At 38.1% G+C, this 288,358-nt stretch overlaps 1 protein-coding gene across 3 annotated transcripts; it reads left to right on the top strand.

Annotated features, from left to right (window-relative positions):
- The first annotated feature begins 61,206 nt into the window (after positions 1-61,206).
- Positions 61,207-240,068, top strand: KCNN2 (potassium calcium-activated channel subfamily N member 2). Of its 3 annotated transcripts, XM_032627155.1 has the most exons (9): positions 61,870-62,378; positions 62,998-63,093; positions 105,761-106,179; positions 194,626-194,767; positions 213,870-213,980; positions 230,047-230,174; positions 233,944-233,952; positions 236,477-236,546; positions 239,462-240,061. In XM_032627155.1, exons 1-9 carry the CDS (start codon positions 61,902-61,904, stop codon positions 239,747-239,749), a joined length of 1,740 nt encoding a protein of 579 aa, XP_032483046.1. In that variant the 5' UTR covers positions 61,870-61,901; the 3' UTR covers positions 239,750-240,061. The 3 variants fall into 3 exon arrangements, with proteins under 3 accessions (XP_032483045.1, XP_032483047.1, XP_032483046.1); XM_032627154.1 differs by lacking the exon at positions 233,944-233,952 and having other exon boundaries at positions 61,207-62,378; positions 239,462-240,064; XM_032627156.1 differs by lacking the exons at positions 105,761-106,179; positions 233,944-233,952 and having other exon boundaries at positions 61,451-62,378; positions 239,462-240,068.
- The last annotated feature ends 48,290 nt before the right edge of the window (positions 240,069-288,358 follow it).

The following is a 288,358-nucleotide window of genomic DNA, read 5'->3' as shown; positions in this document are numbered from 1 at the left end:
ACAGTTCAGAGAGCTCAAGGAAACGAAGATGAATACCATTTAATACTTTAGTAAATGAAAAAGTCACTGGTAACCTTTAAAAAGTAATGCGATGTAGAATGATGGCCAGGAACACTATATGACCAGATGTTAGGGATTGAGGGGAGGATTAGCTGTGGGGAAAGAGGGTCAACCAAAGTACACTCATCTTTCAAGAAGGTGAAAATAAAAGAGCAGGAATCTAGAGTCAAAGAAAAGTCTAATGTAGAGCAGAAACCTGAGAAGGTAGTCTACAGAGTAGAATCACGTGGAAAGGAGTAATTGAAGATAAAAGGCAGAGAAGGGATGCTTGATGGAGCAAGTTCCTGAAGGGTATGGAAGGTAATAGGATTGACAGTACAAATGGGAAACTTGATCTTTGGACATGAGACAAAACTCTGCCATTTGAGAAAATAAAAATTGTACATTGGATTGCAGTATTTAGAAAATTTTGGAGATGGGAAGTGAGGGTGCCTACCTAATGTCTTGGGCAATTTGACCATAACAGAGCCAAGGACAAAGGTTGTTTGCAGGTATACTATTTGGAATGTGATGCCAGGAATAAAGAGAGAGGGGAGATAAGATAGGAAGGAAAGGGAACAAATACAAAGATGCATAATCAGGTTGGCCACCACTGCTCAGTCCTGCGGAACTTTCAGAGGAGATTTGTGTAGTGATCAAAGAAATACCCCCATTGGCTTCAATGGGTGTTAACTCCTCCACACCCCTAGTTTGTATATGTGTGAGTATTAGTTGGGTTTCCACTCGTTGGCCTCAAGAGAAGCCCCAGAGCAGGACATAAAAGGATACAGGTAAGATGAGGCCATAGAACACTGTGCAAAGCTGTGTAAACCTGATCTCCATGGTGCTGGGGCTGAGAGAAAGCGAAGTAGTGCATAAGAGACATTCAGTATAGTTCAGCCCTCTCTTTACTCAGATCCTCTCATGCCCAACATCAAGACCGCTTTAAGATCTGTCACAGAATCTTATTTAAGGTGGTAGCCAGCCTCAATCTCTACAAACTTCATACCTTAGAGTCAGTGAAACAGCACTAGTGATTGTAAGGCTATAATTGATATTAATCATCACCCTGGGCTATTCCACACATTCTCTGTTTCTCTAACCCTAAATCATCAGTTCAACCGATCTAGGTTGCTTGTAGTGAAGTAACCCAAACCTTTATTTCCAAGGTATCTAAGCCCTTGGTTGCCTTGTCAAGTTCAGGCTGTGGTTGCTACAATTGACTGTTCGCTATTATCACCATGCAAGGAAGAAATAAAAACCACATTGAATCCTCTGTGCTCCAGACATACCCTCCAATCCTAACTCCAAATGGTAAGCAGGGAAAGTTATTCCACCAGCATAGGAATCCCTTTCTTTGCCCACTGGTCTATTGATATTAGAAACCCAGAGTAACCAGGTGTTAGTCAAAATTTCAATTTCAGTGAATCCTTACCATATTCCTTGGTGAAAGCATTCCTTTACATGCTACTGGGAATCAGGACTCTAATCCACAGAACTTAAGTTTTCTGAATGTGAAGCATATACACTACAGGTAGGTCACAGGGATCATGGTAAATGGGGCAAGTTCTTTGCTGGATTTGTGTATTCTAACTGTTGGGTACACATTTGCATTTATCAGCTGTTGGTTCTCTCAATCTCTCTCTCCCTCTCTCTCTATATATGTATATGTGTGTATATGTGTATGTGTGTGTATGTATGTGTGTGTATATATATATGTATGTATATGTGTGTATATGTATATATATATATGTGTATATGTATATATATGTGTGTATGTATATATGGGTGTGTGTGTATATGTATATATATGTGTGTGTAGATATATATATGTGTGTGTGTATTTATATATATGTGTGTGTGTGTGTATGTATGTATTTTATCTTAGAGCGTAATTATAGCTTCTCTGGTGCCAAGGAGTGGGAACCCAGTCAGTGTACATGAGCAGGAGCAGTAGCTAATGTGAGACTAAGCTTGGTGAGCAGTAGCTTAGTGAGATGGAATGACCCAGACAGGGCTAGCCTCCATCTTGTCTATCATGTCCCTGTCATTCATGAGTCCATTGGAACATCATTGGAATATCTGAGAAAATATGCTGTTTGGCATGTAAAAGGAATGTTCTCTGGCAGACATTAAGAGCGAAGAACGAAAATCCATTCTTCTCCCATAGGTCCATCTATGTACTTATTCTCCAGAATTTCTTATCTCCAATTCTCCGATAATATTCATTCCAGGCCCCTGAGCAACCAACACAACCATTTGCCATTGCCCAGGAGGCCATACATATCCATACTCAAGCTACATTTTTCACATACAAAATGAAAACCTAGTATACTGATCAAAGCTCTACCCACTGGAAGAATTTCCCTTCATCACTGTCCTTTAGAGCCACCACAGAAAGATGATATAGACAACGGCAATCTGTTTTTAGCTAGTGCTGATATATTGAGCCAACCAGTCTGTGAAGCACACTTGAGACTTTCTGCTTCCATCAGTCGCAGGGAATTTCTCATGGGGCCATTGGCGTGAGTTGTTGGAGAAAAGTTGGTGCAACAGAGGCAGGTGCCATGGGAGTCTGGGCCATCTTATCATGCAATGTTTTTAGGCCTTTTGGACCTATTGGATCTAACCTTGAATGTACGCTTTTTTACCATACAGTTGATTGTTATTGAGCCTGCCCACACTTAGGATTTTGGTGAATTTTATGAAACCAGCTTGTGATGGAACTTTGGTCATACAGTCACTTGGTGGTTCATAATCAAATGCTGCATCTCGACCAGGGACAAAGGGCATGCCAGAAGCTGTATGGTACCTTCAAAATCCAGAGAGACCAACCAAATGGTATGCCTGTTTCTTAGTATAAGGGTTTTGTCTTTTACCTTAGAGAGTATGTCCCACCATGCCACAGACCCTTAGACTCTTGAAGTATTGACCAAAGTAGCAGATCCTGATTTTTTGTGAGATTGTATCTGTCAGGGTATAATCATAAGATAAAAACACAAAGTTTAACATCAAGAATTAACTATAACAGGAGAATGACTATCAAGATTTAAAGAAAACTCTAAAGGCTACCCTAGGATTGAGAGAGAATATGCAAGGAAGGAACTAACTTACCTGGAGGTCCCCTCCCCAAGGCTGGGATTCAAATTGTGAAATACATGTGGTTGCAGCCCACTGGATGGCAGAGAATTCACTGCTTTGCCTGGGCAAATTGGAAATATCTCTCCAGGATGCTGGCAGATCAATGCTAATGGGTGGGCTGACAGAGGAAGTCGAGGCATCAGCGTCTTGCTCACCAGCAAGGTAGCATAAGGCCCAGCGTGCTTGTGTCCACATCCAGAGGGCATCAGCCAGGTGGTCCTTGGGCCAGGGCTCGTGCTGCAAGCTCCCCAAAGGATTGTGTGCTCTGAGCTTGAAGCTATGGCAAAGCATCTCTGGATGTCTCCATGCATGCATTTCTGCTAGCTGCAGAATAGGAGTAAGAAGCATCAAAACAGCGCACCTGAACCAAAAAAAGCCCCTTTCTCTGCAATGTCTCTCAAGTGCCCTCTGTTGACAAAGATTAATATTATACTCACTGCAAAGGGAGTGTAAGTTCCCAGATATTCCCACAGAAGTAGTTCATAAAAGGTGGATTTGGAGCTGAGGTAATAAACTTGTAACTGTCAGAGGGATTCAGTCCCCATGCTTTGGCATGCATGTTTCTATTAGGATAATTGTTGTATCCTGATCCTCAGGTCTAATAACATGATGTCGTCAATATATTGAAACAGCATGATCTTCTGTGATAAGTCAAGGTGAACAAGGTCTCTACAGCTTGTATTGTGTCAAAGAGTGGTCATAGTTCTGGAGCCAGACAGTGAATGTAAGCTGTTATCTTTACTACATAAAAGCAAACTACTTCTGATATCCTTCCTGATGGGATTAAGAAGGATGCATTCACCATATAGGCTTCACCTATGAAGATCTATGGCTTTATGCCCTGTTCCAGAGTCTGTATTTATCCTCCCACTAGGATACCTCATTCAGCACAGCAGCTCTGATTAGGACTACAATTTGGTTGACTTTATGGGTGCCCACTCTCATGCCTCATACTCCAACTGCTTTTGCAGGGAACAAGCAGATAAATTGAATGGGACTATATGGGGGATATTTTCATCCTTTGAGTCTTTGATAGTTATCCTAATCTCTGCAATTCCTCCTGGAATATGCTATTATTTCCATTTACTATTATGACAGGAAGTAGTTGTTGAGGCTTACATTTGACTGTTGCTACAAAAATGATTCATATTTCACTGGTTAGAGAACCATAACAGGGGTTCTAGCTACTAATCATTGGTAGCCCAATTTATATACCTAGGGCCCAGGAAAATAACCACAGGATTGGTCTGAGAACCCAACGAAGGTGTACTTGGGGCAGAAATACATTTATCACCTGCCTTCGACCAGTCTGCACTTTAATAAAAGGACTGTGATGATGTTTTGGTACCCCTAGTGTCAGTGGTAGACTCTGTGTCCAGTGACCCTTGAAAAGTCTGAATACTGTCTTTTCTCCAGTGCAGAGTTACCAGTAAATGGCTGTCGATACATTAGGAGAAGGACAGTGGGAATATTTATTGTACACATTTCTGGTGACATTGCAGGATTATCCCATCAGTCATTGGGTGGTGGGTCTGTTAATTGATTTAGATCTGGAGACTGGATAAGGAATCACAATTTGTTCCACTGTAGCAATTGACATCAGAGTTCTGCTTGCTGGTTCCTGATTTTAAAAAAGGAAGTAACATTCATCACTGTTTATGTACATATTGCTCCCGGCAATGCTAGGTCCTATGGGTCTGATAGGCACTCTGGCCTTCTTGCCCATTGTGGAAATTACATCAACTTCTGATGGTTAAATGCCACCACCTTACTTCTGTCTTTCTAGAATCCTGTCATCCTCACTGGTATTATGAAACTCAGTCCCGTGGTAGAACCTCTTTTTGTAAATTCTGTCCTATAGAGAGCAGCCACCACTGTGGTTTTCAAAGATATCAGTGTTTCCTCACTAGTGCGTTTTTATTGCCTTAATGAAGGGATTGTTCTGGAAAAATAGTCAAGGGATGAGTTCTCTGATTATATATCGACATAATCAATACATTCAACATTTCTACCTCCTCAAGCATCTAACCTCCATACTCTACCAAGACAGCTTCAGCATCTCCACATCATTTACTCTAGGCCATCATTCAGGCCAGTCTTCAAGGAGCAATCCTAGTAGCATATTAGGAGTGGATCTATGAGGGCCTGCAAGGACATTGACCATCGGTCATATTCCTCCTCATATCCCCTATTCAGGTTTATTCCTCCCCATACCACAGTCCAAAATCCTCATGTTCCATACCCACATATAGTTTGCTCATACCTCCTGGTACATATTAGCTGATTCCTTCATTGTATAAGTATCTCCTTCTGGAGAAGAAACTGTATTTCCTCTGTCAGGCTTGGTTAACACTTTCTCCTACCCCATCCTAATCTATCACATCTGAGAATAATTCTGATGCCACTGCATACTAGGTATTACCACGACCCCTGCTTACCACCAACAATGGGTCCTTACTGCTATTTGTCTGTTAAGGGGTCCAATTCCAAAATCCCATCATAACATTTTTCTCCAGCCAGTCCTGGTAGCACCCATTTTATCCTTGGTCCCCCTGAAAGGTGAGCTTGAGATGAAGGCTTGAATGCAGGTAGTTTATTTGGGAAGTGATCCTGGAGTTAGGGACTTGGGAAGAGAAGCAGAGAAAGATATACAATATCACACTAGCAAGCTGGCCACATTGCAGATGACTGATGCTTGAGCCTGAATTCGTCAAGAATAGCCTCATGTTCATGAACTCCCCTGAAATTCTAGGTTACGTATATGTGAGTATCAAGTGTATTCCCACAAATGTTCTACATGCCAGTATCAGAGAACTCCCGGAATAGGAAGTGAGACCACACTGTTTGAGCTGAGGTGTTGTCATGGCATGATTGAAGGCGGTCAAAGCCAACATGGACCACGTGGTAATAATAATGGCTCTAGTAAGAGCTGGGGCTGAAAGGATGTGAAATGATACACAAGAGGTATCCAAATCACTAAGGGAGCACACAGCAATGGCTCACACCAAGATGGATGAATGAATTATTACTATGGATGGAAGGACTAAATAAAAAATAAAGAAATCCCTATTTCTCTGCTTCATGTCTTGACATACAGAACCAAAACTTAATGCTACCTTATTCCCTTTCTGAAAGGGAAAGTGAAATTTTGCCAATAATTGTAATTTATAGAAAATTTGTTTTAATGTTCTAACAACTCTGTCGAAAGATTTGGTTATTGTATAGCTATCTTTACTCCAGGACTCCAGTTGAAACTCGAATGTTTATTCCAACACTTGGTTTAGGCCTAAAGGGCTGAAAATTAAATTAATCTTGATGTCTGATTTATTTTCTTACCATTAGTAAACTAGTTGCAAATATATTTAATTTAGGGCATGTCAACACTTGTACTCATTCACTTGTGTCCATTTAAGAGGCTGCATATTACCTTTAAAATACTTTATATTGGCCAACAGTTTTCCCTGAGGCAGACAAAATTAGGGCAGTATGTTTCAGAGAAAAATAGCAATTCAAAGTTAAAATCAGGGTCCATAACATAACATAACTAGACACAGTCATCAAAGGCAAGTCCAGCTTTCAGCTTAATCGTTCATGGGAAGCTGTGTAATAATACAACATTGGGGTTTTTAGACTGGCTTTTCCTCCTGAGTTACATACAATCTTGTAAGAAACCAACATGCAGAGTACAACCTCATGTTATGAGTCCAGCCTTCATTGTGTATAAGGTGAAGCTTCTTAATGTATTTTCCCCCAATATTGGGAAAGACAGAGAAGCAGTTGCTTGGATTGCTCCTTTGTAGAAAGGGTGGGCATGTAGTACCACAGGCCAGTGGATATAATGAAGAGGAAGGTAAATGAAGTCATTCATGTTTTTGTCACAGGGAGTCACTGGGGACCTATGATACAAACCAGGCTACGTGCTGAAAGGGACAAGGAAAGCTGGGAAAAACTAGCTGTCCAGTACAGCCAACCACTAAATACACAGACAAGTGTAATACAAGAAAGAGCGTGTGATAGATGCTACAAGAGGAGTGCAAAGTGACTCCTGGTCCAAGAAATGCAAAGAAAATATGAACAGGTTCTGGTGTAGCTTCAGGAATGGCTTTACAAATAGGCTAGAGTCCAAAGGAGGGATGGCTCGGATTTGGAAAGGTGACAATAGAAGTGGAATGGCACAACAGGTGGAGAGAACAACTCTGCTATCCTTTAAGGCTCAACCCAAATACAACTTCTTTCATGAAGCCTTTCTTTCCCTATTCCTCTCAAGTTGCAGAACCACCTCTTCTTCAAGCTGTTTATACCTTTTCTCTAGTATTTATAACACACTGTTTTAGATTATTGCTGCTTGCATGTCACAGTTCCCTTACCAGAGAGGGGACACCTGAAAGCTGGATTCATGTCTGACTCTTTCATGGAGCACCAGTATCCAGGACAGGACTCCAGACAGACTCAGTTTGCAATAAAATCAAGTCATGAATAAGAAAGCAATGAGGAGCACAGCTCGCAGCTTTTTTTCTGGTCTTATTTTGTGAATTCTTATTCCATCCACCTGGTAAGATTTTTCTCACCAGTCGAGTCCTCCTTTCTGTCCTTTGGCCACGTACCCTCCTGTGCTTATGTAACAACACAAGAGACAAAGAGAAGGGGGGAAGAGAGAGGGAGATGCACCACTGGAATACACAGGGACCACAGTGCTCCAGCGACAGCATTCCATGTGATAGAACCTGCACAAGACAAGGCCGCCTTTCACAGGGTCTTTGCAGAAGAGCGGTTCAGCAGTGCAGAAGTAATAAGGTTAATCTTCTTTTCTCTATTAGAAAAACATTTTAAAACCCATTAAAGTGAGGACCAGAAAAAAACGAAAAGTGTTACTTTACATAAAAACATAAAAACTAGGAGTTTGGGATTAAAATATACACACTACTATATATAAAATAGATAAATGACAAGGTCCTACTGTATAGCACAGGGAACTATATTCAATATCTTGTAATAACATAATGGAAAAGAATCTATAAAAAAGGTTTTATGTACATATAACTGTATCACCTTGCTGCCTACCGGAAACTAACACAACATTGTAAATCAACTATATTTCAATAAAATTGTTTTACAAAACAGCTAAACCTAGGACAGCTCAATATTTGTAGAATATGCCATTTCCTTAGAGACTCCATTTCCAGGGGGACTATATAGGATCCACACTAAAATACTCCAAATGTTAAATTTTTTCAAATGACCATTTACTAAATGTATTCAGAGAAAATTAGAAAATTATGAACAGAGAGCTAGGACATAGCAACTGTGACTATGTTAGACATGGCTATTTCATACATTGTAAGTTCTTAAAGGATTGGCACTGCATCTGAAAGTGGGCAGATAAAACTGCAGTTACCTGTTGAATAAGTACCATAGGAAGTGGAGGGCTTAGGGGCATATGTGAAACCAGAATCTGTGTTCATCAACTGCGACCTATGACTAATTAAATGCTCTATTGTTAAAGCAAAACTCATTTTCCTTTTCCCGAGGGCAAATATGTGACAGGAAATGAGGTGCAGTGCTATCTGAGGTCCAATATATGGTAATATTTGAGTTGCTCATCAATCACAGTCGGTCTTCCTTTGCCAGCACTTGACAGTTTCCTTCCTCACACAAGCTGGAACAGGGAAGCTTTCTGGCTGGAGAATCTGCTTTTCTATAAATTTGGGCAATGGCCAGCTAAAAGATGCCCATATTAACATTCAGCCTAAGTGGACTGTATATTTAAAGTGACCTTGTGTTTCTGCATGGAGTGCATTGTTTTTTAGTTAGGCGTCGGTAAATTTCCTCCTCAAAAGATAACTGCACTGACTAGAGATGACTTAGCCCAGATATATTTGTGGTCATTGAAATAAGAGATAAAAATAGACGTAAAATGGCCTTTGGTTTACCATCTCGTTTGTGGATTCTGGAAATTAACGTGACTCTATTAGCAACAACTGATTTATAAAATAAGAATCTCGGCAGATTAATAGCCATGACCGTGAATGTGGGATCTATCCAGTGAGAGGCTGCTTTTGGCCAGCACCCCTTGGCAGAGACTTCTTCATTTAGAGCTGAATGAAAATTAAAATTTTCCTTTCAAAAAAGTTTATTTTCACCGTCTTTGGCAGGCTCTGTCTCTCCCGGAAAATCATTCTCATGTCATCTCTATCCACTTTGTGCCCTGCCTTGATATGAAGATGATTTTCTCTCATTTTGCTTTGTTTTATGATGGTTCAGGAGTCAAGCATGCAGAGTACCTAGCACACAGCCAGATGTTTACTAGGTGCTCAGTTTCTTATTGTTGTAACTAAGAAGGTCTTTCTGCATGCATTAGGAATGGACCTTTGGTTCCGTTTTCAGTGAAATCCACTTAATCTGAATTTCCAAATTCTTGCTCTACCATTTATCATGTTGATACATCGAACCACTTAGTTACAATTTCCCTGAGCCTCAGTTCCTCACCTCTAAGTGGGAAAAGTCATACAATCTCACAAGGTGCTATGAGGTTCAATAAGATGCTAAATGCTGTAACCACAATGCTTTGAATTCTGTGAAGTGCAGTACACACAATAGCTATTAACGTTGAGAGGAAAAGAAATCCAGATCTCACAATGAATTTTTTCCCTTTGTTATCTACTCCTATTTATATCAGTAAATCAGGGACCCACTCCTAGAAAGTGATACAAATGAATGGAAAGGAAGATCTTAGGAACTGACCCACTGTGAAAATAGTATCCCTGGCTTTCTCAGACCCCTGGGGAGTAGGACCATTGACATGCTAATTCACAGGAGGGGGGCTGAACCAGCCCTCTCAGTGCTTCTTGGCCTGAGTTTCTGGCACAGTCTCTCCTCTTCCTGCTGCTGGCTCTTTGAACAGGCTGTCCAGGCATTTTAAGTTTGTCAACCAGTGCAATGAACTGCTTCTTCTTAAAATAACTCAAATCATTTGATTTGGCTTGCCACTAAGCCTTTTTCCCCTGGATTCATTCTGTAGAAACAGAAGGAGAAGATGTAAATGTCCACACAGACCAGGCCTAGTTCCATCTTCTGTTCTGTACAAACCCCCATATGGTCAAGAACCCAAGTGTTGCCCTTTTCCAAAACAGCTATCCTGCCCAAAATTCTTAGCACTAATGCCTAAGGCCTTCTAAGGATCGAATGGAACCCCTGGAAAATTTATATTTGCTGAGGTATGTAAGCTATCCTCGTGTAAATTCCTGTAGAGGTTAAGCCCTAATGATTAAGGAAGATATAAAATGGAAAAATCAGACATAACTGGAGAGGACTACATTTGACATAAGTCCCTGGCGATCTCCCACTTTTCAAGGCAATGTTTATTTTATATGTGGTGCTTTTCAAAGTAATGCCTTGAATGTTATAGCTATGTAACATGCTAATTTTCTCAGTAACATATGTAGCTCAAAGAAGATCTGTGATAAGACTGAAAAACACAAGTTGTCAGTAATTGCAAAGTGCCTGGTTAATTATATATTTGAGCTAGAAACATTTTTTTCTGATTCACTCTACTGATATTACATTTATAAGCTACCCTGCCTCTCTGGAATCTTGTTTTGATCTCTATAGAAAAGTATATACTAGCCTTAGTTGCTTTTATTTATTTCTTTTGTTTTTGTTCATATGGCTTCCATTTGCATTGCCCCTATATAGTTAGCTTCATCATTCAAACATTTATTCTGAAATTCAATAGGATTTTCACTTTCCTTCTGCCAGGGCACTAAATGTTCTCAATTCTTTTAAATTAAAACAGAACTTCTCATTCGAAAGGGAACCTTCCCAAGAAGGTTCAAGAATCCTCAATGGATTCATTTCAAGGAATATTTCATTCCTCCCCTCCACAAAACATTAACTATAACTGAAAACTTTAACTAAACTCTTCAGACCCCGAACAATTCTGGATATATGAGCTTAAGTCATTTGTATGTATATAGCTTTAAAGACTAAAATAAACCCAACCCTTTACTACATTATCATCGTTTGCTAGTAACGTAAATCAGCAAAACTGCCTCAGTGGTGATAAAATGTGCTGAGGTGTGGATAAGGGTGAAGAGGAAGACAAAATGTATTACACAGAAGTGTGAAGTAAGTCACAGCAGCTTGGGAAGGTGACCCTGAGTCCTGGGGTGTATTTGCTGGATATCAGAGAAGACGGTCTGCCCTCAGATTCTTTAGATTCCCAAATTACTTCTTCCTTCCTGGATATGCACATTTGCAAAAGGCATCTTCCTTTAATGTGTGTCCATTCCTCTCTTCAACTCTGAAGACATGTTTTTGCAGCTAAGCGGCCTTCTCCTATTAATTTCACAGCGTAGAACACTTCCGAAAACAATTCCTAAATTTTACTCATGGGAAAGGTCAGCCTGGTTGTCTTACTGGTTGCTTCATAGAAGTACTTGTACGGGCTTTTGGCTTATTCGAATATCACTGTTCAGTTAAATTTTTTTTAATATAACCAGATAACAATTTATTTCATTTTGATAAACATTTTGTTTCTCATTTGCACGGCACATAGCCCTTCCTTAAATGGTTCCATGGATCACTTTTTCTGTTTCTACAGTACTTATGTAGTTGTTTCTGCTGTGTAGATCTGAGCTACCTTCTGACGCAGTTTTTTTCATTAATACACTTTATTTTTAGGACACTGTTATGTTTATAGAAAAATTGAGCAGAAAGAGTTCCTATGTGCCTCCTCTTCCCCACACAGTTTTGCTAGGATCATCTTGCATTGCTGTAGTACATTTATTATAATTGATGAACCACTATCGATACATTATTATTAGCTGAAGTCCATAGTTTACACTAGGGTTTACATTTTGTGTAGTTCAGTCCTATGGCTCTTGACAAGTGCGCAATGTCATATGTCCAACGTTACAGTATCATACAGAATATCTTCACTGCTCTAAAAATGCCCTGTACTCCACCTGTTTGTCCCTTTCCCTCACCCCTTCTCCCACCCCAGCAACTCCTGGCAACCACTGATCTTTTTGCCATCTTTATAGTGTTGCCTTTTCTAATACTGTTCACTGCTGAAAAGTACTTTATTTTCTGGCTAAGAACCATGCCTTGGGCCTACATTATTCCCCTCATTTTCATCACTGAACAAGCAGAAGATTTTCTTTACAAGAAGGATATGAATTTTACCGCCAAAACGTGTTGCCAAGGTAGCAAATGTATAGAACAAAAGTGACCAGCCTGAGCTATCAGTATTTAGAGACCACCTAGGCCTAGTAAACTTGCTAAGTGACTCCTTCTTGCATATTAAGCTTTGAAGCCTGAGAGTCAAGTTTATTCCTTAACAAAATGATAAATTGCTACGTGGCATGGACCTTCAGGTGCTCTAGGGAGGCCTCAAAATCCTGAGGGTTAAATCCATGAGTGCCAAAAATAAACTGAAACCAGCAGGCTGGAGCGTGACACCAAGGCTTGTTTCTAGCAAGATCACACAAGTTTGATTGCTGGCCTGTACCCCTGCAGCTAAGCTTGATTTCTAAGATGCTAAATCAATGGAATTAAAAGGTATCAGGGACCCCAACTAGACCTCTTACAACAGGAAGAAATAGGGATCAGAATGCTCTCAACAAAGCTTCACTGCTCTCAACTCTCTTTGCCTCAAGAAGGCATGAACACCTACCGTTCTCCTGTCTCCTTGTATGTTGTGTGGTGGGTTACATTTCTCAAAAACTGTTGTACCCGGTGAATCCAATTAATTCCAGCAACACTCTCACCAGTTACAGGCCCCTAATAATCTGAGTTCTTTAGGTATCTTGTGGAATGCAGTGCCAGCATTTATTTTACAGAACTATCAAAAGACAAAATGAATGCATTCCATGGTACACAACTAAAATAAACAGCTTTATACAATGCCACCCATGGAAAGCAGAAACTTTTTTTTATATATCTCTTACTTCTATGTCTAAAAAAATGGGTCTTTTTTCATTATTTATGATTCATCTCATATTTTATTGCTTCTTCCGGGGTTTAGATGGTTTAAAAATGAAATATTTTGCTAGATTTTCACCTTTTGTGAAGTAAGAAACACTGATTTAACATAGTCTCCAATAGTTGTCAGCTCCCATTACTGCAAATTCAGAGACCCATTCACATTTCTTTATTGTATTGGGTTTGGGCTAATCAAATATTTTGATTGTTGGAATGTGTTTCTTGAAATAAAGTAACCCTGTTAAGACATCTAATAAGGTGATATCTAGAAAGATGTAATAGAAATACATGAAGAACTCTTACGAGTTCTTTAGGTGCTTGATAGAGGAGCTTTCCTGTGGAGTAATTTTATGGGAATATTCCAATCCTAGAAGTGAGGGTTATCTAAGACTCGCAGATACATAGAGAAGGGAAGTTGGCAGGAACCAGGTATTATTCTGAGAGTGTGATTTGGAGGGAGACAAGAAAACCATTCGGCCTTTTCCTTATATTTACCAAGGACCTCAAATTGACAGGCTGTCTCCAAATAAGTTGATGCACACAGGAACGAGAAACACTGACATCACTGAAAGACATTCTTCACATACCTTATGCAACTTGTCATTTTTGGAATCTTTTTTAGCTTCTCTTCATCAGGAGCCCCAAAATAGAAGTGGCCATGAGTTCTCCTAACTTACAGAAGGTGTGATATGGTACCTTACAGAATTTACAGGTCTGGATTATGATACATTCTTCTTTAGCAATAAATGTTTTTTTTTCCCTTGACAGCCTGTGCAGGGTCCCAAGATGTAAGACAAACAGAAGCAGAACTGCTCTCTTAAAATCAGAGGTCACCTGAGCCTCCTCCTGGCCCTCGAGGTAGCACCAAAGATACCTCTGAGGAAACTTAAGACTTCAGAAAACAAGACTTGGAAACCTCTAGGTTGGCTTAACCCCCTTGATTTACAGATACCAAAATCTAGGCTCAGAGAGATTAGGTATGCTGTTGAAGATTGCCCATCTGCGGGGGAAGTATATCTCCAGATACACGATGGAGCACTTTTTCCCCAGTAGGAATTGCTGAAAAAGAAGTGAGTAGTTTCACTTTGATCCCATGTTATTCTGAGCTCAGAAGGCCAAGGTCCTCAGGAATGATGGTATATGGTAAGCTTTAACCTGGGCCCAGAGATAAATCCTTATAGAAAACATACCACAACCAATCATGTTAAAACACATGTGTGTAGAAATATTTAACACATATTACTGTCTAGGTCAACCATTTAAGACATGCTCCAATGAAGTCATAACATTGAGGCTTGTATGTATAATTTATAAATATGCTCATATTAACACAGGAGTGTAGTAATCACACCTGATTTCATATACACACATGCACAAAATAAAAGTCAGGGAAAGGAGCAGGGCAGAGTGCTCTCTCTGAATCATTGCATTTGCTTAGTAAATGTTTATGTAATAAATTCCAGGTTCTGGGCTCATGCTAAAGCCCTTTGAGACCAGCAAATGCCTTTCAGAGGGGCTTTTCAGAAGTGGCCTCCTTGCAACCTCTTCCAAGATCATTTCTTTTTTTTTTTTTTCACTTGCTGAATTCTGTCATCTCTCTTCCTAGTGAGCCTCGATTGATTCTGCTGCTACCATCACTTTCTGCTTTTGAGACAGAGCCTCTTGAGATCTTGTAGAAATAAAAAGAAAATAGAGGCTTCTCTGGACTGCAGAAATTTGGAATTACTGATATTTTTTTTTCAGCAAGCCAGCTGTGTAATATCTCCACTCCAGCTTAAAGGAATACACTTTTTACAAAGCTTACATCACCTGGCCTTCAGGCTGAGTGAAGTGTTACTAGCGCCACACTTCTCAATTCACTTTCAGTTAAGCAATCCCCTTCCAAGGTAATTTTGACTTTAGAAATCCAAGCCCCTTAATTAAAAGATCCCAAATGGTTCAAGCCAATTTTATTCCATCATTGTTGAAAGCTTGCAACTATAGCAAAAATCATCTCTTCTCCCTTAGACTGTAATTGTTGAGCTCAAACGTGTGTTGACTTGAATTAACCTTTTTCTGACTTTGATTCTTCTTGGGGTTTTACTTTCGTATCTGATACCCACTCTCCTCTCCTGGTTTTGGCTTTAGCTGTCTTATGGTGGTGTTGACCACTCTGAAGAGTCCTGCCCTTCTGTGAGGTGTGTGCTGTAGCAAGTCTTCGAGGGAACAGGAATTCTGGAGATTATCTCATTGCTAGTGCCATTTTTCAAATGAGAAGTAGGGGCTCAGGGAAATAAAGTGCTTTATACAGTCAGGAGGCTATTGGTGGTATCAGTGGTATGGAGTTGAAGTGATGAGAAAGGCAGCAAGAAGCAGATCTCATGTCAAAGAACTGAGGTGACCGTTCAGAACACAAAGAAGAAATACCTGTAGAAATGAAAGTGACTTACACATTAGCTATTGTACTCAATTCCCCAATAGTCACATATTGAGTAAAATGAACATGATGTGTTGCCAAGGAACTGCCCACCATGGCCAGTGTGCCTGCTGAACTTCACAGCGAATGTGACCATGAAATGGGTTGTAAGACACTGAGGAAAACAGAAAAGGGACCAAGAAGGGCCAGAGCTAATGGACATACCAAAGCCACACACCAACAGAACACCTGGATATTTGCTACCCTGTATTAGAACTAGAAATCGATGTGTACCCCCTAAGCTTTTAGTTCCATCTCTGCATTGCTGCAGTCAGCACTATAGTGCTCATTGGTTGCTGCCCAGCACCTGGCAGTGTCCTGCTCATTACCTGCCTTCTCTTCAATTGCACTGATTATGTTTCTACTCTCTAGAATGCTTCTTCATTTAGATTCCTTTTTGATTTGGCAAGATAAATCTGTGTTTTGAGGAAAAGGCAATACAGTTTAAAGACAGGTTCTCTAAGTGCCCTATCAGCAGAGGTTGCCTAGAATTCATGTTAGAATATTTGAAGTCCATTGCCAAATTCTTGTCTTCACTCATTTTTTGTTTGATGTTCTCAATTCTTTCCTAGTAAAATCCCAAGGATGGCCCCTTATGTAGCTATCTGTAAAGTACATATTTTGTTTAATGGGTATATTTATAATCCCAGATCTGAAAGAGCTGAGACTTCAAACAATACATAAACTATAGCTATAGTTTACTGTATTATCATACAATATATATATAATTACATACTTATAATAATAATTGTAATTTAATATAATGCTGGATTATATGAGAATATAGAATTATATGTGATAATTCTTCTTTTATTGAGGTATAGTTGGTTTACAATGTTGTGTTAATTTCTGCTGTACAGCAAAGTGATTCAGTTATACATATATACACATTCTTTTTTTAATATTCTTTTCCATTATGGTTTATCACAGGGTATTGAGTATAGTTCCCTGTGCTGTACAGTGGAACCTTGTTGTTTATCCATTCTATATATAATAGCTTATATCTGCTAACTCCAACCTCACCCTCCACTCATCCCCCAACCCCCATCCCCCTTGGCAACCACAAGCCTGTTCTCTATGTTCCTGACACTGTTTCTGTTTCATAAATAGGTTCATTTGTGTCATATTTTAGATTCCACATATAGGTGATATCATATGTGTTTGCCTTTCTCTTTCTGACTTACTTCACTTAGTATGATAATCTCTAGTTGCATCCATGTTGCTGCAGATGGCATTATTTTGTCCTTTTTTATGGGTGAGTAGTATTCCGTTGTATATTTGTACCACATCTTCTTTATTCGTTCATCTGTCAGTGGACATTTAGGTTGTTTCCATGTCTTGGCTATTGTGAATAGTGCTGCTGTGAACATAGCAGTGCATGTATATTTTTGAATTATAGTTTTGCCTGGATGTATGCCCAGGAGTGGGATTGTTGGATTATATGATAATTCTATTTTTAGTTTTCTGAGGAACCTCCATACTGTTTTCCATAGTGGCTGTACCAACTTACATTCCCACCAACAGTGTAGGAGGGTTCCCTTTTCTCCACACCCTCTCCAGCATTTGATACTTCTAGAATTTTTAATGATGGCCATTCTGACCAGTGTGAGGTGGTACCTCACTGTAGTTTTGATTTGCATTTCTCTAATAATTAGCAATGTTGAGCATCTTTTCATGTGCCTCTTGGCCATCTGTATGTCTTCTTTGGAGAAATGTCTATTTAGGTCTTCTGCCCATTTTTGGATTGGGTTGTTTGTTTTTTTGTTGTTGAGTTGTGTGAGCTGTTTATATATTTTGGAAATTAAGCCCTTGCTGGTCTCGTCGTTTGCAAATATTTTCTCCCATTCTGTAGGTTGTCTTTTCATTTTGTTTATTGTTTCCTTTGCTGTGCAAAAACTTATAAGTTTGATTAGGTCCCATTTGTTTATTTTTGTTTTTATTTCTGTTGCCTTGGGAGACTGACCTAAGAAAACATTGGTACGATTTATGTCAGAGAATGTTTTGCCTATGTTCTCTTCCAGGAGCTTTATGGTATCATGTGATAATTCTTATAATTATTACATGTCAATTGTTATACCATATTACTATTCACTGTTTGTTAGGCACTAGAATTACATTATTTATGTAATATAATTTTACTCCGTGTTCACTGACTAAATTTAGACACTATGGGTAAAATCATAGTTACAGTTTTAAATTCTCTTCCTTCATAAACCCTTTTTCATACCCCCTGGAATGTGTTCCTTCCATATTTCCATTATAACTGTGTGATATTTCAATGTTTTGGTTGTGTTCTATTTAACCATTCTCGTTGAACAATTTAAGTGTTAGAACTGAAAGATACATGGAGAACCAGGATTTAACTGTGGGTAAACTGATGTGCAAAGATATTGAGGCATTAGTCATGCCATCCTAATTTTTATCATTCTAGTCTTCATTGCTTTCTACCCTACCATGTGCAGACTTTGGAGATATATTCAGAAATCCTTACTCCCTCCCATAGTTGACTTGCCAAATATAGGGAACACAAGACTCCTTGTCTGGAGAAGATGAAGATGGGAAAATGTTTGCAAACCCTCAATATAAAATAAGAAAAGAGAACAACAGTGGGGGCAAAGTGCACTTCTGTGTTTGGAAAAGCAAGAGTTTCCCAGCAAGCAACTCAATACTAAAGAAGGTAGCTAGGATCAAGGTGCATTGAAAGCACTGCTCTGTGCAACGATGTGGGGAAACAGAGATGTACCAACTGGGACAGGAGCTGGGGAGGAACTTTATGGGTTCAGCTGGAGACTATGTCACCCCATCAGGGACTTGTGCAATATAGGGGACCCTGTGACAGGGTATCCGCTCTAGTGAACCTCATGAAAAAGTTGTATTTCAGTGCTTGCCTTGACATAGGATATTTGACACCTAAGAGAACTGAGAGAGGCAGCATCAGCTAAACAAACAAACAACAACAAAACTCTGCTCCTTTACTTTTACTGTCTCCCACTTCATGCCTTCTCTTAAAAGAGTGGGGAAGGAGATGCATCAAGGATGGAGAAGAACAGACCATGCCCCCCCCCACTTCCAATCCTGGCTATGGAATCACTGGTTGGGCCAGATCTGGTGGGAAGGGAGAAGCTTGGAATTGGATGAATTCTTTATAACGTTCTATTTAAATATGACTCAGTTTTTTTTTTAACCCTAATATTCTATAGTACTCAGAAAAGGTATGGGATCTGAGAGATCATCCAGATTTAAGGAAGGACAGGAATTATTTAAAAGAAGTGGTAGGGAAGTAAAGCTCTTACCTGATTTCACCCTATGAAGTTAACCCATTCAGTACATCAGTTACATGATTACCCTTGAATCTTTTCTTCCTTTATGATTACTCGTTCATTTTGGGGTGTGTGGGGGAAATGGGGAACTGTTTCTACATTTGTGTTAACACTTCCATTCAAGAAGAAGACTGTGGAGTATCATTGTTGACCATTTTCTCCATAATTCCCATGAGCTTCAAAGAGGGAAAGAGGTTGGGATGGAAATGGGAGGTCTTTCTCTGAGCTCTGTGTCAAGGGAAACATTAGATTTCTTCCTTTGACTAATAACCAGGAGAAAGATGGAAAGTTTCTATAAGCAGATTATATGTATCACAGTTATCACATAGAAACATTACAGAGTGAGATAGAGGATGGGTTGGTACAAAGGGTCTTTGGTTTGAATTTCTTTTAAAAAAAGGGAAAATGATGGCATTTTGGTATGATAATGGAACATTGAGTAAGGTATTATAAAACATTATATTTTATAAGGTTTGATTTAGGAGCAAGAAATACTTGTGTTACGTTACATTTTGTTTAACCTGAATGCAGCTTAAGTCAGACTTTTTCCTGACTGTATAAAGATTTATTTACAATGAACAAGAAATATAATAACCATAGCAGAGTAGATATTTTCATGTGAAACAATGACTTTCTATCCAGCAGCTCATCTCAGATTTAAACATATTTATGGGTCTAAAAAGATTGCTCTTTATCTCTCTGAGCTTCAGCCTATATTCTAAATTGCTGTGTATGAGAGAGTAGATTTCAACTATGAATTTCCACTGTGTGAGGCAAATGGCCAAATGATGACAGCAGGGCAGCAGCAAAGGCTGAGTCTGAGCTGCATGGAAATCCACCTACGTAGTGTCTTCTTACTTACCCTTGCAGGGCTCTTCAGGGAAATACCTCACCCCCTTAGGAAAGCTCCCTATCAGGGAACTCAGGGTGTACACAGCAATGGAGAGGGGCTGGAAGCCCCATCCCACCAAAGAGAACATAGTAGGAGCCTGACTGTGGAAGAGGTCAGTGGACTTCTCAGCCTTCCCACCCAGAATGTAGTCTTGCTGGTGAAGGTCACCCTTAATATACTTTATTTTCCCTATTCTTGTGAAAGTAAGGGAGGAGAGTTTTGTTCTGTCTTTGTTTGTTTGTTTAGCTGATGCTGCCTCTCTCAGTTCTCTAGGTGTCAAATATCCTCTGTCATGGCAAGCATTGAAATGCAACTTTTTCATGAGGTTCACTAGAGGGGACACCCACTTCCCAGGGTCCCCTATATTGTACAAGTCCCTGATGGGGTGACATAGTCTCCAGCTGAACCCGTAAAGTTCCTCCCTCGCTTCTGTCCCAGTTGGTGCATCTCTATTTCCCCACGTCTTTGCACAGAGCAGTCCTTTCAGTGCACCTTGATCCTAGCTACCTTCTTTAGTTTAGTATTGAGTTGCTTGCTGGGAAACTCTTGCTTTTCCAAACCACAGAAGTGAAGTTGGCCCCCACTGTTGTCCTCTTTCCTTATCTTATATTGAGGGATGTTTCAAACATTTTCCCACCTTCATCTTCTCCAGGTGAGGAGTCTTGTGTTCATATGTGCTCCCAAACTGCAAGACCCCTGAGCTCTGCCAAGAACTCTGTTATGCTCCTCTTCTCTGGTGGCAGCATGGGCAGGCCTACTGTTTCTATGGGGACTTCGGTGCAAGTTGGGGGATGAATGAAATAAGAGTTTCCTCTTCTGGAAAACAACTATTCTTTCTGAGTAGCTGTCTTGGCCTCCCCTCACTTGATTGGTGGCAAGGAATTAAAAGCACAGGGCAGGAAGGGTAGATGCCACAATGTTTTCAACTATGAAAGATCCTTCATGAAGTTTCCTCTCTGTAATAGATCTCTTGCCTTCTCTTATATCAACTCTTAGGTCTGATTGTCACTGGAAGTTTTATAGAGGTTTGTAGAGAGTTATCTAGCTTCTCCCTTCAGAATATGATAGAATTTATTGCCCCCCATTTCCTCAGCTTAGAGGCTTTAAATGAAATTCTAAGACAACTGGAAGTCCCATTCGATATCCTGTTACAATAAAACCCACAATTAAGCTGAAATGACATGAAGACTTAACAGTTTGAATTTCCCATTTCTTGGCTGTATTTCAAAATTAGTTTATTTGTAGAACCCGCTGTAGTATGAGGTACTTACCAGAGAATGATAGAATGTTGGTTCTTGAAGGAACTTTGAAATTTTCTTAGTTTCAGTCACTCCACTTAGCATTTAACATAACTGAAAAAAAGAGATGTTAAATAGCTTAATTAAAGGCCAAAAATGTAGGTTTAGTAGGTTAAAAGAACTTTTTCAAGTCTTGGAATTTTTTAAATCATCATTCAACTAAACATCAGGACTTTTCTTAATGTAATCTCCAAGTTCCACTTGGAGGCTGAATTTTCAAAATTTGCTGGAAACGTAAATCTCATGTAGCCATATCCATTTATTTGGCAAGTCAAATTTGACTCCAGGACAGCAGAATATCTTGTAGAGGCTTGAGGCCACAGCTAAACATGTGAGAGACTTTGAGAGTGAAGGAGACAGGCTTGAGGAGCACCTTGGTGATCTTGTGCAATTCCTCCTTTGTTACTTCCTTGAGAGATTGAGTATACTTGAGATTTTGATGATAATGTGTTTAAACAACAATAAAAAATAAAATTACTATTCTTCTTTTAAATGAGTCCATGCATAGACTGGACAATGAGGAACCCAGCTTACGTTAAGGTTACCTAATTATTAAGCCACTGTTAACAGTACATCTCATTAAGAAGCTGCAAAAGGATAGTGGTCAAGCGCATAGGCTCTGGAGTCATACTTCCTAGGTTAAACCTGTATTTGCTACTACCAGCTATAAAATTCTAGCAAGAGTTGCTTGAAGTCTGTGTGCCAGAGTTTTCTTATCTACAGTTGGAATTAATAGGTGTACTCATCTCATTTGGTACCATCATAAGCACCAAATGCTGCATCTCCCTTGAGTTAATAGAGTTCAACCACTTAAGCTTAAATCATTAAAGATAATAAAATGAAAGTTAACTTGGTAAGCAAAATATTTATTTTGTCATTTATGGTATAAATTACATTAACTTAATGAACATTAATGTTGCATTCACTGTATGATATTTTGTGACTTTGATCTTCCTGTCTGGATAACGTGACAGAAAACATGTTGAGCATCGGGAATACATATCATGATATTAATATATCAATAGATTTAATCAGTTAATCAGTGAGATCTGAAAGCACGTTGTGTACTATAAAGCCCTATAAAATATAAACAATAATTATTATCATAAACCCAATCTTGCTAGAATCCAAATTAACCTGTTAACAGGTGTTCATTGAGTATGAGCCTAAAATGCAATGCATGAAGATGATTGCTAATTTGATCATCTTTTGTCAACTTCATTAAAGAATAACTTCTGTTATGATATATTCTTCACATGCTGTACCAAGGCCCATGAAATGTGAAGTAAGTACTATGTAGTAGGCAAAATTATGGCCCCCTAAAGATGTTCATGTCCTAATTCCTATAAGGAAAAAAAAAAGGTCTTTTCAGATGTGATTAAGGTTAAGCACCTTAAGATATGGAGGTTGATCTGAATTATCACATAGGACTAACCTAATCACTTGAATCCTTACAATGAAAAACGTTCTTGGCTGTGGTCAGAGTCAGATGCAGATGTGAGTATGGAAGAAGGGTCAGAAATATTCAATGTTGCTGGCTTTGAAGTTGGAGGAAGAGTGTCAAAGCCAAAGGATACCATGGCCTCTAGGAGCTGGAAAAGGGAAAGAAATAGATTCTCCCCGAAAGCTGCCACAAAGGAACATAGCCCACAGAAACCCATGTCGGATTTCTCACCTACAGAACTGTACAGTAAGATGATAGACTAGTTTTCAGCCACTAAGCACGTGATAATTTGTTACAGCAGCAATATAAACTAATACAGACTTTGGTACCTAGAAGAAGGATGGTGCTGTATCAATAACTGAAATGTGGAGGTGGCTTTGGAATTGGTCATTGGGCAGAGGCTGGAAGAATTTTGAAAGCATGATAGAAAAGCCTGGATTGTCTTGAATAGGCCTGTCAGTGGGAATTTGATGTTGATGACTCAGCTAGTGAGGACTCAGAAATGAGGAACATGGTAAAGAATACATAAATTGCCTTAAAGAATACTTAACTTATTGTGAAAGTAGTGTTGTAGTAATATGGAAGGGAAGGTAACTATTGGTGAGAGCTCAGAACGAAATGAGGAACTTTTATTAGAAATTGAAGAAGAGGGGATCCTTGATATATGGTGGCAGAAACCTTAGCAGAATTGTGTCCTTTAGGTATGTAGAAAGCATATTTTGTAAATGATGAAGTTGGCTCTTTACCTGAGGAGGTTTTCATATAAAATGTTGAAGGTGCAGCCTGGTTTCTTCTTGCTACCTACAGTACAATGAAAGAAGAGAGATAAATTGAGGGGATGAACAGAACCAGGGTGTGATTGATTTGGGAAATTCTTAGCCTATACAAATTTTCAAAAGGTGCTAAAAATAGAGATTCAATATCGGGAAAGTGTACTCTAAAGAAAAAAACCAAGGGTATTGCTGTACAGCTTTGCTAATAATTCAGAAAAATATTGAGATTAAGAAATCCCCTCATTCAAACCAGGAGCATTTAGGAAGCTTAAGGGCAATCGACCCCCAGCCATCTCAGCAAAAGCCTATAACAAAGATGGGATTATCTAGAAAAGACCTGCAGATAAGCCTGAGTGTGGAGTGAAGGCTGTGACATACACAGGCATCCTGGGGCCACTTGCTAGACTCCACAGTGCCCCAAAGGAGATAAATGAGAAGGGCCCCTGTGGGTCTGGATATGGGCCTGGGCCTTTTCCCCTGGACTTGCCGCCCAGCTAGTTCTTTGTATCCAAGAGGAGGGAGTGTATGGAAAATTTCCATGAGCACTTCTGGTTCTTGGAACCCACATAAGTCTTAGGGAAGTACTGCATACAAATATGATCTAATACTTTCAGTGAGGTCTGGAACAGCAGTCTGTGGTCAAGCATATGTTTATTTATTTTGGGGGGTGGGGGAGGGTACAGAAAATGCATGAATTCTCATAATAGTGAAGTAAATCAAGATTATAAGTAAATTCAATTCCAGTGTTGCCACCAAATGTATTATGAAGAAAAACTTTCAGCTTTCAGAATTTGGAAGATTTGGCAATTGCAGAGCAAGAGGAAGCAAGTGAGAGAGAGAGGAGAGAGAGAGAGAGAGAGGTGTGTGTGTGTGTGTGTGTGTGTGTGTGTGTGTGTGTGTGTGTTTGTAGAAAGAAAGAGGGTGAGAATGGGAGAGGAATAAAGAGAGAGAGAGAGAAAAAGCAGAGATAGATATTCAGCCTTACTGAGAAATCAAATCGAGTGTTTTGGGGTGAAGTATTAATTCTGTCTAAGAGAGTCTGAACTGGGCCCAAAACAGTGGGTAGAGTTTTATAGAGGGGCCATGGGAGGTAAGGGAACATTCTAGGTAAAAGAAGCAATATGGACAAAGTAGCCAAAGACTGACAGTGAGAGGTACACTCTGAGGGCAATGAGAAGAATGATGTGGCTGGACTGTGGGTACTCACAGAGAATGGTAGGAGAGAGAGCTCCTGCCAGATTGGGAAGGCAAAAAGAGTGTGTGCTTATTCTGCACCAACATAAGCATCAGAGGCTTCCAGAAAGAGAGTACCATGGCCAGGTCTTCCTGCGGCCCTGTGGTAAAGCATGGGTGCATCTAGAAAACTGTGCTTCTCCACAATTTCTCTGAAAGCCCATGAGAGACCAAACCTTGCCATACCATGCCTAGAATTCCCTTGATGCCCTCTGGTCCAAGTTCAGCTCTCTTCCTACATCAGGTTGCCTTCACAGCCTTCTGGCCTCACTAGGTATTCCAACAAAGTATCTTAAGGATGAGATTTCATTCTTAAATAAATTACATTTTTAAATCTATTGTGTACTCCAAGTCCTTGGTCCTGTTCTTGCCTTTCCATTTGGCAAGTTTCCTCCTGGCTGTAGCAGCCATTTCTTCCTGGGTCCCACCAAATTCTGTTCTGTTAGCAACAGTGGACTCTGACTTGGAACAGAGAGAAGATGCTGTTTACAAGCTGAAGGAACATACTGCCAAGGTGAAATATTCTCCTTCCTCTACCTACCTCCTCCCACCCAATACTGTTCAAAATATAGAGGAATTAAGAGGGCAAGAGCAAATTACACACACACACACACACACACACACATACACAAATATAAGTTAGAGGTGAGGTGGGATGAAAGCAGGAAAGAAATGAAAACAGTGTGTTGTGCTGTCAATAAAATGGCACGTTTTCCCTGCAATCAAATGAAAACTATTCTTGATTTTGATACTATGAGAAGATGCTATGGGAGATATTAATGATCCCAGCATTCACCCTACAAGACACATTTTGAACAGTCATTTGAAATAAACTCTTGGTGAGTATTAAAGCATCACTGGTTTTAATTTTCTCATCTGTCTCTTGAATTAGATGTTTGAAAGTTGGTCCTATTTCAGATTGTTGTATGCGGGAGCAGAGTCCCACAGCTCCCAGAACCAAGGTGTCCTTCTGAATGTCCTTCACTTCACAATGGGATTTGAGTAAACATTTTTGGTGAAGTGCTTTTTGATCTATTAACACAGCTACCATAATTACATCACTTCAAAGCACAGGCAAAAGTCACAAATCTATCCTGAAAGAAAATAATTATCTTAAATTGATTTTAACTATATTGTAAGAGCTGAGGAATAACTGTCCCACACAAATAAATAAAATTGTATAGGGCACAGAAGCTTGGAATTAGAAAAAATATTAAAATTTAGATCAACTAAATTTATAGAATCAACAGGGTGATTTTCTGATATTGGCAGTGAGTTGGTCATAATTGTCATTTAAAGAGTCTCCATCCATGCTTTCTTTTTTTGTGCTGTGACTTCTCTTGGACCAACAGTGAGACAGAACTTGGGCAAAGACGTCTTCATTATTCACTTCCCAAAGGAGAGTTCAGCTGGTTCAGTTTTATAAATCAAGTGGTATATGAAAATGTAATAAGGGCAAGTGGTTTCGTACTCTCGTAATTTTAATTACCTTCTAAAATACTGTTACCTGAATCAGCCAATCTGTTGCTTGACCTCTGACTCTACTTTCACTAGAAAACCTATGGATATTACTTATTGAAGGGGCAAGTGGCCTTCTATAAAGATGTAGATCCTAAAGACTTTGAGCACTTAATGTATGTCGTGTGTTTCATCGGGACTCATCTTGATTGCTGTGGGAGCTCTTAGAACCTTTTATTCTGTACCACTGTCAATGTTTTGGTCAATTTGTGGTTGGCTTTTATTTATATTTTTTGATGAGTCTCCAGTCTAACCACAATTTTAATCATGTTATATGCTCTTACTAAAATTTATAACCCCAGGATGTGCCAACTGTGGTTGAATCATTCAGAAGACTCTACCCTGGGTCATGCTAGGTGAATCCTTTAATGGACCTGTCATTAGTTGTCATACTGCAGGGTCTGAGACAAATTCTCCAGCAGCACAGTACCATGGGTTAAGGAATAGACTTTACTGAGGGCAGGAGAAACTGATGAAGACATGAAGTAGCAAGAAAATGGGAGGTACACCACCCCCACTACCCTGCCACCTTCTCACCATCCCAGGATGCTTTGCTGGGACAGTTTATGTTCCTGTTCTTTCCCACCTCCCATTCTCTTTTATGATGGTTCAAGTACTAATGCAACTTTGCTATTGGGGGATAAACAGAGATCTTGATGCCATGTTTGAGGGACAGCTGTTTCCAGATGTGGTTTTGGAAACCAGCTACCCAGTGCCTGGTCACTTTGGGGCCTGCCTTGCAGCCCCCTTCTTCAAAACAGAAGTCACTGTTCTGTGGGAAACTGAGCTTTGGAGCAGCCCCTCCTGTAGGAAGAAGACTGCCCCCCAACTCAGCTAGGTCATTGTAAGCAGTGCCAAATGGACACCAGGGGTCAGTTTCTGATGCTACAGATAATTGCACCTCACACTGCCAGCCCTAGGATAGCAAATGCCACAAGACATTCAACAACAGTCCCTTCAGCTGGCCAAAAAAGAATATACTTCTATCTCATACATTCCTTAATTATATTCCTATATCCTCAATGCATGCCTGCCCTCATCATTCCATACTTAGAAAGTTCCAATAGCCTTATAGCCAATCTTTGTGTCTATATTTCCTTTCCTGTCTTCCCAGTTAACTTTTCTTTCTGTAGCCTAAATAGCCCTTCTGACTTTCCTCTCCATGGATACTAATAGTGTCCATCCATCCCTGAATGTCCTTGGCATTTTACACCCATCTACTGATGAAGGATGCCGAGCCCCCTGCCAAGTTTAGCTCCCTCAAGAATCTGGAATCCCCAGAAGCTCTCCCCATGTCTTCTCCTGCCTGCCGATACTGCTCTGCTAAGAGTGGTGGGGCCCTAATATTGCTCTGTCCTGCTCATTAGGGTGCCATCATTTCTCCTGATGTTCTGTGGAGCATAGTATTTCTCTGCAGGCAGCAGCCCTGAACTCCCTTGTGAGAACAACACTCTGTAGAGTTTTGCAACAGAGAAGGGAAAATGGACTCTGTCCCCTGTGGGCCCTGCTCTCTTAGATGGCTCCAAGGCTCCATTGTGTTACAGAGCATGTTGGTGCTACCTATGTTGGTACTATGTACAATTCATTCTCCTATTAGGAACTTGACCTTTATCTAGTTGCCTGCAATTGACATGAATTCTAGCATGAGCTACAAAGCTGATGCTGTACTCAGATTATTCCATCTTCTCAGCTAAGCAGTGGCCTTTCATCAGGCTTATTGTGCCCAGTTCAGGCACTTCAAGAGGTCCCAAGTGTCCCAGGCCACTCTTTATCAACACTCTTACCCACCCAGCACCCCTTATCCACATTCTCTCTCTCTCTCTCTCTCTCTCTCTCTCTCTCTCTCTCTCTCTCTCTCTCTCTCTCTCTCTCTTCTAATGGAGTACTCCTCACATTTCCCATTTATGTCCCCTGACCACTTTTGAATTCCCAGCAATGTCTATGCTCAAATTAGGTATTCATCACATTCTGAACATAATGAATGCCTTCATATTTTAAGACTTTTAAAGACTTTCCATTATATGCAACATGACAGTGCTCTTAGAGTGGCCCATATCATGCTGCACAAATTTTTTTTTGCCTGATTTCCTGCTGCCTGTAAGCACCCCAACCTCTACATAACAGTCTAATGTTTGTGTTTCTCAATGTATTTGATTCTCACACCTCCAAGGGCTCTACAAAGGATGCATCCTTTCTTGGAGCAAACTGACCTCAATCTGTCTATTTGACAAATGCCCACTCAATCATTAAGATACAGTTCAAAAGTCACTTCTTTGTGAAGCTTTCCTTGATAGCTGTAGTTGCTTCTTCCTCTGGGCCCCATGGGCACTTGTTCACACTGGAGAACTTGCTTCTTGTGTGGTAATTACCCATGAGCAGAATCTTTCTCTCACATTAAACCATACATCCCTGCTGGACAGGATGACCATGGCTTACTCAATTGTATATCTCAGTTGAGTGCACAACAAATTAGCAGGTGCTCAATTAAATGATGGCAAAGTGGGAAAAGAACACTAATGATTATACACACATCTTTATTTACAAAGCACATCTACCTGATCATCGTGAATGAACTCCCCACCAAATTTTCCACCTCTCTAGTGGATTATTTGTTGTGTTTCTGTCACTGGCTGAAGTGTTGTAGAGCCAACAGGTTGCTTGATGGCTTTGCTACAACAATTGAAGGGGTAGCCCTATTCTGAGCATAAGCAGGTAATAAAGATGGCAAAATTCTGAGGCATGGAAAAAAGCTAAATGATAGCTTAGAAGGAAAAAGATGGAAATGAGTAGAGGAAAGTTTGGGAGGAAAAAGAGCTAGATGACCTCACAGTTTGTAGACACAGAAAGAGTAGTTGACGAGCTAGAAATGGAAGAGCTGGGGACCACTGGACAGGGGTCCTGAGTAAGGGAAGCTGAGCTGTTCTATGAAGGTTCTGTTCTCCCCTCCCAGTCTGCAAAAGGCAGTGTGGTGTGGGGTAAGCCTCATTCAGCAATGCTTCAGCCACATGAAGGCCAAGAAGACATGTTGGTATTTTATTAATATTAACAAAACATCAGGAAACAAAGAAGTCTCATTAATTTGAATTCTACTAAAATAAAATTTGTGGTATTTTAAGAGAATGTGATAAAATAAAGCTTTATGCGCTGTGCAGAATTTACTATGCAAATTATAGTATAAATAATTAATCTACTTAAGAAAATCAACTGCTTTCAAGTACCCTCAAGTACTTTAGAAGCACTGATTACATAAAAACAGTGATTAATTTTCTTCTTCAACAAGTGACCCAGTATGTTCTCCATAAACATCTATCAGACTACAGTTGGTATAACATATTTTAAATGATAAGTGTGTCTGTAAGTAACAGGACTGCCTTTCTTGAAAGGTATTACAACTTTTCTCCCACGCAAAATCACACTCTACTCGGAAAACACTCATTCGTAGGTTTAGCCCCTTCACTGTTTTAATATATATTGAACCCCTGCTCAATTCCAGGACTTGTGCTTACCAGCTGGGGCTGCAGTAGAACCAAGCTCAAATCTATTTGCAAGTTGCTAAGAGTTTAGTTGGGAGTTTTATGTATGCAAAAATGTCTCTGATACAAAAGCTAAAAACCTAAAAGTTCCACAAGGGAGAGGTATGCACGAGCTCTTTGGGAGTTCCAAGGAGGCAAAGATTGGATTAATTAATTCATTTCCTTTGTTTATCCTTTCTAGGATTTTGAATTTCAGGGGCCATACAGATTAAAAGTATAAGATATTCTCTACCCTCAAGGAGTTTACAGTCTAGAGCAGGGTTGAGTAGAAGAGATTGAGAGCATGTGACAGGGACATGCTGATAATTAATTAGTGTAAGAAGTGGATGATCTCCTACTGCCTGAACTGAGTATTCCTGTCTCCTCAGCAGCAAGGCTGTGTCTTGAGGGATAGATAAGAATTTATCAGACATTGGAGAATGTCTCCTCCACTTTCCCCATCCCCTGCAAGGAAAAATAACCCAGTGAAAGGAAGTAGCATAGAAGATTTCAGAAATATTTAGTAGATGGTGAAGCCATATGATGGGGAAATGAATGGTGATTTGATAAGTAAAGCTGGAAATGTCTCAGTTTTCATGATAGGAATAGAAGTTTGGGGTTGTTATTCAACCAGATCTGAGGAGAATAAAATCTGAGGTGGTCTCGGGCTCCTGCCCAGCTCCCCCATAGTGACAGAACTGTCTGTATCCAGCAAGCCATGAGCACAGTTCATTCATCACCACACTTGCTTAAGTAACCTCTCATACACTTGCCATTGACTTTGGGGGTGAGGACATCAGCTGAAAACCATGGAGGGGCACCTCATAGTAGTTTTAACTGCTTGGTAAATTGAATTAAGCATTCACAGAATCCAAAGAACCATTCTTCCCTACATTTCCCTTGACTCATTCAGATGTTACCCTTTCCCTGATTTTATTGGTGGTGACCCCAAATATGAATTGGGAAGAGTACTCTCAATGTCAGAGTCACCTAACTCCTCCTTGGGGAAATCCACTTCTCCCCACCTGCACTGATATATCATCTGGCCTCGCCTCATAATAATACAGGCCTTGGCTCACTTTAGTGGGGTACTTTTTCTACCCATAAAAATCATGTTTATTGGGCAACATATGGAGATTCATACCCTTTAAAAGTTTACAGTCTGAAAGAAGAAATGATGATATGAGTGAGAATAAAGAGAGCACCTGAAGGAAGAAGCGGCACATTTTTAAAAATTTTAAATAGAGTATGGAGAAGGAAGAGAGGGGGGAATGCGATGTGGGGATATAAAGCATGGAGGGGACACGTGGCAAACCTGCCACCAAATGAAAACTGCAGTAAGGATTCAACAAGCAAAAAAGCTAAAAGCAAAATATAGATTTGAACACAAATGAGCTTTCTTTATCCATTTTTCTTCTTTATGCCTTAATTATAGACTGAATTTTTATTCCCACGTATGCTGTCTTGGTATTTTTACACTGAAGGTTATCATCACCAATATTTCCTTTCCAAAATAATGTTTCCTGTAAAAGTTTACAACAAAGACATCCTTTCCCTTTTTTGGGTGGTTATTCTGAATGAATAAAATATATTGATTTGTGCTGGGTTTCACAGGTGCTGGTGTCATAGCTGTTGGGCATCGCAGGTGCTGACTTCTGATATTTTCCATGCAGGTGATTTTATAAATAGTCACCCAACTGGTGTAGTTCTATATTTCTGTAGATTACATTTATTATTGTTGTTGGGATATTTAGTAAAGGAAAATATTTGGGGAGATTCTTGGCTGTCTTCTAATACTTTCCATTTTACAGATGTATTTATAGTTTCTTCGATTTATTTGCTTACTATTCTGGAAACATAAGTCAATGTTTTAGATATTTTATCACTATAATCCTTCAATGCACACCAGGTCCTGGGTAATGTAGATACACACAAAGACAAAATCCTTCCTTTATACACTGTCCTGAAACATGGAAGCATGGAGTCTAGGACATTTCTTGTAACATTATAATTTTATGAGCTTGTCTGTTATTTACCAAGTCTAGAAAGAGTAAGATATGGAGCCAGTTAAGTTGGAGGCAAAAAGTGGCAGGATAATTTACTGAGGTACTCAGTTGTGTTTTGTTCTTTCTGCTGTAAAAATGATGAGTTATTTTTCTCTTTACCATCCCAAGAAGCTTACATTTCTCATTCCCATGCCTGGTCTTCAAACAGCCATGTGATTGTAAATGTATCTATCTTATTGGACTGTCACAAACATTATTTTGCATCACTTAGTTGCAAATATGCAAGTGAGATGGTGGTTTCTATGGTGGTCCCTCAATATCTGAGGGGGATATTTGTTCCAGGACCCCTGCGGATACTCAAATCTCTTATATAAAATGGCATAATACAGTGAATATAGTCAGCCCTCAGTATTTGTGGGTTCCCCATCCACGGATATGGAGGGCAGACTATATTTGTATAATGAACCCATCCAGCACCGCTGTTTCTCAAGGTTCAGGGAAGCAGAATCACTTCTACACATGTGGGAGCAGTTTTACCTGCTGGCACCCTCTAGCAGAAACCTTCTTCCATTTTCCTGTACTCTCCAGACAGTCTGTAAGAGGGGTAATCCCATGGGTGTTCTGCAGCTTCTATTTTTGGTTCTCTAACTGAAACTGTTATTGACCACCTTAGACTTTGGAACCTAGATTCAGAACATGAAGCTTCTTAGAATGGGGGAAGATGAAATATCTCTCCTTCATTTCTGCAGTAGAAATGACAAAACATAAATATCTCTGTATAGTATCCTTACACAAAAAGAAAGGGAAGGTACGGCACAGGGAATACAGCACAGGAAGGATACAGCACAGGGATAATAACTATAAATGGAATATAATCTTTAAAAATTACAAATTGCTATGTTGTACACCTGAAATTTATATAATATTGTACATTACCTACACCTCAATTAAAAAAAAAAAGCTAAAAAATAAGGGAAAGGTAGTACAAAAGGAACAGAAAGTTAGGTTCTACATAAACTATCAACCGTGTAGTTATAACTGGGAGACTAAAGTTAAGCTGGTCACAGTGACATTTTTATGTGCAAGGGAAATTTTTGTGTACAGGAAAAAATTATTTAAAGTTACTTGAATTTGAAGTTAATACTGAATTTATTAAAGTATAAATTTTACAATGTAGTTTTCCTTAACCCCTTAAATTAAACTTACAAATATTTTTATTTATAATAATCATATAAAATAAGAGCAATTATTTTTAAGGGATCCTTTGAATAATTTTTGCTAAATTCAAGTTTACCAAATCTAAGTGTGAACCCCATTAAACAATTTGCCCTATTTACTAGCTTAGTTAATCCCCTTAAACATTAAATTGCATGTATAAATTTGCTACAATTAATTTAATGTCTAAACACTTCACATGTCTGATTTGGTGGACTTAGAACCCTAACAAGCAAACCCTTCCAAATATGAATATGCAATTTCCTATAAATCTAGTTGTTTGTAAGTACATTTATAATTTCAAACTTTTTATACATATCAATAGTTTTAACAGAATTAATAAATTTTATTTTAACTTTCAACTTAAAAAAATCACAAGTAAAATTATTTTTACATTTGGAACTGGATTTCAGATTAATATGTTGGATTTTCTAACATTGCTAACTTTTCTCACACATTACAACCATTAAGAAAAATCAAATATGGAAATTATCTTGACTTTCACACTGAAGTACTAGTACTATGCATTTAATTTATTTCATTTCTATATTCTAAACTTTCCCATGGATAAAAACTATCTACTCATGGGGCTTCCCTGGTGGCGCAGTGGTTGAGAGTCTGCCTGCCGATGCAGTGGACACGGGTTCGTGCCCCGGTCCAGGAGGTTCCCACATACTGCGGAGTGGCTGGGCCCGTGAGCCATGGCCACTGAGCCTGTGCGTCCAGAGCCTGTGCTCCACAACGGGAGAGGCCACAACCATGAGAGGCCTGCATACTGCAAAAAAAAAACAAAAAAAAACTCTCTACTCATGAAGAGAATAATTTGACTCATGTGAGTGATGTAAGGTTTATTATTAGCCAGTGATATTTGAACAGGACAGAGGTCTCAAAAGTCATGTGTTTTTAGAGTGTTGCCACTTGTGGCACAGATGGGCACATTGTGTACTTCCTATGATCAATATAACTGCTGGGGACTCAGATTCCTTCCATTTCAGTGAAGTCTGGTTTCTCCTAGATTTAAATTCCCCCTGCATACATCTTCATTCCTACAAATGGTGCAGAAAGCATTCTTCACTACTAGATTGGATTCTTCCTGTCTAGCTTTCAGGACACTTAAAGGCCATTTAATATTTCTCTTTTGTAGAAGAAACCCTGCACTCCTTGTACAATGACAGTTAACTGTATCACAAACCTCTTATATACCTTCTGAATTCTCTATTCTTAGTTTTCCACATCTTTTCTCTCGGCCTAGGCCCCATCCCTAAGTATTTTAATATCATCCATTGGGTTGTGTATACCTCACTACCATCATCTGACTCAGAAGTCACCTGAATATACTCACGCTACTGAAAAATATAGAGAGGTCTGGGGTGGTCTTCATAAACTGTGGGTGAAGTCTATATCCATAGAAATGAGTTTGTGGGAATATTGTTGGTAAGAATGTAAATTGGTGCAGCCACTATGGAAAACAGTATGAAGGTTCCTCAAAGAAGTAAAAACAAAGCTACCATATGATCAAGCAATTCCACTGCTGGATATATATCTGAAGGAATATAATCACTATTCTGAAGAGATATCTGCACCTCTATGTTCATAGCAGCACTGTTTACCATAGCCAAGATGTAAAAACAACTTAAGTGTCCATTGGTGGATGAATAGATAAAGAAAATGTGGAATATGTTTACACTGGAATATTATTTAGACATAAAAAAGAAGGAAATCCTGTCATTTGCAATAACATGGATGGACCTTGAGGGCATAATGCTAAGTGAAATAAGTCAGACTGAGAAAGACATATATTGTCTAATTTAGACATATGCAGAGTCTAAAAAACTGAGCTCATAGAAACAGAGTTCAGATTCATAACTGCCAGAGGTGGGGAAGTGGGGTAGGGCAATTGGATGAAGGTGGTCAAAAGGTATAACATTCCAACTCTAAGATAAACAAGTTCTGGGGATGTAATGTGCAGCATGGTGACTATAATTAACAATACTGTATGTACATTTGAAAGTTGCTAAAAGGATAGATCTCAAAATTTCTCATCACAAGGAAAAAACGCTTTTAATTATTTGAGGTGCTGGATGTTAACCAAACTTATTGTGTTAATTATTTTTTAATACACACCCACACATATATCAAATTGTACACTTTAAACTTACACAATGTTATATGTCAATTATATCTCAGTATATAATTGACATATACGGGAAAAAATGAAAGAAATAAGTGCATGTGGAAATGAGCAGAGCAAATGATAGAGCCTTGAATGTTGCTGAAGTTTAAAAGTCAAGAGAAGGAGAGGGCAAAAGAAACAGAAAGAGAGGTTAGAGATCATGGGAGAAGGTCCAGGATTCACAAGAAAAACAAGAATGGAAAGAGCTTCAAGAAATGGAGGCAGATGAATAGTTGCAAAGAACTAAAAGTCCTGTGAGATTAAGAATGAGAAAAAGTCTTCAAGATTGGAAAGAACCTAATTGAGAACTGGTCTTGATTTAATTGATGTTCCTGATATTATTGCCAAGTTACCCTCTCAAAAACTAAATGATGGAAATGATTGAAAGTTGACTTCTTGAAGACATTCTAAAGTAATTAGTTGATATTGTTCAAGGCTGAAAGGTGGTCATAATTGCCTTTAAGCATATGAATAAGAATGAACAGTTATTCACCAAGTTTTGCAAAGTGCTTCATGAAAGCAAACATGTTTAAAGCACTTACATATAAGAAAGAGCCATTAAACACAGAGAAGAACACCTTAGAAGCTGTGGAGTATCTGGCCTTAGATGTCTTCAAAAAAAAGCATAGAAAATCACTAGAAGTGTATGTGTGTACATGTATGTATGATCATTTCAGGAAAGCAGGAAAGTGAGATGACATCTAGATTCTTTTAAAAGCCTTATTATTAATTCTTACTTATAAAGGAATTGAATAATGTATCTGAAATGCCAACCAGAATTCCTAGAACACAAAGAGTACTCAAGTAATACTAGTCATCTTGTCACCAGTTCTAGATATTCCTTCATTCATTTCAAAATTTATGTGCATCCACTGTCCTAGGTACTAGGGATAAATCATCGAACAACGTATTATACCAACACTCCTTATATCTTAGTGAAGGAGACAGATTGAAAAAGTAAACAAATATATGAATTAATTACAATTTGTTAGTTGTTATGAAGAAACCAAATAAGGGACAGACATGCAGAACCCCTGAAAGGATAGTGAGGATGACTCCTTCAGAAAGATCTTTAAGAGTGATGCAAACTGATATTTGGTATAAAACCACCTTGACTTCTGTATAGGAATAGATTTGAAAAGGGCACAAGTGGAAGCAGGAAAACTAGTTAAGGAGCTGTTCTAATGATCAAGTTGAGAGGATGGCCACCAGAGCATAGATGAAGAGATTTGAGTTAGATTTGGGAGGCAATATTGACAGAACCTGTTGAAATACTGCATGTGATGAAAGAGAGAGTTGAGGAAAAGAGGTTTATGCCATAGGCAACTTGGTGCCATAGACAGACACAGGCAATCAGGCAGTAGACAAGATCTAAGAGGAGTGTGGGATGAATTGCTGAGTTAGCATTTGCACTCACTGAGGTTGAGGGACATGGAAGACATTTTTGTTGTGATGTCAAACTAGAAGAAAGGTGTCCTATGGAGTTAGAGACAAGAACAGCTGCATTCAGTAATAGAGCAACTTGCAGGTATTCATAGAACAATATGTCAACATATGAAAAAGTGGACACAATCTATTTATGTAACAAGACTACACAGAGTAAACATTTTCTTATCTTGTGTTCTCTATGGCAGTTTAGCACTAGTTACAGCTAAACTGCCATAGAGAACAAATACACAAAGTTTAAGACTGTAGCCAGAGCTCTGCTTATTCTCCTTTTGCCAGGAAAAGGCTAGCTGATTTGTAAGAATTTCAAGTTGCTCTTAGTGAATGACTATAGTCAACAGTGCTTTCATCTAGGGAAAAAAAAAGTCTACTCTTGGCTTGTGTTGAATTTTAACATACAGAGCCCAGCATGAATTTGTAACTTTAGTACACTAGATATTTTTTCTTTCTGGTACAAATATGCTCATGTATTAGAAGTTTTATTTACATTTGACTTGCCTTCAGTCGTTAGACAGAAAAATTAACTAAGGCTCCAAGTCTGAATTGCACCTTTGATAAATGTAGTCACTGGGAATAAAAGATTAGATGTAGTGAATTTATACCAGCTAGAGAGGCTGGCTATGTTTTCATTTTTCTCAAGGCTTTCAAATCATTTCCTTGAACAAAATCAACCAGCTATGCACTTTGAGCACCTTTTGCAGTACTTTTTATGAGCACATTTTTTAAGGTCCATTAAGCCAACATTGTACTTTTACATCTGTATTTTAAGTTTTCCTTTCCTTTTTATTTTTCATGCACAGTTTGGTAGGTAAACACAAATTATTCAAGTGCTGTTTCCATCTGAAATCCTAATACTGAAAACTGGTTGGAGCTAAAAGGACTTCCATGAATCAGTAATAAGCACAGGGAGGTGATGATAAAGTAGATCTAAGATGCCACCGATCTTTCCTAAATAGGCATACATATCTAGGAACAAGGAAAGATAATAATCTTGCTGTACATGTAAAAGAGTTTATATATTTCAGATCACATCTAACTTGTGTTCTAAAGGTCCTTTTGGTACCTTTAGTAAGTACCAGTATGAGTCAATCTCATGACATTCCACAAAGGCAAGCACTGTCCTCACTTTACAGATTAAAATGCTGAAATTTGGAAAGATTAAGTAATCTGACTAGAAAATGACTGAAGCAGGATTTAAATCTAGTCTTCCTTCCTCTATAGCTTTTTTAGTTACTCTACATTACTATATAGGGAGGCTAGATACCAGCACCAGCCCATAGAATTGGATATAATCCATAAGGGAATTAACAATAGTACTACAGTTACAGCTTTGGAAAACCTAGCTTTATTTCTGGGTTTGGGATTTACTTGTGGGAGTGGGAGCTGGAATTTCTCTGTCCCTAACCCCTGTTGTGACCCCAGCAGCCTGGGACAGCATATCCACTGGGGTTGAAGGTAGACCAAGTGAAGGGTTGACTAATGAGATAGGAGACAGATACCTATTGATTTCCAGCACACCCTTTCTTAGAAGTTACTGAAGAAGATGTTCCTGCAAAATAAGGGAGAAAACTCAGTTCCCATCCAAGAACCCTGGGACTTATGGGTCAGTCCTTCATGCCAGTGTCTGCTGTTGCTTTGTGCCTAAGGCCCTTGGCCTATTCAGAGTAGGGCAATTCCACTGGTGGTTCTTTCCTTCCCTGCCCATTCCCAGAAAATCATCACAAACGTTCTCCAAGCAACAGTACACAGTGTGGTTTCTCATAGTCACCCAGGCAGGCAGCTCTTGCTGGGATCTTGCTGCCCCCAGTAGTGTATTTCAGAAGGCTGAGGTCTTGGCTACTCAGAAAACCTGTAACCCAGGTCCCCTTCCCAGGCTACAGTTTTTGGTTCATTCCAACCTCTACACCTTGTCAAATCATGTCATTTCAGTCCTTTATGGTCCTGGCCTCAAGTTGCAGACTGGTGGTATTAGACTAGCTCTCAACAGAAAACATTCCCATCTACTGCCTTGTGTTTAAAAAAAAGTTTAAAGCTACAAATATTTAAAAATTAAGAGAGTTAATGTAAAATGTTGGGTTTCATACTTCTTTTAAAAACACAGGAACTCTAGCAATATTAAGTCCTCAGACCTGGATGGCAACAGCTAGATTCAGCTGAATTGGGTGAGCTTCCTTTAAGTGGGGCAGATACTTCCCAGTTACCACAGTACCTACAACTCCCTATTATCTTATACCCTAAGGGCTCTACTCACTTGTTTCAGGCAGGGCCCTGGAGATATTTGAGTTTGCAACCTCTCCCTAGACCTTCAATCCACAAAGCCCAGTTTATTTGCCTCCTGCCTGGTGGATAAAGAGAGTTCACTTTGAGATACAAAGTCCTTGTTTCCTCTTGAGAAGAGTAAGAGAAGAAAACACACCCATTACTTTTCCACTCATCCTACCACATACAACAGAAGAAACTTGCTTAGAAAAGATGAAACACTTGCATTATGGATACATAACTCAAGTGAGAGTTTGAATTCAGGACTTTCTGCCTCCAAAGTCCAAATGTTTTCCATTAGACAATGAAAAAATGCATTATGAAATAAAGTAGAAGTTAACATTTTTCCCAAAAAGATTTTCATGACTCTATCTGCAAATATTTAAGTTCACCTACAAAAAGAGAAATTCAAATGATTACTTGCCAAAAGGTTGAGCAGACTGTCAAAGCTTGTGGTCTTTTTAAGTTGTCCCAGCCTACCACTTGACAACCAAATTATAATGGAGTCTACAAATATTTTCATTATCTATATCCAATTGATTATATTCCAAATGACTATAATCTGAAGATCGCTGTGTGTATGTGTAATATCAAACACACACACACATAAATCTTTCCCATGGTTGATGTTGCTTTCCCAAGAAGGTGTCTTCCATTAAAATGGACAATAGCCAGAGTATAATATAAATTTCTCTAAAAATATATCATTAGATTTTACTCTTAGAATATTAATGATGAAGGATTTAGACTTTTATATTTGTAGTTTTGGTTTTATGGCCAAAATATAGAAGTTTTAAGAACTTTTAATCTTTTCAATTTTACTTGATAATGACACAAACCTGCTATTGGTTAAAATAAGTCAGAAAACAGAAACTAAAACATTTTCATAATATCTTAAAAAGTTCCCTCCAGAAAGATTTCTTCATTGTTAACAATCAATGTTTCACCAAATATCTTGACAGTTGACATACAAAATTTATCATTACAGATGGTAATCCTAAGTAATCAATAAGACTTTGAATTGTGTACATCATGGTCTATTTAATAAAGTAGGGAAGTATACAACTCATTTTAGAAAGAATTAACTACAAAATCATTAAATTTGTCTCAGCATACTGATTTTTTACAAATCTAGCTTTCTAAGAATTCACTATAGTTGAGGTTGTTAAGAATTTACTATGACACACTTACTTTCAGGTCGCATATGTTGGTTTGACTATTAACAGCGACGAAATCTTTCTGGAGGGAACTTGCATCTACATTCCACAAACCCCTCCCCACATACATCACATGGCTTGTATGAGATTAGACACCTTCTGCAATTCTTGATATTCTGTGCCTTTGCATCAACTCACTGATGCCTTTATAAAGTATGCTCTAAGGGACAAAGAGTCAGTTACAAGGGAACCCCCATGAGGCTATTGGTTGATTTTTCTACAGAAACTTTGCAGTCCAGAAAGGAGTGGCATGATATATTCACAGTCTTTAAAGGAAAAAAACCCTGCAACCTAGGATACTTTACCCAGCAAAATTATTATTTAGAATAGAAGGAGAGATAAAGTATTTCTCAGACAAGCAAAAACTAAAAGAATTCAGAAATACTAAACCTACCCTAAAATAAATATCGAAAGGTCTTTTCTAAATAGAAAAGTAAGAATCTATAGGAAAGGGGAAATCACAATAGGAAAGGCAAATATATAAAAGGATTGAAGATCACTTAAATAATAACATAGATTAAAAAACAATCAAAAGACTTTGTAAAAGTGATTATAACTACAATTAACATCAAAAGGATAAACATGAAGATGTAAAATAGGACATCAATATCACAAAATGTGGGGGAGGGAAATATAAAAACGTAGCTCTTTGAGAATGTGTTTGAACTTATGTAACTATCAGTTTAAAGCACGTAGATATAGCTATGGGTCAACATACTTGAAAACTAGGGTAACCACAAATCAAAAACATACAATAGATTTGCAAACACCAAAAAGAAAGGAATTCAAGGCATACTACAAAAGAAAAACATCAAACCACAAAAGGAAAAACAAAAAGAAGAAATAAACAAAGGAGAAATACAAAATCAAGTGGAAAACAAGGTTTAAATTGGCAATAAGTACAAGCCTATCAATAACTACATTAAATGTAAATGGGACTAAATGCTCTGATCAAAACACAATAGAGTGGCAGATTGGATTTAAAAAACAAGAATTGACAATATGCTGCCTACAAGAGACTCACTTCAGGGCAAAAGAGACACAGATTGAAAGTGAAGGCATAGAAAAATATACTTCATGTAAATGGAAATGACAAGAAAGTGGGGGTAGCAAAACTCATATCTAACAATATAGACTTTAAAACAAAGGCTATAAAGAAAGACCAAAGAAGGACATTATATTCAATACAATAACAAAGGGATCAATACAAGAAGAGTATATTATACCCATTAACATATATGTACCCAGTATAGGAGCACCTAAATATATAAAGAAAGTAATAACAGACATAAAGGGAGAAAATGACAGGAATACAATAATGGTAGGAGACTTTAACACCCCCATTGACATCAATGGACAGATCTTCCAGACAGAAGATCAATAAGGTGAAAGAGGTCCTCAATGACACAATGGGCTAGTTTGACTTAATTGATGTCTACAGGACATTACATCCAAAAAAAAGACTTGGAATACATATTCTCTTTAAGTACACATTAAATGTTCTCTAGGATAGACCACATACTAAGTCACCAAAAAAAGCCTAAACAAATTTAAGAGTATAGAAATTTTCTGAAGCATCTTTTCTTATCACAATGGAATGAAACTAGAAATCAACCACAGAAAGAAAAACAGGAAAAAAGTAACGAACACATGAAGGCTAAACAACATGAGACTAAAAAACCAATGGGTCACCGATAAAATCAAAGAAGAAATCAGAAAGTACTTCAAGACAAATGACAATGAAAACACAACCATACTAAATCTATGAGATGCAGCAAAAGCAGTGCTAAGAGGGAAGTTCTTAGTGATTCAGGCCTTCCTCAAGAAACAAGAAAAATCTCAAACAACCTAATCTACCACCTAAAAGAATTAGAGAAAGAAGAACAAACAAAACCCAAAGTCAGCAGAAGGAATAATAAAGATAAGAGATGAAATAAATAAAATAGAGATTAAAAAAAATAGAAAAGATCAATAAAACCAAGAGCTGTTTTTTTGAAAAGATAAGCAAAACTGAAAAACCTCTAGCCAGGCCCACCAAGAAGAAAAAAGAGAGGATCCAAATAAAAGAAGAAATGAAAGAGGAGAAATAACTGATACTGCAGAAATATAAAAATTCATAAGAGAATACTATGAACAGTTATATGCCAACAAACTGGACAACCTAGAAGAAACAGACAAGTTTCTAGAAATATACAGCCTACCAAAATTGAGTCAAGAAGAAACATAGAATTTGAACAAACTGATCACTAAAAGTGAAATAGAATCTGTAAAAAAAAAAAAAACCAAAAGAAAGAAACAAACAAACAAACTCCCTGCAAACAAAAGTCCAGGACCAGATGGCTTCACTGGGGAAGTCTACCAAACATATAAAGAAGAATTTATACCAATCCTTTTCAAATTACTTCAAAAGACTGAAGAAGAGGGAACCCTCCCAAAGTCATTTTATGAAGCTACCATCACCCTTGATACCAAAACCAGACAAAGACACTACAAAAAAAAAATTACAGGCCAATATCTCTGATGAATATAGATGCAAAAATTCTCAACAAAATATTAGCAAACCAAATCCAACAGTACATAAAAAGGATCACTGAAGAAATCAAAGAGGAAAGCAAAAAATACCTAGAAACAAATGACAATGAAAACACGATTACCCAAAACCTATGGGATGCAACAAAAGCACTTCTAAGAGGGAAGTTTATAGCAATACAATCCTACCTTAAGAAACAAGAAACATCTCAAATAAACAACCTAACCTTACACCTAAAGCAATTAGAGAAAGAAGAATATATAAACCCCAAAGTTAGCAGAAGGAAACAAATCATAAAGATCAGATCAGAAATAAATGAAAAAGAAATGAAGGAAACGATAGCAAAGATCAATGAAATGAAAAGTTGGCTCTTTAAAAAGATCAACAAATTGATAAACCATTAGCCAGACTCATCAAGAAAATAAGGGAGAAAACTCAAATCAATAGAATTAGAAATGTAAAAGGAGAAGTAACAACTGACACTTCAGAAATACAAAAGATCATGAGAGATTACTACAAGCAACTCTATGCCAATAAACTGGACAACCTGGAAGAAATGGACAAATTCTTAGAAATGCACAACCTGTCAAGACTGAATCAGGAAGAAATAGAAATTATGAACAGACCAATCACAAGCACTGAAATTGAAACTGTGATTAAAACTCTTCGAACAAACAAAAGCCCAGAACCAGATGGCTTCACAGGCAAATTCTATCAAACATTTAGAGAAGAGCTAACACCTATCCTTCTCAAAATATTCCAAAATATAGCAGAGGGAGGAACACTCTCAAATTCATTTAACGAGGCCACCATCACCCTGACACCAAAACCAGAAAAAGATGTCACAAAGAAAGAAAACTACAGGCCAATATCACTGATGAACATAGATGTAAAATTCCTCAACAAAATACTAGAAAACAGAAGCCAACAGCACATTAAAAGGATCATACAACATGATCAAGTGGGCTTTATCCCAGGAATGCAAGGATTCTTCAATATACACAAATCAATCAACGTGATACACCATATTAACAAATCGAAGGAGAAAAACCATATGATCATCTCAATAGATGCAAACAAAGCTTTCGACAAAATTCAACACCCATTTATGATAAAAAACCCTCCAGAAAGTAGGCATAGTGGGAACTTTCCTCAACATAATAAAGGCCATATATGACAAAGCCACAGCCAACATCGTCCTCAATGGTGAAAAACTGAAACCATTTCCACTAAGATCAGGAACAAGACAAGGTTGCCCACTGTCACCACTCTTATTCAACATAGTTTTGGAAGTTTTACCCATAGCAATCAGAGATAAAAAAGAAATAAAAGGAATCCAAATCGGAAAAGAAGAAGTAAAGCTGTCACTGTTTGCAGATGACATGATATTATACGTAGAGAATCCTAAAGATGCTACCAGAAAACTACTAGAGCTAATCAATGAATTTGGTAAAGTAGCAGGATACAAAATTAATGCACAGAAATCTCTTGCATTCCTATACACTAAGGATGAAAAATCTGAAAGTGAAATTAAGAAAATACCCCCATTTACCATTGCAACAAAAAGAATAAAATATCTAGGAATAAGCCTACCTAAGGAGACAAAGGACGTGTATGCAGAAAATTATAAGACACTGATGAAAGAAATTAAAGATGATACAAATAGGTGGAGAGATATACTGTGTTCTTGGATTGGAAGAATCAACATTGTGAAAATGACTCTACTACTCAAAGCAATATACAGATTCACTGCAATCCCTATCAAACTACCACTGGCATTTTTCACAGAACTAGAACGAAAGATTTCATAATTTGTATGGAAACACAAAAGACCCCGAATAGCCAAAGCAATCTTGAGAAAGAAAAACAGAGCTGGCGGAATCAGGCTTCCTGACTTCAGACTATACTACCAAGCTACAGTAATCAAGACAGTATGATCCTGGCACAAAAACAGAAATATAGATCAATGGAACAGGATAGAGAGCCCAGAGATAAACCCACGCACATATGCTCACCTTATCTTTGATAAGGGAGGCAAGAATATACAATGGAGAAAAGAACGCCACTTCAATAAGTGGTGCTGGGAAAACTGGAAAGCTACATGTAAAAGAATGAAATTAGAACACTCCATAATACCATACACAAAAATAAACTCAAAATGGATTAAAGACCTAAATGTAAGGCCTTACATCATCAAACTCTTAGAGGAAAACATAGGCAGAACACTCTATGACATAAAACAGAGCAAGATCCTTTTTGACCTACCTCCTAGAGAAATGGAAATAAAAACAAAAATAAACAAATGGGACCTAATGAAACTTAAAAGCTTCTGCACAGCAAAGGAAACTATAAACAAGATGAAAAGACAGCCCTCAGAATGGGAGAAAATATTTGCAAATGAAGGAACTGACAGAGGATTAATCTCCAAAATTTACAAGCAACTCATGCAGGTCGATATCAAAAAAACAAACAACCCAGTCCAAAAATGGGCAGAAGACCTAAATAGACATTTCTCCAAAGAAGATATACAGATTTCCAACAAACACTTGAAAGAATGCTCAACATCATTAATCATTAGAGAAATGCAAATCAAAACTACAATTAGGCATCATCTCACACCAGTTAGAATGGGCATCATCAAAAAATCTACAAACAATAAATGCTGGAGAGGGTGTGGAGAAAAGGGAACTCTCTTGCACTGTTGGTAGGAATGTAAATGTATACAGCCACTATGGAAAACAATATGGATGTTCCTTAAAAAACTAAAAATAGAACTACCATACGACCCAACAATCCCACTCCTGGGCATATACCCTGAGAAAACCATAATTCAAAAAGAGTCATGTACCAAAATGTCCATTTCAGCTCTATTTACACTACCCAGGATATGGAAGCAACCTAAGTGTCCATGAACAGATGTATGGATAAAGAAGATGTGCCACATATATACAATGAAATATTACTCAGCCATAAAAGTGAATGAAACTGAGTTATTTGTAGTGAGGTGGATGGACCTAGAGACTCATTCAGAGTGAAGTAAGTCAGAAAGAGAAAAACAAATACCATATGCTAATGCATATATATGGAATCTAAAAAAAAAAAAAATTCCAGTGTCAGCTGGTTGACTAAAAAAAAAAAAATCAGAGAGCCTGGAAATAAGCCCACACATCTATCGTCAATTAATCTACAACAAAGGAGGCAGAAGTATACAGTGAAGAAAAGACGATGTCTTCAACAAATCATGTTGAGAAAGATGGACAGCTACATGTAAGTCAATGAAATTGGAACATTCCCTCACACCATATACAAAAATAAACTCAAATGGTTTAAAGATATATAAAAATAGACTCAAATGGTTTAAAGACTTAATATAAGGCATGACACCATCAAACTAGAAGAGAATATAGGCAGGACATTCTTGGACATAAATCATAGCAATGTTTTCTTAGATGAGTCTCCCAAAACAAGAATAAAGAAATAAAATCGAAAATAAACAAATGGGACCTAATCAAACTTTAAAGCTTTTGCACAGCAAAGGAAACTGTTAGCAAAATGAAAAGAAAACCTACAGAATGGAGAAAATATTTGCAGACATTGCGACCGACAAGGGGTTAATATCCAAAATATACAAACAGCTGATACAACTCAATATTGAAAAAAATAACCTAATCAAAAAATGTGCAGAAGACCTAAATAGATATTTCTCCAAAGGAGATATACAGATGACCAACAGGCATGTGAAAGGATGGTCAACATTGCTGATTATTAGAGAAATGCAAATCAGAACTACAACAGGGTATCACTTCACACCAGTCAGAGTGGCTATCATCAAAAAAAATCTATATAAATAATAAATACTGGAGAGAATGTAGAGAAAAGGGAACCTTCCTACACTGTCGGTAGGAATGTAAATTGGTGTAGCCACTATGGAAAACAATATGGAGTTTCTTTAAAATCTAAAAATAGAGCTACCATATGATCCAGCAATCCCACTCCTGGCATATATTCAGAAAAGGTGAAAACTTTAATTTAAAAAGATACATGCACCCCAATGTTCATAGCAGCACTATTTACAATAGCCAAGACATGGAAACAACCCAAGTACCTATCAACAGATGAATGGATAAAGGAGATGTGTATATATACAATGGAATATTACTCAGCCATAAAGAGAAAGAAATATTGCCATTTGCAGCAACATGGATGGACCTAGAGATTATTATACTTAGTGAAGTAAGTCAGAGAAGGATAAATATGTGATATCACATACGTGGAATCTAAAAAATAATACAAATGAATCTATATACAAAACAGAAACTGACTCACAAATGTAGAAAACAAACTTGCAGTTACCAAAGGGGAAAGGGGAAAGGGAGGAGGAGAGATAAATTAGGAGTATGGGATTAACAGGTACAAACTACTAATAGTACTTAAAATAGATCGTGCAACAAATGTTTGCTGTGTAGCACAGGGAACTATATTCAATATCTTATAATAACCTATAATGGAAAATCTGAAAAAGTATATATATACATAACTGAATCATTTTGCTGTATACCTGAAACTAACACAATATTATAAATCAGTTATACTTCAATTAAAAAAACATACATTCACCTTATTTTGGATTCAAGGAAGACACTAGGGATTATTCAAGTATGGAAGACCACTTACCCCATATTGTGTTTTTTGAGTCCTTATGTTGTCTGCCTCTTAATGTGTTAAGTTTTGTTTATAAATTGACTATTAAGTAGGTTCCCAAGCAATTAGTTGTCACCTCTCAATTTCTTGCTATTTTCAATTTATCAGACTCAATAAATCTTTTTTCTTAGTCTTAAAGGTTTTTATATGGAAATCAGACAATCAGGATTACAGAAAATCTGAAGGCTTGTTTAGGAATAACCAGCACAGGCTTTCATTTTGGCTCCTAAAGGCTGTAGTTTGTTCCTAGTCTTTGGCTAAATTCTGGAAAGATGGGTTGCTTAGTAAGAGAGTGCTATATAACTGACTTGTTATCTGTATTTGGTTACAATGTGTATGTTATGTGTATTGAGATATAATAATTAATATTTCCCTAATTCTAAAAATATTAATGCATAAATGTACATAAGTAGAAATGAATAAAAGGAAGCTTGTGACCTGAATACATCATTTTTCAGCTGTGACTAAAATAAGTAGGACAGATAGGATTTCGAGGAAATCTCAGGTACAAAGTTTCTGGATTGGTTCCTGGACCATAAAAAAAAGTGATAATTGTGGAAAAACTGATGAAGCTTAAATAGGATCTTAGCTTAGTTAATAGAATTGTATCAGTGCTAACTTCCTAGTTTTAATAAGCATATTTGTTGTATAAGATGTTAACATTAAGGGGAGCTGAATGAAGAGTAGGTAGAACTCTATACTATTTTTCATAAGTCTAATATTATTTCAAAATAAAAAGCTTAAAAATCATAATGAGAACTCTCCAGGAGAGAGTTTGAAATTTAAAGCATGATTTAAAAAACTTAATGATTTAATAAAATGACTTAAAGTAAGAACGTGTATGATGAGTATCACACTAGCATCCTGGAAGATTAAATGGAAACTGTATCTCAAAACACAGGCAAAAATACAAAATAATTGGAACCCTGAGTGAAAAAAATAAATGATTTGGAAGACATATCTAGGATACAAAATATGTTATTAATTAGTATTCTAGAAAAAGGAAAAATAACAGTTGAAGTATAAATAATAGAAGAAAAATACCCTGAGCTACAGAATGGCTATAGCCTTTAGACTGACTCATCAAGGCTGTAGAAGAATCAATGGTGGGGAAAACACACATGCATCTAAATATACCCCATCAAAATTTCCTGAACTCCAAGAATATAAGTAAATATTGCAAGATTCTAGATAAAGGGACTAATGGTTATTTTCATTAGAAAGGAAAACAAACTAGCATATGAATTCTCAATAGCAATGCTAGAAACTAGAATATAGTGAAGTAACATATGTTGGCTACTTAGAGGAAATGACTCCATTCTAAGAACCTATAACCAGAATATATTGATATTTTATTCATCTGAAAATAAAAGGACATCTCAGGCATGTAAGGATTTTGAGAGCATGCCCCACTAAAGGGAGTTTAAATCAAAACAGCAGTTGAGATAGGGAATGACAAAGACTGCAAGAAATTGTGATAAACAATGATATTCATATATGATATATATACACACACATATATCAAAATTCACTGGAGGGGGTGATGAAAATGTGAGTAGCAGTTGCATTATGAGTGTGTTTTAAACTTCTTTAATCAAAGTCCTATTATGTCAGGAGATATTTGTGAGCAAATGAAGTTAGAAGAGTAAAAAAAGTGAGTCTAAAATACATTTAATTAAGGAGTACAAAATTCCTCACAGGTATTACTTGGAAACATTATATTTGCAATGATTATAGTTTTGGAAAGGTTGTTTATTTATTACTTGCATGTGGCCTTACTATTTTCAGCTCCCTGAACTATCAGTTTTACCTTTTATATTTTAGTTTCTATAAGACTTTCTTGATTCAATTTCTATATTTTTGTTGATTTCTTGAAAAGCTAATGGTGTGTGGTTTTTTGCCCATAGTTCTCATTTAGCATGAATTATAGAAAAAAATGATTTTTTTATACTTGCTGTTCACATAAAATAAAGGCAGAAGATTTTTAACCCTATAGAGAGCCTCTGCTGCCACATGACCGTGACCACCTCCATCTCCCCCTCAACAGTGATAGATGAAATAGTTCCAGAGAGTTAAGTGGAATTAACTTTTTGTAGCAAAGTTTAGGATATTGTTACTTTAGTTTGCCTGAAGGCCAAAAAGATCATTTACCCCCAAAAGGTAAATACGCAGCTACCTCATTGGTAAAACTGGGCCCAATCTGTGGTTCATCTCTAGTTTTACTCTTACCCTATAAAAATCTGATAGCTAGAATCTGATTCTGGCACAGTTGTTGCCCACATGATTACAACCATTTCCATTTTGGAGACATAGAAAGACTTCAGTGGAGGCCTAATTAACCCTGGGATGGAAAATGCCATCTGGAGTTCATGGACAACCAACGCAGGGCATTTAGAAACCTTGATTAAAGACCGCGGTAGAGTTTCCTTTCCATGAAGCAAAACAAAGCAAAGCAAAAATTAAGTTCACATCTATAAGTTCACTAGTTAATTTGATACATCAGTAAATAAAGAAACAAGACTGATTCTTGGATGTTTGCACAGCCTCTAGTTTTACTTTTTTTTCCTAAGGCAACAACTTTAAATTTATGGATTTAATTATTAATTCAATAAACACTTACTGGACACCTCCCATGAAGCTTATACTAATTGGGATGAGGAATCATTTGTTGCAATATGGGGAAATACAGTGGTGGGCATCTAAGAGATCGGGAAGGGATAGGTTCACATGCCTGAGCAATATGGGCTTATTTTCCTTTCTTTCTTTTTATTGTATTTTCAAAAATGTATTCATTGTTTAAGATTCACCCAGTAAGCAACACCTAAAAACTTCCCTCATGCCCACAGCCACATGTACACCTCCACACTTACCACTACAATCCTGATGGCCTCCATCCTATGAATTTATATACAGATAGAAGCATATAATTTTTATATTTGTGATCATACTGTATGATTTGTTCTGTTTGATTTAATGATAAGAGTACTGGTGATAATTCTATAGGTCTTATTCATCCTCTACGTATAGGTCTTATCCTTAAAAAAGAAACTACTATAGGATGATGCTTTTTGATGGGCATTTATTTTATTCTGTTTTGTTTTCCTATGATGTACATCATTGTAAATATATGTTTGTGCACACATGCAAATATTTTTAAAGAATAGGTTCCTTTTAGTGGACTTGTTAACTGAAAAGATGTTGCTCATTTAACATTTTGAGGGGTCTTGTCAAATTGGTTTCAAACAGGCTTTACCAGTTTACACTTCTATCTATGGTGTATGAAAAAGCTGGTGTCTTGCATCCTTACCAATGCATTATACAGTATTATTCAGTCTAACGGAAATGCAAATTGTTTCAATTTGTATTTCCTTGATTATTCAGAGGTCTTTTTTGCTTTCTTGGACCATTCACATTTCATCTTCTTTGAATTGCTTGTTCATATCCTTTTCTTATTTCTCCATCCAGTTTTCTTTTCTTTTTCTCATATCAAATTCTTAGACCTTTTTTAAAAACATATTTCTCAATATTAACCTTTTGTCTGTTAAATATGGCACTCATCTTTTTGATTTTGGTCCTTATGGATGTCTTGTAATGCTATAAGATAAAATCAGTTGTCTTTTCCTTTATGGCTGTTGCGTGTAGGCAATTGTTTAGGAAAACCTTCTCCATCTTAAGATCATAAAACTGTATTCCTTTATTTTCTTCTTACGTCTAGTGAGTTGTGGTTTTAAAGAGTAGTTAGGTCAGCTACATAAAGAAGGTTTAGAAAGCTTTTCTGAACATTTATTTGAAGCAAGTTTCCTTGTTTTTAGAAATTGAACAAGAAAGAAAGAGAGTACCTTGTCCTTTTAGCTTCTTGAGGACAAAGTCTGTGTCATATCCATTACTACATTTAAGTTTGAACTCATGTTCCCTCTTCTTACCAATTTCCTCTTCCGGTCTGCTGGGAATTGAGGGTTCTCTAGTTAGTTATCTGAAAGATTTCATCCTTCTCACATTTTCTGACTTCTCCTGAAGATTGTGAGACCATGATCCTCTTTAAACCTTCAAGAATGAAGCCTGCTTCCTAGGAAAATCCACAGTCCCTTCAGGGGGAAAAAAAAATGAGAAAAAGAAAAGAAAACATCATAAGGGCCTCCTAAGGACTATAAGTCTAAGACATACAAACGTAAGATATTTTCTTTGCTACTTGTTAAAGAAAGGGACAAAAGTGAAGTGAAAGACCCTTCCTTGCCCCGTTTTAGCGAATCCAAGCAAAACTAACTTCTCTACCCCTCCCTCTGAGTGGAGATCTAATAAAAAAAAGTCAACACTCAGGCATGCTAAAGTAGCAAGTGGCACCCCATCAATTATGTCAGAATTTACTACTTGTAGGTAAAGCTCAGTTTTAAAATTGTTGTTCTCTCTGTTGTTCTCCAAAGTCTTGATCTTGAGATAAGCAAAATACTAAAATCTAGAACAGGAAATACAAGAGTCCTTCATCTTGGAACTCTGCTTAATAACCTAGAAAAATCTTTTTGATTAATCTCATTTCAACGGCTTAGTACACTGCATTTAATTTATCTTCAAGAACAAAGTGTTCTGTTTTCTGCATCGTTTTTTCCATCATCTATGGGGCCACTAAAATAAAGGGGAAGAAAAAGAAACTGTTTTAGCAAAGTATTTAATAAATTTAAACAAAAAACATGACCTTTATCTTGTCTAAAGACACGAACAAACAAGAAACTCCATGAACAAATCAGTTCTTCATGTAAGAATGGGAAATCGTCAGGAATATTGCATTCCCCTGATTTAATATCCAATTCTGAGCTCCTCTAGACAACCATTCATGAGACAGCTTTGAGCATTGGCTCGGCTTTCATAAGAGGGCCTCTGACTCCCCTGGCCTCTTTAAAAGTGAGCATTGAAGTAAGTCTGATCCCGGTGTTACAGTCACTTGTCAATATCAAATGAAACCTCTGCCACCTACACAGTGTCTGCCTTGTGCTATGTCTTCCTGACTGCTGAGTCCTTTAAGCCATTTGCTTTAAACAGCTGAACCACATGCTGTGGGCTGGGTGCAGAGTGCACTTTTGCTGCCAACCCTCAAGACTAAGAGCGTATACTTCCCAAATTGTCCCAGATAACCTCTTAAAAAAGGCTTTAGTCTCATCATGCTATAAGTATTTGTCTGAACTACTGAAGGGTGATGGAGCTAACATATTACAGAGAAATTAATTAATGGTCACAAGTAACCATTACAAGTCATCTTCAGAGAATGCTTTAGTCTTAGTTCCTTTACACTGTCTGTTAGAATCATATGATGACAGTGATTTTTAACTGTAGAATTCAGTACAAAATATACCTGATCTATTACTTATATGTAAGAGAAATCTGCATTCCACAATTAAAATAATAATGCCACAGCTCATTTTTCTCCTGAAATAATTCTTGGATATTTATTGAATCATGATACTGTTAGGATTTTTAAGCCATTTAGATAGAGGCTCAGAGAAAAAAATTTTGAATCCTCAAATTCCGTAAAATTCATAGCTAATAGTCACTCATGTCACTTAGGAAACTTATTCCTGCTCCTCTCTACTTTTATGTAATGTTGCTTTGGCACTATTCATTTTAAATTGATACTTCCATTTTAGCATTCAGTTTTGTTTGGGGATTTATTTCTCTCATCAGTTTTTAACAACTTTCTTGAGATACAATTCATATACTGTACAATTCACCCATTCCAAGTGTACAAATCAATGATTTTTAATATATTCACAGAGTTATATGACTATTACCACAATCTAATTTTAAAATGTTTTTATTAAATCAGTAGGAAACACTGTACCCATTAATAATGAATCCCCATTTACTGCCCCTTCCTCATTCCCAGCATAAGACAACCACCAACGTGACTTTTTGTTTATAGCTTTACCTATTCTGGACATTTCCAATAGATAGAATCATACAACATGTGGTCTTTTGTGACTGGTTTTCTTTCACATATTTCAAGGCTTCTCCATGTTGTAGCATGTATCAGTACTTCATTTCTTTTTACTGATGAATAATATTCTATTGTAAGAATATACCACATTTTATTTATACACTCACCAAGTTGACAGACATTTGAAGTCTTTCCAATTTTTAGCTATTATAAATAATGCTGCTATAAACATTCATGTGCAAGTTTTTGTGTAGATGTATATTTTCATTTCTTTTGACTATATACCTAGGAGTGGAATTGCTGGGTAATATGGTAACTTTACATTTAGTATTTTAAGGCACTTCCAAACTGGTTTCCAAAGCTGCTGTACCACTTTACATTCCTACCAGCAGTGTATGAGTGTTCGAATTTCACCACATCCTCTCCAACACTTGTTATTATATGTCTTTCTGATTAAAGGCATCCTAGCGGTTATGAAGTGGTATCTAATTGTAGTTTGGATTTACATTTTCCTAGTGACTAATGATGTGTATTTATTTTCAAGTGCTTATTTATCACTATTATATCTTCTTTGGAGAAATGTCTGTTCAGAGACTTTGCCTTTGGGGTATTTATTCTTTTCATTATTGAGTTGAAAGAGTTCTTTATATTTTGGATACAAGTCCCACACATCTATGATTTGCAGATATTTTCTCCCACTCTGTAAATTGTCTTTTTACTCTCCTTTTGGTGTTCTATGAAGCACAAAATTTTGATGAAATCCAATGTAGCTATTTTTTTTCTTCTGTAGCTTATGCTTTTAGTGTCGTGTCTAAGAAACTATTACTTAACCCAAGATCATAGTGACTCACCCATATGCTTTCTTTTAAGAGTTTTATAGTTTTTGTTCTCACACTTAAGTCTTTGATCTACTTGAGTTAATTGTTATGTATAAGGAAGAAGTCCAAGTTTGCTTTTTACATGTGAATATCCAGGTTTCCTAGTATCATGTGTTGAAAAGACTATTTTTGTTCCCATTGAATTATCTTGGCACCCTGTCAAAAGTCAATTGACTGTAAATGTAAAGGTTTAGTTCTGGACTCTCAATTCTGTTCCATTAATCTATATATCTATCCTATTCCATTATACATTATCTTGATTACTATAGCTTTATAGTAACTTTTTATTCAGCAAGTTTGAGTCCTTCAACTTTGTTCTTTTTCAGGATTGTTTTGACTATTCTGTGCTACCTGTATTTCCATTTGAATTTTAGGATCAGTTTGTCAAGTTCTCCAAAAAAATCATCTAGTATTTTGATAAAGATTTGAGAGAATCTGTAGATCAATTTGGGGAGTATTGACCATATTAAATCTTCTGATTCATTAATATGGGATGTATGTCCATTTATTTAGGTCTTCCTTAATTTCTTTCAAAAATATTTTTTAGTTCGTGTATAAGTTTCACATTTCTGTTGATATATTCTTAATCTTTTTTTATTGTATTGCACATTAAACTTTTTTTTAATTTCATATTTAAATTGCTCATTGCTAGTGTAGGGAAATATAATTGACAATTTTTGGGGTTACAATTGACATTTTAAATATTAATCTTGTATCCAGAAGTCTGCTATATTTGTCTATTAGTTCTAATATATTGTAGTGGATTCTTTAGGATTTTCTAAATACAAAATCATGTTATTGGTGAATAGAGATAGTTCAATAGATATGTCAAGAGAGTTGTTGGAATGTTGGGACAGGGGTGATCTGCTGCCCTCTGGATAGCATGGTTGTAGATATGAAGCCTAGAATTGCTATAGGCATTTTTCCCACCATAAAGTAAATTAGTCTGATCAATATATATGAAGAAGGACAATGACAAGAAAGTTGCTGGAAACCTGATGATGTCTTAACCTCTGAAACAAACAGCACTGAAGTCTTCCCTAATCATGATATTTGCAGCTACAAGAGCCAAGAAATACCCCTTGTTAAGAGAACTTGACTTGTGAACAAAAGTAACCAATAGTTTTGACTAATTAAAACATTTTTGAGAAGCACTCGTTCTAAGGAACAAGGGTAAAACACTGTGTCAGATAGTGTGTTTTGTCATTATATTTGTGTAGTATATATCTGTTGTGTTTTTTTCTGTTATGTTGTATCATGTATGTCATTTTGTAGCATATGGATAGAAATAATAGAGAAAAAGTGCTACCAAATTTATAGCTAAAAAATAAAACATCAACAACACAGAATAAAAGTCATTTTTAAGAAAAATCTGGCTTATTGGATGAGGATGAATATGTGGAACTTCAAGATTTATCAACACTTAGAGTGTTTTGTTGCTGATGACATTATGTTTAATTCTACTTAGAAAAGCATGCTTTTCACCTTTATATGAGTGGGCACCAGCTCTCTCCTTGCCCTAAAGTAATTATTTGGAAGTAGGAATTTACAAATAGTTCCAGAAAGGGAAATAGTAATATAAAGATAGACAAAGGATGATTAATTGATTTCCTGAGCCTGTTTGGCAAGAGGTAGGAAAGAAAAAGGAAAACATAGAGGGTTGATGTATAACCTATGGGAATGGAATTAACAGGAAAAGAGAAAAAAGAGCTAATTCATCATGGATCCTAATCCTGTAAGAGAAGAGAAAATAATGATGGGACAATACATTGGATTTCAGAGGGAAAACAAACTTCAAGGACTTTTGTAGCATCATTATGTTTGAGCACTGAGCCACCATGAAACTTCGGAGATCACCAAGTGGAAGCTTTGACTTCCATACTTAGGAATGGTTTTGCACATCCTTGATCCCACTTTTGGTAACTCTCTACTCCTGCTGTAAGACACACTGGTTTATCTCTGCCTGTGGCATAGAGCCCCACCTCCTTTCTCTGGTTCCCTGCTCACTCTTTGGCACAAAGGGAGATGCAATGAGAAGACAACTCTGCCAGAGCACAAGAGCCGAGAGCCAGGCTGGATCCCTGCAGGACTGCAGGAGAGTTCCTCTAAGCCACAGGGCAAAGAGCTTGAGCCTCTTTCTTCTCACTTATTACGTAAAAAGACAAAATGGACTCTGTTAGTGCTAATAAGTAGTCTTCAATGGCCTTCAGCTTTTACTATGGACATTGGCAAAAATGAGAAATGCCCAGGCTGCCAACAAAGTCAGCAGAAGACTGTGTCTGAATAGAGTAGAATCTTAATTTTTTTAATACTTTTTAATTGGGTACCTTGGACCTGCATGCATACAGCACTGCCATTTCATCCACACTTGTATTAGATCCTCATGAATTATTCTGTTGATCAAATGAAGTTAACGAAAGGGCAGTAGTTAAGAATCTCAGAATCCCAGCCAAGCCAGTGAGGATATGTTCATGAGGTCATTCAAAGGCAGTGAATGGTAATGATAAGCCACTGCTGTCCATTCCTTGACTATTAGTGGAGTACCACCTGTATGAGTTGATAGAGTCAATAGGTAATTTTTCTGCTATGGAGGAAAGGCTAGAGGAGTGTTAAACAGACTCATCAGACAGACTCAGAAGAATGTACTTGAAGTCTGGCTTTTTCTTGCTACTCACCAGCTGTGTGACCTGGGGTAGCCCACATCTCAGGATTATCCTTACCTGTAAAGTAGAGATGATCATAAAAACTTCCCTACCTTGCATAGGGTTCTTGAGAGATGCAAATAAAGTAACACATGAGAAACTGCTTTATAAACTAGAATGTGCTATCCACTGTCTTTTTTATGACTTTCTATTTAGATTCAGATGTGTGTTTCTAGTTGCCAAGGGATATTTGTTTATGTAATCCGTAGACTATTTTAAAAAGACTTATAGTCAATAATTTCAACCTGTTCACCTATTCAATTGTGTAACATTGTTCAATTCTGCTAACAAAACTAGTATAAGTTCTATCTTTTTTTTTTTTTTTTGCTGGCACTACTGAGACTTTTATAGATATGCTAATTAGCTGAGAAATGGTAGGAGGCAAGGATAAGGGTAAAACAAATTTGGAAAAGTTAATGAATAGGCCCTAACAGGATAATTAATCCCTGAATAATGGTGGTATTACTTAACAAGACTATCATCAATAAGCTCATTCAGGTCTTGATACTTTCTAGTAATAATGTGGAAGCAAAAGAATACGTGTAACAATGATATTCTAAAATGTACATTTCTTATGAAGTTAGGATGACAATACGTGGTTTAAGAAGAAGTGTTTTTCATGAGACATGTCGGGAAGCAAGGAGAGACTCTGACATTATCCCAAGTCCCCATTTGCACTGACTGCTAAGCAAACTGAGTTCAGAGAGGCTGTGTCTTGTCACAACCCCTGTGGTTGGCACCACCAAATAATTTACTCAACCAGGCAAAGAAAAAAGAAAATCCCAGAAAAACATTTACTGTGTAGGTCAAAGTATCCCTCAGAGCACTCAGTGTGGGAAACAGATGCCCTGGACCCCTGCATCAGCTGTTCTGACTGCCTTTGCAGATAGATCAGAAACATCCAAATTCAAAAGCAATCTTTCTAATCCATAAGGAAAAAAAAAAACGGAATTTTTACAAGAATGTGACACTGGAAATAAAGGTATTTAACTGATAGTATTTGAAATGTATTTTGTGGATGAGTATGACCTCTGGTGTTAAACTAGAGAAATTCCAGCACTTATATATCTTAATGACAGAAAGAGAAGCACATGCAATTTTCCAAGAGCTTATTATTGGAGGTTATAGGCCCTTGTATTGTCGCCTTTCTTTCAATCTTTTGTAATTCTCTTCCTCTCCTTCCCTCCTCACTCTCACAAATATAAATGAGTGTTTACTATGTGCTAAGTACTATCCACATGGAAGAATATTGTCTTTGTTGTTCTAACTGCTTAACTTCACATGTTGCATCTATAATCCTATATATAGGGAAAAAAAGCAAAATTATGGTATGCTATATGAAAAGTTTACAGATAAGCTTAAAATCTATTTGTTAATTTTACAAAGAAAAGAGGATTGATGAAAAGGAGAACTTCTTAAATGTGCCCCTGTCATAACCCAATAGTGTAAAATGCCCCAAACAATAAAGTTATGAGGATTCAGGCTAAAAGTAAAACAAAGTTGTCGGGGCATCTTGTCGCTTTTCATCACCATACTAATAGTGGATTATTGTACTCTCCAAATACAGACATTTATTAGCAAGAAGATTTTTTGGGTGTGTGTGATCAGATGATTCCCTGAAACAGAAAGATGATAAATATCTGACTGACTTGCTCTCCTCTTTCTCCATCACAGTGGGTTTTACATTACTATATTATTTCATGAGCTTTTGTAAGGCACTGGCTAGGTGGAAGCACTGGTAATCTGAGTTTTGGTATTCTGACAGCTCCTCATTTTGTTTGCCAAATCTCCATTTCTTTCTTACCTTGTGCACCCTTTCCTCCCCTGATCCCCCTCTGTGAGCAGTGGTTAACTCCATCATTGTCGTAAATCTCAGCAAACACTCTGTTTCTACATGACTAAAGGCACTGCACCTAATCCGGTACTAAGGCATAGAGATATACATGGCAAAAGATACAATAATTTTTTCCCTGTTATTTTATCTATGGAACTTGAAGCTTTGAATTTGCTATTTGAGAAAGTCAGTTTGACAATAGAAGATGCAGCCATTACTTTTTCGTGGTTTTTTGCAGCCATTACTCTTTAGAATGACATTTTAATAACTTTAGAACCTTATATCTAATTTTGTGCTGGTAACAATTATTGTGATATTTGGAGAGGGGATTGATGTAGTCATTCAACAAAATTTACCAAAGGCTAATGAAAGTATTAATTTACCGTGATAAATGTATTTGATGTATTTAGGTTTGGAGGGATGAGTCAAACTTTTTCACTTAGTCAGCTATGTATAACGATGAGAAGAAGCTCATATAATTTGTTATAAAGTGAAAATGAATGTATTTTGTGCTTGAGTTGAATTTTGTTTCACACCAGAAGGTGAAAATATTTTAATTTGGAAGCTTTCATTGTAATTTCAAATTACTCATTAGAATTGTTTTTAATAGTCATGTTCACCACACAATTCATGCAGATCTACTCTGCTACCACAAAGATTCTATGATCAAAATTCTAAACAAGTTTTATTAAGTTACCAAAAATCATAATGGAATATAAAAATAAAATGCTGTCTCCAGTTTTTAGCCATTCAAATTCTATTTTTGACGAAGACTACAGAGAAATGCAAGTTCTATGGGATTAAAAGCAACCCTCTCCCTTTTTTTCTTCTGGATCTGTTTACTTGCATGCACAAAAAATTAAAATTGCTTAACTCATATCCAAAGGCTATCCTAAAATGAATTATTCACTCCAAGGCACTGAAAACGCAAACTCTCTCTTAGGAGCAGGTACGTGGTAAGCAACTTCAGGGTAGCTGCCGAGTAGAATATCAAGAAATTGGATCCAGCTGAGAATTCCAATTACCTAATGAGGGTGATCGGCTTTCACTTTAATTTCTAACTCGTTAACTTCTATCATACAAATCATGCTTTAAAATCACGATTTAAAAGGGAAACAAATATTCAACTGGCCAGTGTATTTCATTCCCTTTTCTGGAGACGGGAATCTCAACTTACAAAGAAATACAAACGATAATGACTTAAGATGGAGCAGTAACAACGAACCCTTGAAAGGGTCCCCTACCGCTTTGTGTTAGTATATCGCCCAAAAGAAGGACACATCACGAGAAATTAGTGAGACACAAAGCGTAATTTTTATTAGTTTATTAGCAAATAAATAAATATTACACCTAACTCTAGCAAAACTCCAGCACTGTCCCCAGACAGCTATTATTCAGTCCGAGTTATTATTAATAATTTCCTAGCCAGGCTATGACTGCCGGTGTGAATCAGCCAGCGCCAGGCCCCTCTCCATCCGCCGCCCCCGCCGCAGTCAGGGCTTGGCACAGAAGATGCTAGGTGTTTGCGCCACAGTGATCTGCCTTTGCTTTGTGTCTGTGCTGCAGGTGTGGAGGAGGAAGAACAGAAGACAAGCTGGTGGCCGGCGGTCGCTGAGCATTCCCCAGCCCCTCGAGCAAACCTCTTCTCCATGGCAGGAAAAGCCCGCGGACCTACCCACTGGGGCGGCCAGAGGGCGTGAGCGCCGTAGCCCAGGACCTGGCGGCCGGGGGCGCCAGCCCCTCAGGTTCTGCAGAAGGCGCAAATGTGAGCAGGCAGTGGCGGGGAAAGCCCTCCGCCCCCGCCAGGGGGACCCGGGAAGCCCGCGCGGGCTCCTCCCGCGGACGAAGGGGATCCCCTCCTCCGGCCCCGCCCCCATCCTCCCCAGGCCCAGGCGCCAAGGAGGTTAACCCTACCCGCGCCGCTGCGCATTAGGGCGAGAGCACCGCGCAGCCAATCCCGACTCCCCGGCGCCAGAGACCAGCGGCGTGGGGGAAGATCGGTTAGCCGGGCCCGTTCGGGTCTCGCAGCGGCCAAACAGGGGCTCAGGCCCCGGGGTTCTCACTAAGCCCTGCTGCACTGGCTTAGCTATTCGTCAAACTTTTTCTCTCCAAAGCGGGTGCCCCCGCAGTTATTTGGCGGGCAGCCGGCAGCCCACTCTCAGCGGGACAATTAGGGAGAAGTGGGCGTGGGGCGAGGAGGCTGCTGTTCTACAGCTCTAAGAGGCGTGCATGCCGGTGGAGGAGTGGCCCGGGTTCCGCACTGTTCCCTCGCCTGACCCCCTGGCTGGGGTGGCTCAACGTGCTGCAGTGCCCGGTGCAGGGGATCTAGACTACACATCCGGCACTAGTTAGGGGGGTGGTGGCACGGGAAGGAGGGGACGCCCTTTTTTTCCTCCTCTCTCTGCAGACCCGCTGCACTACCTGGTGGTGCTCACGGGTGCTCCCAATCAGCAGGTGGAACCCCCGCCCTCACCCTGTCCTGGCCTGCGCTTCCGAGGGTTTTCATCCTGCGGATTCTCCCCCCCACCCCGCCCCCATCTCTCTCTCTCTCACACGCTCCCCTAAACCGCGCGCACTGCAAACTCAGTCTTGGTCCCCGCAGGTGATGTCATGCCCATTGTTTTGGTGAGCCCAACCAATTGGACGCGCCGCCTGGATTCTACCGGAGCCGGCATGGGCCCTTCCTCGCACCAGCAGCAGGAGTCTCCGCTCCCTACCATAACGCATTGCGCAGGGTGCACCACCGCCTGGTCTCCCTGCAGCTTTAACAGCCCTGACATGGAAACCCCATTGCAGTTCCAGCGCGGCTTCTTCTCAGAGCAGCCGCCACCGCCACCGCTCTCCTCACACCTGCATTGCCAGCAGCAGCAGCAGAGCCAGGACAAGCCGTGCCCGCCCTTCGCGCCCCTCCCGCACCCTCACCACCCCCCGCACCTCGCGCACCAGCAGCAGGGCAGCGGCGGCAGCAGCCCATGCCTCCGGTGCAACAGCTGCGCCTCCTCCGGTGCCCCGGGGGCGGGGGCGGGGGATAACCTGTCCCTGCTGCTCCGCACCTCCTCGCCCGGCGGCGCCTTCCGGACCCGTACCTCCTCGCCGCTGTCAGGCTCTTCGTGCTGCTGCTGCTGCTCGTCGCGCCGGGGCAGCCAGCTCAATGTGAGCGAGCTGACGCCGTCCAGCCATGCCAGTGCGCTCCGGCAGCAGTACGCGCAGCAGCCGGCGTCCGCCTCCCAGTACCACCAGTGCCACAGCCTGCAGCCCGCTGCCAGCCCCACGGGCAGCCTCGGCAGCCTGGGCTCCGGGCCCCCGCTCTCGCACCACCACCACCACCACCACCACCCGCACCCGGCGCACCACCAGCACAGCCAGCCCCAGGCGCGCCGCGAGAGCAACCCCTTCACCGAAATAGCCATGAGCAGCTGTAGGTACAACGGGGGCGTCATGCGGCCGCTCAGCAACTTGAGCGCGTCCCGCCGGAACCTGCACGAGATGGACTCCGAGGCACAGCCCCTACAGCCCCCGGCGTCTGTCGGAGGAGGTGGCGGTGCGTCCTCCCCGTCTGCAGCCGTGGCCGCCGCCGCTTCGTCCTCAGCCCCGGAGATCGTGGTATCTAAGCCGGAGCACAACAACTCCAATAACCTGGCGCTCTACGGAGCCGGCGGCGGAGGCAGCGCTGGAGGCGGCGGCGGCGGTGGCAGCGGGCATGGCAGCAGCGGTGGCACCAAGTCCAGCAAAAAGAAGAACCAGAACATCGGCTACAAGCTGGGCCACCGGCGCGCCCTGTTCGAGAAGCGCAAGCGGCTCAGCGACTACGCGCTCATCTTCGGCATGTTCGGCATCGTGGTCATGGTCATCGAGACCGAGCTGTCGTGGGGCGCCTACGACAAGGTAAGTGCTCCAGCCCTTTGCTCACCGTTCCCGGGCCGCAGAGCCGGACACCGGGTGGTTGGGATGGGCGCTGGTGGGAACTCTCTGCCTGCCAGTTCCGAGCTTTTCCCGGACAATCGGAGGTGCCCGCCGGGACGGCGAGCACCGCTGAGACTCGCTCCCGTAATCCGCAAGGCAACTCTGGAGAGGAAGCTTTTCCGCGCGCAAAGTTCTGGAGGCAGTGAATGCCCAGCGAGTTTGGGCACGTTGAAGAAGTGATTTCAGGAGTCGGTGAGGAAAGCATGCTCTGTTCCTCTCCTGGTGCTCACGATGTCGGAGGCCCCTTTCAAACCCAAGCGCTTAAACTCAAGGATAACTTCCTCTCGGGTTTTGAGAGCCACAAGCTGCGCTTGGGTCTGTGTTGTCGAGGACCCCGCTGCTTGGCCTTCCGGGATCTCCTCTCTCACTTTCCTGTGAGGCCAAGTGATCTGACAGATCACAGAGCCGAGACAGGTGCCCCTACCCCCATCCTCCTCCTGGGAATTCAGGTCCCCTTGCTGGGGATTGACCGACCCCCCGGATCTTAAAGGTGGTTAAAAGTGCTTCTTTTTTTTAAAAAGTGCTTCTGTCTGTGTTGCAGGCGTCGCTGTATTCCTTAGCTCTGAAATGCCTTATCAGTCTCTCCACGATCATCCTGCTCGGTCTGATCATCGTGTACCACGCCAGGGAAATACAGGTAACTTCGGGGTTCTGCTGTTTATGAATGACTCCAGACGGGGGAAGTGCAAGGCAGCAAACGCTTTTTCCAAGCTCTCGTGTCCTTGCTTGAGGTTACAGAAGACACACGCTGTATTCTTACCTTAGCACCTGACCTGTTCTTTCAAGAAGTTAAAAACAAAACAAACAGTGCAGCATGTAAATGTGCAGTAGTTTCCAGGATGTATTTGTTAAGCCTTTCAGATTTTCCCCTCTCTTCTTTAGGTAGATCCACTTCTCCATATCAGTCACTGTATTTGTTTTGCTCAAGGCCAGTTATATACTAGCCTTAGTCCGCCAGGTAAATGTGTATTCTTGTCTAATAAACATTTAACAAGATGGATGGGTCATTATGGAAGATTGTGCCCATGTGTATCACCTTCCATAACTGTAGCTTAGAGAAGAAAATAGGCCCGTGATATTCCTTGCTAATGTATATCAATAAGACAGGAAGAAAACTCTAACCTTTTCTATATCTTACTGTAAAATTGAAGGAAAAAATCTGTTGTAAATTAAGAATACAAATTCTGTATATCTGGTAGTTTGGTAGATTTTCAGGTACAATCATTACATTATTTATTAAAAATGTCACTTAAGAGCAAAGGCCACTGCCCTTGTGAGTGAACTTGTTAGGAAAATGTTTGTTTTGTTTAAATGTAGCCAGGAACTCTATTGTTAGATTTGACTGTTACCATTTCAGAATAGTCCGTCTAAAATTCATGGGTTGTCTTTTAAGTTGTTTATTTTGCTGTAGCTTTCAGTTAAAGGAATGTTAAGGTTTGGGAATAAAATAACTAGAGTTTTCAAAAATTAAGAGAGATTGAGATTTTCCAGTTTAGAACTTACACTAATATGCTTTTTCTGATTTTTTTTGGATCAGGTGTTAGGCATTTGGTGGAACTATTAAACCCTCGAATTTAGGCTGCTTTCCTTTAGGAGTTGCCGTTGAATTTAAATAACTTAGTATTAATTATAAGTTAAATTAATTTTAAGTTAGTAATTTGCAAAAACGTACTAAGTATGGAAGAAACCAATTTTAACTATTGCCCAAGCAAAATAAAGATACACATGACCGCACATGAGGGGGGAGAAATTACTTCATCATGCTTTCAAATTTGCAAAGACTTTGAAAAGTGTGATTTTGAAGGAAGGAGGACAGAGAATAAGAATTAGAAAGAGTGAGAATATTTAGAGGTAAGTAATAAAACTGCACTGCCAAAACAAGGCAAATGCGTTTGGACCCTTTAAAATTTTAATAATTCACACATCTTTAATTACTCCTCAGTTTACTATTAAATAATTACACATCTTTAATTCAGCACTAATGATTGTGGGCTTTTGAGATTCTTTCAAACATTTTAAAGTAATACTAAAATGTAACTTAAGCATCATGAGAGTATCTTTTCATTTTGACTTGAAGGGTAGACACTTAAGGCTAGGGAACAAAATAGGTCTAATGGCCCTTTGACTTGGTTTACAGATGAGGTACCTGCAGTCAGAAGAGGTGACCAGCTTGCCAGATTCCACAGTTAGACAGTGCAGAGCGTGACCAGGCCTGTCCTCCCAGCTTCCACCCAGAATGCTTCCTGCTGCACTCTGCTACTGCTTGTTAGCAACCCTGAACGTGGACATGTCTTTGTCTGTGGTTCCTCTCTAAATCCATACATTTGGTATTTGAATAGGGTTAGACTTAAACGGTTTTTCTAAAATCTTCTTAGGTATTTATAAAAATCAAATAATTTAATTTTTTTTTTTTTGGCTTCAAGACCAGAGTAGTTTTATTTAATCCACCCTAGAAAGAGACCTTGCTGTTTTGTTTTTTTTCTTAATTAAACATCAGCTTTCGTATTATTCCTGTTCCTTCTGAAAAACACACAGCAAAACAAGCATTCAAGGCGGAGGACATTTGATGGTATTAACACCAAGAACAAAGTGTCTTCCTGAAAATGCTAACCTTTTAAGAATTATGGGGAGATTTTTTTGAAATAACTTATAGGAGTTTGTGAGGACCAAACGTTGGCCATTAACATTGGCCAGATGTTAATTACGTGGTGTAAAAAATTTTTGATAGCATATTAGAACTCTTAAAACTTAGAGAAAGTAATGCAAATAAAAGAAGTCATATTTTTAAAGATCATTTCACACTTGAAAGAATTCCACCCCTGGCTAATTTTGAGGACCATTTCTGTTATACAAATGCATAGATATATTGATTAGAGTACGAAGAGCACGGGTGATAAAAATGAAGACATGAATTCCCCCTCTAAGGGTTATAAGCACAGTGAACCTCTTTATTGTTGGGGCAACATAAACATCACAAAACGTTATATTTTTATAATTGGAATTATCTGACCTGATACATGGTTTCTGCTAAACCAACCACACTTAAGATAATTTCAAAATGGATGCTCAGGTAATATCATTTAGTTGTTTTGGATGTAGCTTTTACATTCAGTGTTTAATCTAGAGTGATTTTTGTTTTCCTCAAGCTGAAGTTCCAAATTCTTACCTGAGATGCTTTTTTAAAAATATGAAATGGAAAAGGACCAAATAAATGTGGAGACCCTGAGCTGGAAATCAAGAACCAGAAAAAACATGTTCTAATTTATCCAGAGAGTAGTCAGTGATTGCTGCTGAAATAGTTCACTCTGAAACACAGTAAAATCAAGTGCATAGGCTAATGTATCCATGTGTGGAAAATGATGAACTGACCCCTTTTTAACTTATTGATGTCACTGCTATAGATGTACTTCTTTCATAAGTTTTAAGCAAATCGGTACTTCTCAGTTTACTATTAAGAATTCTAAGTATATAGATTAGCTTTGAGTTAAGGAACTCAATGCAGGGCTTATGCTGCTGTTCAGAGCATGTTCTTGGGCATAGCATGCAGTCTAATGTGACACTTCCTCTTTTTCTTTTTAGCAGAGTAGTATGATGATTGGATAGTGAGAGCTAGCTAGCATGGGTTTCTGGTACATGGTAGGATTTCTTACTGCATTCAGGAAAAGTAAGTGTTATAGCCAATGTTCTGGCTCTCTGTCCACCGGAATTGCTTTAACGAAGCTTGGGGAGGCCCTGACATTTCCATGGAGAACCTTGGAAAGCAAGTCAGTGTGACCTTTTATAAAATGTTTAGACACAGTCTATCAAAATAGATGGTTCAGGTGAGTCATGGACAGAAGTGCTTGAATTAAAATAGTGTGATGGAGAGGCTTTGTAAGAACTTAGCTCAGTACATTTCAGCTTTGGTGTCATTTTTTCAGTACCACAGACAGCTCAATGCACCAGGCTATAGTTTGCTCATTTCACTAATTACTTTTACATCCCCCCAAAACAAAAATGAAATTACTTTTTTGGGGGGAGGGGTCAGAAAGCTTATATAAAGTCAGATTTAGTGGGAGCAGATTTTCAGCTAAGTAGATATTAGATTTTTTCTAATAGACATTTGGCCTTACTTTCTATATTCATCAGTAAAGTCAAAAAATGATGAATAGATACATAAAATAAATTTTAGCAAATGCCTTTGTATCACAACCTTCTGACAAAGGAAAAGTACTATGGGGATTGCTTCATACAGTTTGGAAAGGTCACTTGATACTTTAAGTAGCTTCCCCACCTCAAGTCCAAGGTCAAATAATAGGAAAAACAGAGGCATGATTTCCTGTGACTTTTCTTTTTCTCCCCCCTCTTCTGTAGGGTTGGAAGCATTTGTTTGATGGAATAAGAACAAAACAATGTTCAAGTACTCTTTAAGATCTTCAGCATCCAATAAGTTGAATGTAGATTGCACTTCATCTTTTCAACTTTAGTGTACTCGACTTTCTCTTGTGGAAGCAATTTTAGTTGAAAGAGTTGTTTAGTATTTTGAGATAGGCAAATACAAGATTCTAAGTTGGGAAGAAAACCCCTCGGACTGTGATCTTTCTGGTTCTCATGGGATTTGGCAGAATGGAGAGTACTATACTTTAAAGTTGAAAATGGTTTTATTTCCTTGGTTTTGTTTTGGTAATAATGTAATTATAGAATAAATAGCACTAAGGGAAACACTGATTTTCCCCTGGTATCTCTTGCAGTGGAATAACTCTACACATTCTCCCTTAAGTTAGCTTTTCAGAGATGGATGATATACATCTAAAAGTGGAAGAGCAGAGATGAAAATTACCCCTTACCTGTGCATGTAGGCCACACAAAGGGGGAAGGAGTGAGTGTGGGCAGGGACCTCAGCAACCTCTGAAGTCTCCTGGACTGGTTGAGGAGGGGTGGCTACGTGCCCACTGAATAGACTCTGGCTCACCTTGTGGAGAATGGAAAAGAATGCTCGCTTTCCCACTCCTGCAGAGAGCAAGTAGATGCTTCCAGACCATGCAGAAAATACTGCATATAGCTATTATTCTTATTAATAAAATAATAATGACTACACACAGTGAAAATAACTAGTACAGAAGAGCTTAAAATAAATATGATAGTCACATTCTCAATCCAGTGTTTCAGAGACAACCACTTTTAAATTTCTCATACATTTCTCCAGAATTTTCAAAAATGAATATTTAGTTGTGTTTAGAGACACACATACTGTGCTTTTCTTGCTTAATATACCGTGAAGGTTTTTTATTGTCAGCACATGGAAACCCATCTCATTCTTTCTTAGCAACTGTTTATTATCCCATTTTATGGATGCACTGTGGCTTACTGTTAAGCTTTTGCTGTTGTAAGCCATAATAAAAATGAACACTCTTGTATACTATTTAAATCTACTAATTAGAGGATACACATATGGCATATATCCAGCAGACAGATTGCTGAATCAAAGGGAGCTTGTATTTTAAATGGAAAGTACTGCCCACCAGCCCTTTAGAAAGGTCTTCAGAGTTCTCATTCTCGGCTTCCCTACACATTATTTCCCCACAGCATTGTTAACACTGAATGTTATAAAAAGGAATTTTAAATATCTTTGGCTTTGTAAAGTTTACTATCTTCCTGAAAAATCATTGTTTTTTTTTTTTTTGGTGAAAAATTCAAGGACAAAGCTCATGGCCTCATAGGCTTATTAGCAACATTTTGCAATATCTAGTGGTGCATGATCTAATCTGCTGACAAAATGACCAATCCTTGTAAAGGTGCCATCAGAAGCAAGTATTGGCCATATTTTTGGCTTTTTTACTTGAAGAAAAGTTAGAGATGAAGGAAGCTAAAAGAGTAGAAGGAATGATCTTCGACTGGTCTTTAGGTCTCTCGTATATCTATAGTATGAGGGAGAGAAGAGTTAACTCTTTGACTGTAAGACTCCAGAAGATCATGAAGTGGATACCTTGCCTGAATTGCTTTGTTGTGTGGTGGTCAGCTCCACAACCGCTGTCTATATTGCCAGCAACTTCTACAGAGTTGTAATGAGACCCTCAGTCCCTTTGACTTCGTGTATACCCTGTAGTAACGAAATCACTCAGGACCAATTTTCTCTGCCTGCTTGTATAAAGATCTCTGCATTATTAATGGGTGTGACACTAAATAAAGCGATCCTGGTGTGTTTACAGAGCAGCATCACAAATGAATGAAGAGTGGAACTTTAGGTTTAGTGCAAGTGGGTTCGCTTGATCTGCCAACTCGTTTCTGGGCCACGTTTTGTACAGCTCGGAAAGGAGACCACTGTGGGCTGTCATTGTCCCAAACCACATCTGGCAGGGTGGACAGAGGGAGCCTGCACTGATTTAACTTCAGGAAGTTACTTTTGGTCAGGGTACAAAGTGGTTTCATGGGGCCGTTTTAGTGAGAATTTCCTCTCATTAGGAAATATGATGTTTGCTACTTTGGGAGTATATGTTTAACCTGAAACTCCTTTAGAATTCTCTTTATAGAACTGCAAACTGTGTGGAGAGGACCTGAATTGTTATCTGGCCCAGGATCCCACCCAGCATGGAAACTCCCTTTATGTCATCTCAGATAAAAGCGGCCACCCAATTTCTGCTTGAACCCTCTTCCCATGATGGTCAGTTTGTCTGTACAAGGCTGTCTATTCCATTGCCAGGCAACTCTTAATTTTAGGAAGATTTTCCTTATGTTGGGAGTGAAGTCTGGTTTTATTCCTTCCCATATTCAACATTGAAAAAGTTTTTGAGCTCTGCTAATACAATGAGGAATAAGACAGTAAGGTTCCTTCCCTCTTGGAACTGACATTCCAAGCAGGCGGGGTTAAGGAGAGAGACAAAAATTAAGTAAAGGAAGAAAATCCTTGGAAGTTGTGATAAGTGTCATAAAGGGGCCATGAAAGGCTGTGATAGAAAATAATTGGGGGCAGAGCGTTGTACACATCAGACAGGGTGGTCCTGGGAGCAGTCTCTAAGGAAGTGACTTTTAAGCTGAGACATAAAGGAAAAGAAGTTACCAGCTATTGGTAGAGTCTGGAGGAACAAACTTTTCCAAGCCCTCGTGGCTGAAAGGAGTTTCCTGCACTTTTACAATTGAGAGCGAACCAGTGTGGCCCAAGCAGGGCAACGGTGATTCTGGATGGGGTGAGAGTGGATAGGCAGGGGTCTGATACTGAAGTGTCCTGAGACCATTACAAGAATTTTGTGATGTTTTCTTCAAAGTGCATGAGGCCACCATTAAAGCACAGAAGAGTCATGATCCAGCTTATTGTTTAAGCAGACCTTTTGTTGAAGCTCTGAGGAGATTGGTCTGGAGACCCTTGGCAAGTCACATTTAGAGATGACGCTCACTTGGCTTGGGTAGTAGTGATGGAAGTGAAGAGAAGTGGTCTGATTCAAGATCCAGGTTGGAGGTAGAATGGACATCTTAGTGATTGGGTATGACAGGTAAGGGCAAGAGGTGATGCTAAGATGATTCTCAGGGTTCTGGGTGGAGCATCTGAGTGTGTTATGCTGGCAGGGGAGAACTCACATTGAAGGGTAGCATGTGGAATCAGGAATGCTTCTGGTGGAAATGCTTCTGATTATACAAGAGAACCCTGAGTTCAGAGAAAAGGTGTGGAGTGGAAATTTAAATTGGCCAGTAATCAGCGTAGAGACTATTTAAACCCACAGGAATTGATAAAATCACTGAGAGAAAATAGAGGAATGAGAGAAGAAGGTCGAGAGCAGATCAACCTCTGACATCTAGAGGTTGTATGAAGCAGGAACTAGAGAAAAGAGATAAGAATGACTTGTCCTAGAGGTGGTAATGGGAGTGTTGGAAGGAGGGCACAGAGCTGTTTACTGAATGCCATGAAGTCAGTTAATATCGGGTAGAGAGGTGCCTTTTGGATTTGGCAAGTTCAAGGTCGTTGCTGACCTTGATGAGCAGTTTCAGTGGAATGGTAGAAACAGAACACAGACTGTAATTTCCAGTATAACAGAGTAATTTGATTCCCCCTCTTCCCAGAATTACAGAGCAAACATTTAAATATTGGTTAGGTCCCTTTAAATGCCCACCTAATTAAATAGTCCCCATTTCTTTGAATTTTCCCAATCAGGCTTAGAATGTCCCTGATCATATTCTTCTGGACTTACTCTGTTTTGTTGAATTCCCACTTTGAGTAAGGTCAGAAATGTACTCAGTACTTTCAGATGGGATCTGCCAGTGTACTTGTTACCTCCGTTCAACAAAAATCCTCCATTGTGCCGACTGTTACTTAGTCTAAAATGGTCATTGTGTCACCCAAACTGTTGCCAAGTACACTTGTAAAATTGTTACTGAACTGAATGTAGGGCTTTACATTTACTGACTCTGTTAAATAGCATCTTGGTTTCAGGTGAGTGTTTTAGCCTGTCAGAATTATTTGAATCATAATTGTGATGTTTATTTGACAAACACTTACTTAGGTTTGGAAAATGCTGTGTGTGGAGGGGGCTCTGGCATTGGAAAGACCCACATCAGTGCTAAATTCTGTTCCAGAAACATGGTCAATGTTAGTGGCTGTTACCCAGTTTTCACACATCCAACTCTTCCTAGCTTCTCACTAGCCATGACTTTGAAAAGTGTAGCTTGGGTACCCATGCCGAAGGCACGGTCAGAGCTGAGAAGTAGGACCTTCTTTGTAGTTAGCCATCTCTTCATCCATGATATTTGGTTCAGCTTTTCACGTACTAACAACTCTCTGAACCCTGACTATCAGCCAGCCTACGTTTCTCTACAAGAATGTCATGAGGACTGTCAGATCCCTTGCTGAAATCCATGTATTCTGTGCAGTCTCATGATCTGCCAGTCTATTCATGATATCCAAGAAGGAAACAAGACTGATGAGCTTATCATTTTAAGCATTATAATATATTAGGCTTCATGACCAAATGCCTTTTCTCTTAAAAATTTTGTTTTTTTCTCCAGATCATAAAATTAGTAAACATTTATGTTAGAAATCTGTAAAACATAGATAACATGAAAAAGAATATGTTAGTTTAATCTTACCACCCAGAGATAATTATTATTGTGATATAATGTATTTATATGAAGTAGATGGACCTGATATTTGCTATATATCAGGATAAGGAAATTTAGTCTTCTTTTCATGTAATTTTCTATTCATTTCCCCATGCCATTAAACATTCCAATTTTTTTTGCATCATATAGCTATAAGCAATTTATTTTTGGACCCTTAAGAAAAATTAGAAAGACCCTATTTAAAATATTTGTGTAATAAATACCTTTGCAGATGAACTTGTGTAAGCACCTCTGATGATTTCCTAAGGAAAAATTGCCAAGGCAGAAATTACTTAGTTAAAGAATATTATTTAAGGCAATTGAGAGATTGTCAAATGGTCCTTCCAAAGGTTTATATCATGCCTTTCATTTTTAAAGTACTTACAAACCACTTTGTTAAATAACTGACTTGATTATTTTCTGGAGTGTCTAGGATCCATTTACTGATTAGTATTCTGAGTACTGTCCTACTTTGTGAATCTAGAAATGTGCTTCTCTGGAGTCTCCTATAGCTTCCTATTTCTCCATGATTTTGGTTTCTAAATCTTGGCTAACCAGGTTTGTAAAAGGGTATTCCTGCTTAATAATTAAAGTTTATATAGAAATGATGCAAAAGCAGTATTGGAAGATAACTTTGTCCACAGATATTCCCAGTCTTTGTTATTATAGGAAGCTGTAAAAACCATAATTTCTGAAATTTTTCTCTACAAACTTTCCTGCTGAGCAAAGCAAAGCAATGCAATCAGACTCTCCTTTGAGTTGTTTACTGTTTTTGCAGCATTGCCTCATGGCTTTGTGTGCTGCTTCTGGAGCCCAATCTGTCTGGGCTTGTACCCAGCTCTGCCACTAGTTAGCTGTGTGACCTTGGACATATTACTTAATCTCTCTGTACTTCACTTTCCTTGTCTGTAAAATGGGGAATATAGAGTACCTCTCTCATTGGGTTGTTGTGAGGATTGAGTGTATATATTTGTGTGTATATATATATAAAGCACTTAGAATGCTGCCTGGCATGTGGTGAGGGCTATTTAGGTGTCAGCTGCCGGTTATTGTTAGCTATTTCGGGGTTCGTTGGGGTGGAAGGGGAGGAATTGGAGCCCAGCTTCTCTGGGCTCTGGGCAACAGTGATATTTTTTTCTTCTTTTACAAGTCGTACAGGAGGGAACAGGAAAAAAAAAAAAAGGTGTGCATTCAAACAGTGTTCATTAGTTTACTCACACTTAATCTAGAATAGGGGTATGTGTGTGTGTGCGTTCTTTTTAATAAAAGCTTTGATCTCCATTAAGGACAGCCAATATTTTTTTAAACTTAGTTTAGATTTTCCCTGGGGCAAGTTGGCCGTCTGAGGAGGTAAGTGTTCATGTTGGTTGTAAGGTTTCAGATCAGTAAACTAGTGTTAGAGTACTATAATGTTAGGGGTCGCCATGTTTTACCAAAATAGCCATTTCCCCTATAAACACACCATAGGTGTGGCTTCTGGCTGGAAGCTTTGTGAGCTACATTAACTCCTTCAGACATCCAGGTCACAGCCGATGGCATCTCCTACTAATTAGGACCCTGGTGACTTAAAAGAATTAAGTGCAGCGCCCTGAAAAGTAAGCAAAGGGAATAATTTGATAATGGAAAATTCTGGTATTAAACCCCTGCTGAAAGGATGAGAGGTAATAAACAGCCAAAGGCATATGTATAAAGGACTGTAACTGACAGCATTTTCTGTCTGTATTCATTGTAGGTCTACAGGATATTTAAATAAAAAGCATTTTTTTTTTCTTTTTCTGGATTAGGTTTATCTCTGGAAAGAGTTTTGTTTAGTATGCCACCACCCTCAACCATGCTTGGAGTACCTTGATTGGAAATAATTGAGAAGAATTTTCATGTGTCAATATGACAAGTAACATCTCAAAATATACTTGGTTCAGTGATTGGGTTTACTTTTTATCAGACAGCTTATATCTTCTCTTCTGTTTCATTTCAAATGACCATTAGTTGAGTCTGTATTATCTCTCTTTTTGAACAATGTGTTATTGTTGGGTGAGTTTTTTTCTTTGCTTTTTGACTTTATAAAAACACATTGAGATTCAGACAGTATAACCGTTGAACTGAACTGTGTAGACAAGTGTTAACAGCCAGTGTTTCACATCTATAATTTTGTCATGTGCTTTCTTGAAGATCTGAGCATCTTTACCTAGTTATGTATCTATCCATAATGGTTATCAAGAAGGTATTAAGATGGGGTTGTTTCCAAGCAATCTGACTATTGAAATTTGGATATGCATCCACTGTTGGTCTTCTTCACTGAGATAGTCTTCTTTCTATCAGGAAGTTTTGGTCTTCCAAGGAAATTTCATTCGGTATTTATATATTAGTTTTGACACAAGCATACTGAATTTTGGGGAGGAGGCGTTAAGCACCATAGTGTGGTTGTCGTGGTCTTGGGTAGTGCTTTTTTGAGGATAGCGTCTGCTGTCAGGAGGAGTAAAAAATACACAGGTGCTAATCCTTAAACTGCTTAAATTTTTGTTGAGTGAGTAAGGGAAATTATATGCTAGTATTGGATTTATTTTTAAGGTCACAGGTCATTTAAAATATTGAAAAATAATAATTAGGCTGAATATTTATTCAAGTTGCATACATATAAAATGATGTAAAAGTGATGGCTGCAGGCTTTTTTATAGTCACCTCATGCCTTTTCACAGGTATATCTAGTACTTCCAGACATACACCCAAGCAGAGTTATTGACTGAACACTTAATTTCTTTTATGTGGATTTAGCTATGAAATTTTAAGACGAAAAGTCTTGGCTTCTAGAAACTTACCTTAGGTCAATTTTCATACTGGTAAATCCTCCCATATTTGGAAAAAAATGTTTTTTTTATCAAAGAGCATGAATTGCTTTCTGTCCTTCGAAGCAAAAACAACTGAAGATATATTTATTTAGTGAACATGCTGTTAGTTTTAAGCTTCAGCTTCTTGCTTAAACCTGTGGGTAATATTGTAAATTTTAATGCTGTCGTTGAAAAATTATTTTGAATAGAATTTTACTTCTTTCCCATTAGTATTTTAGTCAAGAACCCCTCACTATTTGTTCGCATTTGTCAATGTCAGAGAGGGTACTTAATGAAAATGCATTTGGGCAGACTTTCAAAAAATTAAGCAGTAGTGATACAAAGAGAAATCTCTAATTTGCTTATTTTGGGGGTAAAAAAGCAACAATACTGTATTAAGGCTGAAAACTATTCAAAATATCTTGATTTGGAATCCACTGGCTGTTGTTGATTTTTTAATATCATTTTTTAAAGGCTTAGTCTTCCGTATTTTTTTTTTCTTTCAGCATATCTGCTTTACACAGTCTTTTTTATCCTTTTTTGACAACTATTCCTATTTTTTGGTTGTTACATTTGGGCCATGTTCTGCTTCAACATCTCAGAATGTGTCCCTTGGGTGCTCCTTACATTGGGGGATGAAGATCCATCCCACTCACTGTCATGTTCACTGTCTCGCTTAGTCTGATGCTGTATACACAAATTACTTCAGTGGCAGCTATTTCGAAATCATGAATCCATTAAGTGTGTCTCTTTGCAGTTTTATACAGCTGGCCACAGAGGGAAAGCGGATGTGTGTTTAGGACTTAGTCCCTCAAGCCCATGTCAGAACGTCTTGAGCAGAGACCACACAGCACAATCAGTGGTGAGCATTTTCTCTGCAGCGTTTTCCCAAAAACAAGAGGTCTTTTCCTGCACTATTGTGCAGGAACACACGTCACCACAGCAAGATGATCGATGTGATGGAGGGTGGGATGAGGGCTCATCTTCAAGACCTGAATTATGATATGTTGCCACATGGGAACCAAATGCAACAAATGCAAAGGAATAGGATCAGATCGGGTGGCTGACAGGGTGGAGGTGACGAGCTCAGATACCCCGGTGATATGTGCTCTAGCTAAATTCCCAGGCTGAATACAAATTTTTATTAATTGGCTCTCATTTCCTCTCTCCTCTCTTGGTATAATGATGACCTGTACATTTACAGTGGGATCACAAAAGTTGATGACTTTCACCCTTTTTTCTTAAACACAGTGGGGAAAATTACAATGAAGTGCTACAGGTCTGGTCCTCTTTACCAAAAAGATAACAGCAGGATTTTCAAATCATCTCATTGACTTGTTTTAAATTTGCCCATTGGTTCATTTCTTCTGAGGAGCATCCCTTCCTACCCAGCAATCTCTGAGGTCCCTGCTGGGTGTGTTTACATAACCCATCACTCTCAGCTCCTCCAGCTTTGTTTTTTTTTGATTTTTTTTTTGTTTTTAACATCTTCATTGGAGTATAATTGCTTTACAATGGTGTGTTAGTAGTTTCTGCTTTATAACAAAGTGAATCAGCTATACATACACATATGTCCCCATATCTCTTCCCTCTTGCATCTCCCTCCCTCCCACCCTCCCTATCCCACCCCTCTAGGGTGGTCACAAAGCACTGAGCTGATCTCCCTGTGCTATGTGCTGCTTCCCACTAGCTATCTATTTACACTTGGTAGTGTATGTATGTCCATGCCACTCTCTCATTTTGTCCCAGCTTACCATTCCACCTCCCTGTATCCTCAAGTCCATTCTCTAGTAGGTCTGTGTCTTTATTCCCATCTTGCCCCTAGGTTATTCATGACCATTTTTTAGATTCCATATATATGTGTGAGCATACGGTATTTATTCTTCTCTTTCTGACTTACTTCACTCTGTACGACAGTCTCTAGGTCCATCCACCTCATTACAAATAACTCAATTTCGTTTCTTTTTATGAGGCTGAGTAATATTCCATTGTATATAAGTGCAACATCTTCTTTATCCACTCATCTGTTGATGGACACTTAGGTTGCATCCATGTCCTGGCTATTGTAAATAGAGCTGCAATGAACACTGTGATACATGACTCTTTTTGAATTATGGTTTTCTCAGGGTATATGCCAGTAGTGGGATTGCTGGGTTGTATGGTTGTTCTATTTTTAGTTTTTTAAGGAACCTCCATACAGTTCTCCACAGTGTCTGTATCAATTTACATTCCCACCAACAGTGCAAGAATGTTCCCTTTTCTTCACACCCTCTCCAGCATTTATTGTTTGTGGATTTTTTGATGATGGCCATTCTGACCAGTGTGAGATGATATCTCTTTGTAGTTTTGATTTGCATTTCTCTAATGATTAATGATGTTGAGCATTCTTTCATGTGTTTGTTGGCAATCTGTATATCTTCTTTGGAGAAATGTGTATTTAGGTCTTCTGCCCATTTTAGGATTGGGTTGTTTGCTTTTTTTGATATTGAGCTGCATGAGCTGCTTGTAAATTTTGGAGATTAATCCTTTGTCAGTTGCTTCATTTGCAAATATTTTCTCCCATTCTCAGGGTTGTCTTTTCATCTTGTTTATGGTTTCCTTTGCTGTGCAAAAGCTTTTAAGTTTCAGTAAGTCCCATTTGTTTATTTTTGTTTTTATTTCCATTTCTCTAGGAGGTGGGTCAAAAAGGATCTTGCTGTGATTTATATCATAGAGTGTCCTGCCTATGTTTTCCTCTAAGAGTTTTATAGTGTCTGGCCTTACATTTAGGTCTTTAATCTATTTTGAGTTTATTTTTGTGTATGGTGTTAGGGAGTGTCCTAATTTCATTCTTTTACATGTAGCTGTCCAGTTTTCCCAGCACCACTAAAATTCAACACCCATTTATGATAAAAACCCTCCAGAAAGTAGGCATAGAGGGAACTTTCCTCAATATAATAAAGGCCATATATGACAAACCCACAGCCAACTTCGTCCTCAATAGTGAAAAACTGAAACCATTTTCACTAAGAGCAGGAACAAGACAAGGTTGCCCACTCTCACCACTATTATTCAACATAGTTTTGGAAGTTTTAGCCACAGCAATCAGAGAAGAAAAAGAAATAAAAGGAATCTGAATTGGAAAAGAAGAAGTAAAGCTGTCACTGTTTGCAGATGATATGATACTATACATAGCGAATCCTAAAGATGCTACCAGAAAACTACTAGAGCTAATCAATGAATTTTGTAAAGTAGCAGGATACAAAATTAATGCCCAGAAATCTCTTGCATTCCTATACACTAATGATGAAAAATCTGAAAGTGAAATTAAGAAAACACTCCCATTTACCATTGCAACAAAAAGAATAAAATATCTAGGAATAAACCTACCTAAGGAGACAAAAGACCTGTATGCAGATAATTATAAGACACTGATGAAAGAAATTAAAGATGATACAAATAGAAGGAAAGATATACCATGTTCTTGGATTGGAAGAATCAACATTGTGAAAATGACTCTACTACCCAAAGCAATATACAGATTCAATGCAATCCCTATCAAACTACCACTGGCATTTTTCACAGAACTAGAACAAAAAATTTCACAATTTGTATGGAAACACAAAAGACCCCAAATAGCCAAAGCAATCTTGAGAAAGAAAAACGGAACAGGGGGAATCAGGCTCCCTGACTTCAGACTATACTACAAAGTGACAGTAATCAAGACAGTAGGGTACTGGCACAAAAACAGACATATAGATCAATGGAACAGGATAGAAAGCCCAGAGATAAACCCACGCACATATGGTCACCTTATCTTTGATAAAGGAGGTAAGAATATACAGTGGAGAAAAGACAGCCTCTCCAGCTTTGTTTTCATTGGGGAATCTTCTGTGGGAACACATGCTGTGTTTTGAGATTTCCAGTCGTGTCAAGATTCTCTGTCTGACTCTGAACCTAGGGAACGAGTTGAGGGTACGTGCTGATCTCTAATACCCTTGGGTGCATCACTGTTGTTGGAGGGAGGACAAATAGGCACAGATATAACATTTTCTGGTCACGGTGCATCATATCTGGCACTTGTACTTGGGTTTATGTTGAATGTTAAAACTTTATGTAAAGTAGAAGAGCCACTGCCTCAAGGTATTAGATGCCATCTTTCAGGGCCTGTCACTGTCCACCAGAGTGTGGGAGGCAACACAAAGTATGCCCCACCCCCCAGAGGAAAGTGTAGGAGGAGTGGTCATATAGACACCTTCTAACTGGATAACCACATGTGCTTCTGGGAAGCAGCCCAGGGTGGCGTTTAACTCTGGCTGTGGATCCAGACAGATTGGGGTTAGAACTCAGCTTCACCCTGGGTGACCATGAGAAGAAAATTTGACACCTCTCAGGCTCATTTTCTTTATTTGTAAAATGGAAATAAGAATTATACCTATCTCACTAGATTGCTTTGAGGATTCAGTGAGACAGTCTTTATGAAGAACTTTGTGTGATACCTGGCACATTGTAAATGGCACATTCAATAAATGTTAACCCCTTCTATTACTACTCTTCCATCATTGCTATTATTAAGCAAATATTATAGCCCAAGCAGGGAAGCAGAGCCTAGAGTCTAGGAGGATCTCAAAGTGGGAAGGGGGTTGGATAATAATGTATAATATTTCAAGGTAGTTGAACCACGTTCTGGTTAAGAGGGAGGTTGGGCAGAGAAGGCAAATACTTGATTAGTTAGGGCAGGGGGTTGGCACACTATAGCCCTTGGGCCAAATCTGGTCTCCTGGGTAAATCCAACCTGTTTTTATAAAGAAAGTTTTATTGGCACACACCTGTTTACGTGCTGTATACAGCTACTTCTGCACTACAACTTGCACTACGGGCAGAGTTGAGTGGTTGCAACAGAAACCATTTGGCTGCAAAGCCAAAAATATTTACTTTACAGAAAAAGTTTGCTGACCTTTGAGTTACAGCCCAGGATGGTCAACAAAGACAGAGAGAAATACGCATAGGACTGTCTCTTCTGCCTTTGTTTCATAAGTTACTTTATTCCTTGCTCCAATTTTAGGCTTCTTAAGGTATGTGATGAGCAGAGGTTCAGGTAGACCTGCTCGCACCTGCGAAGTGCAGATTTCTGTAGGGTAGAAGTCTTATGCTGTGATACAAGCCCTCAGTCTCCCTGTAAGATCTGCTTTCTGGGATTGAGGTGAATGGCCTGTGGGAATTAGAGTTACATCATCACAACTGAGTAAAATGGCTGTGGTAGGAACTATCAGTACTTTCATGGAGAGTCTGAGTGGGAGCCTCAGAACTCAGAATCCTTTCTGGTAGAGGCCAGTGATGAGACATTGGGCCTGTGTGATCCTTGGTGCTTTGTAAGTTAGTCTCTGAAAAGCTAGGCTGGGGGTGGTTTACATTCTTATGACCCTGTCAGTGTTTGCTGACCTCAATTAAGAAAGGAGGCTCATTTGTTTCAAATTTTGAAGAAAGTGTTTTAACTCCACATTTTATCAAAAAAAAATCACAAATTAATTGGGGAAGCCATACAGAATGTTGGCTTTTTTCTTTAGGTCTGGAATTGTGGCTGTATGTATAATTTATTAATTTGTGGATTTCTGTTCCCCAGTGATTAAAGTTATAATATATTTCATGTGGATCATCTCCATTCTCAGCTGCCTGCTGGACAGCTCCCCTTGGAAGCCCCGCACGCCCTTACCCCCTTACCGTTCGCCCAATCCTCCCTCTTGCCCTCTCATGCTTGCTATCTTCCAGAAGGCACTACCAACCACCTAGGGCCCCACTGAGGACCCTTGCTCTTTCCTCCACTCCTCTCCCCTCCCCACTCCTCACCCCCAGTAGAGTCACCGGGTCCTACAAGTATTTCCTCCTTAGTGTCTTTTGAGTTACCTCTGCTTTCTGGTCACATTCTCAAGGGTCTAGGTTTTGTGTTTCCTGAACTTCAACTTTTCCCAGATCCTCCTACAATCTCTACCTTGTTTACATATCATTAATATTTTATGTTTATATTATTTATAGTATGTATTATATATTATCTGTGATATATATTATATACAATTACATGTACATATATAATTACATATATTGTATATTGATATGTGTATAATATATACTTATATTATGACAATAAAATATAGAATATAACGTACATATAATAATCTAACATATTAGAAAATATATAATATATAAATATAATTCAATAATATACATTGTATATATATTATATATTATAATATAAATATATAATATATAATAATATATAGTTATATATAATTTATATAAGTATGTTTAAACAACATATAGTATATATAACACATTATTTATTCATATTTTAATATTTGTATTATCTTATTTTTATACTATGTTAATATTTTTCTTTCAGCTCCCTTCTTTTAGCCTCATCTTAAGTAATAATATCTATGAAATTATGTTATAGTATAATTACATATGTGTTCTAATACATAATGAATTAAAACTGTAAGTAAACAACACACAGTCTAGAATCATCTCAGAGGAGCATGTCAGAAGAAACTCCTTTTGGGAATTTCTGCCTTGGTTGTTACCCTTATTGTTTTTAATGTGTATGAATGTAGCCTCTCCTCCCACCCCCCTGCTTCTTTCTGATGGTCCATTCCCCCACTGTTACATGGATGTCTGTCCCAAACATAAACCTGATCCTGTCACAACAGTTCTAAAATCCTTGCATGGCTCTCTGTTGTTGTCAGCGGGGACATTTTTTAATGCAGATACTTCACAACACGGTTCTCGTGGCGTGGCCCTTGTCTGCCTGTCAGCCCCGCCCAGCCCTGTTTTTATCGCCCAAATAGACCACTTCTGCTCCAGCAAGACTGAATCACTTGCAGTTCTGAAGGATATCACACTGTTCCATGCCTCTGTGCCTGAAATGCCTTTCCAGTTTATTTTCCTGAATCCTGCTGGTGCATGAAAATTCAATTCAAGAATCATCTCTGCCAGGAAGCCTTCCCTGCCCAGCCCCTCACTCACCTTGACTTGTCCTCCCTCCTTATTTTTCTGGCTGCCCCTACTATTTAACACAGTAATAAAAGCCCTGATGACAAATGGAACTTGATTCAAACCCAGTTTTCCCTAACTTTTACCAGTTCCCTCTGACAACCTATCAACAGCTCTGAGCTTCAGTTTCTCATCTGTAAAATGGGGAGAATAGAGCCTATCTCGTGAGGTTACGCAGAGGATTATACTGAGATTACGTGCTTTGCCCAGAGCTGGACGCATAGTAATCACACAGACGGTGGCATTATTATTGTCTTTATTGTACTTGCCATCACTAATCATGACCTCTGTGATCCTCAGTCTCTCATGTATCACTGGGGATAAGGCATCATGGAGTTTGAAGAGGCAGTCAGGCTGGGAGAGAACTGTGAAGTGCCTGGCACAGCATGACCTTCAGGACCCATTCATGGGGGTCATTATTACAACAGCATTTATCAGGCTCTGGCTCAGACCTTGTTGGCTCCCTGAGGGCAGATGTCGTGTCTGATTCTCCTTCCCAGGGCTGAGCAGCCCAGTGAACAGACCTGCAGTGGGTGCATCTAGGGTTCATACATCTTGCTGAGATCCCTATGATAGTGAGCTAGGGTAGTCATCTCATCTGTCCCTGTAGGGTCATCCGTGAAATGGGGATGGCCATCACTACTGCTTTTCAGTTCACTGAAGGATAATTGACCATGTGTGTAAACCAACCAGTCTTAGAAAAGATGGTATGGCAATCTAATACTAATAATAGTTTAATTAATGTGTCTTATCTTAGCATAAGCTCTTTCTAATCTATTGTATTTTCCCACCATAATTTCTATATCACAAAAGAAGTTTAGCTTTCACTATTTGTACTTCATTTTGACTTTAAATTATTAAAACCAGATATTAAAATGAGCACAAGTATAGTTAGATATCATTGTGTGAAGTTGTAGCAGTGCATTTGTTTCTATTCCTCATAACTCTATCAAAAGAGACAGATTTTGTACATTTGGCTGAAAGAAATGTGAAAATGAACCTATCCAGATACAACAATGCTGTGCTTAGGAAGCACTGGTCCTTTTAGGAGGGGGTTGTGAATCACGAGGCTCTAAGAGGTGACAGGTCAGCTTCCAGTACTTCTGTTTGATGGCAGAACCCTCCTCTTTGGGTCTCCCTCCATTCCCTACAAGACGGTGGTGGTGTTTTCCGCTATGCTTGTCCTCTTTTACTTCTTGATCCTTATAAAATACGCTCTTTTTCAGTTTATCTCAAACACCACCACCTCTGTGAAGCCTTGTCTGATTATTTCAGACACTTAATTTTTTTCTTTTTCTGAGCTATGTTTGTATTGATTACCATTCTGTATAGTTGAGTATTTAAGCCTCCTCGAGTTGTTTTCTATGGATATGCTTTACCTTCTCACGGGCAGTTACACAGCTGTTTGCCCCCAAGCTGCTCCATTGTGTGCTGTCATCCGAAACTCTTGTGGACCTAAACCAGAGGAGGAGCGGGGCAGGGGCTAGCTTGCCTCTGCCATCCATGTTTTCTCCTGACAGTGCCAGGCCAGTGCTGGCCAGTGGTAGGAGGTGGTGGTACCTATCCTTTGATTGTGTAGATTTCTCTGTAATCTGATATAATGTGATCATGGTCTTGGATCTGGAGACCTGTACTTGCAAGAGGATGCCAGATTATCATCCTATTAAAAAGTGGGCCATGAGGTTAACGTCCTTTCATGTATATAGCTTTTCCCATATTTTAGTCATGGTTCAGAAATAGGCTTGGGAAATGGTTGCACAGTGAGAAGCAACTTAGAAGCCCAGGGTATACGTTTCCTTTTGGTTTTCCTTTATTAATAATCTGCAACCCTTGCCTTCCATGACTGTTAAAACACGTTTTCCAGCTTTTCAATTAGTCTTATTAGGTGACCATCTCTGGCATCCATAATATCTCCAAGCCAACTGTCAGTTCTGATCCTTCTACGATATACAGCCACTTGGGAGCTTTAGTAACTTAAGTAAATTGTTGTCTGTAGTGGATGTTCGCCAGCCTGAACTCAAGTTATAATTGTTCGATGTATAGGTATCTACACACGATTATTGCTACCTCTGGGGAAAATAGTAAATTTCGTCTTATGTTTATTTTCGTGTTGGCATTTATGTGCTCCATGTCCATATGATTACATTAGGAGACTGCTTTCTATGCAAGCTTTCAGGTGCTTGCATAGATGCCTCTTTCTCTGGATGTTAGAGACAAAAAGAGAAAGTTAACACAGAAAAGTCACCTAGGGGAGAATTTCTCTCCCTCTCAGGAGTCAGTAGTTCTCTTGTCTAATGAGAGACTTTTGTTCCCCTTGCCCATTGGTTCAGCTTTCTGCCATAAAACTAAAGGACAGCTGGCATCTGCTCTCACATTACTGGTCATATGTCCATCCCTGGAAATCGGCCACTCCCAGGATTAGCAGCTCACTCTGTTAACCCCATGCGATTGGACTTGTTCATGTTCAGAGCTTCTCTCTGGGCTGTTTGTGTTTAATAGCATGTTCCCTGGCTTTAAAATGGTTGGAATAAACATTTCATGAATGTGTGAACCTCCTTGAGTGTAGCCATTGAGGTCAATAGGAACAAATAAGTATCTCAGAAAAGAGTTTTCCAAATTGCCCAGGTGTTAAGCTGTAATAACCAATCTGTGACCTTTAGTGGAAGAACCATTTAGTTGAGTTTCATGCAGTTATTGGAAGGGTTTGGATAGGGTTTTTTTTAGTCCAAGTCTCCTGTTTCTGAATTTGAGCTTCCAGCCTACAAAAGTCTGTATGTTTTGCCCCTGTATTTTATTATTGTTCTTGCACTCATATGATATTTGATGATTATATCAAAAATTAAATATGATGGCTAAGTTATTGATGAGATGAAAGCAGTAATCTTCAAGGAATATGCAAAAAGATTGACTGCCTGAGGATGAATATGGTCTTAGAAGGAAAGACAAGGCAAAGGGGAGATATTGGAAGACTTGATACTTAATCCTTTTGAGTGGATATGGGGTAGGAATAGAAGACCATGATTAATGTGGAAATTGTTGAGCTATGTAAAACAGAGGTCAGGGTTTGTTAGCTACATGCTTAATAGCTATTCTTTGGAGAGGTCAAATAGCTAGTATGTATCAGAATAACCAATATGTGCTCCATACCTACTATGAACAAAGACTGTGCTGAGTATATTTATATACATTGTCTCATTTTATCTAGATTATAATTCTTATCCAGCTAGTGAGTAGCAAGGCTGAGAATGCAATTCAGATCTAGGACTTCAAAAGTTCTTTTCTTTTCTTTTTGCAGCATGGCCCTTACTTTTAGTTGTGATTTTATCTGAAATATATGAGAAAAATACTATTTTCTGTGTCAGCTATAACCATGAAATAAAGCAACCACTTCTTGAAAACGTATGATGTTCAAACATTTGGTTTACTTTAATGTAGATAAGGGAGATTCTTCCTCTGAATTTTACATTGTGTTACTTTCACTTCACCATAGTTGATACAAGGAGACTGTGGTAGAACAATCTTTATCCGTAATTAATCGTTCTAGAAAATATGTCTTATTTAGTATTTTTCATCTGTCTCTAGGAGTTGTTCAGAAAGAGCCACAGTGTTGGGATAGAAGCCAATGTTCAATTATCCATTAAAGTGAAGTAAAGGATGGGAAAGAACACTGATGAATGTAATAAAATTTTATGATATCCGAGTCTGTGCCTTATCTGTGCTCCACTCTGGGATTCCCATCTTAATGCCCTAATTCAGGTCTCACAACTTTTTCTTTGACATATTTCCCAAGTGTAGCCCCATGTTCAACCAAACCAAGTGGCACGGTAGTTCAGGGAAAGATTTATTGGGAAGCAGACATGTATTCTAGGTGCATGTGGCCAATAAGTTTCCTCTCACACATCAAGTCCTATCAGTTGATTGTCACTGTAGGACAGCTTTGAGATTGATTCTTGAGGCCACAAAAGGGCTGTACTGGTGAGGATCTGGATTGATTAATCATGTCTGCCATGAGTATGGGATGGGGAAGTGAGTGGTGGCCTGTGTGACACATACATGCCATCCCGTCTCAACTATTTTAAATGTATAATTTATGTTCACTTCTCTGTACAAATAAATTATGAATCTCTGAGTAAAGAAGCTATTCAGTTTCAAAAATAATCATTAGGGAATCTTAGTTATGCTTTTTTTACATGCACAGATTTTTCACTATCTTAGGAAGTTTATTTTCATAAATGTGGAATGAATTTGGTGTGGTGAAATGCTCTACCTCATAATATTCAAGGTGTGCAGATATGTTGCCCCATTTGCTATTGTGGAAATTGGAGTCTAATTTAATCAGCTGTCAGGCAATTGGTGTTCTCTCTCCTGCCTGCCTGCCTTTGTTTCCTTCCTTCCTCTTCTTCCTTCATTTCCTTCCTTCCTCTTCTTTTTTCTTTTCTTCTTTCCTTCCCTCCCCCTTTTTTAATCTTCTCTCTCCCTTTCTCCCTTTCTTTACAACATTGAACAGAAGTTAAACCCTGGTCATTAAAACCTTAAATTTTTTTTCTTGTACTGTTTCTGATTTGAAATGTACAAGTACATATTCATCTTGATTTATATAACTGATACCAACCATGAGAAGCACCTTCAATGCAAATAGCGAATACTGTGGAAGGAAAGTCAAAATCCTCATGGCCTGTAAGTTTCTTCACGATCTGATCTTTCCCACCCCTTCAGCCCCATTATTCATTAACAGCCCCCCCCACCTCTGTACACACACATACACACACACACACACATAAATACAAACACACACATCAGTGGAACCGTCCCAAACTGTTTGGAGAGCCAAAGCTGTACTATTCTTTCAGCTTTCTGTGCTTCTGTGTGTTATGTGCTACACCTTTTGCCTGGAACATACTACTTTCATCCATCTGCCTTTGGACCCAGCTCAGTTTTCCCTCTTGTGGCAAGCTTTTCCTGGCCTCATAGGCTGACCTAGTTGTCCTTCTGTATTGCATCTTTCCATGATCCTACTACTATGTAATACTATCATAAACCATGATGACTCACACAGGTAATATGTGTTCAGCCTTTTCTGTGTGCCAGGGACCATGCCAAGGGCCATACTTGCATTGTCTTATAGTCATATGATAACTTAGTGAAATAGCTATTATTATTTTATTGAGGAAAGTGAAGTATAGGGAAATAAAGAGACTTGCCCAAGATCACAATGCTTGAGTGCAGTGGAGTCCTTTGAACAAAATTTTACCTGCTGATTTACATAGATTTTTCTCCCCTGCATTGTTGTGAGTTCCTTGATGTCATGGGCTGTCACTGATTTCTGTGTCTCTGCTAGCAGCTGGCATGTCATATAGGCTCAAAATGTTTGCTCCATTAAATTTGATTGAAGTCTCATTTGTAATAGACTACCCCATCATTCATCTCTGCAAATTTTAGAGTGTAGAAACATATAGTAAACTGGTTTTCTTTCTTTATGTTTCCTCCGATTTTTGTGTATTCTCTGAACATTTAAAAATCATGTATCCTCAATTTCACTTATTGGCAATAACCTTAAGTTTTGAATTTAATATGTTCAGAAGAGTTATGGAACTGTAAAATTCCTGTCATCTGAAAGATTGAGCGAGATTGTTTTTCTCATTCTTAATTTCTTTTTCTCTAAAATAACCACCTAAGGAATATAAGGAGGGACAGCTGATATTGTGTATAAGGCAAAGAACTAGTTGGCTAAAATAACAGATAATATTTTCTTTCTGCCTCTCAGATTTATTTTGTCAGGAATTGGTTCCACTCTCTATTTACCACCACTGATTTATCCACAAGGTTGGTGGTTCTGCTTTTTGATAGAGAACCTCCCTTAAGAAGTAGGTAGGTTTTTATTTTTACCTTATTTTCTACAGCCTGCCTTTATGATGCAGTATGATGTTAGGCCAGTTGGCAGTCATGTAATAAGTCCTGAGTATGTGTCATTCCCCAGAGCATTAGAGTGAAATGGACCTAACAGGTACTCTGGAGAACACCAACTTCATTGTGACCCCTCTGGTTATTTCATCTTTATTGGAGCACTAAACAAGAATATTTGTCTGATTTGAATCCAAAGAATACAAATGTATAGTCTTTATTAAAAATCACCAGTACCGGCTGTGACTGACTGTTCAGAGCTAGTCCCCATGATTCGGACTTAATTACAGGCATGGCTAGTTGTGACAGACTTGCCACCTAAGGTCTACCTTGTTATGTTTTCAAATCAGGAAAATAACTTTTTTTTTTTTTAGGTGCTAAGCTCTTTTTTTTTAACATCTTTATTGGAGTATAATTGCTTTACAATGGTGTGTTAGTTTCTGCTTTATAACAAAGTGAATCAGTTATACATATACATATGTTCCCATATCTCTTCCCTCTTGCGTCTCCCTTGGAAAGTAACTATTAATATAACAACAGTCATGAAAGAGTAAAGTAGAATGTTTTAAAAAGGAAGTTTTGAGAATTCAACACTAAGCTACAATTAAGAGTTTTTTGCTTAACCTTGAGTGTCATCAGACTGGGTTTAACGTGTTTCATAAAGCTCTGTGCAGCTAACTTTGAGGGCTGAACTTAGAAAAATAAAAATAAACAACAACTAAAAAAGATTCTTCCTTGTGGTTTGTACTCAGACTTGGGACTCTTGTTTCTTACACTGCTGGGATGTGTTCGCAGTTGCCAGGACTCTGAGCAGCTGAGCGTGTAGAATCTTGCTGGTGACTTTCTTCTTTCACAGCTTCTCCACTGGTTTCAGCTCCAACAGAGCCTTTTGTTGTACATGAGAAAGGGAAGAAAGGACGCACATCCCAGCACTGCGAGGGAGACTCTGAGCCAAGATTCCCCAACATTTCAGAAGGGATTCTTCCCAGAGACTCTCTAGGTTTTGCCCTTCAGCAGTAGAAGTTTTTTGTTTCTTTTCCCCTCAGATTGTATTTATCATAGGTGAAACAGAACATTACAGCCAAACTCAAAATATTCTTTATTTTCTTCCAAGTCTCATTTTTTTCCCCTTCCTTCCATAGAGGCAAATGCCATTCAGAAATGTGTCTACATATTTCCAGTCCATGCTTTGATGTGTGCACTAAATATATGTGTATTTATAAACAATCTATAGTAGTTGGAATTATTTAAATTTCACAGAGATGTTATGCTGTGTCTGTCATTTTACCACTTGCTTTTTTTCACTCAGCACTGTATTTTGGATGTCTAGTCTCGTTCAGCTACATTAATTACAGCAACTGTTCTTTTTGTACCAATTTCTGACATTTACCTTGAGTTCATTACGTTTTTTCATGACTTCTGTCTTTCTCCTTTCTTTCCTTATGTTGGGCGATGTGAGGATTTTTAAAAATTTATTTTTTCTCTAATTTTTTCTTAAGTTTGTAGCAAATATATATATTTCATGGTGTCTGAAGTCAATCAGAATTTCTCTCCTTCTTTCATGCAATGTAATGACCCTTGGAGGCCTTCATTTAATCTCTCTTCCTCCCTCCATCTATGTCATTGGTGTCCATTTTTCAATTTATATATTGCTGTTCCAACCTCATCAAAATTAGTCATTATGATGATGTTGATGACTAATTATTTACAGCCAATTTTTTATTTAGATTTACTAGCATGCTTACCTGTTCCTTCCCTCTTCCAACTCCTTTCTGGGTCCTATTTCCAGAGCTTGTAGTAAATCCTTTAGCAGCCATTCTGCTCTTCATCTTTATGTCTGAAATGTCTTTCACCTTTTTTCCCCCGAAAGAGATTTTACCTATGTATAGAGGTATACAGGCTGACTCTTTTTTCTTTTAGAACTTTGAAGGACATGATAATCCCTTATTCCATACCAACTTCTATTGTAACAGTTTAGATAGAAATTTTTCTGAAATTGAGACAGAGGTATAATGATTCTACATACCCCTGCCTTTCAAGAGAGCATCAGTTAAATCTCAGAGAGCCTTTGTTCAAGGAAGCACGGTTATCTGGAACGTGAGATTGTGTGTGTCGTAATGCCATGATGTCCTTTGGATGATTGAGCTGTACAAGATTGTTTTGGTCTTTCATTAAATGAGTTAAGACTGTGGGGTCTTTTAAGACCTTGTGTCTGCTTCATGTGTGTGTGTGTGTGTGTGTGTATTGTGTGTTGTGTATATCTTTCCTCTCTGCCAGGACTTCTTACTACAACTGATTTACTAAATATAATAATTCTCTTCCTTCAATCTGCTGTTTCCTTCCTTATTGTATATTCTTTGTTTCACCTTAGTTGAATGTTAGTGCCCTAGATAACCAAACTTGTCAATAATACACGGGTTTCTTTGATATTGTTGCTAGCATTGTCTCTGTTTTCTTCCTAAAAATTGTTTTATAACTGGGTAATTATACGATGCGCAGCGGTAGACTTATTATGGACACAAATTCTGAAGCGGGAGTGCTTGGGTTCATATCTCAGACCCATACCTCAGCACCATATAACCCTGGCTTGCTCCCTAGCCCCTCAGTTCCCTCATTCCTAAGAGAGAGATGAAAATTTTATCTACCCTTTTAAGGTATGTATTTAAGATGAATTAATACACGTCCAGGTTAAAGCAGTGCCAGGACCTAATTAACATGTGGTACGTTAAGTACACTTTAAAACAACTTTTAAGTTTCATCTCAAGTACTGTGTGCAATTTGAGGTTCTATACAACCAAAGTTACAACCAAAGTTTTTAATAAGTATTCTGGATGAAGACTATCTAACTTGGAGAAAAGCTAAACAAGGAAGCAGTCTATTTCTGTTACCACAGGGCATTGAATATAATGTGCAAATTTATTTAAGTATTTGCTTCTGCCAGTGAAGCAAGGGGTCTGAGGAGCTACTGTCACCTAAGATCATCAGGGAGTAAAGATGTGACACTTTCAAAATCATAATGTAAATTAGTGGGTAAGCATTTGCTTTATAAATGTTTGATTTGCATCTAACTTTTCAGTTCAGCCTGATGCCCCCATCAAATAATGTGGATTCTGGAGGACCTGAACTTTAACTCCAGGCTTTTCAGTAACTCACCATGTGACTATGACCAAATCCTTTCAATTGCTTGTGCTTTAATTGGACTGTTATAAGGGCTAATGGGCTAATACATGTGAATGGGCTTTTAGCTAGTTTTTTAAGTGCTTGAAATAACTAAGGTGATGATGCTACATTTTAGCCATGTAGCAATTAATTGCTGTAATGCTTCAAGTGAAAATATACAGGTTTTATTTCAGATTAAATTTTTAGAATCAACTGATTCACTCATATTCAATTATTTCCTGGCTTTAGGACATAACACAGTTATTTTATTTTACTTGTGGTTTGTCCCCTATCAACTCCCAAAATGATTTCAGGATGCTTACAAAAATTTATAGACAGTTAACATAAGCATGTCAATGAAACGTTAGTAAAAAATTGACCATGGAGGAATTTTATTCCAGTTTCTTGTTTGCTCTAATCTTGATTTTCCTCCTTTCCAATACTATAATCAGTGATGTCAGTGTCTGTGTCCACCTCTTCTTACCCTTCTTTCAGTTAGGTAAGAGTACATTCATTGGAGGCCACCTGTTCACCCAGTACTGAAATGAATTATGAAAGAAACTAACATTTGTTGAGCACTGTCTCATCCAGTTGTCCTTCAGTCCCATGAGAGAGAGTCTCTAATTAGATCTTATCAGATGATGAAATTCAGGCTTAGAAAGTTTAAGTGGTTTTTCTGAGGTCAGAGCTAGTCAGTGGTAGAAGGTCAGAGTGAAGCCTAGATCTGCCTGAGTCTAGCCAGGTTCTAGAGCACAGCCTCCCAAGCAATACACCTTTGTGCTTTCTGTCATATCACTTGGGCTGAGAGAACCAAAAGGAGAAAAATAATTATTCTATCTCTGTGGAAGTTCAAAACTAATTTTAGACACAATTTGCATGAATTTCAAGACACTGTGACTATAATTACCCAATAATACATGAGCATGTGTAAAATGCCTGAGTGGCCCGGAGAAGATGTGGGCCCATTTGTGAGAAGCCACGTGAAAGGGGGTTAAGATTTTAAACAAGTTTTAAGAGCAGTAGGGCATGGGTTTATGATAACCTTATATCATTGGACCCCACTGGACAAGTCTAGGATCTTGGTTTGTAGACAAAGCCCTAGTCTAAGTCAGAAGAGGATAATTTCAGAAACTTGTAGCTGGATAAGAATTCTTTCAAAATAGGTACAATTGAAGTTTCTAGAGCTCCTCTCAATAATGACTTTGCTCTAATCTCTCTTTCTTTATGAACTTCCCTTCCTCCTCTTCCATGACTTTCTCATTTTCATATCACAAGTTAATATTTAATTCATGTTCTTGCCCCATTTGAGGATCTGTGGAATATTATTACTTATTCATGGGGTCATTTTTACTGGGGTCTGCAGAGTGGGTGATTGCCTCATAATAATCATACAAGGTTGATTTTATCTTAATTTTTTTTTTTGTAGATGATAAAGCTGAGGTTTAGAGAGATTAAGTATCTTGCCCCCAAATCACTAGCTAGTAAGTGGTCAAGTCAGAAATTAAATCCAAGCTTCTCTGGCTCCAAAACATGTGTGTGTATTTCCTATGAGTCACACTATATGATATTCTGAGCAGTTGGTTGATATTTAAAAGGCATGAACAAAAGCCTCCCACCCAGAAATAATGCTACCACTCAATAATTATTGTGCCTTAAATTCCAGTATTTGAGATGCATCCCTTTGGAATTATTGGCTGCTCTCTCTATTAAGTGTTTAACTTAATGATTATTCTTTATTTTTATAGACCTTTACATAGCACTTTAATGTATATTAAATTAAATGTAGCATACTTTTAGCTGCTCAAATAACAGAAAACACAGCTAACAGTGGCTTAAACAAATAGGGTACATGGTTGCTGGCTCAGTGGCTTAAGATATCAGGGCTGCGATAACCATGATCCTTTTGGCCTTTTTCTTATTGTCACAAGATAGCTGCTGCAGACCCAGGTATCACCTCTATTTAGGGACAGAGGAAGGGAACAAAGAGTGCTTTGCCACCAGATGTCATTTTTATCCAAAAAAGCAAAGACATTCTAGTAAGTCCTCCAGCAACCTTTGGCTTATAACCTCTGGTCACAACTACATCTCATAGCTACACATACCTGAAAAGAGTCTAGATATTTCTAGAATGGAGATGGGCAAGAGAGAAGAGGGAGGGGAATGGCACTGGCTTAGCCAGGGAACAGTGTTGGCCACAATGTATGCTGTGTGTTCATTTCATCATTATAACACTTTCAGAGATGGCTAATAACATTATCTCCATTTTACCGGTCACGGAAATAAGTCCATGAAGTTTAGATGACTTCCCAAAGTCATATAACCAGTCAGACTCTCTGGAATCTGAGCCTTGGTTTCCTGCATTCCGGGCAAGTTCTTTACACCCTTCACCCAGGACGGAGTTAGCAATTCAGTGATTAATATTTTACTGTATTAGTTTTGAAATCCTCCTCCTTGGATGCAGAAAACTCTCAGGGCAGCATGAGTGCACAGGGCTGCTGGCATGAGCAAGAGGCTCCACAAGTGAGGAAAGACCACAGGGTGGGTGATGAGGGAATGACAGACATCAGCATTGCTTGTTTCTTCCCAGATGGCTCAGGAATGAACATTGAATGTGCATTCTGGACATAGCTTTTCTGTTTTATCCTCCCACAGTCCTGGGCTGAGAGCCTTGTAGGAAATCTCAGTGAAACCATGGACATCTTCTCTCTTCCCCTGTTTGTCCTTTGACCTACTCTGTGGAAGGCAGCTGTGGTCTGAATTCTATGTTGATTTAGTCTTGGCAATGCCTTAATGAAGAAATCCTCATTATTTGTCTTGCCTCTCTAGTGGCTTTTCACTCTATTTCATCCAAAAGCTGTTTCCTGAGGAAGGAGCTTCTTTTTTGGATGAATACATTTTGTGTGTTTTCTTTTGGGCCATTATCCCCCAAATATCCTAGAACTCAACTTGGAAGTTCATAGTCCTGAGTTATATGAAGAGTCCAGGCAATGGCAGTGGAAGGGATGGGTGGGTACTGTGTACTAGTCTATGATGGAGCCTCCTCTGTATTTTCTCAGTATCTTCTTCACACCTTTGTTCTGGCAGTTTCCACCAGCACTGTAATCATTCATTTATATTTCACTTCCTTATCAAACACCAAGAGGCTTTTTAATCTTTGTATTCATAGAACCTTACAAATAGAAGCATTCAGTAACTGAATGGAAAAGAGAGCTCGGTTTTATTGAATATTTGGTTTAAAGGTTAACCAATAAATCTTATCTTTGTTCATCCTGTTGAAAACAGTTGTGTGAAGTAATGGTTCAGCATCTTGCCTTGGTAAGCAGAATATTTTAGATAAAAACTGTATTCAGTGTATTTGGTTCTGTAGATTGCTGTTTTGAATGTCAGTTACTGTTCTTTAGTTTAGCAGGTTTGCACAAGTAAACTATTTGTTAGGGTGCATTTGAATGTCTCATGACCTCAGTCATCCTCATTTTCCCTTCCTCTCTTCTTTAACAATCATTTTCCCTTATTTTTGTTATTAATTAACTTACATTTATTTATTCACATGGTTCCAAAATGAGTATTAAAAATAATTAAAAGTAAATAAAAAAGTAAAATAATTAAAAGTCTCCCTTCCATCTCTCATCCCCAGCCACTCAGTTTACCTCCCTTAAGCAACACTTCTCATTAAGTTCTAGAATATTCTTTCAAAGATATTTTATGCACATACAAAGCTGAATATATGTTCTTCCCTTAACAAAGCTATACAATTAGTAGCATATAGAATGCCTTTTTTGTTTGTTTGTTAAACTGAGTGACTTTAAGAAAGTAGACCTGCTTTTGCTGCATCCCATAGGTTTTGGATCGTCGTGTCTCCATTGTCATTTGTTTCTAGGTATTTTCTGATTTCCTCTTTGATTTCTTCAGTGATCACTTCGTTATTAAGTAGTATATTGTTTAGCCTCCATGTGCTTGTATTTTTTACAGAACTTTTCCTGTAATTGATATCTAGTCTCATAGCGTTGTGGTGGGAAAAGATACTTGATATGATTTCAATTTTATTAAATTTACCAAGGCTTGATTTGTGACCAAAGATATGATCTATCCTGGAGAATATTTCATGAGCACTTGAGAAAAATGTGTATTCTGTTGTTTTTGGATGGAATGTCCTATAAATATCAATTAAGTCCATCCTGTTTAATGTATCATTTAAAGCTTGTGTTTCCTTATTTATTTTCATTTTGGATGATCAATCCATTGGTGAAAGTGGGGTGTTAAAGTCCCCTACTATGATTGTGTTACTGTCGATTTCTCCTTTTATGGCTGTTAGTATTTGCCTTATGGATTGAGGTGCTCCTATGTTGGGTGCATAAATATTTACAGTTGTTATATCTTCTTCTTGGATTGATCCCTTGATCATTATGTAATGACAATGGAGACACGATGACCCAAAACCTATGGGATGCAGCAAAAGCAGTTCCAAGACAGAAGTTTATAGCAATACAATCCCACCTTAAGAAACAAGAAACATTTCAAAAAAACAACCTAACCTTGCAGCTAAAGCAATTAGAGAAAGAAGAACAGAAAAACCCCCAAATTTAGCAAAAGGAAAGAAATCATAAAGATCACATTAGAAATAAATGAAAAAGAAATGAAGGAAACGATAGCAAAGATCAATAAAACTAAAAGCTGGTTCTTTCAGAATATAAACAAAATTGATAACCCATTAGCCAGACTCATCAAGAAAAAAAGGGAGAAGACTCAAATCAATACAATTAGAAATGAAAAAGGAGAAGTAAGAACTGACACTGCATAAATGTAAAAGATCATGAGAGATTACTACAAGCAACACTATGCCAATAAAATGGACAACCTGGAAGAAATGGAAAACTTCTTAGAAATGCACAATCTGCCAAGACTGAACCAGGAAGAAATAGAAAATATGAACAGACCAATCACAAGCACTGAAATTGAAACTGTGATTAAAAATCTTCCGACAAACAAAAGCCCAGGACCAGATGTCTTCACAGGCGAATTCTTTCAAACATTTAGAGAAGAGCTAACACCTGTCCTTCTCAAACTCTTCCAAAATATAGCAGAGGGAGGAACACTCGCAAACCCATTCTATGAAGCTACCATCACCCTGATACCAAAACCAGACAAGGATGTCACAAAGAAAGAAAACTACAGGCCAGTATCACTGATGAACATAGATGCAAAAATCCTCAACAAAGTACTAGCACACAGAATCCAACAGCACATTAAAAGGATCATACACCATGATCAAGTGGGGTTTATTCCAGGAATGCAAGGATTCTTCAATATACGCAAATCAATCAACGTGATATACCATATTAACAAATTGAAGGAGAAAAACCATATGATCATCTCAATAGATGCAGAGAAAGCTTTTGACAAAATTCAGCACCCATTTATGATAAAAACCCTGCAGAAAGTAGGCATAGAGGGAACTTTCCTCAACATAATAAAGGCCATATATGACAAACCCACAGCCAACATCGTCCTCAATGGTGAAAAACTGAAACCATGTCCACTAAGATCAGGAACAAGACAAGGTTGCCCGCTCTTACCACTCTTATTCAACATAGTTTTGGAAGTTCTAGACACAGCAATCAGAGAAGAAAAAGAAATAAAAGGAATCAAAATCGGAAAAGAAGAAGTAAAGCTGTCACTGTTTGCAGATGACATACTATACAAAGAGAATCCTAAAGATGCTACCAGAAAACTACTAGAGCTAATCAATGAATTTGGTAAAGTAGCAGGATACAAAATTAATGCCCAGAAATCTCTTGCATTCCTATACACTAATGATGAAAAATCTGAAAGTGAAATGAAGAAAACACTCCCATTTACCATTGCAACGAAAAGAATAAAATATCTAGGAATAAACCTATCTAAGGTGACAAAAGACCTGTATGCAGAAAATTATAAGACACCGATGGAAGAAATTAAAGATGATACAAATAGATGGAGAGATATACCATATTCTTGGATTGGAAGAATCGACATTGTGAAAATGACTCTACTACCCAAAGCAATCTACAGATTCAATGCAATCCCTATCAAACTACCACTGGCATTTTTTACAGAACTAGAACAAAAAATTTCACAATTTGTATAGAAACACAAAAGACCCCGAATAGCCAAAGCAATCTTGAGAACGAAAAATGGAGCTGGTAGAATCAGGCTCCCTGACTTCAGACTACACTACAAAGCTACAGTAATCAAGACAGTATGGTGCTGGCAGAAAAACAGACATATAGATCAATGGAACAGGATAGAAAGCCCAGAGATAAACCCTTGCACATACGGTCACCTTATCTTTGATAAAGGAGGCAAGAATATACAGTAGTGAAAAGACAGCCTCTTCAATAAGTGGTGCTGGGAAAACTGGACAGGTACATATGAAATTAGAACACTCCCTAACACCATACACAAAAATAAACTCAAAATGGGTTAAAGACCTAAATGTAAGGCCAGACACTATCAAACTCTTAGAGGAAAACATAGGCAGAACACTCTATGACATAAATCACAGCAAGATCCTTTTTGACCCACCTCCTAGAGCAATGGAAGTAAAAACAGAAATAATCAAATGGGACCTAATGAAACTTAAAAGCTTTTGCACAGCAAAGAAAACCATAAACAAGACCAAAAGACAACCCTCAGAATGGGAGAAAATATTTGCAAATGAAACAACTGAGGAAGTATTAATCTCCAAAATTTACAAGCAGCTCATGCAGCTCAATAACAAAAATCCAAACAACCCAATCCAAGAATGGGCAGAAGACCTAAATAGACGTTTCTCCAAAGAAGATATATAGATTGCCAACAAACACATGAAAGAATCCTAACATTATTAATCATTAGAGAAATGCAAATCAAAACTACAGTGAGATATCATCTCACACTGGTCAGAATGGCCATCATCAAAAAATCTAGAAACAATAAATTCTGGAGAGGGTGTGGAGAAAATGGAACACTCTTGCACTGTTGGTGGGAATGTAAATTGTTACAGCCACTATGGAGAACAGTATGGAGGTTCCTTAAAAATCTACAAATAGAACTACCATATGACCCAGCAATCCCACTACTGGGCATATACCCTGAGAAAACCATAATTCAAAAAGAGTCATGTACCTAGATGTTCATTGCAGCTCTATTTACAATAGCTAGGACATGGAAGCAATGTAAGTGTCCATCAACAGATGAATGGATAAAGAAGATGTGGATAAAGAAGGTGTGGCACATATATACAATGGAATATTACTCAACCTTAAAAAGAAATGAAATTGAGTTATTTGTAGTGAGGTGGATGGACCTGGACTCTGTAATACAGAGTGAAGTAAGTCAGAAGTAGAAAAACAAATACCATATGCTAACACATATATATGGAATCTAAGAAAAAAAATGTCATGAAGAGCCTAGGGGTAGGACGGGAATAAAGACACAGACCTACTAGAGCATGGGCTTGAGGATATGGGGAGGGGGAAGGGTAAGATGTGATGAAGTGAGAGAGTGGCATGGACATGTGTACACTACCAAATGTAGGGTGGATAGCTAGTGGGAAGCAGCTGCATGGCATAGGGAGATCAGCTAGGTGGTTTGTGACCACCTAGAGGGGTGGGATAGGGAGGGTGGGAGGGAGATAGTTGCAAGAGGGAAGAGATATGGGAACATATGTATATGTATAACTGATTTCCTTTGTTGTAAAGCAGAAACTAACACACCATTGTAAAGCAATTATACTCCAATAAAGATGTTAAAAAAAAAAGTAGACCACTTTCTTAAATAGTATATAACAATTTTATCATCTTTTTTTTAACAGCATACTATTCCATTTTGTAGACATCTCTAATTTGTTTAACCCTCTTTCCTGTTAGTGGATATTGAGATTGTTTCTAGTCTTTTGCTAATATACAATCAGTGCTGTAACAAATGATCATACATGTTTGCTCTCACATGGGTAAATATGTCAACAGGACAAATTTCAACTAAGGAAATGAAATTGCATGATCAAAGAATATGTACATTTATGACGTGATAAATTGCCCTCCCAGGGTTTATACCGATTTACATTTCCACCTACAATGTATGAAATTTCCTGTTTCTCCACACCTTCACTAATATAGTGTGTTTTAAAACTTTTAGGTATTGTTCAATATGACAGCTCAAAAACATGGTATCACATTTTCCTCTTATGACTGAAGTTGAGCATCTTTTTTTTAATATAGGTTTAAGAGCTATTTTTAGTTCCTTTTCCATGACCTGCTGTTTGTGTCCTTTGTTTATTTTTCCTGTTAGGCTGCTCATCTCTTTCTTAAGGATTTATAAGAAATTTTATACAGTTGGGGAAATTCGTTTTTTGTGGTAACAGTTGTGAAGAGTTTCTGCATGGTTTGGTGTTTGTCTTTTTTATTCTCTTTGTTATAGTTTTGGCCAGGTGCAGAAAGCAAAAGATTAGTGTAGTCAATCCAAAAATGTATCAGTATTTTCTTTTAAGACTCTGGTGTTTTTGTCAGAGTTAAAAGGCCTTCCTAACCATAATAGAAAAGAATATGAAAAAGAAAATACATATGTATGTATAACTGAATCACTTTGCTGTATTCCTGAAACTAACACAACATTGTAAATCAACTATACTTAAATAAATAAATAAATAAAAAGGCCTTCCTTTTAGTGAGCTTGCAAAATAATTCTCACATGATTTCTTCTAATATGTTAATAGTTTCATTTTTACATCTAAATCTTTCCTCCGCCAGGAATTTTTCTTGATGTATTTGCTATGAGGCATCCTTTCAACTTTATGTTTCTCTAGATGGCTGTTTAGTTGTCCCCAAATCATTTTTTAATAAACTGTGTTTTCCCCACTGATTTGATTGTCTGCCTTTATAATCCTGTGAAATCCCCAGTGTGTTGGGTCTAGTTTGAACTTTCTTTCCTTTCCCATTGGCCTCTCTGTTATTTTATGTGCAGTACCACATGGTTTCAATCATTAATTTGTTTAATAATCTATCAGAGCTGCTTCTCCCTATTTCTCTTTCTTTTCAGAGTTTTTTTGGCTATTCTACCTATACTTACTTTCTTAACAAATACATGCCTAAATTTATTTTATTCAGAATGATTTTCAAGCACCACTATTTTGCTGAGCACTGCTGTGAATTCTCTACCAGAAAGGAAACCCAGGATATGTAAGACACTGTCCCAGATCAGACCATAGAGCTTTCAGCCTCATTGAAAAGGAAAATCATATGTCAAAGGCAGCTGAGGCTTCTGCAGCTGAGCCCCTCGCTCTCCTGAGCTGGCTGAGCAGAGTTTCCCATGCCATCATGTGACCTGATCACTATGTCAGACCTCTCCCACCTTCTTCCTGCTGATGACTCTCACTGCCAGTTCACCTGGGACAATGAGCTTGAAGTAGATTATTTTTGGAGTATCTGAGCAAATATAAAGCAGTTGCACTGGAAAGTTCAAGCTTGGGGTGGGATATATTCGTAGGGCATATTCTGTTGTGCCTACAAGTTACTTTACTCTGGCAAAGACCATTAACCACAGCTCTAGAATTAAAGTAGATGAAACTGTCATGCTTTTGCCCTAAAATCTTTCTTCTTTTATCAACATCAAAATGATAAATGAATATAGAGATGGTTTAATGTGTCATTTTGATTACTTTAACTCCCCCACAAGTTAGCCTAAAAGAGATCATATATATATATATATATATATATATATATATATATATATATATTATATGGATCATATGGAATGTAATGGAGTATTTTTATAGTTGGATTTTAACTCGACATGGAATCAGATGATGAAAACCTGTGATGTTTAGAGTGTTTTCATTTTCTGTATAGAATATTGAGTACATTAACATAGCTCTGAATTTGGTAAATATTATTTTACAGTTAATAATTGACAGCCCTCACCCTTGACTCCAAAAATAACACTTTCTTTTCTTCCTACTTCACAGAAGGGCTTGACCTTCCCGCTGCTCTCCACATTTGGGGTTCCTCAGGACTTGGCCTTGTGTCCTGTCTTCTTCATTTTCTCTAATTTTTCTTTTGATCTCATAAAACTACCTAAATAGTGACACCTTCCAAATTTATTTCAATAGTTCAGACTTCTCCTCTGAGTGACTTGCATATCTTGCTGCCTACTTGGCATCTATACTCAAATGACAGTGGCCAAAATGGAACCTCCCCCCTCCTTGTATCTGACCCATTATATTCAGGAAGTGGCACAGACATCCACTGTGTTTGACAGAGTAGAAACTCAGTTGTCTATGATTCTTTTTTTTTTTAATCACTCCCACATTCAGCCCATTGGCAAATTCTAGCAAGATCTCCAAACTATATTTCTAGTGCACCCACTATATGCATTTCCATGGCAACCCCTACTCACCCTGGTCTAGGTCGGGGGATGCTAACTACAACTAATCAGATGCAATAGAACTTCCTAACTAGTATCCTCCCTTGTAAACTCTGGTTTTCCCACAGCAGTAGGATCAGCCCTTTTATCTGTAAATCACATCATGTCATTCCTCTGCTTAATACCTTTCAGTGGATTCCCACTGCACTTGGACTGAAAACCAGTCTTGACACTATGGCCAACAAGGTCCTGCATGTCTGGTCCATCTTTGGCTCTTCAAGCTCATCTCCTTTCACTCTGCCCCTTGATCGTTAACTTTCAGCCACTCTGGTGTTCTTTCATTTCCTTAAGCATGCTAAGCTTTTATAGCCCATGGCCTTTACATGTGCTATTTCCTCTGCCTAGAATGTTCTTCTCCTGGCAGTTTATATGACTGGCTTTTCTCTTTGTCCAGGTGTTGCCTTAAATGGTACTTCTCAAAATGTCTTCCCTGGTGACCACATCTGCTGTCACCACCAATTTATTGTTCTTTATTTCATCTCTTATGTGTTTCCTTCATCACAGTGTCCACAGGCATAATTACTTCATTAAATTGCTTTAGGACTGCTTTTTTGATTTCGTCTTTCTTTCCTGGTGAAAGTTAGTTCCATGGGGCAGACTCTCTGCTCTAAATCCTACTGTGTGGCTAGTACGTAGCACAGTGCCTGGCACATAGTGAGTATTCAGTACACTGGATATTTAGTAAATAAATGAATAAACTAAAGGAGTAAGCAGCAATTAAGGGTGGGGATTATGTGAAGAGTAGAGGAAATATTTCTTTCTTAACTTTGGCATTGAAGTATGTGCTGTGATAAAACCAAGAATTAAAATCATTTTAGGTGTTGATTAAACCCCTGATAGTAGAAAGCAACTACATGATAGAAATTTTCTCTGGGGATGTTACTGAACTTGTTATGGAATTGCACAATTATGCTGCTGCAATGCCTTAACATTTAATAGGATGTGTTCTGTATCAATTTGGAAAATGTCATAGATTTATTTCGCTTACGTTCTGCATTAGTATTCTCATCTCCCATGTATCATTAGTGTTAGGACCTGTCCAGTGATTAATCAATATTAACTGAGAAATATCAAGGTAGTTCATTTTCCAGGTGTTTATTATTCTCTACTAGGTAGATGTGGATCATGTCCTCAAGGAGCCTCATAGACAAGTAGGGGTGACAGTCTGACAAAAAAAATCCTATTGTCCTCTGTGGCAGCATCAATAAGAGGCACATACAGGGATCATGGTATAACAAAGGGGGGAAGTTTTGCAGATTTGTCTGGGGCCTGGACAGTGTCCCAAAGGAGGAGGCTGTGGAATTGGTCTTAAAGGAATAAGAATTTGCTAGGTGGAAAGACTTTCCAGTCCTTAAGACAGAATGTACAAGGACATAGAGGCACAATTAAGGTAGTATGTTCTGAAATCTGCAACCAGAGGAAAATGTAAGAAGAGTAATGGGCAATGAGATTGAATAGATAGGCAAAACCAGATTGCCGAATGGGGGGCTTGGAATGGTTTTAATCTTGACGGCAAGATTATATAATTTACATTTTCAGAAGGTCATTGGAGGATGGAGGATGGCTTCCAGTAGGAGGAATCTGGTGGTGGAGATAAAAGGCAGGGAAGAGATCACCTAGGAAAGTACAGAAAGAAGAGTCAGAGATGGACCTCAGTAGAGCAGGGGCACTTGAATGGGGAGGAGGAAGGTGCTTTTTAAGGAAACTGAGATGGATTCTTCAGCATGGCAGCAAATGAAGAAAGCAATATGTCACATAAGCCAAGAGAAAAGATCTTTTTTGGGAAGGAAGGAGTGATTTATATCAGACAGATCAAGTGAGATGAAAATTAAGATGGAAGGACCAGATCTCATAGTTAAGGTATTTTGAGTGACCCTTAGCAAGAGCTATATTGGTGGGGTGATGAGGATAGAAGCCCCATGGGGGTGTTGAGGCATGAAAGAAAAGTGAGAAAATGAATACCGCTTAGGGCAGACATAGAGCCAGTGGGAGTCCTTGTTTGTTTGTGTTGCTTTGATTTTAATGAACAGTACAGATTTGCTTGTATACTCTGCTGAGAGAGAGAAAGCACAGGAACTAGGCTGTCAGTGCAGGAGAACTGGGTTTCGTGTAACATTGCTTTAAATAGGTGGAACAAAAGAGAAGGGAAATAAGGAGAAAAGGTAAGATGTACTTGAGTTTGTGGCCAAAGTATAAAGTAGAGGTATTTCTGATACTGGGGGAAAGTGTACTGACAGGGGAACAAAATTGGCTCTAGAGGAGAAAGACGATTTTTCAGGGCAGAAGCTATAGGGAGCTGGGGCATGATCACAGGGATGCTAAGTGTTCAGCTGAGTTTGAAGGCGCAGGCATGTGGTGACCCCAGCCCACCTGCAGGTCTTAGATGTAAAGTTACCAGGGCAGGTCCACCAGAATATAAAGGAGAAGGCTGCTGAGAATACCGATGACATAATGGTTGAAGTGATGGTAAAGAATAGAGAGAGCCAGCCTAGTTAGGGAAGTGAGCAGAGGGGTCAATGAAAAGGGGCCTGGAAAAAGAGTAGCCTGAGGTCAGAGGAACAAGTGCTCTTATCTAAGTGATGGGAGGAGGGCCAGGCCTGGAAAGGTATGAGACTGGAAGTAATATCTGAGAATTATACATTTCTTTACCACTTACCTGGGAAGGTACTCATTCTGCACTTAAGCTGCTGTTGCCCAGAATGGTGTGGGCAAAGCCTGTCTTGGAATTGTGCTCAGCCGGAGTCTTGGTGCTTGGTACTTCTTTTGGGGGTGGATTTGATTTTTTGCCAAGTCGTTAAGAGCCATGTTTGGTGAAGAAAGTAGGCAAACTGGGTAATACCATTTTTGGTAGAAATGGAAATGTAGATTTAAATAACAATACTGTTTTTCTTATGTGACTTATACTAGGCCCTGATAGCAATTTACAAAGAAAGCAGTGATAGCATCTCTAGAATATGCAGAGCCTCTCAAAGTAACTAGTTGGAGGGATGCATTCTTTTGGACATAAACACCTTAAAAGATTTTGGGGTCACATTCCTTTAGAGTTATAAAGTACCCAGTAAATACTTACTGAGATAAAGTTTAGAAGATGTCTACCATTTTTTCTATACAATATTTTGTATATCTTTATTAATGAAATCCTTTATGCCAACGTGATATTGAAAGTGGTGAACTGAACAGGAATATTTATATAGCCAACTTGGCAGCTTTATTTATGATCTGTTTCTTTATTGGACACTGGAAAATCTAATTTGTACTGTCTGTTAGCATTTATTTATCAAACACTTTGAGGTCCCTAGATGAAAAGGTATGATAAAGGCATACCCAAAGCCATTATGTTGCCATAACTTAATTTGTTAAAATTTTGACAAGGGATTCTGCTTGTTCTCTAACTTTCTGAAGTACCAGAAAGAAGTGATCATTTTTGTCCTCAAATTCCTGTCCTTGCAAAGTAGCGCTGATGGCAGTGTTTGAATAACAGCATGGGCAGTAGCTAGGACCTGCAGAATAATTACCCTAGAATGGGAATTTGTAACCATTTAAGTGGTGGGAAAATGACTCTTTTTTGACCCCAGAGGAGCAGAGATCATAGAATCTAGTCATCCTGGGGGTCTGCTCAGCCACCTTCCTTTGCGACTCACTTACCTGAAAACACACTGTTCTCACTTGGGTTGCTTTCATCTCATGCTTTCTACATAAGTTGGCTACTTACCAAAAGGCAAAGAATATGTCATCTTTCTCAGTGGGGGAGCACTGTCGGCATTCTGGGCAGACAGGTCTTTTTTGTGCGTGGGACTCTTAGAATCTCAGCCTGCTTGGCACCGCTGGCTTCCTGGCTCTAAATGCCAGTAGCCTTCACAAGTCACTGCGGCAGTCAGAAATGTCACCACACATTTCCAGATGCCTTTGGTTGTTTATGGACTAGAGCCTGGGGGACTTGTTTACTGAACAACCAGCAAAGACAGGAAACATTCTTTTCTGTTCCTTTTATGGTCAGTTGGTCTATCTATCTATCGTCTATCTATCTCCTTTTTCTTTCTTTTCATTTTCTTTCATTGTGGAGTGAAGAATGACAGAAATAGGAAAAAGGAAACTTTATTAGAGAAAGAAAGATGGAAAACAAATTAATAATCCAAGGGAAGGCTATGGGAGAGCAGAAGAAAAGAGATAAAAAAATAGAGCAGGAGCGAGGAAGCTGGAAGAAATGTTTTTGCCACATTTGACTATGGTCCCTTGTGATTTCCTCTCAGAAGCCAAGAATAAGATTTCCTTTAAGAACACTCAGGCATTGTTGCATTATAGGGTATAATTGATTGCAGAGGCCCTGTAAATAGATTTCACTGGGAATATGGCTAGAATTGTGCAAGGTTTAGATCCAGACCCTGAAAGAGAAGAGCAACTTGTTATAAGGAAAGTCCTTCTGACTTCATCTAAGGAGGAGATACATTACTGACAGGCCCAAGCCCCTTATTTTAAAATGATGTCACTAACGTGATTGTCCAGGGGCATGGACTCCAAAATATCTTCGGCTCCTGTATAGCAAGTTTGTAATTTTAATTGTTAACAAAATAAAGTTCTCCTTTTGTGCCAATACCAATTTCTTAAAATGGTGTACCTGGCTAGCATTTATTTATTTATTATTTTTAAATTTTTTTATTTATTTATTTTTGGCTGCATTGGGTCTTCATTGCTGCACGCGGGCTTTCTCTAGTTGTGGTGAGTGGGGGCTACTCTCCGTTGCGGTGCGTGGGCTAGCGTTTAGAAGTTATGACCTAGAGCTCGCCATGATTGCTAAAAGTCACCTACCTGTTATGTATTTTAAAAATCTGCACTAACACTTGTGGACCATTCATGCCATACTGAAGCTGATTTTCTACTTTATTTTTTCAGTTGTTCATGGTGGACAATGGAGCAGATGACTGGAGAATAGCCATGACTTATGAGCGTATTTTCTTCATCTGCTTGGAAATACTGGTGTGTGCTATTCATCCCATACCTGGGAATTATACGTTCACATGGACGGCCCGGCTTGCCTTCTCCTATGCCCCATCCACCACCACTGCTGATGTGGATATTATTTTATCTATACCAATGTTCTTAAGACTCTATCTGATTGCCAGAGTCATGCTTTTACACAGCAAACTTTTCACTGATGCCTCTTCTAGAAGCATTGGAGCACTTAATAAGATAAACTTCAATACGCGTTTTGTTATGAAGACTTTAATGACTATATGCCCAGGAACTGTACTCTTGGTTTTTAGTATCTCATTATGGATAATTGCTGCATGGACTGTCCGAGCTTGTGAAAGGTAAGTTTGTTTCTTTTCCTGAGAACATAATTTGTCTTATGGTGTCCTTGAAAGTGGGAGAAAGAATGCATTTTAGACTAGAGGTATGTAGAGACTCACTCTTGAAAATCTGGGGTTCTCTAATGTGCTTCTTTTAAATGAGTGTGACAGAACTTTTCTTAAGATACCTTGCATACAGCAATGTCTTGATGATTATGTATTTTCTTTTCTAATTTAATCAGTTTTCAGTAGAGGGCTGCCTTTATAATCCTTGTCAAAACTTGGAGACCTACAAATTGCATAGGAGACTTCCATTAGAAACATTTGTTTAACGGTAATACTGAATCATTTTGGCACCTCTTTGGTTATAGTATTGATTATTGTTGAGACAGAAATCCAGTGGACAAGTGGGGATGCAAGATGTCTGAACTTCAGGGAATGTCTCAAAGTGGTTTGTTGATTGTAGTGCCTATTTATAATAGTGTTCACGTGATTACTGATAAGGGGCTTATAGGTGTATATTTGGTTTTATTGACCTCTCAACAGTTAGTGAAAAGAGACTGTGTGTATTTGTTTTATTGTCTGAAGAGCTCTGGTGGTGTAGAGCCTACACATGGTCTCAGAACTCAGAAACTGTTCAGTGAGTCTAGGTTAATCAGTTAGAGCATCTGTGATGTTAACCTTGCCATTTAACAAGCAAGCAAAAATAGATTTGTTATGTAAACAGGAGGAACTCTATCATAATGAGGGGGGAACCTCTTGTGACCTTGGTGAAGAAAATTCCAGTTGAAATTAACAATAGACATATAGGAATGACTTAGGAGTTTATAGAACTGTTAAATATTAGGATGTTGGTATTTGTAGTAGCTAGGTATTTTTACATTTAGTTTTTGAAAATCAAACATTCATATACACACACACAAATAGTTTAACAAAGGAAATATCTGTATGAGAATTGTTGCAAAAATAGCAAACTCAGAACACACCTCACCCATTTCTACTTTCCAGAGGCAATCACTTTAAATTCCTTCAGCCATTTCTTTAGTAATTGCTTTCCATATTTCTAAATGGCATTGCTTATTTGCTACCTTTAGATTTTTCATCTAGATTTTTAGGGAAGTTGGAGTTTTAGTTTTCTTTCACTTTCATGTACATACTTTCCCTAATCTACCCCCCCAAAAAGTAATTTTTCTTCTCAGTAAGTTATGTAAACACCAATAATCCATATTGCATATTTATATTATTATGACTATGTGAACTGCACTTGTAGTTGAACTATGTAGTATATTATAAACACTTTGCCTTTTCTGCACATTTTAAAAATTTTCTCTGGAATTAATAATTGCCTCTTTTTATTTGCTCAGTTTTCTATATTGGATTTATATATTGGGGAAAATCTATCCATTTCACCTTGAACTTTAATTTCTGGAGACTTTGTAAACTGCTTCTCCATCGTATTGGGGATTTCCTTTGCCTTGTTTGTATGTTGAGTACCTTTTTTCTTGAACCTCATTTCTCCCTCTTTCTTCATTTATTCCCTCATTTTGGAAACTCCATCTTCCAGTAGCTTCTGAGGAAAGGTACTAGGTAAGAGAGATATTTTTTGAGACCTTTCAGGTATGGCAGCATTCATTCTTGTCTCTTGCTTCATTGATCACTGGGCTGGATAGAAAACTCTAGATTGAAAAGCACTTTCTCGAAGAATATTGAAGACTTCATTTTCTTCTGGCATCCAGGGTCCTGTAGTCTGATGCTATTCTCATTTTTTAATCCCCCCCTTTTTTTTCCTGGAAACTTTTAGAATCAGTGATCTAAAATTGCGCCAGGGTATATCATGGTGTTATTCTATTTTAATCCAGTGGGCCTGTTCAATCTTGGAATTAATTTCCTTCAATTCTTGGAACTTTTCTTGAATTATTTAATGATTTTTGTTCCTGTTTTTTTGTTTATGGATATCAGCCTTCCTCTATTAGTTTTTTCTTATTTCCTTCTGTATTGTCTTCCATCTCTGTTTTCCCTTCATATATAGAGTTAACTTCAATTTATCTTTCAAACGCTTTCTTTTGGAATTTTACTTCTTCTTTACTGTGTATTAATTTTCAGAGTCCCATATTTGATCCTCAAACGCCCATTTTTTAAACTAGCATCATGCTTTTTTTCATAGATGTACTGTTTTATTTCTCTAGAGATATTAGAGATAATGTTTGAAATTTTTTTCCCTTTATATATTTTTTGTTTCCCCAAAGATGTATTTTTCTGGGTTTTTTTTGTTTGTTTGTTTTTCGTTTTTGTTTTTGGCTTCTGTCTGTCTTAGAAGCTTTCTTTAAGTATTTAAGTAACCTTAGCTGTCCACTCATACTTAAGATTGAGGCACTAAAGACCTATTAGAAGCTTTCTGTACACATCTAGAACTTGTTGACTGCGGACTTCACTACAGGGTAATTTGGGTGGGTGCATGGAACACCGGTTTCAGTATCTTTACGTATTTTTATTTTTTTCTGAACAATCCGACTGGCTCATGGGAAGTGTTTTTACTGTCCTGCCATGAAAGTGGATGCTTAGGTGGCAGTGTTCTGGGAACTGAAAGACGGGGCAAAGAAGGGGTTTCAGCAGTTAATATGTGAACGTGTATTGTCTTCCTAGTTGCAATGGAATAGGCTTACTCTCTCCAGCGCTTAACGCCCTGCAGTCAGCCCATAGACCTTGTGTTTTACCTCTCCAGACAATATATTTGCAGACTTCTTCCAGGTTGGCAAAAGGCATTACCAGTTACACAGAGTGGAAGAGGGAATCTAGATGTCTAACTGCTTTTATGCAGTATTTGAACCTGTCCTCACGTTGAAAGCTCTGTCATTTATCTCCTCTCATAGAGGTACTGGTGCCGAGAATTCCTGAGTCTTTTGTGTGTGTGTGTGTGTGTAGGCAGGGGCAAGGTTGCTGGTTCTCAGTGCAAATATGATTGCTTCCTGACTTTTCCCCACTGCTGGTCTAGAATTCTCTTTTCTCAAGCTATCACTGGTCAGTTGGCTTTCTAGCTACTTTATTACCGTATTGGCACTCATAACCCCTGTGGGGTTGTGCTTTTTTTGTTTGTTTTCTAGTCATTTTAAGGGGGTCTAGGGAGGGAGCTGAGGCCAGCATGTTTGGTAAGTCCATCTGCTTTTATGAGAAATTTTGTAATGACAGGTTTTTAATATTATGTACCTGAATCTCTTTTAGAACTTCTCTACATAAATATGGCATTTGAGGGATTAAAGTTTTTCCTTTTAAAGAAAGGTAGACTGCTTATGGTAATGCTTTGTTTCCTAGCAATCATGGTATTTAGAGGCTTGTCATATTGTCTGGAGCAGCTGTACCTATAAAGTTTCAAGAATAAATATGGAAAACCTTAGTTGATCTACCTATTAGTCTATGAAGATTACTCTTCCTTAAATGTCGTGCACAACAACATAACAATGGAGGTAAAAGCATAATTGAACAACACATACACTTATATGGGTGGTCCCTAGCGCATCTGCTTCCCAAGGGCCAATTCAATAACACAGCTTCAAAATCGTGCACATGTCGTTCATTTTCTTTTCAAAATCGTTCATCTTAGCTTTTTAACCCATTGTCCCTAAACACGGAGAGCCTGAGGCAAGCTGTGCCAAACCTTCTCACATCCCAAAGTATGTGTGCTTTTTAACGTGCTGAGATTGTTAGATGACGGATCATCCTTGTTTTCACATAAAAAGGCACAAGAAAGTGAAAATTGTCTGTTTCGTATCAAGAATGAGAGTCTGCAGCCAACAGTTACCTAAAGGGAACAAATCCATGGGTTGGGGAAGGGAAAGAGCCCACAGCCATGATTGGGACAATCATGGGATTTAGTCCCAGTAGTGCAATTTAGGGGCTCAGTGACCTCGGGTCAACCAGCTTGCTTCTTTTTGCCTTGGATTCTTCATTGCAAAACTGCATGGATTGATAAGCTTTTCTCTTCCAAAGATAACGTTTTATAATTGTACAAGTGTTGAGAAGAAAATCATTAACCAGCATTGTGATAGTAGGAGATTTTCCACATTCTGTTTTTCATTAAACTTCCCATTTTGCTACACACAATCTCTAGACTGTAATGTGTAAGATACAAAGGTATTTTTAAAATTTACTTTGTTTTTCCAAGTTAATTTTGAACATGCTGTAGCCTGCATCTTTCATTTCCTTAGATGTTTACTCTCTGGCCTTCCTTCTGGCCATCCATCCTTCTCTCCTTCCTTCCTTTCCTTTGTGAAATCTGCAATACTTAAATATAATACACAACTCACTTATTATTTGGTTTGGAATTTGGATTTGAATGAGCTCCACCAGGTCCATCTTTGATTCATCCAAATATTCTTTCCCTATAAAAGGGGATTCACACCTGACAGAAATTTTCTTCTCAGTTTATTAGAATAACTCTAAAAATATTTTTTAAAGGAGAGAGATTTTGAGAGAGAGAGAAAGGCAGATGGCTTTCTGGAGCAGTTGTTTGGCAAAACCTATCTGTCTCCTTCTACTGAGCACAGCACATCTAGAGGTTTCTGGAAAATATTATCCACTAACCCTGGCAGATCATGTACCTCTGATTTACCTATAAGTTATAAGAACTCTTCTTTTCTTTTCTTTTTCTTTCTTTTATTTTTTCCCTCTCTCCCTCCCTCCCTCCCTTCCTTCTCCCTTTCTCCCTTCCTTCCTTTCCCCCTTCCTCCCTTCCTTCCTTCTTCCTTTCTCCCTCCCTCCCTCCCTCCCTTACTTCCCTCCCTCCCTCCCTTCTCCCTCCCTTCCTTCCTTCCTTCCTTCCTTTCTCCCTTCCTCCCTCCCTCCCTTCCTTCCTTCCTCCCTTCCTTCCTTCTTCCTTCCTCCTTCCTTCCTCCTTCGTCCTTCTTCCCTTCCTCCCTTCCTTCATCTCTCTCTCTCCCTCTTTCTCTCTTTGATAAGAGGGAAGCAGAGCAGGAAGTGTCTGGCATTATTTCTGTGCCCTACACTTGTCAGGAGGAGGCTGCCCCAGACCAGATTACAATATCCCTTCTCTCTCTGATTCTGGTCTGGCCTTGTGTTGAGGTGACATCAGGCCTGCAAAGAACACTCCCTTTTGAAGCAGCCTGGGAAGTGTGGCCTGAGGCTGTTCAGGAGAAACTTCAGGAACATTTATATCTTAGAAGAAGTCTGACTTCCAGAGCTTGTGGTCCTGAAAATTAGGAATTACCCTATCCTGACCTAATCTTTTTGAGGCTTCACTGGCTCTGTAAAGATGGCATAGGTGAGTTGTTCATCCCAAAGTGTGTTTCACTAGACACTGTTTTGGAGGAAGGTTAGTAGCTGTTTTACAAGGGGTAGGACTGGATACCATGGGCCAGTGCTGTATTACATAAAGAAAAGTGTTTTTTTTTTTTCTTTTTTACTTCTCAGAACATTTACTATGTGAATGTGCATTGAGAATATCCAAGAGGGGAAAAGAACATTTATTTGGCCAACATAGTACTATGTCAACACTGAAGTTTCCAAAGGTTATAGAAAGGGGTTGTAACTTTCTATACAGTTTGAGAATTTTTAGAAATGTTTCTTGGTTCAATATATTCTTTTTATTTTTGCTACAAGTTTTATAATGTGGGAGAGGAGCCAACTTTAGGATGGAGAGGAAGAAGGGGAAAGAAAGGCAAACTGGGAACTTCGTTGGCAATGTTACCAAGCAGAAAAGTGACATTGTAGAAATGTGTAATAAACTAGACATGCTGGCACTGTTTCTGTGTCTGGAAAAGATTCCTTTAGTTAAGACATTAGTAGCTAAAACACTCTTTTTAATCATCTCATTGTTTTAAACTAAGAGCATTTGTGTGCATTAACTAATAGGCAGTAGTTAGAGTAAATTTCTAAAAAATGACTTAAGAATGCTTTGCTTTTTTTTCAAAGGGGGAAAATTAGAGAAGCAAACAATGAAATTTATTTTAAATAGCTTCTAATAATCTAAACTGCATTTTAGGCGGATTAAGAATAAATTCTTTCCACCACTAAAAACAGATGGAAACACATTTGGTATTTATTTTTTAATTTTCCAAGGCAACCTGAGGAGTGGAGTTTGAATTGTGTTTAGAATCTACTATTCAGTGTCTTAAAAGCATGTTTCATTTCTTCCATTAATCAATTTAGCCTTTTTTTTTTTAACTCTGTCACTAATGGTCACATTGCATTCTTATTAATTGTTTGGAAGGTGATTTCTGAAATGCAGTTGAAACTTATTTTATTATAACATAGAATGTTATATCCTATGTCAAATCATGCCCCATAATGAAACTTTATACAACATATATTTCATATAAAATAGCTGTTTTAGCACAAGAATTGGTTATGTCTTCAGATATCAGTATTATGAAGGAGGACTTGCTAAGGAAAGTCCTTGTAGGATTAGAATACCTTATTTTGTAACTAAACAGGTTTTTACACTTTTAGCACCAATTCATAGAGGACATCTGATTTAGGCCTCCATTTTCTATTGAATATGTGCTCTGAATATCATCTAAATTTTGTACATACTAAGGTAAAATGAATACCCTTATTCCTCAGAACCAATAAGGCCAAATTATAGAATGGTAGTTATTTACATCTAGGAACTTAATTAACCATTGTGGTGGTTACCATTTTATAAGTAGGTGTGAACCTGTTACTCTCAAATCATATACATTTGTGACTTCCTCTATATAGAGGACAATTTTACATAAAACTGAACTTTAAGTTTCAATATGTGATAAACTATTTAGGATGATTAAATGATGTAAGTTCTAATTTTCAAGTTTCACAAATGTTTTCATTTGCTTTATTTTTTTAATGTGATATAAGCCAGTTTTTCAAGGAGGAGAGGTAGCTGGGATCTGAAAGTTTCATTTGTTCTATTTATTTATTTTTTTATTATTTATATAGGATCACATGTAGGGGGATGCGAAATGAGAGGCTACACTTTTAGAACACGAGCTTGTTTTCTTGATCTGCCGTCTATGATTTATTTCTTACATTTTAGGAGACTCACTCAAAGGCCTGCCCTTTTTCAAGCCCTGATCCCCAGAGATGGCCTCATTTCCTGTTGATTTACTTAAATTTGAAGCATGTTACTTGTCATCAAGTTTCTTCAGTAGTTGTAAAAGTAGTCATAAACTATGCATCCTGCTGGCACCTTGGTTTATTACAGTATCCTGGATAATTAGATTATTTCTTACCACTTCAAGTTTCAGCTGTTGCTAGGTAAAGTCTACGCGTTTCATCAATGGCTTTGTAATTTGTGGATGATGGTCATGTAATACCTTGTAAACTTATACTTCCAGGGTCTGATTCATACATACAGATGTAGCATTTTCAGGCCCATAAATGAGTCACAACTTTAAAATGGGCCCTTTCAAGTTATAAAAGTCTGCAGTTTGAAAGCATTCATCATGCATCTGTGCCTTGCAAAGCATCAGTGCTCAATGTAATGTTTGCCAAATAAATTGGTTGTTACAGTCTTACAGAAAGCAAGCCAGTGCTCTCTCAAGTGCGATTTTCTCTTCGTTCCTATGTACATAGGGTTTGTTTTTTGGTCTACCTCCTGAGACAACAATAAGGATTAATATTTGTTGCCAAGATGCTTTGAGATTCTGTTCCCATGAGTACAGTTTGAAAATACCAGCAATACTTATGTTCAAGCAGAAAAAGTGAGAAGCCGAACAGCTTAGAAATCCAACTTCGTTGACCTAGTCGGTTCATCACAGTCCTCCCATCCGGACATCCATGCCAATGTCCAGATTTTATGCAGTATGGGTTCTGAGAGTCTTCCCATTTTGGAAAACCCTTTAGGTCATCCATATAGTACATTACACAGGGTGTGTGTATGCAGTTCTGGGCAGCGTCCTCCTTCTCTCCAGCTTCAGAACCACTGTGCCAGATAAAAAGAAAGAACATAAAGTCTAAATGTAGAGGTCCTGACATTCAAGCTATTTTGTCTTTAAGAAAATTAATATATGTCTTAGACATCAATGGGGCTTGATTGGCAAAAACTCAAGTGTTCCCTACTTGCCTGAAGGATTTTCTACATTCTGTTTCTTTTTAAAGTTTATATCCTTTATTTATTTATTTTTACATCTTTATTGGAGTATAATTGCTTTACAATGGTGTATTAGTTTCTGCTTTATAACAAAGTGAATCAGTTATACAGATACATATGTTCCCATATCTCTTCCCTCTTGCATCTCCCTACCACCCTCCCTATCCCAACCCTCCAGGCAGTCACAAAGCCCCGAGCGGATCTCCCTGTGCTATGCGGCTCCTTCCCACTAGCTATCTGCCTTACGTTTGGTAGTGTATATATGTCCATGCCTCTCTCTCACTTTGTCACAGCTTACCCTTCCCCCTCCCCATGTCCTCAAGTCCATTGTCTAGTAGGTCTGTGTCTTTATTCCTGTCTTACCGCTAGGTTCCTCATGACATTTTTTTTTTCTTAAATTCCATATATATGTGTTAGCATATGGTATTTGTCTTTCTCTTTCTGTCTTACTTCACTCTGTATGACAGACTCTAGGTCTATCCACCTCATTACAAATAGCTCAGTTTCGTTTCTTTGTAATTTTTATTGGAGTATAGTGGGTTTACAATATTGTGTTAGTTTCAGGTGTACAGCAAAATGATTCAGTTATACATATATCCATCCTTTTTCAGATTCTTTCCCCATATAGGTTATTACAGAATATTGAGTAGAGTTCCCTGTGCTTTACAGTATGTCCCTGTTGATTACCTATTTTATATATAGTAGTGTGTACATCCAAACTCCTAGTTTATCCCTCCCTCCCACCTTTCCCCTTTGACAAGCATAAGTCTGTTTTCAAAGTTTGTGAGTCTGTTTCCATTTTGTAAATAAGTTAATTTGTATCTTTTTCTAAGATTCCACCTATGAGTGATAGGTGGAATCTCTGTCTGTCTTACTTCACTTAGTATGATAACCTCTAGGTCTATCCATGTTGGTGCAAATGGCATTATTTCATTCTTTTTTACAGCTGAGTAATATTCCATTGTATATATGTACTACATCTTCTTATCCCTTATATCATTTATTTTTAATGTTACTGTATTGCAAAATAGCACTAGAATAACAAAAGAAATTGAAGAACAAAAAAGTGCCTTTATATGTGATAAAATGTACAAATTTTGAACATTTATAGAGTTTGGACAAATCTGCCTTCTATTATAATGTTGAACTTTTATAGCCTTAGTACAGTTCAGTGGGCTTGCTTAGTGTTATGAGAATTCAGTTAGGGAATGAGGTGGGTGTTAGAATTGTATCCCAGAGCTGGTGTTGTGGTATAGAGCACCTACTGTTCACAGGAGGGCTGCTTGGCTTGACTCCCTTCAGTGCGACTGGATGAACTGTGTCCCTCCTGCTTGCCAACCTGCCCGACCAGAATCTGGTCTATTGATGCTTCCTGAGGCCCCACAGAGGGGATTGTCAATCCTTGAATTCCCCCAGTCTGCCATTTTCAGCCCTGTTTTGTCCCTGATTCAGAATCCCATGGATTAATAAATAGTCTGATCACTGCCAAATTCCTAGGGATGTTGGAAAAGGCCCAGTCATCAAATATTTTAAACGTAGCATGGTGGCGAAGTCAAAGCCATTTTGAGTACATGGCCATTATTCAATAAATGTTTGGTGAATAAATAAAGGAATAAAAAAACTTCACACAGAGTTCCACCATAATTTTTGGCTAAAGTGTAAAAAGAAAAGAGGATTCTTGTCATGCTTGTGGGTTTCTTTTTTAACAATTTTACTGTGGTGTAATTTATATACATATTTTAATTGTACAATTCAATAGTTGTTAGTAATTGTTTACACCTATGCAGTCATCACCACTATTGAGTTTTAAAACAGTTTCATTGCCCTCACCAAAATCTTGTTCCCATTTACATTAAGTCCCTGCTCCCTCCAGTTCCAGGCGACCTCTGATATGCTGTCTGTCTCCATAGATGGGCTTTTCTGAGTGTTTCATAGAAGTGGAATCAGATAATATGTAGTTTATTTTTGCATCTGGATTCTTTTACTTAGCTTAAAGATTTTAATGTTCAGCCACGTTATATAGTATGTATATAGTTTGTTCCTTTTTACTGATGAATAGTATTCTGCTGTAAAGATAAGCCACATTTTGTTCATACATTCACCAACTGATACACATCTAGTCCCTGTTAGGGGCTATTATAAATAGGATTACTGTGAACTTTGGTATAGAAATCTGTGTATGAACATATGTTTTTGTTACTCTTAGGTAAACACTTAGGAGTGGCTGCACCATTTTACATTCCCACCAGCAATCAGTAATATATGAGGGTTCAAGTTTCATCACATTTTGACAACATTGTCAGTCATATACATATATGTGGATATATAACACTGTCAGTCATATATATATGTGTGTGTGTGTGTGTGTGTGTGTGTGTGTGTGTGTGTGTGTGTGTGTGTAGTCTTATATAATTATATAACCATTCTAGTGAGTATAAAGTGGTATCTTATTGTGGTTGTAATTTACAGTTCTCTAATGACTAATGATGATGAACATCTTTTCCTGCGGTCATTAGCCATTTGTGTGTCTTCTTTGGCAAAATGTCTCTTTAAATACTTTGCCCATTTTTAAATTGAGTCATTTATCTTGTTAAATTTTAAGAGTTCTTTATATATTCTAGCTACCGGTTCTTTATCAGATATATGTTTTGCAAATATTTTCTGTGACTTGTCTTTTCATTTTCATTCCTGTTTGTTTGAACATGTAGAAGCCATGTATACTTGCCTTTCTCTAAATCAGCCTTGTCTCCCAAAGCCATACAAGAAGAAAGCCACCTACACACACATAGGGGTCTGTGAGCTCTTTGAAGAGACTTGAATCCCTTAAGTTTGCTGCTTCATATGCTTCTCCTTCCTGCCCTTTTCCTACCCTGAAGTCTTGCTTTTCTAGTAACCACTATTTTCTAATAACAGGAAGAGAGGAAGAAGAAAGGGAGATGGTTTTTCAGCTCAACTACCTTTGTAGTTCTTACATTGCTTTAATGATTGTAGTACTATGAAAAATTAAGTCCAGACACTATCTGTCATTTTTACACTTAGGGTGAAGATGTTCCTGACTTGCCTCCCACAGGGATACTTAAGATTCTTCCCCCCCTCCTCCAGTTGAGGCAATAATTTGATTTAATTGATCCACAGCTCTCTTCATGACCAAGGGCAAACATTTGTAACATGTCTGACCCCGTTTTAGGGATGAAGGTAGAGACTGTTAAAAACCAAGCTCCCTCTCTTCTTTGTGTAACCTCGCCAGATTTTATGACAGTCCACAGTCATGACTTTGGAAGAGTGATGCTCTAGCCATGGGCTACCTGACCAGATGACCCTTGTTTGACTATCCTTCATAGGACGCTTTGTATCACAGTGACAGGATATCATAGTAAAAATCACTGGGACATGGCAATTGATATTTGACACTCAGTATTTCACATTGGCTCAGGGACAAAAGATTTTTGAGTGACTAGTACCTAATATCTTTGTGTTCATGTCTCTTCTTATAGATTTCATGTTCTAAAAGCTATCTGTGTTACATAAAATGTACTCTTTTAGTTTATCAAATTGTATTTAATATTCTAACAGAAGATGCAATTTAAAAATAAGTTTTAGCAGACTTTGTGATATCTCTTGTTGTAGCTTTAAAACCTCTTATGAAACGTCATGTAAGAATGATGGCCTGTAAGTACAAAAGCCACAATGTAAGGCTCAAAGTATTCAGCTTGAGTTGGATTGGCAGAAAATATCTTTTGCCAGTGAACATAGTGGAAACTTAAATTTAGTAACCTTCTTGATTTAAAGAAATGGTTCCCTACCATTGCAGCAAAAAGAATAAAATACCTAGGAATAAACCAACCTAAGGAGGCAAAAGACCTGTATGCAGAAAACTATAAGATACTGGTGAAAGAAATCAAAGATGACACAAACAGATGGGGAGATATACCATGTTCTTGGACTGGAAGAATCAATATTGTGAAAATGACTCTACCACCCAAAGCAATCTACAGATTCAATACAAGCCCTGTCAAATTACCAATGGCATCTTTCACAGAACTAGAACAGAAAATTTTACAATTTGTGTGGGAACACAAAAGACCCCAAATAGCCAAAGCAATCTTGAGAAGGAAAAACAGAGCTGGAAGAATCAGGCTCCCGGACTTCAGACTCTACTACAAAGCTACTGTAATCAAGACAGTATGGTACTGGCACGAAAGCAGAAATATAGACCAATGGAAGAGGATAGAAAGCCCAGAGATAAACCCACACACCTATGGTCATCTAATCTATGACAAAGGAGGCGAGAGTATACAGTGGAGAAAAGACAGCCTTTTCAATAGTGGTGCTAAGAAAACTGAACTGCTATCAATACATGTAAAAGAAAGAAATTAGAACATTCCCTAACACCATACACAAAAATAAACTAAAAATGGGTTAAAGACCTGAATGTAAGGCCAGACACTATAAAACTCCTAGAGGAAAACATAGGCAGAACACTCTTTGACAAAAATCACAGCAAGATCTTTTTTCACCCCACCTCCTAGAGTAATGAAAATAAAACCAAAAATAAACAAATGAGACCTAATGAAACTTAGAAGTTTTTGCGCAGCAAAGGAAACCATAAACAAGACAAAAAGACAGCCCTCAGAATAGGAGAAAATGTCAACAAATGAAGCAACTGACAAAGGATTAATCTCCAAAATATACAAGCAGCTCATGCAGTTCAATATAAAAAAAAAAACAATCTAAAAATGGGCAGAGGACCTAAATAGACATTTCTCCAAAGAAGACATACAGATGGCCAACAAACACATGGAAAGATGCTCAACATCACTAATTATTAGAGAAATGCAAGTCAAAACTACAATGAGGTATCACCTCACACTGGTCAGAATGGCGATCATTAAAAAAATCTATAAGCAATAAATGCTGGAGAGGGTGTGGAGAAAAGGGAACCCTCTTGCACTGTTGGTGGGAGTGTAAATTGATAGAGCCATTATGGAGAACAGTATGGAAGTTCATTAAAAAACTAAAAATAGAACTACCATATGATCCAGCAATCCCACTACTGATCATATACCCCAAGAAAACCATAATTCAAAAAGACACATGCACCCCAATGTTCATTGCAGCACTGTTTGCAATAGACAGGACGTGGAAGCAACCTAAATGTCCATCAACAGAGGAATGGATAAAGAAGATGTGGTATGTATATACAGTGGAATAATACTCAGGCATAAAAAAGGTATGAAATTGGGTCATTTGTAGAGACTTGGATGGACCTAGAGTCTTTCATACAGAGTGAACTAAGTCAGAAAGATAAAAACAATTATCATATATTAACGCATATATGTGGAATCTAGAAAAATGGTATAGATTATCTTACTTGCAAAGCAGAAATAGAGACACAGACGTAGAGAACAAACGTATGTACACCAAGAAGGGAAAGGGTCGGGTGGGATGAATTGGGAGATTGTGATTGACATATATACACTATTGATACTATGTATAAAATAGATAACTAATGAGAACCTTCTGTACAGCTCAGGGAACTCTACTCAGTGCTCTGTGGTGACGTAAATGGGAAGGAAAACCAAAATAGAGGGGATATATGTATACATATAGCTGATTCACTTTGCTGTACAGTAGAAGCTAACACTACATTGGAAAGCAACTATATTCCAATAAAAATTAATTTAAAAAAATAAAGAAGTGGTTCCCAATATTTCATGTGATTGGGTATATTAGTGATCATAAGCTCTCTGTTTTTGAACAAAACTGGGGACAGGCTAGGTATCTATGGAGAATTATCCTGAATCTCCACTTGCCATTATTTTGAGGTAGTTTTATGCTTGTATCTTAGAAAGCAACACAGAATGAAGCATCCGATACGGAAAGATCAGCTTTGGTTAGTAATTTTAATCTAGTTTAGTGGTGGCCAGCCCTTAGAATTTCTGACTTGTTCTACGTCTGGAAAGGGATGAGTTTCTCTATTATTATGGTAGTCTGCCTACTGTGCTTTCGAGTAGTAAGGTAGTTTTTTTTTTAATAGTTTCTAAGAAGCTCAGGATTGTCAGTGTGAAGTGAGAGGCCACTCTGTCAGGTTCTGTATTCCTGTTTAAAGATTCTCCATTTCTGAAATACTGATAGCTTTTGCTACTCTTCTCATCCACCATTCACCTCCTGTGTCATCTGGATCCCTGTTCTTTTAGCCCTACTAAGGTCATTGGCATTTCTCATGAGGGAACAGGTGTTTGGGGTAGGGGTGTGATGGTGCATGGTTGGATGGTAAAGGGAATGAAGGTGCCATGATAGGCAGGTTTGATGTGGTCTTGAGGAAGAACCAGGAAGGCAATTGTAGTCATTTGTCACTGGCATAATATGCTCAAAACTCTTATCTGATCCTGGTGAGGTGAGGGGATGAGTCTTCTCTCTACTTTAGAGGTATTCTTTGAGTGTCTGTGGTATTCTACACTCTGTGCAAATGGGGATATGAAAGGCCCACGTGAACTCAACTCCTCAAAGATAAAAACAATATCTAGTACCATCTGGAGCCCTACAGCCCAGAGACCTTTAGTATCTGGGTCAGATGAGACCCTACAAGTCATCTAATTCTGTCAGGTCAAGAGCAATACCACTACCATAGCTCCATGAGGACCTATAAGGGAAATAGTTCTACACAAATGTGTACCCATCAGTCAGAAAAATAGAAGGCTGTTTTGTAACAGTTCACGAGTGACTTCATGTATTAAAGTTGAACCCTACAAGAGTCATTATGAAGAATACTACTAATGGGAATAGTGTATGTTAAATGTGGAAAAACATTCTTACATCTTTATTTTATCATCTTCTGGAAACTGGTTCGTTGGCAAGTAGAGTTTTACTGTTTAGTAAGTTAACAGAGGTTAATGAGGAGCTCTGTGTTAATTTAAAATTTCTTTGAAGCAGGGGTAAAAGTAGCACTCGGTGAACTTTTGGAGTGCAGGCACATTGGTCTTGGAAATCTGAAACCTTCATTATGCGCTGGACCGACAGGCAGAAGGCCTCAGGGAAACGTGACAAGCATGGTACAGCACTGCTTGAAACACTTCTCAGTGTTCAGCCTGAAAGTATTTCCATTGACTCTGCGGGAGCACACAGACTTCTGACAGAGCTTCTTGGTCTTTGATCTTGGGTGTTGCTTTATGGGCTCTCAGCGTCTGTGTGGCTCTGATCACTGACTGGGGTTTGCAAGGGGAAGGCAGAGGGAACCCCATCCTGAGGTGACATTAGTGAGGGAGCTCCACAGTGCAGAGAACCATAGGGACAGAAGTTAGTGCCCCTAAAGCAGCATTCCACCTTTCCTTTCACGAAGCTTCCCACGTTCTAAGATCACTGGTGTTGTCCCCTGTGCCACTCAACTTCAGTCCTGCAGTGTGTTTCATGTCACAGGTACTTCCTGAAAGCCTCCTGAACAGTAATAGATAACCTAGCACTACTCCTGTGAGGAATGTACACAGCAAGTACTGCTCCCCTTGGTCTGCAGAACTTCCCAGCATTCTGACCACAGCCTTCTGGAAAAAAAGCCTCATGAGTTTTAAACGACCAGGATTCACTTCCTCATACAATCATATCACATCCTTCAGTGCTGTGCTTACTTAACAAGTCCAAGTAGGTAGGCTCTTTGAAAGATAGCAGGAGATTTTTTTCATGACACTTTATCCAGTTTTACTTTTTATTAGAGGTCTTATCTGGATTAGTCTTTGTCTTAATTGGTGGTTCTTATTGACCAGTTGTTATAGCAACAAATATTAGGTTGAATGGAGGAAATGAAAATATTCTTTTCAGGATCCTGAGATATCTAAAGCAGGGCTTTGTAAACTGTGGCCCATGAGTCAGATTTCACCCATGCTTGTTTTCAAACAGACCACAATAAGAACAGTTTTTACCTTTTAAAATCACTGGTTGGGGAATATTGTATGAAAGAGACCATATGTGATCTGTGAAGCCTAAAATATTTACTATCTAGCATTTTACAAAACAAGTTTACTGACCCCCAATCTTAAAGAAACATCATTTTTGTCAAGTTTGTTTCAAGCACAATGTGATAGTATAAATTACAAAGGACTTTTTCTAATTTTACTTTGAGGTTCAGACAATGAATTTATATTTGCCACAGCTTAAATCAGGAAGGTTTGTTTTTTTTTCAAATAATCTTTATAAAATATTTAGGACTAACTATAAACTACTTCTGGTGACCAAGGATCCAACATTGACATTGGCTCAAGTATTAAGTACCAGTATCATACAGCTGTTAGTCAGTGACCCAAGCTATATTGACCAGTACCAGGTAGATTCCAGCATAGTTTATTTTTAATGTACGTTAAAAAAAAAAAAAAAACTACCTCCAGTGTCCACCTTAAGATAAGGCAGCAAGATGTGAAAGAAGTCCTTTGATTTGTCATGGGGTCTAGTCTCCTGGGTTTTGACTTCACTGACCTTGGGTAACATCAGTAGAAACACTGAGTCATTAAGAAATCTAATCTGGCCATTGTGGAGGAGTGGATCTTGAGACAGACTTAGAATTGAAGCTGTTAAAACGTGGTCCTTGGCATAATGACTTTCCATTGCCTAAGAAAATCATCTAAAGTCTTCTTGCAGTACTGTTCTCCACAATGTGTAAACTGAGCTGTGGGTCCAGCAGTGGCTCCATGCTGCCTACTGTTGGCACCTTTAAGAGTCAAACAGTCTTTATTCTGTTATATAATGGAGGATCATCATAACAAATCATGATTGCCCTTGTTTTATAGTTTCTGCTTCCAAATGCAGGACTGGTTCTATCAAGTCAGCTGATGGTACTTAACATGGGTCTTCCCATTTGACTTTCTTATACGAATCTCTTCTAAGCCCTCTCATGAGGTTTGCTTGCTATTTCTCTTAAGCTATTTCTCTTTTCCCTAAATATCATATGCATTTCTCAGAAGAATGTAAAGGAAGAAGCTATAATTTGGCTAAGATACCAGCTATCTGGGACAATATCATGGTTGTGATAACATTTTTATATTAAATTAAGAAAGCATTCACAAAACGGGTTTTATAGGATATCCAGAACTTTAATGGCATTTTAGCCTGATAAGAATTTCATATTAGTGTCACATCACACTTCCCCCCTCCCCACCTCCTCATTCCATGTGATCCTTCAACAGTGGCTGTAGATCTGTCTTGTTTCGGCTGCACCTGCTCTGGCCCCAGAGGACTATCTTTTCATAGCAGTTTTCAAGCTAGGTAAAAATAATGTTCCTCTTCCTTACCCAGTGTTTTTGATGAGCAGTTTTTTTCACATTCTGAAGACAGATAGGTGGGATGTGACTAAAAATTGCAACACGCTTCTTTCTCCAAACAAGTTTATTTTTTGAATGCTGCAGATTTTTGTACCTTTCCAATACAGCCTTAAGTTTTCTTAAGCACTTTCCAATCTATTTTGCACATAGCCTTGGATGTTCTGATTTAAGCATATATTACATTTCCTTTTTATAGACTGTCTTTCTTGCAAAGGAAGAAATCCTTTATGGTTACTAGTCAACCAGCCTATGTAGGTGAAATTGTAAAAAAAGAAGAGAAAAGAAAAAAAGCCAACATGTGGTTTAAGTCTTGTTAAGGTAGATTGCATTTTAAAATAAGTATCTGTAATTTGTCCACTTTTATTCAAATTGAAATGAATTTTCTTGGTATGTTTTGAAAGACAGCACAGTGTTTGAACCACCTGTATACTTCCCAGTTTTTCATTATCAGTATTTAGTCACTGGTAGTCTACTAAAACCATTCCATTCTGCTAATGAGTCTTTTCTAAAATCACGACTGGGCATGAAGGGAAAGCATGACTCAATCAGAAGGAGAGCTCTTGCTGCTCCAGTTGGCATCTCCATATTAAGGAGATTGTTTAGATGTGTCTTAGTCTTCCATAAAGCATAGAAACAGGCTGTGTGTGTGCAAGACTCTTAAGAACCAGGAATGGCTGAGTCTTCGCAAAATAATAATATATCAAATTATATACATTTATAATTTGAGTACCATCTTTTCAGTACCCTTCGGATCAGTGTGAGGTCGGTCCTGCTTGTCATTGTGGCCTCCATGGTGATGAGGCCAAGTCACTAAGCCTGACTGTGTCGGCCCCTGGAGCTTGCTTTGGGCACAGGCATAAGCTCTTTTCTCTGAGCAAACATAAGCGTCATGAGATGGGCCATCATCAGAGACTTATAGATGGTTGGCACAGAACTGACTGGAATGATTCAGAAAGCAAGTGCTAAGGCCAGTTGGCATCTTGCCAGGCAAATGATTAGCGCTTTTATAATCGTTAAGAGTCCATGGTTCTACGAGTCCATTATTTAAAAATAATGGAGCTTATTATTATTGATTGGCCAGATACTGTCTTACGGGGTGAAAGTCACAAATCATACACTGTGGCAAATACAGTTGAAACAGAGAAGTACACACATCCCCAGTACCCGGCACACGAGCTGGCACACAAAGCTGGTGTCCAGTAAGTTCATTTACTGTCAGTTGCTAGTCACCTGAAGCAAAGCAGCAAGGCTTGTGTCCCTATTTTCATGGAGTGTGGTGTAATTGATCACAGCTCAGCTCCTCCAGGGCAGAATGGTGGCTTTGATTCTCTGTGTGCCTGGTACCAAGCATAGAACCTGGAACCACACCAGCCATCAAAAAATAGTTGTTGGATAAAAGAATAAGTGGTTGATTCTAATTTTTAAGGTCCTTTCTTCAAGTCCCCAGACTTAAGTAGATGGGAACACAGCTCAGCACCTACTCATCCCCACAGAAAAACAACACACACACACACAAAACAAACAGGCAAAAAAAAAAAAAAAAAAGCCAGAATCATATGAGTTTAAATTGAGGAGACTAATAAAAATCTATTCTCTTCAGGGACTTAGGAAGTGTTTCATAAGTTGTTTACCACTCAATAAGCTCGAGTTACTCTTATTTATATTAAGACCAATTTCTAAAGCTACTCATTTATTAAGAGAAAAAAAAATGCTACTTATGGGTTCTGGAGCAGACAATGAGATAAGATCAAAAATCCCCACTCATTACTCATTTACAAATATATATATATATATATATATGTATATATATAGGCATTTTCAATATCTATATTGGGAGCAGAAATATATAAATGGCATAGTTTTCGCCCTGTAGGAATTTACAATATAGTAGGGTAAATGTGTGAACAAACTCTAACATGAGAGAGAATAAAATAAGCACCATAGCCGAAGGACAAGCACATGGGTCAGTAAATGAGAAGTTAAACACTTACGGGAAGACTTCCCAGAGAAGAAAACATTTGATTCGGGACTTCAAAATAAATAGAATTTCAGCCGGTCAAAAAGTGAGGAAGGCTAGTGCAGATGGAAAGAACAGCATAAATAAGGATACGGAGCAGGGGAAGTACGGGGCAGAGAGGCCTCTGAGTCCACAGCAGAGGATTTATGAAGGAGGGCTGTGGTTGGAGATTAAGCCCATTTGGGTCTGAGGCACAGGAGATTTCGTCTATAGCTCTGTTCCTTTATACCTCCTTTGTAGTGCTGTGTCCCCTGTATTATTTTTTATGAGAACCTTTACTAAATCGGCATTTATTTTTCTTGAGTACCTTTACTTTAAAAGGAAATTTACTATCACTACGGTCAATAGTAAACCCATATTACTTGCTCTAAATAAGTCCAGAAAACTCAATACAGTTATTAAATTCTAATTTGACACTGTTCCCTCACTACTGCTCTGAGCTGAACCTATAGGCTTGTTAAAAAGATCGGCAAATGTCTAAGGCCTGATCTTGACTTACTGACGCTAACTGATGCTTTTTCTTAGACATATGGAAAGGATCACAAGAAGATCCAAATGAAAGTAAATGATTAAAATGATATTCCTGAATCCCGAGTCTCTGTGCTAGTGAAATTCATCTCAAGTACCTCCTAAAACTTTGGCCTGTGTCACTGCCTACATCTTACACTTTCAGAAACTCTGCTAGAGACACTGGAGAGGGCCTGACATGTTTAGGTATCTGAGTAATGTAAACGCTGCCCGCACTTTAGTAGGAAAACCCTGGCAGCCTGTTGTAAAGGGCTCTGGGAACAGGAAAACCAGCCAAGAGCCTATCACGGAATCTAGGCCAGAAGCAAGGGGCCCGGACTAAGAGACCATATTCTTCCCTGTGCCAGGTGCTGAGAAGGTGGTACCAGTGATGTGTGGGGGTCAGGGAGAAGGCTGGGAGAACAATCTGAGGTTCTAACTTGTGTGAAGTGGTGAATGTTGTGGGGATTTAAAGATACACTGAATACAGGAGGAGAAAGTTGAAGAAGCAATGAAGGGGTTTTTTTTGGAGATGCCAAAAAGATGTCGAAAGAAGAGAATAAGGTGGTTAAGACCAGCCTGGTCTTCAACTAAAGAGATGGAAATAAGGGAAGAGGGGAAAAGAAGTTAAGGCTCAAAGAAAGGAAAATTAAGGGAATTCTGATCAGATGACCTTTGGTCTCTGTGAAATGGAAGTTAAAGCTACGTATGGAAAGCAAGCTTGGTGGAGAAATGACAATAATCTAAATTCAGTAAGTGAAAAGATAATGCAGTCTGTTCTACCCAAGGCCTAGGTATGAATAAGGAGCTTTACTGTCGTATTACAAACTCTGCATAAATCTCAAAATATTGCAACCTCAGATTCACATGACAGCTCCTTAGGACATTCAGCTAGGAATGAATACGCTCTGGTTCTTGCACATGTCTGAAGGGTCCCACCTTCCTAATTCTGAGTGACCTATACCAACGACCCAAAAATGTACACATCTGTGTGTCAGAGTCACAGGATTTTGGAATTTGAGGGACGGGAGGGACTTTCAAGTTTACCTTGCCAACTATTAATTTAATTCTTAAATCCTGCCAACCAAACAAAGGGTCATTCAAGCCATGCTTGGAACCTTCAAGGATACCCTTATCAACTCCTGAAAAAAAAACCAAAAAAAATATTCTATCCTCGGACCAACTTATTCTATTTTTAAATATACCAAAATTTGATAAAACAATTTTAGTGCCTTTACTAGCTGGCTAAATCTGAGTTTCTTGGTGTCATCTCCTTCCCGGCCCCCTGCCGCCCCTCCATCCTCGCCTTCTTGAATCCCACTAGAGCAAGAAGTAAGACTCATGCTATGCTGACACCTTGTTTCCTAGCAACAGAGTTTATTTGATACAAATATGGGGTTGTTTCTATTTGATGATGTTTGGAGTATTTTAATTAAATATTTATAGTGAAATACCGTTTGAATACAGAGTTTAAGATGCATTGTGTTTCTCTCTTCAAAGCTTCTAAAACATTTTCGTCTCTAAGTTTCTTAAGCATCTCTCCTCATTTTCTACCTGGGATGATACTGCTATGGCTATTTATGTTGGACCCATCAGACCATGAACTCTCTAAGACATTTATTTCTCTTTCACGCATTGCTTCAATTATCCACCTGTCAGCTACATATGACGGCCTGTGCCGTGCCAGGGTCTCATCCAGGGCCAGGTTGAGAAGGGTGACAGGTTCCTTACATTCTTCTGACATCCTCCTCTGTGGATGAATCAGTAGGCCTTGCCCAGTGCTGGGCACACTGTAACTACTCCATAAATAGCTGACAAATCAGTAGAATGTGTTGGAGAGCAGTTTGGAGGATGATAAGCTCTTTTGCTTCTGGGTAAGAAATGGGAGACAGGTGCTGCAGCCCTACCTCCTATCTCAGACCTCACAGAATTTAAGGTTTTGACACACATTGAAAACCAAATAAATAAACAAAAAGTTGTGCCCCGTACCTAGCCTTGGGGATGTTTGAGTGCCACAGAGATGAAGAGGTGGCTCAGCAAGCAGGGGGAAGGAGCCAATGCTGATCTCCCCTGTCCTTCATCCTGCCCACCAGTCAGCAGCCCTTTCAAGTTCTGCCTTTTACTTGCCTGATGAGCACATGATTTCTGCTTGAGGTCACCTTGACTTGCAGCGCAGCTGAGGCTAAAAGAAGAAAAACTGGTGGTAAAACACTTATTTTCAAAAATATTTGAAGGGACGGCTGAACTGGGGACACAAGTGTGGCCAAGTGCAGGGTTGAACTCTCTCCTCTAGAGCTGTAGGAAGCGGGGGAAATTGGTCCACGTGTATCCCTGGGCCACCTGTCCCGAGCATTTGTCATTCTCTTTCTACCCCTGCTGCTTGCACACCATTGGCAGCTCGATGAGACAAATTCCAGAGCTAGACTGTATTTTCTCTCCAACAATAGCATCTGCTTCAGACCTGTCACAGGGTCCCTTTCCTATCTGATGCCACCTTCACTCTTCATTGTCCTGATAGCAGTAGTTCTGTCTGTTGACTCCTCAGGACAGAGTTGTGCTTTATTTCACAAAGGGACAGAAGGACTTGCCATGCTCTGAGGATGAGTCTTCAGTCTGCTTATTCAGCCTCTGTAAAACTTAGCAAATAATGCTTTTTTCCTAAAAATAACTGGAAAACAAGGATTTTCTTATTATCCTCAGTCAGGAAGAACTAGCCCTGAACTTTGAATTACAGGGAAAAAAAGGAAAGGGTCACATCCCTTTGGTTATGCCCATCAAATGATTGTATACGGCTAGATGTAAACTGTCGTCTCTTTAAAAGAGCTACTGTGATTTGATTCCATAACTTTATTGAAAAGTTCAGCTAGTAGAAGAAATGGAAAAAGCAATAAAGCTTGTCCCATAGCCACTTCTAAATGTATAACAGTCTCTTTTGCATGAAATATTATTGCATTAAATAATAATAGTCTCTTTTGCATTAAAGGAGTTTTTAAAAAATTCATCTTGAATTATGTTAAGGCACAGTGGTAGAGTATGTTTTGCTTTTCCTTAAATTTTCACAAATTCAAAAGGGTGTATACATTTTTATAAGGATTTTAGCTGGACATACTACCTATCAATACCTAAATATGCTTGTAGCTCCATTCAGGGCCTCCTTCCTGAGAACTGAGGTTAAAAAAAATACACATCAAAAAGAGATCTGATTTACTCATGGGCAAACTCACCAGTTCAGTCCCTCCCAGCTCCAATACTGTGCTTTGTGCTCTGTGATGGTTTAGAGGCTGTCAGTAGGAGCTCTAGAGATGGGTTCTCAGTACATTGATCAAGTTTTGTTGCTCCATTTACATTATTTAGCCCAGTCTAGCTACATGTGGTACAGGGATGCGTTATGATAAAGAATAATAGTTCCCATGTTCTCAGGGAAAGGTGCTTATACATAGATTAACTACTAAGACGTCAGCACCATAAGAGAAAGATCCTGACGATGCCTGGTGCCCAGTCATGCTCATTAAGTCTTTGCTTAACAACCCTGGAAAACAGACATCATTACCCCATACACCCTCAGTAGGGGTGATGGTACCTTCAAGGGGGTGAACATTGGTTCTTGGAGGATGAACAAATTCTGCTCTTTATGTATAAAATTTAAATATACATTAAGTAGAAAATCAGATCTATAGTAGCCTTTGTTATTACAATATCATGTGGGGATTAGGTTAAAAAAGGCTTCTTGATGTATTGAAATGCAGATTATCCTAAAGATGTAACTAGACAGTCTGTAACTCAGAAAGTTAAGGTGGTCTGACTTTGGTTGAATCCACACTGACTGATCGCGAAGACCACTGTGCATTGCGAACTTGTTAGCTGGCTTTGTTAGCTGTCTGGGAGGGGTTAGCAGCGCAGGCTTTAGCAGCTTTGGATTATTCTATTATGTTCAAAAAGTTTACCCAAATGTTGATAGAGGCGCAGAAGAAGCAAGGAAGGGAAGCTCCCAGTGTTTGTAAGTAGGTTGTTGCCATGTGCAGATAAACGTCCTGCAACGGTGCTCATTGCTAAATTCACTTTACTTGTTTCTATGATAGCCAAGGTGGATTTTTAAAAGGCATTTCAGGGATTCTAAATCTGCATTGTAGATTTGAGGCCCCTGTACACACTTTCGGCCTGTCATCGGTGTAGGTTAAATCCACATAGGCAGACATTGTACACATTTGCTTTCTTCTGCTCATTCATTAATTCTCAACCCTTGAGACACTTAATGCACCCGAACATAGGAGCCACTGAATTCTTTTTTTCTTTAATTGAAGTATAGTTGATTCACAATATTAGCTTCAGGTGTATAGCAAAGTGATTCTGATATATATATTCAGAAATATATATATATATACATATATATATATCTTTTTTTAGATTCTTTTCCATTCGGTTATACAAGATACTGAATATAGTTCCCTGTGCTCTATAGTAGGTCCTTGTTTATTTTGAATATACTAGTGAATTATTATCATTGATTTCTTGTGATAACGCTATTATCTCTAGCTAATGACACAGGTGGAGGTGATTTGTAAGAATGTCATTGCAGTTTTGGATCCTCTGTGTATATGTAGCCAGAACCTCTGGGTTGTGTTTATTGAGAGTGAGACCCAAGAACAGCACACCTCCTTGGTGACACGTGCTTGTCCTCAAAGCCTCCCCACGGAGGTAATTTCCACTCAAGTCACATAAGGACACTCGGTCACAACACCTTTGATGTCCCCGGCTTCTAATGCTCCAAGTTAAGAGCAGATTAGCAAGGGAATCGCAGTTAGGGCATTTTGGACGTAATAATGAACGTAATGATTCGGGAAATTTCTAGGATGTGCAAGGAAAAAAGGGCAAGAGGGGGGTGGCCCTGAAATGGAATGGATTTAAAATTTCAGAGCCTACCAGGCTGATCTTCAGAGAACTGCAAAGGGGAAATATGCTTACATTGCAGCAGCAGTGTTCCAGGTTAAGTTGAAGAATACCGTGGCAGTCGCAGGTATCCGACATTGGAATCAGTTATTAAGGGAAGTAATGGCATGGCCTCTTGAAGACTCTTTAAATATAGGATTGATTTCTTACCTGTCTGGAAAGACGTTGGAATAAGTCTACCTTGAAAATAAATACAATTTGCTGAAGGCTTCTTATGTCCAGTGAGTCTCTGATCTTTTTTGAAGAAACTTATTTGTATTGAGTTAAAGAGAAGCAACACGGTGGTTATAGCACAGAACCTGGAGCTCCATGGACTGACTCTGAATCCCAGCTCTGCTGTCTACCAGCTGTGAGATCCTGAGGAACTTACCTAAACGTCTCTGGGCCTCAGTTTACTCAACTGTAAAGTGGAGGTAGAATGGTACCAACTTCATACAGGTGTTCTGAGGATTCAATAAGTTAATATTTTAAAATGTCATATAAGGGTTTATTAAAATAAAATCTTTTGAAGACTTATTGTGTGAAGAGTTTAGGTTTCTTCATTTAAGAAATTAAAAAGACACTTTTATCCGTGCTTTTGAAGTTGTATGCATATATTACTATCTCCTATCCGCTAGCAAATTATTTAAATAAACTTTGGCATGCGTTTAAAACGTTTCATGTTTAGAGATGCAGATATTTGCACAGTGTATTTGAATTGTCAGGAGAACCCAAAAACACAAAACCTGCCCCACTTTGATACTTTTGGCGCTTTGACAGCTATGGGTCGGATGTTGTGTTAGTGTTACATTTGGTAACCTAAGTGGGCTGCCTCTGAGGATCCTGCTTTTCTGGAAGCTTTCTTATGTGTTTTCCACTCACACACCTCAATTACCTTCTCATTACAACAGTTGCTGGGGTCCTTCTTCTCCTGATTTCTGCTCCCAGACCAGTGTTTCTCTCTCCTTGCTCCTTAAAAGACCCCAACACTTTTTTTTCTAACATCTTTATTGGAGTATAATTGCTTTACAATGGTGTGTTAGTTTCTGCTTTATAACAAAGTGAATCAGTTATACATATACATATGTTCTCATATCTCCTCCCTCTTGCGTCTCCCTCCCTCCCACCCTCCCTATCCCACCCCTCTAGGTGGTCACAAAGCATCGAGCTGATCTTCCTGTGCTGTGCGGCTGCTTCCCACTAGCTATTTTACGTTTGCTAGTGTATATATGTCCATGCCACTCTCTCACTTTGTCACAGCTTACCCTTCCCCCTCCCCATATCCTCAAGTCCATTGTCTAGTAGCTCTGTGTCTTTATTCCTGTCTTACCCCTAGGTTCTTCATGACATTTTTTTTCCTTAAATTCCATATATATGTGCCAGCATATGGTATTTGTCTTTCTCCTTCTGACTTACTTCATTCTGTAAGACAGACTCTAGGTCCATCCACCTCATTACAAGTAGCTCAATTTCGTTTCTTTATAAGGCTGAGTAATATTCCATTGTATATATGTGCCACATCTTCTTTACCCATTCATCTGATGATGGACACTTAGGTTGTTTCCATCTCCTGGCTATTGTAAATAGAGCTACATTGAACATTGTGGTACATGACTCTTTTTGAATTACGGTTTTCTCAGGGTATATGCCCAGTAGTGGGATTGTGGGGTCATATGGTAGTCTCTATTTGTAGTTTTTTTAAGGAACCTCCATACTGTTCTCCATAGTGGCTGTACCAATTCACATTCCCACCAGCAGTGCAAGAGGGTTCCCTTTTCTCCACACCCTCTCCAGCATTTATTGTTTCTAGAGTTTTTGATAATAGCCATTCTGACTGGTGTGAGATGATATCTCATTGTAGTTTTGATTTGCATTTCTCTAATGATTAATGATGTTGAGCATGCTTTTCATGTATTTGTGGTAGTCTGTATATCTCTTTGGAGAAATGTCCTATTTAGGTATCTTCTGCCATTTTTGGATTCAGTTGTTTGTTTTTTTGTTATTGAGCTGCAAGAGCAGCTTATAAATTTTGGAGATTAATCCTTGTCCAATGCTTCACTTTCAAATATTTTCTCCCATTCTGAGGGTTGTCTTTTGGTCTTGTTTATGGCTTCCATTGCTGTGCAAAAGCTTTGAAGTTTCATTAGGTCCCATTTGTTTATTTTTGTTTTTATTTCCATTTCTCCAGGAGGTGGGTCAAAAAAGATCTTGCTGTGATTTATGTCATAGAGTGTTCTGCCTATATTTTCCTCTAAGAGTTTGATAGTTTCTGGCCTTACATTTAGGACTTTCCATTTTGAGCTTATTTTTGTGTATTGTGTTAGGGAGAGATCTAATCTCATACTTTTACATGTACCTGTCCAGTTTTCCCAGCACCACTTACTGAAGAGGCTTTCCTTTCTCCACTGTACATTCCTGCCTCCTTTATCAAAGATTAGGTGACCATATGTGCGTGGGTTTATCTCTGGGCTTTCTATCCTTTTCCATTGGTCTATATTTCTGTTTTTGTGCCAGTACCATACTGTCTTGATTACTGTAGCTTTGTAGTATAGTCTGAAGTCTGGGAGCCTGATTCCTCCAGCTCCGTTTTTCTTTCTCAAGATTGCTTTGGGCTATTTGGGGTCTTTTGTGTTTCCATACAAATTGTGAAATTTTTGTTCTAGTTCTGTAAAAATGCCAGTGGTAGTTTGATAGGGATTGCATTGAATCTGTAGGTTGCTTTGGGTAGTAGAGTCATTTTCACAATGTTGATTCTTCCAATCCAAGAACATGGTATATCTCTCCATCTATTTATATCAACTTTAATTTCTTTCTTAAGTGTCTTATAGTTTTCTGCATACAGGTCTTTTGTCTCGTTAGGTAGGTTTATTCCTAGATAGTTTATTCTTTTTATTGCAATGGTAAATAGGAGTGTTTTCTTGATTTCACTTTCATATTTTTCATCATTAGTGTATAGGAATGCCAGAGATTTCTGTGCATTTATTTTGTATCCTGCTACTTTACCAAATTCATTCATTAGCTCTAGTAGTTTTCTGGTAGCATCTTTAGGATTCTCTATGTATAGTATCATGTCATCTGCAAACAGTGACAGCTTTACTTCTTTTTTTCCGATTTGGATTCCTTTTATTTCATTTTTTTCTCTGATTGCTGTGGCTAAAACTTCCAAAACTATGTTGAATAATAGTGGTGAGAGTGGGCAACCTTGTCTTGTTCCTGATCTTAGTAGAAATGGTTTCAGTTTTCACCATTGAGGACGATGTTGGCTGTGGGTTTGTCATATATATGGCCTTTATTATGTTGAAAAGGTTCCCTCTATGTCTACTTTATGAAGGGTTTTTTATCATAAATGGGTGTTGAATTTTGTCAAGAGCTTTCTCTGCATCTGTTGAGATGCCCATATGGTTTTTTCTCCTTCAGTTTGTTAATATGTGTATCACATTGATTGATTTGCGTATATTGAAGAATCCTTGCATTCCTGGAATAAACCCAGTTGATCATGGTGGTTTGATCCTTTTAATGTGCTGTTGGATTCTGTTTGCAAGTATTTTGTTGAGGATTTTTGCATCTATGTTCCTCTGTGATATTGGCCTGTTTTCTTTCTTTGTGACATCCTTGTCTGCTGTTGGTATCAGGGTGATGGTGGCCTCGTGGAATGACTTTGGGAGTGTTCCTCCCTCTGTTATATTTTGGAAGAGTTTGAGAAGGCTAGGTGTTACCTCTTCTCTAAAAGTTTGATAGAATTTGCCTGTGAAGCCATCTGGTCCTGGCTTTTGTTTGTTGGAAGATTTTTAATCACAGTTTCAATTTCAGTGCTTGTGATTGGTCTGTTCATATTTTTCTATTTCTTCCTGAATCAGTCTTGGCAGATTGTGCATTTCTAAGAATTTGTCCATTTCTTCCAGGTTGTCCCATTTTATTGGTATAGAGTTGCTTGTAGTAATCTCTCATGATCTTTTGTATTTCTGCAGTATCAGTTGTTACTTTCCTTTCATTTCCTAATTCTATTGATTGAGTCTTCTCCCTTTTTTTCTTGATGAGTCTGTCTAATGATTTATCAATTTTGTTTATCTTCTCAAAGAACCCAGCTTTTAGTTTTATTGATCTTTGCTATTGTTTCCTTCATTCTTTCCATTTATTATGATCTGATCTTCATGACTTCTTTCCTTCTGCTAACCTTTGGGGTTTTTTTTTGTTCTTCTTTCTCTAATTGCTTTAGGTGCAAGGTTAGGTTGTTTATTTGAGATGTTTCCTGTTTCTTATGGTAGGATTGTATTGCTATAAACTTCCCTCTTAGAACTGCTTTTGCTGCATCCCATAGGATTTGAGTCATTGTGTCTCCATTGTCATTTGTTTCTGGGTATTTTTTTATTTCCTCTTTGATTTCTTCAGTGATCACTTCGTTATTAAGTAGCGTATTGTTTAGCCTCCATGTGTTTGTAGTTTTTACAGATCTTTTCCTGTAATTGATATCTAGTCTCATAGCGTTGTGGTAGGAAAAAGATACTTTATACAGTTTTCAATTTTCTTAAATTTACCAAAGTTTGATTTGTGACCCAAGATACGATCTATCCTGGAGAATGTTCTATGAGCACTTGAGAAAAATGTGTATTCTGTTGTTTTTGGATGGAATGTCCTATATATATCAGTTAAGTCCATCTTGTTTAACTTATCATTTAAAGCTTGTGTTTCCTTTATTTATTTCATTTTGGATGATCTGTCCATTGGTGAAAGTGGGATGTTAAAGTCCCCTAGTATGAATGTGTTACTGTTCAATTTCCTCTTTTATGGCTGTTAGTATTTGCGTTATGTATTGAGGTGCTCCTATGTTGGGTGCATAAATATTTAAAAGTGTTATATCTTCTTCTTGGATCCATCCCTTGATCATTTTGTAGTGTCCTTCTTTGTCTCTTCTAATAGTCTTTATTTTAAAGTCTATTTTGTCTGATATGAGAATTGCTACTCCAGCTTTCTTTTGGTTTCCATTTGCATGGGAATACCGTTTTCCACCCCTCACTTTCAGTCTGTATGTGTCTCTATGTCTGAAGTAGGTCTCTTGTTGTAGAAAGCATATATATGGGTCTTGTTTTTGTATCCATTCAGCCAGTCTGTGTCTTTTGGTGGGAGCATTTAATCCATTTACATTTAAGGTAATTATTGATATGGATGTTCCTTTTCCCATCTTCTTAATTGTTTTGGGTTTGTTTTATTAGGTCTTTTCCTTCTCTTGTGTTTCTTGCCTAGAGAAGATCCTTTAGCATTTGTTGCAAAGTTGGTTTGGTCGTCCTGAACTCTCAGCTTTTGCTTGTCTGTAAAGGTTTTAATTTCTCCATCAAATCTGAATGAGATCCTTGCTGGGTAGAGTAATCTTGGTTTTGGGCTTTTCCCTTTCATCACTTTCAATATGTCCTGCCAGTCCCTTCTGGCTTGCAGAGTTTCTGCTGAAAGATCAGCTGTTAACCTTATGGGGATTCCTTTGTGTGTTATTTGTTGTTTTTCCCTTGCTGCTTTTAATATGTTTTCTTTGTATTTAATTTTTGACAGTTTGATCAATATGTGTCTTGGCATGTTTCTCCTTGGATTTATCCTGTATGGGACTCTCTGTGCTTCCTGGACTTGATTAACTATTTCCTTTCCCCTATTAGGGAAGTTTTCAGCTATAATCTCTTCAAATATTTTCTCAGTCCCTTTCTCTTCTTCTGCTGGGACCCCTATAATTCGAATGTTGGTGCATTTAATGTTGTCCCAGAGGTCTCTGAGACTGTCCTCAGTTCTTTTCATTCTTTTTTCTTTATTCTGCTCTGCAATAGTTATTTCCACTATTTTATCTTCCAGGTCACTTATCCGTTCTTCTGCCTCAGTTATTCTGCTATTGATCCCATCTAGAATATTTCTGATTTCTTTTATTGTGTTGTTCATCGTTGCTTGTTTCATCTTTAGTTCTTCTAGGTCCTTGTTAAATGTTTCTTGCATTTTCTCTATTCTATTTCCAAGATTTTGGATCATTTTTTACTATCATTATTCTGAATTCTTTTTCAGGTAGACTGCCTATTTCCTCTTCATTTGTTAGGTCTGGTGGGTTTTTATCTTGCTCCTTCATCTGCTGTGTGTTTTTCTGTCTTCTCATTTTGCTTATCTTACTGTGTTTGGGGTCTCCTTTTTTCAGGCTGCAGGTTCGTAGTTCCCATTGTTTTTGGTGTCTGTCCCCAGTGGCTAAAGTTGGTTCAGTGGGTTGTTGAGGCTTCCTGGTGGAGGGGACTAGTGCCTGTGTTCTGGTGGATGAGGCTGGATCTTCTCTTTCTGGTGGACAGGTCCACGTCTGGTGATGTGTTTTGGGGTGTCTGTGGACTTATTATGATTTTAGGCAGCCTCTCTGCTAACGGGTGGGTTGTGTTCCTGTCTTGCTAGTTGTTTGGCATAGGGTGTCCAGCACTGTAGCTTGCTGGTTTTTGAGTGAAGCTGGGTGTTGGTGTTGAGATGGAGATCTCTGGGAGATTTTTGCCGTTTGATATTCCGTGGAGCTGGGAGGTCTCTTGTGGACCAGTGTCCTAAAGTTGGATCTCCCATCTCAGAGGCACAGCACTGACTCCTGGCTATAGCACCAAGAGCCTTTCATCCACATGGTGCGAATTCATGTGAAGTTGTTATATTCAGAAGTCCACGGCACTGCCCCTAAGGCCTCCGTGAAGGCTATGGATTTGCGGCCGCAAACGCACAGTTCACTCGCCGACTCTGGTTTGAGGAGTCACTCAAAGCCTTTGGGGCAGAGCCCGTTACCACTCTTGCCAGGGCTCCTGAGGCGAGGCGGCTGGTGCGAGGCATTGTGGGTTGCTAGACAGGTGGCAAAAGCCAAACTCTTTATGGACAAGCCTGAAAAGTGGGGCTGCTGCCACGCACTGCACGCAGGTGTTTCTCCGACCCCAGTGCTTTTGCAGCACCTGCTTTAGATGCTCCTCCTGGTAGCAACTCTCTCCTTTCCTCTTGGCCACTCCCCCATGCACACTGAAGATTTGTTGACTTTCTCTCCACCACATGGCAGTCGTCATTCCTGACGCTGTCAATACCCACATAGATAGCACATCCATTACCCTGGACTCCCGGGATCTTGAGCTTCCTGTCCTTGTCCTCTGTTCCACCTCATTCACCCACGCCTATGGCACCACCCTAGACTAGTGCTTTTCAAGCTTTACTGTGCGGATACATCACCTGGTGATCTTGTTAATTGCAAGTGATATTCAGTAGGGCTTTCCTGGGGTCTGAGGTTCTGCACTTCTTACAGGCTTCCAGGTGATACTGATGCTGCTGTTCCAAGGACCACATTTTAAGTAATAAGGCTCTCGACTGTCAAAAGCATCTCACCTGCAAATCCTGTTGGCTCTCCCTTCAAAGTGTTATCCAGCATCCAATTACCTTCTAGTACCTGCCTGCTACCAGTCTAGCCAAATCACCCCCATTTCTCATTCTTGAGGGAAAATAGTTTGTAAAGAATGATTCACACTAAAACACTTTGCTATACACCTGAATAACATATTATTAATCAACTATACTTGAATTAAAAATTTAAATAAAAAGAAGAATGACTCACATAATTGCCTACTACCTGGGCTTTCTGTGGCCACTTTGCCCCTATATCAGATTCCCCACCCAGCAGCCAGAAATCCTTCAACATGCAGATAAGATCAGGTAACTTTCCTCATCAAAACCCTCCAGGAACTTTCCATTACACTTTGAACAAATCCAAAGGCCTTTCCTTCTGGCTGCTTCTCACTGACCTCGTCTTCCTTACACTCCTCAAACCTGCCCCCTCCTCAGGGCCTTTGTACTTCCCTCTTCCCTGAATGCCTTCCCCACTTTTGCATGTGCTTTTCCTCACAACACTCAGCCTCTGGATCAGACGTCACCTCTTCAGGGAAATGGGTCCTGACAACACAATGAAAATTGTCCCCTCTCCCTTCCCAGATGCATTGCTGTCTGTTCCCTTACTGTGCTTTATTTTCCTTCATAGCACTTACTACCTGACATTCTATATAGCAAAATCCATAGTGCATTCTGCATACCAGACAATGTTCTAAGTGCTTTACGTCTGTTAATTCATTAAACTTCTTAATAACCCTATGCGGTAGCTATATTACTATCCCCCCGCCTAGTTTATAAATGAAGAAACTGAGGCACCAAAGGGTTAAGTCACTTATTGAGATCACACAGCTGGAACATAAGGGAGACAGCATTTGTGCTTGGCTATCTGACTTCAGAATCCATGTTCTAAGTCATCCTGCCCTCCACTCTTATGTATGATATAAATATGTTTTTAGAAATATTTTTTTGTTATTGCCGATCTCTCCTACTGGAACATAAGCTCCATGCAGAGCAAGACTTGATTTCTTCTAGTTTCTCCTGTATCTCTAGCTCTTAGAACCCTGCTTGGCTCGTAGTAGGCACTCTAGAATATTTATTGAATGAAGGAATTCTGCTAGTTTTACTCTCTGTAATTAAAAGCATCATTGGGTTATTTAAAGAAATTTATGTAAAAATTAGTATTTTAATGAAAGTCTGGGGCCTTTTCTACATAATAAGAGTCTATGTTACTTTCTTGTCTATTGAGATGATCAAGTGATTTTGTTTTTTATTCTGCCAGTATAGTATACATTAAATGAGTTTTGGTTGTTAAACCAACCTTGTGTTCCTGGGATAAATCCCACTTGGTTATGTTGTATAATTATTTTTATATATTGCTAGGTTTGGTTTGCCAGTATGTTTTGATAATTTTTGCCTCCATATTCACAAGAGATATCAGTCTATAGTTTTTTTCTTTTGATGTTTATTACTGATTTTAGTATCAGGTGAATACTAGCTAATAGAATGAATTATGAAATATTCCCTCCTCTTTTTCAGGACTGTTTATGAATAATTTTTATTAATTCTTTAAATGTTTGAAAGAATTTATTGATGTCTTTTTGGCCCTCTCTGACTTTCTGCCCCATTTTACTTATTCTTAAAATTTCTGCCAAATGTGAATACCTGGAATATCAATGGTTATTTGAACTAAGTTTTTAAAACATGGTAGCACTTTTCAGTGCTGTTATGGGATGAAGAATGGCACCCAAATGAGATTTTTTTTAGACTCATGTATTGAATCATTTCATATTGAGAAGGGAGGAAAATCACCTGAATTGCTCATTTCACATCATGTATAGTATGTGCTTTTTAAGGTTATAGTTTTACCTTTCCAATCTTTTCCCTCAGTTTGTAGGCAGATTTTCTAATGGAAGTACATAAAATTAAGTTCTTTCCATGGGTTGAAGCACTATAAGGCTCTTAAAGGAAAGGACAGTTTCACATTTCATAGACATTTTAATGATTCTTTCCAAATAAACCACGTGGGAACATACTTGTTGCCAATGACCTTAAAGATACTGAAGTCATCTCTGTCCTGCCACTGCACACACCTGTTTCCCTTACTGTTCTCTTCTTACCCTATACCTTTTCCCAGAGCAAACTTGGCCTGGAACTTCTTTGACTTCTGCCTCACCAAGGTCTCTCCTTTCTGCTCGCCATGTACTTTAGAAATCTTGCCATTTCTTGGAAAGATTTTCCAATTAACAGTATCAAAATAATTGACATGTGGGTGCGGTGGGAGTGCTCAGACTACAGGGGAGAAAGAAGAGGAGAGTCATTAAATAGGGCTGGTGGAGGAGGAGGGGGATTGGCCAATGTGAGGATTGGCCAATAGGGTGGGGATAGGGAATTACAGAGGAGGACACCAGCTCAAGTGGCTCTGTGGGTATTTTTCTGGCTTATAAATTCCCACCAAACTCATCCCACTCTTGTTCATTAAAACCTGAATAATGTTAATGTTCATCTCAGGGTTTATAGATTCTCTTCTTGGAAGTTGCTTTACTCCAGCTCACCAGCTGGATAAATGCAGGATATAGAGAAGACTGTTCCTCTTGTGTGCTGATTTCTCCTGCAATATTTCCTCATAGCTGTTAGTATAGGGGTCTTCCCCAGATAAAGAAAGCCTCTTTCTTGAAAAAGTTTTGGAGATTGGTTTGGATGCTATGAGAGAGCCTTGTTAATAAGGTGGGGAATAAACTAAATCACCTGTAGATCTTTGAACAGTTAAGTGTTTTATTGTGCTTAATTTTTTAATGGTGCCTTTTGCCCTACTTAGCGTTGCATCTTAACAGTGAATCCATCATAGACGTGTATAAATAAATTAGTAGCATTCATTTTTTTCCTATTATAGATTGTTTATTCATTCATATTGATGAATATATCTGTGGTTTGTTCTTTTCCTTTACTGTATACTATTCCATTTTGTGACTACATCATGATGTCTGGTAAGGAAAGTTCTGTTTCGCTTTTGTTCAGCAGCATTAATTTAAAAGTGCTATTTCAGACCTAAATTGTATGTGCCTTTGTCTCTTGTGAAATTGGAATGCATTGTAATGGGCATTTGCTCTTATGAAAGGGCCATATATGCATGAGAAGATAAGGAAGAGCGGAATGTAGTGCCTCAGGCCTAATTCTGTCACAAGTTGGGAGTAAACTGTATTTATTTCAGTGCATTTAAGGGCTGCTCAATGATTATTCCCTCTTCTGTTTCTTTATATCTTTCATATTTATTCAATGAAAAGATGATAGCTCTTTTATCTGTATTCATTCTCAATTTTACAAAGTAATTTTGTTAGACTGTGGTTTTTCATTTCAGTCTCATTTTTATGAGGATTTTCTCATTAGAATAATGAAAGAATGTTTTAATAACAAATATAAAAAGTAATAAATGCTTTAAAGGAACAAGCATTAAATGAATCCACTACACCCTTTAAAGGGAAATATTAGCTCTTTCAGACATATTTGCAATATGTTGTTAAACTATGGAATAGTTGATATCTCCTGAAGCATAATTCTAATTATGTTCCTTGAACCTATAAAAATATTAGTTTTGAACACCTTCAAAAACCATGTTTTCAAAATAACCTGCTTTTCTATCTATACAATATTTATTGTATAGATAAATATTTATCTTTAAATATTTAAGTATTTATTTTTAAAGTATTTTTAAAACACATGTAAAATTTTTACAAGATCACCTAAAATAATTTCATCCAGATGTAGGCAGTGTTAATACTCTGTCTTTTCTAATTTTTTTAAAAAATTTCATTCTGTTTATTGGCTTTTCACTTCTCAAGACTCTGTAACCAGGATGTAATCCAAAGCCCCTGATGAAGTCTGGAGGACACACTAGCCTGGCCTGTGCTACCCCCATAACTGCATCTTTAGCCACTCTCTCCTCCTCTGCCCCTCTCATTGCTCCAAATACCACACAAGTCTTTTGTTTGGGCTCCTCAAAAAGCCAAGACTTTTCTTGTCTTGGTGTTTTGGAATGTGCTGTTTCCTCTACCAGCATATTCCCCTTCCAATGTCTTCATTTCTTGTTCTGTACTTCACTTGCAGAATTGAGTCTGTCATACTCCGCCATTCATTCCATCTATATTAGTCTTTATTAGTTTTATTTTATTATTTTTTTGTCTTCAGATCTCATGCCTACTCTCCCCTTTCCCTTTCCCACAAAAATAGCCATTCAGTTTTATTAAGTATGTGCTTAGAGATACGTCCATCTTTGAAAGATACATCGTGTTTTCTGTGAGTGCATGTGTTTTTAAGTTTCATTAATGGTATTGTGTGATAAATCTCATTCAGTTTCTTTTTCCTTCCCAACACTGTTTTGGGATCCATCCATGTTGCTATTTGCAAATCTAGCTTATTCATGCTAGTTCTGGGTAGCACTTCATTACATGTGTTTACCATACTTATCTTCCCCCAGTGATGGGCACCTATGCCATTCTGGGAACAAACATCCTCATACTTGTTCTTTCATCCACCTCTTCACAAGGTTAATCCCTACTCCTCTTTTAGGTCTCAGTCTTAATGTTACTTCCTCAAAGTCACATTGCCTGGCCTTTAGTACCATGGTACTCCCATTTCCTATCTAAATTAGGCCCGTGGTGGGCTCCTGGGACATTTCTTGAAAATAGTTGTTATAGTTTGCAACTGTATACTTATTTGCATGACCTTTTGTTTTGATGATTGTCTTTCTTACAGACTGTGAGCTCTTTGGCTGTAGGGACTGTAATCTATTCTCTTCATCACTTTTTCCTAGTGTTTAACATAATGCCTTTCACTCAATTGAGGTCATACTATATATGATATTATACCTTTTTAACATTATACTATTACAGTTGTGATATAGAAGCACGTTTTAATATTTAATAGACTTCATTTTTTTAGAGTAGTTTTAGATGCACAGCAAAATTGAGAAGAAAATAGAATTCCCACATACCCCCTCAACTCCCCACACATAGCCTTCCCCACCATCAACATCCAGCACCAAAGTGGTATCCTTGTTACAGGTGATGAACCTTCACTGACACATCACTATCAAGCAAAGTCCATAATTTACATAAGAGTTCACTCTTGATGTTGTACATTCTCTGAGTTTGGAAAAATGTATAATGACATGTGTCTACCATTACAATAGCATACAGAGTAGTTTCACTACCCTAAAAATTCCCTGTGCTCCACCTATTCATTCCCACCTATCTATTCCTCCCTTCCTACCCCAAACCCATGGCAACCATTGATCTTTCTGTCTTCCCAGTTTTGCCTATTCTTTTATTCAGTGTAATATAGTTGGAATCATACAATACGTAGCCTTTTAAGATTGGCTTCTTTCATTTAGCAATATGCATTAAGGCTCCTCTATGTCTTTTAATGACTTTATACTTATTTTGTTTTAGCACTGAATAATATTCCATTGTCTGGATGTACCACAATTTGTTTGTCTATTTACCTATTAAAGGAAATGTTGGTTGCTTCCAAGTTTTGGCAATTATAAATAAAGTTTTTATAGATATTTTGTATGCAAGTATTATGTGGACATAACTTTCAACTCATTTGAGTAAATACCTGGAAGTGTGATGGATGGATCCTATGATAAAGGTATGTTTAGAGTTGTAAGAAACTATCTTCCAAAGTGGCCATACCATTTTGCATTCCTCCCAGTAACTAATGAGAGCTCCCTTGCTCTACCTCCTCCCCAGCATTTTAGTATTGTCAGTGTTTTGAATTCTAGCCATTCTAATAGATGTACAGGAGTATCTTGTTTTAATTTACAGTTTCTAATCACATGATGTTGCGCATCTTTTCATATGCTTATTTTCCATCTGTATATCTTTTCTGAAGAGGTGTCTCTTCAGATATTTTACCCATTTTTAATTTAATTTTCATATTGTTGAGTTTTAAGAATTCTTTGTATATTTTATGTGCCAGACCTTTACCAAATGTGTGTTTTGCAAATATTTTCTCCCAGTCTGTGGCTTATATTGATAGTTTCATTCTTTTAACATAAGTGTCTTTAGCAAAGCAGTGATTTTTAATTCTAACGAGGTCCAATTTATCAGTGTTTTCTTTAATGGATCGTGCCTTTAGAGTTGACTACAAAAGTTCATTGCCATGCCCAAGATCACCTAGATTTTCTTCTGTGATATCTTCTAGAAGTATTAAAGTTTTGCATTTTACATGGAGGGCTACAATCCATTTTGAGTTATTTTTCATGAAAGGTGTAAGGTCAGGGCCTATATTCATCTTTTTTTTTTTTTGTATGTGTATATTCAGTTGTGCCAGCACCATTTATTGAAAGACTATCTTTTCTCCACTGGTTTGCCTTTGTTCCATTGTCAAAAGTCAGCTGACTATTTGTGTGGGTCTGTGTTATGGCCTCACTATGCTGTTCCCTTGATCTATTTACCTAATCTTTCACCAATACCACATGTCTTGATTACTGTAGCTTTATAGTAAGTCTCAAAATCAAGTAGTGTCATTCTTCCAAATTTTTTCTTCTCCTTCAATGTTATATTGGCTATTCTGGGTCTTTTGCCTTTTCATAGATATTCGTGAAATAACTTGCTGTGATTTTGATTGAGAATGTATTAAATCTATAGATCACATTGGGAAGAACTGACATCTCAACAATATTCTGTTTTCCTATCCATGAAAATTGAATATCTTTCCATTTACTTAGCTTTGCTTTGGTTTCTTTCATCAGAGTTTTGTAATTTCCATCATACAGATCCCATACATATTTTGTTAGATTTGTACCTAAGTATTTCACTTTGGGGAGTGCTTATGTAGATGGTTTGTGTTTTTAATTTAAAATCCAATTGTTTATTGCATGTATATAGGAAAGCAATTGACTTTTGTATGTTAACCTTGTATACTACAATCTTGCTATAATTGCTTATTAGTTTAGGAGTTTTCTTTGTTCTTGGAGGTTTTCTACATATAAAATCATGCCATCTATGAACAAAGACAGTTTTATTTCTTCCTTCCCAGTCTACACACCATTTGTTTCTTTTTCTTATCTTATTACATTAACTAAAATTCCTAGTACAGTGTTGAATAGGAATGGTAAGAAGGGACATCCTTGCCATGTTCCTAATCTTAGCAGGAAAGTACCTAATTTCTCACCATTATGTGTGATTTCAGCCATAGAGCTTTAGTAGATTTTCTTTACTAAGTTGAGGAAGTTCCTCTCTATTCCTAGTTTGCTGAGAGTTTTTACCATGAACGGGTGATGGATTTTGACAAGTGCTTTTTCTTCATCTTTTTATCATATCATTTAATTTTTCTTCTTTAGCCTGTTGATGTGGTTTCAAATGTTGAACCAGCCCTGCATACCTGAAATAAATATCATTTAGTCATGGTATGTAATTCTTTTTAGACATTGTTAGATTTGATATGTTTTCATTTTGTTGAGAATCTTTGCATCTACATTCTTGAGAGATATTGGTCTATAGTTTTACTTTCTTGAAATGTCTTTGGTTTTATTATTAGGGTAATTTTGGCCTCATAGAATGAGTTAGGAAATATTTCCTCTGCTTCTGTCTCTAGACAAGATTGTAGAGTATTGGTATAATTTCTTCCTTATAATGTTTGGTAAAATTCATTTGCAAACCCATCAGGACCTGATACTTTCTATTTTTAAAGTTATTATTTATTTAATTGATAATAGGCCTTTTCAGATTATCTTTTGTTTTTCCCTTCTGTGAGTTTTGGTAGATTATATCTTTTAAGAAATTGGTCCATTTCATCTAAGTTATCAAATTTGTGGGCATAGTGTTGTTTATTATTTCCTTTATAATCCTTTTAATGCCCATGGGATCAGTATTGATGACTCCTCTTTCATTTCTGATATTAGTAACTTTTGTTTTCTCTCTCTTTTTCATTAGCCTAGCTTGAAATTTATCAATTTATTGATCTTTTCATAGAACAGGCTTTTGGTTTTGTTGATTTTTCTCTATTGATTTCTTATTTTCAATTTTATTAATTTCTTTGATTTTTATTATTACTTTCCTTCTGCTTACTTTGGACTTAATTTGCCCTTCTTTCTCTAGTACCCTAGGGTCGGGGCTTAGATTATGTTTTTAGATCTTTATTCTTTTCTAATATAAGTATCCAGTGCTATAAATTTCCCTCTAAACACTGCTTTCACTTCACCCTAAAAATTAAGATAAGTAGTGATTTCATTTGCATTTAGTTCAAAATATTTTTAAAATTTCTCTTGAGACTTGTTCTAGGACTTTTGTGCTATTTTGGAGTATGTTGTTTAATCTACAAATATTTGGAATTTTTCAGCTATCTTCCTGTTATTGATTTCTGGTTTAATTTCACTGTGCTCTGAGAGTGTCCATAGTATGATTTCTATTGTTTTATATTTTTAAGGTGTGTTTAATGGTCTAGAATGTGGTCTGTCTTAGTGAATATTCTGTGAGCTTGAGAAGAATGTGTATTCTGCTGTTATTGTGTAAAGTATTCTATAAATGCCAGTTAGATCCAGCTGATTGATCATGCTGTTCAGTTCAACTACATCCTTACTAATTTCTGCCTGCTGCATCTTTCAGTGACTAATAGCAAAGTGTTGAAGTCTCCACCTGTAATAGTGGGTTTACCTATTTCTTCTGCATTTTTACCAGATTTTGATTCACATATTTTGATGCTCCATGGTTAGGCCAATACACATTAAGGACTTTTATGTCTTCTTTGAAAATTGACTCTTTTATCATTATATAATAACCCCCTTTTTATTCCTGATAATACTCCTTGCTCTGAAGTATGCTGTGTCTGAAATATAGATACTCTGGCTTTCTTTTGATTAGTATTGCCATGATATATCTTCCTCTATCTTCTTACTTTTAATTCATATGTGTCTTCATTTTTAAAGTGGGTTTCTTGTGGACAACATATAGTTTGCTCTTGGTTTTTCATCCATTCTGACAGTCTCTGTGTTTTAATTGGTGTATTTTGACCATTGACATTTAAAGTGATTATTAATATAGTTGGATTAGTAGCTACCATATTTGTTGTTGTTTTCTTTTCATTGCTCTTATTCCTTCTCTTTTTTTTTGTCTTTCACTCTTTTTGCCTTCTTTGGTTTTAATTGAACATTTTATATAATTCTACTTTCTTTCCTTTCTTAGCCTATCAATTATATATTTTTCCCCCCAGTGGTTGTCCTAGAGTTTGCAGTAGACATTTACAACTAATCCAAGTCCACTTTCAAATAACACTACATCATACCTTGTTTTATTGTGCTTTACTTTAGTGGACTTCACAGATACTGCATTTTTTACAAATTGAAGATTTGCGGTAACCCTGTGTCAAGCAAGTCTTTTGGTGCCATTTATCCAACAGCATTTTCTCACTCCATGTCTATGTCTCACATTTTGATAATTATCACAATATTTCAAACTTTTTTATTGTTATTTGTTACGGTGATCTATGATCAGTGATCTTTGATGTTACTGCTATGATACACTAAAATCTCAGATGACAGTTAGCATTTTTTAGAACAATGTATTTTTAAATTAAGGTATGTACATTGTTTTATAAACATAATGCTATTGCACACTTCATAGACTACAGTATAGAGAAAACATAACTTTTACATGCCCTGGGAAACAAAAAAATCCGTGCGACTTGCTTTTTTGTAATATTGACTTTATTGCAGTGGTCTGGAACTGAACCAGCAATATCTCTCAGACATGCCTCTGTATCGCTTCACTGGGTGGTGCGAGTCTGTTATAACAAAGTATTCTTAATTCTTTCCTCCCATCTCTTATATCATTGCTGTCATTTATTTCATTTATCCATAGTATATAATGACCATATACATTGTTGCTGTTATTATTTTAACAAAACTATTGTCTGTTAGATCAATTAAGAATAAGAAAAAATTTTTTTTCATTTACCTTCACTTATTCCTTCTCTAATGCTTTTTATTTCTTTAAATACATACAGGTTTCTAACCTGTATCATTTTCCTTCTCTCTGAAAAACTTCTAACATTTCTTGCAAGATCACTGACAACAAATTCCCTCAATTTTTCTTGGTCTGAGAAAGTCTTTATTTCTCCTTCACTTTTGAAGGATGGTTTCTCTGGATATAGAATTCTAGGTTGGTGGGTTTATTTCCTCTTCAAGACTTTAAATGTTTCAATCCTCTCTCTTCTTGCTTGCATGATTTCTGAGAAATCTGGTGTACCTCTTATCCTTTCCCCTCTATAGGTAACTTTTTTTATTTCTAAGCCTTTTTTTCAAGATTTTTCTTTATTATTGATTTTCTGTAGCTTGAATATGATGTCCCTACATGTTGATTTTTTGGCACTTATCCTGCTGAATGTTCTCTGGGCTTTCTGGATCTGTTGATTAGTGTCTGACATTAATTTTCGGAAATTCTCATTCATAATTGCTTCAGATGTTTCTCCTTTTCCTTTCCCTCTTCTCCTTCTGGTAGTTCCATTACATGTATGTTATCCCATTTATAGTTGTACCATAGTTCTTGAACATTCTGTTTTATTTTTTTCAGTGTTTATTGTTTTTTGAATTTTATTTTATTTATTTTTTATACAGCAGATTCTTATTAGTTATCTATTTCATACATATTAGTATATACATGTCAATCCCAATCTCCCAATTCATCCCACCACCACCACCACACCCCCTCCCCCTCTTGGTGTTCATACGTTTGTTCTCTACATCTGTGTCTCTATTTCTGCCTTGAAAAACAGTTCATCTGTACCATTTTTCTAGATTCTACATATATGCATTAATAAACGATACTTGTTTTTCTCTTTCTGACTTACTTCACTCTGTATGACAGTCTCGAGGTCCGTCCACGTCTCTACAAATGACCCAATTTCATTCCTTTTTATGGCTGAGTAATATTCCATTGTATTTATGTACCACATCTTCTTTATCCATTTGTCTGTCAATGGGCATTTAGGTTGCTTCTCTGACCTGGCTATAGTAAATAGTGCTGCAATGCACACTGAGGTGCATGTGTCTTTTTGAATTATGGTTTTCTCAGGGTATATGCCCAGTAGTGGGATTGCTGGATCATATGGTAATTCTATTTTTAGTTTTTTAAGGAACCTCCATACTGTACTCCATAGTGGCTGTATCAATTTACATTCCCACCAACAGTGCAAGAGTGTTCCCTTTTCTCTACACCCTCTCCAGCATTTGTTGTTGGTAGATTTTCTGATGATGCCCATTCTAACCAGTGTGAGGTGATACCTCACAAATCAAAACCTCATTAGTAGTTTTGATTTGCATTTTTCTAATAATTAGTGATGTTGAGCAGCTTTTCATGTGCCTCTTGGCCATCTGTATGTCTTCTTTGGAGAAATGTCTATTTAGGTCTTCTGCCCATTTTCTGATTGGGTTTTTTTTTTTTTTAATATTGAGCTGCATGAGCTTCTTATATATTTTGGAGATTAATCCTTTGTCTATTAATTTGTTTGCAAATATTCTCTCCCATTCTAAGGGTTGTCTTTTCATCTTGTTTATGGTTTCCTTTGCTGTGCAAAAGCTTTGAAGTTTCATTAGGTCCCATTTGTTTATTTTTGTTTTCATTTCCATTACTCTAGGAGGTGAGTCAAAAAAGGTCTTGTTGTGATTTATGTCAAGGAGTGTTCTGCCTTTGTTTTCCTCTAAGAGTTTTATAGTGTCCGGTGTTACATTTAGGTCTTTAATCCATTTTGAGTTTATTTTTGTGTATCGTGTTAGGGAGTGTTCTAATTTCATTCTTTTACATGTAGGTGTCCAGTTTTCCCAGCACCACTTATTGAAGAGACTGTCTTTTCTCCATTGTATATCCTTGCCTCCTTTGTCATAGATTACTTGACCATAGGTGCCTGGGTTTATCTCTGGGCTTTCTATCCTGTTCCATTGATCTATATTTCTGCTTTTGTGCCAGTACCATACTGTCTTGATTACTGTAGATTTGTAGTATAGTAAGAAGTCAGGGAGTCTGATTCCTCCAGCTCTGTTTTTTTCCCTCAAGATTGCTTTGGCTATTCAGAGTCTTTTCTGTCTCCATACAAATTTTAAGATTTTTTGTTCTAGTTCTATAAAAAAATGCCATTGGTAATTTGATAGGAATTGCATTGAATCTGTAGATTGCTTTGGGTACTGTAGTCATTTTCACAATATAGATTCTTCCAATCCAAGAACATGGTATATCTCTCCATCTGTTTGTGTCATCTTTGATTTCTTTCATCAGTGTCTCATAGTTTTCTGAGTACAGGTCTTTTACCTCCTTAGGTAGGTTTATTCCTAGGTATTTTATTATTTTTGTTGCAGTGGTGAATGAGAGTGTTTTCTTAATTTCTGTTTCTTATCTTTCATTGTTAGTGTATAGGAATGCAAGAGATTTCTGTGCATTAATTTTGTATCCTGCAACTTTACCAAATTCATTGATTAGCTCTAGTAGTTTTCTGGTAGCATCTTTAGGATTATCTATGTGTAGTATCATGCCTCAGTGTTTATTCTTATCTGTCTTCTGTTTTGGAAGTTTCTGTTGACATATCTTCAAGCTTCAGCCTTATCCAGTCTTACAGTGTTTTGTTTTGTTTTGTTTTTAACCTCTGGAATTTCTGTTTGGTTCTTTCTTACAGCTTCCATCTCTCTCTCCTTATACTGTTAATGTGTCTTGCATGTTGTCTATCTTTTCCATCAGATTCCTTAGTATTTTAATTATATTAATTTAAATCCTCATCTGAGAACTCCAACATCTCTGACATGTCTGATATCTGAGTCTGGCTGATGCTTGCTGCTGCTTCTCATTTTCTCTTTTTTTTTACTTTTAGCATGTCTTCTTTTTTTTTGTTTGTTTTTTGTTTTTGTTTTTGTTTTGGAAATCCAGACATAAGATATTGGGTAAAAGGAACTGAGGTAAACTGGTCCATTGTAATCCCCTGTTATTATACAGAAGCCCTATTGATGTGGTAGTGAGGTGTGGAGGAGGGAAGCATTCTATATGCTATGATTAAGTCTCAGTCTTTTAGTGAGCCCAGGTCACTGGGCTATGATCTTCACAAATGCTTCTCAGGTGCTTTTTTCCCCCTTTAGGTGATATAAGAAAGCTAGAGGGGGCTGGAGTTAGGCAATTCCCTTCCTCCAAGTCAGACTTTGGGGACAGTTGGGTATTGCCCTTTCCCCACTTGATTAGACTCTGGTAAAATAGTCATGAGTGCAGCCTTTTGTTAAGGGAAACAAATTGCTCTGGGCTTATTGTAAAATGGTTATTTTTCCCATCTTTCTGTAAGCAGGATGGAATTTTTCTGTGATCTTTCCCATAAGATCCTGATGGGGCTGCTGGTGGTGAAACTCACCAACTGAGTTTGGCAACTCCTGCCCCAAGCTGAGGCCTCCTGGAGTTGTGTTTATCTTTCAAGCTAGTTCATGCTCAGTCTCCAGCAATTAGTCAATTAGCCTTGAAGTGTTCCTATCAGATACTGGCTTCAGAGCGGGTTTCTGAGCAGTTTCTGTGCCAGGTAAGCTTTGGTTTTCTGTGTCTGCTTGTGGCTCTAGTTTTCAGGGTGGTTATCTGTCCAGTGACCTCCCCTGGATCTAAGAAGAGTTGTTGATTTTCAGTCTTTCACCTTTTTATTGTGAGAATGGGAGTGACAACTTACAAGCTTCTATGTGTTAGACTAGAACCCAAAGGTCTAGAAGCATTATTTTTAATTGCTGAATAGTATTTCATCATGTGGATGTATGTCTAACCCTTGACAAAATTTTGTTTTGAAAGAAGAAAAGATCTTTTAGTTCAGTCAGAGACCCAAGTATAAATATCACAGAATTTTTTGCTTTTTTACCCTGGGAATTCATTTTATTTTGCATGTTTGTAATTCTATTTATTAACTTAGGCTTTTTAGATTCTTCTTCTTAAGTCTTCCCTTCCATACCTTCAGGAGTAAATAGTGAAGTATTTGATGGTAATCATTTTGGAGGCTTTCCATTTTAAATTTTTACATGAATCTAAAAGCAAAAGTTAGTCATTTCTTCTACAAGGAAACTATATTTTGTGTTATCTTCAAGAAGACACAGTTCATTAACTAAATAAATTAATGAGCATTTGAACTTTTATTTTACTTTTAGTTTTTAAGCTTCTTAGTAAGGATTGCCTTAAATTCTGCTAATCCCCCAGGTGTGGGTCCTTATCACTGAATACATGGAACTGGGTAGCAGGGTAGGTTGCTTGCTTTAATCTGCTTGTGTGTTCTCAGGAAAGCAGCATTTCACTTTTCCCGCTCTAATGGAGTAGTCAACATCATTTCATCATAGGTGAAATATGAAATGACACTCTGCAGCTCATCATACTCTAACTTAAAACTTTTAAAAAAGCTGTATCTATTGGCTGTAGTTTATAAATATCAAAATGGTTAGGCCATTCAGGATGGCTGTTATCTTGCTCTCTCTACACCCCCACCTCGACCAGTCCCTGTTCATTCACATGACTAGCCAATTCTTTTAATTATAGGGCTCAATTATTCCCTGGTAACTGATGAGCCCACCTGACATCAATTCCTCCCAGAATGGTGGTAGCCTCCTTCTCTCCCAAGGAGCAGAGCCTGCTGCCATGTCTTCTCCACCATCTGCTGCACCTGGTAGGGTGTGGCTCCAGCACCCTTTTAAGCTCCCCCTGTCCAATAAGCCATTGATGTTTCTGTTGCTGTCTCTGGGCTCTTTCTTCAGTCTCAAGGCTGGCCCACTATAAGGCTTGTAGGCCTGCAAGGTGCAACTGACACTTTATATTGGTTTTTTGTAGTATTTTTGAGGTTTTCGATGTTTGGTCAGTGTAATAGATTTAGGAATTGTTTTCTATCAACCTTGAGATAGTCAGTAACACACTGTGTTGGACCTGAGTGTATGAATATAGTAATAAACAGTTCAGATGGTTGTCTTCTTTCCCCTATGGCAGGGGTTCCCAATATTGGTCCGAGGCCTGTTAGGAATGGGAAGGCACAGCAGGAGGTGAGCCGTGGGTGAGCAAGTGAAGTTTCATCTGCCATTCCCCATCTCTCCCCATCACTCGCATTACTGCCTGAGCCATCTCCCACCCCATCCTTGTCTTCCACAAAACCTGTCCCTGGTGCCAAAAAGTTTGGGGACCACGGCTCTATGGAACCATTAAACTATTAGGAGGGCAGAGAATGCCTTAATATCAACAGTCTTGATTTTGCGTGTATAAATATGATTAGATGGATAAGACCTTAGAAAATCAGCCCCCCATGAAATCTGCATTCAGAATCCTGACTTTTGACCTTGATGCTTATTCTGAAACTCACTTGGACTGGGGGTTGTTTATTTTTTATCCTCATAATATACTTTATTTCTCCATTTTTGGACTGGATCTAACATTGACATTTAATGAAAGACATCTGTGTAGTTTTTCATTTGGTTAAAGGAAGGAATGTAAAAACATGAAAGAAAAAAATCAGTGAGTCATGTATTTCAGTTTTTCAGTGTTTTTGCAAATTCTGTAGACATTTTAAAACAATGCTCTCCAGTCGGACTTTCTGCAGTGATGGCACTGTTCTTTTGTGCTATTCAGTATGATAGTCACTAGCCATATGTGGGTATTGAGCCTTTGAAATGTGGCTAACATTTTTAAAGTACAGATTTTAAATTTTTATGTAATTTTAATTAAACTTAAGTAGGCACTTTTGGCTAGTGGCTACCATTTTGGGTAGCACAGACTTAGACTTTTGTTTATTGATTGGTTGGTTTTCTTAATGTCTATAAAATTGGTTGTGTGTGCCTTGTTGCAAGAAAAGTTTAAGGACAAGTCTTTCATCCAAAGAAAGCTATCCAAAAGAGAATTGGCACAAAAACTATAGACATGGTTATATATAGAACCTGAAAGAATTGTCCAAGAGATAGTTTAAAGCATAATAAATTTGGTACACAGATTAAATGGACTTCTTCCCAGAACAGTGGAACAGCAGTCTAGGAATTGAAAACAGTGTCTGCTAACAGGAGGGAGAAAGACAGGGGGCCAGTGGGGAGAGAGAGAGAGAAAGGGAGGATATGGATGAATGTAGGAGTTATTTGTTGAAATTTTAGAAATGCTAAATGAGATATTATTACTGCACTGGCTTTCTAATACGGTAGGGGAAAAAACTAATCTGCTTCTATAGTGAACACTCATGAGTTACAGTTAAATAAACAATGCTCTGCAAAATCTGCTTATTCCTCCATGACAATTAACTTTCAGATTGAAGATGGAAAGACCTAAAAGTAGAAAATAAAAAGTTAAATTTACAGATTTGGATACTACTGAAAGTGTTACATAATTCAGATCCTTTATGATAAACTCAGGGTTTTTTCCAATTATTGGTGGTCCTAAAATACAATTTGAAATTAAAGAATCTACCTTCCTGTAGTATAGTCCAGTGTAAGGGGATCTCCACCCTCGTGGGTAGGTGGCAAATTGTGATGCTGGGAGAGGAGGTCAAGCAGCAGTGCCTGGGTGATGTGTAAGGAGTAAAATCTCATCTAGGTGGGCAGTAATTTTTTTTTCCTCTCCAAAGCTTTATTTCTTTCCTTCAACATTTATTTTTCTCTGATTACATTTCTCTTGCTTTTTATCTATCCCAAAGGATTATCATCCAGTTCTATGAGCATAGTAACATATTTAAATGTTTTGACCAGTTAAACCCAAGCAAAACAAAACGCAAAGCCCCATCTTACCTCAATCTGTTAATATATTTCGTTTCACCTTCATCTACTTCTTAACATTTCTAAAGCAACTGGGCAGATGTTTACTTCCTTGGAGAGAAAAAACAGATTGCCCACAATCTGCCAGATTTCAGTGTTGTGGTCTGGGTGTGACATTTCTTTATATAATGATTCCAGGAGAACATACTTACTATATTTACAGTTTAAAATGTAGGAGCACCACAACAGTAACAAAGAAGGAGGTTGAAAGTTTTAGATAATGAGATGCTTAGCCTGGTTTGTACAGACTGCACTGGAAACTAATTCCTAAAACCCATGTGGGTAGATGGAATTTTGGCCAGGTCAGTGGCATTTGGGAGGATTAAGATAGGAGGAAGTGTTGAATTCCAAAGGTGGGACATGGCAGTATTAAAAAAATATTTCTGTTGCATCTTTTGATGTGCTGGGGACAGAATAGTAAAAGGGCTTAACAGCAAGAATCCTTAATCTCACACCTCACATTATTTATTTATTTATTTTTAACATCTTTATTGGAGTATAATTGCTTTACAATGGTGTGTTAGTTTCTGTTTTATAACAAAATGAATCAGTTATACATATACATATATCTCTATATCTCCTCCCTCTTGTGTCTCCCTCCCAGCCTCCCTATCCCACACCTATAGGTGGTGACAAAGCACCGAGTTGATCTCCCTGTGCTATGCGACTGCTTCCTGCTAGCTATCTATTTTACATCTGGTAGTGTACATATATCCATGCCACTCTCACACTTCATCCCAACTTACCCTTTGCCCTCCCCATGTCCTCAAGTCCATTCTTTACATCTGCGTCTTTATTCCTGTCCTGCCCCTAGGTTCTTCAGAACCATTTTTTTAATTCCATATATATATATGTGTTAGCATACAGTATTTGTTTTTCTCTTTCTGACTGACTTCACTCTGTATGACAGACTCTATGTCCATCCACCTCACTACAAATAACTCAATTTCGTTTCTTTTAATGGCTGAGTAATATTCCACTGTATATATGTGCCACATCTTCTTTATCCATTCATCTGTCGATGGACACGTAGGTTGCTCCCATGTCCTAGCTATTGTAAATAGAGCTGCAATGAACATTCTGGTACGTGACTCTTTTTGAATTATGGTTTTCTCAGGGTATATGCCCAAGAGTGGGATTGCTGGCTCGTATGGTAGTTCTATTTTTAGTTTTTTAAGGAACCTCCATACTGTTCTCCATAGTGGCTGTATCAGTTGACATTTCCACCAACAGTGCAAGAGGGTTCCCTTTTCTCCACACCCTCTCCAGAATTTACTGTTTGTACATTTTTTGATGATGGCCATTCTGATTGGTGTGAAGTGATACCTCATTGCAGTTTTGATTTGCATTTCTCTAATGATTAGTGATATTGAGCATACTTTCATGTGTTTGTTGGCAATCTGTATATCTTCTTTGGAGAAGTGTCTATTTAGGTCTTCTGCCCATTTTTGGATTGGGTTGGTGCTTTTTTTGATATTGAGCTGCATGAGCTGCTTGTATATTTTGGACATTAATTCTTTGTCAGTTGCTTCATTTGCAAATATTCTCTCCCATTCTGAGGGTTGTCTTTTGGTCTTGTTTATGTTTTCCTTTGTTGCGCAAAAGCTTTTAGGTTTCATTAGGTCCCATTTGTTTATTTTTGTTTTTATTTCCATTTCTCTAGGAAGTGGGTCAAAAAGGATCTTGCTGTGATTTATGTCATAGAGTGTTCTTCCTCTGTTTTCCTCTAATAGTTTTATAGTGCCTGGCCTTACATTTAGGTCTTTAAACCATTTTGAGTTTATTTTTGTGTATGGTGTGATGGAGTGTTCTAATTTCATTCTTTTACATGCAGCTGTCCAGTTTTCCCAGCGCCAATTATTGAAGAGGCTGCCTTTCTCCATTGTATATTCTTGCCTCCTTTATCAATGATAAGGTGACCATATATGAGTGGGTTTATCTCTGGGCTTTCTATCCTGTTCCATTGATATATATTTCTGTTTTTATTCCAGTACCATACTGTCTTGATTACTGTAGCTTTGTAGTATAGGCTGAGTGCAGGAGGCTGAGTCCTTCAGCTCTGCTTTTCTTTCTCAAGATTGCTTTGGCTCTTTGAGGTCTTTTGTGTTTCCATACAAATTGTGAAATTTTTTGTTCTAGTTCTGTGAAACTGCCAGTGGTTGTTTGATAGGGATTGCATTGAATCTGTAGATTGCTTTGGGTAGTAGAGTCATTTTCACAGTGTTGATTATTCCAATCCAAGAACATGGTATGTTTCTCCATCTGTTTGTATCATCCTTAATTTCTTTCATCAGTGTCTTATAGTTTTCTGCATACATGTCTTTTGTCTCCTTAGGTAGGTTTATTCCTAGGTATTTGATTCTTTTTGTTGCAATGTTAAATGGGAGTGTTTCCTTAATTTCTCTTTCAGATTTTTCATCATTAGTATATAAGAATACAAGAGATTTCTGTGCATTAATTTTGTATCCTGCTACTTTACCAAATTCATTGATTAGCTCTAGTACTTTTCTGGTAGCACCTTTAGGATTCTCTGTGTATAGTATCATATCATTTGCAATCCGTGACAGCTTTACTTCTTCTTTTCCAATTTGGATTCCTTAATTTCTTTTTCTTCTCTGATTCCTGTGGCTAAAACTTCCAAAACTATGTTGAATAATATTGGTTAGGGTGGACTACCTTGTCTTGTTCCTGATCTTAGAGGAAATAGTTTCAGTGTTTCACCATTGAAAGCGATGTTGGCTGTGGGTTTGTCATATATGGCCTTTATTATATTGAGGTAATTTTCCTCTATGCCTACTTTATGGAAGGTTTTTGTCATATATTGGTGTTGAATTTTGTTATTAGCTTTTTCTGCATCTATGGAGATGATCATATGGTTTTTCTCCTTCAGTTTGTTAGTATGGTTTATCACATTGATTGATTTGCGTATATTGAAGAATCCTTGCATTCCTCGGATAAACTCCACTTGATCATGGTGTATGATCTTTTGAATGTGCTGTTCGATTCTCTTTGCTAGTATTTTGTTGAGGATTTTTGCATCTATGTTCATCAGTGATATTGGCCTGCTGTTTTCTTTCTTTGTGACATCTTTGTCTGGTTTTGGTATCAGGGTGATGGTGGCCTCGTAGGATTAGTCTGATAGTGTTCCTCCTTCTGCTATATTCTGGAAGAGTTTGAGAAGGGTAGGTATGAGTTCTTCTCTAAATGTTTGCTAGAATTCACCTGTGAAGCCATCTGGTCCTGGGCTTTTGTTTGTTGGAAGATTTTTCATCACAGTCTCAATTTCAGTGCTTGTGATCGGTTTGTTTATATTTTCTATTTCTTCCTGGTTCAGTCTCGGAAGGTTGTACTTTTGTAAGGATGTATCCATTTCTTCCAGGTTGTCAATTTTATTGGCATAGTGTTGCTTGTAGTAATCTCTCATGATCCTTTGTATTTCTGCAGCGTCAGTTGTTACTTCTCCTTTTTCATTTCTAATTCTATTGATTTGAGTCTTCCCCCTTTTTTTCTTGATGAGTCGGCTAATGGTTTATCGACTTTTTAATCTTCTCAAAGAAGAAATTTTATTGATCTTTGCTATTGTTTCCTTCATTTCTTTTTCATTTTTTGCTGATATTATCTTTATGATTTCTTTCCTTCTGCTAACTTTGGGGTATTTTTGTTCTTCTTTCTCTAATGCTTTAGGTGTAAGGTTATGTTGTTTATTTGAGATATTTCTTGTTTCTTGATGTAGGATTGTATTGCTATAAACTTCCCTCTTAGAACTGCTTTTGCTGCATCCCATAGGTTTGGGGTCATCATATTTTCATTGTCATTTGTTGCTAGGTATTTTTTGATATCCTCTTTTATTTCTTCAGTGATCTCTTAGTTATTTAGTAGTGTATTGTTTAGCCTCCATGTGTTTGTATTTTTCCCATATTTTTTCCTGTAATTGATATCTAGTCTCATAGCATTGTGGTCAGAAAAGATACTTGATATGATTTCAATTTTATTAAATTTACCAAGCTTGATTTGTGACCCAAGATATGATCTATCCTGGAGAATGTTCCATGAGCACTTGAGAAGAAAGTGTATTCTGTTTTTGGATGGAGTGTTCTATAAATATCAATTAAGTCCATCTTGTTTAACTTATCATTTAAAGATTGTGTTTCCTTATTTATTTTCATTTTGTTTGATCTGTCCATTGGTGAAAGTGGGGTGTTAAAGTCCCCTACTCTGATTTGTGTTACTGTCAATTTCCCCTTTTATGGCTGTTAGTATTTGCCTTATGTATTGAGGTGCTCCTATGTTGGGTGCATAAATATTTACAATTGTTATGTCTTCTTCTTGGATTGATCTCCTGATCATTATGTAGTGTTCTTCTTTGTCTCTTGTAATAGTCTTTATTTTAAAGTCTATTTTGTCTGATATGAGAATTGCTACTCCAGCTCTCTTTTGATTTCCATTTGCATGGAATATGTTTTTCCATCCCCTCACTTTCTGTTTGTATGTGTCCCTGGGTCTCAAGTGTGTCTCTTGTAGATAGCATATATATTGGTCTTGTTTTTGTATCCATTCAGCCAGTCTATGTCTTTTGGTTGGAGCATTTAATCCATTTATATTTAAGGTAGTTATCAATATGTGTGTTTCTGTTACCATTTCCTTCATTGTTTTGGGTTTGTTATTGCAGGTATTTTCCTCCTCTTGTGTTTCCTGCTTAGAGAAGTTCCTTTACCATTTGTTTTAAAGCTGGTTTCGTGGTGCTAAATTCTGTTAGCTTTTGCTTGTCTGTAAAGGTTTCAATTTCTCCATCGAATCTGAATGAGATCCTTGCTGGGTAGAGTAATCTTGGTTGTGGGCTTTTCCATTTCGTCACTTTCAATATGTCCTGCCACTCCCTTCTGGCTTGCAGAGTTTCTGCTGAACCATCAGTTGTTAACCTTATGGGCATGCCTTTGTATGTTATTTGTTGTTTTTCCCTTAATGCTTTTAATATTTTTTCTTTGTATTTAATTTTTGGTAATTTGATTAATATGTGTCTTGGCATGTTTCTCCTTGGATTTATCCTGTATGGGGCTCCGTGCTTCCTGGATTTGATTGACTATTTCCTTCCCCATATTAGGGAAGTTTTCAACTATAATCTCTTCAAATGCTTTCTCAGTCCCTTTCTTTTCCTCTTCTTCTTCTGGGACCCCATAATTCAAATGTTGGTGCATTTAATATTGTCCCAGAGGTCTCTGAGACTGTCCTCAATTCTTTTCATTCTTTTTTCTTTATTCTGCTCTGAGGAAATAGTTATTTCCACTATTTTATCCTCCAGGTCACTTGTCCCTTCTTCTGCCTCAGTTTTTCTGTTATTGATTCCTTCTAGAGAATTTTCAATTTCAGTTATTGTCACACCTCACACACAAAAAAGAAAGTCCATAAGAGCTTTGGGAAGGTGCTTGAATGTTCCCAACGGCTAGTTTAGCCATGCTAACAGCAGCAACAACAAACACCATGTCTGTGATGTCTCCCTCATCCCAGTTTATAGAGAAGTGGTAATGTTTCTATGCTTCAGACGTGCCCTTCACATGTGGTCACTTTGCCCACTGGTCATCTTACTTTAGCACTTGGTCAATAAGAAATTCTACCCTGGTTCTTCCTTTTGAGTTCCGTCTGTTTTCTCTTATTTCCCCTTCTGAAAACTCCCATTGGTCTCGTGAACTGGGCAACAAAAACTCCAAAGCCCTGATCTTAAAGAATCTTCCTGCAGATCTATCTGTGACAAGCTTGGTACTGTGGTGGGTGTGTTGGAAAGGCACACTACATCACTTTCTGTGATGTCTTTGTAGAATATATTAATATCCATAGAGTATAATTAGAGCACATTTTAGGTGTAAAATTAGACATCATAGTGTGTGTTTTTGAATAAACTTCAAAGACACCAGAAGTATATAAAGAAATCTGAAATTCCATATTCAGCAATATGGTAGTTTTGATATCCTGATAACCTTTTACCAAACACCTGGAGGAGCTGGATGAAGTGGAAATGTACAGCTGGATGTCCAAGAAAGTTAGGGAAATCTCCACATGCCCAAAGAAAAAAAAATTGCGGTAGGAATGCAGGTAAGAAACTGGCTCTCATGCTTCAGCTATTCTGAGGACAGCTTCTAATCTTGATAACCAAGAGGCTTAATGTTTTTAGGTTCTTTTTTTTTTTTAAGGGAAAACCACAGTAAAGAATACAATATATATTAGAACATGATACATTGTCACACACACACCACTGAGCAGCAGCTCTTGTAGCAATGTGCAGAGTTCTTACTAAGGATCAATGCTAATGTACTCTTTGTTCTGTTGTATTCCATTCTGTTTTATTATAAAATGCTGGTCATCCTGGTGGTTCTCAGTCTTGGCTGTTCATTCAGGTCACCTGGGAGCTATAACAATATAAGTTGCTGGCTCCCACCCTCTGTGATTCTGATTTAATTGGTCCTGAGTTGTGACCTGGGAGTCAGGGTTTTAAAAGCTCCCTGGGTGATTCTAACACATAGTCAAGGTTGAGAACCACAGCACTAAACTGATTTCACTATCTACTAATAGGGCTTGACAGTGGTTTGAAACACACTGCTCTAAGGGGATATACCTTTAATGAAATGGTAGACTAAGTAGAAAATCTCCCACCACAGAAGGAAACCAAACAAACAGAAAACATACTATCTCCCAGCCTGGGTGGTATGTTGGGGTCCAAAGTGGTCTCCCCTGAAGAATATATAACCACTGGCTGATCATACATGCTTTTAAATTTACTGCCCGTTGAGAGACCAACATTTTAAATCCCTGGTATGTGACACTCTGAGTCACCTGTTAGAGCAGATGCAAACCTCTCCAGAGGGGCACACCTCAACCCACGTCCAGCAGGAGGTCTTTCCTACCTAAGATGTACACCGTTCCCCACCCCATTCTCAATCATCCAAGGCTGCCAAATGCATAAAGATACAAACCACCAAGAGAGAAAGCAGAAATAACAAACAGAAAAATTGAACACCAGGCCCCTCAAAACTTCAAATATGCAGAATAAGAAATAAATATGTCTAAATTGATTGAAGAAAGATGAAAGCATAAAGCAGAAGTACACTGTCATAAAGACTGGGGAAAACTTTAAAAGTACCAAACAGGAATCTCAGTGGTTAAGTAGCAGATTAGACACAGCTATCTCACAGAGAATTAGTAAACTGGAAGATAGAGCTAAAGAAATATTTCTTGAATGGTGTATATTCTTTATGTCTAGAATTAGATAGAAAATATGAAAGAAATGAAGAGACACATGGGTACAGTGAGAATGTACAAATACCTCAGATTAGACTTCCAGAAGAAGAAAATAATGAAAATGGTGGTGTGGCTTAGAATTTTTAAAAACTGATGAGACATGAATCCTCAGATTCAGGAAGCCAAATAAATAACAAGAGGGTAAAGAAAAACAAATATATATGTAGACATATTGTAGTAAATTGTAGAACATCAAGTAAAAAATCTTAAAGGGAATCAGAAAAAGAAAAGAAACTTGTCACGGTGATTGCTATCCCTATTTAGGTAGACATCCCAACTTCAAAAAAACAGAAGCTGAAATACAGTGGCATGTCTGCGAAGTGTTGCAAGAAGGTGATCTTCTTGACAATCTAGAATTTTATAACTACCTAAATTCCATTTAAAAACAAGGTCAAAGTAAAGGCATTATTAGATAATCACAAAGTAAGGGTATTTACCACTGACGGATGCTCCCTAAAGGGACTTCTAAAGGATGTCCTTCAGGAAGAAGGTTTAGATTTAAGTTCTACAGCCCATGTAGCACTTGGGGGAAGAGGGTTATTGAACTTAAAGTCTAAAGTTCTTGTTGAAAGCTGTAAGGATAACTAGTAAAAGAAAACTAGAATGCATATAACACCCAAGCAAATGGAGGATAGAAAAATGTGTGGTATGGAGGAAGCATATAACAAATAGGGCAACTAGAAATTCACAATAGTATGATAGAAACAAACCCACAGATACTAGTAATTGCAGTAAATGAGATTATTATTTTTCTTTTAAATTCTACCTATGTAAAGTTGACAAGAGATATATCTAAAGTACATGAACAGGTTGAAAATAAAAGACTGGGAAAAGATACATCGGGCAAATACTAATCAAAAGAAGGTTGGTATAGCTTTGTTAATACCAAATAAAAATAGTGTTTAAAGCAAAAACTTTATTAGGAGTGAAAAAGATCATTACATAACATAAAGGTACAGTTCACCAGAAAGATTTAAGAATTCTAAACTTGCCTATGTATGTCTAATTATATAACTTCAAAAATACATAAAATAATGAACAAATTCTAAGCAGAAGTTTACACATGTACCATCACAGAGGGAGACTAATACACCTCAGCTTTTAATAAATCATGCAGACCAAAAGTCAGTAAGAATATAAATGACTTATACATGATTTGAATAACAATTAATAACCCCGATCTTATAAACATATATTCAGCCCTGTACTCAGCAATTAGTGAATATACATTGTTTCTAATTTTCATAAACTTTCTCAGTAATTGACCAGATGTGATCTGAGAAATATGTCTTAGTAGATTTCCTCGAATTAACATCATTGTATAGTCTGTGTTTCTGGACAATAATGCAGAGAAGTTAGAAATCAAAATCTAAAGATAAAAAAATTTAAACCAAAAACATCCCACTTTAGCCTTCCTGCTCCCTAGCAATAACTGCTATTTCCATAGCAAAAACCCCATGATAATAATAGGTTTGTATTCTTCCAAACTGTATATCAGTATAGACTTTTAAAATAGATAATTCTTATGATTGCAACATCCTGTGTGTCTTTTAACTCAGCAGGCTATCACAGATAGGCTTCTATGGAAGTACCTACAGGTGTCCTTCTTTAATAGATTACTGATATAACTTTCTATCTAAAACAAGAGCTTCATAAAAGAGGCACATGACCTTGGGTGGACTCTCATTGCTCCCAGTGAACTATTATCTAACAGCCTGTCCTTCCAAAATTCAACTGAGAAAAAATCAAAACTGTCAGCGAGTAGCCAAAAATATAGGTTTTAAAGCTGAAGTGTGCTTTATTCATAGAAAAAATAATTGGCAGTCTCAATGAGAGATTTTTGCCTTTCATTAGACACTATTTTAGTGCAGCTTGGAATCCCGTTTCTCCAATAGCTGCAAATTAGAAAGGGAAGGACACTGCTGAAGTGGGATAGCAGTAGTTAGTGACAACCTGTCTGCATGGGAATAGGACAAACAAAGCAGTGAGAAAGCTACTACATTAGACACCACAGTCTAATGCTTTTTCATTTGGGGACAAACGTCGCTGCTCAGTGCAGTGTCACTATCACAGCAGAACAAATACCTAGAGTCAACTAGAGAGAGAGACAAGTTTTTTTCATGAGTCAAAAAGGAACTCCTGTTCTGTGTAGTCAAGTCAGGAGTGTAAGGCCAACTGGCCCGAGGCAGAGGAACGCAATCAGACTCACAGGTTGCATCAGCCCGGAACGTTCCACACACCCAGCTCTCAGAATTGACCTGGAGCTCCCAGCCACCCAGTTCCAGGAACTGACCTGGGGACTTTCCACCCGGCCCAGCCTTCCCGCCTTTCGAGGGGCGGGACTAACGGTCCCAAGACTGATGCAACCGGCACCAGATATTGCCACGATACCCGAAGAGACCACCAAGTAAGGACTACCCTGCGCCCTCCCGGATTCACCACACCCCTTTCCCTTCTTCCCCTATAAATTCTGCCCAAACCCTCGCCTAGGCACGACTTCTCTGGCCCCTTTCTCTTGGACCAGTGAACCTCGCCCAGGAGCGTTCCCAAGTAAAGCTTGTTTAAGCTCTCCACCGTTTTTGGTGCCATTCCTTACAAGGAGGACTGGGACGTTTAAGTAGTGAATTTTAGAAAAAAATATGTAACCAGTCAATATGATTTGATGCAGAAAGTTAGCTGGTTATTTGGGATTCAATGATCAGGAAGTCCCCTATGTGGGCTTTGGCAAGACTCTGCATCAACCTGGACTTCTGCTTCCTGGGATTCAGTGGCTGCGTCTGTGCTTCTCAGCTGAGGTAGATTCTCCTCCTTCCTGCCGTCATTCAGCAACATCCTCCTTGAGTGCCTTCTGGAACAGGCCTTGCCAGATGCTGTCACAGCTGATGGATGCAATTAAAGAATACTTGGACCAAGGACCCAACTCGAGGGCTCACAGTCTAGGAGGAGAGCGGGAGGATGTGCTGCACCAACAACAATCTAAATTGGAAAGGGACATGTGCCCAAGAAAGGGACAGAAAATGCTATGATGGTATGAAAGTGTCATTTGAACAGGACCTTAAGAATACGTAACAGTTGTGAACCAAGGGATTGATGTGGGACAGATTGAAGAGAGAATACACAAGTTAGTTGTTCTGTTTGGGAACATAGTATGTAAAGTCAGAAGGGCAATTTGGAGACTCATTTAGTGGACCCCAAATGCCAGCATAAGAGATTTTTAAAGTGTTTTCAAGAAAAGAATGACTGATTATTTAAATGCCCAAGCACATGGGGGTCTTTAATATAGTACTAACAGTCGATTTAAAATGTTTCTGCTTCAGTGGAAGTCTTGTAGGTTATTTTCAGCATTTGGTCACGTAATGTTCATTTTTCTCATGGAGAAAGAACTTTAAAATCATTATGAGCTGCTTCATGGGGACTATGTAAGGAATGTCTTGCTTCCTGAGTCTACATTGGTTTGAAGAGTTAAAAAAGAACATGAACACAAGGATCTCAAATTATCCATTGCATAAAATATTTAATCTCTTATGAATAAGTGGATTTTACTAAAATTATTTTTCTGCCCTCAAGGTGCTCTCAGGAAAGTAGTTTAATGAAGGGTACTGATTTTAGAAGCTTTTAAAATTTTTGTAGTAGAAGTAATCTGTGAAGACCTGTGAAATAAGTCCGTGGGTAGCAAGTCTTGAAACCCGGATGCCAGTTGGCAAAGCTCAGATTTACTTAAGAGGGGAAGCCTGAGTGTGTGGTTGGAAGTAAGAAGACCTGGGTTCTAATTCCTGTCTGATGATCATTACTTTTCTTACCTTGGACAGTCAGTTCACATGTCTAGGCCTGTTTCTTTAGCTATTATTGAGACAGTTGAACTGGATGGCTTGTAAGATCCATTAATCAGTTCATAAGTGTAGGAAAGTAAGACAATAAATAAGTAGAGAATAAACTTCAGAGAGAAGAAATTTAAGTTTTAGTCATTAGTGTATTCCAATTTTCTCTAAACTGAAAGTAACAGAGAGGGGATTAGTTTCCTAATTTAATTATTAAAATTTTTTATTGAAATATAGTTTGTTTACAATGTTGTGTTAGTTTCAGATGCACAGCAAAGTAATTCAGTTATACATATATAGATATATATTCTTTTTTTATATTTTCTTCCATTATAGTTATTACAAGATATTGAGTATAGTTCCCTGTGCTATACAGTAGGTCCTTGTTTATTTTATATATAGTAGTGTGTATGTCAATCCCAAACTCCTAAGTCTAAGTTATTTCTCCATCTTTTTTTTTAAACTTCATTTTTTGGCTGCGCACACAGCTTGTGGGAGATCTTAGCTCCCCGACCAGGGATTGAACCCGCTCCCTCAGTAGTGAAAGCACAGAGCCCTAACCGCTGTACCACCAAGGGCACATCCTGTTTTATTTAATAAGTGTTTTGTTGATTGCCATTTAAAATCAGATGACTGTGTTACTTCCCAGCCTTATCAACTAGTTCACGTTCTTCAGAGGCCTTTGTTACCTTTTGTCCTGTGGATTTTGTAATCAGACCCTTCGGAGCTAAGCCGTATTTCCATTTATCTGTGGCATACATACATGGAAATAACTTGGGGTATTAAATACAGCAATAACAGCTGTTTTGAAATTGTTTTCTGTTGCAGTACATAATCTATAAGCTGGTTACAGCATTTTGTCACTTAATCTTCATTTTCCACAAACGGAAAGAATTTTAGAATCATTAGGTGCTGCTTCATTGGGATTGTGTAAGAAATATCTTTCTTCTAGAGTCAAAATTGAACTGAAGAGTTAAAAGAAGAACAAAAGCACAAGAATCACAAATTAATATATAGTATCCTACACATTAAGGAATTTGTCATTTTATCTTGGGAAAAGGGGTTAATGACAATTTTAATTAATTTGATAGGTTTAGAATTATTGAACCAAAACTAATAAAAATCAGATTTTCTTTGCATTCTCTAAATTTCATTAATTTGTTAATGTTGAGACTCATAAGCAACCAGCAAATCGCTACATATTACAACACAAAACAATACAAACTAGAAGTGAGAACATGGGGATAAGTATTCTCAGTAATGTATTTATCTTACTATTTGGCTACATGACAAAATGCACCTGTATTAAGTTTGATTTATCCTGCCTTTATGTTCCTATTTAAAGCAAATAACTTCCAAAATTGAAATCCCTTTAGTGATTAAGCATATAGAATTTAAACTTGTTGAAATTTAGTGTTCAAACAATTATTGGGCTCCTACTAGAACCAAGTATTGAGCTAGTCAGTGGGATTTAAGAGACTTTCCCCCTTTGGATTCTTAATGACCAGTGGAAGAGGCAAATAAATAACAAAATAAAACTATAATTTAACACAAATGCTGTGACATCTGTAAGGACTTGTGCCTCAGGGAAGTAAGGGATACTTCTCAGATGGGATGGATGTTGAAGATGGAGTAGTGAGATAAGGACAATTAGAAGCTAAGGGACAAAAGCAGTGGAGTTCGGCATGTAACTGGTGATGGGAAGAAATGGCAAGAATGGTGGGTTGGACCAAGTTGTATATGGCCTTGGATATTATGCTAAGGAGATGGGACTTTTCTTTTTAACAGGGCGCAAGCCATCCAAGGTTATGAGACAAAATAGCATTGTTAGATTTATGTTTTAGAAACATAACTCAGGGACCAGAGAGAGGAGGAGGATGCAGAGAGAGAGGCTGGGAAAATGTCTATTGTAATTGACTAAGCCTCCATCATCCCAGACCTAGAATACAACAGTGGGAATGGGGAATCTTTCACTTGTTCATTCACTAAAAAAATCTATTGTTTACTATGCATCAGTCAAAATACTAACCAGCACTGGGCATGTAACGTTGAACCAGAAACAGTGTGCACCCCTGTGGACAAGTGGTGGGTGGTAAAGTGCAGTGCAGGAGCCATGAGCCCATCCAGAGGAGGCTGCCTGACCCATTCTTAGGAGGAAGAGGGGCATAAGTGTTAAGACATGACTTTGTAGACTGGATTCGAAGGACCAGAAGCCAGGCTAAAAGGGGGATTAAGGTATAAGAAGAAAGGACAGCATGTGCAGAAGCCTGGAGGGGTGTGAGCAACGTATATCCCATGAATTGTAAGTTCTTCAGCTGGAGTTTAGAATCCAAGTGTGAGACAAGCAGGAATTAAGACCGGAGAGGCCAGGTGGAGAAGAAATGGCTCAGTTTAGGAACGTTTGCAGGTGGATGCCTCAGAACGTCACGGTTCCTTGATTGTAGGGATGAGACATAAAGGTCACCCCAAATTGTCTGATTCGGGGCAGCTTGGTGTCTGGAGATACCCTTGACAGAGAAGAGGGGTCTGGATGGAGGACAGCAGTGTGTTGCAGAAATGGCACAGATTGGAAGCCATACTATTTATATGTCTCAGTGCTGACTGACCTGAGCTTCCCCAGAGGCTGGTGTGCACCCCAACTGTCGTGGTGAACACTGTACTTCTTGTCTCTCCTTGGAGCCAGGGGGATTAGGACACAGACCTGCAGGAAGCCTGCTACTCCTCTTAGCCAACCCCAAAATAGCCCCTGAAATAGTTTTCTCCCTTGCACCCCACATTGCACTGAGCTCAGTGTGTGTCTTCATTACCTATATACATCATGTTCTGTTCTTAAGCCACCATATGTCTGTGCTGGTCATTCTCAGAAAACAAAGTTCAGTGGTTCCTGAGCTGAATATGATGGAGGTCACAATTCTGAATACAGTAGCAACATATATATATATATATATATATATATATATATATATATATATATATATATATGTTTGTAGGTTTGAAAGATATGCCCTAGACAGTATATGAAGTGACACCTGCCAAGTGATTGCAGGATAAGCATGCCTTATATTAATAATGTGTGTATATAAACTGAGAATCATATAATCCTTAATATAGAAAGGAAAATATCCCACAGTAAACCTTATCTCCATTGACTAACTCAGAAAAAAAAAAGGTGTGGCAGTTATTCCTGAATTCCTCTTTAATTTTAGAAGTCAACACTTGTATAATGTGTTCAGCTGACTTTACATCAGTGAGAGATTTTATGAAACTGTTATTTTTAAGTAAAATATACAAGTTCAGAAACAAACATTCATTAAATCAAATGAAGCAAAAGAAAACCGTTGTGGGTTGCATGATTCTTCACACTGCTTCAAAACTATTTCTATGCAGGCTAAGTAGCTGCATAAATAGAATATTCACACCATAGAAACATCTGTTTTGAAATAATGTCGATATATATCAAAAGATACAGAGTAGTAAGAGATCATCTATGCACCCATTCGCATGACTTTTTTTTTTTTTTTGGCTATCAGTATACATACCACTAAACAATATGCAGGATTATCTTGTAAATATATATGGAGCCTGCTTCTGTCATTTTTTCAATAGTATGCCATGTGAGCAGAGTTTGAATACTGACAATGAGAGAACTCTGGTGTTCAGGTTGTCTGATTTGGAAAGCAGTCAACCCAAAAGACACCTGCCCTGATATAATCTTTTTGTGGATTCCTCCTGGGGTACCAGCTGAGTCCCACCATATGAGCAGTATCATGCAAAGGGACTAAAGTAGGTCTGATAGAAAGAACAGGGGCGCTTTGCCCGCCAGTGGAGACTAGGGGTAATCCTTGACTCCCTGTGGATTTCAGAACTGTTGGGTAGGGTACTTTGCCTGCCCTGCTGGCCCCAGCACCTGGCGCAGTCTCTCTGAACTCAGGGAGCATTGCATGTCTGAATGAATTAATATACACAAGGTAATCCAAATTCAATTTATTTCTTTAAAATACTTCTTTATCCAAGAAGCATAACAAGAAAATAAGTAACCAAATGACGATGGAACATGGAATATCATGTAAACATAGATATATATATAGATATATATATATAGTTTAAGGTCTTGGAAGTCAGGGAATATATTGTACTTCTTTACCCAATTTCACTTTGGTGGAGAGAAAGTTCAGTGTGAATGTTACTGCTGAATTAAAACAACTGTGTTATTAAAGCATGATTATGTGTGTTCTGTGGTTCTCCTACTACTGTGTGGCCTGCTTGTCCTCACTGTCCAATATGGCAGCCAGACACCCCACATGGATATTTAATTTTAAATTGGTTAAAATGAAGATTAAAAACTCAGTTCTTCATTTTCATTAGCCACATTTCAGATCTTCAGTAGGCATCTGTGGCTAGTGGCCACTGAATGGGACAGCACAGATAGTGAACATTTTCACATTTTTTGCAGAAAGTTCTTTTAAACAGTACTGTGATATAGTTCATGCTTCCTATTCTAATTTGTATGTTTTCAGGTTACATATTTCCTATATGCTGCCTCACAGCGAATGTAGAACTCATGCAAATACTTTATCCCCTGGGGCACTCTATGGTTACCAAACTATGCACACGGTAATTTTTAACCAGATTTGTTAGGATGGAGGAGAAAGCTAGTGATGAGCGATTGACTTTTACCTCCATAGCTACCCCTTCATCATCTAACTTCATCACACACAGTACTCTGCTTTTAGATCCAGCTGTTGCACTTGGCTGCTATAAGCCCAGTTTTGTCATTTAAGCAGAGGGAAACGTTTCTGGCTTGGTAGGTTCGCATTTGGCTAGTGCAGTTTAACAGGAATAGAGTTTAAGGAGAACATACCATTGCCATGTGATAATACTACAGAGATGAAGAGATGACTGACAAGCATTACACTCCTAGGCTTAAGCTCATGGGTTTGTTTGATTGTTGTAATTTTGATCCTTGATGGCTTTTGGTTACATGCACACAGCACAAGTGCAGAGGTCATTTTCCACCCAGGTTTCCTTTTGCAGTATTCCTTTTTATTGATTCCTGAATTCTCTGGTTAAAAAAGTGAATCTCACCCATTTGGCAAGCTAAAATTATGATTCTTTAGGGGAAAAACGTCTGCTTCTGTATCTGGCATCAGCGATCATCTCCAGTGTATTTGGAGAGCTGAGTGTATAGCCCACTTTACTGAGTGTACACAGTACGTGCCTTGCTTCTGCAGGTGGTACACATACAGCCAGGAGGGGTTTTGATTACCATTTTAAATTCTGAAAATACTAAAAATTGAAGGATAATGAAAGACTTTTGAGTTGTTTTTTCTTGTTTTTCTTTTTCTGGAGTAGTTGGAAACTGTAGTAGGAACTAGTGAAGGCTATGAGATCGATTTGTGCATGATGCTAGAAAATGAGGCTGATTTTAATTTTTTTAAGTGAGTAAGGTTTTTGAGTTTTCCTGGCTTATGTAGCGATTTTTCTGCAATCATTTATTTACGTTTTCCCTGTAGAGCTTTACATGTAATATTTCCACTATTTTTTATTCACTTTCGTCACTTTTGGCCTTTCTTCTGTGTTACCCCTCTCTCCTCTCTTCCCTTCATCTCTTTCCCCTTTTATACTCTGCTTGTAAAAAAGTATGTTTTCTAGGCTTTAACAAGACATATCATTTCTTTTTTTTTTAATTTAACATATTTTGGGGGGTATAATTGCTTTACAATGTTGTGTTAGTTTCTGCTGTATAACAAAGTGAATCAGCTATATGTATACATATAACCCCGTATTCCCTCCTTCTTGCATCTCCCTCCCACCCTCCCTATCCCACCCCTCGAGGTGGACACAAAGCACCGAGCTGATCTCCCTGTGGTATGCAGCTGCTACCCACTAGCTGTCTATTTTACAGTTGGTAGTGCATATACGTCCATGCCATTCTCTCATTTCATCCCTACTTACCCTTCGCCCTCCCTGTGTCCTCAGGTCCATTCTCTACATCTGCAACTTTACTGCTGTCCTGCCCCTAGGTTCTAAAGAACTTTTATTTACTTTCTTTAGATTCCATATATATGTGTTAGCATATGGTATTTGTTTTCCTCTTTCTGACTTACTTCACTCTGTGTGACAGACTCTAGGTCCAAACACCTCACTACAAATAACTCAATTTCGTTTCTTTTTATGGCTGAGTAATATTCCATTGTATATATGTGCCACATCTTCTTTATTCATTCTTCTGTTGATGGACACATAGGTTGCTTTCATGTTCTGGTTATTGTAAATAGTGCTGCAATGAACATTGTGGTACATGATTCTTTTTGAATTATGGTTTTCTCAGGGTATATGTCCAATAATGGGATAGCTGGGTCATATGGTAGTTCTATATTCAATTTTTTAAGGAACCTCCATACTGTTCTCCATAGTGGCTGTATCAATTTACATTCCCAACAACAGTGCAAGAGGGTTCTCTTTTCTCCACACCCTCTCCACCATTTATTGTTTGTAGATTGTATTGATGATGGCCATTCTGGCCAGTGTGAGGTGATACCTCATTGTAGTTTTGATTTGCATTTCTCTGATGATTAATGATGTTGAGCATTCTTTCATGTGTTTGTTGGCAATCAGTATATCTTCTTTGGAGAAATGTCTCCTTAGGTCTTCTGCCCATTTTTGGATTGGGTTGTCTGTTTTTTTTATATTGAGCTGCATGAGCTGCTTGTATATTTTGGAGATTAATTCTTTGTCAGTTGCTTCATTTGCAAATATTTTCTCCCATTCTGAGGGTTGTCTTTTCGTCTTGCTTATGGTTTCCTTTGCTGTGCAAAAGCTTTAAAGTTCATTAGGTTCCATTTGTTTATTTTTGTTTTTATTTCCATTTCTCTAAGAGGTGGATCAAAAAGGATCTTGCTGTGATTTATGTCATAGAGTGTTCTGCCTATGTTTTCCTCTAAGAGTTTTATAGTGTCTGGCTTTATATTTAGGTCTTTAATCCATTTTGAGTTTATTTTTGTGTATGGTGTTAGGGAGCATTCTAATTTTATTCTTTTACATGTACCTGTCCAGTTTTCCCAGCGCCAGTTATTGAAGAGCTTATCTTTTCTCCATTGTATATTCTTGCCTCCTTTATCAAAGATAAGGTGACCATACGTGTGTGGGTTTATCTCTGGGCTTTCTATCCTGTTCCATTGATCTATATTTCTGTTTTTGTGCCAGTACCATAATGTCTTGATTACTGTCGCTTTGTAGTATAGTCTGAAGTGTGAGCGGCTGATTCCTCCAGCTCCGTTTTTCTTTCTCAAGATTGCTTTGGCTATTTGGGGTCCTTTGTGTTTCCATACAACTTATGAAACTTTTTGTTCTAGTTCTGTGAAAAATGCCATTGGTAGTTTGAGAGGGATTACATTCAATCTGTAGATTGCTTTGGGTAGTATAATCATTTTCACAATGTTGATTATTCCAATCCAAGAACATGGTATATCTCTCCATCTGTTTGTATCATCTTTAATTTCTTCCATCAGTGTCTTATAGTTTTCTGCAAACAGGTCTTTTGTCTCCTCAGGTAGGTTGATTCCTAGGTATTTTATACTTTTTGTTGCAATGGTAAATGGGAGTGTTTCCTTAATTTCTCTTTCAGATTTTTCATCATTAATGTTTAAAAATACAAGAGGTTTCTATGCATTAATTTTGTATCCTGCTACTTTACCAAATTCATTGATTAGCACTAATAGTTTCCTGGTAGCCTCTTTAGGATTCTCTATGTATAATATCATGTCATCTGCAAACAGTGACAGTTTTACTTCTTTTCCAGTTTGGATTCCTTTTATTTCTTTTTCTTCTCTGATTGCTGTGGCTACAACTTCCAAATGTATGTTGAATACTAGTGGTGAGAGTGGGCAAACTTGTCTTGTTCCTCATCATAGTGGAAATGGTTTCAATTTTTCACCAGTGAGAATGATGTTGGCTGTGGGTTTGTCATATATGGCCTTTATCATGTTGAGGTAAGTTCCCTCTGTGCCTACTTTCTGGAGAGTTTTTATCATAAATGGGTGTTGAATTTTGTTGAAAGCTTTTTCTGCATCTGTTAAGATGATCATATAGTTTTTCTCCTTCAATTTGTTAATATGGTGTATCACATTGATTGATTTGCATATATTGAAGATTCCTTGCATTCCTAGGATAAACCCCACTTGATCATGGCGTATGATCCTTTAATATGCTGTTGGATTCTGTTTGCTAGTGTTTTGTTGAGGATTTTTGCATCTATCTTCATCAGTGATATTGGCCTGTAGTTTTCTTTCTTTGTGACATCTTTGTCTGGTTGTGGTATCACGGTGATGGTGGCCTCATCAAATGAGTTTGGCAGTGTTCCTCCCTCTGCTACATTTTGGAAGAGTTTGAGAAGGATAGGTGTTAGCTCTTCTCTAAATGATAAAATTTGCCTGTGAAGACATCTGGTCCTGGGCTTTTGTTTGTTAGAAGATTTTTCATCACAGTCTCAATTTCAGTGCTTGTGATTGGTCTGTTTATATTTTTTGTTTCATCCTGGTTCAGTTTCGGAAGGTTGTGCTTTTCTAAGAATGTGTCCATTTCCTCCAGGTTGTCCATTTTATTGGCATAGAGTTGCTTGTAGTAATCTCTCATGATCCTTTGTATTTCTGCAGTGTCAGTTGTTACTTATCTGTTTTCATGTCTAATTCTATTGATTTGAGTCTTCTCCCTTTTTTTCGTGATGAGTCTGGCTAATGGTTTATCAAGTTTGTATATCTTCTCAAAGAACCAGCTTTTAGTTTTATTGATCTTTGCTTTTTTTTCTTTGTTTATATTTTATTTATTTCTGCTCTGATCTTTATGATTTCTTTCCTTGTGCTAATGTTGGGGGGTTTTTTGGTTCTTCTTTCTCTAATTGCTTTAGGTGTTAGGTTAGGTTGTTTATTTGAGATTTTTCTTGTTTCCTGAGGTCGGATTGTATTGCTATAAACTTCCCTCTTAGAACTGCTTTTGCTGCATCCCATAGGTTTGGGGTCATCATGTTTTCATTGTCATTTGTTTACAGGTTTCTTTTTGATTTCCTCTTTGATTTCTTCAGTGATCTCTTGGTTATTAAGTAGTGAATTGTTTAGCCTCCATATGTTTGTATTTTTTACAGACTTTTTCCTCTAATTGATATCTAGTCTCATAGCCTTGTGGTCGGAAAAGATACTTGATATGATTTCAATTTTATTGAACTTACCGGGCTAGATTTGTGACCCAAGATATGATCTATCCTGGAGAATGTTCCATGAGCACTTGAGAAGAAAGTGCATTCTTTTGTTTTTGGATGGAATGTCCTATAAATATCAAGTAAGACCATCTTGTTTAATGTATCATTTAAAGCTTGTGTTTCCTTATTTATTTTCATTTTGGATGATCTGTCCATTGGTGAAAGTGGGGTGTTAAAGTCCCCTACTATGAATGTGTTACTGTCGAGTTCCCCTTTTATGGTTGTTAGTATTTGCCTTACGAATTGTGGTGCTCCTATGTTGGGTGCATAAATATTTACAATTGTTATATCTTCTTCTTGGATTGATCCCTTGATCATTATGTAGTGTCCTTCTTTGTCTGGTGTAATAGTCTGTATTTTAAAGTCTGTTTTGTCTGACATGAGAATTGCTTTTCCAGCTTTCTTTTGATTTCCATTTACATGGAATGTCTTTTTCCATCCCTTCAGTTTCAGTCTTTATATGTCACTAGGTCTGAAGTGTGTCTCTTGTAGACAGCATATATATGGGTCTTCTTTTTGCATGCATTCAGCCAGTTTGTTTCTTTTGGTGGGAGTATTTAATCCATTTACATTTAAGGTAATTATTGATATGTATCTTCCTGTTACTATTTTCTTAATTGTTTTGAGTTTGTTATTTTAGGTTCTTTCCTTCTCATATTTCCTGCCTAGAGCATTTCCTTTAGCATTTGTTGTAATGCTGGTTTTTTGGTGCTGAATTCTCTTAGCTTTTGCTTGTCTGTAATGGTTTTAATTTCTCCATCAAATTAGAATGAGGACCTTGCTGGGTAGAGTAATCCTCATTGTAGGTTATCCCTTTCATCATGTTAAATATGTCTTGCCAATCCCTTCTGGCTTGCAGAGTTTCTGCTGAATGATCAGCTTGTTAACCTATGGGGATTCCCTTGTATGTTACTTGTTGTTTTTCCCTTGCTGCTGTTAATATTTTTTCTTCATATTTAATTTTTGATAATTTGATTAATATGTGTCTTGGTGTGTTTCTCCTTGGATTTATCCTGTATGGGACTCTTTGCACTTCCTGGACTTGATTGACTATTTCCTTTCCCATATTAGGGAAGTTTTCAACTATAATCTCTTCAAATATTTTCTCAGACCCTTTCTTTTTCTCTTCTTCTTCTGGGACCCCTGTAATTCGAATTGGTTCATTTAACATTGTCCCAGAGGTCTCTAAGACTGTCCTCAGTTCTTTTCATTCTTTTTTCTTTATTCTATTCTGCATAGTTATTTCCACTATTTTATCTTCCAGGTCACTTATCTGTTCTTCTGCCTTAGTTATTCTGCTATTGATTCCTTCTAGAGAATTTTTAATTTCATTCATTGTGTTGTTCATCATTGTTTGTTTGCTCTTTAGTTGTTCTAGGTCCTTGTTAAACATTTCTTTTATTTTCTCCATTCTATTTCCAGGATTTTGGATCATCTTTACTATCATTACTCTGAATTCTTTTTCAGGTAGACTGCCTATTTCCTCTTCTTTGTTTGGTCTGATAGGTTTTTTCCTTGCTCCTTCATCTGCTGTGTGTTTCTCTGTCTTCTCATTTTGCTTAACTTACTGTGTTTGGGGGTCTCCTTTTCGCAGGGTGCAGGTTCATAGTTCCCATTGTTTTTGGTGTCTGTCCCCAGGGGCTATGGTCGGTTCAGTGGGTTGTGTAGACTTCCTGGTGGAGGGGACTAGTGCCTGTGTTCTGGTGCATGAGGCTGGATCTTGTCTTTCTGATGGGCAGAACCACATCTGGTGGTGCGTTTTGGGGTGTCTGTGAGCTTATTATGATTTTAGGCAGCCTCTCTGCTAATGTGTGTGGTCATGTTCCTGTCTTGCCAGTTGTTTGGCATAGGGTGTCCAGCACTGTAGCTTGCTGGTTTTGGAGTGGAGCTGGGTCTTAGCATTGAGATGGAAATCTCTGGGAGAGCTTTTGCCATTTGATATTACATGGAGCTGGGAGGTCTCTGGTGGACCAGTGTCCTGAACTCAGCTCTCCCACCTCAGAGGCACAGGCCTGACACCTGGCTGGAGCACCAAGATCCTGTCAGCCACATGGCTCAGTAGAAAAGGGAGAAAAAAAGAGAGAAAGAAATTGAGAAGGACAGGAAGGAAGGAAGGGAGGGTGGGAAGCAGAGAGGGACGGAGAGAGGGAGGAAGGATACAAGGGAAAAATAAAATAATAAGAAATAAAATTATTAAAATAATTTTTTAAATTATTATAAATAAAAACATTAAAATGTATTTAAAAAATAAGAAATAAGAGAGCAGCCAAACCACAAATCAAATCCACCAAGGATAACAAGTGCTAAAAACTATATTAAAAAAAAGAAACAGACAGACAGAACCCTAGGACAAATGGTAAAAGCAAAGCTATACAGACAAAATCACACAAAGAAAAGCGAACTATATATATTTTTTTGTTTTTTTTACATCTTTATTGGAGTATAATTGCTTTACAATGGTGTGTTAGTTTCTGCTTTATAACAACGTGAATACATATACATATGTTCCCATATCTCCTCCCTCTTGCGTCTCCCTCCCTCCCACCCTCCCTAAATATATCTATATGTTTTTAAAAAAGAGAGCAGCCAACTCAATAAACAAATCTACCAATGATAATACACTCTGAAAACTAAACTATAATAATAAAACCAGAAATCAGTCAATCGCATACAGCCAGCTCCAAGTCTACAGTTGCTCCCAAAGTCCACTGCCTCATTTTCGGGATGATTCGTTGTCTATTCAGGTATTCCACAGATGCAGGGTACATCAAGTTGACTGTGGAGATTGAATCCCCTGTTCCTGAGGCTGCTGGGAGAGATTTCCCTTTCTCTTCTTTGTTCTCACAGCTCCTGGGGTTCAGCTTTGGTTTTGGACCGGCCTCTGCATGTAGGTCGCCTGAGGGCGTCTGTTCTTCGCTCAGACAGGACGGGTTAAAGGAGCAGCTGACTCAGGGGCTCTGGCTCACTCAGGCCGGGGGAAGGGAGGGGCACGGAGTGCAGGGCGAGCCTGTGGTGGCAGAGGCCAGCGTGACGTTGCACCAGCCTGAGGTGCACCATGTGTTCTCCCGGGGAGGTTGTCCCTGGATCACGGGACCCTGGCCTTGGAGGGTTGCACAGGCTCCCAGGAGGGGTGGTGTGGAGAGTGACCTGTGCTCACACACAGGCTTCTTGGTGGTGGCAGCAACAGCCTTAGCATCTCATGCCCATCTCTGGGGTCCATGCTGATAGCCGCGGCTTGCACCCGTCTCTGGAGCTCGTTTAGGCGGCGCTCTGAATCCCCTCTCCTCAGCACTCCGAAACAATGGTCTCTTGCCTCTTCGGCAGTTCCAGACTCTTTCCCGGACTCCCCCCCGGCCAGGCGTGGCGCAATAGCCCCCTTCAGGCTGTGTTCACGCAGCCAACCCCAGTTCTCTCCCTGGAATCCGACCGAAGCCCGAACCTCAGCTCCCAGCCCCCGCCCGCCCCGGCGAGTGAGCAGACAAGCCTCTCGGGATGGTGAGTGCTGGTCGGCCCTGATCCTCTGTGCAGGAATCTCTCTGCTTTGCTCTCCGCACCCATGTTGCTGTGCTCTCCTCTGTGGCTCCGAAGCTTCCCCCACCCCCGCCAACCCCCGTCTCCGCCCGTGAAGGGGCTTCCTAGTGTGTGGAAACCTTTCCTCCTTCACGGCTCCTTCTCACTGGTGCAGGTCCCGTCCCTATTCTTTTGTCTCTGTTTTTTCTTTTGCCCTACCCAGATACGTGGGGAGTTTCTTGCCTTTTGGGAAGCCTGAGATCTGCCAGCGTTCAGTAGGTGTTCTGTAGGAGTTGTTTCACGTGTAGATGTATTTCTGATGTATTTGTGGGGAGGAAGGTGATCTCTACGTGTTTCTCCTCTGCCATCTTGAAGGTCCGCCTCCCTAGAGAATTTGTAATTTTATTTACTGTGTTGTTCATCATTGTTTGCTCTTTAGTTCTTTTAGCCCTTGTTAAACATTTCTTGTATTTTCTCCATTCTATTTCCAAGATTTTGGATCATCTTTACTATCATTACTCTGAATTCTTTTTCAGGTAAACTGCCTATTTCCTCTTCATTTGTTTGGTCTGGTGGGTTTTTACCTTGTTCCTTCATCTGCTGCATATTTCTCTGTCTTTTCATTTTGCTTAACTTACCGGTTTTGGGGTCTCCTTTTCGCAGGCTGCAGGTTCATAGTTCCCGTTGTTTTTGGTGTCTTCCCCCAGTAGGTAAGGTTGGTTCAGTGGCTTGTGTAGGTTTCCTGGTGGAGGGGACTGGTGCCTGTGTTCTGGTGGGTGGGGCTGTATCTTGTCTTTCTGGTGGGCAGGGCAGCGTCCAATGGTGTGTTTTGGAGTGTCTGTGACCTTATGATTTTAGGCAGCCTCTCTGTTAATGGGTGGAGTTGTGTTCCTGTCTTGCTAGCTGTTTGGCATGGGGCATCCAGCACTGGACCTTGCAAGACGTTGGGTGGAGCTGGGTCTTAGCCTTGAGACCAAGATCTCTGGGAGAGCTCTCACCAACTGATATTACATGGGGCTGGGAGGTCTCTGGTGGTCCAATGTCCTGAACTCGGCTCTCCCACCTCAGAAGCTCAGGCCTAACACAAGGCCGGGACACTAAGACCCTGTCAGACACATGGCCAGGTCCATGGGGATTTTCTTGCCTTTTGGAAAGTCTGAGGTCTTCTGCCAGCATTCCGTAGGTGTTCTATAGGAGTTGTTGCACACGTAGATGTATTTTTGATATATTTGTGGGGAGGAAGGTGATCTCCATGTCCTACTCCTCTGCCCTCTTGAAGGTCCCCCTCCTCCTCTTTCCCAGCCTCCAAGCCCCAAAGAGGGAGGAAGAAGACGTTTCCAGTCCTAGGGAAGGGATTCTGGCTCAGTCTTCTCGAACCAGAGTTGGCCAGTTGGGGCACCATCCAGCGGGGCCCTGGCCCTTTTCCAGACATACTGTTTCAACTGCAGACCTCTGAGGACTTTACACAGTGGAGGATTGACAGGCCCTTGGTGACCGTGGGTTGGGTTTGAGGAAGGTCTGTTCCCCACGTGTTCCTCCTTCATGAACCTAGACCTGGGTTTTAATTCCGTTCACGACGTTTTGGTGTTGCAGTCTGTATTTAAGCTGGTCATGCTCAATCAAGCAAGATGCAATTAGCAGGCCCTCAAAGATGAATTGTTAGAATTGAAATAGGAAAATTTAACTGGTGAACCCTGCAAATGACCTTCTCAGAAAGTGTACGATCCATCACCTCAGCCTTGCTGAAGTCACCTTCAGCTCAGTGTCCCTGAGAGCTCTCACTGCTCTCTTCTTGGTTTGGTGGCTCAGTTTTCTGACTCTCTGCTGCTTCTCTTCTCTCTCTGAGAAATTAAAGGACATCCAGGAATGTTTTGCTTCCCTAGAAACATAGCCTGGAACTGTGAAGTGCTGGAGGCTAAAACTTCTTGTCATCATAGGTTCTAAGTTGGAATTTTCGTTTGTTGTATTTTGAAAACTCAAGCTTTAAAATCAGTTCATGATAATTGCCTACTGTTGTTGTGGTAACTTAGAGCTGGGCTGATTGGGATCACTAGGGTATATTCTTTTCCAGTTGACTGAGAGCCCTAAACAGATGTTAAAAATTTCTCAGGAATGCATGATAGATGCTGGGACACAGAAATGTACCATCCCCGTCCCCTGCACCCCTGAGGATTGAAGTCCTAGTGTCTGTGGGAGGGACGGCAGCTGAGGAGTAGGGGAACAGTATGGCATAGAAAGGTTGCGATATTTCTCTTTTTTCTTGTTTGGACTTCTTGTTGCTGAACAATCCGTCTTTCTTCTTACTCTCTTTATTTTGTTGACTGATCTACCCTCACCCCCTGCTACTTTTGCTGTGCCAGGATAACGCCTGACTTACTGCTTCCTCTCCCTCCTTCCTTTCCCCAGTCCTCTTTCCACTCTTTCACGTCTCAGTGGTACCAATCACTGTACTCATTGACAGTGACAACAGAAGGGAGCAAACCTGAAAGCTGCCTATGCTCGGAAAAGCCCCAGTGTTTGCCACCTCACCTGCGTGCAAGAAAGCACACTTGCAAAAGCAGTGACTTTACTTTGTGTCTGCTTTTCCATTAATAGAGAGGGATTTGGTCAAGTAGAACACAAACACAGTCTTTATGTACTGATCAAGTAGCATTTGGCTAGTACTTCGTGATCTCAGTGCTGGCAGCCACCTGGGAGGTAGATGGGTGAGTCTCACAATAGAAGAAAGGGAGGCTCAGACATTAAGACTTGCTGCTTTGGGTAAAGAAGCTAAGGGAGGCGGTGGGCGATCACTACCTCTGAATATAGAGCAACCCTTCCTGGACTCGATCTCAGAGTGAGTAAACAAGACCCTGACATCTATATCCTCAAATGCTGGTTCAATTCCAACATGGCCTGGTTAGAAAAATCCACAGGGACTTTTTTGTTCTTACAGGTTTACAAGGTATGTTCTGGTATTTGATCTAGAGAACCTCAGAGGGTTGAAATGTGAAGATATGCAGCTACCTTAGATCTATATTAATTGGATCTAGAATGGAATGCATGTCCAGACCCACACATATACACACTCTCTCACCTCAGATGATACCCCTAAGATGCTTGGTATCACCTGAGGCTGCAGGTGTAGGAGTGGCCCTGGGCTTGTGTGTATCAGTTGTAGTGGCTGTTTCTTCAGTGGAACAGCCCGTTCTTCCAGGATGCCCAGGAGAGGGGCTTTCGCCTGAAGGTATTCTCAGGAAAGTCCCCTCACAAGCTGACTCTGGCACTGGTCGGCCCAAACTCAGCCAGGCAGCCATGGGGATAAATTAGTGTGGCACTGCCACCTAGTGACGGTCTGCTCGCCGCTCTTCCCAGAAGGGAAGTAAATAGCTCTGCAGGCTGTCATGCTGATGGAAAATCATGGAGGGTTGAGGGTAGAGGGGCTTCTAAAACCACAGCCTGCCAGGCCAGTGTAGACATGCTCTCTCTGCTATTAGTAGAGCCTGGCGTGTGTCAGACATGAATTGTACTAAGTGATTTTGGTAAGGGAGTGCTTGAAAAATTGACTTTCTTGTAAGGAAATCTTGGGCCTGACCAAGTGTGTCTCCAGGTCTGTCTCCTGGCTTCCACCTTCCCCTTAGAGGAGCAGTGTGTGGAGGATGCTTGGCACATAGCAGGAGTGGAAGGAATGGACCTCGCTCCAGAAAAATTAAAATAACTATTGGTTGGGGAAGTTAGTAAAGAAACAGAGAAGGAAGAGAACCTTGGTGGAAATGCAAGCCATGGTTATAACATTGCTCTGGAACTTGGTATTTTTTTGATAGCCTGGGGAGTAGCCAGGGCTTAAGAATATAATTTGTGCCAAATTCCATGGTTTTCTAGTTTCACTGCACTCCAGATGTGTTGAAATGAAGCTAGCTCCAGATTTTCTGATGGCTGTTGCACAGTGCCAGCTGCCCTGAAACTCTGGACCACCGGTTCTCACTGGGGGTAGTTTTATTCCCGGGAGCCATTCCAGAGAAGGGGTTTTTTGCTGTCAGTCAGTGGGGCCAGGGTTGCTCTGTATTCTGTTTGTATGAGACATTCCCACCCAACAAAGAACTGTTCTGTATCCCATTTGACCTTAGACTCATCTGGTAGACACTCTGTGTACTAAAAACCTATTTATAATCTTCTTAGTTTAGACCTAAATCCATTTAAAATATAAACATAAAATATTTTTGCTCAATTGTAACATATGCTTGATTTTTAAATAATGTTATTAGTGTGTAAATTGAGGGAAAATTGTCATTTGTTTTATTTGGAATTTGACCAAAAGTTTTTCACTTTTAGAAAATCACATTAGGTATGACCATGCCCCTGTGGCATTTGAATTCAGAACCATACACTTTCATCAGACTGAACTGTATTCAAGTGCTTTTACATATAGGTGCAAACAACTGACTGCTTCTTAAATCTTCTAGGTTAGCCTTGCCCGAGCATTTAGATATTGAAATACATTATTTATTATAAATTACTTCTCTCTTATTTTTCTATATTACATTTAGGATATTATATTGATTTTTGTTTCATAAATCATGTGTATAGATAAGTTGTATTATTTGAATTATATTTCAAGATCTTAAGCAAGAGCATCTTAAGGTGCACTAGGATTGAGAACTGCTGCTTACATTGAGTTCTGCATCCAGGAAATCTCTCATGATGGACACTTATGCCCTGGGCTCTTCCTCCATCTTCGTTTTTAGGAACCAGACTTAATCTCCATGGCTCTCTGACCTGAAAGTTCTTTCCTAGAGCTGGGCATATTTCACTAACCCCCTTTATCAAAGAGACCCTGAATGCTGATAAGTCTTTTCAGGTCTGTTTAGCTTATGTTGATGTGATACCATCGTGTTCCTATAGGTCTTTAACATAGATAATCGTCAAATAATTATATAGGTATGCGATCTAAGACTGTTAACTTATTGACAGATGTCATTTCTGAACTCACTTATTCTAACAGAAATGAAAATGCATAAATGAATAATAGAGAGTCAGACAATAAAACATTTTGTCATCTTTTTAGGGAAACATAAGGAATGTAATTCTTCAAATTTGAAAATCTATATATGTTCTGTTACACACTCTTCCTTTCGGGACTTTGAGCTGTATTTCATAGGAAGCTTATGCCCTTAGACATACCCACTGATGGTCTCTACCCAAAGATCAATCTTCTGTATCTGTATTGTGAATGAAATACACACACACACACACACACACACACACACACACACACACACACAGGCACGGAGGAAAGAGAAAGGGAGAGGAAGGAAGAGGGAAAGTGGAAGTGTGGGGGAAAGGAGAGAGGAAGAGAGAGAAGTGTTTAGTTTTTTGACTTTTCTAAATTAACAGAAGAGAAGAAAAAATTCCAAACGTGCAAGGTTAAAGGAGCAAAATAAATTTAAAGTAGAAAACTCATTTTGGTGTTTTAAAGAATTAAGCAGTTAATAAAAATTGAATCTGGCTTATGCCCAAATGAGTTAGGTTTTATAGGTAACATTACACAGCCTGTCTCTGCTGCTTTTCTCTGGATACTTGTTGGTATTGAAGGAAGTCTATCTGGGGATCCCCAAGGTCCTAAAGTCATGTCTGTGTTTTCATAACTCAGCGATAGAGAAAAAAGTAGGAGTATGAAGAAGGGATTAGGAGAAAGTCACACAGATTGGGGCAATTCAAATGGAGCTGAAGGGATTTCTGTAAATTATTTGAGTAGTTATATACACATAATTAAAGTGTTTTCACTTTAGAGCACCCTTACTCAGAGAGGTTTTTAGTAAAGGGTTTAGACCTACAAAATTTTACATTTTTATTTTTTAGTTTAAAACTATAATTTTAGGTGTCAGTGTTATATTGGACACTCATGTGGTTACTTCTAATCTATTATATACATTTTTTCTTGATCTACCTTTGCCACTCATATTCACATTTATTACAACTTGTATATTACCTTATTATTTCTTGCAGTTTTCCCCCTTTCTGCATTTTAGGTTTCTCATGAATGCTTACTGTTTTTTATCCATCTTCATGTTCCCAGTGCCTCCGAAAGTTCTGTTATACATATAGAAGCTCAACATGTTACTGAATGAGAACTTCTGAAATAAGGCTAATAGTTAGTTCTCAGCTTTGACAACACATACAAATTACCAGAGGAGCTTTAAAAAAAATCTCTGTCATGACCCCACCCCAAGAGTTCTTGGCTTCATTGATTGAGGATGGGGCTTTTGCATAGGTAATTGTCAGTGCTTCCCAGGTGATTCTAATATGCAGCTACAGGTGTGCCCCTTTGATACGGATCAGTGGCAAATAAGAGATACATATTACCCCTCCTTTCTGAGCCATTTGGCACTCAGCACTTTTCTCCTTTGAACCTAAATATGTCCCTTCATTGGACTTCTTTGTATATGTTTTAATTAATTGGATCACTTATTTGCTTTTGCTTTAGGTGAAAACTCCATGCACATATTTGGAGCTTGGAGGGAGATAATTTATCATGCTTCTCTGGGTCTTCAATTGGCAGACAGCAAATTATCAGCTTCATTACTGATGTGAAGCAGATCTGGATACCACCACTTGACCTATATCCCAGTGGGCTGCCTGGTGTTCTGATGATTCACCACTGAGTTAGATGGAGTCATAGCTGAACCTTTATACCCTGTATTGGATCACCCCTGGCCTGGGAAGCTTACCATATAGAGAACCAAATACACCTGCTCTGTGGGCAGGCAGAGCAGAGAGAGGGCTGGAATTACTCCTGTTCAGTTCCTTCTCCCAGATTCTCCATCCTTCCCCTCTACAAATCTGGGAGAAATAGATTGCCTCCGCCTTCCTCTCCCCCCCCACCCCCCCACACACGTTAATACAATTAAATAATGTTAGAGGCAACCATTTTTGGTATTTATTTTTTTTTAATTTTATTGAAGTATAGTTGATTTTATTTACAATGTGTTAATTTCTGCTGTACAGCAGAGCGACTCAGTTATACATATATATAGTTTTTCACATTCTTTTCTTTTATGGTTTATCACAGGATATTGAAATCATTCCCTGTGCTATACTGTAGGACCTTGTTGTTTATCTGTCCTATACATAATAGTGTGCATCTGCTAATTCCAAACTTGTAGTCCTTCCCTCTCCCACCCCCTCCCCCTTGGCAACCACAAGTCTGTTCTCTATATCTGTGAGTCTGTTTCTGTTTCATAGATATGTTCATTTGGCTCGTGTTTTAGATTCCACATATAAGTGCTATCAGATGGTATTTGTCTTTTTCTTTCTGACTTACTTCGCTTAGTGTGATAATCTCTAAGTCCATCCATGATGCTGCAAATGGCATTATTTCATCCTTTTTTATGGCTGAGTGATAGTCCATTGTACCTGTATGTATATGTATGTATATATATGCCACATCTTCTTTATCCATTCGTCTGTCAGTGGACATTTAGGTTGTTTCCATGTCTTGCCTATTGTAAATAGAGCTGCTATGACCATAGGGGTGCATGTATCTTTTTGAATTATAGCTTTCGAAAAGTATAGCTTTTATATAGTCTGGATATATGCTCAGGAGCGGGATTGCTGTATTATATGGCAACTCTATCTTTAGTTTTTTGAGGAACCTCCATAGTGTTTTCCATAATGGCTGCACCAGTTTACATTCCCAACAACAGTGGAGGAGGGCTCCCTTTTCTCCACACCCTCTCCAACATTTATTATTTGTAGATTTTTTTAATGATGGCCAGTCTGACCGGTGTGAGGTGGTACCTCATTGTAGTTTCGATTTGCATTTCTCTAATAATTAGTGATGTTGAGCATCTTTTCATGTGCCTCTAAACCATCTGTATGTCTTCTTTAGAGAAATGTCTGGTTAGGTCTTCTGCCCATTTTTGGATTGGGTTGTTTTTTTGTTATTGAGTTGTATGTGCTGTTTGTATAGTTTGGAAGTTAAGCCCTTAACAGTTGCACCATTTGCAAATATTTTCTCCCAGTCTATAGGTTGTCTTTTCATTTTGTTTATGGTTTCCTTTTTGGTACAGAAGTGTGTAAGTTTGATTAGGTCCCATTTGTTTATTTTTGCTTTTATTTCTATTGCCTTGGGAGACTGACATAAGAAAACATTGGTACAATTTATGTCAGAGAATGTTTTGCCTATGTTTTCTTCTAGGAGTTTAATCGTGTCATGTCCTATATTCAAGTCTTTAAGCCATTTTGAGTTTATTTTTGTGTATGGTGTGAGGGTGTGTTCTGACTTCATTGATTTACATGTGGCTGTCACACTTTTCCAACACCACTTGCTGACAATACTGTCTTTTCTGCATTGTATATTCTTGCCTCCTTTGTCGAAGATTAATTGTTCATAGGTGTGTGAGTTTATTTCTGAGCTCTCTGTTCTGTTCCATTGACCCATACGTCTGTTGTTGTGAGGCAACCATTTTTAATGTTTATCTGTGATCTATTTTTCCCCTTTGAAACTTTCAAAGATCATCTCTCTATTCCTAGTATTTAAAATTTTACGATGATCACCCTCGGCACAGGTCTTTCATTATTCTCTGTGCAAATACTAAGTAGAACTTTCCTTTAGAGATACCTGCCTTCCAGTTTTCCTGGAAAACTAAAGAAATTTTTAAAAATTATCATTTCTTTCCTTCCACTTCTATGTTCTCCTTTTGAAGTTAGTTGTTAGATGCTCTGTGTTCTCTGAGAATATATCTTCTTTGTTCTCCCTTTTCCCTTCTCTTTTTGTCTTTTTGTTCTACTTTCTGGGAGATTTCTACCAATTTATATTCTAATTGTATTGCAATTATTTTTTTTATAATAATTTTAAGTTTTTTAAAAGTCCCTCTTTTTTATTCTTTAATTGCACTTCTTTGTAGCATCCTGTTCCTTTTATGGATGTTATATTTTCCTTTAGTTCTTCCATGATATAACTTAGAAAGTTCAGGAGTCCCACACCTCATCACTCTCCATTGTCTGGAGATTATTCTGTTTCCTCCCTTTTCCCTTCTTTCTTTCCCATCCCATTTTTGTCAGTATCTTTTTTATAGAAAGTATACTTCCAATGTGTGCTGATCGTTTGCTAGTCTTTCACGTTCAAGAGTGGGAATTGGAAACTTTGTATGGAGAGAGGAGCTTAGTGTCTGCTGAAATCCACTATGGGTGGATAAGTAGAAAGCTGCATTTTTCATTAGAAAATGCTTGCTGTTAGTAATGAATGTCTTTTCACTGAAGCTATTCTGTTTCTCCAGAAAGAAATATATTCTTTCTCTGTATTAGTAAGTTCTAATATAGGGTCAAGAACAGGGAGTGAAGAAAGTAAACTGGGAATGTTGTTGTTCAGCTTGGAAACTTGAATTTAATTACCACATTTTCAGCCCCAAACATCTTTCCTGACCTTAGCTGGGGCCTGGATCAAAATCTCCAGTGTTTCCTCAGTGAACAAACCTCTATCTCCTGTTATTTGTCTAGCAATACCAGGCAGGGGCAAGCACCTGGGCATCTATTATGCCGTATACTTAGACATCATAATTTCTCCTGTTTTCAGCTTTGGACTTTAACCACTCATTGCATGACATCTGGTTTCTCCAAGTTATGAACCTTCCATGGGTTCTATAATAATCTATGCCTTTTAATTTTGGGTATTTAGGCCATTTATATTTAATGTGGTTACAGATACGTTTAGGTAAATCTGTCCTCTGGCTACTTGTTTTCTATTTGTCCCATCTAGTCTCTGTTCCTTTTTTCCATTTCTGCCTCCTTTTGGATTGCTTATCTTTTTTATTCTTTCTTATATCCTTTATAAGATTATCACTTATTACTCTTTGATGTATTATTTTAATGATTCTTTTAAGAGTTATAGCATACCTATACACTTAGGTATACTATAACTAAATTGTCACAGTTTTATCTTCCCCTGACATTGTATCACTTACTACAGTCTACCTTCAAGTGATAATGTACCACTTTACATATAGTTTTTTCACTTCTCCAACCTTGCACTTTTACTTGTGCATATCGATCAGTAAGTACTTGGATGAATATTCAAGGAGACCTTTCTACAGATCTCTGGATCTCTCTCTGTGCAGATGTTTCCTCTCTGGTTTTTCGCCCTATAAACTCATGGCTTCCCTGTATTCCCAGCTCTGTCCTCAATTTGGGGAGACCTCTGGGCTCTGCTGATTTCCATACCTGAGCTACATTCTGGAATCTTTCTTGAGGCATTAAGCTGGGGCAATTTTATGACTCGCTTTGGCTATTTACCATCTCTCAGGGATCATTGTTCTTTGTTTCTAGATTATCTATGTCTTGTTCACTATTGTTTCAAATATTTGTCTGGTTTTGTAGTTGTTTCAAGAAGCAGCATGAATTCATCCTTTGTTGTTCCATCTTGGCTGGAAGCAGAATTCCCCATGCCCTTTTGTTTGTATAAAAATGTGTTATTTTTCATTCTCTGATTTCTCTTTTCTTTCTTTTTTTTTTTCTTTTTTGTTATTGTGGGCTTATACCTTTTTTAAATTGCCTTACTATCATTTTAGCAATATTTCAGGAGAGAATGGTGGATTCAGGAGGGAGAATTGATGATAGATTGATCACATGCATTTGAATCTCCATAATACTTTTCACTATATAACTGAGGCTGACATTTGAGATCAGAGCTGAAAATTAAGGTATTTTTGCTATTCATAGTATTAATAGTATGTTTAATGGAAAAGGATTAATAAACATAGTTTGTCAGCTGTAAGCTTCCATTGTTGAATATTTTTTACATGTGTAAAAATAACTTATAAGTTGCCTACAGGTCTTGGAACATAACATGACAAATCTGATTAATATTGATTGATGGTAAAGACTCATTTCTATACCTTTTTTGTACTTGTATATTTGTGATCCTGAAGGCCTAACATGTGGCCAAGGGCCAGTCAGTTTGAGAAAAAATGTTTCATATTGTCATATTAATTAATTCAATAAACACCAATTCTCTGCTCTATTCTTCTAAGTGAAGATAAAACAATGAGTAAGGCATAATCTTTGTGCTCAAATTCTTTATAATTTAGATTCTCGGGGCATGTTTGATAAGCAAAGTATACATTATATGTGTTATGACCCATGTTGACATTGACTGATGGCATGAGAGATATCTATAAGAGGCTCCCAGGATACAGAGAAAGGACCTATGGTCCAGCCTAGAGTACCATGCTAAAAATGCTATGTGGAGTCTGGAAAAGGGGAGTTATGAGCAGATTCTCAAAGTACAAATCAGGGCTAGGAAGGTGGGGGAGGGTGGTTTTAGTCAGAAGGAAATGTACCTGTAGAGAAAGAGCTGGAGAAGAGGATGGCATAACTGCCAGCTATTACTGTGGCCAGAGCTCCTGTTACTTATGGAATGGTGCTGTGAGAGAGGCAGGAGTGATGGGCAGAGGCTGCTTCATTGAGCAGGAAGAATTCAGTAATGCTCTTGGAAAGATCACCCTTGTGAATTTAAACAAATATTATGGAAAGCTGCCATATTTGGGATTTAAGAAACAGTGGTAGACCCACAGTCAAGAATGAATGAAGAAATGAATGGAAACTAAGAAAAGGAACATTTTACTTCTTTTAAAACATTAAACCTGATCTTACAATCTTTAAGTCTCTAAAACATGTAATGCTGTAAAACAGCAGTAAGTCCTCTCCCTAAACGCTAAAGTCCTTTTTTAAAAAAGCTTGCGATCATTAGGCATTCCTTACACCAATTTTAATCTTCTTTAATATATTTTAATTAAACAAGCATTCATATTCTTTAGAATTTGAATTTTGCCATGTGAGTCATTTCTTCAAGTCTTTCCCAGAATAGCTCCCCTTGTGGAGAAGGTCGGAATTGTCTGAATAAGTTTGTGACGTGAACTTAAACTGTAAGAAACGTTTTGAAAATTTTTAACCGTTTAAATTGTATATACTAATCGTTCGCAGTGGTGTGACTCTGGCATAAATTCAAAACCTGGAAATGTTCTAAGTGAAAACGTCATCCTGTTGATAAGTCTAATATTTGTTTCTGAGTTGCCAAGAAAGAAACCTTTATTGTTCTAATAGTAGGTAATGTGGTCCTAATTACCTGCCTCTTCTTGACTAGTCATGACTAAGTATACCTGAATGTAACAAAAACATGAGTATGAAATGTTATATTTCCATTCTGAGCCATTTTTCAGGTAGGTTAATTATTTATTAAGCAAAAAAGATAATTTACCATTGAAACCCAAGCCCTTAAATACCAACTCCTAGAAAGATATTTGTTTCTAATTAGGCCCTTCAATACAGCTTTACAGTATCTGACCCAATATAACATGCATAACATATAACAAATAATAACTGAATGATATAATGACATAATACTTGAGAATGGTGAAGAGTTTAATGAGGATGGAAGCAATTTGTATTTAAATTGTATTTAAAACTTGTGTACTTATCAAATGTAGGTAACTAAAGAAGAGTCAGTGAATGCTTTTTATTGTAACGTTCAAAGTCATTTACTGCTCTAAACTTTGAAAACCAAATCAAAGTGCTTCAGGAAGAACAGATGAGAAAGACTTTCACACCCTTGCCAAAGTTGAGAAGATTTACCTGTGGGCACCAGCAGTGAAGGTGCCCCTTTAAAGACCTTTGTTTACAGTATGAAATCTCAAACTCCTCTTTGTAGTTGCTCTACCAAAGGAACACCATGTGCCTAGAGATGTGTCCTGGTCACTAGCGATGTAGCTATAACTTGAGGTTATCACACAGACGTGGTCACATTTTCTAAGTGGGTAGTGATTGAGGACACTTTTTTGATATAGAAAGGGTCAAGAGTATAGCTTTTTCAGCCAGAAAGGTTGTCCATGTCTTAAAACATCAATGTAAAATGAGAAAATGAAAGTCAAGTGTTGAACACATAGTGAGGGCTCAACACATATTTCATATGCACCAGGGAATTAGGACCATTGGCTCTTATAAATATCAAATCTTTGTGTAAATCATGATTTGTTAAGAAGAAACTTTGTCTCACAATTAAAGGTTGAATAGGCCATGAAACTTTTGCCTCCCCTCTCTCACGTAGCCCACATCCACACCAGGGTAATAATGTATTCCCTGTTTCAGGCAACTGCTTGATGAGGACTATTCATAGAAAGCCCCAATATCATGATTGGGTTATTCATCCAAAGCTTACTTCTAAGGATCTTGTTTGAAATAAAAACCACATGGCCCCATGGAAGTCTCATCACACAGGCATAGCAGGCTCCCCGAGCAGTCCACAGAGCCTGGTAGCTCATGTTGTAGCCGAACTACAGCATGGATCGCATCACCCTAATCCTATGTGCATGTTATTTAACAGAGTTTCTCAGAGGAAATGCACTCATCTGTCTTCCTTAAAAGCTAGGAATTGATCTTGTTTTTGAATTATAGTTGATTTACAATGTTGTGTTAGTTTCAGGTGTACAGCGAACTGATTCAGATAGATATATATTCTTTTCATATATATATATACGCATATCTAGATTCTTTTTCAGTTTCTTTTCCATTATAGGTTATTACAAGATATTGAATATAGTACCCTGTAATATACAATAGATCCTTGTTGTTTATTTATTTTATGTATATTAGTGTATATCTGTTAATCCCAAACTCTTAATTTATCCCTCCCCTTTGTTAACCATAAATTTGTTTTCTATGTCCATTTTTTTTGTAAATAAGTTCATTTGTATCATTTTCTTAGATTCCACATATAAGTGATATCAGATGATATTTGTCTTCCCCTGTCTGACTTACTTCACTTAGTATGAGAATCTCTAGGTCCATCCATGTTGCTGCAAATGGCATTATTTCATTCTTTTTTTAAGGCTGAGTAATATGAGTACATCTTGACCTTCCTTTTGGCAATGACAGCCTCTCCACCCAGCCATCCTGGGAAGAGGGGACTCTGCATCTAAGTCATAGTGGCAGTTCCCTGGGGTAGAATGGTGGAGGTTGCTGCCCTCCCACCACCAGAGAATCACAGGATGCCCCTCAGCAGGGCTGGCTGCCTGTGTGCGTGCCCTTCCATATTCTTTTTGAAGATACGGTGATGCCGTCACTCTTCCTTACTCTGGGGTTCCACTCACTCCAGGCAGAGGTTTCTCTTTCCCTAGACCAAAGTAGCAAAAAATACCATTTCTTAGTTCTCTCTTCTTTGTTAGAAAACAAAGGTACCAAAGTGTTAAGCATAGGCCTTTCTGTATCCAAAGACAGAGGCAAGATCCACAGTCTCCCCTTCAGAGGTGTGATACTGCAGAGGAAAGCTTATACTCTATAAACTTCCTGCACTTTGGGCTATAGATGCAGAAGCCTTGGAATGATATGAAGAACAGAAAAAAAAAGAGAGAGAGAGAGAATGCACTGGCCCAATGTAGGTTGTATATGGAATCAATCCTGGGGCTCAGGTCATGGGGCAGCCTCCTTGCCTCCACAGCTCTGGCTACACAGACATATTCTCGAGCTGAAAGGCAGGACTGAGTGAGTGCAAGCTAGGGGATTATCAGCATGCTTTGGAGGGCAAGAAATAAGGAAGGGAAAGCCATCCCCAGTGGTATCTGAGAGCTGGGAAGAAAGGGTGGTCCTTACAGAAGTTGGATGAAGAGCAAGGAATGTCTCTAGTGACCAGAGAGAGTCTGGGGTGTGACTGCCATGGAGGAGGGCTACTCTGCCCCATGACTACACAGAGCATGCATCCAGGGCAAGTTTCTCTAAAGTAACAACTTGCATGGCCTCACAGTTGTATGCATGGTGGATAATAGTGCCCCACGATGGGCCAGGGTTACTGTTTAACACTGATACTTCAAGCAAAATTTTATATCTGTTTCTGATATAAAAATCCTTCTTCTCATTAGAAAAATTTGACACCTCATAGAATAATGAGGATAAATTGCATCCCTCTCCCTCTTTTTGACTATAAACTCTTTGTGTGTATCTGGTGAGGTAATAACTTATATTAAGCTCCAGTTCTGGGCATGGATTATGCAATCAAAGGTACATTTTCCACCTTCAAGGAGGATGGCTAGTACAGGACCTCCAGGTAGACAGTTACAATGTAGTCCTGTGATGGAGGAATATATGGGATACTGAGGGAGCCCGAGAAATGGGCTGGGAGGAGCGTAGACAGAAGAGGCTCCCACCTGAACTTATTTTGAAAGATGACTAGGAGTTGGCCCATTAAGAAATAAAGGTAGCAAAGGGAACACCGTGGCTCCTTTTGGTACAAAGGTGAGGAGGGAGATCGGGGCACTGCATATTGTTCCACCAGTTGGGCACATCAGTGGGCATCAAGGAAGGATGAGATGTGAGCAAGGCCAAAGCAGGATTGAAAGATAAATGTGCGTTAATCAACTTAAACCAGTGAGAAAAGCAATTTTCATATTTTACAGTTTCTCTTTCAGATTATTTTTAAAGTTGAGAAATTCTGATGTCTTTCAGATTGCTTAGGTAGAACTCCACTTTTATTTATAATAATGAGCTTTGAAAACCTCTAAATAGAGCATTTTATAGACGCTACTTAGTAAATTCACTGTATTGAATCAAGCTGCCCTTGGAAGCCCTACTCCAGATTAATTATGAAGGACTGGCTTTGTTTGCTATTTTTCAGGTACCATGATCAACAGGATGTTACTAGCAACTTCCTTGGAGCAATGTGGTTGATATCAATAACTTTTCTCTCCATTGGTTATGGTGACATGGTACCTAACACATACTGTGGGAAAGGAGTCTGTTTGCTCACTGGAATTATGGTAAGTGTCTTTTCACTTTCTGTCTCTTTGATGAACACTCAAGAAAGTACTTTAGACCATTCCATCCATGTGCATAAGTCATAGTACGCTACTTCAATTTCCAAACATCAGGAAGGCAGCATAAATAAATCAGTTCTCTGTTCAGAGAGAACATCAACAGTTCTCATCCTAATTCTCTTCGTTGTGAAGCTCCATTGAGGACAGAGTGCTGCTAGAATGCTCTTTGTGGGCTATGTGCTAATTTGATGAGCAAATTTGATCTTAGAGCTTCAGCTTCAAGGTCAGAAGTTCTTTGTTTAAGTCTGAGTTCTGCCATTTCCTATTAGCCATGTGAACTTGAGTGAAATCCTCTTCTGTGAAATGTACTTCTCTCAACTGTAAAATGTGGACCATAATAACTATCTTGCAATGTGTTGAACGGTTGAAGAATTACATTTTTTTCCAATTATATAATTAGATAATATTTATCATTTTAACAAATACTTGTTGAGTGCTGATTATGGCGCTGGCCTAGCAACTGAGAATATAGCAGGAAAGGGATGAACTCTCTCTGTCCTGCCTTCATGGAGCTTACAGGGGAATGCCTACTTTTTAAAATAATTAACAAATGATTGTTATTTACATTTGTGACAAGTATGTAAGGAAGTAAGATTTCTGATCAGATTTGGGGGGACTGAGGGAGAAGAATGGGATCTACTAAGAGAAATAAATTCCTGGAAAGTTGACTCTTAAACTGAGGTGGGAAGGGTAGGTAGCGAGGCAAAGTGGGGGGAAGGAAGGGCATTCCAGGAAGAGGAAATAGTTTATTTGAAGAGAGTGAGGCAAGGAGGAGCTTGGTACGTTGATGTAAGGCCACCAGGCCAGGAGTGTACAGAGTAAAGAGGAAAAGTGGCATGAGGCTGGGGGTGGGAGGCTAGATCTTGGGGATCTCTTGAGTGAGGTTTGCTGCCTGTGGTGATGTGTCACTCTTCTGGGACACCTAGCAGGCTCAGACATGTTCCTTGCCCCTTACACACTATGATGTGGCCAGGGCTGGTGTGTACCCTTTGTTTTAGATGTCTGAAAATGAAAGGCTAGCAAATTGTCTAAAATTTATTATTATGTGGTGTGAACTTTGAAATGTCTAAGCCAGATGCACCACTTTTAGTGACCTAGGTTCTCTCCATTCCTTATCTTCTTTTTGTCGTTGGATTACAGCAAAGAGCATTATCCTGATACTTGTTTGGTTCCTGCCTACAGAAGGATGTGAACTAGTACTGGAAGCTCCTTAGTCAGGAAATTCCCAGAATGTCTGAAGTTAGGCATCTCTGCCCAATGCCTTCATTGTGTCCACCCACAAGTTGGCAGGAGGGGAACAGGCTCCCCATGCGAGGGCCTTTGAATGGTAGCCAGGGCAGCGTGTACCCTTGTAGCAGCTGCCTTGGAAGATTGTTCCAAGAGTCAGAACTAGCTGGGAGGACTGAGTGCCCATGACATACATAGAGTGGGAACATTCTTCTCCCACTTAGTAGCACTGAATAGCTAGATGTGAAAATAAAACCTGGGGGCTAATTTTAAGGTTACAGTAGTAACAAGATGACCATTCGTAGAAAATATAATTCGGGGTCATAATTTAACATTGTTTGCTTGTAAAAGAAAAGTACAGTTTTGTGAATTTTAGTGATTTTTTTTCATTAAAATTGGTATGGTCCTTTATGTTTACTCTTGGATCACTTCCTTTTTCCTCAAAAGATAGCATTTTATTATATAGTATAATGCTTTGGGAAATAAAATTTGCATGGATGTATTTTTGGAGGGCCCATAACAAGCCCACAAGGGACATGAATGATGCTATTTATAAACACAGAACTGGTAATTGCAGAGTCTTTCCCCTTATGCTTCTTAGAAACAAGTTCCTTGGTTTTGCTTTTTGGCAAGATACCTCCCTTTTATTCTTGAATCAGGTATGACTCAGGGTTTATGCAAACCTCTTCATTTGCCACGGATCAGAGCCAAGTTTGAGGCTAACCTTGCCTGGATCTTGTAATACTTTTATCTTTCCTTGATTTTTTTTCTCTGTCCCTAATGTCTCAAGAACAGCTCCTGCAAAATCTCATCTGATGGCACAAATTTTATATTTAGTTCATTGAACTACTTCCTTGCTTAGATGTCACTGGTGATCTTAGTTTATTTTTAGAAAATATTTTATAAGCCATTTTTAATTTATATGGACACAAAAATGTTATATGCAGTGAAATTTACAGTGACTTCACTGCTGTCCTCTAAGCTCATGGTGAAAACAGGCCCTCTGTCCTTAAGCTGAGGAGCTCCATTCCATCTCCCTCTTAAGGAACAGACATTTCTTAATTGACCCGATCAAAAATTGTTTACTTGCATATAGAGAAATTGAGTGCTCTTTGACTAGCCTAATTGAAATACTGTGTAGAGTTGCATTGTCTCTATCCATCGGCCAAATAAATTCCCACAGAGTCAGGCCACAGAGCAGTCTTCTGGGGGTGAGCTTCTGGGAATTGGTTATATCCCATGTAAATTTCCTGGGGATGAAGAGCCTATGTATTGCAGTTACCTAGAAACTATTACAGAGAGTGGCTGACAAATATAGTTTCCTAAGACATAAATTTTTTTCAGAGTCTATAGAAAAGGTTAGTTTCCTTTAGATGAACTGTGTTTCTCTTTTGTGAGACAATTTTTTTTTTTTTTTGCTTTTGATATCAGGAAGTTTAAATACCAGTTTGTTACTTTGGGATTGTCTAAGCTAGATATGACTTCTTTTAAAATTTCAGGCTTTTTTTTTTTTCTTTCTTTTTCCAGCCTATTCTCCCCAGGACTTTTGCAATGCATGTTTAGGTAAAATACATATTGTCACATTTCTCATGAGTCATCTCTCTGGCCTTTAATAAATTGTGAAAAAGAAACGCAATTCACAATACTCCTGGGAGAGCACAGGGTCATCCCTGAATCATCTTGTGTATTGTCTCTGAAGTACTATGATTCTTTGTGTTCTTTTATATTTCAATTTTCTTGTTCTTGTGTTTAGGAAATTTTGATAGAATTTATACCTTTATGTGGTTTTTTTTGCACTTTGAAGTAAAATACAGTTGATCTGAATGCTAATACCTACAAAGCTTTCCTATTTCAAAAATGTAGACATAAAGAAATTAACACTGCATTATTTCTTCATAAAGCTAATGAATTATTTCATAGGATCATCTTAGATGTTCACATTTCATTGGTAAAAACTCAAAATTAAAATGTAATTTAAAATTTTTAAATAACTTAATTTATGTCATGAGTTATATTTTTGGGAGCCAAGGACATTAAGATTTAGGACATTTCAGCCATGGTCTTGGCAGAAATATTGTTAAACCGTGAGGAGAGAGAGTTTTCCAGAATATTTCTAAGAGAGAAACAAATGGTCTTATCAAAAAATAACTTCTCCTTGCCTGAAATGTAAATTGTAAATCCAAGACAATCATGCAAAGCTTTTTAAATGAGTTTTAGGTTGTGTTTACAATGCTATACATAGATGATTATGAAAATACTAAAACAAGTGGACTTCATATACTGAAATGCCTGAACAAGAATTCCATTGTGATAGATCAAACAAGTCAAGTAGAAATTTTTGTTTTACCAAGACCTAACTAATATTAGAGCTTAAGAGACAAAGATCTCTTCCTTTCCCCTGGGTATTATTTTAAAAACCTAAGATCATAGGATTGCCTAATAGACAAGGTCCCTCATTACCCTTCAAGACAAAACTATTATGGTTGCAATTACTTACTTTTTCCTTGTTCTTCTATCCTTCCTCTTTTTTAAAAAATGTTATTGAAATATAGTTTTTTTACAACGTTGTATTTCTTCTGTACAGCACAGTGACTCAGTTATACATAATATATATTCTTCTTCATATTCTTTTTCCTTTATGGTTTGTCACAGGATATTGAATATAGTATAGTTCCCTATGTTATACAGTAGAATCTTGTTGTTTACCAATCGTATATATAATAGTTTGCCTCTACTAATCCCAAACTCCCAATTCTTCCCTCCCCTATCCCACCCACCTTGGCAACCAAAAGTTCGTTCTCTATGTCTGTGAGTCGGTTTTTGTTTTATAGATATGTTGATTTGTGTGGTATCTTAGATTCCACATGTGATATCATATGGTACTTGTCTTTTTCTTTCTGACTCACTTTGCTTAGTATGATAATCTCTAGGTCCATCCATGTTGCTGCAAATGGCATTATTTTATTCTTCTTTATGGCTTAGTAGTATTCCATTTTGTGTGTGTGTGTGTGTGTGTGTGTGTGTGTGTGTGTGTGTGTGTATATATATATATATACCACATCTATATGTGGTATATATATATACCACATCTTCTTTATCCATTCATCTGTTGATGGACATTTAGGTTGTTTCCATGTCTTGGCTATTGTAAATAGTGCTGCTATGAACCTAGGGGTACTTGTATCTTTTTGAATTATAGTTTTGTCTGGATATATGCCCAGGAGTGGGATTGCTGGATCATATGGCAACTCTACTTTTAGTTTTCTGAGGAACTTCCATACTGTTTTCCATAGTGGCTGCACCAACTTACATTCCCACCAACAGTGTAGGAGGGTTCCCTTTTCTCCAAACCCTCTGCAGCATTTGTTATTTGTAGACTTTTTAATGATGGCCATTCTGACTGGTGTGAGGTGGTACCTCATTGTAGCTTTGATTTGCATTTCTCTAATAATTAGTGATGTTGAGCATCTTTTTCATGTGCCATCTGTATGTCTTGGCCATCTGTATGTCTTCTTTGGAGAAATGTCTATTTAGGTCTTCTGCCCATTTTTTGATTGGGTTGTTTGGTTTTTTTGGAGATTAAGCCCTTGTTGGTCACATCATTTTCAAATATTTTCTCCCATTCCATAGGTTATTTCATTTTGTTTATAGTTTCCTTTGCTGTGCAATGGCTTTTAAGTTTGATTAGGTCCATTTGCTTATTTTTGTTTTTATGTCTTTTGCCTTGCAAGGCTGACCCAAGAAAACATTGGTACAATTTATGTCAGAGAATGTTTTGCCTATGTTCTCTTCTAGGAGTTTTATGGTGTCCTGTCTTATAGTTTAGGTCTTTGAGCCATTTTGAGTTTATTTTTGTGTACGGTGTGAGCGTGGGTCCTAACTTCATTGATTTACATGGGGCTGTCCAACTTTCACAACACCACTTGCTGAAGAGACTATCTTTTCTCCATTGTATATTCTTGCCTCCTTTGTTGAAGATTAATCATTTATAGGTGTGCAGGTTTATTTCTGGGTTCTCTATTATGTTCCATTTATCTGTGTGTCTGTTTTTGTGCCAATACCTTGCTGTTTTGATTACTATAGCCTTGTAGTATCATCTTAAGTCTGGGAGGTTTATGCCTCCAGCTTTGTTCTTTTTCCTCGGGATTGCTTTGGCAATTCTGGGTCTTTTATGGTTCCGTATAAATTTTAGAATTATTTGCTCTATTTCTCTGAAAAATGTCATGGGTAATTTAATAGGGATCACATTGAATCTGTAGATTGCTTTGGGTAGTATGCTCATTTTAATAGTATTAATTCTTTCAATCCAAGAGCACGGGATAGCTTTCCATTTCTTTGAATCATCTTTAATTTCCTGTATTAATGCTCTGTAGTTCTCAGCATATAAGTCTTTCATGTCCTTGGTGAGATTTATTCCTAAGTATTTTTTTTAGTGCAATTTTAAAAGGGATTGCTAGTTTGCATTCCCTTTCTTATACTTCATTATTAGTGTAAAGAAATGCAACCAATTTCTGTATGTTAATCTTGTATCCTGCTACCTTGCTGAATTAGTTTATCAGTTTTAGTAGTTTTTGTGTGGAGTCTTTAGGGTTTTCTATATATATTATCATGTTATCTGCATAATGACAGTTTTACCTCTTCCTACGAAACTGAATAACTTTTATTTCTTTTTCTTGTCTGATTGCTGTGGCTAGGACTTCCACTACAGTGTTGAAGAGAAGTGGTGACAGTGGGCATCCTTGTCTTGTTCCAGATTTTAGGAGGAAGGCTTTCAGCTTTTCACCATTGTGTATTATACTGGCTGTGGGTTTGTCATAAATAGCTTTTATGTCGACCTATGTTCCCTCTATACCCACTTTCATAAGGGTTTTTATCATGAATAGATGCTGAATTTTATCAAATGTTTTTTCTGCATTTGTTGAGATGATCATGTGGTTTTTGTCTTTTCTTTTGTTGATGTGGAGTATCACATTGATTGATTTGTGTGTGTTGAACCATCCTTGTGAACCTGGGATGAATCCCACTTGGTCGTGGTGTATGACATTTCTTATGTGCCATTGGATTCACTTTGCTAATATTTTGTTCAGAATTGTCACATCTATATTCATCAAAGATATTGGCCTGTAATTTTTTTTGTTGTTAGTGTTTTTGTCTGGTTTTGGCGTCAGGGTGATCGTGGCTTCATAGAATGTCTTTGGGAGTATTCCTTCATCTTCAATCTTTTGGAAGAGTTTGAGAGGAATCAGTATAAGTTTTTCTTTGTATGTGTAGTAGAATTTCCCAGTGAAGCCATCTGGTCCTGAACTTTTGTTTGTAGTGAGTTTTTTATTACTGATTCGATTTCATTTCTAGTGATTGGTCTGTTCAAGTTATCTATTTCTTCTTGATTCAGTTTTGGTGGGCTGTATGTTTCTAGAAAGTTGTTCATTTTTATGAAGTTGTCAAATTTGTTGGCATATAATTGTTCATAGTATTCTCATGTTTTTTTGTATTTCTACTGTATCTGTTGTGATTTCTCCTCTTTGATTTCTTATTTTATTTATTTATTTGGGTCATCTCTCTTTCTTCATGGTGAGCCTAGCCAGAGGTTTGTAAATTTTCCTACCCTTTCAAAGAACGAGCTCTTGGTTTTATTAATTTCTTCTATTGTTTTTTAATCTATTTTATTTACTTCCTCGCTGATCTTTATTATCTCCTTCCTTCTGCTGACTTTAGGTTTTGTTTATTGTTCATTTTATAATTCTTTTAGACGGGTTAGATTGTTTGAGATTTTTCTTGTTTCTTAAGGAAGGCCTGTATTACTATGAACTTCCCTCTAAGAATTGCCTTTGCTGAATGCCATGGATTTTGTATGGTTGTGTTTTCATTGTCATTTGCCTCAAGGTATTTTTTAATTTCTTCTTTGATTTCAGCATTGACCCATTGGTTTTATAGTAGCATGTTGTTTAGTCTCCATGTAATTGGTTTTTTTTTCTCATTTCTTTTCTGTGGTTGATTTCTAGTTTCATGCCATTATGGTCAGAAAAGATGCTTGAAATCATTTCTATACTCTTCAATTTGCTGAGGCTTGTTTTGTGCCCAAGCATGTGGTCAATCCTAGAGAATGTTCCATGTACACTTGTAAAGAATGTGTATTCTGCTTTTTTTGGATGTAATGTCCTAATTAAGTCTAACTGTTATGTTGTATCATTTAAGATCTCTGTTGCCTTATTGAGTTTCTCTCTTGAAGATCTATCTTTTGATGTGAGTGGGGTGTTAAAGTCTCCTAATATTATTGTATTCCTGTCAATTTCTCCCTTTATGTCTGTTAGTATTTGTTTTATGTATTCGGGTGTACATATATTGGGTGCATATATATTGACAAGTGTAATATTCTCTCCTTGTATTGATCCTTTTATCATTATAGAGTGTCCTTCTTTATCTTTCTTTATAGCCTTTGTTTTAAAGTCTATTTTGTCTGATATAAGCATTGTGCCCCCCCACTTTCTTGTCCTTTCCATTTGCATGAAATATCTTTTTCCATCCCCTCACTTTTAATTTATCTGTGCTTTGCCCTAAAGTGTGTCTCTTGTAGGCAGAATATTGTAGGATCTTGTTTTTTTATCCAGTCTACCACTCTGTGTCTTTTGATTGGAGCATTTAGTCCAGTGACATTTAAGGTAATTATTGATAGATATGTATTTATTGCCATTTTAACCTTGTTTTTCCATTGATTTTATATTTCTTCTTTGTCCCTTTCTTTTTCTTTTTGTTTTTCCTTTTGTAGTTTAATTATTTTCTTTTGTATTATGCTTATGTTCTCTTCTTTTTGGTTTTTGTGACTCTATTGTATGTTTTTGATTTGTGCTGTGTTTGTTAAGTATGATAACCCCTTTCTATATCTACTTGCTTTATACTGGTAGTCATATAGGCTCAAACACATTTTAGAAAAAAAAAATCTACATTTTCTTATTCTTTTCCCTCACATTTTATGATTTTGATGTCCTATTTTGGATCTTCATTTTCATCCTTTTTCTGTTCATTGTGGTTATTGCTTTCACAGAATTTTTTTGATTTTTTTAATCTGTGTACTGTCTTATTTAAGTGATTTACTTTCCAATTATGATTTTCTCTTTTCTACAGATTCTTGCTACTTTTCTATTTAGAGAAGACCTTTCCATATTTTCTTCAGGGTAGGTTTAGGATTGCTGTATTCTTTTAGTTTTTACTTGTCTAAAAAATTATTTATTTCTCCATCTATTCTAAATGATAATCTTGCTGGGTAGAGTATCCTAGGTTGCAGATTTTTCCCTTTTAGGACTTTGAATATATCTTGTTACTCCCTTCTGGCCTGCATCATTTCTGTAGAGAAATCCGCTAATAGCCTTATGGGGGGTTGCCTTGCAATTAATTCTTTGTTTTTTTTCTTGCTGCCTTTAGAATCCTCTTTAACTTTTGCTATTCTTATTATAATATGTCTTGGTGCAGGTCTATTTGGGTTTATCTTGTTCAGGACCCTCTGTGCTTCCTGTATCTGGATATCTGTTTCCTTCTTTAGTTTTGGGAAGTTTTCAGCCATAATTTCTTCAAATACATTTTCAATTCTCTATTCTCTTTTTGGGATCTCTATTATGTATAGATTGGCATGCTTTATGTTATCTCATAGGTCTCCTATACTGCTTTCTTTCTGTTTTCATTTGGGTTTCTGTCTGCTGTCCTGATTGGGTGATTTCCATTATTCTATCTTCTAGATCACTAATTTGTTCTTCTGCATTATGCATTCTGCTATTCATAGCCTTTAGTTCAGCTTTTGTTTCTTCAAATGAATTCTCTAATTTTTCTTGGCTCCTCCTTATAGTTTCTAGTTCCTTTTTACAGTAATCTGCATTTCTGTCAATAGCCTTTCTTAATTCCTTCAGATTTTTCATTATCTCCTTTTTGAACTTGATGACTGTTAGACTGAAGAGAGCTGTTTCATTGTTTGTTCTTTCAGGGGAATTATCTTGACCTTTTAATTGGAAGTGGTTTCTCTGCTTTCATTTTACTTATATTTCTGTTGCTCTATGAGTTTAGGAAGAACAATTATCTACTGTGGTCTTGGAGGACTATTTTTATGTGGGAACGTCCCTGACGTCCCTGTGTAGCCTGCATATCAACTCATTAATATTTTTCGGTGTGAAGGCTGTTTTTAGTATGGATGACTGCCACCTCTTTCCTCAGTGTATTCTGGCTGTTATCCCCTTGATAGGAGGTGTGACTGACGTTGTGGTGACCAGAGCCTGCACTGGATATTGAGCAGGGCCTCCTCTTTGCTCTGTGGCTGTCACTGACCTGTCCAGGGCAGAGTCTGCTCCCTAGTTGTTGGAGTAGAAGACCCCAGCTCCATTTCTGAGCTGCATTTCTGATATGCAGGGTGAGGTAGGCAGGATTGGACTGCTCCCACGGGGAGAGAAGCCACTGAGTATTCCTCCACTGGGCCTGTTCACCCGTGAGTGTACTCTGCTATGTCACTTTCATCCATTGAGCAGGCTCACAAAGCACACTGTTGTTAGCACTGCCCTTGGCCCCTCTGTAACCATGGGTATGCTGACTATCAGCCCTGGTGCTTCTCAGTCTTTGTTTTTCACAAAGCCACCAGCACAGGTCCGCTGAAGTCAGGTCCCAGGACTGCAGTTGTCACACACCTGGACCCACTGTGGGAGCTATGGAGGCATCTCAGACCCTGGCCCAGCCCAGCCCCCATGTGTACGTGCCCACAAAGCCCACAGCTGCTAAGGCCAGACCCGTCCCAGCCGTGGGAGCACCAGTTGTCCGTTCAGATGTTCCACAGGCACTGCGTTTACAAAGCCAGCTGCGGAAGTGTGAATCTGTGGTTTGCACAGCCGTGGGCAAAGACTTCAGCTCTGCTTCCTAAATTGCACAGCCCCTTTCGTCCTACCCCATTACTTGGAGATCTTTCTTGTCCTTTCAGATGTTTGAGGTGTTCTGCTAGTGTTCAATAGGTGTTCTGTGAGAAATGTTCCATTTGTACATGTATTCTTGATGTATTTGTGGGAAGAGGTGAGTTCCATGTCCTACTACTCCGCCATCTTGATTCTGATCCCCTGTCCTTCCACTTTTTGAGGAGGTGCTGAGGATTTACTGTTTTGGATGTCATGATAAACTCTGGGATGAAGTTTAAATGGCTTTATCCTTTTGGTTGAAGGCAGGCAAATAACAGTGTTACATCATGGTGTCTTAGCTTTTTGTCAGTACCAGCTAGTTTCTCAGTATCTCCAACTTTATAATAAAGTAATTGATTTGCTCAGCATTTAAAAAGTTACCCTATCTACCATTTTATATCTGTACATAAAGATACAACACAAGGGCTTCCCTGGTGACACAGTGGTTGAGAGCCCGCCTGCCGATGCAGGGGACACGGGTTCGTTCCCCGGTCCGGGAAGATCCCACATGCCACGGAGCGGCTGGGCCCGTGAGCCATGGCCGCTGAGTCTGCACAGCCGGAGCCAGTGCTCCACAACGGGAGAGGCCACAACAGTGAGAGGCCCACGTACTGCAAAAAAAAAAAAAAAAGATACAACACAAGCTGAATGCTATCATTTTTCCTTACCTATGGGTATATATGTTTGTTTCGAGAGTAGAATACAGCCTCATTGGTAAGAGTATCTCTAGTCTTATATTAAAATGAAAGTCATTCATTTTTAATTTTTGCTTCTCTACTTTTGTAAAATTATGACATCTCCTGTTGGCCCTTTAACTATTTAGAGTATGGATGACTGAATTTTTTGGCATAAATTATTTTTAAATATGGAGTAATATCTGCACAGTCCTAGGGATACTGGTTATTATCTGATAAGTGGTCCTCTACTGATAGTGACCTGTAAGCCCTAGATTTCAACAAGTCCACTATGTATTTCTCAACAAAAGTGAGGTGACTTCAGATATGACCAATTTAAGCTTCTTCCATCCCATCAGTAATTCTGTATAAACAAAAGCAATGCATAAAGGTTTTCCACTTTGTAATAATTTAAAAATCACACCAGTTAATTTTTTAAGTTTTATTCAGGGAGCAAAAATAAAACAGTAATCACTTTTTTACACCACATTAGGATAAGAACACTTCATAATTGTCATCATCAAATTTACCAGGTATCAAAGAGTCTTGATTTAAGGTCACATGGCATCTCAGTCAATTGTCAGAGTTCAGTAGTTTTCACCCTGAAGGATAGTAACACTACCGTGTTAATTCAATCAGAAGATATTCCAAAAGAGAGCCATAAATTAGCCAGAGCTTATAGTAAGAGAATGACTGGTATTAAAGAAGGCTAAACCTAAAGTATGATTATATTCCTGCTACTTCCTGTCTTTGCATTTAAGGATTACTTTTACCCTGCCAGTAGAAGTAGGAGCCCTGAAAAACTAGACTAGAGCCATTCCTTGGTGTTGCATGTGTGAATAAGGAAAAAAAATATCCCAGGATCTTTTATATGTCTTGTACAATTTGATATGAGGTGTTTAATATCAAATAATAACCTTGAAGAGGCTTTTACCTTACTTTTTGTTTTCCGGTACTTTCTGGCATGTTCATTGAATCTCATCAAATAAAGCCTCATTGAAGAGAGCGTATCTTTAAATTCTTACCATAATTTCTGTTTTGTGCAGAGCAGCTGGAGGGGATGATGGGCCTTTTCAGTCCTAAAGCTAAATTCCCCACCATTGCCCTAAGCAGACCTTCACTTCTCCCCAAGAAAATTTCTTAAGAAATAAGACAGCTGCTTTTTTCCAGGTACAGGCAAGTATAGCTGAAAGTTGTTGTGACCTTCTAGTATTCGACTCATATTGTCTCTACAATTCCACCTACATTTTCTAAACTATCAGCACTTTGAATTGGCAGAGCTGCCCTTCCCGTCTCTGAAATGCGTGCGCTCACATTGGCACCATTGCTAATAAGGAGATTTAAACCTGAGGATGACTCATTGTTAATGACCCGTCTTATGTACCACTTCCTCTTTCCAGCCACCAAAGCACACAAGAAGGAGCTAACCAAGCAAATGACTCTGAAGGAGAGTTGGGGTTCCTAAACCCAGGTTTTATCACTGAACTCAAAAACCCACACACACCTTCTCCCCTCTTCCTTAGGATGAGAACATTTTAACTGACCTCTGCCCTCCTATCAACAATACAGTTGACCCTTGAACAACACCAGTTTGAACTGCCTGGATCCACTTATTGCAGATATTTTTCAGTAGTAAATTCTGTAGTACTACACAATCCATGGTTGATTGAATTCACAGCTATGGAGGGCCCACTATAAGTTATACTCGGATTTTCAACAACAAGGAGGGTGGGCATCCCTAACCCCCTTCTTGTTCAAGGGCCAACTGTATTTGAAGATACCCAGAGGGAATGTATCTTCAAAGTTATCTTGAATGTTGTTTATTTTCATAACCTAAAGAGATCTTGTAAAACTCCAATGGGATATTATACTGAAGCTGAATGTTTTATAGAATCCTTCTTACTTGCCAGAAATGCTTGTTTTATGTATCTTTATGAAAGAATAATTGTCAGGCAAGTGCACTAAAAAAGGTATTTATTTTTCTAGGATATTGAATCAGTCAACCCCAGGGACAAAAACATGGGTAATGTTTTCAAGTACTCATTTTACCTTCCCTTTGAAGAACAAGTTAATATTTTAAAATGCAAGTTAATCTTTAACTTAGGTGCATTTTCAGTAGAAAGCATGATTTTTTCAAAATATGTTAAGAAATTTTCATTAGTGATAGGCAATCAATCAGCTATCAAACTAAAGTTTGGCCTTTTAGGAGCTATTGTAAGACCCAGGATGATAATTAATTTAACACTGGAATAATTGGAACTTTAGCAATTTTTGGCAGAATGCTTCTCTGTGATGGTGAGTATTCTGGAATTTCCCCCCAAATTATAAATTTTATTATTATTATGTTGAATCTTTGGCAGATGCCTTTTTAAATAAGAAAAGAGTCAAAACCTTTCCCCGGTGTGCTATTAAAGGAATTTTCCTCTCCATAGCCTTGTGTATTAAGTTATTAAAGCTTGATCCCAAAGTGGTATTTCAAAATCATTCTTAAAAGTGTTAGTAGGATCAGCATCACCAGTGATCTAAAGTAAAAATATGTCACTTCTCTGAATTTTTCAAACACTGTGTGATAAATGATCTTGGGGAAAACGAGCTGCTTGAACTTCTTTTAAATTCTAGGGACCGACATGGCTTTCAATGTATGTGCTATATTAGAGAAGAATACAACAGAGAAGGGCACTACATCTTAATTTATTTTTTTTATTGAAGTAGAGTTGATTTACAACGTTGTGCTAATTTCTGCTGTACAAAAGTCACTCAGTTATACACGTATATACATTCTTTTTCATATTCTTTTTCATTATGGTTTAACACAGGTTATTGAATATAGTTCCCTGTACTATACAGTAGGGACCTGGTTGTTTATCCATTCTAAATGTAACAGTTTATATCTACTAAACTCAAACTCCCAGTCCATCCCTCTCCCTCCCCACCTCCCCCTTGGCAACCACAAGTCTGATGTCTATGTCTGTGAGTCTGTTTCTGTTTTGTAGATAGGTTCATTTGTGCCATATTTTAGATTCTACATATAAGTGATATCATATAGTATTTCTCTTTCTCTGTCAGACTTCACTTAGTATGATAATCTCTAGTTGCATCCATGTTGCTGCAAATGGCATTATTTCATTCTTTTTTATGGCTGAGTAATATTCCATTGTGTATATCTACCACATCTTCTTTATCCATTCCTCTGTCGATGGACATTTAGGCTGTTCCCATGTCTTGGCTATTGCAAATAGTGCTGCTGTGAATATATGGGTGCATGTATCTTTTTGAATGTAGTTCTGTCTGGATATATGCCCAGGAATGGGATTGCTGGGTCATATGGCAACTCTAGTTTTTTTAAGAACCTGCATACTCTTGTCTGTAGTGGTTGTACCAATTTACATTCCCACCAATAGTGTAGGAGGGTTCCTTTTTCTTCACACCCTCTCCAGCACTTGTCATTTGTAGACTTTTTGGCCATTCTGACTGGTGTGAGGTGATACCTCATTGTAGTTTTAATTTGCATTTCTCTAATAATTAGTGATGTTGAGCATCTTTTCATGTGACTCTTGGTCATCTGTATGTTTTCTTTGGAGAAATGTCTATTTAGGTGTTCTGCCCATTTTTCGATTGAGTCGTTTTTTTTTTCTTTTGGCTGCATTGGGTCTTTGTTGCTGTGTGTGGGCTTTCTCTAGTTGCAGCAAATGGGGGCTACTCTTTATTGCAGTGCGCGGGCTTCTCATTGTGGTGACTTCTCTTGTTGCGGAGCATGGGCTCTAGGCACATGGGCTCAGTAGTTGTGGCTCGTGGGCTCTAGAGCACAGGCTCAGTAGCTGTGGTGCATGGGCTTATTTGCTCGTGGCCAGTGGGATCTTCCCGGACCAGGGCTTGAACCTGTGTCCCCTGCATTGACAGGTGGATTCTTAACCACTACGCCACCACGGAAGTCCCTGGTTTTTTGATATTGAGTTGTATGAGCTGTTCGTATATTTTGGAGATTAAGCCCTTGTCGGTCGCATTGTTTACAAATATTTTCTCCCATTCTGTAGATTGTCTTTTTTTTTTTTTACAGTTTTGTTTGCTATGCAGGCACTACATTTTAATTTGGCAGCATCTAAGACTCTCCAGGTGTTGGGATTCAACTATAGCTTATGCATTCTGATTGTCATTTGTCTGTTCACTTTGATCTGGCACGACGAACATTAACACTTACTTATCTTTTCTAAGGACAAGGCCTCTCTCCCCCACTCCTCCTCTCTCTCTTGCAACATCTAATTTGTTAGAAGGAAAGATGATAAACTAGCCAAGGAAAACCTAAACCTTTGACTGTAATGTATTGGCATCATAAACACCATGTTTTGTTTTGTTTTTTATTTAGTTTTTAGTTGTCTGAGCATCTTGAAGTGGCAAGTTAGTGATTTGCTTAGCTTTTTCTTAATAACATAAATGAAATGAGAGAAAAGTAACCAGGATACATTTTCTGACTTTGGTGAAAGGACTATGACTCATCTTGTTAAAGGCATGCAGGGATCTTAATTTCAGAGAATAACATATGTTAGTCCCAACTGTTTCTATATCCATTGTGATCATGACAAGATTTGGACAAAATGTTGTAAAAGCATATTTACTTTCATTCTATTCATTTTATGGAACAGAATAGTGCAGGAAATAGACACTGAGTGGACAATAACATCGTGCCATTACTTAAATTACTGTAACAATTAATGTGTTGGCAGGAACTTACCTTGCACCTTTCAGGGGTAAGCCAGCTTCATTTTGCATAACTCTAAAAGTTTTTTTTTTTTTAAGTTACTTTTTTGAAACCCGATTCTATACATATCAAAACTTCTTATGATTTATTAAGAACCTGGGGGGTATAAGACTTACATATAAGGAGTAATGGACTTTGAAGAAAAAGAGGTTTCTAAGTGGCTCTTGGGGTACAATTTAAAGGGTACAGTTAGGATAATGGAGTGAGGGATATAGGCAATGGTTTCACTAATTACTTAACTGTCAGATTCACTTGCTTCTCTAGTTTACAACAGAGGTAATCATTTAATACACAAGACTTTGGTGAGCTAGAGAACACTCAGCAAGAAATGGGCTGGCAGTGGGAAAAAATATCACTCAAGAATAAGCACAAATAAAAAATCAACTTCCAAAGGCTCTTGATACCAGTGATTTTCCACTCCTGTTGGGATTTTGATTTCTTTCCAGAAGAATTGCAGCAGTGGCCTCCTGCCAGAGGAGAACAATATTCAGCTTATAGTGCCAACTGCCACTTAGAGCTATCTCTCCAGTGGTAGAAGCTCCTCAGATTTTTATATCTGCTGCTTATTGAAAAGCTCTTGACTTTCCCTTGGCTCACTGATCGAGGAATGTCTGGGAGCCTACATACAACAGGTGATCCCGTTCCTGTCAAACAAATGCCATCACACTGTGGGTAGGTACAGAAGGCTAGCCTGAGTGGCCACTGATTCCTTCCACCAATTCAGGCTAGCCTCTCATCAGTATACTGCAACTTATTTAGATTTTGCGGCAGGTGTCTGAAAGTCAACATAACAGGTGTAGATGCTTCCAAAGGCCATTCTTTTCTTTCATTGGTATCCAGCCATATAAATCACTTGTTTTCATTGTCTATACACAGCCCAAAATATCAAGATAGCTGTCACAGAGCCCATACATTTCTGACCTTGTCTTCTCTGTCCTCTTCCTTTATGCTCCTTGTTTATCAGAATGTCTTCATAAGTGAAATGACTCTGGTAAGAACCTTTACCTCGTGTTTAAATTAGAAAGTAAGTAATGGAGTTTGCCATTTTCTTTCCATATCATCCTTCACTTAAAGCAGTGACTTTGTGTTGGAATCATGTGGAGAGCTTTAAAAGATTCTAGTCACATTTAAGTTTAAAAAACACTGATTTAAAAGTTGCACCAGTTATAGAATAAGAATAATGTTTTGCCTTATTTTGGTGACCATATTCCTCAGTTTTTAAACATTCATACTCTAAGAGTACTTGTTTTGCTTTGAAATACAGTGCTTCATATTGTGTCATGAATACGGAAGTGACCACAAGTAAGAATATATGTGATCTTACATATACAGAAAAGTACTATGAGATGAGGTAAAGGGTGGGAAGTATACCAATGCTACTCTGAGTTCATAATGGAATAATCACTTACTCTGCCTTAATTGCCTCATCTCCAAAATCTGACAGTTAAACCAGGTAGGTCTAATACCTTCTGGCTTCTTTCTCTGATCCTATCATCAGTACCACTTCATTTCTGAGGATACTGATTTCTCCATAGAGCTAGGTGGAAGGGGGATATTTAAACCCTCTGGAAATATTATATTTAAACAGTATCAACTTACTAATAAGGCCATGTTTCTATGATTGTAATTATCCAGTTGTAGCAAGACAGGGCAAGTGTATCTATTTTCTCCCTTTCTCCTCAGTCTTGTCCCTTCTGCCAGATTTGTTGCAACAACTCATTCAGTGAGACCAAAAATTCCTTCTTTGGTTAGTAACTGAATGGCTGAGTTACATTTATCAATTCAAATGGAGATGATTATAATTAATTATTTAATAAAACAAAAGTAAGTATGAAGAAAGATCATTTTCCTAGATTGAGTTTTTTTAAGGATAATAAAGATATGTAAAGGTTAGGTTAGATGTTTTCTTAAACTACAAACTGTTGTCATTTTTGAAATGTGTAAGCATTTGTTTGTATAAGTAATATGTATTCATTGTAGAAAATGTGGACTCTTCAGGAAAGCACAAAGAACTAAATAACTTACTGGTATTCCAACCACTGAGAGAGATGCTCTTTTCACAGCTGGGCTTATTTCTTTGCTTCACAAATATGAATTCCTTTTAAAAAATAAAATTAGGAGCAAATTATGTATACAAGTTTCTGACTTGCTTGTTTAAATATCATATTGTCTTTAAATATTATAGATATAAAAATATATTCATAATATATTAGGGAAATGCTATAAGTAATAACCATTCCCTCAAACTTAGATATAACTCATGATTTTTAGACCTATTGGGAATGAGGAAAACCAGGTTACCTTGTGTGAATTTGAGACTCTTGGATGGCTATACAGTGAGCATCCTAACCATCTTAGCTAACATAAAAGGGATGCTATTTAAAAGTAGCTTAAAAGGATTCCAGTCTGTTGAAAGATCCCCACATATTGTAAAGTCTCATTGTTTGCGGCCCTCTTCTGTGGGTCCTGCCTGTGCCCTGTGGCTCATTGTTGTCTGCCTACTGAGACGGCTAGGCAATCTTGATTGTCTGTGGTCCTTCCAAGGTTGAGATTCTGTCTGGAGATCTGGACTTCCTCGCCTGGGCCCTCCTGTAGGTGCCCCAGCCTTGCCTCCTGACCCTGCATGTAGTCACTGGTCTTTCAACCAAGAAGACCCCACACCTCACAACTTGGAATTTGTTTGTATAAGTAGTATGTATTCATTGTAGAAAATGCATGCACCTTGATCATGGAGCAGGAAGGCTTTAATCTCTGGGGCACCATACGGTGTCACACGACTCTTCCTAAGAGATCAGCACAATAGCCTATAATTCAAAAAAGGACCACTGTTGAGCTTTTCAAAATAAAGGTAGCCCATTCCTTTCTTCATGCTGGTAAACCTCTGGAACAGTAAGGCTGTTATCCCTGACCTTCAGCACTTCACGTATGTCTGTTGTCCAGGTTCAGATCACTGTGATCCTTTCTGTTTTGCACGTGGACACGTTTGAAGTCGTGCACATAATGCATCAATTTCCATTCCTGGCTTTTCACAGTTGATTGTCCTGAAGACCTGCTGGTCTTATCTTCACAGAAGATAATAGAATATTATTTTTAGAGAATAATTATTTCCTCTCTGTACATTTATGCTAATTCACTAATTTGTATATCCATGTATAACTGATTTGCTCTGTTTTTAAGTCCCTGAAAGTTCAGCAAGTTGCTGTTTTACCATTTATTTCTTATGATTAAAATGTGTTCGATACAAACACATTTGTTCTTAGTTCACCTATTTTAAGTTTTTTACCATCAAGCTAAAGGCATGTTACTTGTTCGTATTGGCCATGCGGTTTCTGTCATATTGATGGAAGACACTGATACCTATCTGAAGATTAAAAACTGTAGTAATGTACTTAGTACAAAACATTGTTTAATGTGCTTGAGACCAAAAATAATAACTCTTCGGGGTTCTTTTCTCTCCTGGTTTTCAGGGTGCTGGTTGCACAGCCCTGGTGGTAGCTGTGGTCGCAAGGAAGCTGGAACTTACCAAAGCAGAAAAGCACGTGCACAACTTCATGATGGACACTCAACTGACAAAAAGAGTAAGTTACCACCCTTGTATCTTCAAGGGGAATATTAGTGTTTTTTCTTTCTTTGGCTTAAATTTTCATTTTATTTCATGTTGGAGTATATAGTTGATTTACAATGTTGTGTTAGTTTCAGGTGTTCAGCAAAGTGATTTAGTTATACATACACATATATCTATTCTTTTTCAGATTCTTTTCCCACATAGGTTATTACAGAATAATGAGTAGAGTTCCCTGTGCTATACAGTAGGTCCTTGTTGTTTATCTGTTTTATACATAATAGTATGAATATGTTAATCCCAAACCCTTAATTTATCCCCTCCCACCCCTTTCCCCTTTGGTAACCATAAGTTTGTTTTTGAAGTCTGTGAGTCTGTTTCTGTTTTGTACATAAATTCATTTGTGTGGGGCCTTCCCTGGTGGCACAGTGGTTGAGAGTCCGCCTGCTGTTGCAGGGGACATGTAACGCCAAAAAAAAAAATATTGATTTGTATCGTTTTTTTAGACTCCATGTATGTGACATCTATGGTATTTGTCTTTGACTTACTTCACTTAGTATGAGAATCTCTAGGTCCATCCATGTTGCTTCAGATGGCATTATTTCATTCTTTCTTATGGCTGAATAATATTTCAATGTATATATGTACATCATCTTTTTTTTTTTTTTTTTTGTGGTATGCGGGCCTCTCACTGTTGTGGCCTCTCCCGTTGCGGAGCACAGGCTCCGGACGCGCAGGCTCAGCGGCCGTCGCTCACGGGCCCAGCTGCTCCGCGGCATGTGGGACCTTCCCAGACCGGAGCATGAACCTGCATCCCCTGCATCGGCAGGCGGACTCTCAACCACTGCACCACCAGGGAAGCCCCCACATCATCTTTATCCATTCGTCTGTAGATGGATATTTAGGTTGCTTCCATGTCTTGGCTATCGTAAACAGTGCTGAAATGAACATTGGGGTGCACGTATCCTTTCGAACCATGGTTTTCTCCAGATATATGCCTAGGAGTGGGATTGCTGGATCTTATGATAGCTCTATTTTTAGCTTTTTAAGGAACCTCCATACTGTTCACAGGGCTGCACCAATTCACATTCTCACCAACAGTGTAGGAGGGTTCCCTTTCCTCCACACTGTCTCCAGTATTTGTTGTTTGTAGACTTTCTGATGATGCCCATTCTGACTGGTGTGATAACTCATTGTAGTTTTGATTTGCATTTCTCTAATACTTAGTGATGTTGAGCATCTTTTCATGTGCCTCCTGGCCATCTGTATGTCTTCTTTGGAGAAATGTCTATTTAGGTCTTCTGCCCATTTTTGGATTGTTTTGTTGTTGTTGAGTTGTATGAGCTGTTTGTATATTTTGGAGATTAAGACCTTGTCAGTCGCATCATTTGCAAATATTTTCTCCCATTCTGTGTGTTGTCTTTTCGTTTTGGTTATGGTTTCCTTTGCTGTGAAAAAGCTTTTAAGTGTAATTTGGTCCATTTGTTTATTTTGTTTTCATTTTCATTACTCTAGGAGGTGGATCCTAAAAGATATTGCTGCAATTTATGTCAAGGAGTGTTCTACGTTTTCCTGGAAGAGTTTTATGGTATTTGGTCTTACATTTAGGTCTTTAATCCATTTTGAGTTTATTTTTGTGTACAGTGTTACAGAATGTTCTAATTTTAGTCTTTTACATGTAGCTGTCCAGTTTTCCCAGCACCACTTACTGAAGAGGCTGTCTTTTCTCTATTGTATATTCTTGCCTCCTTATTGTAGATTAATTGAACATAGGTGTGTGGGCTTATTTCTGGGCTTTCTATCCTGTTCTGTTGATCTATATTTCTGTTTTTGTGCCAGTACCATACTGTCTTGATTACTGTAGCTTTGTAGTGTAGTCTGAAGTCAGGGAGCCTGATTCCACTAGCTCCATTTTTCTTTCTCAAGATTGCTGTTGCTATTCAGGTTATTTTGTGTTTCCAAACAAATTTTAAGACTTTTTGTTCTAGAACTGCAGAAAATTGGGAATTTCAAAGGGATTGCATTGAGTCTGTAGAGTACCTTGGGTAGTATAGTCATTTTGACGGTAATTGATTCTTCCAATCCAGGTACATGGTATATTTTTGCAGCTGTTTGTGTCCTCTTCAATTTCTTTCATCAGTGTCTTATAGTTTTCTGAGTACAGGTTTTTTACCTCCTTAGGTAGGTTTCTCCTAGGTATTTTATTCTTTTTGATGCAATGGTTGATGGGATTGTTTCCTTAATTTCTCTTTCTGACCTTCAGTTGTTTGTTAGTGTATAGGAATGCAAGAGATTTTTGTGTATTAATTTTGTAACCTGAAACTTTACCAAATTCATTGATGAACTCTAATGGTCTTCTGGTATCATCCTTAGGATTTTTTGTGTATAGTGTCATGTCATATCATGTTTACTTCTTTTCCAGTTTGGATTCCCTTAATTTCTTTTTCTTCTCTAATTGCTATGGCTAGGACTGCCAAAACTATGTTGAATAAAAGTGGTGAGAGTGGACACGCTTGTCTTATTCCTGATCTTAGAGGAAATGCTTTCAGCTTTTCACCATTGGGTATGATATTAACTGTAGGTTTGTCATATGTGGCCCTTATGTTGAGGTATATTCCCTCTCTACACACTTTCTGGTGAGTTTGGTGAGTTTTTATCATAAATGGGTGTTGAATTTTGTCAAAAGCTTTTTCTGCATTTACTGAGATGATCATTTGGTTTTTATTCTTCTGTTTGTTAATGTGGTATATCACACTGATTGATTTGCAAATATTGAAAAATCCTTGCATCCCTGGGCTAAATCCCTCTTGATCATGGGTGTATGATCCTTTTAATGTACTGTTGGGTTCAGTTTGCTAGTATTTTGTTGAGGATTTTTGCATGTATGTTCATCAGTGATACTGGCCTGTAAGTTTCTTATTTTGTGGCATCTTTGTCTGTTATCAGGGTGATTATGGCCTCATAGAATGAGTTTGGAAGTGTTCCTTCTGCAATTTTTCAAAATAGTTTCAAAAGGATAGGTGTTAACTCGTCTCTAGATGTTTGATAGAATTCGCCTGTGAATCCATCTGGTCCTGGACTTTCATTTGTTGGGTGTTCTTTAATCACAGTTTCAATTTCAGTGCTTGTGACTGGTCTGTTCATATTTTCTATTGCTTCCTGGTTAGGTCTTGGGAGATTGTACCTTTCCAAGAATTTTTCCATTTCTTTGAGGTTGTCCACTTTATTGGCATATAGTTGCTTGTAGTAGTCTTATGATCCTTTGTATTTCTTTGGTGTCCGTTGTAACTTCTCCTTTTTCATTTCAATCATTTCATTTATTGATGTGAGCCCTCTCTCTCTTTTTCTTGATGAGTCTGAGTAAATGTTTATCAACTTTGTTTATCTTTTCCAAGAACCAGCGTTGAGTTTTATTAATCTGTGCTATTGTTTTCTTTGTTTCTATTTCATTTATTTCTGCTCTGATCTTTATGATTTCTTTCCTTCTACTAACTTTGGGTTTTGTTTTTCCTTTCTCTAGTTGCTTTAGCTGTAAGGTTAGGTTGTTTGGGATTTTTCTTGCTTCCTGAGGTAAGATTATATTGCTATAAACTTCCCTGTTAAAGGTGTCCCATAGCTTTTGGATCATCATGTTTTAATTTGTCTCTGGGTTTTTTTTCATTTCCTCTTTGATTTCTTCAGTGATCCATTGGTTGTTTAGTAACACATTGTTTAGCTTCCACGTGTTTGTGTTTTTTATAGTTTTTTTTTTCCCCCTTGTAGTTGATTTCTAATCTCATAGCATTGTGGTCGGAAAAGATGCTTGGTATGATTTCAGTTTTCTTGAATTTATCAGTGCTGGGTTTATGGCCCAGTATATGATCTATCCTGGAGAGAGTTCCATGAGCACATGAGAAGAAAGTGTACTCTGCTCTTTTTGGATGGAATGCTCTATAAATATCAAGTAAGCCCATCTGATACAATGTGTCATTTAAGACCTGTGCTTCCTTAATGATTTTCTGTCTGGATGATCTGTCCATTGCTGAAAGTGGGGTGTTAAAGTCCCCCACTATTATTGTGTTACCGTCGATTTCTCCTTTATGGCTGTTACCATTTTCCTTGTGTATTAAGGTGCTCCTAAGTTGGGTGCATATATAATTGTTATATCTTCTTCTTGGATTGATCCCTTGATCATTATGTAGTGTCCTTCCTTGTCTCGTGTGACAATCTTTTATTTTAAAGTCTATTTTGTCTGATACGAGAATTGCTACTCCAGCTTTCTTTTGATTTCCATTTGCATGGAATATCTTTTTCCATCCCCTCACTTTCAGTCTGTATGTGTCCCTAGATCTGAAGTGAGTCTCTTGTATACAGCATATAGATGGGTCTTGTTTTTGTATCCATTCAGCCAGTCTGTGTCTTGGTTGGAGCATCTAATCCTGTGTATGTTCCTATTGCCTTAATTGTTTTGGGATTATTTTCATGGGTCTTTTTTCTTCCTTTCCCATTTTGTTCTCTTCTGATTTGATGACTATCTTTAGTGTTGTGTTTGGATTCCTTTTTCTTTTTTGTGTGTATATCTGTTGTAGGTTTTTGGTTTGTGGGTACCATGAAGTCTTGATATAGCAGTCTATAAGATTGTTTTAAGTTGCTGGTCTCTTAGTTTCAAATGCATTTCTGGTATCCTGCATTTGAACTCTCCTCTTCACACACATGCTGGTTTTGATATCATATTTGTGTGTGGATTATTTCCTACCTTTACTGTATGTTTGCCTTTACTGATGAGCTTTCCCATTTGTAATTTTCTTGTTTCTAGTTATGTCCTTTTTCTTTCCCACCTAGAGTTCTTTTAGCATTTGTTGTAAAGCTGTTCTGGTGGTGCTGAATTCCCTTAGCTTTTGCTTGTTTGCAAAGCTTTTCATTTCTCCATTGAATCTGAATGAGAGCCTTGCTGGGTAGAATATTCTTGATTGTAGCTTTTTCCCTTTCATCACTTTGAATATATCATGACACTCCCTGCAGAGTTTCTGTGGAGAAATCAGCTGATAACCTTATGGGGATTCCCTTCTTGCTTTTAATGTTTTCTCTTTGTCTTTAATTTTTGTCAATTCGATTACTATGTGTCTTGGTGTGTTTCTCCTTGGGTTTATCCTGTATGGGACTCTCTGCACCTCCTGGACTTCAGTGAGTGTTTCCTTTCCTATGTTAAGGAGGTTTTCAGCTATTATCTCTTCAAATGTTTTCTCAGGGTCTTTCTCTCTCTCTTCTCCTCCTGGGACCCCTATAAGGTGAATGTTGGTGCATTCACTGTTGTCCTGAGGTCTCTGAGACTGTCCTCATTTCTTTTCATTACTTTTTCTTTATTCTACTTTGATGCAGTGATTTCCACCATCTGTCTTCCAGCTCACTTATCTGTTCTTCTGCCTGATTTATTCAGCTACTGATTCCTTCTAATGTATTTTTTCATTTTAGTAATTGTACTATTCATCTCTGGTTATTCTTTATCTAGCTAGATCTTTGTTAAACATTTCATATATGTATCTTTTAGGTTTGTGCCTCCACTCTTCCCACGATGTTGGATCATCTTTACTATCATTATTCTGAATTCTTTTTCAAGTAGCTTGTGTATCTCCACTTAACCTAGTTGTTCTTTTGCGGTTTTATCTTGTTCCTTTGTCTGGAACATATTCCTCTGCCGTCTAATTTTGTCTAACTTTCTGTGTTTGCAGTCCGACAGGCTGCAGGATTATGGTTCCTCTTGCTTCTGGTGTCTGCCCACTGGTGTGTGGTGCTGGGTCTTGTCCCTCTGGTGGGCAGGGCCATATCAAGGAGTGCATTTTTAGGCAGCTGTGCACTCAGGAAGCTTTTAAGCAGCCTGTCTGCTGTTGGGTGGTGCTGTGTTCTTGCCCTAAGGTGTCCCACCACTGGAGCCTTCAGGCTTTTGGGTGGGGCAAGGTCTTGGCATCAAAAATGGCAGCCTCCAAGACAGCTCTCACCTATGAGTGCTCCCAGTACCTCTGCCACCAGTGTCCTTTTCCCTGCAGCGAGCCACAGCTGCCCCTCCACCTCCCCAGGAGACCCTCCAAGAGCAGCAGGTAGGTCTGCTCTAGGCTCTAACAAAGTCACTGCTTTTTCCCCTGGCTTTCGGTGTGCACAAGACCTTGTGTGCATCCCCCAAGAGTGGCAGTTCTGCTTCCCCCAGTCCTGTGGAGTTCCTGCGATCAAGTCCCACTGACCTTCAAAGCCAAATGCTCTGGGGGCTCCTCCTCCTGATGCCAGTCCTGCAGACTGGGGAGCCTGATGTGGGGCTCAGAACCTCTGTGATATAATTATTTTCCACTTTGTGGGTCACCCACCCAGTGGGATTGTATGGCAAATGCACCCCTCTTACCATCTTGTTGTGGCTTCTTCTTTGTCTTTGGAAGTAGAATATCTTTTTTGGTAGGTTCCAGTCCTTTTCTATTGATGGTTGTTCAGCAGTTAGTTGTGGTTTTGGTGTTTTCGTGAGAGGAGGTGAGCTCAGGTCCTTCTACTCTGCCATCTTGTCCGGGGCTCCTGTTTTCTTTCAGTGTTGGGCAATAATAGTTTTTACTTTGATCTCTGAAGCTGAAATGATATGGTTTAAAGTGAAGGCATTCTTGGAGTCAGTTCCATTTCTTCACATTGAGAATAAACTCTTCCTAACTTTAGGTCAGTCAGGATGTAATTGGAAAACCTTGGTATTTACTCAAGTATAAAAATAAACCACATAAAGCTAAAAGAGGCATACTTAACATTTAAGTTTGCAGCATGCAAGAGGAGACCAATATTGGATTGAGTAGGAAAGAATATACCATCCATGTATTATAAAAAATTGTATGGGAAGGTGATTCAACTGATATTTTACTGAGCTTCTGTGAGACAGTCACTGTTCTAAAGACTGGGGTTGCAAAGACAAAAAAAACCCCACTACCTTTAGGACCCCAAGGTAGGGGGAGAGAGATGTTGAAAATGGTATGGCATCCAGACAGGAGAAAACAGTCATCACAGGTTTTACAGAGCTCTCACTCTGTGCCAGCCACTGCTTTAAGCATGTCACCTTAGAGCGCTGGCTGGCACACTTGTTTCATCCTTACAACGTTCTGAGTGAAGTGCTAGGATCATAGCCATTATACAAATGTGGAAGCCAAGACCCAGAGGCTAGGTATCCCATGTACAAAGAAAAAGATTTGTATCACGCTAAATTTTTAGCCTCTCTTCATAATCACTTGAGACACCAAAATAACAAAATTATTTTACAGCAGTCATCTTGCTATATAACCACTCCTCAACATGGAATCTGATCCGTCTGCCATTGAAATAACAAAATACGTTGTCATACTTTTTACCCATAAAAGAATCAAGAAAGGTCTCAAGCAGCATTCTAATTGTAGTGTTTTTACTCACTCTACATCTTATCTATCAGACACTATTTTGAGACTTCATTGCAGTCAGTAGGTCCACACAATTCTAGATGAGCAAAGACACTTAGTTGCCACCATGCTTTCAACCTGGATTTACCACTTTGGAATGTCTTCTGCTTTACACAGTTTTCTCTCATTTTCTTCAGTTCCTGAATTCATTCTCTAAATTCGTGAACATTTCTAAATGTTACAGGGTAGCACACAGAGGGTGGAAGGAGAGAGGTAAAAGAGCTGAGTTGAAGGTTGGGGTTCTTGTAACCCTCAAAGATATCCTAGGAAACGAAAATACGTGCGCATTACATTATTAGTCCAGATCTAATCCAAAATTGTAGTACATGTTTCGTGTATCTTAAGGATCAGAAGTTGTGCAATATCAAAAAAAAAATCTCTTCCATAAAGTCCCTTGTATAATCCAAATAATTTTATCATGACGATTATGTTTTCACAGGAATTAAGTTAATGCCACACTTAAGATACTATGTAGAAAAATACCTTACAACAGCGTATAATCCATATATATCCATGTATTGATAAATCTTTTCAATAGAAAAAAACTGGTGACAAAATCCACATAATGAAAACTTTTTAAAAAACAACTTAGCACATTTAGACAGATTTCCCCATGTTTTATTTTGAGAAGGAAAAAAAGTAATTTCTTTACATTTACCTTGGGATATTGATATTCCATATCTTTATTATTGAAATATTTTAACAGTTGGAAAAGACAAGGACTTTGATTTAAAAATCTACCATTTAACATTGTTGTATACTGCTTTTGCTGAGGATGTATGTGAGAATCACAGAAGTCTCCCAGTTTCTTTCAGGAGACACTCCAGGTTGATTTTACAGTTTAGCTACTTTAGCTGAGGGTCCTTCAACCTCAGCACTATTGGCCTTTTGGGCTGGATATTTGTTGTATGGGACTTTCTTGTGCATTGCGGCATGTATAGCAGCACCCTTGGCCTCCACTTGCTAGATGCCAGCAGCACGTCCCCTAACTTGTGACAACAAAATTGCCTCTAGACTTTGCCACATGTCTCCTAAAGGGACAAAACCTCTACAGTGAGAACCACTGGTTTCGCTTGTTATTCCCCAAAGATTTGGAGACAGGGACAAGTCCCCTTAACAGATACTTTTTGACCATCCTGAATTTATTGTCATCTTCTTCCTGGGAATAATGTATTCATTTCACAAAAATATACTTGGACCTAATGTAGTCAGGGTTCTGAGTTAACTGCTATAGTCCAGGGATCAGATCATTTTAAGCTTTTACAATGCTGTTCCTTCAGTAAATCAGATGAAAGTTCTGTTTCTACCTGCTTGGCGGAAAAGATCTATGGATCTAGATGACCTTCCTTTAGTTCTTGGGACTAGAACTCCTCATTTCCCCAATCATCAGGTTTTCTGATGTTACTGCTTTTCTGTCGTAAGTTCTTGTATACATTTGATAAACTCCCTGTAGATAATGTTGAATTAGGAGTCATATTGTTGGTAGAAAGCTTTTTCAGTAAAAAGTACTGTTCTAGTTTCAAAATTCACATTCTCCATCATGCTTATGATGCTTTATTAATTCTGTTATCTCACTACTATTGCTTAAAAGCGCAGCTACTTTGAAGTATTTCTTGCGAACAGGGTCTCTAATAGGTCTGAGAAAGACACTCGAGCAGGCAGACACTTGAGCAGGCTTGATGACAGGTCTATTTTTATAGGCAAAATGTCACTAAGTACCAAAGCAAATGTTAAAATGGCATTAAAATCAAACATAAATTTCTGGTTTATGATTCCCATTCCGTTATTATACTCAATATAACATGAAAATAATAGCCCTTTTATGGTTCTCTCTGTATTATTTTATACAAAGTTAGTTATCAATTAATGAGTGTCATTGATTCCATTTGGTTATTTATGGAATTTTTGAATAAAAAAATCCAAAATAATTTCTGGATAATAACCAAGAATAAACAAGGACCTAAAAGCCATACATAGTTACTAAGATGACAGATTAAAAATGAAAATATCCCCTGAAACACTACATCGAAGTTTTTTGATGGTCAACAGGAATAGTGGCCACAGACATTTTGAAATCTTAATATGACTTTTTTAACATTCATATTGCTTTTCTTTAAATGATAGATTATTTTCTTCCAGGAAGAAATGGAACCTTCCAAGCCTTCCAGTGTGTGTTTTAACTAAACTGAACAATTTCCATGAAAAATTATCCACCATGTACAAAGTTTGAGGAACAATTTTATACAGAAATCATTTCTCTGTGGGACTACATTAACCACATAAAATACTATGTTTGAAAGTAGAACACACAATTCACTGGGCACTAGCATTAATGGAGGATTGTCCTATATAATTCCAAAAGTTTACATGACACTCTGCAATTCAAAAATGGCCAGTAGGTCCATGTAACCGAAATAATCTAAGGATTCCAAAATCCAAGCATAATAGCAATAACTTATCAGTAGGCTTAGTAAGACAGAACCAGCTATTTAATCGATTCGTAGCATATGACCTTACAGACGCAATGTGTTTACCATGCTAAAGTTTTAGGAAATATATTATTATTACTATTCATTCAGGTTTGAACCGAAAAGAAATCTTGGAGTTTGGCTCTCTGGCTACTTTCATTTTGGAAAGAAACTTTGAGAACCCAGGCATAATATTTAAAGTCGCTAGATGTACCATGAAGGATAATTATACATATTAATGTCCACTGTGGGTGTTTCCAATCCTGTTAAGAATTCTCAATAAGATCCATAATAAGAACACTATTATGTAATTATATGTAATTATGTAATTTTGTTTCTTGCATATCTCTTAACAAGTGAACAGAAATTCTAGAGGATTTACTGTGTAACGTTTATATCCTGCTTGGCTACATATCCCAGTGGGTTAAAATATAAATGCATGGAACCCTTGACCTTGCCTTGTTCCATTCACCCCGCCACAGGTACCTGGTCTCAAGGAGAACTGGGCTGGTAAGAAAGGTTGGTGCCCTGAGCACATCCAGCCCCGCTGCTGCAGGGGCAGTGAGAGCACATGATGTCCTACTAAGCTGCACAGGCTTAGTGGCCTTGACTTTGTCCCCCAGGCATCCTGGAGGCATCACCCACAGCATATAGAGCAACATTTTACTGTAATTATCAGAATGAGAGGCAAGAAACTCTCCTGCCTCAGAAAAGCCTCTGAAGGGAGAGGCAAGACGAAGAAAAAGAAAGTAGTAGAAAGCAAAGGAAATCTATAAACAAAGTAGCCTGCTAAATAACTCTAATTGTACGTATCATATAGGGTTGAACGAAGCAAACATTCAGTTAACAGTCAATCGGCTTTAAGAGCTTTTGTGGTTTAGAAAGTATTGTTTCACATAAGAAATATATTTTACCTTACTACCTATAGCTTTAATATTTACCTAGGAGCCAGCAATATAACATGTCATGTCCTTTATACCTATGAAAGAGGGTTGAAGGCATCTAGTGGCTGTTACTACTTTTAATAGTATAAATGGCTTTTAGGGCCTTTGTTTTCTCAAATATTTCTGATTATTTTATGCCTTTCAAAATTTTTCTGATAAAAGACTTGCATTTGAGTTGACCACTAATCTTTTTTTTGCGGTACGCGGGCCTCTCCCCTTGCGGAGCACAGGCTCCGGACGCGCAGGCTCAGCCGCTCCGCGGCATGTCGGATCTTCCAGGACTGGGGCACGAACCCGTGTCCCTTGCATCGGCAGGCGGACTCTCAACCACTGCGCCACCAGGGAATCCCCTAATTTTTTTTAAATTTTTATTTTATATTGGAGTACAGTTGATTGCAATGTTGTGTTAGTTTCAGATGTACAGCAAAGTGATTCAGTTATACATATACATGTATCTATTCTTTTTCAAATTCTTTTCCCATTTAGGTCATGACAGACTACTGAGCAGAGTTCCCTGTGCTATAGTAGGTCCTTGTTGGTTATCGATCAATATTTTAAATATAGCAGTGTGTACATGTCAATTAGTGAGGTAGAACAAATGTTATTTTCCTTTATCCCTGTGTGTGTCTTTGGGGGTACAGGAACTGGAGAGAGGAAGAGAAGCTTCCTGTTAAGAAAGGGCCCACTTTTCACTTTCCTTGTTCTGTGAAGTAGAGGAAATAAGTTATATTTCAGAGTAGCACTGGGCCATTAATTGGCAACATATAATACAGCTACTAATTATTGAGAGAGATCTGTGAATCCCTCGTACCAACTCTCATGGTATCTAGCAAGTGATAGAGACTCAATAAATTTGTTGAATTAATAAATGGAAATGCTCTGTCCCCTTTAGATCCTAGGTCTCTTCTTTAAACCTGTACACCCTTCGTATCAGGAGGGTCCTTTGGTTGATAAATATGCATCTATGGTTATGATTAGAAGTTTTTAGGATACAAATTACTATGGTGCCAAATTTAACACCATAGACACTTTTTAGTACCAGCTATGCCAAAAGCACTGAGCTAGGGAGAAACAATGACGTGACCTCTAAAACTTTGTAAGTAAGTGCCCCGGAAAGTGGAGCAGGGGCTCCAGAGTTACATTGTTACATGACTATAGAGCAGGGTTCTTAACTGCAAATAAACTTTCATCTCAGTGATCACAAATGTGCAGACCTACTTCTCCTCTCCCCTGTTTTCCCTGTAAGTAAGTTTGGATTAGCATTTTCATGTAACAATTCCCGTCCTTCAAACCTGTAAAACACTGAGATGTTTCCACCCTGTCTTCTGTTCCCTTTCAACCCTATGAGGAACCGAGGAAACAAATCTACTATTATCAGTAGAGGATAAGTTTTTCTATGTTTGGATATATTGTTTTGTTTCTGCTATATTGAAAAGTAAAGTAGCAGTTAAATAAGATGCTTTGAGAGATTTATTCCTGTATTTAGTTGAAAGGGAGTTAGTTAGTTAGTTAGAAAGGGGATGTTTCGCCATACATGGATATATTTCACAGTTCTTAAAAGCAGCTGTAGGGATTTCATTTTCAGATGAGGAGTCAATTATTTTTCAGCCTGTCATCTACATTGCATGTTTAGTGAATACGAATCCTACAATATAAGGTCCAGGGGTTATCGCCCACAGCAGTACACTCTGAAACTGAGGTTCCCTACGCCCTTCCAGCCATTCCCCCACCGTCCCAAAGAAAAAGAATCATTTAAAATACATTAAGGACAAGCACTGGATCACCTTTGAAAATTTTATAGACTTTAGATGAGAATCCAAACCAAAATTAATTGCTGTGTTCTATTCCAAACACTGCTATGTTGAACTGCTGTGTTCTTGTCTCATCACTTCTTACCCAGTTTTCTCAGTGCCTCGCTGGTCTGTGTTCTAGGTTCTTACTCTGTGTCTTGAGCTGATAAAACCAGGGAGGGAGGATATACCAAGGCCCTTACCAGTCCTCCAGGCAGTATATCTGCTCAGAGAGCTGAGACGTCCAGTAGCCAGCCCTTCTCCTTGCTAGCAGGGAAGGGCCTGTCCCAACCCCAGGCAGTGCTGGCTAGTCACTTCGCACTCCTCTCTCTTTAAAAGCAAGGTCCTCCTACAAAGCTACAGTCATCAAGACAGTACGGTACCGGCCCCAAAACAGAAATACACATCAATGGAACAGGATAGAAAACCCAGAAATAAACGCACACACCTATGGTCAATTAAGCTATGACAGAGGAGACAAGAATATACAATGGAGAAAAGACAGTCTCTTCAATAAACGGTGCTGGGGTAACTAGACAGCTACATGTAAAAGAATGAAATTAGAACACTCACTAACACCAAAAATAAGCTCAAAATGGATTAAAGACCTAAATGTGAGCACAGACACTGTAAAACTCTTAGAGGAAAACATAGGAAGAACATTCTTTGACATAAATTGCAGCGAAATCTTTTTTGATCTGCCTCCTGGAGTTATGGAAATAAATAAACAAATGGGACCTAATTAAACTCAAAATCTTTTTCACAGCAAAGGAAACCATAAACAAAACGAAAAGACAACCCATAAAGTAGGAGAAAAACACTTGCAGACGATGCAACTGACAAGGGATTAATCTCCAAACAGCTCATGTGCCTCAATATCAAAAATAATCCAAAAGTGGACAGAAGACCTAGATAGACATTTCTCCAAAGAAGACATACCGATGGCCAGGAGGCACATGAAAAGATGCTCAACATCACTAATTATTTACAGAAATGCGAATCAAAAGTACAGTGAGGTAGCACCTCACACAGGTCAGAACGGCCATCATCAATAAGTCTACAAACAACAAATGCTGGAGAGGGTGTGGAGAAACGGGAACCCTCCTACACTGTTGGTGGGAATATAAATTGGTAAAACAGTGGAGAGTAGTATGGAGTTTCCTTGGAGTTTCCTTAAAAAAACTAAGAATAGAGCTACCATATGACCCAGCAATCCCACTACTGGGCATATACCCAGAGAAAACCATAATTCAAAATGATACATGCACCCCAATGTTCATCGCAGCACTGTTTACAGTAGCCAAGACAAGGAAGCAACCTAAATGTCCATCAACAGAGGAACGGGTAAAGAAGATGTGGTACAGATAAACAATGGAATATTACTCAGCCATAAATTAAAAAATGGAATAATGCCATTTGCAGCAACATGGATGGACCTGCAGATTATCATACTAAGTGAAGTAGTCAGAGAAAAACAAATATCATCACATGATGTCGCTTATATGCAGAATCTAAAAGACAAATGATACAAATGAACTTATTTACAAAACAGAAACAGCAACTTAGAGAACGAATTTATGGTTACCAGGGGGAAAGGGTGGGGGTGAGGGATAGATTGGGAGTTTGGGACTGACATGTACACACTACTGCCTATAAAATAGATAACCGCCAAGCGCCTACTGCATAGCACAGGGAAGTCGGCTCAATATTCTGTAATAACATAAAAGGGAAAAAAATTTGAAAAAGAATGGATACTTGAACGGTTATAACTGAATCACTTTGCTGTACACCGATAACTGACACATCATTGTTAATCAACTATACCCCGATATAAAATAAAAATGTTTTAATTAAAAATAAAAGCAAGGTCCTCCAACCTCAGCAAATTACACTACCTCCAGTTCCTTACCTTTGCAAAGGAGACCGGTGTCAGATGGAAGAGCCTTCTGAATGGTGACTCTTACCTTGTGAGGAAGAGAAATGATTCCATAAGAACGAAGAGCAAGAGTTCACTGGAACTCCTCTTAACTTCACTGCGGACAAGTCACTTACATGCACCGCTGGTGCTCAACACCCCGTGTTTCGTCTTTCTGTTGGTTGGAGAATGTTCTCCATGCAGAGTCTAATGAATATCCAGAGGAAGTCACAACTAAAAGCAGTCTTCAGAAACCAGCCATTTTCTTAAAGTGGGTTCTAGCCATACAATTTCACTCAAAAAGAAAACTCAGCGCCATGAAAAAGGGTTCACCATCAGCCACCCAACCTGATGTTTTCTCTACTAAAGTGAAAAAATACACATACATACTTGGGCCATAGTTTTGGTAAATTATAATACTCTTCCTTATTGTTAATCTAAGTGCTGAAAAGGAGTTTAACAATGATTCTCTCTAACCTTCTCATGTTAGAGGAAACTAAAATCCTGCCAGGTTAGCTTGTCTCCTTGACCTGACTTGGTTGGTCCACAGTCAAGAACTTAGAACCCATTTCTGCAGCCCAGTTCACTGTTCTGTCTTACCCCACCACACTGCCTGTCTTTAAAAAGTTGTCTTCCTCCACCCAGCCCCCCTCTAGCCTGCAGCTCTCCTTGTGAGACACCCTTTATCGATCACTCAAAAGAATTAAATGACTCAACTTCCCAGAATAAGTAGCTAAGCACAAGTGAAAGCTCTGGGTCATCAGTTCTTGTCTTGTGAGCAAGGAAGAGGACTTACCAACTTGCAGGAATCTTTGAAGACTTGAAAGTGTCAAGAAAGCAAGTGATTGAAGTCTCACTAGGAAGTATTCACACCTTCCATCAGCTGCAGTAAGTCTTGGCAGTGTTACTTTCATGCCTTTATCCTTTAGGTTTGTCCTGTCCATGTGAAACGCAGTGTACTTAAATTACCAACAAAATCATGACAACACAGACTCTCTGTCAGTTGATTAAAGTGTGCTAACAAGCATGCAATTTGCTAAGTCACCCTGGGAGGCTGGATGACTGGGTCTTCTTGTACGTTCAGCAGTGGAAACATGCCCTTCCTGTAGTGCACAGCCAGAAATGATGAGCAAGCTTGCAAAGGACAGGGTTAACCTTGGCCTTCTGGCATTTTGCCTTTCTCCAGGGAAACGAAGAACATGGAGAGAGCAACTGCGATACAAGGTGAAGAAAGCAACACCTCTTGATTTTTAAAAAAACAGGTAGTTGAAAGGTTCCTCATGGGGTAGAGTTACAGTAGAAGTTAGCCGCGAAAGAGATCATTAGCCCCTCATATTTCAAGGTAAGCATTCCCAGACAGATACAGGTACTTTTAGACAGGCACAGAGTCAAGAAAAAAAATTTTGAGATACAGTTACTAAACAGAGCTAGAGCTTACCATGATCATTGGGATGTAGAGCATGACAGCCAGCCAAGTTGCAAAGGATTCTGCTCTGGAATTTATCAACTGCTGTGTTTGTTTCTTTTCCTAACAGGTGAAAAACGCAGCTGCCAATGTACTCAGGGAAACATGGCTAATTTACAAAAATACAAAGCTAGTAAAAAAGATAGATCATGCAAAAGTCAGAAAACATCAACGGAAATTCTTGCAAGCTATTCATCAGTGAGTACCTTCTCCTCTTTCATTCTGCATCTGTATCTCTGGGTTTATAATTCTTGCGCCTGCTTATTCTTCTTTCACACGGGAGGGGAAAAGAGAACATTATCATGTTTGTTCCCAGAAGACGTTATTTGGCACTTTAATAATTCCATAATTTTTCTCAGGATTTCATTTGTCAGTTCATTTGATGGTTAAAAATCATTTATTATTGGGAGAATAGCCACATAATATATTAATTAAAGGGTCTATTCAGTTTCGTTTATTAGATAGAAGCAATAATTTCAGTTAAAATTGTATTTCTTGATTTACTTATTCATATAGTTTGCTCTAAGATGTTTAGTTTGTATCTACTACAGACTCTTTAAAGAAATTAACATACTGCCAAGCATCTTTATATGAAGGTAGTACGTACAATTGACTTAATACTCGAATTTTTAAATTAGTTTTTACTCAGAACTTGGGGGATTTTCTAGATGCTATGTGTTCATTATAGATTTTAGAGTTCCTGTAGCTCTTGCAGTCATTATTCTGACTTTATCGAGGCCACTGTTATTCAATTTGTTTAAGTCCTTCGTGCCATTTTATTGTTATTGTTATACCTACCATCATAGACTTGTAAAATACAAATCTCTATCTAGCAAGTTTCAATGATAATTTGAAAGGACCAGGTCTTTCTCCCCCAGGCTGGCAGCATCCTTACCGTAAGTACATTATGCGGGTGTCAGTTATGATGCCATGCAGCCTTGCTCTTAATGCCATTTCTGTATGGGGCAGGGCAGACGCATCACATTTTGTGGGTCAGAAAAGTGGCTTTTCTCATGCAACCTACCAGGGTAATCATGGAAAGGTAGGTAAATACTAGGTATCCTCATTATAAAGGGAGATGTGTTTTCTTAGAGCTAATTAGTACAGCAGACAGGAAGTTCTGAGGCTGAAGTGTTAATTTTACATATTTAGGGAATTCATATGTATATTACACTCACATTCCGTTGAAAATCACCAAGCATTCATCTTTTACCTCTTCATCTGCCATCCACTCTCCTTCTTAAATAGGTATCACTGAAAATGTGGAATATGTCTATAATTATAGACATACGTGTACTTGTATAGAAGTTGCTACCTTTCTTAATGAAAATAAAATCCAAGCACCCTGAGCTCTAAAATAGGAGACTCTGCATATATGGTAGAGTAGCTGGTCCTCATTGCTACTCTTAGCAATTCACGCATGTTCTTTCCCTTGCTGCCACCAACACCAAAGTGACATTATTTCTCCTTTAGCTCTGTGACTTGACTGGACACACAACTATGCATTTTCCCCATATAAGGAAAAGAATTTTAAGCGAGTACTCTTTCAAAGTCTGGGAGAGAGTAAAAGTGAAAAACACAGAGAGCAACATTGTGTTCGATCTGGCTCACAAGCAGGAATTTGCTCCCTGGAGCTCACAGCTACCTTTATAACCAGGTGCCACCACCTAGGACCACTCGCCTCCACATCTTGACTCCTTGAAGCTTAGACCTAAGAGAGTGGGTCCCCTGAGAGATGCTGAGCCTTTACCTCTCCCTCAAGGGTCACCTGGTAAAATTTCCTGGTAGAGTGATCATTCCTACAGCCCCCAAACCGTACAACACAATAACCCCAACATTCATACAAGAGGTACACATGGTATACACATGGTATATTGTGGAGAAATCATTCTTTGTATGTTTCGATACTAACCTATATTGTTCAGATCTATTAAAAAGAAAACTTACCTTTGCGGGTGTGAGAAAATGTGGTGTCCCAGGATGCAAAGGATGTGAGATGACGTGGAAGTAGGCAAGTGGGTCAGTCTTTGGGTTGAGCATCCACACATCCCATTTCCTCCAGGATTGTATTTGTGTCCCTTCCTGTTAGTGTAACTTACCTGTTCAATATGTAATGAAACGTGACTTGCCTTTGATGCCATTGATAAATTTCCTTATAACCAAAAAAAAAAGCGAACGCTTTGACAATTTTTGTCATATAATTCTGTAGCCATGTGTAAATAGTGGGTATTTCTATATTTATATAAATTGTCATAGAACTCTTAAGTTTGGAATACATTCACACTCAAAACCCTGGGGGACAATTTATGGGTGGTCATTATAAAACTTTTTCAACTTTGCTTTAGGTTTGAACATTCTTATAATATAAAATGTTAGGCAGGGGCTTCCCTGGTGGCGCAGTGGTTGAGAGTCCGCCTGCCGATGCAGGGGAAACGGGTTCGTGCCCCACTCCGGGAAGATCCCACATACCGCGGAGCGGCTGGGCCCGTGAGCCATGGCCGCTGAGCCTGCGCGTCCGGAGCCTGTGCTCCACAACGGGAGAGGCCACAACAGTGAGAGGCCCGCATACCGCAAAAAAAAAAAAACAGGCAAAAAATCTTTGGTGAAACTCAGTGTAAAAACTGTCCCTAGGCCATTGGCATATTGCTACAAGCTGTACTGACATGATCTGAAGGGTTTCATAGTGTAGGTTACATGGATTGTTCAGCATGCTGTTTTTGGGTAGAGTAACAGAGGAAACCACATGTGATTCTTCTGCTTCTTTCAGACATTTCTCATTGTTTCTTCTGTAGCCTTGTGTACTTCTAAAGTAGATGAGCTTTAAGCAACGCAAAAATGTTCTGAATTGTTTTATAAATTAGTCTTGGGGCTGTTGGGTTTCCTTGAGGTGGGAGGGTACTTATACTTTGTGAAAAGTAGATGGGCTGGGTGTGGCTAGGTTATGCTAATTACGCATAATTATCTTTCACTGAACTTAATGAGTGAAGCCATACATGAAAGCACACAGGGCTCGATTCCTAAGGGCAAGGCCTTTACTGCCCCAGCCTTGTCAGGCAGCACCGGGTGAAACCGGACCTTGCCACTTGAGGGAAAATGTACCAGTTGACTTGCTAGAGCTCTCCTGGCCTCTGCTCTCCTCTGATTTGTCCAGAGAGCTTTTGCAGCAGCTCTCTCCCCCTTCTACCAGCCTCCTCTATCTCAACTCTCCTTCTCTTTTCCCAGCCTCTCTCCCAGACACATGACCTTGCTAGTCTCTGTTGGATGCCTAACTCTGCAGGCCTGTGTCCTCTCTTCAGTAACGTAGCTGTCTTTGGGGATCGTCACTTAGTGCCATGAAGCATTCTGTTTCTGTAACTTTTACCACTTTTTCTGGTATCAACTTTACAGTTTCTCATTCTTCGGTCTCAGCTAGAGACCCATCAATTAACATGAACTTGTCTCACAGCCAAGAAATCCAATAAATGTGATGTCTATAACAGAGAGTGTTAGGTTAACCCCCCTGTCAGAAGACCAGGCTCCTCAATAGCCCCGGCTTCTCAAGAGACCAACTTGGAAAAGATATACCCCCCTCAAAAAATTATAATCCTATTGTTTAGAATATTATCTTTATAACCATATCCTATTGATACTAGGCAAAAATGTCTCCTATTGTTTACTTGAACAGCATGTTTCAAAGAGGCCAAGATGACTTTACACAACTTCTTCCTTCCGAACTCTAGTTCTGGAGGAAGCTATGTGCTTTCAGGTGGGGAAGTATAGTAGCGATGCAGAAGGATGATAACATAATGGAATAGCATTTCTTTCTGATCGATATGCCAAAATCCTGCAGAATCTTAACAGGACCTTCCAGCTAATGAATCGAGCCCCCTGTGCATGAATGAACACCACTCTGTGTTATTTTGTTCCAGAATATTTTACAGTTTCTTTTCTTTTGTTTTGTCTTTTTATTTCAACAAAATGAAAATAGAGCTCGGAAGTAAGTTGTGTGAGCCGCTCCTCTCAACATTCGCAGAATTTTCTACTGGCTGCATGCACCCAAGCGGATCCTTTATTTGTGAATTTTAGTAGTCTGATTGCTGCTATGGAAATGTGTTCCAAAATCATGATATTTTCCTGTGATAAGTGAAGTTCACAAGGAAGAAATCAACATATGTTTCTTATTCTTCTTTTTTGGGGGTGAGGGCGGGTGGGGGGAAGAAGTAAAAAACACAACTGCATGTTACCTTTTATTCTGGCAGCTGCAGCTTACGTAGGCTTTCTGTACCAGTTCTCCTACCTTTCAGGCAGTTCAACCAGGCTAGTAGGGCTCAGGGCTCTGCTGCCCTCACAAGTTGCTGGAGGCTTCCGCTCTGGTGTCCCCGAACTTCATGTGCCAGCTCTGCTATGACTTACCTAAATTTGAAAAGAAAGCTTATGATAAATCCCTATCATAAGTGGATTTAAAAATATATCACTCCCAGCAAGGAAAGTGAGGTAAAGGTAACATCAGTCGACAATTGAAACACTGGTATTGAATTCTAGCCACAAGCTGTTGCCTGCAGAAAGCTCTGAGCTGAGATTCTCCTCCCTCTTTTTTTTAAAAACAGGGGAAGAGCAGGTGTTTGTTTGTTAGGAGATAAAAACAGGATAGGACTAGCCTGAGACATTTTTCTTATAATAATCAAGAATTGGAAGAGAATTAAAGGGAATAACTCTCCATCTGTTCTAGTATTGTTTAATGTCTTGCTTGAGTATCATTTAGTCATCTAGAACACCTCTGTTGGTATAAATCCAGCACTTCAAAAACAAAGTCCTAATCTAACCCTCGTCTTTTCATACATGAAGAAACTGAATGTCAGGTTAGGGCCAAGGCGGACAGAATACATGTCTGACACTTAGTCTTTCTAGTACATTTCTCTGTAATGACCCACACATGTTTAAAGTTGATTTGCTTGGTTTTTTTGTTGTGTTTGGGGTTTTTTTGGACTTGTTTTTAAAAGGCACACATCAAGAATTGTAACCCTTGTAAGTACTTAGAGAAACATTTCTCAACAACATATTAGATTTAAATATATGTTTGTAAATTTCTTTTAGACTAAAACATACTCAATCACTATAATAACATAAAAAGGAGCCAGTTAAATTAGTTCCAAGTCTTCTAATAAAGAAGCACATAGTCACAATCACAAGTTCTAACCTTAAACTGTTTTAGACTGTTAAAGATCATGTTGTAAGCAGGTGTCAGTTCAACTCTTACTGGCAGAAGGCACTGTCTCTTCACTGTGGAGCAGATTTGGTGACATATTGGATATCCACATTTCAGAACAAGATCACTGAGCATCGTGAACATGTGTTACAAAAATCTCCCTGGCAGTAAAATCTTGCCCTGTGAATTTTTTTTTTATCCCTTTAACCAATTACCTTTAATTTAAATTGGGACATACTCAAGCGTACTCTCTCCAACATTAACACTATACTTTGTAAAGGACTCGTCATCAAAGTGATAAGGTTAGCGTGGGTTTTTCACAAAGCAGCTCAGAGAGACCTGCTTCTCTTTTGGAGCATGGCTTTGAATTGTTGGCTTAAAGGACAATCAACTACTTTTCTCTGGTTGGAAAATCTTAATTTCTTGCTACATAACAAGCACTGAGTAAATGTTTGTTGAAATATTACTGTGAATAAGTTAAGGAATAGTAGGTACTCATTCAGAATTTGTCTTTAAGAAAACCAGCTTTTTGACTGTCAATCAGATATACACATTGATATTTAAAAGTTTCTAAATGACTAAAAGTTTCTATATGACTATCCAGTAGAAGGATCCCACCTGTCAGACACTTTAATTGTCCTGTGCCTTTATCTAGAATAAAAATTAAAGGAAGTTCTCCCAAGGAAATGGTCTGGCTTCCCTTCAAATTCAATGGCAGTTTAAGATAAAAGTCAAGTGAAATACAATGACGAATAAGAGAATTATGTGTTTGGAGTTATCTTGCTGCTGGTTGAATAAAAGTTTTATTTTTGCTAATGAGAATCTCACTTATCACTGTGTTTCATCAGGTTCAAATACCTAACCCAATCCATTTCAGACTAAACAGGGCTAACACCTGTATCTAGTCACATAGGCATAGGAAGGTGCTTACTGCTTCCAACATTGATAAAATTCCAGTTGCTTTGCATTTTTCTTCCTATGTCTATTTGTCACGATACTGGGTCTTTAAGGAATGTTTTGGTTTTTCTCATACGGTTAAATCCTTATGAGCCTTTCTCAGTTCAACTTTAACTACCTAGTAAATAGTTGTCCTAAGGACACCTCATCTCTTTCTCTCTCCCTTCCTTTTTGCGGTGTTGGGGAAGCATGCTTCTCATTGTACCAGATACATAACCAGTTTGGACTTTATGCCAAATATTCGAGGCATTATCCATGCAGTTATTTGCTCTTGTCAATTTTGTGCATGCTCTTTGGAAGGCTTACGATAGTCGTAGGGAAGAAAAGGAACCTTTCTGACTCAGATTCTGTCTTTTAGATTAAGAAGTGTAAAAATGGAGCAGAGGAAACTGAATGATCAAGCAAATACCTTGGTGGACCTGGCAAAGGTAAGCTGGGGTCTCAGCCCTCATGATTGCATCTATTGGAACTAACCACTGCATAGAAATCAATAATGCTTCAGGAGGAGGCCACCCCAAACTTATTTAACAAATCAAACCAACAAACTATGCTGACATGATGGCCCAACTTATAAGAATTCTTCTGAAACTCTTACTTAATATGCACTTTCCCTACATACATTGTTCAACCCCATTCTAAAAGCTTTCCTACTTGCAGTGATTTGGAAGTTCAATAAGAAACGTAAGTGGACTATGAGATAGTACTTTGGGGATGCTTATATGTAGTTTAGTCTCATCTCTATGAGAGCAGAACCACATCCTGGGCTTTACTATGAGGTTCAGGGCTAAATAGGACTCATCAATAAAATTATTTTTTATATATTTTAAGCAACAGGCTTTCTATCCTGTTCCATTGATCTACATGTCTGTTTTTGTACCAGTACCATACTGTCTTGATGACTGTAGTTTTGTACTATAGTCTGAAGTCAGGGAGCCTGATTCCTCCAGCACCTTTCTTCTTTCTCAAGATTGTTTTGACTATTCAAGGTCTTCATACCACTTTTTAAAAGGACATTAATAATCCCCAATTCTTCTATCACAGTTAAACGCTTTATCTGGTTTATTTTTGGTTGTTCCTCTCAAGTGAAGTCCACTTTCAAAATGTGAATATTTGTCAATAATGACAACATTACCTTTCAATGTTCTAAATTCTATAGGAGGCATTAGAATAGATTTATGTATAAGTGTTGAGCCTGTTAACATGAATCCTTTGAAAGAGGCAGCTCTCTGTTGGACCTGTGTTCTGCTGTTTGTTTGCTATAACTGCTATGTCCTTTATAAAGCCTCCAGTATATTCTCCAAAAATTACATCTATTTGTCCTAGTCCCATGAAATAACACACTTAATTATATTCATTTTTTAATGTATATCAATAATACATACTGTATAAATATGTTGAAGATGAATATTTGATCTCTTATACATAGAAGATGATAAGTGAAGTATTTAATGACTTACCCCTGGGAGATCATATATCATTCATTTAAGCTGGGCAGCACACACATTCGAGGCCTGAAGATGTGCTCAGTATTTACACACATTGTTCTCACTGGGACACATCATGGACAAAGATGGGGCAGGTTCTTCCACCACTCCTAGATCAAATGATAAAAGAAATTGGGTACTTTTATGAAAAAATAAGAGACCCCTTGAAAATAATATATATATTATATATCATTTCACTATATGTAATATAGCATATATAAATACATAGTATATATACTACTATATATAATAGGTATTCTCTTGAAGTAAAATTATATATCTATGAGGCAAGATGCTGTATCTTTTAATTATTTTTTGTTTTGACCGTGTTGGGTCTTCGTTGCTGCGCGTGGGATTTTTTCCTCTAGTTGCGGCTAGTGGGGGCTACTCTTCGTTGTGGTACGTGGGCTTCTCATTGTGGTGGCTTCTCTTGTTGCAGAGCACGGGCTCTAGGCACGCGGGCTCAGGAGTTGTGGCTCATGGGCTCTAGAGTGCAGGCTTAGTAGTTGTGCAGGCGCATGGGCCTAGCTGCTCCGCGGCATGTGGGAACTTCCCAGACCAGGGCTAGAACCTGTGTCCCCTGCATCTTTAACCACTGCGCCACCAGGGAAGCCCCTCAATTATTTCTTTAGCGCCATGCTTATTATTATGTTTGCAGGACTATCCATGCCATAAGGGTTCAGTATTTTCTGAACAAATGGATGTTGCTCATATAGTCTCAAGACTATGTATCAACAGTAAAAATAAAGTTAATGCACTCTGTCTTCCTGGCCAAACTCAAAGGAGGTGCCTGTGTTCCAAACAGTAACTCCCTTATTTAATCAGTTCTTCGTCATTTATCACCATTAAGAGGTTGTTAAGCAGGATAAGAGCACATATTATAGAGGGAAATAAGACAGGAGGGCAGGCTTAGCCAAAGGGGTCTAGGCTTGGGAAAGGCTGCACTGGGCTAAGGTTAATGTCTCCAGCCTTCCCTTCTTAAGCACCCCCTTCCCTCTCTGGCTCTGAGCTGATCAGCCCTGAGGTCTTCTTTCCCCGTCTCCTGGCTATTTCTGGAACTATAACTGGGAGTCAGAGTTATGAATACCCTTTGATCAGGACAACCAATTGCAAAATTCTCTAGGGCACCAAAAGCATTTTCCTATTTCAAACCACTTAGTTCTGATTCAGCCATAGCCAACAAGGTGGATTGGTAACTTTAGTGTCTCCCCTAACTTTTATTCTCTCAGTAGTTATCTATAAAAATGCTATTTGACCCAATGGAGAGCCTGTAATTTGGAACATAGGAGAGCAAAAAGATATTTAGGAATTTTTAATTGCTTTAAGTTACTAAATTACTTGATCAAATCAGTTTGTCCTAAACTTCATTCATATTCCACGCTCAAAATTTCTGCTACATCCTAATACCATCTGTACTATTATGTATTGTTCTTTAAATCGGCTTGTTTTTAAAAATCAGCCTTGCCCTAATTAGTATTACATGTTGCAAAATGAATTTGACATGCTAACTTTTCTAACAACTATTAGAATATATACATAAATATGAAATCAAAACGTGTCTGTCTACCTGCACACCACCTAAAATCCTTGGACATACCACCAGCAGTACCTGCACACCATTTTCTGCAGCTGGATCAAATTAAGGCCTAAGATCTTTTCTTTCCTAAATCCTGGCATTGAACGGACACACTGAATTTGCTTTGCCAGGTCAAGTGTTCAGTTAGCTGACCCCACTGCTGCATTGCATGTCACCGAAAGGAGACCAGCCCTCAAGCTCTGAGAGTTGATAGTTCGCTTCCAGGGCAAGTGAATTAAAACTTCGCTCTTCATCTCTCTATTCTCTCAATCCTGTTTTCTAGACCCAGAACATCATGTATGACATGATTTCCGACTTAAACGAAAGGAGTGAAGACTTTGAGAAGAGGATCGTTACCCTGGAAACCAAATTGGAGACTTTGATTGGTAGCATCCATGCCCTACCTGGGCTCATAAGCCAGACCATGAGGCAGCAGCAGAGAGATTTCCTTGAGGCTCAGATGGAGAACTACGACAAGCATGTCCCCTACGATGCTGAGCGGTCCCGGTCCTCGTCCAGGAGGCGGCGGTCCTCCTCTACAGCACCACCAACTTCATCAGAGAGTAGCTAGAAGAGAATCAGTTAATCACAAAATAAGACTTTTTGCCATCATATGGTCAATATTTTAGCTTTTATTGTAAAGCCCCTATGGTTCTAATCAGTGTTATCCGGGTTCTGATGTCAGAATCCTGGGAACCTGAACACTAAGTTTTAGGCCAAAATGAGTGAAAACTCTTTTTTTTTTTCTTTCAGATGCACAGGGAATGCACCTATTATTGCTATATCTAGATTGTTCCTCCTGTAATTTCACTAACTTTTTATTCGTGCACTTCAGACTTTACTACTACATTATATGATATATAATAAAAAAAAGTTAATTTCTGCACATACTTGTTTGGTCACTTGAGATTTCTAAAGGTTCACTTTTCACATTATTTTCAAGGTGAAATGACTGATTATCACCCGATGCATGTTGATCATTTTTATTTCCCACTTTGCCAATTGGAAGAAACTTTTCAATTACTCCATACCCTAGTCACTAAGACTTTTCTCTCATTATGAAATATTAGCGTCAAAACCATCTGGCCCAGCCGGCTTACTATTCTTTTTGAGTTCACCACGTCTCATTTCTAATTCACTTTGTTTCCAAATTATGTGGAAAGTGATGCTGGTACATCAAAGACTGTATATAAACTAGGGGCACAGATGCTTTCAAGAATTATTTTATTCCCAGTTTTACCAGCAAATTTACTTGAAGAAAGTATCAGGGTACACCACTGTCTATGAACTAATGTTGCAGAAATTTAGATCTAAACTACTTATTTCATCTCTTCACATGTATTTATTTATCATGAGGGACCCGTGATGCACTCTTAGCGTTTGGATTACACACATGCTGATTCACATATACATGTGACTGCGCAGCTCCTAATAGCATAATCAACATAAATGAGTGTAACTCTTAACATGTCACATACCACCTGGCAAATGGTCTGTACTCTTGGTCTGTGCATGTTTTGTACAGGGAGGTGAATGGCAGCTAGTAAATTTCACAAGTTTTATTAGGCTTGTTTCACGGGCAGTTAAGATGGGTTTCTGTGAAAGGGAACTGGTCAGTTACTGCTGCAAACACATCTCTTTCCAAATTTACTCTAAGAATCCAGTGGATTTAGAAAAACCACCTTTGAGGTGACAGCAGTGTGGATTTCCCTCACATGGTGGTCTGGAGAGTCCACAGGAAGAGCTGGTCGGTGGTAAGGGTAACACATCATAAAAATAAGGCTTCATTTGGACAGCTCTTAAACCAACCCTCTTGGGTTGGCCTAAACTTAAAAATGACTCCTTCATTTTCAGAGAAATCTGCTTTTGCCCTCTTCTCCTTTATTCTGCACCACACCCTTTGGTGTCTACCTTACGACATTGCAAGCTGCTAGTATACCAAGTATTTTTCTTCTTTAACACAAAACTAGAGCTATACATTCATCACCTTGCATAATTTAATGAACAAAATCACTTTCATAACTATTCTCTATAACTGAGGCAAAAATCAAACATTTCCATTCAACATCAAGGACATAAAAGTATGATTCCTGTAGATTGCTTGAGAATCACTTACCATTTATTACCCATCCAGAGTGGCTGAAAATGAAGCTCTTTCACGCGTCTTATATATGTCGGTGTAGGACAAAGCCTGGAAGTAAGGGAAAGAAAAACTATTAGAGCACTGCTTACCAGAACATACTGCTGAGTTAAACGAACTGCAAAATCCTACTCCCTCAGGATTTCTACTTCATGGATGAAATAAAAAATGTTCTTTTATTTATTCTGGGTAACATACAAGAATATATCAAGTATTTGGTGTGAACACTGGATGTAAGGAAGAGATATTGTGAAAAGATGATTAATTTCTTGCAATTGTTGCAGCTAGTTCTTGTATATGCCATCTCTACTGTGACTGAAAGGCCAAATAGCAGAGAATTCAGTTTAATTATCATCTTACTGATCAATTAGCCCCACCATCCCAGAATACTAGAAAATTAGGGCAAGAATAATGTATTGTTCCTCTGGCTGAAGAAGAGAGAAGAGAGAATGTGAGTTTTAATTTAGATTTCATTGTCTGCTGTTTATTCTCCTATTCCCAATTAACTGCAGCTCATGTAGGATGTAATTCTTTAGTCCAAAATTGATCTTACTTTTCCTGTTTCTTTATGCAAAGTATATGAAGACTGGTGATGATTCAACAAAAGTGTATGATCTCTTGTTTCTCTATTTTAAACAATACCAAATAACCACAGTTTTGAAGAGGAGGTGAGGACTCATCTGTTGCATAGACGTGGTCAGCAATTTGCTGAATGAACCCAACTCTACCTGATATTACCAAGCCTCTCCCCACATGGCTTTTAACATTAAGAAAGATCCTCTGAGGGCTCCTTAGATAACCAGTCTTTAGTGAGATCTATGACTTTCTCTAATTTATACTTTGTTTTCCAAAATTTCTAATGTTAATTGAGTCTGTTACACTTCAACCGACCACATCCTAGCCTGTCTTTTCTCTACAGCCAGTACCAGAACATATGACCACCACAAATCTTTGTGAATTACAATAGCACCACCTTCCTCAATAATTTTCTTCATTTCCCCTACTTATACACAGTGTCATGGGTTAGCCACTAGAAAGAAGACTCTATGCTCACAAAAAAAAATGATGAACCGAAGTCATAACAGGTAGTAGAGCTAGGAAATTTCATATGCTTTCTCCCTAATTTCACCTCCATTGGCAACAGTTTTCCAAGAGACTCTCCATCAAGGTATCTGTAATGATCAAATAATTATATTCCAAAACAATATGGGAACTGGGAGAAAAATCTGTTGGTTAGGTTTCATTCAAATCTTGAGAGATGGATTAAAGTTTTACATCCCTACTGTCTTTCAACTTTGCCCAGTCTTGAGAAGTAGAATGACAAAATGGAAAGAATAGGGGGTTAAAACAAGTCAGAATTGGGTTTGCAACTGCGATCTGCTTCTTGCTATAGCTCTACGTACTTGAACAGCCTTAATCCTTCTGAGCCCCCTTTTACTCATCTACAAAAGGAATATAAAAAGACACAGATATCAGTGGAGCTCTGTAAAGCCTTGCATCTATTTTACCAAATGATGGTAGATATTCTTAATGCTATTTCCAATATAAGGCAATAAATATTAAACACCCCTAAAATATTACCTACCTTATTATAATTTCAATACCTCGCAGTAGAAGTTATAAATTCTCCCCCTCACCTAATTAATTCTTAGAACAAGTTACTGGACTCTGGATTCATTTATTAATCTCCTGGTGCTATCACTGTTTTTTGTTTAATGTGGTCCTAGAATATCAACAGGTATACATGCTCTTTGTGATTCTGTCATACTCTTACTTCTTCTTGCCATCCCAGAAAATCTCTTCACAAAAATGATCAAGAAATGTTGATGGTGATTGTGCCCTATGCTTAGGACTTGGAATACTTGATTACGGGTGTGCTGGTACCATCAACCAAGACTTGGACCAAAGGGCTCACTTCCTTTTCCAAATCCATCCCTATAGGCTCAAGTCTATGAGCCTTCACATACTTCTCCCTGTCTGTGTAACCCTCCCTTGACACAGCATGTGTGTTCTCGCTGAACTGTCAAGGCAGTCTATTCAGAAAAAATGATCAGACTGGTGGTTTGACAAACAGAGTCCTGGAAGATGTGAGGCTTGGAGCCCCTGCATCAATGGGGATGACACACGGAATTCTTCCCTCACTGTCACTGTTGTGAGAAGCCCTGCTGGGCATGACCTATTTCAGTTTCTTAGGCCAGGAAGCAACAACAACAAAAAAGCCCTGTCAGTGATGCTTTCTAATACTTCTTCTATTAAATATGTCACAAGTCAGTGAACCCAGAAATGGAAAATATAATGTCACAGATATTTCTTATTTTGAACTGTTAGAAATACTTTGAATTTTTTTCCCCCCAACCTAGGCTTTTCTCCGGTTATGGGTTTTCCTCTGACCCAATGTTCTTGCTGTCCCTACATGGTAGTGGGGGAGGGGAAGCAGCTACAAAAGTAATTAGAAACCAGTGGGCCTGCTCATCCTGGCAGTGTTAGGACCACTGGATTGGAGCTTGCTCAACTTCAGATCCAGCTAAAAGTAGAGTGTGAGGAAGGTAGTGGTCCACAGACCGCAGCCAAGTAGGAAGCTGAACAGAGGGATACTTCCACTCCAGGCCTCCCACTTTCTTAATAACTTGCCTCCTCTACTCCTTGTTAGGAAAGCAAGTCTTGCCTGTCTCCATAGCCCAGCTATTTAGTTATCAATTTCCTTGCGGTCATCTACCGTGGCCAAAAAAAAACAAAAAAGAAAAATCTGGAAACAAGATATATCTTGTTAATCAATCCTAACACTTAAAAAAAATATTTGGGGACAGGGAAACCTAGTGCCCTTAGCTAAGGTAAAAGAAGGAAAATACTTGAGGACTTTAACTCAAAGAAAAAATGAACATGCACTGTGGGATGTTTTGCAGATATGAGGGACAAGGGACTCAGGTCACAGAACAAACTGTGTTCCCACCCATGCTCTGAGGCAAGGCCACCTATCACCTCTGCTAAAACTGGGCAGTTACTGAGCCTTCAGTCATGCAGGCCAACACCTCATGGGCTTATAGAGACTGTGGCCACCAGTCCTCCTCAGATGGAGGGTGAGGGATGAGATGTGACAGTAAAATAAAGATATCGGCATCTTCACTGTAAAGAAAGAATCAAAACTGCTTTAGGAAGAAGACATTTGGTACAGCATACAACAAAAATCTAACACCTTCTGGTCATAACATTCTAAATCTACATTATTCTGTCTAAAAGCCCAGAATCTTCACCATGCCACCAACTATCCCTTTTAGGGGGCTAGAGTAGATGCAGCCTGTCTGTTCGGTTTTTACACACATAATGTGATGACGTGTCACTCTGAGTCTGACTACCTATCATCCCTCTATCTCATTCATTCTCACTTTCATTTGTTATACTGCTTATAAATGGAATTGTTAGGTCAAACATTCATATTTTGGGGAATATAAGTCCAAAATTAGCCTTTCTGTTGGATAAAACCACGGTGCTTCAGAGAGAAAACTGACAGTGACTAGATAAAAGGCTTTAAGTGAGCCAATATTTTTATTTTTGAATTTATAGAGGGAAAAACATACTATAAAGAAGTTTTGGCATCCCTTAAATATGACTGCAATAGGGCATTTTCACTTACTTACTTTAAAACCTTAATTTTATATTACTTGTATATGTTCTAAACCATGTTCAGGGAGTTTGAGGATTATAATTAACAGAGAGCACTGGCAACAAAGGTGTTATTGCTCTTAAATCAGGCTGCAGTGGAGAATAAAAAGGTAACAAAAATTTTCTAGTGATTCGGCAATATCCCCAGTGTGAAATCCTTTGTACCTGCGTTAGATCCCTGTCCCCTCTCTTTTCTAGAAAGAATCATATTAAGAGGATACTTTTTCTGTATCAATAATAGAGAGGACATGAAAGATTAGTAAAAAGCCAAATGCTGCTTTTTAAGAAGCAGTGTTTGATTTTATTTGAAGATTAAATGTTTAGAGGAAAAACCCTTTGCAACAGTACTTAATGAAAACTTATTTATAAAAAGGATGAAAATAAAGGTATAACATGTGTTTTCATTTCTGGCTTTGATAATTAGAAAACTATAAATTAAAATGATTTTGGAAAAACAAAAAACCCCAGCAAGAAAGCACAAAAATGAGAAAGCACAAAGCAAGCAGTCCAAAGTAAAATGTAACATGACAGCCTGACAAGTGCACAAGATGGTTTAATTTATACTCATCAAGAACAGAAACTATAAGATTGAGTTCAACACAAAATGCATCCATGTGCTTTTTAGAAAAGACATAAAATTATAGAAAAAAGTTAAAACCCAAATTACAGCAGATAATTTAGGCTAGTGCAAACAAACAGAAACAGTGGTAGCAATATTCATTTCAGATTAATGGAATTTAAGAGAAACAATAAGAAGTTATAAGAGCAAGACTATGTTAGATTGATCACTGAAGAGGAAGCGGACATGAATTGTATGCACTAAAGAGCAAAGCATGTAAAGGAAACCTATCAGAAATAAAAGAAAAAACAGTTGTTGTGGTAAATTTTAAGATCCCTTTCAGCCTGGAGGGATCAAATGAACCAAAAATTAATAGTCATGGTATCAAGAAAAATAAATATTATCAGAATTGGCCTAAGAACTAACAGAAACATGAAAGATGTACTTTTTAATAAATGACCTGGAGGAACTAGGTAGGCATTTTTAAAACGATAATACTAGTCCCATGCTTTACATTATACAAAAGATTAAACTCCAAATGAATCAGAGAGCTCAAAGTGAAAACTAAAACTACTCAAGTATTAGAACACAACATGGATGAATTTCTCTAAAACCTAGGTATAATGAAAGGTTTTCTAGGCTCCAGAGGCAATAAAAGACTGATTAATTTGGCTACATAAAAATAAAAGAACTATTGCATAGCAATAGAAGAAAAGATGGTAACCAAACTTAAAAGAAGGTGATTAAACTGGAAGAAATATTTGCAACATTTATCGCAGACAAGGGACCAAAATCTCTAACATAGAGAAAGAATTCCTAAAATTGAGAGAAAAAGTTCTAAAACCCTGATAGAAAATAGAAAAATGGGCAAAAAACAGATGACTTACCAAAAAGGGATATAAACTAATTCTTAAACAGATCACAAGATATACATTTCATTCATAAAAGAAATGCAAATTAAAACTATACTGATATACCACTTCTCACCCATTAAACTGGCAAAAATTAAAAGTTTGACAACCTAGTTTTCTGGGAAGTGGGTATACAAGCACTTCAATACTTTGCACATGGGAATGTCAAAGGGTCCAACCCTCTGGAAGGAAATTTGACAGTATTTAAGGAAACTACAGTGGATTTCTTTTTGAACCAGAAATCCTTCTTTTAAGTTTTTTCTCTGAAGATTTAACTTCAACATTATGAAAGTATATACAAACAAGGTCATATATTATAGCATTACTTGTAATTGCAAAACATCAGATACAATGTAAATGCCGACATTTTAAAATGGTTGTTCAAAATGGAATACTATGCAACTGTATAAAAGACCAACGAAGATCTCCCTGAACAAATAGGGAATGACTTCCAGGATTTACTGATAAATGTCAAGAAAGCAAAGTGTAACCGTATATATATGTAACGATATATATATATATGTATAAAAAGAAGGAAAAATAAGAAAAATACACCTATTTTTGCAAAAAGAAATACTGGAAGGAAGAGCCAGAAAGTAATGAAACTACACCTACAGGGCACAGGTGGAAATAGGGTGGAAGGGATGGGGAGGAGTAGCTGACACTTATCCGTGCATATTGTTAACAATTTTTACTTTTTGAATCATGTTAATATTTTTGTGCTCAAAAAATTCTATCAACAAGAATATGGGAAAAACCCTAAAACAGAACACAAACAAAATAAGCCTCATTGTATTTCAAAAGAAAAATAGAACCATATCAAAGTGCGTGTGTTGGGGGGGGGAAACCTTAGTAATAATTTACAATTTACTAGTCATATATTTACAGAAAAGCTGCAAAAAACAAGAATTCCCTTATATCCCTTACTTTGCTTTCCCTAATGTTAACATCTTACGTAACCAGAGTATACTTATAAAAACAAATTAACGGGGCTTCCCTGGTGGCGCAGTGCTTGAGAGTCCGCCTGGCGATGCAGGGGACACGGGTTCGTGCCCGGTCTGGGAAGATACCACATGCCGCGGAGCGGCTGGGCCCGTGAGCCATGGCCGCTGGGCCTGTGCATCCGGAGCCTGTGCTCCGCAACGGGAGAGGCCACAACAGTGAGAGGCCCGCATACCGCAAAACAAACAAACAAACAACAACAAAAAAAAACAAATTAACGGGCTTCCCTGGTGGCGCAGTGGTTGAGAATCTGCCTGCTAATACAGGGAACACGGGTTCGAGCCCTGGTCTGGGAGGATCCCACATGGCGCAGAGCAACTGGGCCCGTGAGCCACGACTACTGAGCCTGTGCTCCACAACAAGAGAGGCCACCATAGTGAGAGGCCCATGCACCGCGATGAAGAGTGGCCCCCGCTTGCCACAACTAGAGAAAGTCCTCGCACAGAAACGAAGACGCAACACAGCAAAAATAAATTAATTAATAAACTCCTACCCCCAACATCTTTAAAAACAAAACTAAACAAAACAAATTAACATCGGTACAGTATCAACTATTCAACAGACCTTTAAGAACCTCAGTCTAAAGAAATTTATTAGGCTTGCTTTTCACAGTAGAGTGGGTTAGCGTTTCTGAAACTATTTTCTGTATAGTGGAAGGTTGAGAAAATGAGTAAATCTATTGAGGACAGTGGGACCAGGTTTCTCACTGTTGAAGAAGGGAGTTACCAGTGCAGAATGGCATTAGGCTGGGAACAACCTTGTGCCACTGCAACGGAATTGGAGGCATCAGTATGGACTCATGGATACAGAAATAGATAGAGATATATTTTTAAATAAACATATGTTTGTGTGCTTGTTTCCTAATTCTGTTTACCGAAAACACCTAGAAGCAAAAAAAAAAAAAAAAAAAAAATCCCAAACCTAGTGCTCCAATCTTGTATTCTTAAAACAAGTCTCTGCTAAACACTGAATACCATCCTCCTTGTAGAAATGCAGATTCCAGGAATAGGGCAGGGAAGTTTCAGATAAGCCTGGACATCTTATGCCTGAGAGTAAGAAATATTCAAGTGAGAACATGAGGACATAAAAGGCACAAAGGCCAGCCTGAAGATGCACACATCATAAAATCATAAATCTGGGATAACTGGAGCATCAAAAGTACTGAATATTAATAGTTTATAACCCATCAAATTAAAACAGAATGCATGAATCCATGCTTGATAAATAAAAAAGCAATACTCTTCCTTATAGTGGGTGAAAGTTTGTGGAGAACAGTGTGGATTTTTACAAAGTGTCAAAATACCTCCCAATACATTATTCTACTAATTACAAAGGGTTAATTGTAATTTTACTGTTGAAAGAAAAAAAGTAAAGAAAAACCTACTGACCACTTCCTTAACCAAGGAAACAAAGTAATATCACCAATAATGGTTCAGGCCAATGTCATATGCCTCCTGATATGATGCAATAAGGAGGGTGCATCATGTGTGTGATATTCCTGCCAAAAATGCACACCTGAATCTAGTGATGAGGAACTAGCAGACAGTCCAAAAACACAGACCCCAAAAAATTGCAAATTGATTTTTTTAAAAAACCAACCTATACTCTTCAAAACTCTCAATTTTAGAAAAGACAATGAAAGCCTGAGGAAATATTCCAGATTAAGAGAAACTGAATATATATAACAACTAAATGCTAGTCATGTTTCTGGATTTGATCCTGGACCAGGAGAAAAAAATTATGAAGGACATTTACAGGGAAAACTGGCAAAATCTGAATACGGACTATGGATTAGGTAATAGTTTTGTATCAATCTTAAATTTTCTTATTTTGCTAAAGATATTGTGATTATAAATGACAAGGCTTTGTTCTTAAAAAATACACATTTAAGAATTTTTCATAAAGGAGCTTAATGTCTTCAGCTTACTCCCAAATGATCCAGAAAAATATCACCTGTCGTGAGGCAGAAAACGGGGAGGGAGTGGGGGGTTGAAGGGAGACTGATAAAGCACTATGGAAAAAAATGTTAACAATTAGGGAATTTAGTTAAAAGCTATACCAAAGTTCTTTGTATTATTTCTACAACTTTTCTGTAAGTTTGAAATTATATCTCAATTCTATCAAAAGGAAAGTATAGTCAATAGGGGGCAGATATAATAAGAAGAGTTCTTTACAGAAAATAAAAAGAATGGGATAGGCCTAATACAGTCGTAGAAAGCTCTCCAAGGCATAGTATTATAGTTTTCTTTTTAAACTTGGAAAACGAATTAATTATTACCCCACTTACGTAACACACAAAACCATACATGTCTCTGCATTCATATTCATATGTGCAAAGGCTATTAGATTGCTACCTCTCCTCTGGGGCTCAGTTCAAATACTCCTTCCTCTGTAGCCTTCCCTGCTCATCCCAGTTGAAAATAAATGCTCCTTCCTCTGGGCAGACAGTTTCCACATTTTCCTCGTGTGCTTAACACACCCTGCCTCTTGCTGCAGCTGAGACATACAAGACCTCTCACCCATGAACGGAGAACAGACTCGTGTTTATCTGGGCACCCCTCAAAGAATCAAAGCCTGGTGAATTCTACGTGCTACGTGCCCGTGAATGCTTGTTAACTGAACAGAAATATGTTGGCCTTGCAGCCAGTATCCTAGCAAGGATCCTCGATCCTGATTAGAAGAAAAATATTCCTTGTCTCCTATCAGTGCATTTGGAGTTCTAAGTGTTCTCAAGATATTATCTTGAGCAGTCAGTTGCTCTTCACCTAGAACTTGATCTGGAGCTCCTGCTGCTTGGAGCCCTCCAGCAGGCTGAACGCGGCTGAACCACACCACGGCCAGGCTCCAGGGATATTTGCTTTCAAACACTTAACATTTGCTTTGTGTTACCCTTTTATTAGGAAGATTAAAATGGAAAGGGAAGCAAGTGAGGCAGGGCTTTCTTCTTTTCTCTCTGCAAGAACAGCTTGTTTCCATGACATTTATACAGGGAGCTTTTTCTAAATGACAAGCAGATTGTTAGAAGATGTTATTTTCTGTCTCTTTGCTTTGGATCTTCACGTAGTGGGTGTAATGTAAGAGAGACAGCCTCACTAGGAGGGTGACTGTCAGGTATATGGATTCGGCAGGGGATCGGGTAGGGGTTTGTTGAATCTATTCTGTTGGGGTTGCTATAGCAGCAGCCTAACAGATTCTGGCTAGAAGTTGTAAGATGTATTCGTGTTGTTATTTTTTACATGGAGTAACATTTCTGCAGATATAAGTGTCTGCTCTTTTTAGCCTTTTCTCTTAGTGAAGAAAATTGAAGGCTCAAAGAAGAAGCCATCCGGGGAGCAGCAAGAAGTCTGAGCACCCAGACCCAGATGAAGTGGCCAGGTTTAGGCTGAGGTCCGGGCCTGTCTTCTGCACAAAAGAGGTCAGCCTGGAGGCCATGACAATGGACGAAGGGAACGCCAGTCCCTCCCCGCCTGACCCCAGCCACACTCCGTGCATGTAAGGGGTTACCATCACCTCCCATGCGCATCACACTGTGCTCGTTACAAATTTGCTTTCCCTCATGTCACCCTTTTGAGAGAACTCAGGAGACTGGCTTTATTTTACAACACACATCTCTCCTTTTACTAAGTCCATCACCATTCTCACTGTTACTGCCTTGGTTCAGGCCTCATCACCATTCCCATGGGTTTGGCCACTGTGTTTCTGAGATCTTGGCATCCTCTGTGGGGGTGGGGGCCGGGATAGGGGAGAGGGGAGATAAACTACCCTACAAAACAAACTTTCTAAAAAAAAAAAAAAAAAAAAAAAAAAAAAAAAACAAACTTTCTTATGTCATTCCTCCTCATAGAAGAACACAATTGGCTCCCTGCTGTCTACAAGACAAATCCTAAACTTCTTAGGCTCTTCACACCTAGTTCCAAATGTCCTTTCTCCCTTGCACTTTCCCTGACTGTGCTAGCTGCCCCTACCCCCGAGCATCCTACAGTGTGTTCCTCACACACATTATGCATGGAATTACCACTATCTGCCCACAGATTTTTGTTAGTTTGGTCAGTAGAGCTTTTAGAAAATAATTTTGAGCTTGAATAACTCTAAACAGGCATACACTCTTCCGTTTACCACAGGCTCCTTTGGTATCTCTGCCTACCCCCGCTCCTCTTGGCTTATTTATATCACTTGCTTGGCCCCTGAAGGCATTGAAATTTATGCCTCTTGATCCAGAACTGCATTTCCTTCCTGGGAATTAAATCCCCACCATCATGATCTAGAACAAATATCACCTACCAATTTAAAACATGGCACGACTTGCCCAGGAAGGTGGGCTGCTGCATTTGTTGGGCTCCCTCCCACTCTCCTCATTCCTCTACAACAGCACTGATGTATTATTATAATTAACATAAAATTATGTTTATGTCCTTCTACTCAAACCATATTGTCAGCTTCCTCAGAAAAAATCAATCTTAAACTATTCTATATACACACTGACAGGCAGAGTGCTGGACTGTGTGAAAATTTGTTAGATAAATGGACACCATTTTACAGGTGGCAAAACCAGGTCTCAAGCGGTTAAGCATATTCAACGGCACAGACCCAGTAATGGGCAATGCCTGAAGTTGAGTCCTGGTCTTCTAACTCTAAGACCAGGTTTTTCACAGGTTCCCACACTCCCAGAGCCTCAGAAGCAAAAAGGTCACCATTCCTTTGTTCTAGTTAATTGTCTTCACTGTGTATAGCTGGGTCCTTACATCAGGGAGGTCTCTAAGCTAAAACATTAAGTCCATCTGACATTTGTGGTAGAGAGACTAGCAATAAAATATAAATATTCCCAAACATTCTCCTTCCCTCACCTTCTAAGTAGTAGTTTGGCTCTGGGTCTACTGTTGTATCTTCAAGGACAATGGAATGAAGCAGGAATGAAGGAACAAGCCCAAAGAAGGGGGTAGATGGTTCTAAGAGAGTAACTTGAGGAATGTGGAGTAGAAAAGATTGAGGAGTGAAGAAGTGAAAAGATGGGAAGGGAAATAAGAGAAGCTACTGAGTCATGTGAGACTTGGTAAACCATGGCTCAAGAAAAGTTTTAGGAAATTTTGCTGCACATGGAGTTGTTTAATTTTCTGCCTCACCTCTCCCATGAAGAATGCCATCTTGTAGAGGTCTCTATGACCTCTCCTCCAAGCCCTCGGAGTCCTATTTGTGTTTCTCGGGGATATGCCACAGTGCTGTGTTATGCAAAACAATAGCATCAAATCTCAGAGCCATTTGTAACGATTTTACTTATTGTCTCATGTCCAAACTTAAGAATGAAGTAGAGAGGAGGTGGCATGTGAGGCAGATACCATCAGGGACAGATTAATGTGGTCTTCTTGAGGAACTGACCTTTTATCATTATGAAGTGACCCTAATCATCTCTAGTAATTCTTCTTGTCTTGAAGTCTTCTTTGTCTGAAATCATTCGAGCTAATCTATCTTCCTTATGATTAGTGTTTGCATGGATATCATTTTCCATATTTTTACTTTCCATTTGTCTGTGTATTTACTTCTAAAGTGAATCTCTTGCAAACAGCAAATAATTGGGTCCTGCTTTTCTTTTTTTTTCTTTTTTTTTTTTTTTTTTTTTGCAGTACATGGCCTCTCACTGTTGTGGTCTCTCCCGTCGCGGAGCACAGGCTCCAGACGCGTAGGCTCAGAGGCCATGGCTCACAGGCCTAGCCGCTCCGCGGCATGTGGGATCTTCCCGGACCAGAGCACGAACCCATGTTCCCTGCATTGGCAGGCAGACTCTCAACCACTGCCCCACCAGGGAAGCCCCTTGCTTTTCATTTTTAATCCAGTCTAATAATCTCTGCCTTTAACTGAAATCGTTGGTCCATTTACATTGAATGTAATCACTGATGTGGCTGAGTGTAAGTCTACACCTTGCTGGGGTTTTTTCTCTGTGTTCTATCTGGTTTTTGTTCCTCCTTTCCTATCTCCTTTTCAGTTAATTGAATAAATTTTAGTATTCCATGTTAAAAAAAAAAAAAAAAGTAAGAATCATCTTATTAGATATTAGAGCAGAGGTCCAGAAAAACCACATGATTTGTTGAGTTTCTTCCAAAGTCAGAAGAGATAATTAAAAAAAAAATTTTTTTTCAGACGTTGAGAAAGGGCAGCCTGAAGATAAAATAGAAGAGCTAGGATCCTCCAGGATGCTAATAAATAAATTACAAGCAAGGTGAATTAAAGAAAAAAAAATCTTTTGTGTGAAAAGCCAAAGTTTTCAACCATGAAACACATTGCTCTTCTGTTGGATGGGATTTGTAAACCAAGTTTTATCAACCCCCTGCATCTCTGCTCCTCTATCTAAAGTAGGAACAAATGAAGCAATGCCTAAAATTCCTGTGTAGACAATAAAACTCTTCACTAATATGTACAGAACCATTACTATTTGTTTCACCAGCTTTCTCCAGTCTATCCATTTTTTAATCAACTTAAGATCATGGCAAAGACATCCTGATACCCATGTTTCTTGAAATCTTTCACTCAGTAACTACATTTTCCCTCCTTTACATATCATACAGCATAGTGCAGCTGCATAAAGAGAAAACACTTTTACATTATAATTGAAACGATGTTTCAGACATGGCTCAAAGAGGTGAGGAGAAATACTCTGAAAGGCAGGAGGTGACAAAACATTCAAATCAGACATGAGCCAGCTGAAGGCATGTATGGTATACACACATTTAAGGATGTTGGGTTGAATAATTCAGCAATATACTGGTTGGCTAGTATGTTTGACTTCCTCCATTTCTGCCATCAACTGACTGTGTGACTGCCCAGAGTATTCAAGCTTTCTAGTTCTCTAATTTTTCAAGTATACTATGTTCATACATTAGAGTACTTAATATTGTGTTAAGGCATTAATTCTCCCTGAACTGATCTATAGACTAAGGTTATCTCATTAAAACCTCAGCAAGTATTTCTGTAAAATTTGACATGCTGATTAAAAAATGGAAAGGCAAATGAACTAATATAGCCAAAACAACATTGAAAAAGAAGAAAAGATCTGGAGGAGTCAAAGTACCTGATTTCAAGATTTATTTGAAATCAGTGTGATATTGACATAATGGTATAATATATAAATCAAGGGAACAGAAGAGAGTCCATAAAGTTACAAATAAATTTATAAATATTCAGAGAATATATGTAATGTATATGTGTGTGTGTGTGTGTCTACACATGCACCAAGATAATTAAACAAGGAAAGGGTAATTTTTCAACAAGTGGGACTGAACAGTTAGATATCCATATTTTTAAAAAGTAAAACTGACCCTTATGTCATAACACACATAAAAATTGGGAACTAGAGCAATTGTTTTTAATTTTCCAAAACGCCACGGGGTTTGGTAGTCCAAAGACGAATTATCTATCCATAAGTTTCTGTATGTTCTCTAATGGGTTTCCTGACAATTCTGTTCAAAGTAAATGAACACTACCATGAGTCCAATGCCCTTCTTAGAGAAACTAATTTCTATGAAAGCATCAATGGAGATTCTATTTTTTATGCTACATACATTTTATAAAAAAAAATGCCACTGTTATCCAGAGAAAATGCTTTTCAATTTCATGGACTTATTATTAAACCCACATTTGCTATTTATTCTATCATCATAGTCTTTAGCAACAGTGAAAAGCTTTAGAAGTGTTTGGGTTTTAATGTTATTTTTGTTACCTTCATAAAACTAGCAATTTAGGGCACTCTGGCACCCAAAGAAGCTGACAGCTACTGACATTGCAAATTTAAGAAATGCTGTACTTGGTATAGTTAAAAATCATCCAAGCATGTAAACTTTGCTGAATGACCATTCTGATGTGCTTAACTATGCAAGTGATTAGCTTCTTTATTGCCATAGTCCATCATTTTCAATGATCTCTAAGAAAAAATAGACTGATTTGCTAACTTCATGCAAGGCAGTAAGAGATAGTCATGGATCAGTGATTTAAGAAAATATTGGCAAAAGTTAACAACCACTTATTAGGACATTCCTATGTGCTTGATACTGTATTGGATGTGAAATCCAAAAATGGGTAAGACATATTCTCTTATGTAGGAATCCAGATATGTGTCTCTGTGGAGTTCAGGTAAAATGTACCTGGATTAGCTTAGATTAATGCTGTAATTGCTTCAGTTTTCTACTCAGGCTCTAACAATGTGATCTTGATCTGACAGATAAAGTGAACTGGGAATCAGATCATCTAATCAGGAGTTTGTATGACTTTCTTGTCACATCACATCTTACCTATCTCCCTGACTAGAATGTGGGGCCATTCACTGAGGAAACAGCATCATTTATCTCTGTATTCCCAGGCTTTAACAAAGTACCTGTCACTAATTGGCACTAAACTAACACTGTTGAATGAATGAATGCTATACTGTAACTCCAACCATCTAAGAAGTTATAGTTGTGGTTCTTAGTCTTTTCTGATTCATGGACTCCTTTGAGAACTGTAGGGAAGAAAACATTTTTACCAGAGACAAATGCATGTAATACAACATTATGTAGGTGATTTTAGGGGTACCCCGAAGCTCACTTCTGGTATACATATTAATAATTTTATAGAGAATTTTAAAACTACTAATGTCTTCCTGTCTATAAACTAATAATTTGCTATTTAATCTTCTGATTTATATATTCATAGTTGCATTTAACTTGTTAGATCTCTTAAAATCTTTTTTGGAATAAAAAATGCTCTAGAAGGCTACTATCCAAATTATATTAGTTATACTTCCAGCTCTGTCATTAGCCAGCTGTGTGGCTTTGGATAAATTCCATAAATAATCTGGGCTTCAGTTCCAGACCTGTAAATTAAGGAGGTTGAACTAAGATGATTTCTAAAGTTCCTTACGGTTCTGAAATTCTCAGTTCCAAAGGATTGGAGTTTCCCTGATGAAGAAAAGGACATGTGCATTATAAATCTGCCTCGACAGGGAAGCACTGAATATCATAAATACTCAATGATTTTTTTTTTTTTTTTTTTTTTTTTTTTTTTTGCGGTACGCGGGCCTCTCACTCTTGCGGCCTCTCCCGTTGAGGAACATAGGCTCCGGACGCGCAGGCTCAGCGGCCATGGCTCACGGGCCCAGCCGCTCCGCGGCATGTGGGATCTTCCCGGACCGGGGCACGAACCCGTGTCCCCTGCATCGGCAGGCGGACTCTCAACCACTGCGCCACCAGGGAAGCCCTACTCAATGATTTTTAAAAGGTTTTTAAAGTAAACTCTTTGCAGATATCTGCAGGAGTCCAAGAATCAGATCTATAGCTTAGACATGTATCAATTTGCAGGACTCTTGAGATTTCCATTGTGTAAGGGAGCAAATACCCTCTCTCCCCAGTGGTTATTTGACTTTTAACATAATCCATATACTGGGACTAGTTCATCAAAATTACTTCTGAATCCCAAGTCTAAAATAAGGGATGCCCTATAGAAAATAAGGTTTGAGCAAGAACAGTCACAAGAACTGATGATGATATTCAAAATATAGTGTACTTCCTGTGAGACTAAAATCTTTTCTTGGCATCAGATACAATATTTTGTGACATCAGTGCATGCAGGACTGTATGCTGTTAAATTCATTTTTATAAAATGCCACTTACATTGTTTCTCTCCTTAACTCCAAAATCCTGAGTGTCTTACCACTCTCCCACAGGATAAAGTCCTAAGTTCTATCTGTGCACATGAAACCCACCCACCATCTAGCCCTAGCGGACACTGGCTCTCCCTGTTCTCCTAAAACAGCATTCTATTTTAGATAAGTTCATCAGCCAAATCCTGCCAGTGTCTCCAATCTTGATTCCCTCCATGCCACACTCAGGCTATGATCCTTTCTTACAGTCAAAGTCCTATTAAACACAGAGTTCTGTTTTCAGTAATGGTAGACAAAGAAATTTGAGCAACCCTCTTACTGAAACTATAACTAGAAAAAAATTATTTAAAAAATCTATTTGAAGTTCTTACAGAGTTAATCAATCAATCAATAAAATTTTTAAAAGTGAAGAATTACAAGTCAATATCTGCAAGACAAAGGAAAGCTGGATAATTGAGTAGAACACTGGGAGCTACTTTTGCCCACATTATCTGCCAATTCTGTAATTCCACACTGAGAAGCTGAGCAGAGCTTTTGACAATCACAGTAAAAAAGTAACAGGGATTAGAGTTCAGGGCATACAAAGGAAGAGGGCGAGATTGACATCTTAGCAATAGGGGTGGGCTAGAAATTGACCCTGTTTCAGAGCCTAAACCACAGATGGATATCACTTCTGATTCTAACAGAATTAAGGTTATTCAGATTGTTAGTACCCATCTTTCTGTGATTAAAAAAAAAAGTAGCTCTTCTGCAAGGGATGATAAAACAGAAAGCACAACTTTAGGCTCACCATTATCTCTAAATCATTTCATATACTATATCCTGAAGCCAATTATAAAAATCACCAGCTATAAAAGAGAGAGAACAACATTTTACAAAGCCAAGAAAAACAATAAATTATAGAAATAAACCCATAGGAGACCTTCAAAATGGAGTTATCAGACATAAATTTTAAATGAACTCCATACAGTTGACCCTGAACAATGCAGGGGTTAGGGGCACTGACCCCCAGTGCAGTTGAAAATCCACACATAACTTTTAACTCCACAAAAACTTAACTACTACAAAAAAACAAAAACAAAAACACCTTAACTACTAATAGCCTACTGCTGACCAGAAGCCTTAACAGTAATGTAAACAGTTGATTAACACATATTTTGTATGTTATATGTACTATATACTGTACACTTACTATAGAGTAAGATAGAGAAAAGAAAAGTTTAAGAAAAACATGAGGAAATACATTTACAGTATATATATGTATTTATTTTAAAAATTCACCTATAAGTGGACCCACACAGTTCAAACCTGTGTTGTTCAACGGTCAAGTGTATGTTCAACAAAACAGAAGATAGAATTTTTTCATAGAAAAGAAAGAAAAAAGAATCAACTGAAAATCCTAAAACTGGAAAATAAAATAACTGATATTAAGAATTAAACAGATAAAATTAAAATCAGATAAGACATCATGAAAGGGAGATTTAGTAAAGTGGAAAAAATGTCAGAGAAAATGTCCATGATGCAGGGTCAAAAAAATTTTTTAAGATATAAACACTGAAAAGAGTGTAAGACACAAAAATAGTATGAGAAAAAGAAATGTAATAAGAATGTAGGGAGAAAATCTCATACGCACATAATTAGAACCCCAGATAAAGAGAGTTAATGGAAAATTGGAAAGAAACAATATTTTAAAGTATAATGGATGAGAGTTTTTCAAAACTGAGAAACACATCATCACAAATTGATGAATCCCAAGCATGATGTACACAATTTAAAAAAAACAACACTAAAATACATTACAGAAAACTGTAGAATTTTTTTTAAATGAAGAGTTTTTTTTTAACTAGAGTAATAAAAGATTTTACCTCCAAAGAAGCAAAAATGCAATTGATAGCTAACTTTGACAGAAGCAAAGAAATGATAACTACCAATCTAATATTCCACAACCAGCAAATATTTACCTTCAAAAAAATGTAAAAGAAAACATTTTTCTTGAAAAATTAAAAGAGAAGTATTTTAATCAAAGGAGTACTATGGGGATTTCCTTAGGCAGAAAAAAAAAATTATGCTAGAGAGAAGCTCTGACATCTAAGAAATGAAGAGTAGTAATCTAAAGGTTTGATGAATGGGAAATATAAATAAACACTGACAGTAGAAAACATTAACAAAAATGAATTATGAGGTTTAAACATATGTATTTCATTAATATACACCCTGAAACAATATTGTTTAAGTAAGAAGTGGGATAAAGAGAATTTAAGAATTTTAAGATCCTTACATTCTCAGGAAAGGGATAAAATACAAATTTATAATAAACATTTAGAAGTGAAGGACACATAATCACTAGGATAACTATTAAAAGTAAAATAAAAAATGGTGTACAAATGACAAGTTAATAGAAGATAAAAGGGTAGAATATAAAAATTAATCCAGAAGAAGGCAAGAAAAAATGATAAACATCATTAAATATAAAGAATGTTAAAGTAGATTTATAACCATATATATCAGTATTATATTAAATTAAATGTACTAAATATCCAAATTTTTAAAAATCATCAAAATATTTAAAAATATTAAACCCGATAGTATGCTACTTCTAGAGACAACTCAAAAATATAAGAATACAGAACATTTGAAATTAAAGGGATGGAAAAGGATACCATAAAGAATACTGAACCAAAAAAGCCTATGTAGCTGTATTGATCAAAGAAAGTAGAGATTTTTTTCACACTTCTCTCAGTTGTCACTGAGGTCAAGCAGACTAAAAAAGAAAAAAAAAAATCAGTATGGCTATAAAAGATTTGACCAACATAGTAGCAAGCCAGACAAAAATGAATGTCTAGTAAGCTACTGACAAATACATATTATTGGCAAGGACACACAGAACACTTACAAAAATTGATCTTATACCGTCCCACAAAGATAGTCTCCAAAACTGTCAAAGGATTGAAGTCATACAGAGTATGCACTCTGACCACAGTGGAATTAAGCTAGAAATTACTCTTTTAAAATGTAACTAAAAATCTCCACATCTTTGGAGGTTAATCAAAACACTGCTAAACAAACAATGAATCAAAGAAGAAATCACAATGGAAATAAAATTTGTGAAATGGATGGTTTTTAAAAGGGGCAAAATTTTTAGGATGCAGGTGAAGTTATCTAAGAGAGAGAATTGCACCTTATCATTTATGCCTTACATTGCTTTCATATATTAAAAGTTCTTACTAGAAAATTAAGATGCTAAAAAATCAACACTACAGCTATCTATCTTAAGAAATTAGAAAAAGAAATGCTAATCAAATTTAAAAATAATAGAAGGCAGAGCATAATAAAGAGCAAAAAGAAATAAAAAAATCAAAATTACAGTGAAAAGAATCAGTTAAAAGATGTTTTTTGAAAGGATCAATAAAATTGATAAAACCTTAGTGAAAGTAATTTAAGAAATATGAAATAGAGGGAGATAGAGGATAAATAAGCAATACAGAGAATAAAAAAAAGGTTACAGGTCATATACTATAAACATTTATGTCAATAGACATCAAAATTCAGATGAAATAAAAATTCTTACAAAAAATAATCTACCAAAACTGACTTGAGGAGACAAAGAAAAAAAAATGCCTACCCTAATATAATTATTAGGGAATTGAATCTATAATTTAAAACATATCCATGAAGAAATACCCAAACCAAGATGGCTTTACCAATGAATTCACTAAGTACTTATGGAAAAATTACCACCAATTGTCCTTAAGCTTTCCCAGAGAATAGGAAAAGAGAAAAACTTTCCAGATCATTTTATGAAGTTAGCATAATCTTGAGGTCAAAACCTGTCATGCATATTAAAAAGAAGAAAAAGTATAGGCTGATTTTAAAGTAATAGGTGAAAAATACTTTTAAAAATATCAAATTCAGCAACATATAAAAAGGAAACTTTATCATGAAGAGGTTGAGCTTATTATGGAAATGAAAAGATGGTTCTATATTTGAAAGCAATCAATGTAATTCACCTCATTAACAGAATAAAGGAGGAAAAATATACTATCATCTCAATTGATTCAGTAAAAGCATTTGATAAAATCCAACTTCCATTCATATTAAATTAAAATATAACTACTAGCAAGCCGGGAAAAAAATTTCTTGAGTTAAAATGTTAGAAAATTTTCTTTATAAGATCAGAAATTATACAGGAATGCAGACTAATACCATCATTGTATTAAACATTGAACTGGATGTCTGCTAAGTGTTATAAAGCAAGAAAAAAAGGTAAAAGAATCAGAATAGAGGAAATAATACTGTTATTTTTTAAAGTCATAATTGCATACATAAAAACTCAAAGGAAAATACAGACAAATCATTAAATTAATAAATGTACCCAGTAGCATTGCTGGTCACAAGGCTAATGTCTAAAAATTACATTTCTTGTACCAGCAACAAATAATTAGAAAATGAAATTTTAAAATAGATATAATTTACAATAGTGCCAAAAGTATGAAATACCTAAAATAAATCTATAAAAACATATGTAAGAACTCTAATAATAAAGTCAAAAAACATTATTGATAGTAATTTAAGAAAAAAAAACATGGAACAGGAGAAATATTCTCTCTTTATTTTTAAACCAGTTTGACTCTCTTTTTCAGTGTACAAAGAACTCTTTTTTTTTTTTAATTAATTAATTTATTTTTGGCTGCGTTGGGTCTCTGTTGCTGCATGCAGGCTTTCTCTAGTTGCATTGAGCGGGGGCTACTCTTTGTTGCCGTGCCCAGGTTTCTCATTGCCGTGGCTTCTCTTGTTGTGGAGCACGGGCTCTAGGTGCACGGGCTTCAGTAGTTGTGGCACGTAGGCTCGGTAGTTCTGGCTCCCGGGATCTAGAGCGCAGGCTCAGTAATTGTGGTGCACGGGCTTAGTTGCTCTGCGGCATGTGGGGTCTTCCCAGACCAGGGATCGAACCTGTGTCACCTGCATTGGCAGGCGGATTCTTAGCCACTGCACCACCAGGGAAGTCCTGATAGTAATTTTTAAAGGTCTTACGTAAGTGAAGAGATATTCGTGTTAATGAATTAGATAACTCATTACCATGAGGATTACTGTCAGTCATTTCTCCTCAAAATGATCTAAGTTTCAAAGCAATCTCAATAAAAATTCAAGCAGCCATTGTTTGGTGGGAAGTGACAAGCTACAGTTTACATGAAAATTAAAATGGCCAGGAATATTCAAGACATTTCTGAAGAAGAAGAGATTATTTACCCTATCAAGTTTTAATTTTTTAATGTAAGAAAACAATGGAGCATATAGAAGATTATAATGGAGTAGAATCTCATAATTTGAATTACAAAAAAATCATAAGCAGAATAAAAGTACTACCCATAAAAGAAAAGATTGCCAAATTGAGCTATATCAAAATTAACAAAATCTTTAAAAGATATCATTAAGATAATGAAAAAGCAAGCCACAGTATAGGGAGATAACATTTGCTGTACTCATAACCAGCTAATGGTTCACATTCTGAATTTATAAAGACTTCCTGTCAATAAAAAAGATGACTGGGCTTCCCTGGTGGCGCAGTGGTTGAGAGTCCGCCTGCCGATGCAGGGTCACGGGTTCATGTCCCGGTCCGGGAAGATCCCACATGCCGCGGAGTGGCTGGGCCCGTGAGCCATAGCCGCTGAGCCTGCACATCCAGAGCCTGTGTTCTGCAACGGGAGAGGCCACAACAGTGAGAGGCCCACGTACCGCCAAAAAAAAAAAAAAGATGACTGACATTCCAATGGAAAAATAAGGAAGACATGAATAGGCACTTCACAAAAGAGGATATTCAAATGGACAATACATATTTTAAAAGGTCCTAAACCTTAGATTTAACAGGGAACGGGAAATTTTAAATGCAATAATATTACAAGTATACATACACAAGATTGCCAATAAAAATTATTGATAATATCACAAATATCATATGCTATCACTTATATGTGGAATCTTAAGAAATGATACAAATGAACTTATTAAAAACAGAAATAGACTCACAGACATAGAAAACCAACCTACAGTTACCAAAGGGGATGGCAGGGGTTGGGGGGAGATAAGTTAGGAGTTTGGGATGAACGTATACACACTACTAAGTATAAAATAGATAAGCAACAGGGACCTACTGTATAGCACAGGAAACTACACTTAATATCTTGTAATAACCTATCATGGAAAAGAATCTGAAAAAGAATATATATAAGTTGGTACAGTCACTTTGGAAAACATTTTGTCAGTTTTTGCTTAGAAATAACATTGCTCTAGGACTAAGCAATTCTGCGCTTTGGCATATATTCAACAGAAATGCATGCATACGTGTAACAAAAGACTTTTGCAAGAATATGCATTGCAGCATTATTTATCCTAGTTATAAATTAGAGATAATCCAAATGTCAATCAACCGAAGAATAAATTGTGGTGTATCCATACGAGATACTATCAAAATGGAAAACTACAGCTACATCCAATAACATTGATGAATTTCAAAAACTTGATGTTGAGCAAAAGATGCCAGCCACAAAATAGTAAGCAGTGTATTATTCTTGCACATAAACTTCAAAAATAATCTGTGGGAGTAGAAGTCATGATAGCAATTACTAAGAGGAGCTGTATACTAATAAGAAGAAGCACGAGGAAGCCTTCTGTGGGCTAATAACATTCTATTCCTTATAACATCAACCCTGAAGATGGAAGAGGCTCTCAGGGCCTGCCATATATTGGATACTGATACATGAAGGTTCTTTACCCCTGCATGCCTGTCAGGACCGTTCATTGTATAACTTGTATAAGTTAAAACGTAAGGACAAAAGAATGGTGCCGTATGGCTGGCAAGGTATTTAAGGTAAAGGTCCCAGGCTTGGTTGCCTCCCATGCTGATATGATCTAGTCAGTCAGTCTTTGTCAAACTTGTAATCAAAATGCAACTCTGTGTGGTGCTTTGCGGCATCAGAACATGCATCTGAGTATCTGAGGTCTCTGTGATGAAGCTGCAGTTACCCTCTGATCTGAATTCTTCTTTAAATCTGGGTAAATCATTCATTTGCATACTTTTCTGTATGTCTTTTTACTTTACTTTTACTATGAAAAAGTTTAAGAAAACTAACCCCCCTGTAGGTCCTAGCTTTAAATATATCTGTAGTTTCTAGCTTTCTCCCCAATTCTATTTCTTTGGGAGTTTTACACTTCCTGTGTCCATACCCACAGTACAAGTTAGCTATCTGTACAGCTCTTCATTACAGTTTTTGTCACTTGGTGGTCACAGTTTTCCACAAGGAAGCATTTTTCTTAACTCACAATAGTTACGAGAAATTCAAACAGAAAAGGTCACGTAGGCTGAGTTGAGTAGGAGATGTAAGGCGGTTGGCTAGGCTCACTCACTAAGTATTAATTCCTTCTGCATACCAGCCTAAAGGTACAAGCGATTCTAAACCACCTTCCTGCAGAATTTCAAATTTCTACATGTCATGGACTTGGTTGCCTAAACAAGTCCTAACACTGATCGTAAAATCCCCAAATGCCAATTGCCTATATGATCATAATAATTTTTCTATTTCTTATCTTCCCTAATCAAATGTAAGCTACTTGCCATCAGTTTGGTTCCTAGCAAGCACTGAATAAATTTTAACAAAATAAATAAAATAGATAAAAATGGAGTATGTTTATTTATTTTTAACTTACTTAATTCTGACACATCAAGAATTCTTCTAAGGTTAATGAAAGCTTAGAGATCTTTACGTTTAGGGTGGTCATACATCTTGGTTCACCTAGGACAAGTCCCAGTTTACATATGCTGGCCCATGTTCTTATTATCTATTTCACTTTTAAAAATCTCAGTTTGGACAGACGTGTAAGTGGTTACTCTGCTTAACCAAATGGTATGTATCAGTTAACTCTAGCCACGATAATATTATTTAACAACCACAAAATGTCAGTGCCATACAATAGTAATGTTTAGCTCTCTAGTATGTGCATTGGTTAGCAGTTTGCTAATTTTTGCTGGGATGACTAATCCTCTTTCTCAAACCCAGTGGCTAATATTGGCATCTTCTCATGGTGAAGGTAGAGAGCACAACCAAATGCATAATACTTCCCAAGCTTTCCATCATGCTATACTCAATAACATTCTATTGACTAAAGTAAACCACGTAGGAATTCCAAGTTAAAGGGCAAAAAAATATACCCCACCTCTTGTGGAAGGAGCTGCAAGGTCATATGGTAAAGAACCTGGACACAGGGAGAATGCAATCTACTCTAGCTCTCCATATTGCAAATATTTACTACCATGCTTGAGAGATCCATGAATGAGACCTCCTACACTGCAAGCTTGTCACCTTGCATATTGCTGTATTACACTCCAGTGTCTTTCATATAACTATGTGTGAGGAACTTTATCACAAGCTGAAGCTATCTGTTTTTTAGAAAGCCTTTAAGCTTAATAGATAACAGTGACAGTGGTAGATGTGTAATGTTTTCCTCTGAGAACCCTGTCTGTAATTGTACACCAATTGCACATGAATGGGGATGACAAGTCCCCGAACAAGCCCGATTTTTCTTCTGATGTCTATTCCAGAACATTCACTTTCCCCTCAGCCCTTCTGACAAACAACAGAATCAGAGCCAGAAGTAACCGAGCACAGCCCGAAGTACAAAAAGTTACACTTTTCCTTCAAAGCAGACCAGAATTGGACAGCATTGATGGATTTCTCCTAATCTGTATAAACCACGTTCTACTGATAACTGAGGAAAATTTCATGTTCATTTCACTGAAATGTACCAGAGACCAGCAATATTCCAAGACCCTATACTCTCCCTTCCAGTGTAAGGAGCTGGATTTACATAGTTTCCCTATGCCCACTTGCTGTATGATTCTTATTTGGTCCTTCAAGTGGGAGACCATCTAACAGGGAGGAACTTCTCTAGCAATAGCTATCATCTTTCGCTCCTCTTCCTATTTCCTATCCATGGGGAAGATAAAAGGATGTGTGTACATCCAAGATGTCAATTTTCAAGGCTCTGAAAAATTAGCTAAGTACATATTGGCCCTCATAGCTGATCATTCTAGCTCAACAGATAGAAGCAATTACCCAGAACCTATCAGATCAAATTAGATGGGATGGTTAGAGCACAGCACTGGAACTGGCAGATAAGTAATTAAGTTAGGTTCTACCATTAAGTTGATGTGAAAAGTGAGGTCATGAGGCCTCCATTTCCTCATCTGTATCAGTTTGTACTGAACAGTTTTCATGATTCCTTTGAATTATCTCTGAATTTATGGAGTCAATGATATACTCATCACATAGCGCCAAATGTGGATGCCCTAATTTCACTGGGAAATAAATACCCAGTCATTATGATATCCTGGACAAGCAGAGAGATTCTAATATTTCTTAGAAGGAAAATTTTCTTCCTTCTCACCCTGTTTCCATTAATTAATTTTCTAAACAAATCCCACAACTCTCCAATTAGAAGCATGTTGTTTCCTGTTATTAGTGTCAAAATACTAGCCCCTTCACTTACACAATTCCTCTGGGAGATTGGAAAATGGAAAAGACTGAATGGATAAATGAACATTGACCAAAACAAGAATGGTGTGCCAAAATCCTCTCTCCCCTACCTCAACACTATTCATTCATTCATCCAAACATTTCTGGAACTAGGCAGCAAAGGAAGATTGAGAATGCAAAGATGAATAAAGAAAAAGAGAAAAGCAATTCTTTCAAAGAGTATAGAATCCAATAGGCAGATAAATTCACAAATAATGACCAGTGAACTATAGCTGTCACACATATTGCTATAAAGATTCATAGAAACGTCATGGAGGTCCAAGGAGTGGAAGACCTAACCACAAGTAACTTTTCAAGCCGTTATTAACACTCCTATTTTGAGTTATGCTTCACAAAGTCTTTGACACCAATTATTTTATTCTCCAGCATCCTCTGGTGGAGATATGATGCTTTCATTACAAGTTTCCTACTTGTGCAGAAAAAGAAGCCAAGGCCAAGAGAGATTTAATATCTTGCTTTTAAATATTACTGGAATTATACAGATACTACACTATAAAAAGGTTATAAAGATAGTCCTAACTTTAAACTAGTAATCACACACCTAAGAATTCAGCTGCTTTGACTCTCCCTCAAGACCAAAAAATAGATTATGAACATTAAAAAGATTTTCCTATAAAGATAAACATAAAGGATTTCCTGTCATTAATAAAGATAAATTATTATTGTGCTAATAAAAATGCATTAACCAAAAATCTGGATTCCGAAAGCAGCCAGTTTAGTCACATGTTGTATTCAATTTAGAACAAAAAATAAAGAATATTTTACATAAAACTGTGTTCCAACTTGTGTATTTATTTTTCCCAACTTTTAATGTATTTTTTTCAGATCTCTAGAAACTTGTCTTCTTGGCACTGTGCATGGGGAGCAATCAGAGAGTTTGATTATTGACCTTTTCTCATAAAAACTATACTTAACTTCTTCCAGTGCATCCTCCCTACTCCAGATTTTAACAATAACTTGTAAAATTTTTGCAAGAAAAATCGCAGCATTTTAAGAGAAAAAGCAAAACTTTGTGTTGCTTCCATAAATGGTACAATCCTAAGAATAAGTGTAAGAAATACACTAAATATATTCATGTTTGATGCCACAGTTTTAAGCGTAAGCCAGAGTAAAGGAAACATTATTTGCGAAATGCATTGGTGGTTCCTGCTTTAAGTAAATCTGTGGATATAAGGTCATGCTTTGCATTGTATTAATATTTTCCACTCTAAAAGAAAACATCCTAACTTCACTGGAATGATGCTGTACAGTAGATACTTAGCACCAGACAGAATAGGGGAGGGCAAAAATTAGGGTGATGTAAGATAAAAGCCACACATTATTCAAAAAAGATAAATATTCTCTAAAATTACAGTATAAGTCAATAAGAAAATGATATCCAATTGACAAACATGTACCCATGTACAGAGAAAGAACCTGCTTTACTCCAAATTTTCAGGCCTTTGTCTGTTAGAGGAAGTGAGTGAAAACTTTGCAAATAGTTAATATTACTATTTTTCAGTAACTTCAAAGTATTATTATTAATTTCAGTTTATTAGGTGCTTATTTATGCCATGCATAGTACCAGGCACTTTATATATCATTGGATTTTAATTTGATTTTTTCACAATTATCACTGTAACAGAAGAGAAAATAATCAAAGGTTAATTGATGTGTCCAAGATGACATAGCCAATAAGAGAGTTAGGATTTGAATTAACTAATTCTAAATAGTTTTGTTATTTTCACCACACTGTACATCTCTTTTGTTTGAATGTATGCGTATATATGTGTGTATTTGTATGTGTTTTTCCTTTAGTTGCCTCATCACAGACTATAACTTTAGATTTGTGTGATTATTTCATTAATATGTTACCTTTCTAGTTTTGAAGATTGACAGGAGCAAGGATATTTCACTTACCATCAAGCCTCTACCATCTAGCATATTGCAGGGCACATGATAACTATTCAGTAAGTATTCTTTCATGATTGGTCCTTAAGATTCAGGCCAGTATTCTATGAACTATGTCATGATCCTGCTGTTGAAACACTACAAAGCATTCAAGATCCTACAGGAATGCTACCTTTACTCTCAAAAGAGCTCGGACGATGCAATGACAATGAAAATAAATCACCACCATCATGGATTAGCGAGAGAATTTTACCAATATGCGGGGAAACACCCTGAGAAAACACAATTCCAATACTTTTTCAGTTTTAAGAAATAAAGTATTGACTTCTCAGTGAGCAGATTATTTCCAAATTTCCAAACTGGGTAATCACACTCACCAATAGGTATTAAAAGCTTGAAAATCAGAGTTTAAAAGTTCAATGTATCAGTTTCCCTGATTCATGTCCCCCTTTGGCATAACATAGCATTACCTCCATGCTTTATTCTTTTCCAGTCAGATTGGAAGGAAAAATGATTTAGCCATTAAATATAATGCCCACTATCAGAGTGAGGTCAGTCACAAAAGGACACATGATTGAGTGCCAGTGGCCCACTTAACTCTGACAGCCTCTTTCTAGGTGCTTAATGTGGCCATGGCTCCCCCAGTCTGGCACCACTTTGACAGTGATCGTTTTTAAACAAGACATTAATAACATCCTCAACTTTTGACAGTTCACCTATTCGAAAAACCATACATTCACTTACTGGCCCGGACATAATGAATAGCACTTTGCAAACTTTCTGGTAATGAATTCTGGCCAAAAAAAGGAGAAATATCTCCAGGAAATTGATTTACGTTCCCCTTACAGAGATATTAGGTACCTGGCTATAATTCTGCTCAAAACTTATTTTTGAGTTTACTAATATGACCATACATATAGAGAACATTTCCACCATAATCTATGCTATTGTGGTATAAATTACTTTTTTTTGGAAATAGGCCCAAAGGTAAAGAAAATGGACTATTTTATTGAATATTCTTAGATATAGCAATATTATCTTATTACTTTAATTCCTCCAATAATCCTGGTAGGCATTCACTATTATCCCATGTTACAGATGAGGAAACAGATTCAGAGAAATGAAGAAAATTTTCCAGTTTACTGATATGTTAAGCAGTAAAGTCCATACTCAGTCTAAAAAGCCTAGTTCTTTTCATGAACCAGGATCTTTCTTCACCTACTCTTTTCTTCTGAACTAGGTTTGCAAACCATACTATATTCCCATCTCACACTGCCCTTTACTGTGGTCACTTTTGTAAGAAGCTCTCTTTCCTCAGGCTCCACTCTGCCAGGACAGAAGAATGTAGACTTCTATGTAAGGGCATTTGGCAGGGCTTTCCCCCCCAAAAAAAACTTTGTAGGGGAGCATGAAGCTCAGCAGCCATAATTACCATGTGATATAGACATAACTATTCAAATTGTGGTGCTTTGGGAAACTCAAGCAGGAATAACTGAAGCATTAAATAGAGAACAGGATTAGGATTAATGAGGGGCATGGCAGCACTGTTCATCATTCTAAAAAATAATGGAACTAACCAGATGTCTACTGATAGTAGATTGAAGAAATAAACTGAAGTCCATCATTTAATGGAATATAATACAGGAATAAATATGAACCAAATATAGCCCACCACATTAAAACAAACTGATGGCAGTTAGGGTTATTTTCTAGCATGACCACGCATTCATGGATTTACTCACAGTGATGGTTAATTTTATGTGTCAACTTGACTGAGCCATGGGGTGCCCAGACACTGGGTTAAACGTTGTGCTGGGTAAGTCTGTGAGGGTGTTTCTGGATGAGACTAACATATGTTTTGGTAGACTGGATAACGCAGATTGCCCTCCCCAAAATGGATGGGCTTCATCCAATTTGCCGAAGGCCTGAATCAAACACAAATTTGAGTAAGGGAGAATTTGTTTTCTACTTTTGCCTGTCTTCTAGCTGGTACATAGGTCTTCTCCTGCCTTCAAATTTTAACTCAGATTAGAAATTACACCATTGGCTCTCTTGATTCTCAGGCCTTTGGACTTGGACTGCAACTATACCATTGGCTTTCCTAGGGCTCCAGCTTGCCAAATGCAGGTCTTGGGACATTTTAGCCTCTGTAATCAAATGAGTAAATTCCTCACAATAAATCTCTTCACACACACACACACACACACACACACACACACACACTATTTGTTCTGTTTCTCTGGTGAACATTAACTAATACACTCACATAGAAGTTTTCTGGACATCTGTCAGAATCACCATCTAGAGGAGGATTTGGTCCAGAGCCCTGGGTCAGGGGGAAACCACAGAACTCTGAAGCACCTGGATCTCTAATCCCACGAAAAAAGAAACCAGAGGGAAAGGTTTTGAAAACAAGGGGAACAGTCTCCAACAAATAAACTAAAACTAAATCAGCAAACAAATTAAACAAGCAAGGAAAAATTGCTAAGAGAGAAAGAGTCCCAGCAAATCAGTCAAACAAAAGAAGAATAAATGCAAAATCTTACAACAATCAACTTCAATGGTGAGAGAGAAGTAGATGATAACAGTGTAACCATGAGGAAGTTGTGAATGTAACAGAAAGACAGAAGGCATGAGACCTTCAATAAGCATTCATTCATTCAACAGATATTGAGTGTGTGTTAACTAGAAGGCTCTACTAATCCTGGAAGGGCACTAGTGAATAAGAATACACTAGAACTTGCTTCCCAAGTTTTGAAACAAGATGGTCAGTTTGGTTTGAGACAGGTCTAGTTTAACTGAAGGTGAATCATAGTATCCAGGTGAAGGTGTCTATATACATTAGGGACTGGAGTCTGGGAGAAAGATAAAGAATAGAAATTCAGATTTTGGAGTCCCTAAGAAATGAAAGTTGAAATCATAAGAGAAAAGATAAAGGATTCTCTGACAGGAAAATAAATTAGAACTGAGAACTAAACATGAGAGAAGGTCTGCAAATTAGAGACAGGAAGAATGAAAGGAGTCAAGGAGAAAGGAAAAAATATCTACCAGAGACACAGAAAACCAGGGTGGACAAGCTGGCAAAGAAGGCAAAAGAGGAAAAACTTTCAAAGGTCAGAGGATGATGAGGAGAGTTTTCCAAAAGGCAGAGAAGGAGAAGAGTGGAACAACAAAGACTTAGATGCCAGGGGATCTCTAAGAGGCAGTGTTACCCTCTGCCATGTGACTCATGGGAAAGCCAATAGGCCACCAGTTATGTCCAGAAATTCCAGAGTGGAGGGAAGTTGTGTGGCAGTTCCTCTGAGGAGTCTGGAAGGTAGATGGCCTTGCAGAGTTTCAAGGTCTGCATGCTGCCCTAAAATAGAGGTGGATCAAGAGAGATGGGTCTGAGAGGAAAGCACAGAGATCTCTGAGCCTCAGCAGAATGTATTCCTTTGAAAAGATACTGAGGGGTGACAAGTCCAAGGTGACAGGAGGCAGTGTAGAGAGCAGTGCAAAGGGGTAACAGTGACCACAAACATTGAGGTTAAGATCCAATGCCAGCAAGAACTGGTGGAGAATGAGAACGAGTTGCTCACCACTCCCTCATGCCCTGACGTTATGTAGGACTCCATGAAACCTGAAATCTAGAAGAGAAGGAGAAGATGGGGAAGAGCTCTGATTTGATTGAGAAAATATGAATTTACCACAAATTAGGTTGAGTTAAGTTTCCATGATTTGGCAGAATTTGGCTCACAGTAGAAATGAAGGGAAAAAAATCACCGTAACATAGAGGATAACACAGAATCTAAAGACTGGCTGCTTGAGTTCAAATCTCAGTCCCATCGCTTACTAGCTGTGTGAACTTGAACAAGTCACTTAACTTCTCTATGCCTCAGCATCTTCATTTATAAAAAGGATTAAGAACAGATGTATCCCATAAAGCTTTTTATGAAGATTGAGTTAATAACTGTATACTCATAGACTCGTTCTTGGCAAGTAATGTGCTTTTTATTGTGTTTGATACTATCGCTATTACAAAAGCACTGGCATTTTGTTTATGTCTTACATAGCTAATTAGAAGAGTAGTAGTCAATAATATTTTTAAAAAAAGAGAATGAGCGACGAGAGGAATCCACTAGATTTAAGGGTGAGAAAAATCCACATGGACTTTGAGACTCAAGCTGCAGCCAGTGGTAGAGGTAGAAAACAGTTTGTACAGGTTAAATGGGGAGTATAGAGGATGAGCAGGTAGAGGCACAATAGAGCTTAGTCGTTGGACATGTCTGTCTGTGGAAAGAAGAGAGAATGTTTCTAAGCCAGCTTGGTATTAGATTTTGTGTTTATCATAAACGTTTCCCAGCATCCTGGTCCACAGGATAATAATGTATGTGTATTACATTATTTCTTACATGCATAACCCAAAGGGTGCTTTTATAATTATTCCAGGATTGGGGAATTGGAGACAGACTATGATGACTGCCTTAACATTTAGGTACCCACAGTGGCAGAGTTTGCTGGCTGCTCCCTTTTTTTCTCTCATGGTCATAGGTAGCCTACCCACTGCAGTCTTTCTTGCAGTCAGCTGGGTCTCCTGAGTGAGTTCTTGCCAAAAGCATATGAGGGGAAGAGTTCTGTGTTGGATTCAGGCCTGGCTGACAAAACCTAACATGGTCTTTTCCTCTGGCAGCTGCCAGGAGTGAAGACAACTCCCAGGGCTGGCTTGAAGCTCTGTGTGGAAAATGGCAGAGCCCCTACCCGTTACCACCCTGAAAGATGGCATGAAGGAGGATGGCCTGCCAACCTCTTCCCCTGCTCGTTCCTATTACAACAGTGAGAAATAAACTTCTATTGTGTTTGGACAACATACAATTTGTCGACTATCATCAGTTATTACACTCTAACTAGTTAGTGAAAGTTAAATAGAGAGATTTCTACCTATGTAGTATTGATACTAAAAAACATTTATACAAGTTAGATTTAGTCATTCTGGTTGAAAATGAAATTATGGCTATGTGTATTTTCAAAAGTTTTCCCAAACTTCAGTAATTTTTACAGCAGCTTCACCATTTTTGCTGGATTGAAGTTATCATTTTTATCCCCAGCCCTTGGAACATCTGGCTCCTGGTAAGTACTCGATAGTTATTTGTTAAATGGAAAGAAAAAAAAAAAAAAATATATATATATATATATATATATATTTCACCTGTACTTAATATTTTTCTTTCAATAGGTTTACATTTTGAATTGAAATACCCACTTTAATATTGTATAAGCAAAATATGTATGTGTTTACAAATACATATATGTGAGAATAAGTATATACGCAGATGTATAGATATAAACATAAATATATATGAAATCATGGGTTTGCTATTCCAGTTGTTTCTTCCAGTTCATATTTAAAAAACTAAAATTCTAGTACAATTAAAATTAAAAATCTATTCTTACAACCAAATTGATTTTGCACACTACCAGAGGGGGATGTACCACACTTTCAGAAACACCAATTTAATGTAATTAACTTACTTACTGTGCAATCTACAAATGCATTCTCCTCCTCCATGTCATGGAGTAGACCCATCCCTATGAGGTAATAAAGTTCACTTCCAGAGAGAATGTAACCATCAGAGGGAGGTCCAGTGAATTCCTAAGTATGATACCACCTACTCGCTAATAATAAATATGGATGTGATATATACTAATGTCTTGGAATCAGGTACAGCACTTACTAATTTGTATTTAGTTTGATGAATTTTATGAATCCTGAACCTTATTTTTTGCATGTTTCCAGGTAAAATGAAGTATCCTAAATCATGATTATAGAACTTAATTTTCTACATTTGTAGATAGGTCAGTTGCTTATTTTAAAAAAAAAAACACTAAAAATAGATTTCAGAGAACAGTATCATGGAAGTTAGGTTTATATATCATGTTGCTTTGAAAAACAACTTTTTTAAATGGTGATCTCTTCAAGTAACCTAGACTTATTTGAAGAATTTAAGAAAGGAGAATGCAGCTCTACTGGTACCTTGATTTTAAGCCACTGGCAATGACCTTCTGAACTACAGAACTGTAAAATAATAAATTTGTGTTAAGTCAAAAAAAAAAAAAAGGAATTAGTCTGAAAACTGCCTGCTATTATAACCTTTCAGCAGAATATTTTAAATTTTATAATTATTTCAGAAGAATAGTTTTAAATGTTTAAATACTTTTAAAATATAACATTTTTAAATATACATTTTTTGACCCAGACATTCCACTTTAGAAATTCTTAGAGGGGGAAGAAAAAGTGCCAATGTATAAAGACAAAGGATATTTATTGAATCACTGCTCATAGTGGGAAACAATCTGAATATCCAATACTAAGAAAACAGTTGCATAAATTATGTTATATCCATCCTAGAACATATAATGCAGGCATGGAATAACAACAATTTAGATCTCTATCCACTCTCCTGAGGGCTCTCTATTATACATGGATAAATGAAAAATGCAAAGAGTAGAAAAACATGTACAGTTGGCTCTCATTTTTATAAAAAACATTGTGCCTGGATTTATTTTCAATGAGTAAGAATAATGGTAAAGGTACATACTAGGTTATCATAGGGAAGACAAAGGAGAGAAAATAATTTAATTCTTCATACATTTTTATATTATTTTAGTTATATAATAACCATATATTTTTTTAATGAAAAAAATCTGACATTAAAAATAATTTCCTTTCCAGTAGCAAGAAAAGGCCTAATTGTTTTTAGGGATGCCTTTTACCTTTTTTCCTTGCTATTAAAAAATAATTTTGTATAATTAGGAAAGTTTATTTTCTAGTAATCATATATTCATGCCTATTTAATAATTACTATGTACTTTTTATACATGTGTTATTTATTAAATGCCACAAATTTACAGGTTTACCATAAAGGGTGACAAAACTATTGAACAAATGTAAGTTTATACTAAGTTCATAACACAGTTTGGAAAAACAGCCAAGTGCGCTGCCACTACACTAAAGCTGTTCTTGTTGACTTCTAATCAATCCTGTTGAGTGAAGCTAATTAAAATATCACTAGCTTTAATGGATCTAAGGGGACCTTAAATGATGTTCTCCTAACAAACCAGCATTTTAAGAGGGAAACTCAAGTGCAAACTGGATTCGTTTTTAACAATGCCAGAGCCAGTTCAACTTAAGGCCTTTTATTATGGATGGGTGACCGGTCTGGGAAGTGATAAATGAACATTGTGAAAAAGAGCCAAAGTTTGAAAAGGTACGACTCCATTTAGGCACACTCAGAAGTGCAGGAAATTATAACTGTTTATGTACATATATAGCCACTGAGAAAAAGTATTTGGAAAGAGAACATTAGATTTGGAATGCAGCAAAAAACTGGATACCTTAATTTGGTTTGAAAAGTGCTTATTGAGAGCATAATACATTCATTCACCTGTTTATCCCACAAACATGTTGTTTAAATTTCATATTACCTTGTCCATTTCTGTACTACAAGGATAAAGCAATGAAAAAGATGAGCTCTGTCACAAGTCCAAATGCCGCCATTTAAAGAAACACAAAGTGTCACCCCTTTCTCAAGATGCTTTACTGCCATCCACCTGAAAGCTGTTATAAGAAATACACAGATCTAAGATGACTACAAATATGAATGGCTACCCTGGAGTTGTACAGTGTCCAAAGTATACAATATCCCAGGAATTGAGGGTACAGAGATACATAAGATAACAGATATACCATAAGACAATTTCAATACAATGGTGAGTGTCTAAGTCAGAGATATATACCAGGGGCTAGGAGGGTCCTGTCTAAAAGTCTGGGAAATGCTTTCTTGAAGAGATGACAATTGAGTTGGGCCAACTTTTTCAATTTTAACACACTTTAATCTAAATATGAAAAAATGGTCGGTCTCTGATGGATCTGGGCCAGAGTAGCACAGGGTCCTTGAAGAAGGTCTTTAGGTTAGAGAGTGGGTAACTGTGGCAGGGAGGTGCCATCTTATCATGAGAAAGTGACTTACTTCAATATAAAGAGCAAGCCCCAAACATTCTCTTTTTCTCCTCCTCTTCTATGAGAAGTCTCAACTTTGGGGGAGCTACTCCATGAAGATTCCCCAGATCTACCATATTAATACTATCCTCTTTGGGAATGACTGGGTAGCTGGGAGGAGAGAAGGGGAAGGCAGAAGTTTGCAGAATAAGAACTTTGTGCCTCTGCAGAGAAGAAATTGTAACCATGCCTCAGTATAACGCAAGTGACCTCTACTTTTAAAAGTTGGCTGAGAATGAGGAAATCCATTTGTTTAAAGAGATATTCTGTGAAAGCAAGGAGGACATGAACAAGAGCATTGCTTAACAAGAAATGTACAATTTTTTTCCCTAGCATGATCCAAGTCAAAGAGTTTTAGAGCGTCAAGCCTCTGTTCACAGCTCAGAGACTGGGGAAAAAAAAAAAAAAAAAGGGTGGGCTTCCCTGGTGGCTCAGTGGTTGGAGTCCGCCTGCTGATGCAGGGGATGTGGGTTCGTGCCCTGGTCCGGGAGGATCCCACGTGCCGCAGAGCGGCTGGGCCCGTGAGCCATGGCCGCTGAGCCTGCGCGTCCGGAGCCTGTGCTCCGCAACGGGAGAGGCCACAACAGTGACAGGCCCACGTACCGAAAAAAAAAAAGGGTTTTCTCATTTTTCTTATGCTTTTCCACTTAGGAACATTTTTTAAAGTATGGTTCCAATCCTAACATAAAAGCATTTATTTCTTTTATTCAGCAGCTTATATATCACCAGAAGAAGAAAGGGGAGAACTTGTTTTGGGTGGACTCAACCCACTTGTTGATATGATTATCAACAGCAAATACATTTGAGCAGAACGTGTATGGGTGCTGCGCTGGATTTCAGTCACTGTGGGCAAGAATCTTACCAGGAACCAGGAAAAAAGCCATGATGAGGCTTGAGGAAGGAGATAGGGCTATGTTTCTATATCACTGCTCTTAGAGGTACTCAAAGTGTTGGATAAAAAAAATTTAGGATGATTTGGTGAGAAGGTACAAGACAGAATTATTTGTATCAGTTTTACAGGTGCTGGAAATAAATACTAAAAAAGAGGCTAGTTTAGTCACAGAATGAGACACTAACAGGAATATGTCTTCCTCCCCATATAATCTCACCTCCCTCTGTCTGTTTACTGGATAATACTATTTTTAATTTTTTAAAATATTTTACTAATTTATTGATCATCCTTATTATTTTTACAGGAGTTTTAAATAGTAGTGAAAGATTGAGTTGCTGGGAAAATGTGAGGCCTACTATACTTGATGACTAGTAAGTATTTAGCCACATTTTCCTTTCATCAACTAAACACATCTTATATTTTTCTAAGCACTCATTCATTCCATTGGTGATCATCAACAATTATATATATCGAACTATAATTGTACAAAGACACTCGACGTATTGAGGATGCCATTGCCCCAAGATTTTCTGTAGAGTTATTTTGATAAGCAAATTTTGGCCATAATTTTACTAATTGTAAAATCATGTGCTGTGCCAGGGATTAGGCCACCAAACTCTTAAGAGAGCAGCAGTACCTGAATGGTAACCACTGTGGACTTGTGCTCTTAACTCTTCACAGGAAAGTGGAAAAAAAGTGCCCATGGGAGAGACAAATACAACCAAGGCCTCAACTATGACTGAACAAAAAGTTTTACCTAAATACAAATTCCTATCTAGAACTTAAGGTTTATAAAGTTGTCTTTATTTATTTTGTGGTACGCGGGCCTCTCACTGTTGTGGCCTCTCCCATGGCGGAGCACAGGCTCCGGGCGTGTAGGCTCAGCGGCCATGGCTCACGGGCCCAGCCGCCTCACGGCATGTGGGATCTTCCCAGACCGGGGCATGAACCCGTGTCCCCTGCATCGGCAAGCAGACTCTCAACCACTGTGCCACCAAGGAACCCCTAAAGATGTCTTTAAATATCTTGTTTTGAATCATCCAAGAGTGATCTAGTCTAGAGCCATCATGAAAAGGATGCTCCCTTCCCAGTCTGTGTATAATCTGTAAAGCCCTAGTGGCCAGAACTTTCCCAAGCTTGTTGTAAATATCTCCTTTATGCTGGAGGAAAAACTACTTCAAGGACTCTAAATCCTTTCCTGGCTATCTCAATGCTGGAGTGGATCCAATGTTTTGTGAGAGTCTGGCTAACTCTGAATGTACCAGGAACATACCTCAGGATAACTAGAGTGGCAGGTAGAATAAGTCCGAGAGGAACAGCAAGTGCATTTCATCTGGGGGACAGAAGAGAACACTCTGGGAGAATTCTAACTTCAGTAATAAATTATATATTAAAAAGTTATATATAGGGACTTCCGTGGTGGTCCAGTGGTTAAGACTCCCCACTTCCACTGCAGGAGGCACAGCTTCAATCCCTGGTCAGGGAACTAAGATCCCACAAGCCACGCAGCACGGCCAACGTAAATAAATAAATAAATAGATAGATAAAATTTTTTAGAAAGACACCTACATTTACTGAGGGCTCGATTATTTTTAAAAAGTTACATATAAAAAAAATTTACTAGCAGGCTTGTGATCAACCAAAAGAGCAAAATGAGGCATTCATAGAGTGGGTTTTCATAATCTCATCTAGAATTGCTACTCCTCCATGTCACACCACCAAATTATAGCCAGAAGAGGGACACGGGTTCTTTTTCTTTTCCTTTCCTTTTAAATGGGCAGATTCCAGCCTTGGAAACACCAGGGAAATAAAGAGCCCATCTCTGAGTGTGGAGTTTTGAGAAACTGATTCTAACTTAAAAGCTTTAATTAATTGCCCCACATCAGGCTACCAATAGGTTAATGCTTTTGTTTTTGGCAACATCACCTTTATAAAAAATACATGGTGGAAAATGTGAATAAATAAACCAGAATGATGAATGTACTCACATTTAAAGGTGGAAAGAAGAGAAGAGAAACATTTTCAAACACCACATGGGAGAACTTAGTATTTCCCGCTCAGAAGGTTCTCATCATATATCTTGCCCATCTGATCAACTATGTTTACTATTTTAGTTTTCATTAAGTCTTAACACAAAGCTACTTAGGCTAAATATGCAAACAAACTTTAGGATGATTTCCTGCAATCCCAGTAATTGCTTTTCCCATTTTTTGAACCAAACATAACAATATAACCCCATGGTACATATTGAGGGGCTTTTAAAACAGAATTTATTTTTTACATCACTTTTAGGTTCACAGAAAAATTGAGTGGGAAGTACAGAAAGCTCCCATATACCCCTGCCTTCACATATGCATAGCCTCCCCCATTATCAACACACCACATCGGAGTGGTACTTTTTTTTATAATTGATGAATCTACATTGACACATCATTATCACCCACAGCCCATGGTTTACATTAGGTTCACTCTTCGTACTGTATATTCTTCAGGCTTGGACAAATGTATAATGACATGTATCCACAATAATGTCATACAGAACAGTTTCACTGCCTTAAAAATCCTGTGTTCCACTATTCATCACTTCCCTCCCCCCATTCCCTGTAAACATTGATCTTTTTACAGTCTCCATAATTTTGCCTTTTTCACAATGTCATATAGTTGGACTCATATGGTATGTAACCTTTTCAGATTGGCTTCTTTGTCTTACTAAGATGCATTTAATGTTTCTCCATGTCTTTTCATATCTTGACAGCTCGTTTCCTTTTAGCACTGAATAATATCCCATTGTCTACATGTATCACAGTTTATTTAACCATTCACTAACTGAAGGATATCTAGGTTGCTTCCAGCTTTTGGCAGTTATGAATAAAGTGGCTACAAACATTGGTTTGCACGTTTTTGTGTGGACATAAGATTTCAACTTCATTGGGTAAATATCAAGGAGTGTGACTGCTAGATCCCATAGAAAGAGTATGTTTAATTTTTTTAAGAAACAGACCAACTGTCTTCTAAAGAGGCTGTACCATTTTGCATTCCAACCAGCAATCTATGAGAGTTCCTGTTGCTCCACATCTATACCAGCATTTGGTGTTGTCAGTGTTTTTGAATTTTGGCCATTCTAAATAGATATGTAGGGGTATCTCATTGTTAATTTGCAATTCCCTAAATACATAGGATGTTGAACATATTTTCTCATGCTTATTTTTCCATTATATATCTTCTTTGTAAGGTGTCTATTCAGGACTTCTGCCCGTTTTTTAACTGGGTTCACCTTCTTAGTGTTGAATTTTAAGAATTCTTTGTATATTTTGGATATAAGTCTTATCAGATATGTCTTTTGCAAATATTTTCTCCCAGTCTGTGGTGTGTCTTCTTAACCTCTTGACACATTGAGTTTCATTTCTCATAGAAAAAGGTGCTTATTTGGGAGAATAGGATATTTCTTTGGCAGTCTGTCTCTTCGAGTTACACTTCATATATCCAACTGATAATTCTAGAAGTCGTATTTTCTGACTCCTCCCACATCCAGAAAAACAGATATTTTATCCAACCTCTAGTTATCCTGTTCACAAATTAATTTTATTAGACTTTTCCTTCTCAAACTCTTTTGTTCCTCAACCACTTCATTTTCTCTTTTTCTACCCATTTCAAAATTGACAGGTTTTAACATCCAGCCTACATTTGCCAAAGGTCAGCAGTAGTTTGATCTTTGCCAGTGAGGAGTAGGAGAAGACAACTAAGTTGGAAAGAGAATTTCTGTCTACTCTTTCAGATGGGGTACACATCACCTCAAGCTGCCCAGCTATATTTGACCCTCATGGCAAGATAAGTTCTTATGGTTTATTACTGGGACAGCCACAAAGAAGTATCACTTTAGCTTTAAAGCTATGGATTCTAGAGAAAAAAAAAAGCATACATCTCTGATGGGGAAGAGAACTGAGAGTAATTCTTCTTTTACAATGCCTCATTAGAGCATGAGAGAAGCCTTGACAGAGAGCAATGGCAATGACCACAGGAAGGAACAACGCAATTAATTTAAAAAAAAAAAGATTAATTCACAGGGGTATTCCACAGCCTGGGCGAGGTAGGATAGACGATAACCTTATATTAGTTTGCCTAGAATGAAAATCAACTGTTTTTCTTTACTGAATACTCACAAGGTTTCAGGGCAAGCTGCTACAGTTTAGAGTTAGGTAAGCAAAGCACAATACTTATCATTTCCTAGAATAAGTGGGTGAAGTCCAAAATACATCTCTGTCAGGTCTGAGATAGTTTAAATGAGTTCCTGCTTGAAACAAAGAAAGCTGATCTTCCCTGCCAACTCTACTTTTCTTTGTAAGAGTGTGGTCCTTCGTTATGCTTGTAGTTGAACACTGAATATTTCAAGAGAGAGCACTTTGGCTGCTAATGGCAAAGAATTACCCAAAAACTCACATGCAAGATCCCATAAGAATCAAATCATCATCTTTCAATTGCTGACCCTTTCCAGAATTGTATTATGTAACTACTAAGTTGATGAAGACACACAAAATCTTGCCCAGGTCTACATAATCAGATCATATTGAGAGACCTATAGGTAGGGGTAGAAAGAGGAAGTTATCCAGAAGCAACCCATGCTTCCTGTCAAAAAACTCCAGAAGGATAGACCTCCCCTTCTGAAAAACGAATTAAAAACAAAATTCCTAATATGGGGCTCATAAAAATTTCCCCCCACATAACAGATAGAGGACAATTACCATGAAGAAAAGCATTTGGCTTAATATAACTTTCTCTAAGAAAAAAAAAATGAAGACAATGCCTAGCTCATACCATCATTAATCATTAATAAGGGACACAAGTCTGTGACCTGACAGTAGAATCTGATCCACAGAAGTGTGCCATTGGGCTTCATGAAATAACGTATGTAATATATGTAAAGACATTTCCTTTTTAAATCTGAATTTCTTGTTTATTTCAGTAAACTGGAAAATCTGGCAATATTTGGTCCCTATTTCCAAGTGCAGACCAATGGGCTGGATCTGAGAAGGAGCCACTCCCTAAGGTGGGCTTATGGTACCCACCATCACTTCCTATATTATTATCACAAGCTCATTCTCTCATCTGTGGTACCCACCTGATCCCTGTAGAAATTTGGATCTGTAATTCCTAAAATATAAAAAACATGGACTTGATGAAGCCACAGAAGTCTTAAAAAGTGATTTATAATTAAGACTTTTTTAAAACTGCAAGCACTGGGACTTCTGGAATGGTAGAATGAAGACCTCCATAAGTCTGCTCTTCCATAAAAATCAATAAAAACACATGCGAATTTTTCAAAATCAACTTTTTAGGAACTCTGCAAATTAACCAAAGGCTCGCAATAATGTGAGGAGCAATTTGTTCAAGAAAAACTGCAAAACTTCACTAAGAATGGCAGTGAAGTTAGGGCATATTAACTTGGCCTACTCCCATCCCTCTCTTGTAAGTTCCATGTAACCTTGAAAGCCGGTAGTATTGCATCTGCAGTAGCTGTAAAACCTGCAGTCAGGCTGCCATCACAGGGGGATTAAGGGGCCTTGACACTCCTCAAGTCCCATCACCAGGGCATTGTTGCTATTTGGTTTATCTCATGGCTTCCCAGAAAAAAATTTTTAAATAACTTTTCAGAACGTTGTCATTATTTGATGTGACTTGAAGTTTACTCTGCAGAAAAAGCCGCATCCCTAGGGTGTTTGTCAAAAACAATATATGGCAATTGTTTAAAAATGCAGCTGCCTAAAGCCATGATACTAGTTGAACAAACAAGAACCTGACCCTAAAACATTTGAAAGGAAGATCTGAGTAATGAGATATCCACAGTTGACTTTGAGAAGCTCTGACATATTTCTGGAGATCTACAAGACCACACAAATGTTCAGGGCTATGCATATGACCAGGAAAGACCTGATAGGGTGCTAAGCTCTTTCTTCTGGTGGACCTTGAGACCCTGCACAAGCAGAAAGTAAAGGTTAAGGTAGACTTGCAAGCTGCCTTAGTGTTAAATGCATGGTCCAACACACACATGCAAAATCTTCAACAAAGACTAAAAGACTTATTGATTCAAGGCATTTAAGAAATCTCTATTCAATCATTAACTGACTGAGTAGAGACTTCAGTGGCCACAATCTACAGGGAATATAGACTTACAGAATAAATTTTGACCTTGGAATCCTTGTTTTTTTCTGAGAACGGGGTTTAACCAAGGACTTGTTACTTAAGACACTGGGTATTAAGACAGAGGTCCTTCTACATGTATTGTGACTCCTACTAAACATTTGCTCTGATTTGTGACAATTGCATAAAAAGGTTTATTTAGCATTATTTGTGGAATTGGGGACTTGGAGGAAATTTAGATATTTGTGTGAGGGAAATGGATAAATAAACTATGTGAAGGCATTCTACAGAAGTACTGTGCAGCAATTAGAAGCAACAAGCTAGATGGACATAGATAGTAAAATGGATGTGTCATAAATGGCCAAAAGGGCATGAAAAAAATAAAACAGATTGAGGATTGAGGGCTATAAGCCCTCACACATGCACAAAAATAACAGCATTTATTTTGCAATAATTTACACAAATAAAGGATATACATAAAACACTGAAAGATGATGCCTATAGAGTAGAAGTGGCAAATGAGAATGGAAAATAAATACGGGAGGATGTTCAGGGACCAGTCAAGGTCATGAGTAATGACCTGAAATATCTGATTGACTCAACCTCTGTAATCAAGGAAGGAAAAAAGAAAGAAGGAAGAAAGAGGAGGGAAGGAAGGAAAGAAGAAAAGAAGGAAAGGAGGAAAGATAAATATTGAGAAAAGAATAAAAAATAGAAAATACTGAAGGAAAACAAAAAGCCATGATGGGAAAAAAAAAACTACATTTGAGGTCATAAATCTTATAAAATTTTATAGAAAATCAAATCAAATCAGAGTTAGAATACCCTGGGGATATGGGGTTTCTGGACATCTGGAAAGCAGAGGCAAAGATATGATCCATGGACACCTGGATGGTGGGGTTACCCTTTATCCTTGTCTGTTTCCCACCTCCAGTGATAAGCATATGGCCTTCCTGGTGCTCAGTATGGTTCAAGAACAAGGAAAATCCCATGTGTCAAACTTTCCCTTGAATAAGAGTGTATAATTTTTACTGTAAACACTTTTGATAATGGTGATATAAGCCTGAATATAAAAGGGAATGGCCTAATGAGAATTCTAATTTTTGTTAACTCTGTCAAGATTTTGCCTTCATGGAATACCTCATTGGGAAAGTTCGTACCAAGTTAAACTTCACATTAGTAAAATTTATCAATATTTTAAATGATAGGTTCTGCCTTCTAAAATTTTTTCTTATCTCAAGATTGTTAAAAACAGTTACAACATGGAAAAAATTTTAACACCTTATAGGTATTGCTGCACTGGTCAAGTTATTTACAAATTGTAGGGAGAAAATGTTATAATCCAGTATACACTAAAATATGGATTGTATTTGCTCATTTGGTTGAGAGTTTGGCTACAAACAGGGTCACTAATTATTATGAGAGTGAGTTTTGGCCTTAGAATCACATGTACCCTTCTGAGAATGGCCTTATTCTTTAAGGTATTTTGTACTAGACAGAGGTCTTTCCTGTGTATACTATGTATCATGATTCAGCCCAACTGCTTTTCAAATAACGCACTCTCCTCTACCTCTCCAAATAAATGAAAACTTTGAAATATTAAAACTTGTACCTACCCATTTTACCATAAGCAAAAACATAAAAATATAGCGAAAGAGCTATAGTGACAATCAGCTAGGAAGATAAAAAGCTAAATGGAGTTTTCAGTTTATTTTATGGGCAGGTATCATGTGCTCAGGAGCAAATAGAGGAAGACACAAATGAAAAAAGAAAAAAGAAACTTTGTGGAGGAAGTAGGCTCTCAAGAAACTCACAAATGAAGGAAGAGATAGGGCTTGGTCAGAGAGATGTAACAGTGTTCTAAGTCAGGGGCATAGCAGAGATGTCTCTGGAAGAGTAATATGTAAGATGGGGGTTAATAGGTGAGGCTAGAAATAGCATACAGGCTAAGCTGGTGACTGGGGGGGGTGTAAAAAAAATTCAATAAATGGAACAAGTTAGCCCTAAGCAGTCACCACAGACCACAGACCAAAGAAAAGGGTCAGGATCTTGAGAGGCTTTAGAAATGACTGATTGGAGTGGACAATTTGGGCTGAAGCCCAGGTTGCTGGCTGTAAGCAATAAAAGGCCAAACAGTCCAGTAAAGAGAAGATTTAGTCAATAAATAGTAAGAAAAGAACTTACTAAGTGCTGAGAACCCCTGCAGCTTACTTATGTTTTCCAAAAGTCGGAGCTTGGTTCAGTATTTTCTCACCAATATACATAGATGTCTGTATCCTTGAGGAAGACTTTATTTCTTTGTAGTTAGCAAAATTACCATGGTGCCTACTAACAGTGCCATGCATTCATTATACTCAGTTGGTGCAGTTTGAGTTCCAGAATGAATTTACCACATTTTACTAAATTTCCTGAGCTAAATGCTGAATACTTTCCTCAGGCCAAGCCTTCTTTAAGTATCATGAGAGTGGACTAAAGTACTGTAAGCATTCTCAAAGCCGCAGTATCAGAGACTTCTCAGACCAAAAGAAACAAAAATTGTTTTTTATACAAAAATATATATCCCAAGCTTTATCCCCATTCTTTGTTCTGCCTAGGTTTTTTACAGCTGCATCACCAAGCTATAGCATAATCGTTAATTCAACGTGTGTTGGTAAGTGCAAATACACTTCTGAATAATGCTGGTATTTTTGAAGCATAGCTGCTCAGTAAATTCGGTGTGGAATGAAATAAGTATGCCCTCGGAACCTCTGATTAAAAACTCATACACATTATACACATTTATTTATTACATACATTTATTTATATATGGGTAGGGAGGATTGATTGTGCCTCTTTGGGGTCTAACTACTATGAGCTTAGTGAAGTAAACCATAAAGAAGAAACTTTCAAAACCCATACTTAAGACTTTTTATGTTTCTGTTTCTGGATCTCAGGAGCTTGGAAGTCACCACTCTGTCCTAACAACAAATAGAAAGCTAAGCAAACTGAAAAATCAACAGCTCTTCTTAAATACCTACGAGTGGAGAGGACACCAGGTAAAACACTGCCCCAAGACTGGAGAGAGAGACAGGCAAATAGAGTCATGGCTTATCGGAGCAGAGGCTCATGAGCAGAAACTCCCATGGGAACAGGTGCCAGGGTAGGAAAACCTGAACTGTAATTGATGAATTGTTGGAGGCTCAGTGAGGACAACTCTGAGAATTAAAAACTTCAGGGGAATCTGGTCATGGGGGTGGGAGGCACACAATATTGTACGATTTACCTGCAGGAGCTTGACCAGGTTCTCATGTAAATACCAAAGAAAAAGACCTCCTCAGCCTTCAGGCAGGGGTAGGAGAAAAGGGACTATTTTGAAATATGCCACAGCACTCTGTTCTTCTTAACAAGGCCTGACCTCAGGGGAAGCTAGTTAACCAGAGCCTAACCTGCTGGGGTCTTATCAGAGCCTAATGACCTGGGGAAAGGAAATACCCAACTTCAACCCCCTCTAGCCATCTTGTCCCCCTTAAGGGAGGAGGAAAAAAAATGAGAAACACTTTTGAAGTTCACTGAAAGACTGAGACAATTATAGGACTTTAGAACATTTCCTCATCCCCCACACCATACCACCATATTACTAAAAGCCTATTACAGCATTTATTTTACCTGTTACATCATGTCTGGCTATCAAAAAAAAAAAAAAAATTACAAGGCATACCAAAAGTCAAAAACACCATTTGGAGAGACAAAGCAAGCGTCAGAACCGGACACAACAGTGATGTTGGAATTACCAGAACAGGAATTTAAAACAACAGTGTAAGGGATCTAATGGACAAAGGAGACAGCACGTAAGAAGAGATGGGTAATGTGAGCAGAGAGATGGAAATCCTAAGAACGAACCAAAAAGAAATGCTAGAGATCAAATACACTGTAACAGAAATGAAGACTACCTTTAGGCTTATTAGTAGACTGGACATAATTGAGGAAAGAATCTCTGAGCTAGAGAATATAGCGATAGGATCCTTAAAGACTAAAAAGCAAACCAGAATATTATATCCAAGGATCGTGGAACAACTGCAAAAGGCATAACATACACATAATGGGAATACCAGAAGGAGAAGAAAGAAAGGAACAGAGAAATATTTTAAACACTAATGCCGGAGAATTTTCCAAAATTAATGTGAAACACCAAATCCAAGATCCAGGAAGCTCAGAGAACATCAAGCAGGATAAATGCCTCCCCAAAAATGAAACCAAGGTATATCATTTTCAAATTACAGAAAATCAAATCTAAAGAAAAATTCCTGAAAGAAACAAGAGGAAAAAAACACCTTACTTACTCATAGAGGAACAAAGGTAAGAATTACATTCGGCTTCTCAGAAATCATGCATACAAGAAGAGAGTGGAGTGAAATAATTAAAATTTTCAAAGAAACTAGAATTCTGAACCCTGTGAAATTAGCCTTCAAAAGTGAAGGAGAAATAAAGACTTGTTTAAACAAATAAAAATTGAATTTGTTGCCAATAAACCTGCCTTGCAATAAATGTTGAAAGAAGTTCTTTAGAGAGGAGGAAAAAATATAGATTAGAAACACTGACCTACATAAAAAAAGGAAGAGCATTGAAGATGGAATAAGTAGAGGTAAAACAAAATCCACCCTTAGACCTTGAGTAAAATGAGAAGTATGAGTGTGGGAATCACCCAACGATATTGAGAAGCAAGTTTGTCTACTTGGGTATCATTTAGATGTTAGGAGTAACCGTCATT

Source organism: Phocoena sinus, chromosome 3 (assembly GCF_008692025.1).
Source record: "Phocoena sinus isolate mPhoSin1 chromosome 3, mPhoSin1.pri, whole genome shotgun sequence".
NCBI lineage: Eukaryota > Metazoa > Chordata > Mammalia > Artiodactyla > Phocoenidae > Phocoena > Phocoena sinus.
The sequence above is the reverse complement of the archived record's forward strand: the minus strand, read 5'-3'. Positions and strand labels throughout refer to the sequence as shown.

Bases quoted from the DNA above. Each gene is read 5' to 3' on its own strand.
- KCNN2 (XM_032627154.1), top strand. From the start codon at position 61,272: ATGGAAACCCCATTGCAGTTCCAGCGCGGCTTCTTCTCAGAGCAGCCG. The intron at 106,180-194,625 runs GTAAGTTTGTTT...GCTATTTTTCAG, and splicing joins ACTGTCCGAGCTTGTGAAAG to GTACCATGATCAACAGGATG. The intron at 213,981-230,046 runs GTAAGTTACCAC...TTTTCCTAACAG, and splicing joins ACACTCAACTGACAAAAAGA to GTGAAAAACGCAGCTGCCAA.